Here is a 263,523-nt window from a genome sequence, read left to right on the forward strand (position 1 = left end):
ACGCTTATGACAAAAATTTGAATACAGATAGTGAATAGCATGCCGTAAAGCGGTAAACAAATAAACTATAACTTTAATACTACAATAGTTACAAAAGAATTTTCTGAAAGATTTCAGAGATATTGCAAATGCAATATTTTAAAAAACATGATACAGATACATTTCTGAAATATTTCGGATGCAAAGTTACAATTGAAATATTAATGAAATATTTCTGTATCATTTCCGAACATTATACAGTAGTTCAGCAATATTACATGCCAAGTGGGTTATATATACAGGGTGTCCTAGACCACCTGTATATCTCTTTTAAAATGAAAATAAAAGACTTTTATCAAAAATCGCGAACATTTTTTAAGTAAATCGGGTATGCTCTGTCGAATGATAACCTTGAACTTGATCTTGAACTTGACCTTGACGGTCAATTGAAGGTCAACTTTGATTTTTCAAATGGAAACCCCCTTTTTTATTGCATATTCTTGTAACTTATCTTGAGAGCTTTTCAAAATATTAATAAAGTATTTTTTTATTAAGTACTTTTTGAGTTATTTTATGTCTGAATCTGACATATTTTGATATAAAAAATAAAATATTTCGTAAAATATTTAGTTTTTGATAATTTTACTGTAATACTTTTATGTACAGAATAATGAGACAAACCAATTATTGTAAAAAAGACAAATAATTGTTTAAAAAAATATATTGTAAATAATTACATACTTTTTCTTAAAAATAATTATTTTTTTATACTATTTGGTTTGTCTCATTATTCAGTATATAAAAATATTATAGTAATTATAATCAAAAATTAAATATTTTCCGAGATGTTTTATTTTTTATATCAAAATATGTCAGATTAAAACGTAAAATAACTCAAAAAGTACTTAATAAAAAAATACTTTATTATAATATTTTGAAAAGCTCTCAAGATAACCTACAAGAATATGCAATAAAAGAGGGGGTTTCCATTTAAAAAATCAAAGTTGACCTTCAATTGACGGTCCAGGTCAAGTTCAAGATCAAGTTCAAGGTCATCATTTGACAGAGCATACCCGATTTACTTAAAAAATATTCGTGATTTTTGATAAAAGCCTTTTATTTTCATTTTAAAAGGGATATATGGATGGTTTGGAACACCCTGTATTTATATATAATTATATATAATTATACATTTTTTCCCGGGATGACTGCCATACATTCCAGAAAATTTGCCTATAGATAATTATATACAAATATATTTGATTATATATAAGTATACATGTATACATACATCGTCTCATGATGTACGATGCAACTTTGGTAGCTGACAATATTCTCATAGTAATATATAAAATTATGCATTACATTAATACTGAAGTCATTAAACTATTTGCATCTACATAGAAAAGCAATAATTGATAACAATAAGGAAATATAAAAAGAATTAAATCATCAAAACTCATAGAGATGGATCACAACGATACATAACTGTATTTTTATTTCTTTGATACACTTGTAATCATATAATAAAATATAAAAAAAATGGCGAAGAAGTTTCGTAGTATTTATGTAATATTTTTTATATTTCTTCCATTCAACTAAAGTTATTGTTAAATTAAAAATAGTAAGATCCTCGATTTTTTTTTAACTAACGATCACAACTTATACTAAATATTTTTTTTATAAAATAATAAGATTTTTAGATTTTTCTATAATTATATTCTTTTTTATAAGTTAATGTACAGTGGTCAATAATGCCTTCCACCTATAGTCAACTACTATCTGATTCCCAACTACTATCAACTGTTATGCCTCTCCGATTACAACGGGAATTTGGGGATGGTCCAAGAGTTCGACTGGTCTTAGGAGTTGGGACTCCCAATGTCGAGAAACACGAGACAAAGATTCCGTGCAATAATCATTTATTTGTACAGCTTACGTATCGTACAGTTCGGCTTGGTGATGCTTCGGCGATGTAACAATATCGGCGCTTGCAGAATCTCACAGTTTCTTCAAATATACGCGTCACCACTTAGTTTCGGAATACGGCCCCGAGGTACTCGTTATTTCTCTTTTTATGGTCCGAAAGTAGGTGATTTTTCGGTACTAAGTCGCAATGTCTTAATTGCATATCGTAACGAATTGCATATCTTGCATTTAATCGCGGTTTTGGGAGCGCGCGCAACAGCTTACGAAGTGTTGAATTTCTGCTGTACTCCTTTTTTACTTTTATAGGTTGTAATTACGTTATTTGATTTCGAGTTACGACACAACCAATCAGTATTAGTGATTGGTTACAGAAATAACATCATTCAATCGTCTTTTCAAGGTTATTTACTGATTAATTAACTAATGTTGTAAATACGTCAATATTAAAATTAACGTATTTATAAAGGGGAATAATAAATATTTTATGATACTTATAAAGTTTACATGATTTTCTGTTCAAAACCCTTGAAAATACGGTATCATTACAAAACTATAAAATTTTGTTTAATATCAATAACTGAATTTGATGTGCATGTTATATCCAAATTATTGTTTATTTAATATTTCACGAAAAATGTTATTACGCGCAATATTTCAAAACTTTACAAAAAGATAGTTCATATTCAGTCGATAGTTCGTTTATTTATCGCTATGCGATGCGCCCCATCTCGTATTTGAATTTCAATCATGAAAATTATATAAAGCTTTCAAAGGCAACTGGCAGAAGATTAAAAATGTAATTATTCCAGTTTAATTTCTGATGCAATCTCAATATAGGGAATTCAGATATCAAACTAATAGTTTAAAAATTAGGTAGATAAATATCCGAAAAAGTTAAAATCATCCGTTTATATATATATATATATATATATATATATATATATATATATATATATGTATGTATGTATATAAATCATATTTATTACATTTGTAATTCCATTAATATATTTTATAATAATTTGTGTTTATTATTGTATTTGATAAAGAGTTAAAAATCCGATGGATTTGTATTATTGAAAGAACGGTAAATTTTGAGAAGTAGCCAAAGATTCACCAATTTTATACATCATCTTATATTAGAGAAATGTCGGCATTTTATCGTCATAGATATAACGATAAAACGGTCTGTGACTTAGGACCGTCATTTTAACGTCATTTTTATGTCGTTTCAAAGGTGAATTTAATGTAACCAGTGATTAAAAAATGACATTATAATGACGACACCTTGCTACCTGGGATAAAATCATATATAATTATATAATATACAGGGTGTCCCCAATTTAAATGACAAAACTTCAAGAGCGTGTAGGGGACCGAAAAGACAGAAAGTCCTTTAGAGGTTTGCTCGGTTTTGCTCTATTTTGGAGAAAATCACAAAAAAAAAAAAACAAGTTTTCATTTTTTTACTTATTTATTTACATTTTATTTATCATCTATTTAATGCAAATATTGTTCAAAATGTTGCCCTTTTGCATCAATGCAAGCATTATATCTAGCACTGACCTCATTAATTGCAGCTAGACATTGTTCTAGTGATATTTGGCGCACTGCATCTATGATTCGGTCTCTTAATTGCTCTCTTGAATTGATTGGCACCGTAAAGGATAACGTCAAGTGTTTACATATGTAAGGAACCTTGAAGCAGAAAGTTTATTCGGTGCCAATTAACTCAAGAAAGCAATTGACAATGAGAGATTGAATTTTTGCGATTTTCTCTAAAATGGAGCAAAAACGAGCAAATCTCTAAAGGACTTCTTGTTTTAGTTTTTCGATCCCCTACACGCTCTTGAATTTTTGCCATTTAAATTGGGGACACCCTATATAATCATATATATATAATCATATATAATTAAAACAAAAATAAATGTAAGACTCATATGACTAAAATCAAATGTCGGTATAGAATGGCAATAATGAGCCAAGTGCAGTATAAAAAGCGCAAACACTGTTTATTAAGATTAAAATAAATGGATTACACTAATCGAGGACGTTTCGGTCTTTTTTGAGGCCATCTTCAGTGCGGAAAAAACAATTATAAGTCTTAAATGGCTAAACGCAACTGCGACGACTGGTAATGTATCCGTTATTGCCAATCTACCATATACCAACATTTTATGTATAATTATATATAATCATATATATTTGTATATATTTATATATGAGCATATTTCATATATAATTATATATATTGCCTTATATATATTTATATATGGACCATTTTTTCGTATGTATGTACGTATGTATGTATGTACGTACATACGTATATGTATAAAAAATGGAACTTTTCACCGATCCTCACCAAATTCATTACCAACCATTCTTTAATAATATTCTATCCATATAAAAAAATTAAAAGAATTAAACTCGATATCTCAAAAATTGCGGAAGATAGAGATACAAACATTGCGTGCGTGCGTGCGTACGTACATATGTATTAATACGTACGAGTTTAATTTTTTTTATATGGGTAGAATATTATTAAAGAATGATTGGTATTGAATTTGGTGAGGATCGGTGAAAAGTTCCATTTTTTATAAAATTTTGAATTTTTTGAGGAATGTCTGTACACGTTGTAACTTCGGCAAATTTTGAGATACTGGGTTAAATTTTTTTACATGGATAGATTATTATTAAAAGATTATTGTTATTGAATTTGGTGAAAATAGGTGAAAGGGTTCATTTTTTATAAAATTTTGAATTTTTTTAAAGATGTCTGTACATGTTGTAACTTTCGCAAATTTTGAGATATTGGATTAAACTTTTTTACATAGAGTATTATTTAAAAAATAGTTGGTATTAAATTTGGTGAAAATCGATGAAGGGATTCATTTTTTATAAAATTTCGAGTTTTTTGAGAAATGTCTATACACATTGAACTTTCGCAAATTTTTTGAGATATCTTCCTCTATGAGGAAGCCAAAATTGAAAAACCTACTTGCTTTAAGGAGTTTAAACTTTGTGAGCGAAATAAAGTGATGAAGAACCAATGTGCAAGTTTTTAATTTGCACCATTTTCATATTTTCCTCCTTCGCGCATATGCAATCGCGCATTCCTCCCAACGGCCGAGAAAATAACCTCTTTTATTTTATGTAGAAGATACCATATTTAATAAAAATACAATACAGTTAATTTCTCGCACTTATTAATTCTTAAATTTTCTAAAATTTTCATGCAAATTCCAAATCCTTACAAACAATATACGTACGTCCGCCGAGAGAAACGTACGAATGCGTATACGCAAGGCAGGAAAATCTGCTATTTATCTTGGCACGCCGCTCTAAGACCGGATCTACAATAGATGTAGTAAGCCTTAAGCCATAAGAAAAAACCAATAATAATTCATTATTCTTCTCACATTTGATTGTGATTGATCAATTTCTTATGGTTTGAGGCTTACTACATCTATTGTAGATCCGGACCCTCACAGCACCGAACATTGCAGTAAGATTATAGGAAGATTACAAACTTACACATTTTAATGATGATGTTACTGGTATGTATCACCAATCTTACAATAAAATCTTACTTTGTAATATTGTCGGAAAATTAATGGAACCTTATTTCAATATTTCAGCAACCTTACGCTCTAATATTTCACTTTTCACGTACGCTGAAAATATTACAAACTATGAAATATTGTTGAATATTAATAATTAAATTTGATATGCACGTTTCCATATATCCAAAATTATTATTTAATATTTCATGAGAAATGTTACTGCGCACAATTCCAAAAACTTTACAAAAAAATATAATATTCAGCCGCTAGTTCATTTGTTTACTGTGCGACGCGCGATGCGTCCATTCTCGTATTTGAATTTCAGTCATGAGAATTATATAAAGCTTGCAAAGTGCTGGCAGAATATTAAAAATCTAATTATTTTTATCAGTCTAATTTTTGATACAATCCCAATATAGAGAATTCAGTTATTGGATTGATTGGTCTCGTTCAGCAGAGAAAACCATTCAATAGCATTCGAATGTGATTGGCTCTTACTTTTAGAATCAACAAATCAACGTCGAGTGATGACAAGACGATAAGTGAGCGCTGTCTCTGCCGAACGCTACCATTGTTAGAAATCGAGCAGATAAATGTCCGAAAAAGTTCATCTGTTTATTATCTACTTAAAATATAATATTATATATATATATATACACACATATATATATATATATATATAATATATCTTATATTTACAAAAATTACGATAATAAAGAGCTCGTTTTATTTAATTTTATGAATTTTTTGCGAGATTACATATTAAAGAAAAAAATATTTAAACTATTAACACTTCAATTATTGGTAAAACAACGTTTAAAAGGTATTGAAAACCAGTGTTTAAAACCATAGTGTTTAATCGATTTTTGCTAATATAATATTTTTTGGTAAGGATTCCTTATTAAAAATAATATTAGAATAAGGTTTCTGGCACATTGTATGAATATTAATATAATGTTACCCGCAAAGTCTCTGGAATGTTAATGGGATGAATTTGAGTGAACATTTTTATATTGCTGAAAGGTTAATGGCAGGTTTATTAATCTCCATGGAATGTTAATTACTATCTTACAATTTAAGATGACTGGAATCTTATTGGGATGTTGATGTGCTGTGAGGGGGCTAAGGCAGCGATGATACAAAAGCTCTATATATATGTAATATATCTATGATTTGACTTTATGATATGATAATATGATGACTTTATGATATGATAATATAATGACTTTAGAGATAAAGCAAAACATATGTGTTAAGAAAAGAAAGAAAAGCAAAGGAAACAAGCATAACAAAAAAATAAATATTTATGCGTGTTGTTCTATTTGACCGATTAATCTCGAACTATCAATGTTGTCGATTCGATATCTTTGCTACCGACTCGGATCTGCGCATGCGAATTCACAATTCGCAGATCTCGATCTCTTCCTTAAAAAACTTAAGAAGAATTATGTTTGATAAATATCCAACATCTCGAAATGAAATAACTAAATCACGACCACATCAAAACCCATACAGCATAGAACATTGCAGCAACATTTGTAACATTGCCGCAATGTTGATACAATGTTGTAATGTTGCTGCAGTGTTGTTACAACGTTCTGTGCTGTATGGGAAAACATGTGCCGACACCGTCACAGACTATATTTGTTGTTATAATATTAAAAACTAATAAATCTTATGGTGTGGATAAAAAAGTAAGGTTCCCAGACAGCACAAGACATCCTCAGGATTATGCTGAATATGTTCAGGATGGTTCAGAACATTTGTAAGATGTTTTATTATTATAAATATATTTTATAAAAATTTAATATGCATACCCCAGTAAACACAAAGTAACAGTAATATAATATCAATGTTATAATTTCTCACTCAACAATGTAACTGCAATATAACATGCCTTGTACGTAATAGTTATATTGTAGAGTAGGAAATTGATGTTATGTTACTGTTGCTTTGTGTTTACTGGGACATGATTACTTTTAGTTATACAGGCTATTTAATATAATTTAGAAATATTAAGTATTGTAATAAGTATTAATTTCTTATAAATATCCACTGAATAACCCCTGGATGTCTGTACGATATCTGCCCTGTCTATTATATTAGATGTCCTTTGGATGTCCCATATACATGTGCAATTAATTGTTAACATAAATTTCGTTTAATATTAATAATTGAATTTGATGCGCACATTTTCATATATCCAAAATTATTATTTATTTAATATATCATGAGAAATATTACTGTGCGCAACATTTCAAAAATGTTACAAAAAATAATATTCAGCCGCTAGTTCGTTTGTTTACCGCTATGCGTCGCGCGATCTCATATTTGAGATTTGGTCATGAGAATTATATAAAGCTTGTAAAGAGCAATTGGCAAGAAATTAAAAATGTAATTATTTTCTATCAGTTCAATTTCTGATGCAATCTCAACATAGGAAATTCAGATATTGGATTGTTTAGAAAATATATTATACAGCTCAAATGAAAGTCAAACCTAATATTCATGTAGACTTCAAAAATATCAAAGAACATGAACTATTTTCAGTATTACATTTTCAGTACTGATAATAAATAACAGGACGCAATTTTCAGAATTTGCTTCCTGAAACATACGAAAAATATCCCTAACACATCCCGTAGAAATTCTTAGGATGTTCCACAGGATCTTCCTGGATTCTCCAGAGGCTAGTATTCGGCTATCATTTACTCTTCTTCAGGACATCCAGAGGAGATCCGAGGATTAAAATGGGATAACCTCAGGATCTCCTACATGTATATCTTGGATGCCGTTTGGACGTCCTTAGGACATCCTTGTGTTGTCTGGGTTTCCTGTTTTATTACAACTTTTATTTACAATTTCTGCACAAATTGGATTTATTGTGTTAATGTATGTATATGCTAATAGCTATTTTTCAATGTAATCTCTTCGAGAAGATTAATGCACTTGTCCCATCTTGGCGTGAGATTTGAAGATTTCTTCTCGATAAAATTCGGCTCTTGATGTTTAAAAATTTAAAAGTTTAAACCATTCTGAATAACATTCTATACCGCTGCATTATCTGGAAATCGTTTTGGTCCAAGATGTTTCTCCAGCGCCCCAAACAAATGAAAATCAGGAGTCAGATCCGGACTGTAGGAAGGATGCTCTGTGATGAGAAGGATGTTTCTATCAAACATGATTACAAAAGTTCCTGAATTCGATGCTGGATGAGATCTCTAACATAGTGATGAAAATTTACAAGAAAGAGACCTGCTGGGCTTCTCTCTAGACTCTAGAGAAAAAGTCAGAGGTCTCTTTCTTCGAATTGCTTCCTTACTAATGCAACAGTACAGAATGATATTCAAAAATGATTTAAACATAAAAAGTCAGATTTTTATCAAGAAAAAAACTTATGCCAATGTGAGACAAATGCATCAATCTTCTCAAAGATTACATTGAAAAAGAGAGTCATTAACTTCTATTTTATTACAATAAGTCCAACTTCTGCATAAAAAAGTTCTAAATAAAAGTCGTGATAAAACAGGTACCCTTACTTTTTGATCAAGTCTAATAATGTTATTGACACATCGCCTTTCTTGAAAATTCATTTTTGATTAAAATCAGAGTTCGGCGAGCGATCGGAAAATATAAACGCCCATGTTCGCGCATAAAACTTTTGGATTCTCAAGCGTATCGCGTTGTTCTAACTCCCATACCATATTTGATCAAAAACATCGCGCATAGTGATCAGCTGACTTCCTTTTACTTCGTTCGCGCGTTTGATACATTCTAAAAAGCTTGTCAAGCGCGCATGGAAAGGTCTTTTTAGACGCGAGGGGAGAAGCCTTAAGGACAACTATGCGCAGAACCTGACAACGAACCAGACTGATGTCATCGCGACTGTTTTTAAGATAATAAAATTTCGTGACTTGCGACAATTGTTTGAATCTAAATCTCGAGGCGCAAATAAAGCATGCCTCGAGTGATCTTAGGTATACTCAAAACGCAATATCGATTAAATGGCCGATAGGAGCGATTACTTTGTAAAATATTTTTTAATGATTATTTGGTACAAATATATTATTAGTGTTAAATATTAATCAATTTGTAAGAGCAATATTTATATATTATTGAAATGTGCATTATTTGAAATAAATGCATTTAAAATGGAAATATAAAATGTACAATAAAATGTCTGTTTTGTATTTTGTATTTAAAATACATTTTCTCAAAAGTTATTTTACATTTTCATTTAAATGGTTAATGCAGAAGTTGGACTTATTGTAGTAAAATAGAAATTAATGACTCTTTTTCAATGTAGCCTTTGAGAAGATCGATGCATTGTCTCACATTGGCATAAGTTTTTTTTTTTGATAAAAATCCGGCTTTTTATCATTCATTTTCTATTTCAGATGCATTTTTCTTGTAAACTAAAAAATTAATCGAAATATCAATAATAGCTCTAAATAACGATAAATCACGATATTTGTGCAATACTGCATTGCACTTGTTCATTGTAAAATAAATGTTAGATTAAATGTTTATCAATTTAATTATTATGGAAAATGATAGGCTTAACGTAGAACAAGGTGAGCATGGACACTGATTAATACTTCAGTGTGTGTAGCTAACCCATTGCCACCATTCATGTTGGCGATATATGTACATATACATATATACCACGCAGTGATGTCAGAATATAGATGTGACTTTAAGAAATAAGAATAGATAATAAAATATAATTTAACAGATAGAATTTATTTAATAGATTAGACAGTAAAAAATATAAAAATTTAAATATAAATAAAAATATAAAAATATAAATATTTGAAAAATTATTTTTATTTTAAAGAAACACTATTTTAAAAATACCTGTTTTCCATTTCCTATTTTAAATGGATGTCTAAAAAATTGCATATTGCATTTTTAAATAGAAAGTTCCAACTATACTGCATTTTTTATTTCAAATAAATTCATAGCATTTTGCAGATCTCTGATTTTTTATTGACTATTTTCTTATTTTTGGTATCGATTATACACATAAAACGCGATTATCTCGCGATTGACGTATCCTGTATAACAATTAAACATAAAATATATTTTAAAAACTCTAATGCATTCGACATATTTAACTATTTTGAAGATTTATAATTTCTTGTTTTTTCTAAACTTCTCCTAAAATAATACCGCGGAAATAATGAAAACGACAATCCTCGCGACAATGCTTTTGTAAAAGTCTCCCGTGTGTTAATTGCTTACGCTTACGTCAACTGGAATGAAGAAACGAGCGACAACTGATCTGGGGCTATATTCTCGAAACATATCGCATATGATATTTGTCATTGCGCCGCTATTTTTCGATACGTTTTAGCTGCGCAATGACAAATATGCGACATGTTTCGAGAATATAGCCCCTATACGCGCGTGAGACAACAAAAAATTTGACAGATTGTTGTTCCTTACGTATGATGATATTGATTGAAAATTTCTCGTAATCGCATGGGCCATGATTTTTATCCATGCGGAAGTATTTTGTGAACCGTGGCGCGCGGGCGCGCCTCATCTCGCGGAGACGAACAATGACGTCATCGCTGCGCGCGCTCATTAACAATATGTTTATATAAGTATAGCATACGCGTATACGTATGCCTATGCTATATATTGACAGTGGAGAAGGCCCTTGCACAATGCTAGGCGATAGCGATAGCAATAGGCGATAGCGAACAGAAAATTCTAACACTGGGAATGTATATATACGCCAATGCAAAATGATGTTATTCTCTGCAAAGCATTTATTTACAGAGAATAACATTCTGCGTTGGCATATGCATTCCGTAGTGTTGGAATTTTCTGTTTCTATCTCTATCGCTATGGTTATCGCTATCGCTATTACTTATGTTAGCATTGTGCAAGGGCCTAAATAGCCATGAAATTCAAGGTTCTCGGACTTTCGCGCATGCGCATGAAGCGACACGGCGGTCCGTGCGAACTTCACTGTGTGTGACATCATGCTTCATTGTTGGAGGTTTACGTCATTCTCTTGAATCCGTTCGGACTGTTCGGAGAGAGCGTGCGCGGAGATGACGGACGGGCGTGCGCGCGCACGCACGCACGCATGCACAACCTCCTTTTCGTCAGAGAAAAGACAACAAGCGATAAAAAGTCGCCCACACCGTCGTCGCTGACCTGAACGAGTTTGAATCGCACTCTCTCCAGTATCCGGACATTGTATCGGAAACGTCGACGACGACGTTCTCACAGGGAGAAACGGAGCTTCTAGTGTTTCTACTGTCAAAATTTGGAGGGGCGTGTATATCGTTATATGAGAAGACGCGAAGATTTCTCGCTGACACATTTTACTGTGAGTGAGATTCGGATGCGCGTCCTTCTTCAGGACGACGACTTTTGGGCAATTCGACGACTCCGTCATCGTTCGTCACAAATCACTAGACTGGCAAAGATATGTGATTAATAGATCGCATTTTTCTTATACCACAATCACCTCTCTGTCAGATCGGTACGTGTAGGACGACACGCGACGCGCCTCTTTCATTTTAAATATAACGGTTTATAAATAAGTATGAGCAATAGCGGGAGTGCGCGGTGGGGCTGATTTTTCTTTCTATTCGCGCGTGTTTATCCACGCGCTCTTCGCGCGCAAGAGAGATAGATCTACGTGGTGAGAGAGAGAGAGAGAGAGAGAGAGAGAGAGAGAGAGAAAGTGAAACGAAGTGAGGAGTGAGTGTCGGATGCATTCGACAACCCTGACTTTTTTCCTGTGTGCCCTTTGTGCACGTAAATGCCGCCGAAACCCCATCAAGGTTAGTATGTTTGCTTCTCGCTTGGTATTTTGCGCGCTTCTTTCCAACAAGCATGGTAGATACTAGGACGATAAGAAGAACGGAATAGACGGAAGGGAGAGAGAATAAAGCGCGAAAGTCGCTAGATCATTAGTTCCAGACATTATGAACGGACGGACGGAAACAGAACTCGCTTAATCGGTGGTTAATTAAAATAACAATAATTAACTTGGGGTAAGACAAAATCATCTCTCAAGCGAGTACAAAAATATACAAAACGTCTAGTGATAAAACTTCTGCGATGTCTTATCAATTCCGAGCGTAATATTATGACAGAGAATGGAAATTTAATCTTACAAATTTTTAAATTGGCATACGAATCTCATCGATTCCGCGTTTTCTTAAGAGAAGAAACGACGCGATACAAGGTGGTTGTGTAGTGTGTATGACATATGCAGTGTTGCGTGTATGCGCGTGCGTACGTGCGCGGGCGCGCCTGTATGTTGTGTGCGACTTCGAAATGCGATTTGTTGTGCCTGCGATTTGTGGATAGGACGCTTCGCATTTGTCTTTCCTTAGGTTTGTCTTTCTTTTTCTGATATGTTTTGCGCATAGATACCTTTTTTGGAATACTTCGCAAGTTAATCATGTGATTTTAATGATTCGTTAATTGGAAATTACGAGAAATTATGATTGCGTGAGTATGCATTTCTTGGGAATATTAGTGAGTAATCGTCATATATTACCATATGATTGGAATGAGCCAATCGATAAACTTCAATTCAAACAGAGAGTTAAAGCTTTCCTTTGTGTTTTATTCTAGGTGGAACTCTTGATATGAAGACACGAGAGTGAATCGTTAACATGCTAGCATGTCTGACAAGAATGTCATCAAGGTTGGTATAATCGTCATATTTAAAATAGAGAAAAAAGAATTTTTAATTATTTGTTGCATTATGTCAGAGATGAAAGTATGTATCTATATTTAAATCATATATTCGATATGAGATATTTTTTAGTTAAAATAAAAATTAATATTTCATGTATCTTTTCCCATAGGAAAATATGAATGTCCAAATCGAGAAATTTGTAGATACATTCATACTTCTGCAAGCAAAAATTTAAATCGGTTGTATAGTTTTAAATGATGAGGAATATTTATCACCAGATCTCGACTAAGCGTGAACTCAACAGTCACCTGTGTATCCTGTGTGAGTGCGCAAACTTTATATCTGCATTTATATAGTTTCTATTTAATCAACAGTGTTGAAACAGAATAAAGGGAATTTGCTAATTTCAGATACAAGAAATATACGTGATGCTGTTGTTCCCAAACTGTTTGCAGCTGCGCAACAAGCTGCAGTACGACAATAAGGATTGTCCTGAATGTACCGATGCCTGTATAATGTTAGAAGAATTCTGCATATTTGCCACAGAACTGGCACGTCTGTGCGAGCGAGGGTAACAAAAACTTTATGATTTATTGTACAGGTTTTGCTAGATGTTTTTTAAAAACACCACCCAGGTTTTGCCTTGTGTAGTATAATGGATTTTCGTTTTTCCCTTGTAAGTTAAATAGTTCGTACTAGATATATAATATCAGGGTGTTTACTCTCTGGAAAAATATTGTATTCTTAGGAAATTTTTTTTATACCTGGCAAAGTCAGCAGGATATTCTTATGGAATAGTTATAATATAACTATATAATTATATAGTTATAAATATACAGGGTGTAACAGAGCGTCCATATCAACAGTTTTTTGAGGAAACAACGCATTTTCGCGAAAAATATTTCATGCAAAAGTTGTAAAGCTCTAAGTGGCATATTATATAATAATATTATATGACCTTGAATAGCACCGTCAAGGTCATATAAAAATCACTTTGAATTTTTTAAATGGAACCCCCAATTTTTCATTACATATTCTTGCAGCTTACCTCGAGAGCTTTTCAAAACACTATAATAAAATATTTTTTCATTAAGTACTTTTTGAGTTATTTTATATTTTAATCTGACATATTTTGATAAAAAATAAAATATTTCGTAAAATATTCAGTTTTCGATAATCTTACTTTAATACTTTTATGTACAGGAAAATGAGACAAATCAATTAGCGCAAAAAAAAAAGTTTAAAAAATACATTGTAAATAATTTTCTTAAAAACAATTTTTTTTTTTATACTAATTGATTTGTCTCATTATTCTGTACATAAAAGTATTACAGTAAGATTATTGAAAACTAAATATTTTACGAGATATTTAATTTTTTATATCAAAATATGTCAGATTAAAATATAAAATAACTCAAAAAGTACTTAATGAAAAAATACTTTATTATAGTGCTTTGGAAAGCTCTCGAGGTAAGTTACAAGAATATGTAATGAAAAATAGGGAGTTCCATTTAAAAAATTCAAAGTGATTTTTATACCTTGACGGTGCTATCAAGGTCATACTAATATTATTATATAATACGCCACTTAGAGCTCTACAACTTTTGCATGAAACATTTTTCACGAAAATGCGTTCATTTCTAAAAAAATTGCTGATACGGGCGCTCTGTTATACCCTGTACATCTATCTCTGTTTATATATTCAATATCTTAACAAAATATTAAATATACAATATATATTCTTTATTTTAATTTTCAGTGATAAAAAAAATAAAAATATTATGCAAGTTAAAAAATTTTATCTTAAAAGCTGTTCAATTTTATTTTCAATACATTTGTAAATCTAGCACTTGAAACTTAAGTGGTTTTGTGTTTTTTCGTATGGATGAAAGGCATTAGAAAAAGCATATAATAAAAAAACTTTTTTTAGGAAATTGCATCAAAGAATGTTTAAAATATTCTCTTTATCTGGAATTTTTTAACAAAAATATCTGAAAGATCAGAGAATTTTCAGGAGAATTTTTTACAGGATTTGAGTAGATACCCTGTATATAATTTTGTTTTCTGTGTACACGCGATTATCGGGTGAACGGAAATCTGTATGTTTCAGGCGAAAATATTGAGCGTTTGATTATGATTATAGAGGGAGAATGTTGTGTAAAGCAATGATGAAACGCAACGCGACGTCGATCGTTGCAAAATTATTTGATATGTGGAAGTACGTTCAGTTAAAAAAAAAAAAAAAAACGATAATTGATGCTACTATTTAGTGTATCCTATTACCACACTCTAATGAAATTTTGTTTGACGATTATGTAATTGATGACATCTCTTTTCTGCTATACAGGATGATTCACAGATGATCCTGCCATTTTTTATCGTGAATGAAAATTATTAGATATTTATTGCAATAACTTTGGATGATGAATCTCGACAATATTATTAACATACTCGTCTTTCAAAGCATTAAAATAATTCTCTATTTAACACTTTTCAAAAAACAGTTGAATAATAAAAGTTACAAAACTTATTCCTAGTAGTAATAATTAAATATAGCTAAAGTCGCAAAAAATTGTAAAAAAGAAAACTTATTCCTAATCATGTATAAAGTTTCGACTCAATTTCTATATATACGTCGAACGTACAGATATCAATTGCACTCTCAAATATCAAATCCTACCACATACATAGCTACTACTAGTAGTGAGTGTGATAATACTGGATCAGTATGCAGAACCTGGAATTGTCGTACTACATGTGTCTATTCTTGTTTATCTTTAGAACGGCAGCTGTTCCTATGAATGCCGCTCGCTCATTACACGGTGATGGAAAGGACACCAATCACAAAACTGGTTCAAGTAAGTTAGCAAATAAGCTGATTGTCTCGACAGATCCCACCTCAATTATTACTTATATATCAATCAATCACTTAGAGAGGATGGCATATGAGGTATTTTTGGGCGGGTCTTGCAATCCAACTACCTGGAGGTCAGACATAGCGATCCCGACCCTTCAAAATCTCGGAATTACTTACTACAATCCTGTAGGTTGCTCCCTATCGTCGTCCTCTTCGCCTTCGCGCACAAGATATCATAATTGGATTCTGTATCACAGCAAGTGTCACAATGGGGTCCAGAGTTGATAGCCCAGGAGTACGAGGCGAAGCAGACGGCGCGGGTCTTGCTATTCGTTATCGACAACCAGACGCGCAACAGCGCGGGTATCATTGAAGCGGCTCAACTGGCAGCTACGCGCAGTGAGTCCCTGGTACTCGTCATTTACCCATATCGCCAGGGGCAAACTATACTCGGGGAGACCGTTTCTACACAGTATGTTGACCAGCAATTAATTTAAAAAAACGTTCTGCCATAATGTTTTCCTCATCTTACATGTTTCTTTATTCTTTAGAGAATATTACGATTTGATGAATGGATTGTTGGTACTTCAATATCTAATGGAGAGGCAAAGGATACCGATATTCGAGAGCGTTTCAGTTGCTCTTCATTGCACATCCAAGGTAATAGCTTCTAATTAACAAGCAAATTATATGGCATAACTAATGATTAATACATGTATACTATATGTATGCACAGATGTTACGCGAAGAGATCAATGTGCAGGACTGTACGGATTTGTATACTGAAGATGGCATTAGACCTATAAGAATCTCGCTTACTCAAAATGGGACGGATGCAGTGTAAGTTTCTGCCGATTCTGAAAAATCAATTATGTATATATGTATAACTATTTATATATATGGAACAAAATAAAATAAAAGAACATTTGCAAGGAAATTTTGTTTACGTTTTAGAACGTTGCGAGAGATTTTCAAATCTATGAATGTTGATGACAGTAGTACGATAAAGTTGGGGGAAGTATGTATATACGCTTTTTATCACGCGAGAAATAAAATTTTAAAAATTCACCGACGCCAACACACGTTTTTCTTCATTTCCAGGCTTGGGTGACATTGCAGTCGAACACAACAATGTGCAACAATATGCCTTTCTCGGATTTGCTCAACACAGTGAATAAATCTGGTAATAAATTCATCTTAGATATATGTCCAATTACTGCCAATGTCCCTATAATTGCCGTTTTATTTATTTTACTTGATAAAAAATAAATTTGTAAACAAACGTGTTCAAAAAAAAATTTATCATTAAATCAATACTTTAATTTATATAAAAACAAAAAAATGACATGTATTTGTTTTTATTTAGTATTTAAAAATTAATGTTAAAAACTGAATGTTAAATTTGAGTATCAAAAATGCGACTACACAAATAAAAGGCGATGCAAAAGTCGTACTAAAGAAAGGGCAATAATTTTATATAATCTACATTGATTACGTAAAATGAATTAATGAGCTATATAAGAATCATTTTAATGAAATATGTGAAATAAATGATATTTTATGTTAAATTATTATAAATAATGCTGACAGCGATAGGGACAATATTATCTGGTTTGTCTGTCAGTATTCAGGCTAAGAAACACAAGTACATATAACTAACATTTACCTACAGACTACTTGAACCTATTCGGGCGCAGCAAGACTGACAGTGATCTGGTTACAACCAAAAGGATTGACAATTATTGGGTGTCAGTCATACGACATTTTTTTTTAATGACAGGAACATCGCAGATTTCTATAGATTTTTATTTATTATTTGATATTTTATTTATTTTATTTTTTATTTATTATTTCTATAGATTTTTATTTATTGTTTATATGTAATGCATAATATTTTTAAAATAATAATAGAGTTATTAAGTAACATCATGATTCAAAGCAAGGCATTTTTTAGCTTCAGCAACATCCAAAATGGTTAAATCCCAGTAAACACAAAATAACAGTAACATAACATTAATGTTATAATTTCCCACTCAACAATGTAACTGTTACGTATAAGGCATGTTATATTGCAGTTACATTATTGAGTGGCAAATTATAACATTAATGTTATATTACTGTTACTTTGTGTTTACATTGTTTATATGTAATGCATAATATTTTTAAAATAATAATAGAGTTATTAAGTAACATCATGATTCAAAGCAAGGCATTTTTTAGCTTCAGCAACATCCAAAATGGTTAAATCCCAGTAAACACAAAATAACAGTAACATAATATTAATGTTATAATTTCCCACTCAACAATGTAACTGTTACGTATAAGGCATGTTATATTGCAGTTACATTATTGAGTGGCAAATTATAACATTAATGTTATATTACTGTTACTTTGTGTTTACATTGTTTATATGTAATGCATAATATTTTTAAAATAATAATAGAGTTATTAAGTAACATCATGATTCAAAGCAAGGCATTTTTTAGCTTCAGCAACATCCAAAATGGTTAAATCCCAGTAAACACAAAATAACAGTAACATAATATTAATGTTATAATTTCCCACTCAACAATGTAACTGTTACGTATAAGGCATGTTATATTGCAGTTACATTATTGAGTGGCAAATTATAACATTAATGTTATATTACTGTTACTTTGTGTTTACTGGGATGAAGTTAGGCTATAAGCTTAAGGTGGCAGTAATTGGGACATTTACTTTATCAGATTTGACGACTGTTTTCCAAAAAAAAATTAATAATCACAAATATGTTTATCCCACAGAGATGTACAGAACATTGATAGACGGATTTCCAGCAAACGGCGATCCGACAGAATTTCGAATCAATTTCGAGCAATTCTGTGCTTTGGCCAACGAGTTGTCATGGACGCGGACGAAGAGTAATGGCGTTTCTTGTGAAAGTGAGATACCTTCAATATGGAATATATTTTGTAGGAAGGCTTCAAATTTTCTGCGCCGAGCTATTGTACATCCCTTTAATCGTTTTCTAGGTATTTCTAATTTTTCGATTAAATTTCCATCGCGATCTCTGGCACTTAATATATACAATTCCTCTCATCCAAATCCTTTATTCTATCACTCTTCAAGTGAAACATGCCGATTAAACACGTAATTGATCTCGCTTATCTCATAGAATAAATCGACAAAACAGAACATGTAAAAAACTTGAATCTTTTCAGATTGGACTAATTCCTTCGCACAGGAGTCCGAGAAGAGAGACATTTACATCGGCGTGGTCAATAAAGATCTGTTTTGGTTGGAATCTTCCGCAATGCCTCTAATAGAGTGAGTATCGACTTGCGATCATCTATTCACGGTTAACGAATGGTTCTCTTTTCATACATGCGATCTCCTTCCAGGTCGATGAGATTGTCTCTATATCGATCAAGTCTGAACGAGTACAACGTAAGGATACTGCCGCAGGAATTACACAAGATGAAGAATTCGCGGCTGATCCTGCTGATAGTGCCGCAACATTCGCGCGGCATTGCTATTATGGCGTTGGCAGCTCATTTGATTGGACTGCGCGCTAAGCTCATCCTTTGTGTTCAGACTCTTCCTGAGGATTCGATCGTGTCTGGTGAAAAAGTATGATTGATATATTGAATATTAATATATGTCAGTAATAACTGAATATAGAATTCATTCATCAAAATATCTTAATAACTGAAAATAAAATTAACTGTCGAATTATGTAAGATTAAAGAATACTTTGAAGAATTCAACTTCAAGAGAATATTATTTCGAATAAATCATAGTGATATACAATATATAAACACTTTTCAACATTTATAGACATTTTCTTTTTTATAATAGAAATATAATATGTTTTTGTTTTTTGATTGATTTAGTTGACTGAACAAGCCAGAAAAGATTACAACCGGGGGAGGATGTACCTGTCGGATTATGCGACGCGCGAAGGTGTACCTGTTTTTCAGAATATCGCTGATGCTTTGCAACACGCGATACAGTTAGTTCAAAGTCCTTGTTGACTTAATTGCTCTTTACTATTTTTTTCTATTATTTTCGTACGAATAAGCTCCACGGTTCGATGACTAATTTATTTTTACTCTTAACAATGTCCAGCTACCATTTGAGATCCACGCTATGGAACGTACCATAGGTATAATGATGATGATATTTGCATTGCCACTATTATTCCTATTAAGGGTAACTATACCCTACTCGTAGTAACTGTCGTCGTTGGCACACATAAGAGATGATTCTTCTTATGATGTATCTTATCATTATCGTTTTATCGATAGATAAAAAAATCATACTATTTACATCCTTAATGAGATATCGTTCATCTGTGTGTTATTATTATTACTTATTTTTAAATTCTTGATAAAATTAAAACACAAGCAGTCAAAATCTTTTATTTCCATCAAGATATTCCATATTTATTTTTATTATTATTACTATTTATTATGAACACAGAATATTTCTTGAGCAATTGTTTTTACTTCAAGGTCAAATAGGTTTTTTTTTTTTTTAGAGCTTGTACACATACGCACACGTATCGTATTTTATACTAGTTGAATGCATCGAGCAGCTAATTGTTTTATTTTATTTTTTTAGCGTTTTTATTTTTTTAGTGTTATTATGTTCTCTTTATCAAATGACATTGAACTTTTTGTTACATAAATCAGTAAAAAAAAAAGAGCGGTCTCTCACGGTAGGTGGACATATACCATTTTCTCTCTCTCGTTCATTTTTTTTTCTTTTTGTAGTAACTTAACATTCGCAGTTTTTTTTGTAACCTTTTGGTAATGTGGTTGAGGATTGAGTTGATACACGTGTACATACATAAAACTCGTAGTTGTTTCTAACGATCTAATAGATTATTAACTTGAAATCTGATTGGAGAGGGGATGCGAGAGAAAGGATGTGCGGGATTCGTTTGTGTCTATGTGCGTATCTTGGCCGAGTATATGCAGTGTGCAATATAACGTACAAACATGGAATTCGGTCGACGATGATGGCGAGAATTTCAATAAATCGGCCTGCATCCTCGTCCAAATCAATATACAACATATGAATGAATGTGAGAGAGAGTAGGGAGGGAAGGAGAAAGAGAGAGAGGGAGAGGGAGAATGAATGAATGAATGAAAACGAAATGGTGTTGCCTGCAGATCAAGACCTTGCTCAGAGATTTTATCGTTTGAATGAAAAAAAAGAAGTGGCTCAAGAAAGAAATTGTTTATTATATTTTTGCACACATGTGACTTCATACACCCATCGAATCATTGCGTATTTAAAATAAAACAAAGTTATTACCATTTTCTTCATACGTTTTCCTTTCGATCTTTTTTTTCTTTGCGAGAATATTTGATGCGAAATCATTGCCGCCGGTGAGTAAAAATTCTTACAACTCTATTGTCGTACTTAATGATCGTTATACAATACTATATAACGGACAACCGTCCTTAAGCGCCTAACTTTATGTAATACGATTCGATCGTTGATTAAATGATACTCGAAATACGATAGATATATATTCTTTTTGCTACACGCAATGAATAATAAAAAAAAACATAGATAAGAGCTTTTTCTACGATAAACAATTACTGCACGAAACTTGGTATATATAAACTGTAAGAAACTTACGAAATTACATGTCTATTATTGCTATACATTACCTCTTGGTCGAGAAATAATCTTGAATCGCATTCGATTGTATACACGTAATCATGTTTTATCGATCAGATAAATGCATTTTCATTATTCGATCTTTGGTTTACTATCCTTGTCATTCTTACTTCCTCTACGGCCCGTCCTTTCTATCTTGTCACTCTTCTAAAGGAAGTAGTATCTTCGTATATTCTTAAGCGATAACAACACCGGTATCATCGCCGGCAGGAACAAGGGAATATACACTGCATATCTGCAACATTATCACAAAATTATCTCTTATTCTCTTTTCCCTAAATGTGCCTCTTGTTAATTTTATACAAAATAAAATCTGAGAATAATCGATAAACTTTTATAGGAAAATATTGCATTAATTATACTGGATGTTCCTAAACATGCGCGAAAAGTTTCGTATGATTCCTTGAACAATAAAAAAAAATTCATATACTCTAATATCCTCTCAATCATCATCGGCATTGTCTCCGAGAGTTACAAGGTATTAAGATGGAAAAAAATTTTCAAAAATATATTTTGACAAAAAAAATTATAATTATAGGAATTGTTAGAAATGACTATTTTCAACCATGATACATGAATCTGTTTTCCTTCTCATCGATTGGCGAATACATTCAAAAATACTAGATGTATTACGGATTGTTTTGCATGATGCAATTAGGCAATTTCTTAAATTTTCAATATTTTTAATCGAGATGCTATAAATTAAGAATTTAAGACAATCCTAGAGAGAAAAAAATCCAAGGGATTCAATTTTGGGGACCAAAAGTTGAGATCCTGCTTGACTTATCCAACGATTAGGACATATCTTGTATCTAAAAAAAACTATGCCGTTTGGCATCAGTGTATATGAACTTTTCTTCAAAAAATTACCCAAGATATGACTTTTTGAATTTTTTCGGACATATTTAGGACATCCTGTATATGTTATATTTCTTTCTTTCTCTTCCAAATTGCACGCAATAAAAAATTATTATTTATTATTATTACTATTATTTATTAATCCGTGCCTTACGGCTTTGGATGACCTCCAATTTTACAATTACTTTGTGTTTGTATTTTTTAAAATGTGTTTTTATAATGACTTATAGTTATCTAATAATACTCCCCTATAATATAACGAACATTAAAATTATTTTAAATAAAAATCTTAACTTCCATAACTTCAATAAGCTAAAATTAACTCAAACAACTCATATACTTCATATAAGTCTGCTAAATAGATTTTCCTAATAAAAACTAAACTCAATTAACTAAAATATATCAAAATAATGTAATGCAAATAACTTTCAACTAGAAACAAAATACAAAAATTAACAACTAAAACTGCAATAGCTCTCTAAATTACATATTGCATATTAAATATTCAACATTTCTAATGTTCCTAACTATCTATCAATTTTTTTTAGTATTTTTCGTCTGTCTTTCGTCTATATTCCTTTACATTACTCCTTCTTTTTCACTGGTCTCCTCTCCTTTCTTCTGTTCCTTTTTTCCTTCTCCTTCCTAATTATATCTATCCTTTTCATTAATTCATAGCTTTTTCTATCTCCTTTTAAGAATTCTTCTACTGGCGTTTCATCTTTAATCTCCTCGCATTATTTCAGCACATATATCGTATTTTCTATTTCTTCTCCGCATACTCTACATTTCCTTTCTTCCTTTTCTCTCCAGTGTTGATTTCATTTCCGCGTCTAAATCTTGCTATCAAACTCCTATCCTTCGTTTTTCCTCTTCTTTCTCGCAAATATGCTAGTATTTTTTCCATCATTATATTTTTATATATATATATATATATATATATATATACAGAGTGATTTAAAACAACTTGATGTCCTTGAAATGTCATATTCTTGAGCAAATTCTGGGATGATTTTTTTCTTTGCAAATTTTGTCCAAAGCTTAGTTTTTTAATTATAATTGAAAATAATTAGCTACTTACGAGTTCGGGACAATGGGCAGGTAAAGATGGCGCAACGCGTCACGAGACTCACTTCACAATTTCACAATAAATATCACTGGAAACATTATTGTCTTTACTGCAGTACTTTATTATCACTTGCAAATATAAATTTCCACACAAATTAAGGTATAAAATGCCACGACAAATAATATTTATTATAGTAAAATTGTGAAGTGATTCTCGTGACATGTTGCGCCGTTCCTGCTTGCCCGTTGTACCGCACTTATAAATAGCTAACTATTTTCAATTATAACTCAAAAATTAAGTTTCGGATAAAATTTTGTAAAAGGAGAAATCGTCTCAGAATTTGCTCAAGAAGATGACATTTCAAGGACATCAGATTCTTTTGAATCACTTTGTATTTCGTTGTATTTAGACTCTTCTATTTTCTCTCTTTTCTTTCCTCCTTTTCTTTTTTTCCATTATTTCCTGAACTATCTTCTTTGCTTCTATGTTCTCCCTCTTCTCTCTCAGCTCCTCCTTACTTATTTCCGCCTTTTCCATCACTTTTCTTCTCCTCTTTTCCCATTTATTCTCTTCGCTGCTTTTTTTCACTCTTCTCTAGCTCCTTCATACATTCCACCACTAACTTTTTTTTCGTCTGACGTGCAGTTTCCTCGTACTTAATTGTTCTTTTCTTTGTCTCCAGACTCGATTGCTTCATCATAGTTTCTTCCATTAAAATATAGTTCGGTGTTCTTATATCTAGTCCTAAAATCCATTTCACATATTTCCTTTTTATTTTATTCGGCCTTTCTTCTTTCTTCCATCCCTAGATCTTTGCTCCGTACAATACCACACTTCCGACCAACATGTCGAACATCTTCATTCTTCTCTTGTAATCATCCTTGAATAACCTCTCTCCAATACTCCAAGTCAATTTCATTGCAATCGTCGCTCTTCTCATTCTTTTCAATACATGTTTCTCTGCTCCTCCGTTCTTTTGCATTATATATTCTAAATATTCTAGATATCTTACTCTTTCACCTCTTCTATATTCTCTTCGTTCCATTTCCATTATCTTCTTCCTATATTCTTTCTTCCTTTCTCAAATATCAATACTTTTGACTTTTGAGTGTTCAAAATCAATCCTTTCCTTTCTATATATTTCTTTAATTTTGTAATCATTCCTTTTAACTCCTGCTCACTTTTTGCCAGCACAACTATATCATCCGCGTATGTGATTGGCCAAAACTTTTCTTTCCCCACTATTATTCCTCTCGTCTATTCTTTTCTTATCTCTGCCTCCAAATCCATCATGTATACATTGAACAGCGTAGCACTCATAGGACATTCCTATCTCACACCGCTTTTTGTACAGAACTTTATTCTTCTATTTCCCACTTTCTCCTTGTTCTTCGTTTCTTTATATGTTTCCATAATCCTCCTTCTCAGCCGTTCTCCTATACCTGTCTTCTTCATTATTTCTCCCAGTTTCGTTCTGTCTACCTTATCAAACGTCGCCGTGAGATCGATAAATAATGCAAAGATCTTTCCTCTTCTCTTCGAAATTTCTTTATTAACTACATAATTTAACACATATACTGCATCAATTGTGTCCATCCTCTTCCTGTTCTAAAATCAAACTGTCCTTCCTCCAATTTCGTTTCTACTTCCTACTTGAGTTACTCATTCAAAATGTTCGCATAAATGTTCTTATAGTATTCTTGTAGTTACTATGTCCATCAGTGTCACTCTTCAATAATTCTTTACGTTGCCTTTTTCTCTTTTCATATAAATTGGAGTGATTAATCCTCTATTCCGTTCTTCTGAAATTCTTCCTTCCTCCATATTTTGTTTAGTAGTTTTAAGAATACCTCTCCTATCTCTTTCGGCATTAATCTTCAAGATTCATTTTCTATTTCGTTTTCTCCCGATGCTTTTCTTTTCTTTAATCTCTTCAATTGTTTCATTACTTCTTCCCTCGTTATTTCTTCCGTTTCTACTCCATTCTTCACTATTTCTTCCTCTTTTTCTCTTCTCTCTTCCTTCTCTTCTATTGTCATTCTTTTCTTTGTTCCTCCTAATAACTTCATGAAATGCAAATTCCAACTTTCCAAATCTATATTCTCATCTATTTTCTCCCTCTTTTTTCTATATTTATTGATATATTTCCATGCCTCTTCCTCAGTTCTTATTAATTTTATCTTTTCCTCTTCTTCTTTTTCGTGTTTGTTCTTTTCGTTGTTATACTTTATTTTATACTTCTTTTTTTTCCAATATATTCTTCCCGGTTAATCTTTCCTTTTTTCATCCTTCTGAATTCTTTTCTTAGCTCTCTTTTTTCTTTCTCTATTCTTTGCTATGCTATTCTCTTCTTCCTAATTTCCACGGTATTATCTTTTTCTTAATTTTCAATAACGAATTATTTTATTCTCTATTTCTCTCCAGTTCTTCCCGTTCTCTGTCTGTGTGCATGACCAATCTTCTCATTTTCTATGGTAATGCTCGATCCCTTCTTCTGTCCATACTTCTTTCAATCTTGATTCTATCACTCTGTTTCCTGCTTCTTCTTTTTGTGCCTTCTAATTCCACTTGCAATGGTATGTGATCCGACTATGTTCTATTTCCTTCTTCCATCTTTTTAACTTCTTCTATCGTTTTTTCGTTTGTTACAACATAATCTATAACTAATGATCCTGATTCTCCGATGTATGTCTATTCCCCTTTCTTCTCATAATTTCCATTCAATATCATCTCCCTCTTTCTTTTATAATAATATCTATTCTCTTTCTTTTATCTTGTTTATCATTATTCGTCCTTCTCTATTTGTTACTTGATCTTCTTATCTCCCCTTCCTTCTTTCTTCCTGTTTCTATTGGATCACCTTCCTCTTCCGTTCTCGCATTAAAATCTCCTCCTATCATTAAATATCCTTCTTTTTCCTCTTTTATTTCCTCTATTAAATTCTCCAATGTTTTTTCAATGTTTTGACAATATAACGTAATCACTCTCCACCTATTTTTGTTATATATCACTTATTTCCATCGCTCCTTTATTTATTTCCATTACTTTTACTCCTTCTGATTCCTTACTAATAGCTGTGATAATTCCTCCTCCTGCCCTTCCTCTTATATTCTTTTATTGCCGGTATGCAATTCCATTTGTGTTTTTTTGATAATTATTATTACTAATTTTCTTCCATATTTCTTCCTCCGCTCATGTTTCTGTCAAGCCTATAATATCAAATTCTTTCAAATATTTCCATATTTCTTCGCTTTTGTTTATTATTCCTGCTATATTCCAAAAGCAAATTTTTATACTTTTCTCACGATCCTCCATCTCCTCTCTGCCTTTTTTGTCGTATTCTCATTCCCTTCTTTCTCTTCTTTCCTCCTCCAATTTTTCTTCTTTTTTGTTTCATCTGTACCATCTATCCTTCAAGTTAATTTTCTTATATCTAACTTTTACTTTATTATCGCCTTTTTCTTTTTCTTCTTTTGTCATTTCATTTAATCTCTGTTGTATCTCACTGTCTTTTCTTGTTGAATCATCCTCTATTATTAAACCATTCCTCAACTCTTTCTTCTTACTCATGATCTCTCTTTTTGCTCCCAACTATCTATCTCCGCTATCAGTAAATTTTTACTTCCATTCAATTTTATTTTGCTTGCCTTTTTTATCACTATGTCCACCATTAAACTGTCCTTTATGTATTTTTCTACTTCATATTCTAATTTCTTCATTTCCAAGTTCACTTCTTTTATTATAATATTATTTCTTCTATCTATCCTCTCCTTTCTCTCCTTTCCTCTCCTTTCTCATTAATCCATTCCAACGCTGCTATTCTCTTCTCTAATATTGCTTTCTCTTGTCTCCATTCCTCTTTTACTTTTTTTTCTTTCCTCTTATCTTGCTTTTCTTTTTTCTCTCATTTTTTTTCAATTCTTCTATTTTAATTTTTTTCCTCTTCTCCATATTTCTTTGCCTCCTGAAATATATTTATCTAGTGACTTTTCTTCTCCCTTGCTCTTACTCCTGCTTCCTGTCTGTTTCCCAGTCGTTGGTGCCATCTGTAGCCCCTCTTCTGAACTGTCTTCCTAATACTTTTTCACCCATATCTTGATGTTTCCTAATCTCTTTTCTCCGTTTCACAATCTTATCTCCTTTTATTTTCTGTCCTCTCTTCTTATCCTCTTTGCCTTCTTTTCTCCGTCTTCACTACCACTTCCTCTTGCTTTCCACTCATTTACTCTTCTACAATATTTCTCACCTTTTATTTCGAAAGTTTAATAACTTTTCTCTTACTGCTTACTTTGCCCATGCACATTCCATTCGTATCCCGAAAATCCCAATAAAATTATTATATTTTTCCTTCAATTAACAATTCCATTTCTACTTTTTAACTATAAGAATTTGTAAAACATGAAAATTGTTTTTTTATATATTTTTTTTCAAGGTGTCTACTCAAATTTTGTAAAAGATTCCCAGAGAATTTCCTGATCTTCCAGGTATTTTTGTTCAAAATTCTAAGTAAAGAAAATATTTTAAAGATTTTTTTTATGCAATTTCCTAAAATGAGTTTTTTATTATACGCGTTTTTTAATGTTTTTCATTCATATGAAGGAAAAACACAAAGCCATTTAAGTTTTAAGTACTAGATTTACAAATGTACTGGAAAAAACTGAATAACTTTTGTTAAGATAAAAATTTTTCATTTGTATAACATTTCCATTTTTTATTAATAAAAATTAAAATAAACAAAATGTATTGCATATTCAATATTTTATTAAGACATTGAATATATAAACAAAGATAGATATATATTTATAATATATTTTAAATACATAATTCACAACTTGGATTATCGGCGGGTACGATTGTGCTTACAGTATAAGAGCAAAATTATCAAAGAGAGAATTTTTTTTTAAATTCCCCGAGTCCCGATAAAATTCCACGAGAATTCTCTGATTTCTGCAGTTACAAAAAGATTCCCTGAGAATTCCAGGTTTTCCATATTTTTATAGGTGCTTAGGAAGTAAGCACCTTGTTTTTTTAAGATGACTAAAAATCTCGCACTCACTTCTGATCTTCCGGAAAGTAGAGAAGCGCCAAAAGCGTTGGGTCGGAGAAAGCCGCCTCGGCGGTGACAAAGGCCTCCTTGCTGAGAACGAAGCTTCGCTCCAGATCGCCACGTCGGAGGTATTCTGCGGATTCGTGCACTAACTCAAGCGCAGTCTTAATCCTGTTCCCAACCACGTCCGTGATAACGATGTTGCTGATCTCCTTCAACAATCGCGCCAATGACTGCAGGGTTAGTTTCGCCGAAGTCAATTGCTCGACAGTGCGAAACCTCAGTAAAGAATCGATCTCCCAGTCGCGCAATTTTAGCCCCACCAATGGCATCGTCGTCACTCCGTCGATGGGTTTCTGCGAATAGTTTACGCGTGTCATGATTATTTTATTTTATATTTAAACGATTCTCTCTCTTTCCCTCTCCCCACCCTTCTCCCCTTCCTCTCTCGCCCTCCCCCCTCTCTCTATTCGCAATTAAAAGTTCATAAAAGCAATTACTCGAGAAAGCTTAACTTTTAATTTAATGAGTTTTTAGTACGTTGTTAGAAGTTGCTGTTACCATTTCCGGGATACCCAACAATAATCTGAGTTGTTCCAAGAATGTGCCCACTACAGCGGTCTCCTCGGGAACAATAGTGATGGTTTCATTCTCTCGCGCATCTTCGCAAGCCTTTGATGGTGGGTTGATCAAAACCACGCCACCCCATCTACATTCATTAATACGATATCAATGATAAAAATTAGCTAATATTAATATATTAAAAAACAATGTTAATAATTACACTGATCTTTGAAAAATTAGTAAACACGGTAATCATAGACATAAATGATTCTGTTGTAATGTTCATGCACTTAAAATAAAAGTAGGAGTACATAATTACGATAAAATAAAATAAATTGTCCAGAGGCGAAGGGAATACCTCGGGGAGAGGAAGGCTTCCACATTGCTGTCTGTTCGCGACTTATGTCCGCTGCGTGTGTAGATATGCAGGGGCGCACTGCTGCATGGTACCGTGTAGACGACCAGGTTAATGCACGGATGAAGACTGACCTGCGACGCTAAAATTCAGTCAGAAATGCTTGGTACGCATAACTCTTTACGTAAGCGTTACGTACCTAATTTCTTCTCCAACGGCGTCACCAACTGTGGCAAAACGCTCTCGCGTAAGGCGAAATGCCTGCGGCTTGGACTGCTATCGGGCACGCGTCTGGGATTCACGTTCAACGGCAATAGATAGAGCCACTGCGACTTGACCGAGAAATTACTTAAGATGGATAGTTCGTCTACAAACGGCTGTATATATTCTACGACAAAAAAAAATTAAATTCTAATCTTTTCTAATGAATTATATTATACTTTCTTAATTAAAAATCAGAGTAGGTGTTTAATAATAAGTTAAATAAATATAGTTTAATAAATAAATAATAATTAAAGTTTAATCAATTTTTTTTATAACGTAATTAATTATTGTGTTAACTCATGTTGATGTACCTTCAGTCACTGTCCTTAAGTTCCAATCGATCTTCAACTTCTCAGGATCAGGATTAACTAGAGTAATCAAAACATCGTATGCAGGACTGACTGGAAATCGTCTCCTGTTCTCCTCGTCCAAATTATACACGGTGGGTTCGGCGAGTGCATTCTTTGTCAGTGCCAATGACTTATCGTGAAGAATCCATTCCGACAATACTTGCACCAATTTAGCAGCATCTAGAGATGATGATATTTACATATGTAAAATGTAAGATATAAGAGAATATAAAGGATGTCTCTATCATAAATGGCTACGTCGATAGTAGCTTGGTATTATGCGAATCAAAACATATGTTTCTAACTATTTTGAAATTAGGATATCGTTGCGATAGATGTTTAGGTAATAAGCTGATGTGGTTTCAAGTAGACCACAATTTAACAATTTAATTGTTTCTGATCGGCTTACTGGTTTTGGTAGAAAAATACAGCGTTCTATTGGAGCCGATTAGAACAGCATTATTTAAATTTGTCGCTTCTAGTAGCAGCAAGCTACCCACGTCCAGGTCGAAAGTCGAGGCCACCTTCTCAAGCTCGTGATACGTGAAGGCGTACGCCAGCAGATTGTTTGAGATCACTTGGTGCTTCACATCCAATTGATAGATTTCTGAAAATCGCAAATTAAAATCAGAACAAAAAGCGATCTAAAGTGTATATTGACATCGATTTTTCTAGGCGAGTTAATTCGCCAAATGGAGGTTGTTGAAAATATTGAGATAGATATTCCAATGTATTATCAAGGCTAAGCATTCAAGGCTAAGCATTCAAAGATAAGCATCTAAGGCGGCGGCGTCCGTTTGAAGCTACCTGCATATAATTCTTAGAACTAAATATCGAGTTCCAAACTGCGCGTGCGTACGTGGAATCTCTCTTGTCTTCGTTTTATCGAATTGTATTTTTTCACACTCCGTGGCCTACACTTTGATAGTATATAATAAAGAGCGACAGCATTCCAATCCGCGCACTTGATCAGAAGTTTTCGAGGAGTTAACACCATGTAAGATCATTTTGCTGCAAGCATTCGATCAAGAAGTGTATTTTTATACAAATAAATCTATGTCATATTCAGTAATACCGGTGTAATCATATTCATTGATTTCCAAATATTTGTTAATAACAACAGGTTATGGGCCCAGATACACAATATTAAGATTTTTGTGCGTAGAATTTTAGATCCAAGGCAGACAGCGAAAAAGTAACTGCAAAGCCTGAAGATAGGGGTGCGTCGTCGGACGAGTCGAAACAGTCATAACTTTTGTCACAAAGGTAATCAACAACTGGTGTCTGGATTCAGATGTGAGCCAGCACATGTCGCCGGTACGCGACTGGTTTGTGGATTACGAGGAGTTGATTTCATCAATTACGGTAAAAATTGAGAACAGTGAGATTATAAACGAAAAGAAAAAGAAGAGATCGACGTTTACGCGTACAATAGAAGCAAATGGAAACGGAACTATCTAACTCCAGTCTTGTACGCATCTAAGCTAAAACATAATTTATTGTCGTCTAATCCTTGTCACCAGCGCTCGATAAAGGTCTGAAGTTATCGTTAAATAACCGGAAGTATCAGTTGCAGAACATGGTTGCAGTGGAAAACTGGTACGAGAACTTATACAAAATGAAACTTAAAGCTTGCCAGCAAAAGATGAGCGGCAATAGTTATGAGCAAGCGTGGATTCATATCGAAGAAAAAGTGTTACTTCAGACTTAGCATGAGAGACTAGCGCATCAGAACACAGCGCACGTCACCAAGGATGCTAAAAAAGTGGGGGATCAAGGTTCAGAGACAGATCAGAGACAAATTCGCTTTGCGAAGGATGTGCTCTAGGAAAAATGAATCGGAAATCCTTCTCTACAAACCAATCGCAAACCATGAAACCTGGTGATCTACTTCGCATAGATGGAGCTCTGCGGACCGATGGAGCACAACTCGATAGGAAAATCCAGGTATTTTTTGCTTCTCAAGGATGACTATTCGCATTTTCGACATGTATACTTTATAAAGAATAAGTCAGAGATAATGGAAAATTTCAAAGCATTCCTAAAAGCGGTAGATGTACAAGAAGAAAAAAAATTGAAAGAGTAAGAACTGATAACGGTCTAGAATTTGTCAATAGAGAAATGTAAGAAATTATGAGTCAGAACGGGATCAAACATGAGAAAAGTGTCGCCTATACACCGGAACAAAATAGCGCGGCTGAAAGAGAAAATAGGACAGTAACTGAAGCAGCACGAAGCATAATCTATGATCTATGCCAAAGGTATGCTATTGAATCTGTAGGCTGAAGCCGTTCATACGGCAATCTATGTACTTAATCGCACAAGAACGAGTTCGCTACCAGAAAAGGTTCCGTATGAATTATGGTTTGGAAAAGCGACAAACTTGAACTTAAGATATTCGAAATTGAAGTTTACACACACGTACCTAAAGACAAGTAAATCAAATGGAACCCGAAAGCGAAGAAAGAAATCTTCGTCGGATATGACAAAAACACTAAAGGATATAGAGTGTTCTTCGAAAGTGAAAACAGAGTAATAAAATGCAGAGACATAAAGTTTTTACCAGAAAAGTCTGAGGCAAAGATTGAAGTCAACAAAAAGAATGAGACAGCCAAGAAATGGCGATATCAGAAGACGAAGAAGAGGTTGAAAATGCAGAACCGGATAGGCAAGAAGAAGGAAAACGACCTAACAAAGAGGATCCACGACTACGAAATAGAGAAAATATCCGCAGATCAAATAGATATAACAAATATGAACTAAACGTAGAAAATCTCCTTGTCGAAGAGAGTAAGTCTATCACGCATATTACACCGTGAATAGCATCATACGTGTTCTTCTTTGCGTAAAATTTACGAGCAAGCCTTTTTCTATTATTTACAGCATCGTGAGACAAAAAATTTTGCCGTCAATTTGCTTCAAACTTTTTGACAAACCAAAACAAGACAAATGTTTGCTAGACAATTGTTGTCAAAATTAAAGCACACCTTGTCGCAAAGCTTTGGCAAAACGTGATTTTAACATTCTTGGCTATCTGGGAATGATGTCTCCAGATTTTCGCAGATGTCAATATACGTATTTGCCGTCAATGTACTATTGATTTTGACTAAACTACCTACTCCTGACCAAGCAAAGCAACCCCAAATCATAATGCTTTACAGTCTGCTGCAATTTACGCCCTTGATATTCTTCCCCATTTTTTTCCCACACTCTGAGCTTTGTTTTCCGGTTGAATAGTTCAAATTTACTCCCGTCAGACCATAGAATCTTTTTCCAAAAATCAATCGGCATTTCTGCATATTTTTTTGCAAACTCCAGACGCTTAATTTTATTTCACTTGTTGATAAAAGGCCGCTTTCTTGAAAATCGGCTGTGCAAGTTTGCTCCCGAAATCCTCGCCGAATTGTTTTATACTATATCTTTAGCTGGAGTTCTCTTGAATGGCCCGTACTGTTAAACATGGATTCTTTATAAAATTTCTCGTACAATACGCGAGTCAGTCCGATCGGTAGTCGCTCGATTTCTTCGTTTTCCTGCTCTGTCCACAACAGAACCATTCTCCCGAAATTTTTTCCATAGCTTTTGCACTTGTCTTGCTTACTTCGAATTTTATTGCTACTTTTCTTTGCGAAGAACCCTTCTGAATATTTTTTATAATTAATTTTCGGATTTGTGTACAAATTTGTTTTCTAGTCATCTTTATACACAAACTTCTCAATTGAAAAACAATCAGCGAATGAAACAAATTCGCATTACAAGGTCACAATAAACAAAATATAACACAGCATAATTTTGTTCAATGAAAAAATAGAATACTTCAATTAATAAGCGGCATTTTTAACTGAGATAGTGGTTTCCTTTTTTTGTTCTACGAAACATTTTTGAAAAAATTAGGAAAAAATAAATCTGAAACAAATAATAAAAAAATTTTTTTTAAAAGCCAAAATTAAATCAATAAAGAATTATCTCAGCGAAAAAAATATAGAAATTCTTTTATTTCCTTATAATATTTGGAACATAAACTTGCAAAATAGGGGCGGTCTCTTTTTTTATCAGTCACTGTATATAGACGATAGTCTAGTTGCATCAACCTATGAGCAAAAGATCGACGAGATTCTGAAGTACTTGGCAGCTAAAATTGAAATAACCGTAACTCCGTTAAATCTTTTTCTAGATATGCGAATAAAACATTTTCCAGATGGTTTGCTGTTCGTCAGCAAAACTAGATACGCAAAAAGGATAATCGAGCGTTTTCGAATAAAGGATGGAAATACTGTGGCGATACCGGTAGTTCAGCCTACGGATCTGAGCCTACGAGATCTTGAAAATGACAAGAAAATTATCAATGTACTCTACAAGAAAGCGGTAGGTAACAAGACCAGATATTGCTTACGCGGTGAACGTAATGAGTTAATATACTGAATCACCAAACAAACAACACTGGAACATTGTAAAAAGAATAATTAAATATATTAAGGGAATAATTGATTACGAGATCAAGTTTAAAAGAACTGAAAGTAATTTATTATTAGTAGCTGTTGATTTCGAGTAAGCGGAAGCAAATTACGTGACAGATTCGTGAGATATACAGGGTGTCTCATTTTGAAAAACGCACCTCAATAATTCTTTAACAAAGCATTTTCAGCAAAAATGTTTTAGACAAAAGTTGTATGGTTTCAGAGGGGACACATGATGAAAATATGGACTTGATCTTGAGTGATCTTTTCAAGGCCAAGTCAATGTGATCGATATTTTCTTAAATGGAACCCCCTATTTTTTTATTGGATATTCTTGTAGCTGACATCGAGAGCTTTCCAAAACACTATAATAAAGTATTTTTTCATTAAGTACTTTTTGAGTTATTTTATATTTTAATCTGACATATTTTGATATAAAAAATAAAATATTTCGTAAAATAATCAGTTTTCGATAATTTTACCGTAATACTTCTATATACAGAATAATAAGACAAATTAATATACTATTGTGTCCAATACTAGTTTAAAAAAAAAATGGAGGAGTAAATATGGCGGCGATGGGGAATAACACGTGTAACCGTTACTCATCGAGAAAGTGAGGAGGAGAGGATTCAAAGAAGAAGGAAAGAGTCAGAAAGGGGATGAGTAAGAAGGGAAGAATGAGGCGCACACGTGCGGATAAAGGAAGAGTTGGAGAGTAAAGGAACGATGAAAGAGAAGAATGTAAAGTGGAGTAGTCTGGAGGTTAGGTTGATGGGGGAGAGAGCGAGAAGGGGAAAAGAGCGAGAGAAAGGAAAGCACGCGGGAAGTGTAAAAAGGTAACAGAAAGTAGAAGGAAAGTCGGTAAGAAAGAGGACGGAGCGGGTAAGAAAGAGTAGTAGTTGACGTAAAAGGCGCAAGAGAGGGCGTCAGAGAATCGAGATAGATCGAGCAGGTCGTAGATCAATACGGAAACGAGAGCTAAAGAAAGGAAGAGTGATGCATTGGAAGCTAGGTGAGGTGAAAGGTAGCGGATAGAAAAGCTGGAAAGGATAAAGTGCGTTGTGAGAAAAGAGGTGAAGAGGGGAAGGAAGTAAAACGAGAGAGAGGCGGAAGGGAGAGTGAAAAGGAAGAAAGAAAGGAAGAGAAGTAAGAAGGCTGGGAAAAGGAATTGGGAGGAAAGAAAAACAGAGGGAGGACATGGAAAAGTGGTTGAAGGAGCTAAGGTGGTGGAGGTAAGGGGAATAAGGAAGAAGCTGAAAATATGGAGAGAAGAGAGAGCAAGAGAAAGGAGAGAAAGGGAGGAGGAAACAATGCTATCGCAGGAACAGGAAGAGGAAAGTGAAAAGGAAGATGAAGAAGGGAGAGAGGAGGCGAGGAATCAGGGAAGAGGAGAGAAGAGGGGGATAGGGGGAGCAAGGATAGCAGTGAAGGAGGAAATTGTGGCGAAAAAGGATGAAAGGAAAGAGGAATCAGAAGAGACAAGCAGGGAAAAAGAAAGAGAAGTAAGGAAAGAAAGGAAGAAGAAAGGTGTAGGTGCAGGAGTAGAGGGAGGGGAAAGAAAATACTGGTGGAAAGAGGAAAGCGAAGAGGAAGAGAGAGAGAAAGAAGAGGAAGGAGGAAGGACGGTAGGAGGAGAGAGAGAGAGGAGAGAGGAAAAGAGGAGAAGAGGACGAGCAGGTCGGAGAAGGGAGGAAAAAAAGAAAAGAGAGGAAGAAGAGGGAGAGAGAGAAAGGAAGGGATAGAGGAGAGCACGGAAGAGAGCACAGGAGAGAGGAGAAAGAATTGGAAGAGAGAAGAAGGAGACAAGAAGTAGAAAGGAGGACGAGGAGAGGGAGAGGACAAGGAGGAGAAGAGAGGAGGAGAGAGAAGAAGAGAGGAATGGAGGAAAAGAAGAATGGAGTGAGGTGAGGAAGGAAAAAAAGGCGAAGGAAGAGAAGGTGAATAGGAGAGAAGGAAAGGACATAGAAGAGAGAAGAAAAGAGGAGAAAGGGACAAAAGGAGGACTAGAAGAAAGAAGGAAAAGAAATGTAGTGTGGAGAGGCGTGGAAGGGAAAGAGCCGGAGGAGAGAAGGAAGGTTATGGTAGAAGTAATGGAAGTATTGGGGAGAAGGGTAAAAATGAGAGGGATAGTGAAAAGAATAGGGGAGGGGGGGAAAAGGTATTGAGAAATATTGCGCTCCTCCTAACTGATCTAATATGTCGATAATATTTGGCAAAGGATAAGCATCTCCGATAGTTTTATCGTTTAAGGCACGGAAATCGAGGACCATTCTCCAACGCTTATTTCCTTTTGAATCTTCTTTCTTTGGCATTATCCATATAGGCGTATTGTACGGTGACCGCGAATGTTTTACTATATCTCCTTCTAGGAGTTCCTCTACCTGCTTATTTATTTCTTCCTTATGTATTTGCGGAAATCTGTATTGGCGAGTATTGATTGGGTGATCATCTGTAGTTAGTATTTGATATTGTATTACATGAGTCGCGGTTAATTTTTCTCCAGGAATATGAAATCGATCTTGACTGTTTGTTATTAATTTTATCACATTTTCTTGTTCTTTTTTATTCAAGTGTTCTAATCGCAATAAATCTATAATTTGTGTAAATTTATCTTCTTTCGTTTCTTCGGATATTATTAAACAATTATGCAGATCAGAAATTGCGATATTATTTTGTTGCTTCCTTTTAATTTTCGATTTACGTTTTCGCATAAATTTATCTATAATTTCTTGAGATTTATGCAATAACGTTGTTGAAATTTTCGAAGACGGTTTAATTTTACATTTGATATTTCGATTATTTTCAATGCCTAAATCTTTAATATTTAATTTATATTTTTGTGCCTTTTCAAGAAGGTCTTTTATTGTGACATAAACGGATTTTTTATTATTATCATTATTTTCCAATGTTAATCCAATTCTTGGAAACTTAATATCCATTAAGGTATAAAAATTTTCCCTTTCTTCGGGGTTAGATTGTGTCGAATTGCGTAATGAGATTTGGTTTCCCTCTTCGCAATTGACGGAGCTAGAATTTTCTGTCGAGGTTTGGAAACTTCCCTCCGAAATTCTAGAATAAATTTTTTCTGGAGAGGTTTGGTAACTTCCCCCTCCAATGGTTGGGTTATTAAGTTTTTCAGAGGAGGTTTGGTGATTTCCCTCCTTACAATTAACGGAGCTAGAATTTTCTGTCGAGGTTTGAAAACTTCCCTCCGAAATTCTAGAATAAATTTTTTTCGGAGAGGTTTAGTAATTTCCCTCTCCATGGGTTTTAGAATTATTTGAATTTTTATTCAAACTCGTTTTAATTTTCCTTTCGTTTTTATTTTTTATTTTGTCTTCATTCGTATTTTTATTCTCATTTTTATTTTCCTTTTATTTAATATTTCGTCTTCGTTTTCGTAATTGATTTTTTCAATAACAATAGATTCTTGATCATTTTCATTTGCATTTTGGATTTCTTCAAAAATAATATCATCATTGCCTTCATGATTGTCTCTTTTTATTTTAATGCTGGTTTCTTCGATGCTCACAAGTTTTCCTGGTGAATTTGGAAAGTTCTCGCGATTATTGCGTGTCTCGTTACTCAATTCATGATTATCTATTAGTTCACCTAGTGGTTTCAAGTGCAATGTTGGTACTTTGATTTCCACTTCTTCATCTAGTGTGTTTATAACATTCAAATAAGCTTCCCGGAAACGTTTTCCACTATAGTATCTCCCAAATAAATTCCATGCTCTATTTTCAATTTGGGTATATATCCTATCTTCATGTCAGGATTTCCTACCCTTACGTAGAATAATGACTCGGATCTTGGTGAAACTATTATGGTTTCCGGAGAGAAAAAAGGTACATTAATTCCGGAGATATCCAGATGTCCTTCTGCATAATCGATTTTTGAAGAAGTTTGTTTAAATAAATCATTTCCTAATATTCCGGATTGTGGAATTGGAAAATCGCTAGATACGATGTGAAAGGATACAGGCGTTTCGAAAAGAATCAAAGTAATTTCTCCCAGGGTATAAACAAGGTAATTATTTATACCGTTTAATTTTAAAATGTTTGCAAAATTTACTATACTATTTTTAGGTACAAAATTTTCTTTAATTATATTTGGTCCTGATCCTGTGTCTAGCATGAGAGTTATGTGAGTTATTTTGTCAAGATTGACCTGTACAGTCGGCACGCGACCATGTTTAATGAGGCTTACTGTCACGGGCCGTACATCTGGTTTCTGTCGGTCTATTTGACCTCCCGTGGAGCGGACGGGTGTGAAGTCCGCTCGGGCCCCTGTTGCACACCCGACGTCGAGGGCCCGTTGTAGTTTCCCTGGTCTTTCTCTTTTCGGCCATTATTGCTCGCAAGTCTTAACTGACAATTTTCAAGAAGATGGCCCTCTTCTTTATAGTATCGACAGAATAGGTTATTTTTAGATACCGAATTTAAATTTGTTCTCGAGCGACAATTTTTGGCGACGTGTCCGATTCTGTCGCAATTCTGAAAAATAATTCTGCTTATTTTCCAAATTACGTTCTTCATTTTGTTTTTTCCAGCAGTTATTGGCTAAGTGGCCAAGTTTGTCACACCACTGACAGATTAAGGATGTTTTATTAATTTGGTTATTATTATTATTTTGCCGACATGTTTTTGCATTATGTCCCGTTTTGGAACATAATTGGCAAATAATAGTTCTTTCTTGAACCACATTTACTGGTTGTCGCGATTGAGGATCGCGTAAACGGCATTTATCAGCACTATGTCCTCGTTTTTTGCAAATTTGACATATTAAAATCTCGGTTCTCAATCCCGTTTTATTAAAATTTTATAGGTGAGGCTGTGCGAGTTTTCGGCAATTGTTTGCTATATGCCCGTTTTTAAAACAGATTTGACAAGTTTTCCGACCCCGATTAATGGTTTGCGTCGTATTTTTGCCTGAGTCGGCTCTCTCTTCCTCTCGTAAATCTGTCATTGTCCGAAGCTCTCTTTCTATTCTTAAAGCATCGGTGACCGTATTCTGTACATCCAAATTTCTCGCAATTCTTTGTTCGATTTCGGGTTTTAATCCTCTTATAAAACATTTGCACATATCTTTTTTTAATGACGCCTTAATTTGTTGATCGGGCAAGGTGTTTCCGGGTCCCTTATGACCCTCCAAAATTTGCTTCCCGAGCATTTTAACTCGATTTGCATAAGTGATTACATCCTCTCCGTTTTTCTGGTAGACGCAGCCTAATTCCCCTTGTAATCGGTAAACATCTTTAGAGAGTCCGTAGACTTGTTTTAAATAAGACATTAGTTCAGATACATTGTTGAAATTCCTGTATGGTTCGACGGGCCTCACCAACGATTCTAGTTCTTATTATTTTAGTGAATTGCGATTCAGCTTCTTCCAGTAACATGGATTTAGCTTCTCCGCATCCTTCAATAAAATAATTTAACGGAATATTGTTCCCATCAAAAAAGGGAACGCCTTCAACCGCGTATTTTAAGATTGCAAACGGATTATTAGCCATTATTTCGGATTTGTCTAAATCACTTTCTAGGCTTTCAACAGTAATATTATCTAACGTGTTAACTTGTTTAGTAACGTCTTGGGAATCACCGAAATCTGGCTCGAGCGTTTCAGTGGTCTCGGATATTAAAGTTTTTTCTAAGGTTTCGTTTAAATCAAAATTAATTTGTCTACCGGTTGATTTAGGAGGTAATGTCGGTGTAGATGTGTGTATTGTATTTGGTTCGGATTTGGATTTAGATTTCAATTTATATCCTTCTAGAGCGAGTTTATAAAGTTTTTCTACTTCGTCTTTATCGCTTCCTCCTCTAATAATCCGATTCATTCCCGTCTTTAGAAATCGCACATAACAATCCCGGACGAGTCCCCAAAATTACTTATGTTACGTCCAGACTCAATGGAAGGAAGAGTCAGCGGGAAGGCGTAACCTACTTACCTCGAAACACACTCTCTCTCTCTTTCTTTTCCGAGACAAGTGTTTCCGAGTCGAACGAACCATACAGGGCCTTAGACAGGTCAACGACCGGAAGGGTCGCTCTACTCTATCGAAAGGCCGTTCGATCGGTGGTCCCATTTCGGTAAAGAAATTGAATCCTTATTACCCAAGATGGGACCCTGTGCGATTTCGGGTAACAGGAAGGAGGTCTGGTTAATAAGTTACTCGAATTTTAAAGTTTAACGTTGCATTTATTAAAAAAAAAAATAAATGAATGATTTTAAAAAGGATAAAAATTAATAAAGAACATTTAGTTCGGTTTACGAAAGCTTATATGTAAAATACATCTTTTTAAATTCTAATGTGTAATTGTAAGTATTCGTGTGCGTGAGTGTAGGTAAAGGAAAATTATGTTCTCGCGGGTGTTACAATAAATACGGAGGACATCAACCGGAATTAAACGGGGAAAGTAATATTTAAATTCCGGTTGGAAATTTACAATATAAAGTTTAAATAGTTATAAATTATAGAAAAAGAAAAATTAAAAAGTAAGGGAAAAGGTAGGATGACTATTAAAGATCTCGGATTAGTACGGTAGAGAGAAAAGGGAACTTCATCCAGAAGACCTCGATAGGGACGGCTAGAAGTACTGGAGAACCCGGGACGACAAATGGAATAAGTGAACCAGGTGGACTAGTTTGAAGGATATGGTGAAATTGATTGAGGTCCACTATATCTGGACAAGCACGATAATCCTCGTCTGTAAGAGGCACAGGGTAAGGGGGAAATTGACTTAGGAGATATCGGTACCAGTCTTCCCTATCCCGGTCTTCGAAAAGAGACTCCGATTCTCCTTCGAGATCGGAAGATTCCGATTTGAAATCTTCCGGTTCCTCTTTGAGATCGGGACACTCTTCTGCGAACTCCCGGAGGGCTCCGTCTAAGTCGTGCGACGCTCCTGAGAGATCGGGCGATTCCGGGCGTGAGGAAGAGGGGGGAGTAGGAATTCTAGAGGATTGATGTTCAGGAAAGATAGGTGAACAATTAGAAGGGGGAGGGGGAGTAGAATTTCTCAGCGGTTGCTGGAAATCCTCGAAAGCGGGCGAATATCCGGAGGGAGAAGGGGGATCAGGATTTTCCAGATGAAGAGATTCGGAGGAGATAGATGAATGTTCAGGGGAAGAAGGTGGAGTAAGATTTTACGACTATGGAGGATGTCCAGGGAAGGTAGGCGATGGGGGACGCTCGGGGGAAGAGACGGGGGAATAAGAAGAAGGAGAATGATGAAAAGAGGAAGTTGGAAGACAAGGTGGTAAATTGTGTATTTTGTGTGTTCGTTTTTGCCTGTTATATACAATATTTTAATTAAATGATGGATTCTTAAGTCGAAGGAATGCTTATCTAGGTTAAATTTCCTATAATCTATAACGTAATTAGGGTCCGCGCCCGCCCGAGCCAATTCTTTTCTCAATTGTCTATTCCGACGGTTTCGTGACTCTTTGATGGTCGCGCACGAAGATTGATTTAATCTTTCCACTACGGAGAGGAGCCATGATGATTAATAATAATAAATAAAAAAAAATCGAATGTGAAGAAATTCTTAATTTACGAAACAATTCTTGGAAACTTAATTAACTGAATAATTCCAGATTTCAGATCCGGATAAAGGTTTATTTTTTATATTTTTATATGAAAGTTTTCGGACAAACTGGGAGCAGAAAAGATGACAAATGTAATCGAGATTCGGGCTGTAAAATACGGGTAACTCGTGGTGACTGATAGGAAATCGAGAGTCGCACTATAAGATACAGGTAACTCGTGGTGACTAAGGAGAAATCGAGAGTCGCACTATAAAATACAGGTAACTCGTGCTGACCAATGAGAAGTCGAGAGTCGCGCTGTAAAATACGGGTAACTCGTGGTGACTGATAGGAAGTCGAAAGGGAGATTCGAGGTAATGTTTAGAGGGAGGAAGAATGAGGATTAAGGAAGAGAAAGTTACACAAGAAACAATCAAGATCTAAGTACGAAATATCGAAACGAGATATTGATTGATCCAAGAATTATTTCAGAATACGAGACGTAAAATAATAATAATAATAAAAGGAAGAATAGAAGTTGAGATTGTTCAACTCACTTATTACTTGAGGATGCGTTGATAATTGTAGTAGCTAATTGGCTGCAACTGTTGTTGCAGATCGGAATGGGCTCGGGAGTGATGGCTCAGAAATTCGGCCCTGTCGTGTTGCTGGTTGACTACGGGTTGTTGGCACTTAGCACTTATAAATCACCAAGTCCTTCACTTTTATTTAAACTCGCTCTCTATACAATTCTGAGTCGCGAATACCTGATCTCAGAGCTGATTACTAGCTGAGTAGTGAATCGGTTGAAGAATGAATACGGAATAAATTTTTGAAAGGAGCTTTCGCATATCTTCGAATCTTAGCGTCTCCCCACATACCCTCTCCATTACGCAGTCAGAATTTCTTTTTTAACAAATCAAATCCTTACTATCTACCCCTCTTATGAGTAGGAGGTGTTACCCTTCCGGAAGAAGGTCCAGAAGTTGCGCCCATTGGTGTAGACTTTTGTTTTTAGAAATTAACCCCAGCCTCTTGGAAAGTCCGTTAGGCTCGGCTAAGTTGACATTTATTATTCCTGTTGAAATTTATTTCAAACAGATAACATAAGAGGGTGGTCTGGCAGGCGAGCACGCGAGTTTTGCTTACGGATTTGGGTTTCATCTGTAAACCGTCGTCCGTGTCCCTCTCCTTATTCTTTTGTTCTAAACTCTTAAGCCCATCACGCGGCTTTAGAATTGAATGTTTCATCATCTGTCCGCACGCACATGATCTGAGTGTCTAGCGTTCGAGGGTTTCTTATCTTTGTTTAAAATTCTTAAATTTTGACGTGGGCTTTAGTTCAGGAATATTTATTGATCCATCTCATGGTAAAGAAAAAAAATTTTATAGTTCTGAAAGATTAGTCTCGCCTGCTAGATATTCCTTTAGTTTATTGTTTATGTTAAGTGCAAAGAGTTCCAGACCGTAAACGTTTAATATTACATGAAAGAAAAGACTCGTAGAGTCCACTGGACGTAACAATATTAAGGTTTCCGATAATCTTATTATAATACTTTTCTACAGAATAATGAAACAAATTAATTAGTGTAAAAAAACAAATAATTGTTTTAAAAAATACATTGTAAATAATTACATACTTTCTCTTAAAAACAATTATTTTTTTATACTAATTGATTTGTTTAATTATTCTGTACATAAAACTATTACGGTAAGATTATCAAAAACTAAATATTTTACGAGATATTTAATTCTTTATATCAAAATATGTCAGATTAAAATATAAAATAACTCAAAAAGTACTTAATCAAAAAATACTTCATTATAGTGTTTTGGAAAGCACTCGATGTCAGCTACAAGAATACTAAATAAAAAATGGGGGTTTCTATTTAAGATTTTAAAGTTGACCTTCACATGACCTTCAAATGATTTTCCAAGGTTAATTCATTGTCACCATCTTATGGCCCCCTTGAAGTCACACAACTTTTGTTTGAAACATTTTCCGATTTAACGCAGTGTTTCTGAGATATTTGAGTGGGTCCTTTAAAATGGGACACCCTGTATATGATGGACCTATATATATATATATATATATATATATATATATATATATATTTCTCTTTCTATCGATGCTTTATTAATCTCGATATTTTTTAAACAAAGTATTATCTTTTGTTTTCCACCTTTTGTTTTTCACTCTTATTTTTTCAAAAGACTACATTTTATAATACAGGCATCGTATAGGCGGAAATAGATACTTATTTTTTCAATTGTGACATCATAATCGAAACCCAGTCAGCAAAATCTGTTCAAACAGATTTTGCCAAACATAAATCAGCAGAAATGTTACAAAATCTGCTGACATAAATTAATAGCAAATCAGTAGTAGAAACCGAGCGGGATTGAATTATCATAGCAGATTGGCAGCAAAAACCGAACAAGATCTGCGCACGCGTAATCTAATGACAAATTGGTAGAAGAAACTGAGCAAGATCTGCGCACGTATAATCTGATGGCAGATTGATAGTAGAAACCGAGCAAGATTTGTGCGCGCGTAATTTGACGGCAAATTAGTAGCAGAAACCGAGCAGAATCTGCAGCTTGTGCCTTTCATATAATTTATTGAAATAATATAATTTATTCGTTTACCACTATGCGACGCACTATTCACTTTCTATACCCGTATTCAAGTTCTTGCCATGAGCGTATAATGCCTGCAAAATGCGGCTAATAACATATGTAATTATTTCTATCAGTTTAATTTCAGATACGATTTCCGTATACGAAAATTCAGATATTGAACCAATATTTGAAAAATCGGATAAATGTCCAATTTTCAGTTATTTGGACAATTTCTGTCCGAATAAGTAAAAATAGTTCGTTATTATCTACTTAAGATATAAAATAAAAATTAACTTCCATATAAAAAAATCTTTAATTTTATAAATTTTATAAATTATTTAAATTTTATAAATTATTTAAATTTTCCTATATAGAAGATGTCTCAAAGCACCCTAGACAACGCTTGTGAGCGGGTAAAGCATAGTAAACTGAACAGAAAAGTCCTTTACCATTTTGCCATTTCCGCAATAATTATTAAAATATTAATTAAAAGGGATTGACGAATGACCGCGCGTTTCGCGACGAGAGTGGGGGTACGTGCGAGGCCAAACTTTTTGTTACCGTGCGATACTACAAACCTCGCCATTGGCACACTTAGAGCGTACGTCTCACGGTCTAGCTGCGCAAAACGCGCGCTCATTCACCAATCCTCTTTATTAATATTTCAGTAATTATTACGAAAATTGCAAAATGGTAAAGGACTTTTCTGTTCAGTTTATTATATTCTACCCGTTCAAGAACGTTATCTAGGATGCTTTGGGACACCCTGTATATTACATTATTACATGTTATTAATATTATATATTATTTATATGTTATTAATACAAACGTCAGAAAATGATGTCCCGTGAATGTGACATATCGACTAGTAACATCATTTTCGGGTCTTATGAGACCTAACGTAGGACATCTAATTGGTCATTTTGTGATCAAAATTTACCGTCATTTTGCTACTTAGGATTGAGACCCCTTAAATCCATTTAAATATACCATTTTATATGTCTAAAAGCTGCAGAATCTGCTCAATTTCTGCTGTCAATCTATTTTCACGTTATGTATGCAGGCTCTGCTCGGTTTCTACTGCCAACCTGCTCATATTGCTTGTCAGTAGATTTTATTGACAAAACACGAGCTTAATGCGGATCATAGACATAGTATATCTAAACCGAGTGTTGAGGAGTGGGAGCCGAGGTGCACGTAGAAAAGGACATACTCTGTTTCGTGCCCCTTGTGTTCTCACTCGCTTGCACATAGCATGACAAAAGAGAGCGCTATACTCTGTGCGAGCGAGAAAGAATTGTGTGCAAGGGGCACGAAACAGAGTATGTCTTTTTCTACGTGCATTTTTACCTCCACTCCTTAAATAAAGACAAACGCTCGGTCTAGATATACTATGTCTATGATGCGGACATAGATGACTAAAGATACAATTTCACGTTCTGCTAAAACAAACGATTGAAGCGACAGATTCATTGCTCGTAATCCAGCTACGATTTTGTAGTTTGAACAGGTTCAACTACAAAACATTACACTATGAAACGGTAATGCTGCAATGTTGATTGTGTGTACCGAAGACACATAATCTTGCAGAATAAGGCTCTTAATAGGACATAATAGGAATGGATTAACGCATAATGAATTAAAAATTAGAAATAATTAATCCATTCCGTTTCCTTGTTTGAAGTAAAATAATTCCAAATAGCTTTTTCTAATATTTAATATTTATTCCTATTCCTAATATTTATATTCTCTATACGCAATGGCTAGCTAAAGAATATTAAAGATAAATCATAAAAAATAAAAATAGAAATAAATAATTATAAATAATTATAAATAATTCATGCATCTTGCACTTTCTAACTTTACATACAGTAAAAGTAGAATCCATGCTCATTCTAATTTTGAAATAGTGCAACCCAAACTTTTTTTTAGAATAACGTTTCTTTTGTGTTGACATGTCAACAGTATTACAATAACAGCAAAAATAATATCATTTTGAAATACGATTTCACGTTCTCGAATCATTCGATTACAATTTAATATCCAATTATAATATTTATTTTTTCTGGAAGCCAAACCACAACGTTAATATTAAAAGTGCTAATAAAACACGAATAACGCGAAATCTGTCTCTAAACTTTTAAGTTTGTTGCTTCTATCTTTTTTCATATACAAAAGTTACCGCTGTAATAAATCAGCGACAAAAGTCATCACGTGATTCCTTTTGTCGTTCAAAGTTTTCAGCGGCTCGTGAAAATGCACCTTAATGGTTATGATGCAAGTAGATATGGTGTGCTTGTAACGAGTTTACGCATAGCAACGCATAGGCCTTAATACTTCCGTCATTTCACAATTATATATATATATATATATATATATATATATATATATATATATATATATATATATATCAATATAATATTGATATATTCATTTTTGCTACTGTTACTAACATGACATTTAAGAAAATAACTCCGTTTTCTTCAAAAGAAAATATCAAGAAAAGTGATAGCATATGTTTCGTGAGAACGAGAACATTCATCTCAAAGAATGTAATACTATAATTATACGGATTGGAATAAAAAAAGTAAACAATAACAAAAAAATACAAACTAAGAACCGGAGCACAGACTTTTACATAAGCGCAAAATCATAAGCACAAGAAAATTGATTGGTCCATAAGCATATGCATAAGAAAATGGACCAATCAATTTCCTTATGCTTATGATTATGCGCTTATCCAAAAGTCTGTGCTCCTAACAAATAAAAAATAATGCACATATACGTATACTTTATTGCTTATTTTATTTATGAACTTTAATTTTTATGTTAATTCGCCTAGCTCATCTTTTTTTAGTAAATTTATTAATAATGTAAGTAATATGTTTCTTGTTTTTTCTTTTTTTTTAATTCTTCGTCACCTCTGCATTTGATTTTTATTGTATTATTTGTTTCAAATATTATTAGCCAAGGCCTGTTAAATAACGTATTCTTTTATCTTTAAACTTTAATTTCATTCTTATAGAGTATTCCAATATGAATTTCAGAAATTTTTCTGACTTTGATTGCAAAAAACAACGTTATTAGATAAAATATAAAAGCAATAGAAATAAAAAGAATTATTATAAAATTACAAATAATATTTATATTATATGCGAAACTAAGTTTAATTAGCATAATATGCCTATTGAAATAATATTTATTTTATTTGAATTATCGCCGAAAAATGGACAAATAAAAAGCCAAGCTTTGATTGGCTGTAATCCAAAATATGTGCAAGAGCACACCATGGATCTGTTTTTTATAGTTGAACTGGCTGCACTCAGTTCAGAGTTTATCTTTTTCTCTCCACATTGGAAGAAGAAAAATAAGCTCTGAACTAGTGCAGTCAGTTCAGTTATAAAGAACAGACCCCATGTCTACTTGCATTATAGCTATGGTTTTGATATGGAATTCTGATTAAATTTGCTGCCAATCTGCGCGCCAACCTGCTAACATTTTGCTATCTGAGAAGATTGTGATATCGATTTCTGCCAATCTTTAATCCATATGTGCATCGTATGTTTGAATGGATCAAACGTCCTTGTTTACTTTTCCAGTTACAATAGAAATATCCGGGTCAATGTCAACTGCTAAGATTCGAATCACATTCAATATCTACAAACACGCAAAGTTGTCATCAAATCGCACAAGCGACCATATATGCATAACAATGATATCGAACTCTTAATCTGACATATTTTGATATAAAAATTAAAATATCTCGTAAAATATTTAGTTTTTGATAATCTTACCGTAATACTTTTATGTAGAGAATAATGAGACAAATCAATTAGTGTAAAGAAAAAAAACTAACAATTATTTAAAAAAATACCTTATAAATAATTACATATTTTTTCTTAAAAACAATTATTGGTAAATATGCATAATAATTTGGTTTGGATTACATTATATAACCCATCTATGATCTTATATATATATCTCATAAATGTAAACAAAAACATTTCCTACGCCTTCTGCAAGAAATAAAATGTACATAAATATCATTGTTCTTAATTTTATTTTATAATACTTCAAAGAAAGCATTAAAATTGTGAAATTTCAATTTATTATATCTTCTAAACGAATGCTTTTCCCCACTTTTTCCTTGCGGCGAATTACTTAGAAGAACCTCTCCTACAACGTAATTAAGTGGCGATAAAATCGGTGAAGTGTAACCTTTTACGCATATTTATCCAATTATTTTTTTTATACTAATTGATTTGTCTCATTATTCTGTACATAAAAGTATTATGGTAAGATTATCAAAAACCAAATTATTATGCATATTTACCAATAATTGTTTTTAAGAAAAAATATGTAATTATTTATAAGGTATTTTTTTAAATAATTATTAGTGTTTTTTCTTTACACTAATTGATTTGTCTCATTATTCTGTACATAAAAGTATTACGGTAAGATTATCGAAAACTAAATATTTTACGAGATATTTTAATTTTTATATCAAAATATGTCAGATTGAAATATAAAATAATTCAAAAAGTACTTAATGAAAAAATACTTTGTTATAGTGTTTTGAAAAGCTCTCGAGGTAAGCTACAAGAATATGCAATGAAAAATAGAGAGTTCCATCTGAGAAAGTGGAATTGACCATGAGATCTCCGAAGCGCCGCCAGCCCGAGGAACTGTGTTACTACCACTCTATAACCTCTTTGAAACTATACAATTTTTGTAGGAAAAAATTTTTCGTAACTGTTCTAGACTCGAAGATATTTAAGGTGGTAAGAGTTACTGGTCCACCCTGTATATAGGTTGTCCGGTAAAGATTGTGCCAATATTCGTGAGCGGGTAGAGCACAGTAAACTAAACAGAAAAGGCTTGTAACATTTTTTTCTATAACGCTTAATAAAGAAATTATTATTGAGTAAAATCTGCCAATCAGCGCCGATTTTTAGCCGCGCGCCTGATAGTGTGCGTGAGCTTCGTCGCTACGGCGGTGTACACTACAGACAGGCGGCTCACTGACGTGCGTCCGACTAAAAGTTGACGCGGATTGGCTAGACTTTACTTAATAATAACTCTTTTATTAAACGTTATAGAAAAAAATGTTATAGGACTTTTCTGTTCAGTTTACCGTGCTCTACTCGCTCATGAGCGTTGGCACAATCTTTACCGGATACCGTGTAGGTATATACGAGTGGTAGGATTTCGAGACGTATATACAGAGTGTCTAAAAACTACCGGATCTTTCTGTTACTAATAGATTCTCTAACCAATTTAAAGACGATTCTTTTTAAATAAAAATGACGAGACATCAATAATTTTCGAGTTATAAGCAATTGAAAAAAAACAGTTATCACAAACTAAATCTTCTGTAATTAAAAATAAATTAATAAATCTACAATATATTATTCAATTTTAATTACAAATGGAGTTTACTTTAATAGAATGTTAAATTAAGGCTTAATTTATATAAGGCGTAAACATTTATTGTATTATAGAAAAAATTGAAAATTTGCAAAAAATGATGATCTTTCTCAAATTATTTTCAAATTAGCCAGCAAATCTATTATTAAGATAATATCTCCGATAGTCTGGAGATACCTTATATATATATATATACTGCAAGAAAAGAATTGATATGATTGTTTACTTCGATGTTAATCAATATGGTTGCAACGAAGAGAATCCTGTGAACCGTCTCTTCCTCAAAGCAATCTATTTCATTAGATAACACTTCTATTAACCTGACACTCCCATCACGAAAAATCGGATTTAGCTATAGCGCATAATTAAGTGCTAATTTATTGCTAATTTATTGCTCTAAGCGCGAATTTATTACTTTTACCCATTAGCAAGAAAATGATATTAAAGATAGGGATGCTGACTTGCCATTAAGCTAGCATTATCATTTTTTCCACTTCCAAAAAACATTTATAGCAAGTCGCAAAAAACAAATACACTCGAATTTATTGCTAATTAATTGCTTGAAGATACTGCAAACAAATTTTGAAAATATTAAATTTTTAATTATGCATCAATATGACATACTATGATCATATAAAATAAAATTATTAAAAATAAGTAGCTAATAATATAAATTTGTTATAATATAATATTCTGCATTAAATGCTCTTGAAATAAATCATTTCCGAATTTATTGCTTGCAGTTTAATTAGAAAAATCGCTAGCTTTCCTACAAGAGTAAAGTACATGAACGCAATTAATTACTGTTATGGTTTTGGTCTCAAAATGTTTCTCTAATTTATTGCTCTCAAGATACATAATATCGAATTTATTCCTCAAGGTTTGACTTATTATTAGAAAAATTTACTGAACGAATAATGGTGCTAGCTTACCTACAAAAGTAAATTATATTAACGCAATTAGTTGTGTTGAGCAATAAATTCGATATTATATATCTTGAGAACAATAAATTAAATATGTTAAGATCAAAATAATAACAGCAACTAATTACGTTGATATAGTTTACTCTTGTATATAAGCTATCATCGCTACACGTTCAGTCACTTTTTCTAAGTCAAATATTAAACAATAAATTCGATATTATATATCTTGAGAGCAATAAATTAGAGAAACATATTGAGACCAAAATCATAACAGCAACTAATTGTGTTCATATACTTTACTCTAATAGATAAGCTAGCACCACTACGTTTTCGGGTCGATTTTTCTAATTAAACTACAAGCAATAAATTCGGAAATGGTTTATTTGGAGAGCATTTAATGCAGAATATAATATTATAACAAATTTATATTGTTAGCTACTTATTGTTGATAATTTTACTTTATATGATCATAGTATGTCATATTGGTGCATAATTAAAAATTTAATCTTTTCAAGATCTGTTTGCAGTATCTTCGAGTAATTAATTAGCAATAAATTCTAATGTATTTGTTTTTTGATTTGCGATTCGCTACAAGTATTTTTCGGAAGTGGGAGTGTTAGCTTAATGGCAAGTTTCCACCCTATCTTAAATATCATCTTCCTACTAATAGGTAAAAGCAATAAATTCGTGCTTAGAACAATAAATTAGCAACAAATTAATTACGCACTATAACCGAACCCGATTTTTTGTGGTGGAGATGCCAGGTTAATAGGGGTTTAGATAAAGCTACATATCAATAATTTGTTATCGAATGTTTTATTATCGCTCACCAGTATTTGTAAACGCATGTCTGATTTCACGTACGAGCAACTCCATGCGAGAGTGCGAAAGCGCCGCAAGCGTGATCCTCGTGGTAATTTTGATGTCCAGTTGCGATAGTTGGTCGATTCCGGTGTAGGGAAGTGCAACACGGGGCACTGCCGTAGTGTGCCACCAAAGCGGGACGCCGATCCCTAATAGCAGCATCGCGAATGACACGCTCGCATACACCCTGTACTTCTCTATACAAAACACAATACAATTATCAACATATGTATTTTTTAAATGTATATAAATATCTGTATATAAAAAAATACAACACTAATAGTATGTGCGCGCGCGCGCGCGCACGCACACGTACACACGATGTTTTACATAGTGTTACGAGATGTTTTCTCCGAAATTTGACATTGTACAAAAAATCTGTCAGATAAAATTTATAGAATTTCAAGAGAAAAGAAAATTGATAATCTTCTCTATTGCTAACTAATATCATTTTTCAAAGTCATGATGTGAAGGCAACCTAGGTTTTTTTTTTTTTTTAATGGAATAACCCTAATTTTTTGTATATAACTTAATTTCTTTCGCAATATTTAGCGTAAAACGTTATAAAGATGGCCAAACGTTATAACGATGGCCAAAAATTCAATAATTTACGAAATATTTTATATTTTAATTTGATATAATTTTACATAAATAATGAAATATCTTGTAAAATATTCATTTTACAATGATCTTATCTTTATACTTTATGCACAAAATAATGAGAGAAATTAATTAATGTAAAGAAAACGTATAGTGGTTTTTAAGAAAAAGTACATTCAATATTGTTAAGAAAAATTCTATAAAAAATGGATTTCAGATAACTCCACGAAAATGAAAATCGAAGTAAGATACAGTTTAGAAAAATCTAAATAAAAATCAGATATCTGTGCGACGCAGTACTTTCTCAGAATTCGTTCTCAGTTTCAATCCTTACTCGAATCTTCTATAACCGTTTATTGCCTATAATGATTGAAATAAAAATACATGTCTTTTTAAATAGCATCCGATAGAACCTTCAACAGTTAATGATGTGCAATAAACATACAAAAAAAAAATCTTTCCATGTAGATATATGATTATGTATTGGCACCAAAATCGGAGTCGTAGCACAGAGTGATCCCGGGTTAAATGACCAAACTTGAAATACGAATTTAGGATCTCAAAGCCAAAATAATTTTTCTCTGAACAAAGGTTTGCGAGCATACTTCCAGAGGAAATTTTTGTTTTGTTTTAAGATCTTAAATTCATATTTCAAGTTTGGCCATTTAACTTAGGAGTATCTTGTATATTATTCATGCGATTAAATTTTTTTATATAAAGAGATATACACAATTTTAAGTAGCTCAAGTATCTTCATACCAGCTGTGTATCTTGATACCATATTTCTTTAGTTGTTCTATATAAAGTGTCTCCGAAAGAAAACTCTTACTTAGTATTTTATATTCAAATACTCTCACCATCAACTGTCTACCTCCCGTATAACGCATCACGAGCTGCACCTGACCGCGTATATGATATATGTATTTACAAAATAGGTATTAAAATTTAATCTGCACAAATAGTGTTATTTTAAATTATTGAAAATAAAAACTTATAAAAATTACAAATTTCAAATAATCGCGGGCTAATAAGAGCCAGAACGCGGATAGTAGTGCGTTAGTTTCATAGAAAAATAAGTTTTCTATGAAACTGAATATGTGCACAGGGCACGAAATTTAGTTGGTGCTATATCAACTAAACTTATAAAAATATTTTAACTAAAAAAAGTTGTGTACAATATAGTTGTTTTAATTTCCTACATATATCCTACAAAAATTGTTGAAGTTAATTGGCTGGACTACGCAACAAACTTTTTGACTTTTAAATTTCTCGGGCACGTACGGCACGTCAAGCATAAATTGGTACTTATTCTTTTTATACGTTGGCTACGCAGTCCCTTTTCTTCTTCTTCTCGTCGTGTCGTGCCGGCTAATATATCTTTTATATTTACGTTACAATAAAAACCGTTTTTCTCTATTGTGCAATCCTATTAAGATATAAATGATTTCTACCATACCTTAACAAAAATAATGATGATACCAAAAGATTGCGCCAATTGAAAATAAAAAATTATACAAATAATTTTAACCGAAAACAGTTATTTTAGTTTCTTACAAAAATAATAATATTAAAAAGTTGCATTTAAATAAATAAAAATGTATATTATATATATATAATTTATTTATTATCAATATTAAAAGAAAAATTAAAAATTTATATAAAAATTAAAAAATAATATAAAAAAAAAAAAAATTTTTAATTAAAAAGAATTTGGAGTTTCTAACTTTCAAAGTATATATAAAACCAACAAATAATAAATATGTGCACATATACACACATATATCCATGTACATGGAAATATGGAAATATATATATATATATATATATATACACAATATAAAGAACCCATAATAACATCTTTTTATTTGTAAGTTTATTTTTACACATACGCATACATATAGACATGAAAAGATGCTACACACTACAATATTATTATAATTAAAAAATGTTACATCAAATGTCTTGCCCTTTTTTCACATTTAATATTAGACATATATCAAACTCTGTTTTATATTGAATAAAGTAACTACAATCTTTTTTACATCAATCTATATATGTTTTTTTCTTTTACATGGATTAAAATAACTAATGTGATTATAATATTATTTTATAGTGTCTCCATTCTCTTCCAAATTATTTGACGATGACATTATAATTATACTTAAATATTCTCTACATTGTACATTTTTTATATTTTTGCGTACATAGATATATATACATAGAAAAAATAAGTCTAAGAAAAAAATGTAAAAATAAATATTTTTGTGTATTAATTTAAAAGGAGAGAGGGGGAGGGGGAGGAGAGGGAGAAACGGAGGAGAGAGAGGGAGAGAGAGGGACGGAGGGAGGAAGGAGGGAGGAAGGAGGGAAGGAGAGAGATAGGGCGGGAGGGAGAAAGAGAGAAGGGTGAGAGGGAAGAGAGGGAAGGGAAAGATGAAGAGGGAGGGAGGAGCAGGGGAAAATACAGGATATCTCTAAAGTCTGACCTCATCCCTGGATCTTGGAAACGGCTTTAAATATGAAAAAATGTTTCAGATAAAAGTTGTATGGTGCCGAGAAGGACATAAGGTGTTGTCATTAATTTGACCTTGAATAGTTGCGTGAAGGTCAGGTAAAGGTCACCTTCAATTTTTTAAATGGAACTGCCTACTTTTTATTGCATATTCTTGTAGCTTATCTCAAGAGCTTTTCAAAACACTATAATAAAGTATTTTTTCATTAAGTACTGTTTAAGTTATTTTATATTTTAATCTGACAAATTTTAATATAAAAATTAAAATATCTCGTAAAATATTTAGTTTTCGATAATCTTATCGTAATACTTTTATGTACAGAATAATGAGACATTCTTCACATTAAATCAATTAATGTGAAGAAAAAAACAAATAATTGTTTGAAAAAATACATTGTAAATAATAGGAGTGGTGCACTTGGACACAGTATAATTGGACACGGTGCAAATGGACACGAGATTTTGCACACGGTTCAATTGGACACAGTGCATTTGGACACAGTAATTTTGGATACAGTAGCTTTTGGATACATAAGAAAATACGCATCGTTTACTTGGACACCGCTCAATTGGACACTGTTCATTTGGACACCGTTCGTTTGGACACAGAAAGATGCGCACCGTTCATTTGGACACCGTTCGTTTGGACACCGTTATTTGCCCACCGTTCATTTGGATACCATTCATTTGCCCACCGTTCGTTTGGACACCGTTCATTTGCCCACTGTTCGTTTGGACACCGTTCATTTGCCCACCGTTCGTTTGGACACCGTTCATTTGCCCACCGTTCGTTTGGACACCAAAATTTGATTTAAGTTATACGGCGTAATCCACACCAAATTTTTGTTTTAAATAAGAAATAGGTTTGGGTTAGGTTATATCTTCCGGAAGTGGAGCCCCCCCGCAGGGGGGGCGGAACCCACTGTATCCATGCATGACATCCAAATATGCGAAAGGCTAAACAAAGTGCTAAAAGCAATGTAAAATTAATGACATCAGTATCAGAGATATATAAGTATGAATATATTTTATTTTGACAGATATTATAACCTTCAAATGTATCTCCTTTTCACGATTTCATATTTTACATAGATTTACCAGTATAAAGTGTTATAAGAATACTGATTATATTTTCCCAAAATGATTTTTATTTCTCTCCATCTGTTACATATTCAAACAAACAGTGCGCATGTTTCTGTGTACAAATGAACGGTGTCCAAACGAACGGTGGGCAAATGAACGGTGTCCAAACGAACAGTGGGCAAATGAACGGTGTCCAAACGAACGGTGGGCAAATAACGGTGTCCAAACGAACGGTGTGCAAATGAACGGTGCGCATCTTTCTGTGTCCAAACGAACGGTGTCCAAATGAACAGTGTCCAATTGAGCGGTGTCCAAGTAAACGATGCGTATTTTCTTATGTGTCCAAAAGCTACTGTATCCAAAATTACTGTGTCCAAATGCGCTGTGTCCAATTGAACCGTGTGCACAATCTCGTGTCCATTTGTAACGTGTCCATTTGCACCGTGTCCAATTGTACTGTGTCCAAGTGAAGGCCACTCGTAAATAATTACATTCTTTTTCTTAAAAACAATTTTTTTTTATATAAATTGATTTGTCTCATTATTCTGAATATAAAAGTATTACGGTAAGATTTGTTGTGCCTCCGGAGAGGCACGGTAGTTGGGATCGTTTGCCGGAAGGAATTTGGGAATTCGGGCTCCGCCTGAGAACTTTATTTAAATAATTCGGACACCTTCCACATTAAATAAATAGATTAATATCAGATTTATTTGTGGTTTGGTTTATTTACAATGTTCCCGCACTTTCGCTCACGTCGCGTATCACGATAACGGTTATCTTAACGTGCGCGTGTCTAGAGTCGAGTTTCGGTCTCGAGACTCGCCTCTCGCTTCTTCGTGTATATTTCTGCCGACTGCGTGGCTATTTAATATTATAATAATTGTTGATATTCGTTTTGACACTCGCGGTTGTTAGAGATATTACTCGCGTAAAGGAATAAAGATTGCCCGCGTAATATTAATTAATGATCAAGACTGCCCGCGTAATATTAATGGTAAAGACTGCCCGCGTAATATTAATGGTAAAGACTGCCCGCGTAATATTAATGGTAAAGACTGCCCGCCGTTCGTTAGCGGTGGGCCTTTTTATTAACTCCCCTTGGTTTCCCAAGAGGGGATCGTTTAGCGACCAGACCATGCGTCGTGTCGCTCGATTTTGCGGCAAGATCCGGATGCAAGCTAAGGAGTTCTAAGTAGGACTTCTTTGCTTGCATTTTCGCAATTTCCTTTCTGCTTTTCGGTAGGACTTCTACGTTGCATTTTCGCAACATCCTTATTCCGCGTGCCTTGGTTTCCGCGTTTTCGTAATGGGTGATTGCGCGGTCGCTCGGGCTTCGCGCGTGGCTCGCGTTGTCAGCGCTTCGTTCGGTCAACGTTCGTAACGTGATCTGTATTCGCGTTACACGTTGAGCAATATCTTATTGTATAAAATAATATCTCTTTAAAATAATATGTATCTAATAATTCGTATATAGCCTTCTCGGGCTATAACATCCCTCCCCCGTAAAAAAAAGAAAAACGGAGGTGTAAAAGTGACGTTTTTCGCAAAACACACTTATTTTAAAAATTATTTTTTCTTATTCTAATGTACAACATTTTTCCCGTATACAATATGAGATATAATCGTTTCTTATTATTCCTATACTTATCTAAAATCGTGTACTTAGACTTCGTTTTAGTATGGGTTTTGGGAATCTATAGGACATACGTGGTTCGTCTTCTTCGTATATCCTGACTGACGGTCGTTTTGTATATTTCTTTTTATTTTTTACAATTATATAAATTATTAATATTATTATAATTATTGTGGTTATTCCACTCGTCGCCATAGGATATACGAATTGTTTTTTCGTAAAGAATTTGTCATTATTGTCCTGTAAATCATTGTTTATATCTTTCAATTTACTTCTTATTCTAATTTTCTATAAATTGTTTTAATTTATTTGTATGCATGCGAACCGCTTTTCTTCCTTTTTTAATTGTATAATTCACGTCCGAATTTTTCTCAATTATTACATACGGTCCGGTCCATAGGGATTCAAGTTTCTTAGATCGTCCGCGTCGGAGCGTCTCGTCGTAAACTAATACTTTGTCTCCGACTTTAAATTTTATTTCTCTAGTATTTTTGTCGTATTGTTTTTTGGCTTTGAATTTTTCTTCTTTGATATGCTCTTTTGCGAGCTGATTCGTTGCCCTTAGTCTTTCTTTCAATTCTTGCGCGTAATCGTCATAATTATATGTTGGTTTAGGCGGTCTCGTCAGTGACGTAGGTAAATCCGCTTGGTGCCCGTAGACTAATTCGAAGGGTGTATACCCCGTAGCTGTGTGTGGCGTCGTATTATATGTGAACATTGCGAACGGTATCCATTCATCCCAGTCTGTCTGGTCTTCGTTTATGTAGTGTCTTAAATATTCCGCTAATGTTCGATGCGATCGTTCTAACGCGCCATTACTTTCCGGATGATAGGCAGTTGTCTGTATTTTATTTATTTTTAGTAATTTACATGTATTTTTAAATATGTCGCTGAGGAAATTTGTGCCTTGATCCGTTAAAATTTTTTCCGGTATTCCGTGTTCAAGTACAATTTTTGTAACAAATTCCTTGCTAACCGTGTTCGCTTCTTGATTTGGAATCGGTATCGCTTTGCTGAATTTCGTTAAATTGTCTTGGAATGTTAAGAGATATTTATTTCCGTTTGTTGTAACTGTTAACGGTCCTACAATATCTAACGCGCATTTTTCGAACGGTTTAGTAGGCGTATCCGTAATTATTAACGGTACTTTATTTTTTCGCGATAATTTATTTTTCTGGCACAATTCGCATTTTGCGATGTATTTTTCTACATCTTTCGTTATTCCTGGCCAATTATAATTTAGGCGGATTCTTTTTATCGTTCGTTCAACTCCTTGATGTCCTCCTGTGGGTGCATCATGATATTCATATAATATCTGTTTCTTGTCTTCCTCTGTGTATATTTTTTCTTCGTCGGAGTTTGTTTCTTCTTCTATTGCGAGGATTTCTCGTTCTTCCTCTTCTGTTTTATGCGCTTCTCTTGTTACATTGCGGCTCAGTGCATCGGCGTTTGCGTTCGCTCGTCCGGCCTTATGAATGATTTCATAATCATATTCTTCGAGTTTTAATCTCCATCGGATTAATCTTGATCCGGGATCATTCACATTAAATAACCAGATTAATGGTTTGTGATCGGTTACGATTTTGAATTTCGTACCATATACGTATAGCCTAAAATGTTTTACAGCCCATACAATCGCTAATAATTCTTTCTCGGTTGTATTGTAATTCTGCTCCGCCCGCGATAAAACTCTGCTGGCGTAAGCAATTGGTCGGTCATTACCTACTTTTCCTTGTGACAATACTGCTCCGATTGCATAGTCGGAAGCATCAGTGGTCACTATGAATTCTTGATTGAAATCTGGATACATTAGCACTGGCGCTGTCATTAATCTTTCTTTTAGTATTTCGAAAGCATTTTGCTGTTCCATAGTCCACTCGTTTTCTTCGTTAGTTTCGTCAGTGGCTTGGCTATTTTTGAAAAATCCTCTATGAATTTTCTGTAGTATCCGGCTAGTCCTATGAAAGATTGTATATCTTTTACTTTCTTCGGCGTCGGAAATTCTTTTATCGCGGTTAGCTTTGACGGGTCCGGAGATATTCCATTCTCCGAAATAATGTGACCTAGATAAATTACTTCTTTGCGCAAAAACTCGCATTTATCTGGTTGCAATTTTAGATTATTTTCTCGGAGTCTCTGTAGTACTTCCTTGAGTCTTCTATTGTGGTCCTCTAGGCTCGATCCGTATATGACGATGTCGTCTAAATAAACTAGGCATTTAAGTCTTTGCATTCCTGTTAAAATTGAATTCATCAATCTCTGGAATGTTGCTGGCGCATTTTTCAATCCAAACGGCATTCTATTAAATTCATAGTGTCCGTAGGGCGTTGAAAAAGCTGTCTTTTGTTTATCTTGCTCAGCCATTGGTATCTGGTGATATCCTGACGCTAAGTCTAGTGTAGTAAAATATTTAGCGTTTCCTAGCTGGTCCAGTATATCGGTGATATTGGGCAGTGGAAATGAATCGCCTATTGTTAAATCGTTTAGCTTCCGAAAATCTACTACTACTCGGAGCTTAGGTTTTCCGGATGCGTCGGCCTTTTTTGGTACCACCAATAAGGGTGCGTTCCATTGACTCGCGCTTGTTCTGATTATGCCATTTTTTAGCATTTCTTGCACTTGTTTATTTACTTCCGTCTTGTGCTTCTCGGGAAGACGATACGGTCTCGTGTTCACCGGCGAGGTGTCGGCGCGCGTGTTTATCTCGTGCTCTATCGTCGCGGTGCACGTCAGTGGTTCTCCGTCCAACTGAAATGTATCGTAATATTCTTCGCATATCCGTAGGAGTGCCTGTTTTTCTTCCGTATTTAAATGTCGCGTGCGTAGTAGTTGTCATATTTGTCCGTGTCTCGAGTTAGTATACTTAAAATTTTTTCTTGCTTGTATCGTGTGTATTTTGGATTCGATTTCGCGTTCTATGTCTTCGAGTGTGACGTTCGGCGTTTGTATCTCGACTTCCGTATCGGTTGTATTTATGATACTAACGGGACAAGTATAATCCTTCGGTTCTACTAAGCAATTTCCAAGGTAGATTCCTGGAGCTGTTTCCTCTGCTCGTACTATTCCTATCCGATTTTGCTTTGCTATCGCTTTTACGATGGTTTCGCTGCGCGGTTTTAGAATTGTTTTGTTAAACGTATGGAATCTTAGCACGGCGTCTCCTAGTTTTAATTGATTTTGATTATAATCACAGGATACCGAATGTTGTCGAAGGAAATCGATTCCTATTATTCCTTCGTATTCTATCGGAATGTCGTCTCTTACAACGTAAAATGCATGTTTTACCTTGTGATTGTCCATTTTAATAGTGGCGTACATTTTTCCGATGGTATGTATTTTATGTCCGGTTATGCCTGTGAGCGCGATTTTATCTTCGTGTATCAATGCGTTGTCCTTTAAATGTTTCAATTTTATTAGTGAGATGGTCGATCCTGAATCGTACAACATCTGTATTTTTTCGTTTTTCACTTGTCGCATTGGTAATGTTATTAGCAATAAGTCCGTCTTTTTCTTCGCACGTGGCATATCTTTAATATGCGTAACGCGATACTCAGATGCAGGTCGCGGTTGTCTCTTTCTCGCTTCTTCCTGCTCGTCTTCGCTGCTGCTACTTGCGCTATCGGCGTTTCTTTTTTGTTGTCGCGGTTTCTTTTGATCGCGTATATTTTCGTCGCGCGTTTTTTGCTGATTTCCGACTTTTAGTTTATTTGTATTGTTTTTCGGTTTCCCTTTTAGACTCCAGCATTCGTCGCGGCTGTGTCCTGTTCTTTTGCAATGCGAGCAGTATTTATTTATCGCGTTTATTCGCGAGGGTTTTTCCGGCTTCGGGAGCGCGTATCGGCTGCTACGGCAATCGCGTCCGAAATGTCCGTTTTTTCCGCATTTAAAGCATTGCGATGTCGGATTTCGACTATTTCGCGAGTAACTAAATTCGGTTTTATTTTTATTAGCAAAACCACTCGTTCTCGCTGTTCCCGGTCTGAGTTTTTCTTCGGCGCTCGCGCCCGTTATCGCTTCTTGGAGCGTCGTATATCGCTGCGCGCGTACGAGCACTTGTAATTCGTCGTGTAACCCGATTTGGAAATTTATTAACGCCTGCTCTTGGATTGTTTGTTGAATCGTGCGTTTAGAGGTTGCGGAATGCTCCTTTCCTTCGATCATCGAATCATATAATTTCATCGCTAGTAGATCAACGCGTTGTCCGAAAGCGTGCGCAGTTTCATTCGGCTTTTGTTTTAAGGAATTGAACTCGATTTGTAAGTGCGTAGTACTTTGTTTAGACTGGTAACAAGTCTCGAGTTGTTGTTTTAATTCGGCGAACGTCTGAATATTTCGTGTCTCGAAATCCTGCATGGCTTTTCCTTTCAGTTTTGTAAATAATATTGCTCGGATTAATGATTCTTCATCCGCGGGATGTATGTCCTGAACGGCGTACGTGCATGCATTTAAAAATTCTAATAACTTATGTCGCGATGTTCCGTCAAATTCGGGAATCATTGCTCTTGCTTCTTTTAACGGTAAGTAATTCGGAGCGGTGCTTCGTCGACATCTGATGTCGCGTGCGGTTCGTCCGTATGTTCCATTAAACGCGTCGTTACCGTCTTCTGAGCGGTTATATCCGTGACGTGGTAATTCCATAATCGCGTCTTCTACTCGCGTTACTCGCCTGTTTAATGATTTTACTTCCGTGCGTATTTCATTTAATATTTCGAGAAAGTGCGCGTCGCTTCTTTCTTCGCGGTTTCTCTCGTGGGGCGGTGTGTGATCAGCCTCCACTATATTTCGGTCCATTTGGTGAATGGATCGTCGCATTCTTTCTATTTCCTCGTCTACCGCGCTTTGTGGCAGGTTCGCGGGAGTGTTTTCTCGCGGATTTCGCGATTCGGCCATATTACTTTCTTGTTGGCTATAAATTTCTTCCGGATCGAATAGATCGCTTTCGTAGGAAGTTAATGAAAATTCGCGCCGTAGGGATACTCTACTTGGAGTTCTACTAATATACGGTCGCGTACGTCTAGTCTCGCGTTGAGTATCGTCAGTGGGGTCAGTCGTATTACGCGGGAATAGGCTTTCGTCAAAATTGTTAAACGGAAATTCGCGTTCTGTGACGACGTTTTCCGGTAACTCGGGCTCGCTTTCGCTCGAGTATTGCGTTTCTAAGTTTTTTCGCGCGTTATAAATATTTTCTCGCGGTGTTAATCTTAATTGAATCGCTCGTCGGGCTGGTTCGCTCAGTAACCACGATCGGTTCGCTATCGGTTTCGGTATATTAGAACCTTCCGACATTCACGCTATTATATTTATTAAATTTTTTCGGACTTACAATAGTATAACGGCTCGCATGATCGCTCGCTGTGTCAGTAGGTTGCTGACGCTGCAGTCCTTCGCTCGGCGGCTGATACGGCTGACGATGCTCGTCGTACGGCGGTCGTTGTCCGGCGTCGGTGCGTTGTCTGTAGAGTTATCGTAGGTCGCGATGCTTGGCGGCTCACGTTTCTGCTACAACTGTTGTGGCGATGCTCGTTCTGTTGTCCGTGCGGTGTCTTCCGTTGATTGTAGTTTCCGTCAGCTTACGTTTTACGTGTGCTGGCGTGCCTGTCCTGTTTACACTCTGGGTGCTTTGCAGGTCTTGGGGAAGGCTTAGCTGCTGCTTCCGTCCGTCAACTTCAATTGAATTGATTGTTGGCGTGCCCGCTTTTTAACACAACCGTGTCTTTTGCAGGTCTTGCTTAGTTCTGGCGATGCCTCGGCAGATCCCACCGCTGCCACCAAATTATGTTGTGCCTCCAGAGAGGCACGGTAGTTGGGATCGTTTGCCGGAAGGAATTTGGGAATTCGGGCTCCGCCTGAGAACTTTATTTAAATAATTCGGACACCTTCCACATTAAATAAATAGATTAATATCAGATTTATTTGTGGTTTGGTTTATTTACAATGTTCCCGCACTTTCGCTCACGTCGCGTATCACGATAACGGTTATCTTAACGTGCGCGTGTCTAGAGTCGAGTTTCGGTCTCGAGACTCGCCTCTCGCTTCTTCGTGTATATTTCTGCCGACTGCGTGGCTATTTAATATTATAATAATTGTTGATATTCGTTTTGACACTCGCGGTTGTTAGAGATATTACTCGCGTAAAGGAATAAAGATTGCCCGCGTAATATTAATTAATGATCAAGACTGCCCGCGTAATATTAATGGTAAAGACTGCCCGCGTAATATTAATGGTAAAGACTGCCCGCGTAATATTAATGGTAAAGACTGCCCGCCGTTCGTTAGCGGTGGGCCTTTTTATTAACTCCCCTTGGTTTCCCAAGAGGGGATCGTTTAGCGACCAGACCATGCGTCGTGTCGCTCGATTTTGCGGCAAGATCCGGATGCAAGCTAAGGAGTTCTAAGTAGGACTTCTTTGCTTGCATTTTCGCAATTTCCTTTCTGCTTTTCGGTAGGACTTCTACGTTGCATTTTCGCAACATCCTTATTCCGCGTGCCTTGGTTTCCGCGTTTTCGTAATGGGTGATTGCGCGGTCGCTCGGGCTTCGCGCGTGGCTCGCGTTGTCAGCGCTTCGTTCGGTCAACGTTCGTAACGTGATCTGTATTCGCGTTACACGTTGAGCAATATCTTATTGTATAAAATAATATCTCTTTAAAATAATATGTATCTAATAATTTGTATATAGCCTTCTCGGGCTATAACAGATTATCGAAAACTAAATATTTTACGAGATATTTAATTTTTTATATCAAAATGTCAGATTAAAATATAAAATAACTTAAAAAGTACTTAATAAAAAAATACTTTATTATAGTGTTTTGGAAAGCTCTCGAGATAAGCTACAAGAATATGTAATGAAAAGTAGGGGATTCCATTTAAAAAACGGAAGTTGACCTTCAAATGACCTTGAAAATGACCTTTAATGTCAAATCCAAGGTCCTTATTAGATAGCTCCCTTTGTTCCCTACAACTTTTATCCGAGTCGTTTTCCTTCAAACGCTGATCTGAAAAGTTATGAGGGTGGAACTTTTAAAATGGGACACCCTGTATATATAGTGTCCGATAATTTTTGACACATCCAAAGTGTGAAAGTAGATTGGGTCAAACTGAAAAGAAAAGTCTTGTACCATTTTGTGATTTTCGTAATAATCATTGAGAAATTAATAAAAAAAGATCGACCAATTCGCGCAAATATTACTGCATAAAAAAGAATGGCCCGATATGGGCGGCATTGATATGTGGCTGCTAGGACGCGAGAATCCATCATTATGTACCGCTCGTACGTAACTGTTGTCATTTGTAAAACACTCCTCCCAAAACTTTGTCGCGCGCCTATTTTTGGTTCGTCTCTTCTCGCTGCGCGCTTATACTCGCGCGAATTGGTCGATCTTTTTTAATTAATTTCTCAATAATTATTACGAAAATCGCAAAATGATACAGGACTTTCCTTCTCAATTTGAGCCTACCTTCACACTCGGGTGTGTCAAAAATTATCGGGTACCCTATATATATATCAGATCAATATTCGTGTGCAGATAGAGCTGACCAAATTGAGTCAAAAAGTCTTGTATCATTTTTTTATAACGCTTAATAAAGAAATTATTATTGAGTAAAGTCTGGCCAATCAGCGCCGATCTTTAGCCAGGCGCACGTCGGTGAGCCGCGCGCCTGGTAGTATGCGACAGCGCACACTTCACGGCGCGCCCGAGCTCACCGACGTGCCCCCGGCTAAAGGTTGGCGCTGATTGACCAGACTTTACTCAATAATAACTCCTTTATTAAGCATTATAAAAAAAAATGATAAAGGACTTTTCGACTCAATTTGGTCCGCTTTACCTGCACACGAGTATTGTTTCAAATGATTTGGGATACACTATATATATATATACACTCTGTGTATATATATATAATATTTCTTGTTCTCTTTTTGTTTTTTTTTTTATATGTGCGTTCGAATATTATCAAAATAATATAAATTGTTTGTTAAATTTTTTTAATTATAAAAAAATATATTTTTAATATGATCTAACATGGCCTTTCGCTATCTTATCTACTAGTAAAAATCATCTTATCCGCATATGAGGGCAAAATGACAAAATTGACATGTCTTTAAAAAAAAGCTAAATTTAAAAAAATTCTAATTTGGTTATTTACTTTTATACTTTTTCAATTTTTACAGATAATAAGCAAGGCTTTAGTGAATACATCATTATTTTTACATCATAGAAATAAGGAAAAACCAATAAACCTGAAAATCGTTGTCTTACCTCCTTCCTTCCTCTATATTTATTAATGTTTCGGCATGTTTGATAAATTGGATAATTAATAACTAATATGAATTCAATGTATGATATACGGAATACCGATTTAGTCTGAATTATTAAAGCAAATTGTCAGATTAACTCAGCAATTTCTATTTCGCGAAGCTAAAACAGTGACAGTAGGCTCTCTTTCCCACTCTCTTAACCTTCGAGATAAAATTGAACTGAGTCCAAACTGACAATTCATATTCCACTGTACGGGCGTGATGAAACGTTAGTTCAATGTTAAGTTCGCGGCGTCACGCCTGCGAAGATTATTTAATCGCCGGATTCGAAACGATTGAGTCGTCGATCCTTTTTCAGGATTACATCGATGTTCGGTGACGGTACGAAAAATCCGTAATTAGATACATCTATCGATTGATAAAGAGAAAGAGGGAGATGGCACAACAATGCTAACGATATCAAATAATGATGCCGAATTATGTAACGATTGTTATATACATTGAACAATAATAATGTGATCTATTTCATCGCTGAGAAATTTTTGAAGAACAAGAACGAACTTAATGAAATCGGTCTCTAAAGTGAAATGTATAATGCGTTGTGAAAATAATAAATAATCCATGAGGAAAGATATATGATCTAAATATTATGACAAATTATAAATAGCATATTTTGTAACAGATGCTGAAGCTAGTCGATCAGTGATTATCAATTGCGTCTCTTTAGTTTTCATTTCGATCATCGATGCATATAAAACGTATTTGAGAATAATAGACATACATTATTATTGATCAATGATTGTATCATCGGCTGAAACGGATGATAAATCATGCCGTGTAATATTGATCATGCGTGTATACGAACTACTATCAAATAAAAATCGATCAAATTACTGGCCGTTTTGGAGGAAACTGGATACTATTCGTTCTCATGTCCTCGACAAGATTGTAAGTATAATTTTAAATTACGACCAAAACAGCGAAAACCTTTATTTTGACGGATCACAGATCTTAATCAGAAAACGATGAGTTTTGTCGTCCAAATATTCGCTGTAAAATTGCAAAAGGGTCACATCTCACCGATTTTATCGCTATTTAAATATGTTGTAGGGAAAGTAAGTCCCTGAGTAATTCCCCACAAAAATCAAGTAAGGAATGACATTGATTTAAAAGATATAAATTTTCATTTACCTTTACACTTATTCAATTTTCTCAAATATACGGTTATGCATTCCGAAACATGAAGAAGTTTTATTATCGTATCTATGACGTACGTTTGTACAAGTTATTATTACGAATGCACGCGGGTTAAATAAACTGACATATAAACGTGCGCGCCGGCATTTGAACGAATTTAATGGATCAATTAATCTGCTCCGTCTTTATATTACGTAAACGCATCTATGTCTTTCACGAGAAAAATGCGCTGTATGTAAAAAGTCATGTGTCTTTTTCGCAAAAAATCTGAATTTAAATCGACGAAAGAATTCTCTCAATTTCGCAAAATCGTACGCAACAGTCACAATTCGCCATTTGACGAAATCATACAGATTATTTTTTTATTATACAGATGAATTTTTTCCGTGAGTCTTCCTCGTTATCTTTACTCTTTGTTTATCTAATATCTGCCACAATTTTCACAATTTTCAATATCTGATTATCTTGAATTAATCTTGTCATCTTTAAACGGCTGGAACTGATAAGAGACTTACTTAAGACGAAAGCCAATGACGATGGAAACTGAAAGTCAAAATACATGAATTTCTTTGTCATTTGGATTTGTTGAAGATTACCTAAAAGAAGGAATCACCGAAACGCTCAACATAATTTTAAAAAATTTCTACATAATTTGTTATAGTTACGCCTACTTACCGCGCTCGGTTCTTATTAACCAATTTTCTACTTGAGTTTGTTATTTGTTTATTTGAAATAATATTTAGAAACGTGAGATATTTAGCACACTGTTCTTGTGCGAGTCACTTGGACGGTTACGATCAAATCTATTGTTTAATTTATGACATAGAGCTTCCCCAAAGTATAAACAATCATTTCCCAGACAGCACAAGATATCCTTAGGATCATCCTAAATATGTCCAAGACGGTTCAGAACATTTGTAGGACGTTTTAAGATATCATTATAAATATATTTTATGAAAATTTAATATGCGTACATGATTACTTTCAGTTATGTAGACTATTTAATATAATTTAGAAATCTTAAGTATTATAATAAATATTAATGTCCCATAAATGTCCACTGGATAATCACAAGATGTCTATAGGATATCTGTTCTGTCTATATTATATTGGATGTCCTTTGGATTTCCAGAGGACATATCTACATGTATTGTATTATCTGGCAATTAATTGATAACATATTAATTTCGTTTAATCTTAATAATTAAATTTGATGTGCACGTTTTCATATATCCAAAATTATTATTTATTTAATATTTCATGAAAGATGTTACTGTGCGCAACATTCCAAAAATTTTACAAGAAATAATATTCAGCTGCTAGTTCGTCTGTTTACCGCTATGCGACGTGCTATGCATCCATCTAGTATTTGATTTTCAGTCATGAGAATCATATAAAGTTTGTAAAGAGCAATTGTCAAAAGATTAAATATGTAATTATTTCTATCAGTTCACTTTCTGGTGCAATTTCAACATAGGGAATTCAAATATTGGACTGATTGTTTAGAAATCGGACAGATAAAAAGTCCGAAAAAGTTAAAATCATCCGTTTATTATTTACTTAAGATGTAAAATATATATATATATATATATATAAACAACCTTTTATCCTTACAATATTATATACTTGACACTATTCTAAGACGATTTTTCCTTTGCCAAAATTTTTTCCGAGACTTAGTTTTTAAATCATAATCCAAAATAGTTAACGAATTACGGGCCGCGTACGCGAGGCAGGCAGGGGCGGCGCAATGCTGGTGATTACGTGAGACGCCCGCTACGGTCACCTGTTTGGTATATGCGATGGGGTATATGTGTGAGAGAACGTATGCGCGTATACACACACGTACATATTCTCTCTCTTTCTCTCTCTCTCTCTCTCTCTCCCCCCTTTCTCTCTCTCTCTCTCTCTCTCTCTCTCCCCCTTTCTTTCTCTCTTTTACACCCATCGCATGTAGCAAACAGCTGATCGCACACATGCACTCTCTTTCTCTCTCTCTCTCTCTCTCTGTCTTTCTCTTTTACACCCATCGTGTGTAGCAAACAGCTGATCGCACACACGCTCTCTCTCTCTCTCTCTCTCTCTCTCTCTCTCTCTCTCTCTCTCTCTCTCTCTCTCTCTCTCTCTCTCTCTCTCTCTCTGATTCTTACCTTTTATGTAGTAATTCGTTGCCCTCATACGACTCAATAAGTAATACTTCCGTGTGATACAACGAGTAACTAGCAAACTTTTTTTCACTCACAAATTGTACCACTTATCGAACTTTTACGAATTAATCTACGCACTTTATCGATAAATTGAATTTATTAACGATTATAACGGTTAATCTACCGATTACTACCGATTAATTATTAAAATAACTCGAAGAAAGAAACGCGTTATTCGATGCGGAGACTGCGCGATGACAACAAGCAAGTTATGTCGGTACTAGCGTTGCCGGGTGCCGGCTGCCGGCTGCCGAACGACTGAATTTATCACATTACGCGTGATCGACGCGGACGCTATGTGTTCTGTGATCGGCTAAAGCCTCCGACATTGTAAATTTGATAGTTTCAAAAACATGAAATTATAAAATATGAATATATAATGACATATAATAACATCGTTTTTTTTTAATAAATTCAGTTTATCAATAAAGTGCGTGGATTAATTCGTAAAAGTTCGGTAAGTGGTACAATTTGTAAGTGAAAAAAAGTTTGCTAGTTACTCGTTGTATTACACGGAAATATTACTTATTGAATCGTATGAGGGCAACGAATCTCTACATACAAGGTAAGAGTGAGTGAGTGAGTGAGAGAGAGAATGTGTATGTGTATGTATACGCGTATACGTTCTCTCTCACATATACACCCCATCGCATATAGGAAACAGTTGATCGCAGCGAGTGCTTCACGTAATCACCAGCATGGAACGGTGAATTGCTCCTGCCTGCCTCGCGAACGCGGGATCGTCCCGATTGCGCACATTACCGATCGGACACGACAATATTTCTCGATCGAACACAGACCCGATCGGACAGTATATGACATTGTAAGGACAGAAAGTTGTTTTGAATCACCCTGTATATTGATTATAAATTGATATTTGATTATAAATTATATAATAACGTAGGTATTAAATAGAATACAATTAAATTGATCACTTTTAAGGAGAATATGGATATTTGTAAACAATGAAAAATTCTGAAGATATAAAAAATATTTTTTTTTATTATAAAAATTAACAACAAATTTCAGTTTAATTTTATCTACTCAATATAAAAGATATAAATTATTAAAAAATTTATTATAACATGACAACGCGTTACATAATTAGTTACCGTACTGTCAATATTCTAAAAATTATTACCAAGAAATTAGATAAGATTAGATAAATTAAATTAGATCAATAGAAATTATTAACAAGAAAAGAATTATTGAAATTGAAGTTGCTCTCGGTGTACTTTTTTAGTGACAATTTTTCCTTTCCATCAATAAACTTGTTTCAATTTCGGCGTTATAAATCACACAATAATAAAGAACAATACTTAACCTTAAAGTCGCTCACATGGTTAGAGCACTTCCAAACTGTTGCACAATAACCAGCATGGCAGCTACTAACGTTCAAAACAAAAATTTAATATGCAGCCATATCTACATATAAATAATAATATATTTAAATATTTTTTTATCAATAACATAATAAAAAATTATGGAACTATTTTAGTTTTATATATTTTTTATATGTTATTAAATTAAATTATTCTTGTATCATCACATAAATCAAAATTTTCATTTTCATAAATTTTTGTGTCGTACAATTAAGATCGTACAGTCACTATAAAAAAGTTAGTTTAATATGAGATATTTGCGATTTTGAGATTAAATTATAATCTACAGGACAAATTTTTACTTTAACTTAAATTAATTATTTATTTTATGTTTTAAAAGGATAAAAGGGTATACTTTGCGCAATGTCAGATTCATGAATCGCGAAATATATTAGATTTATTAACTTTTGACGTAGTTGATTCATCTAGATCCTCCTTAAAATTAATTGTATCGCAATCACAAAAAGAATTTAAAAAAAACATTACACGCCGTTCTTTATATAATTGGAAAAATTATCAAGAGACACGCGGTAGTGTCTTGCGCCAAGTCACGCACAGTAGCAGCAAGAGATCCTATGTATTTACACGCGAATCGGCCAATTGAGAGTACCTTAATATAATATAAGTATTATCGCACCTCAATAATGGTTGAAGCGATCGAATTATTACTAGATTTAATCGATAGCTTGAGTTTGAATTATATAAAAAAAATATCTTTAGTTTTGCGCTGTGTGTTTTATAAAACGGAGATATCATGATGTAAAATCTCAATGTGAAAATTTTCTTTTAAGAAACATCCCGTTTATTTTTTATCTCTCAGAAAATGTCTATTTCCCATTTTAACACAAGATGACGCTAGCAGCATTCGACGTGTGTTAGGATTAATTATGTAAAAATTATATAAAAAAAGGTTAAGTCATACTATTGATACTATGTATATCAATGAGCAACCCATGATGCATTGCAAAAGGCCGCGAAAGCTAATAACAATCTATCTTACTTACATCTCTTTTTAATAGCGATTGCGCACACATCGATTCTTTGCATTATATTATGGGTGTCCCAGGATTATGACTTAATTTTCTTATATATAACCTTAACTATAATTATTTGCTCGATCGAATCAAATAACATAATTACAAAGATTGATAAAGTGCTTTTTGAGCTAATTGAATATTATTAACAGTCCTTTAATCATTTATATCTGAGTGTATTAATTATTCTTATAAAGTATCCGGTACAGACAAATTTCTACCCCCCAAAGAAAAGAAACTTATATGTCCCTTTCGTATCTTTGGAGAATTTTTGAGGACTAATCAAAGAATGGAGATAGATAGAGCTTCTTTTTGTAACAATTCGTCAACCGACTCACTAATAGAAATTGATTTCGATAAAATTAATGATAAAAAATATCTATGTGAAAATACTGAAAAGTGTCAAAAAATTCGTGCGGCGCCGTGAATTCGTTCACACCTGTTACTTCAAAGCTTCAGACAATATGATGAACAAGAGAATAAAGAAAATATCCTGTGGCATCTATCCTATCATCTAAGAAAGTACTTCAAGAAAGAAATAATGTTATATCTCAACCTCTTTATCCAAAATAAAAATAATGTACAAGAACCTTAAGTATAAACATCTCAAATCTGTATGACACTACACATAAGGGTCCTTTTTTTGTCGTATTTTTAAGACAAAGAAATGAAATCAAGGTTGTGAAGAGGATCTCAATCCTGTAAATTTCATCTAAGTTGGATAAAGCAGGGATCAAATTTGAAATTTCTAATATTTCCATAAAATTGCTGGAAAATGTCATTTGTCTCAAGATCGGCGCCAATTGATGCTACGTCTAATCTATACCTGAAGGCTCAAAATTTGGAAGCATTTATTCCCAGTCATTTGATATATCGGAAGAGAGGGGATATAGAAGGTACCTTTTGAATTATCCCTGTCGCAACTTCAAAAAAGAATCAATAATAAGATTCATGTGGTAAACTCTTTCTGTTCAAAGAAAAGGGACAGAAAATTAGACAAATAGGTTGATTCGCGTTCGGTTTGTCTGGAATTTAAGGGACAAAATCTACCTAGTTCCATCTTTATCTGGAAAGCTAAAATCTCTATGTCACATTATATTCTATCGGTAAATTTGCTTTAAATGTGATAGATTAAGCCATGTAAGTAAAACTTGTCAAGAAAAGAATCTGGTCTATGGAGGAAATCATCGATTGTTCAAGGAGCTTACATATACTGAAAAAAGATATTGTATTAATTGTAACGAAGAATATGCTTCATTCGACAGAAAGTGCTTAAGTACCAAAAACATGCGACAATCTTTAAATGGGTTTGGACAATATATCCTTTTTTGAAGCAAAGAAAATTATGGAAGAAAACTTATCCATCACCAGATGTTCTGTGTCTGAAGGACTATTCAAAACTCCTAAAAATTTCCTTAAATGAGAAGATCAAGTGAAACAAAAAATTTCTATCAGTCATCTATTGATAGTACTTATTCATCAAAAGTAAGATCTTCTCATAACTTATGTACGGATAATATAATTGTTACTAATAAGTCGCAAAATTTAAAAACGATTATTTCATGTTTTCTGAATCTCATCGATAATATTATATTTTATCGAATTTTCTTGAAAAGAACCAATGGATGAAGAATCTACAGATCAAGGTTATTGGTAATAAATTGTTCCCAAATGGTTAACCCGAAAAGAAATTTTAGACTATTACAGTGAAATTTACAGTAAAAAGCCTTAAACAAAAATTAATAGAATTAAATAAATATATCGCGCATATTGACATTTTTTGCTTTTAGAGATATGGTGAAATCTCTCAGACATATTAAAGGGCTTCGACGTAATAAGGAAGGATCACTTTGAACACCGTGGATCCTAGGAATTAGAAATGATATCAAATACTCAGAGAAAAATCAGGTAGTGGAATCATCGAAATATATCCCAGACAGCACAAGGATGTCCTTAGGGCGTCCAAAGGGCATCCAGGACATACATGTAGGATATCCTCAGGATATCCCATTGTAATCCTCAGATCTCCTCTGGATGTCCTGAGGAAGAGTAAATGATAGCCGTATATTAACCTCTGGAGAATCCAGGGAGATCCTGTGGAACATCCTAAGGATTTTTATAGGATATGTTAGGGATATTTTTCGTATGTTTCAAGGAGCAAATTTAAAAATTTAAATATAAATTAAAATTATATTTTGTTATTTACTGCCACTATTAAAAATCTAATATTAAAAATAGTTCACCGTTCTTTAATATTTTAGGCTTTCGTGCTATACATGAATATTTTATGTTTGGCTCCCGGGTTTGAGTAGTGTAATATTTTCTAAACAATCCAATATCTGAATTCCCTATGTTAGGATTGCATCAGAAATTGAACTGATAGAAAATAATTACATTTGTAATTTCCTGTCAGTTGCTCTTTGCAAGCTTTATATAATTCTCATGACCAAATCTCAAATACGAGTTCGCGTGTCGCATAGCGGTAAACCAACGAACTAGCGGTTGAATACTATTGTTTGTAAAGTTTTTGGAATGTTGCAAACAGTAACATTTCTCATGAAATATTAAATAAATAATAATTTTGGATATATGAAAATGTGGGCATCAAATTCAATTATTAATATTAAACGAAATTAATGTTAACAATTAATTGCACATATATATGTTCTCTGGAAATCCAAAAGACATCCAATATAATAGACAGGGCAGATATATCCTACAGACATCCAGGGGTTATCCAGTGGACATTTATAGGACATTAATACTTATTATAATACATAAGATTTCTAAATTATATTAAATAGCCGCCACAACTAAAAATAATTATGTATGCATATTAAATTTTTATACATATATTTATAATAATATCTTAAAACATCCTACAAATGTCCTGAACCGTCCTGGACATATTCAGGATGATCCTGAGGATGTTTTGTGCTGTCTGGGATGCTATTAACTTCTTTGCGAATTCTGATAAGATAACTTTTGTTTCATGCTATAGGCCCCTGATAGCCTTCTGATTGGAACTTTTAATCGGAAAAAATTTTCCAACGATTTCCAAATACAATAAATGTTTTTCGGAGGGGATTTCAAAGCACATTATGATGTTTGGGGATACTCCTTTTTTGTGATAACGGAGGGAAAACCTTTATAAGTTCCCTTGACCCCCGAGGTAAAGGAATATGTCGGATGCTTACCGGCTAAAACTTCACCTTTTCGGTTTCGAGTGCCCTCAGACGCAATCATGTGGACGCTCGGGATACACATGACTTCTAATCGCCCCACGCGTCTCGCCCTCTTGGCGAGGATTGTCGAACTGGTATCAAATTGCTGGATGGTTTAACGGAATTTAATACGATTTGCATCAATAGTGGCTCAATGACTTTCCACAAAGAGTCATATCCGCTATTTATTTATCTATAACATCTTCAGATATTGGTTTGGACTTTGATTGGCAGGTAACTGGAGACTCTTGGAAAGTGACCATTTCTCGATTTTTATAAAATATTGCTTTTCGGTTCTGAATTACCATTGCTATATAGATTCTTCTAAATTGCATTCTTAAATATACTGATTGGGAGTTTTTCAATAATAAAGTCGAAGAATTATTAGAATCATCTCCCCTTAAAAAAAAAAAAAAAATATTTCCTGATATTCTATCTAGATTTTAATACTGTATAGTTTCGAACGTTGTCAAGATCCTCATCTTGCTCTTAGTGAAATTCAGAATGTGACAAGCTAGTTAAATTACATAAAGATGTTCTAGGTAAATTTAGTAACTAAGTAAATTAGTATTAAGTTTCTCGTTTCTGGATAGACTTTATTAACTTTAAAAAAGCAGAAACTGAAGCTAGAATAGACTTTCAAAAAATAAAAACAGAACATTTTTGTACATTTTGCAAAAATTTAAGAGAAAAGACACGAATTCTTTCTATATTTGAAATGTGATTTGTAAAAGGATTCAAAAATTTGAAATTTCCAAGAAACGGAAGATTCCGATATTATTTAATTATGACTATGATCCTTTTTTAGATTTACCATCTAGCCTGGAGAAACTATGCTTTGTTATTCTTAAAAAATAATCTTAAAATAAAATCCAGTCCGGGACTTGATAAGATCGATTATAAAATTATCACGGCCATTCCTCTGATGGGCATTGATATTCTTTTGAAGATACTTCGACATCTTTTCATCTAAAATTTTTTCTCCGGAATGGAAAAGATATTTAATCTTCATCCCTAAGCCGATAAAAATAAATTTAGGATTAAATTAAATAGTTTAGAAGGTTCCGAGTAATTAATAAAATTAAATATAGAATGGCAATAGGAACCAGCGTCGTAAGTCTGGCGCAGATAAATTAAAATACAATTATTTGATGACCATACAGTAGGTGTTTATTGATTTATGGTCACTTAAAAATAAAAATTAACGAATAATTAAAAATTAAAACTAGACGTTTCGGCCTTTTTTTTGACCATCCTCCGCCGTATGGTTTTCTGACACTTTGCGTCTAATTGACTATGCACTTGCGATCCGGTTATTTTATTTTTATTTTTATTCTATTATTAGTCCGTACGCTGAGGATGGCCAAAAGAAGGGCTGAAACGTTCGCTTTTAATTTTTAATTATTCGTTAATTTTTAGTTTTAAATGACCATAAACCAATAAACACCTACTGTATGGTCACCAAATAATTATATTTTAATTTATCTGCGCCAGACTTACGGCGCTGGTTCCTATTGCCATTCTATATTTAATTTTATTAAATTAAAATTATTTCTTTAGCCCCTGGTGTGTAAAATACTTAAGAGAATTATTTATAACATATCGAATTGATGGATCGAATATCATAATTTTCTTCCGAGTTTTCAGTTCGGATTTCGAAGAAGTTTATCATATATTGATAATCTTTCTATTTTATATTTTAATATCATGAAGTCTTTTAAATTAAACAAAGCAATAGCTGCTATCTTCTTGGACATTAAATCAGCGTATGACAATGTATTAATAGATATATTAATCATAAAATTAGTCAAATTAAACATTCCTCCAAATACTCTTCATTTTATTTATAACTTAACTTCATCAAGACAATTTCAATGTAGGTTTGAAGACATAGATAAAATAACCTGGTTCTACAAAGGACTTCCTTGGGATAATGTCCTCAATCCGATGCTTTATTCTTAGTACGTGGCTAATCTAGACGGAATTAAAAATGATAATTATAGTATTATTCAATACTCTGATGATGTAGCTATTATTACAAATAACAATCTTATACGAATAGAACTGAATATTCTCGAGAATGCTGTGAGCAGAGCAAAGAAGATCCTGTCCACACTAGGTCTCGAAATATCTGCTGACAAAATCAAACTTTGTATTTTCCCTCATAGGAAACATTTCCTAAGCATAAATAATCTATATATTAACCATATATATGGTATAAAGAAGTTTGTATCAGTAAATCTTCTACAGTAAAGTTTTTGGGTCTACATTTTACGTCAAATCTGAATTGGTTCAGGCACATACAACATATCTAGAACAATTGTCAGAATCATCTAAGAATGATAAAATGTCTATGTTATATTTTGGAGAAGCAGATCCTAAATTTCTTATAAATCTTTATTTAGTATAATTTGATCTATAATTGAGTACGGTAAAATTTTATTACACGGATTGTTCAAACAAGATACTCTGAAACTCAATAAAATTAAATATAAAGCATTAAATTTAGCTCTTGGACTTGGAAATTCAACTTCAACTAATATCATTTTAGTGGAAGCTAAAAAAAACCTGCCCTTGATTAAAGTATCTACGTTTGAATTATTCAAAATACATAAAAAAAATATATAAAAAATAGATAACAATTCTTGTCATCTTTTAATGCCTATATTAGAGAACATCAAGGAAATAGACAATAATCCAAAGATAATTAACAAATTTATGGACTGTCAACTAATTAACTGCTTTAAAAAAGTCCAACAAATCTCCCATTTACTGGCGGCGAATATCAGACCGTTAAGTTTGTCCAGACATTATAATTCTCTTCTTCCTTAAACGAAAGTTGACTTCCACTCCGGCTCGATTCTCAAGAATTCTGATAATTCAAATATTAGTTTTATTACTCGTATATTTGATAATGTACTTAGAAACTCTTTATGTTTATTTACAGATAGCTCTAAATCTCAGAATGCTAATTTCTCAGGCTTTTCAGTTATATCTCTTGATGGCAGTATTTCAAAGTAATTCAAATCATCTGAATTTTTGACTATTTTTTCAATGGAAGCTCTTATAATTTTGAAAACCTTACAAATTATCTAAGAATCTGGCTTTTTCTATAGTATCATTTTTTCAATATCTAAATCAGTTCTACTTTAATCAACACACATATTCACGGAAGAAAATCATATTGGCCTATCCTTATTAAGGATAAAATTCGACTATTGGACGCCGCCGGAGTTAGGGTGGAATTAATCTGGATTCCGACACATAAAGAAATCCGCGGAAATGAACTCGTGGATGCTAAAACTAATGAAGCGATTTGTCGTTAGAGATTCTCAGATTGGATTTTCTACGGAGGAATTCTTCAAGATTTTAACGAATTAGAATCGTGACAGTGTCCTCATTCGGCAGGGAGTGTCTCCTATTTTCGTATTTTTACCCGTGCTGATCGTCGGTTGGTGAGTTCGATATTAGTTCAAAAGTTCCTTAAACATTAGCCTTTCCGGAGGACCCTCGCGCACATGATCTGATTAGAAAAGGGTCTTACTTCCTTATAATTATTTTTGTCAACATTGATGCAGCTGTGTTTATTACTTGTCCGTTAGAAAATTATTATCAATTTTAATGCAGCTGAGTTTATTAAACATTTCGTTAAAAGTTCTTGTTATCTCGTTGTTCTTCCGCTGAAAATTCTATTGCAAGGGGTAACTGTTATTTTTTATTTATCTCGAGACCGGCATGGTTTCCATCACCGATTTCCTTGCGTCTTTCCCACGGATACTCGTGGATGTAGTTACTGACAAATGACAGTGATTAAAAGAAATATATGGCAAAGATGCTTTGTTTATTGAACGGTTCGTTCTTATCACCAACTGACGATCGTTACCGCAACGTCGCGAAAAAAAGGAATTGTGGAGTCGCCAGGACGTAACAAAGACTTTCTTTGCATTTCACGATGATAACATTCTTTCTATATTAGGTAATTTTTTTATTATGATTAACATCATGATTTGTTTAAATAAATAGTGTATTTAAAATAATTGATATCTGTTGGAAATCATACTAACAGATCTAATAGCATACTACTGGCGACATCTATGGATGCCACAGTTTTTATTATTTTAGGAACGCATAAATTCTTCTTCATAAATTCTTCTTCGTCGTTTGAATATAGATATATATGAAAGTTTTTCTTTTACATTATAAGTTCTGAATATTGTTAATAAATAATATATATTCTTTTTATGATTGTTGAAGACGTGTGTAAAGTTCTTGACTCTGCTCTTCACTATTGTCAGTATTCTAACAGGTTATGGGCTTGTAATAACCTTAACAACACACCTTCTCCGAAGGACATTCGGAGAATATCCAGAGGATATTAAACATCCTCTGGATAACCTCTGGATGTCTTCTGGACATGTGTGCTGTTAGGGAAGAGAGTGATACGCGTTGTTTTTTTGTTGGTTAATATAACGGTAGAAAAAGTTGTTGGATTTCAAGGCTAAAGTTCAGACGCTGGAAGGATCTGTGAATTGGACAAAATGGAAAAGAGAGGTAACTCTGTTTTTTTGTCATAACGATGTTCTTGATATTGTAACAAGTCAAACAACGGCACGTGAAAAACCAGCAGACGCTGCGGCAGAAGTGAACAGTACGTATCAAGTTTAAGAGCACACCAAATAAAGATGATTTGGCTCAGCTCATTATTGTAATAGTTTAAATGATGAGCATGTTGACTTCGATGTGTGATACCATCAAAGCAACATGGACTAAGTTGATATCCAATTTATGAACAAAGCTCCGGTCAAAGAATTGATAGATTAATGAAATTATCTTTTACTAGTAAAAAGATGGTAGGTGAAACGGTTGTTACATACGTTGGTCGTTTTCAACGAAATTTTAGGAAGCTAAATAACGAGTTAAAGAAGTTAGGAAATTCTGAACTGCCTGAGATTTTATTGACTAGTAGCATTATGTTAACGCATTCGTCTCAATATTTTGAGTTTAAAAGTGTCTGGGAGTTTGTTCCTGTGGAGACGCGAACAGTAAATTTACTGCTTAAAAGGTTGACTCATCGAGCAGAGACAAAGGCACTGCTAATAAAGCCAGGAAACAAAAGGCAGACGAAGCTTAAAACAAAGAAAAACATTCAGAAAAAGAAAAGAAAATGTTTTGTACATCATGAAGCCGGATATCAGGCAAAAGATTGTCTAGAGAAGAAATAGATAAACTTTAAGAAGAACTTAAAAACAGAAGGCAATGCTTTCGTAACTATAGTAAATAAAAACGAAGACAGAAGAGCCTTTTATATCTCTGTTGATAGTGTCATGAAGAAGGATGCCTGGCTGGCAGACTCACATAACAAGCTACCAAAGGTACTTTGCGACGTATAAGGCATTTCCCACACCAAAAGCAGTACAAGTAGGTAACTAAGATGTCATATTAAAGTGTGATGCGTGCGCCGTGCGTTTATTATGCGCGGCGTAACATCGCGCTCGGAATTAGAGCGAACGTCCGTCGTCGCCGTCGTTATTTACCGACAGCTTCGGCAGACGACGAGCTAACCATATTGTATGGAAATCCACCGTCGGTGTACAGATTGCTGAAAGCACTTACCGTACAGTCGCGATTGTATTCTCGTATGCTTCGAATCACAGAAGCAACAGCCCGCATTTCCGCTCTCTTTACTCACACGTTCGTCCTTTTAAATTAAATTGGTAGCTTCGAAAAGAAGCGAACTCCTTCTCCTCTCTTATTTGATGACTTTTATTTAACACACCATTTAGAGTTTTCAAATGTATAACACTGACAATATCCGATAAAATACACCATACTTTTCTTTTTTGATTCTACAAAATCCGCGTTGCATCTTATTACGAAAAATTAATCTTTTTACTTTTATATATTTTTTTCATGTTAAATCAATCTATCTGTTTGGTTTGCTTCGCGATTATATATATGTATATGTTATATACAAATGATTTGAAACATATAACTTCTATTATGTAAAAGATGCAATGAATGTTGAAATGAAAATAAAAGTTAACTGGTATCGAAATCATCTCCTGGATATCCGATATGTATCAAAAATTGAACGGAGTCTATTTTCAATTAGTCAGAATATTGATAGAGGATTCAGTTTCAAGGCTGATAGAAAAGGACGTATATTCATGAAGTATGGAAAGATTCGACTCGTTGGAAGAAGAACACCTAATCATCTATATGCTCTACAGATGCGAGCTTTAGTTCCAGAGAAAATTATTAAAGATCATGTAACCTCAACTGAGAGCACATTGCAATTGTGACACGAACGACTAAGTCATCAAGCAAAGAGTCATGTCAAAAGAATTCTACTGCAGAAAGGTATTAACTATTGATGATGAGTTTTGTGAAGGATGTGTTCTAGGCAAGCATGCAGGAATCAGTTTTAGAGACAGACTGGATCAATCAACATAGCCTGGTGAATTGATTCATGCCAATGTTTGTGGGCCGATGCAGAAGTCGTCTATAGGAGGACTCTGATACTTCGTATGTTTCAAGGATAATTTTTCAAAATATCGAAGAGTATTTTTCTTGAAGACAAAGTCTAAGGTGACTGGGTATCTTTCAATGTTCCTGGATGAGACAAGTGTGATTGGACATATTGTTAAGGAGCTGTTATGTGATGGAGGAAAGAAATTTGACAATATAAAAGTCAAGCAAATTCTGGAGTTAAAAGAAATAAATTTTCGCAAATCCATGCCATATACTCCTGAACAAAATGGAGCGGCAGAACGAGAAAATAGGATTCTGGTCGAAAGTGGTCGCACTATGATACACATAAAAGGTTTACCAATCAAACTTTGGGCAAAAACAGTTAACACAGCGGCATATGTTCTAAATTGTTTAAGACCAATTCCAGTGAAACAAACGAGTCCTATTGAGCTATGGAATAAAAAAGCTGTGAACTTTGATCACTTGAGAGTGTTTGGAGCGGAGTACTTCGTGCACCTTCCAAAACAAAAGCGTCAGAAATTTGATCAAAAAAGAAATAAAGGTTATCTTGTCGGATATTGTGGTGAGAAAGATGAATATAGAATCTGGTTGCCCAAGATGAATAAAATAGAGTGTAGTTAAAATGTTATTTTTAAATCAGAAACCATAATTCAAAAAAGGCTCGAATTGGTTATAAACTCGAATGCGGACACTGGAAGCAATAAGGACAACCAAATTGACAACATGGAAACAGTTAGTGAAGACAACACTAGTGATAAACGCTGAATACAAGAAGATAATGATATCTATGAGAAAGCAATCAAGGAAAGCAACCATGAAGATGACTTAGGTCTACCTATAGCATTTCGTCGAAGTAAGCGTGAAATTCGAAAACCAAATAAACTCCAATTAGTGGCTGAAGTACATGCATATGTGACAGAAGATATGCATCCATAGTCTTATGACTCTGCAATGAAATTAGATGAAGCTTAAGAATGGAAGAAAGTAATGAACGAATGAAATGTTCTCACTGGCTGAAAACAATATTTGGGAGTTGATCAATCGACCGAAAGGAAAGAGGATCGTGCAGAATCGATGGATATTGTGAATAAAAACAACGGCTGATGGCACATGAGGCAGATTCAAGACTCGTTTAGTGGCAAAAGGCTACACACAAAAAGCCGGCATTGATTACAATGAGACTTTTAATCCGGTGGCTAGATATAATACAGTAAGAGTTATACTAAGTGTTTCTGCGGCTGAGAATTTGAAGTTACTTCAGTTCGATATAAAGACCGCGTTCCTAAATAGTAAACTCAAAAGGAGGAAGTTTATATGAAGCAGCCAGAAGGGTATAATAATGGAATGGGTTGAGTGTGCAAATTAAAGTACAGTTTTTATGGATTAAAGTAGACACCTCGCTGGAACTATCGTTTCACGGATGTCATTAAAAAACAAGAAATGAAAAGGAACTCAGTGAATCCATATTTTTCTACCCGAGAAAAAAACGGCAAGAAATTGATTATTGTTATCTATGTAGATAATGGACTGGTAGCTGGATCAGACAAAAGAGAAATTGATCTCTTCGTAAGTGAATTAAAAGAGGAATTCAAAGTCACAATTGGACTCTTCAATAATTTTTTGGAAATATAAATTAAACAACTAGAGGACGGATCCATTTTTATAACTCAACGCTTATATTCTGAGAGGATTCTGGAAAAATTCGGTATGGCATAGTCAAAACCAATGTCAACGCCAATTGAACGTCAATTCAGATACAGAGGATGCTTTAGAGAATCAAGTATCATATCGGCAAGCGATAATAGTTTGATGTATCTCATGACAGCAACACCGGACTTGGGATATGCTCTTAGCATAGTTTCAACAAAATTTGATTCTTCAATTCAGGCTGACTGGATGGCGATGAAACGTGTTTATAGATATCTGAAAAGCACTACTAATTATGGTTTGTTGTTTCAGAAAACTATAAAGAAAAAGAATTACAAGTATTTAACGATTCAGACTTTTCAGGAGATCCTATTACTAAACGTTCGAGACCTTGAATTGTCAACGTCCATTTAGGAGCAGCTATATCGTGGTTAAGTCAAAGACAGCGTTGTGTTATATTATTTTTAACCGAAGCAGAGTATGTTGCTGCCAGTGAGAGAACCAAGGAACTGATTTGGTTGATATATCTGTTAAATGAGATTACAAAAATCAGTTATACTCCTACTCTTTTGGTTGATAATGTTGGAGCAATCAAGTTGGCGAAAAATCCCGAGTTCCACAAGCGAACGAAGCATATGGAAGTAAAGTATCACTGCGTTAGAGAAAAATATCAGGAAAATGCAGTCCGCATTAAGCATGCAAATACGAAGGACATAATAGCTGATATAATAATCAAGCTCTTGAGACAAAAGTTTGAAAAGTTTCGTCATAAACTTGATCTAATGGACAAAACAAGCATACATCAGTTGCTCTGAGAAGAAGTGTTAAAAATCATAGTAACAGATCTAGTAACATACTGCTGGCGGCACCTATGGATGCCACGGTTTTTACTGTTTTAGAAACGCCTCATAAATTCTTCTTCATCATTTGAATATAAATATATATGAGAGTTTTTCTTTTACGTTACAAGTTCTGAGTATTGTTAATAAACAATATATATTCTTTTCGATTGTTAAAGACTTACATAAAGTTCTTGACTCTGCCATTCACTTCTGTATTCTAACAATATCTTTAAAAATATTTGATTTTGCACTAACAATAAAGGTTTACATAAATACATAAGTAATTACAATGTTATATCAAATTTCATATTCGTTATATTAAATTTTAAATTCAAAATTCAAAAAAGTTGAAAAGACATTAAAAATTAATATCATATTAGTAATCATGTTAGTTACTTTACTAGATATAATGCAAATATATATATATATATATATATATATAGATTTTATGTGCAAAAAATGTAGAGGAAAGTAGGGTAAAACCGGGTACCTTTTGGATTTGGGTTCCTACAAAAAATCAGAGGGCCAAAAAAATTCTATTAACTGTTAGTAGTCTTTAGTGGACCTTGAAATGAGAGAATAAGGCTAGCTGCTAGAAAAAAATATTTAGTTACTAAGGATAACAAGATTTTTTGAAGAACTCAAAATACCCGATTTTGTCTCAGGATAGAATAAAATCGAATATCCATTCGAAAGTATGTAAAATACCGTGCAATTACGAAATCTTGATTTATTTTAATCAAAATAGAATATAAAAATGTATTCTATAAATAAAAATCACATACAAAGATATCCTCTTGCTCTACATTGCTGCAGGACTTTTTTTATTTAATTTTTTAATTTTAGGGGTCTCAAAAAGCTCTTTTTTTAGTGTTTTTTTTCTGAATAGTAGTCTTTATTTCCAACCTGCTTTTTGTAGAAAGACAAAGTCAGGATGACAATTTTTCTTCTTTTCATTATATGAGGAGGTTTGTAGATATTCGATTTTGCCCCAACGCGAGGGAAATAAAAAACAGCAGCTGCAATTGCAATTAAATTGCAATTGTGATTAAAATAGTAGAACATATTTAAGTGAAGAAAATGTTTTATTAAAAAAATTAATTTAAGTATAAAATAGCTTTTCAATTAGAGAAAAACTTGACGCTGCTAAACTGAACATATGCTAATCTAATGAACATATTATTTACATTTTGTATTTCTGCAACGTCAAGTTTTTCTCTAATTGAAAAGTTATTTTATACTTAAAATTGTTTTTTTAATCAAAAATTTTTTTCACTTGGATATGTTCCACTAATTTAATCATATTCAAATTTATGAAATACAATTTTTAATATTAGAAATAAATTTTGTAACAATTTTTTTTGGTGCAATATTTTTATCATAATCTCACTATTTTTGTAGAAAATTGAAACAAGTATTTTGTAAAATAGTTTTTTAGTTTGACTATGAAAATGTTTTTGTATTAAAGTAATACTATTTTGTATAAGAGTTTTTTTATAGCAAAAGGCGATTGTGCACGTGCACTTGGCGCCTTTTTTACTTTTTTTAAAAAAAGGTAATTTTTTAATATTTTACAACGCGAAGCGAGATTCACCCCATAAATGTTGTATGAAAAGTGTATGCGTGGACGCAGTAGGTTTCGCCTCCCTCTTCCTCCCTAAGCTCCACTTTCGAAAGATATAATCTAACCCAAACCTATTTCTGATTTAAAACTAAATGACGCAATAACGAGCAAATGTAAATAAAAAAATATAAACACGCAAGTAGAATATAATGATAATGCAAGTAAATACGAAAATTATGATACTTCAAAATCGCATATCTCTAGAACCAGAAGAGAGCGCCACAAAATTCAAAGCGTGTATTACATGAAAACGATCCATGAGATGTAAGTTAATCCGAACATGTACCTTATTTTATTTGAATCTAATATTCTATGTAAAAAAAGAGGATAAGAATTTAATGTAAAAACAATAATGCATAAATAGATACTTTTTATGTATCAAAAAGGCAATATTATTGTTTTTCATTATTAACTATAATAGATGCATTTTATTTGACTGTATAATTAGAAATAATGTAAAATGATAAGAAAAAGACATATTATTTAAAAATGATTCGAACATATTGAAGAGAGAGATTGAAGAATGTAATATAATATAATGTTAAATTAATAAATCTATATCAAATGTCTAGGTATAGAATGGCAATAACGAGCCAAGCGCGGTGTAAAAAGCGCAAACACTGTTTATTAAGGTTAAAATAAATAGATTACACTAATCGCGGACATTTCGATCCTTTTTTGGAGGCCATCTTCACGTCTGTCCCTAATAAAGTCCAAATCTTGTTACAGTTAGGTGATAATTTTGGTCTTCCCGTTTCTAACAAAGAAAAATTGACCACAAAATTTATAAAAAACATTGAAAGCAATCTTATCAAACTGCCTTTAGCAACTCAAGTAGCTATTAGAAACCGTTCCACCCAACATCATTAACAATCTATCGAATTACTTCTTTCCAAAAAGCGATTTCAATATGCGTATCAATAACTTAATTAGTATTACCAAAAACTTTTTTAATCACAATCATAATGTGATTGTTACTCGCGCCGATAAAGGAAACGTCCGTTGTCCTTAATAGAGACGAATACTTCAACAAGATTGAAAAATTATTAGATAATAACACTTATAATATCGTTAAAAAAGATCCGATAAAAAAACTAACTTCGCACCTACATGACTTACTTAAGACATGGAGGGATGTGGACTTCATATCACCCTCTACCTACAGATTTCTTTTGAGAGACAGACATCTTTTGCACCGATGGTATTTTACCGAGAGCTTATGGACTCCCTAAGATCACAAACCTAACTGTCCTTTCCGATTAATTGTCTCTTCCCTTAACAGTCTTTATACAACTTTGCTTCCTTTATTCATCGCATATTGTTTGAAAGCCTTTCTGTTGCACACAATCACATTAACAACAGTTTTAAATTAGTGAGGAAACTTGCTGATAAAAATATCAATGATGATTTCCTTCTCATTTCATTAGATTTCATTAAATTTCATTTCTCTATTCACCAATATTCCTACTGATATGGCGATTGAGAATATTTTTGGATGGAATCATATCTCTAACAATTGCAACGTTTCACATTTTGAATTCATTACCGCTATCAGAATGATATTAGATTTTATTTTTTTCACTTTCAATGGAGTAATTTACCAACAAACATTCAAGACACTTATGGATTCTCCATTGTCTCCCATCATCGCAGACATAGTCCTTCAGGATCTTGAAACCAGAGCTCTCGAATCCTTGAAATTCACTACCCCTTTTTTTATTAGATATGTGGATGATATCGCTTTAGCGACCTCCTTTACTCATCTCAATCACACCTTAGACATTTTTAACTTCTTTTACCCATGTCTACAATTTACGATTGAAGTAGGGAAAAAAACAGACTAAATTTCTTAGATGTAACCATGATTCTTAATGATAATCGTTTGACGTTCGATTGGTACATAAACCTACATTCTCTGGAAGATATTTACATTTTATGTCGAATCACCCCCTTTGTCAGAAGAGAAGTACTGTTATCGGTTTAATCGACAGAGTGTTTCGACAGCCCATGTTCCACTAAAAAAACTTTGAATTAATTGTTGAGATCTTGTTGGATAATGATTATTCTCTCAAGTTCATTTTTGATATCTGCCATGAACACCTGAGAACACTTCTTCAAAATATCAACTCTAATTACGACAACAAAAAATGATGAAGTACACGAGAGCGTTTCATATTTCACAATTCCTTACGTTCCTTTAATTTCCGAACAATTTAAAAACATAACTAAGGACTTGAATGTGAAACTCTCCTACCGCAGTCTTAATAAAATGAAAAAGTTTATTAAAGTACACAAAGATTCCTGCCCGCAGCAATGTCGTCTATAAGATCAATTGCAATAACTGTGATGCATCCTATGTGGGACATACAAAGAGACAACTACACACGAGAATAGCAGAACATAAAAACCATATTCGTAGAAACACGACCAGTCACTCTGTCATTACCGGATTTCCAATCACAGGATTTCCTTCGATCATGATTTCAAATGGGATAATATGAAAATATTGAACAGCGAACCACATTTACATAAGCGATTGATTTCTGAGGTAAGACACAGAAAGAGAATTTAAATCTGCAGACAGACATGGAATGCCTTCCGAATAAATAAATAAAATTTTTTTATTTATTTATGGATCAAACTACAAACAAAAATATTTTTACCACAAACAACTATAAACGAAATACTGTCATTTTCTGTATTAAAAAATTTATTTATTAAAAGTGGGATGCCAACTTCACATAGGTCTTCCGGAGACATATTTGACTGCACTCAACAAACTTCCCAAAATTTGATTTGTCACATTATAATTTCTGCTTATCTTTTTATCCTATTATATATATTTATATATTTATTTCTTTGTTTTCCATATCAACAATAGTAGAGGCAAAGCATGTTTTATATTAGGATATCTTAAATTGATTGCATAAAAATTCTTTCAATCTATGTATATATTTTACTTGCCTGTCTCGACATACATGTGATTATTCAATTATAATCAAATTTCGCATATTTATAATGTAACATATCCACGAATCTTATAAATTAAAAGGCGCGACATAAACTGTAAATTATAAAAGATTAAATGAAAAAAATTAACATTGATGTAATTGCTTATCATAATCAATTAATTATTTATAACATATCAGTCATTTCACAACTGCTTTGATTTTTAATCGAAATAGAAATCTGTTTTGTTAAAAAAAAAAAAAAGAATTTTATACATTATTATATGATATTCGCTATTTAATGATATTAGATAGAAGATTATATTCTAACAAATCTTATTTATTTTTCATTAGTTAAATATATTTAATATATTTTCTTTAATTTTCTCTCTTAGTTCTTAGATAATATCAAATCATATTACATAAGATAACACAGTATTTCTCGACCGAGAATGGCTTGTGTGATATTTTCCGTGATCAGGTGGTTTGCTTACGAATCGCGTAATCGCTCTAATTATTCGAAATAAAAAGAATATGGGATATTATAACGGCTTTACGATTAGAATCCGACCATTCTTGCTCGTTTATCTGAATTAGCGTTATTTCGCGATAGCGTATGGTAAAAGAGAATTCCGTACGTTGGTTTCCTTAGATGTGCGCAACGAGACTATTACGTAACGATTAATTTAATCCATTAATGTATGGCATTATCGGGCATTATTGTAACATTATTGTAATGACAAAATTGCACGGAAAAATTACAAAGAATAACAAGCTGTATAAAGAGCGCGTTTTAGATTAGAATGAAAATTACGAAATCATTAATTATTTATCATTATTTATCATTTTAATAATCATTTTTTACAATCTTCAGTGTATAAAGAAGATGTGCATGACAATACATATAGTTTTCGAAAATAATTTGGAACTAAAAAAAAAAAAATTTGTTTTTAATTAAAATATTTGCCGCAAAACATAATTCTCTTTCATTTTTTAATTAATTTAAAAAAATTACAACATAATATTTTAATTAAGATAGCTTATACAATATATATGTATAAGATGCAAAAAAATACTCTAAATAGTTAACAAATTCGCGTCAATATTAATGAAATTATTGAACAAAGAAATAATTCTTTTATATTTCTTCTGTCAGATATATGCTGATTCAAGTGCGAAAATAATGATATCATAAAACAAAAAACGTGCATTTATTGTATTATTTATAAATAATATTGACGCGTTATCTGTATTAATGATAAACGATTACCATATTCTTTCGATAAAATATAAGAAATACACACCATAAATAATATCGCCATATATGCATATACACGTTTTTACACTAGCATAATCTTCAAAAGTTCCATATATTTTTTTTCTCGGGAAAAATAGAAATAATAATATAAAGTAATAATGCATTTTATCATACAACTATGGGTTTTAATTGAATTAATTTCTTGAATATATTGATTTTACATATACATACGAACGATTCGACGCTTTGCGCGGCTTTCTCCAATGCAAAACAATGTGACGGCACGCACGTGGAATGAATAATGTGGAGCACGAATAAAGAAGGTTTCGAGCGAATCGCAATTCAATCGAACGCATTGAAATTCACACCAGAGTTCCGTTAAAAAGTGAACATAGCGATGCAAAAGAAATAGTTTAAGAACGATTTTTTACGTCATATACATATTTTCCTTGCATATTTTTTCCTCTTATTTATCGATCAATAAATTTAACGCAGTATAACAGTCAACAATTAATTTAAAATTATTAATTCTCCTTAAAATCGCTGATCAAGTGCAAGATATTTGCTGCGACTAGATTGCTAGTCTCTCAAGTTATCAGCAAACGGATGAATATTTGCCACGAAAAAAAAACATGGACGATGATAGAAGAACAAAATATATAATTATACAAAATATATAGTTTTCGATATGTCTTTTTTTTGACATCCTGTTCTTTTACACATCCGCGAAGTTCTTATCTCTTTCTCCATCCGTGCATATACGAGTGGTCGAAGGAATGTAGATTTTCTTGTTGCCATAACACATTTCTCTGGTCTCTGTCTCTCCCTTTTTCTTTTGATGAAGAAAGATGTAATCTGTGAACTCGGCTTTCTTAAATAGGATTCGCTTGTACATGCATACCGCATTCACCAATACGATTGACGACAATCCTTCGGGATGCGAGGATCGAATACAAGACAATTTTTTCAATATATGATATTGGCTACTATGATATTGAATATTATGATCATCCATTAAAATAGAAAATTAATTATATAGATTAAATAAAAAATTAATAATAAAACTATTCAAGATTTAATTGGAAAAAATAAAGGAAAAGAGATTGTTAAGAGATTTAGGAAATACAAGCGGAAGAAAGGCTATCGAGATATCCAAACAAAATAGATCTTAACCTTTTTAAATAATTTTATTGATATAATTTTATTATATATAAAAACAATTTTATCAATATAGGTATTTATTTTATTCAACCATTTTTATGTATGTTATTTCGTTAATAAATTTTATCTTTCCTATTTTATAAAATTGCAACATTATCATCAATGACACTTTACATAATATGGAAATGACATATATAGACTAAATTATAAGAAGACAATATCGCTTCAAAAAAATTCCTGATATCAAGAAAGGTAAATTTTGCGTACATGTATTTATTAGATCTAATCGAATATTCAGGTTTATAAAATCGAGTTTGAAGGTGGTCATCCGTTTTCACGAACGAGCCTCGAGAGAGCGTTTCTGGAATCAAATTCTAACTAATTAATTTTTCTGTGTTTAGAACCTCAGTATTGCAGAGAAACTCGAAAAAATCTAATCTTACTCAAGAATCTTGGAATGTCAAAAATTTACCGAAAAGACAATCGTATGCGTTATGCCACAACTTCTCATATTTTTGCTTCAAGGGGCAAAGGTCAGTTGTATTGTTGTAAATCCCTCGCCTTTAGAAGCCCTCGATCAAAATTTTGTCTACCGCTCGTTAACAGAGTCAAGATTCTCACTGAAAGAAGTCCCGGGGCTCGAGAATTTACTACAGCCAGAGTAAGCTGACAGAGGCAGACAAAGAAGAAGACACGAACTGAGGAGAGGATGCGTCGAAGAAGAGAAGGGATGAGGCTTGAATTGTGCGGACTTTAACTTCGTGTGCTTTTGGCCTGCACAGTCAGTGCGCGCGGAACGCAAGCTCGTGACAAGCGGGAGTTAATAGACGATTTAACGTTAAATGAGGTGAATTCGTGCGACAAGAAAAATTATTATGAAATTAATTAATTTTGTTCTTATAATTTATGGGAAATCCAATTGCTGTAATAAATTCGAATTAATAGTGATGATGTGACAGACTATCTCCTCTCGTCTCATACAAAAGCGATTGTGTTATTGCAACGCGCGATCGCAATATTTATAGGCATATATAAAGTGTAGTGATTAAAAAAGATCACATTATACAAAGAGAATTTAAAGAAGTACATAATAATTTAAAGTGTGCACTGCAATTGGATGTAATATAATTATGATTATTTTATTTATATTTAATGTTATATTGTCTATATATTTTTTAAAAAACTTAACACATTAAGCCAGATTCAAATCCAAACAATACAAACAATCACAAACAAATACCATCATATATCAAAGAGTAAAAGAGCGTTATTTAATTATTAATTTTATAAAAAATCATTCAAAAAACAATAATTATAATGTCTTTTCACGTTCGTTCGGTGATATATTTATTTGCAATTGTTCGAACTTGGTCTTAAGACATAGATACTCAATATTGCACAAGTACCTAATATGTTCGTAATATCTCAAAATATATTCTCGAATTTTATCGCGAATAATCCATTAAATGTCCTTTTTTTGTACTATAGAAATTCTCAGAGTTTATATAAACTTTAAGAATCTCTATAGTACAAAAAAAAGGATATTCAATAAATCATGTATAAATTTAGTTTTATTAGAACATAGTATTATAAATTATATTTTAAATATATATATTATATTTAAAATATATACATTAGAATATAATATTTTTTAACTTGTATATTTTAAATACAATTAATATAATAAAATATATATGTTAAAATAATTTATTACAATTAATAAATAATAAATAATAAATTAATAAAATATACATTAAAATTATATTAAATATATTATATAAAATATATATTAAAATATATGTATTAAAAAATATATTAAAATAATATAACATTATGTTATACAAATTTATACATAATCTATTGAATGTCCTTTGTGTTATAGATTCTTTGTGATTTAATTAAAAATGAGCTTTTTGTAGCAATTTTTGAGTAAATGTAAGTTATCTTTTAAAAGTATATAATATTCATACCAATTTATATACAGAGTGTGCCGAAACTCCCGCATATGAAATGTACAGGGAAATTATTGATATCAACTTGTCGTTTATCAAAACCCCATTCAAACAATAGTTTTTAAATGAGAACTATTTCAAATCGTCGAATTAGTGTACTAATTGTGCACAATTTTATTACGCAACTTTTTATTAATGCACAATATCTGAAGTTATCGATATTTTAAATAGAACTTATTTGATACGAAGGAATTTCTTATTGATGTCTCTGAAAAAACGACTAGAAATAAAATGACATGCTTAAGCAATACATACATAATTTTTTATGTGAAGTATTGTTCCAACGTTTCAAAAATATTTGTGGCTTTGAAAACAGCCGATGGTATATTATTTATAACAAATGCTCGAAATATACTTATTGTTATGAGATGGTGCTTCACTTGAAACCACATCGTAAAAGACGATCGTGAAAAACAATCTACATAATACTCATTTGATATTTCGTGATTGAGTAATATAGCGAAAAAATAAATAGCGCATTTTCGTATCACATAAATTAATCCCGATTGTTATTATAAATATTGTAAATATATATATATGTATATGTATATATATTGTAAAAAGATATAATATAAAATAATTATATAAAATTTATAATAACAATCAAAATTAACTTATGTGATACGAAAATGCGCTATTTATTATACTTTATTACGCTATTAACGCATATATATATATTCCTCCTATATTATATAGAGTGATCGACATAATTTCTCCTTAACAATCTAACATTTCAAAAACTACACGCCCAATTTCAATCATTCTGGGGTCTCGAATTTCATAGATTAAATGCTCAAAATGTCGACCATTTATATGTAAACATTTGTTTATTCTAAGAATAAAATCTCGGGATAACATTTCGAAGGTTATTGTAATATGTTCATTTATCGCCTCACTTATTCGTCACATATTCTGCAGTTATCTTTTGATTATTCAAACATTATTTTTCCTTTCACATATTTCACGTATAAATAGAATTACATGATGTTATTTTGCGTTTCACCTTCATTTTTCAATCAATCCCGATTTAATCCAGTCATTTAACTTCAAATTTTAAACGCTTATAACTTTTAAAAATATGATTGTAAAAAAAGTGTTTTCGATGAAAGTTGTTTGTTATCTACGTAGATTGATTTTACATAGGTATACACTTGAAATTTTTAAATTCATGCTTTAGGGTGTCGGAAGGATCAATCTTGACATAGATTTAAAAGCCCCTAAGATCTATAAAATTCGAAATCAGAATAATTAAAATTGATCGCGTAGTTCTTGAGATATTAAACTGTTAACAGTTATGTAGGCCACTCAGGCCACATATTAATTAATTTAGATATAGTAAATTCAATTATTATATATATATTATAAAAAATATATTATAAAAAATATTTCGCAATCTTATCAAACAAATTACTTTCTAATGACAGCAAGATGTTAAGTATCCTCGCCTGAAAAAAAGAGAAAAAAACAAAAGACGAGGCAAAATAGAATACACTTCTATCTTTGACGTGTCGCACGACGACGGACAACATCGATAACACCTTCAATTCGGTTTTTATGTATGTGAGTATTGATGACAACGAGAGAAAGAATTTAACCTCCGTCGAAAAAATTAATAATATTCGATGTCGCGCAAATTGTAGTACATTAAGCCGGGTCCAGACAGAGTGTAAATTAATTGTAGTACGAACGATATCACGAATGAGTATGAAAAGGGCGTCAATTATTAATTTTAAAAAATCTTGTTTTAGATAATTTTTCCTAAAACTTTGTATAAAATAATTTTTGTTATATACAAAATTATTAATTATAAGCAATGCTGCTTTTTATTGATATCCATTTGCTCAGTGTACATCCGGTTTAATCTCCCGCGGATACTGTCGAAGAGACGACTCGACGACAATAGAACAAACATGCACAATAATTCGCATTCGATATTTATCGCGAATGTGTACACGAATCGCGTGACATATTGCGAATCAGCAATGCGAAAATAATTTTACAATATCTTCGACAACTCGATAAGAATCGGAAAAATTTATTTATTTATTATTTTATTTATTTATTTTTTTCTTTACAATAACAATAGCAATAGGTTCAAAGTACTAACGATACTAGGTGAGGAAATTGATAAATAAGAGCCGAATTATGATTATTAGTGTGCAAACTTTTTGTTGTTTCATTTCATCGACAAGTATGCATTAAATATGTACGTTTCGGGTCGTTTTTTATCCGTCTTCAACATAAATAACAATATAAAAATTAAATTCGCATTTTAGACTTAACATGCGTTAAGTCTTAAATAATTGTCCTTTAAAGATATATATTCTGAACTATATTACGTTATAAATATTTATCCGACATTTCTTTAAAAAAAAATTTCTCTTCTCTGAATAATTTTATTCAGGATCAATAATTAGGGATAAAATTCTTTTCGTGAAAAAATGCGCTATCTTTAATAAGGCTCCTGAGTAGTCGCCATGAAATTCCAAGTTGATCGTGGCGACATCGGAATAAAGATGCTACGGTAGGAATAAGAACCCTGTCCAACGACTCATCATATAAGTATAAGTGAACTGGGATTTGTTTGTAACTTTCGGCTGGATTTTTTAGCTCACGCCTACTGCTCACTGCTTCCTTCTTACCCCTCGCTCCTCAACAACGCATCACCGCATCGTAAATCATAACTAAAGAGCGCATCATTTAGTCTCAGGAACGTGCGTATCACAAATGTGATAGCACGATACTTTGATAACTATAAAACAAATATTTTAAATTGTTATAGAACGTACATATACGTAATTAATAATAGAATAATAATTATTTTTGTTATTAATACAAAATAAAATATTGAATAGAAAATTTTAATGAAAACCTTTACTATTAGAGTATTGTGCTATTATATTTATGGTGCGCGCGTTCCTGCGACTAGCAGGGGAGGACGCGACTTTGAGGTTACCGAATTGAAAAAGGCTTTTATAGTGTAGTATTATATTAGAAGAATACTTTAGCAAAAGGATAGAGCGCAATGCTCAATCATTTTCAAGAAAATGATTTAAACAATATGACTTTTCTTATATCTAGCTTCGTTATATCAATTAGTGAAAAGGTGATGTAGCTCGGGCATTAAACGCGTGGCCAGCACGCATGTAATCCGGATTCAATTCTTGTCTCTGCCACTCCTTTTCTTATTCTTTTTTTATACAATCTAGCAACAAATATTTATTCATGTAAAATAAAATTAATTTAACTAACAATTTTATTAATTTGCATTTTTGGAAAGCAATTTTCTTTTAATTTATTTACGAAATTGGGCATAATTTATGTTAAACTTACAATCTTATTATTTTATGCATACTATTCGATATAAAATGAAGCAAATAAAACGCCATTATTCGAAAATAGTTATAATTTAATACAAAATTACAAACAAATATGTCAAAACTTTTATTCATCTTTGTTATCACTATCATCAACACTCTCTACAGATCGGTTATAACTATTTGGAATTTGGATGATACTTGTCGTAATTACTTGTTCAAATAGTAGTGTTTTATTTGCTTCATTTTATATCGGATAGAATGTATAAAATAATACGAATGTAAGTTGGATTAAAATTATGTCCAGTTGATTTTTCAAACAGTATAAACGTAAGAAATGTTTTTTTTTTTTAATTTTGACAGTTTTTTGCTTGTATTGTACAGTCAAAACATCCTTAAAGAGTCTCATTAAGATAAGCAAGAAAAAAAAATATATATATACACATGCGCGCGTGTTGCATGTAAGATGTTACGAAAAACAAATACGGTGAGAACAAGCGATCGCTTCTGCCGCTGGATTAAATATTTTTATCGCTCTTTCCTACGCGATTTGTGGTTCTATATTTAACGCGTCTGAAACGCGAGGGAGCTCGCAACCGGTAATGATGCGTGATAATGGCTCTGAGAAAATACTACTTTTTGAGATACGCCAAAATCCGACTTGTTAGAATCGTGATGTGATATCTGGATTGCAAATTACACACTAAACATTTTGACACGCGACATCATCATTTGATAACATTGACCGCGATAACGACCCGACACTATATTTGCATTTGATTATCTATCTACAACATACGTATGTAGTCCCGTGTAATACGTATGTATGTAATCACATTGATTGCATGATAGTTTTTGTTATCGCGTGAATTACACTTTCTTCCTACAATTAGACACCGATAAATATCATATAATCTTTCATTCGTAATGTATCGTGTAAATGTTTACCATAATATTGAAGACAAAGATATGGAAGATGAAAAGGATAGTAATTGAATGACGTAATTTTGTGTGTTATTACCAATTATAAAGTCTATGAAGTCAGTCTAGTCTTTAGATTGATACAAGTTCTCTCGGTTTTTGCATAAAATTATTATTTAATTATGAATGTCATTTCGCTTGTTTTTTTTTTTTTTTTTTTTTTTTTACTTACCGATACGATGTTTTGTTATTAATTCTATTATAAATGCAGTCTTCTCACGTATATAAAAACTTTGTGATAATACTCGCATCGTTGAAACTGATTAAATATTAAAACAAAAAAATAAGAAAATAGCTACTATAGCTATTTCTTCATCATATTTAAATAAAATACATGAAATCATGAGAGAAAAATACGGAATGAAAAGGTCGTAATTCCCGAAACAACTTGATATAATGTATTAAGTCAAAGCAATAGTATCATTGATAATAAAATTATCGAATAATACGAAGATCTTCAACTTTGCTGATAATAGCGTGATGCAGTACAAAGTTAAACTTGCGGTGAATCTATTTTCGTCAATGGATTTACGAAACGTTTCGCTACATTCGTTTCAAAAATAATACGAACTTATATGTAGACTATTTTCAAAATATGAGCACAAGATTAAATCCCTTTGAATCTCTTCTCAAATTAGTTTGAATAAAAAAAAATCTGAAACAGATTCGAATCAGCGCGGAATATATTCATCAAATCTAATTATTATCAAAAATTATCATAAATTATATTTATTATAATTATTATCAATAATTATTAAAACATTTTTATGTATAAGGAAATTTTATGTATAATAATTTTCTTAAAATATTATTTGACAAAGTATCAAAACATTTTGAAAAATTAAAACGACAATGCAATGTGTTTGTGGATGTTTAATCACGCGATTACATTACAATTTTCTTACCATAACGCATGTAGATTTATGCGCGACATTATTGCAAACGCTTTCTGGAATGTCGTGCTCAAACAAAAAAAAGATTGATGTACCGCTTTCAATAATACTACCTATATATATACAATATACTACCAAAAAAATAGGTAACACTTTCATCGTTAAAAATTTTCAAACCGCTAAAACTCGACAAAAAATATCATCATAGACATAAAATTAAAAAAGCATTTTCAAAATTGAAGTTTCAACTTTTACATCCTAGCGATAGTTTTTTAAAATTTTTATATTATATTATTATTATGTGTATATATATATATAATTATTATTATATTATATTATATTATTATATATTTTTATTTTACATGTGTGTGTATGTATGCGTGTACGCAACTTCTCTTCCAGCTTAATTTCGAATAAATTTAAATCCATTAATCTATTCTTATGTAATCACAGACAAATTATACTTTCAACAAATATTTTTTCGTTGATTGTATATTACTATTGACTTGATATTAACATTGATAACTAAAATTGTTGATTTTGTTTTTTTTAAATAAAATTTAAATCTTTTCCTTTTTTAATTTTCTTTAGATCTATTAGTTTGATACGCATAGTGTAAAATAAGCATGAAAAGCAAATTATCAACTTATTTACACGAGTGTGTGTTTTAAAAGAATCAATAAATCATTTGAAAAAGAAATAATATACGCATAAATATACATGATATATCATCGTTTTAACTGCGATTATCGCAAAGCGCATTAAATTATTACCCATTATCCGGTATATTTTCACGAACAATTACATTAAACCGCTGCAATCTTGCCTGTGCTCTTTTTTTACAGGACTAATCAAAGTCCCGCACAAAAGAGATCTAATTCGTTATTTAGCAAACGCATTGCGCTTTCAAAGAATAGAGTACGATTGATTGATCAATTTTTTTCTCTATTGTTCAAGGGTTTATGTTATAAAAATTGCCATTTGATTTCGCATAAAGATTGTACGACGTCGCAATCAATCGGAAACACTACGTTATCGCAAAACATTATTATATAGAAGTATTAAAGTTCGAAAACTTGACTTTGAAATAAACAGTTAGGTTAGATTCTTAAAAATAAAGGAAGGAAGAAACTTTAACTTCTTCCTTTATAAATAATATCTGTCCTAATGTCTATCATATGATGATATGACAGAGAAAGAAAAATTTAATTCAAATTAATCTGAAACTTTCTATATGGAATATTTGTACAAAATTTGGTGCGGACACATCTTCCGTATATATATGTATATATGTATATAAATTATATCTTATATAAAAGTTCTCAAAATATGCATCCACAAGATCTAAATGATGTAATTACTTTATCTTATCTTTATCCGATGGATCAAAATATATATATTATTTCTGTTTATCTTAGATAAAAAAAAATATCCTTTTCCAATTTTTTTAAGATAATGCTTAGCAAATTTAATTTATATCACTGTAATATAAAGGATTTTTAAGTGTGCACTTTTACATCAGTGCCTTTTTAGTTGTAAATTTATGTACCAGATAGAAATCGTCTGTCAAACGACATACATAAAAAATCTTGTTTATAAAAAAATAAAGATTTATAAATGTAAAAAAGCACATATTTGTTTTTATATCTTACATTGTTCATCTCAAAAGCATTATTATTTTAGAATTACCTAGATGAAATGCTTTATAATTTAAATAAATTTAAAACAGGATCATCTTCATCTTATTTACGATACATTTATATATATTTTATTTTATCTTTATCTAGACAAAGCGGAGGATCTAAGTGGAAGAACATTGTACCTATTCAATTTAAGATAATGAAAATTTTGACGCTTAATCTTTCCTAATTGTGGGGAAAAAAATTAAAATATGTCGCATATAACTCTGTTTTATCGAGTAAATTTTGTGCAGTGCGGTTGAAAAATTTGCCAACAAATATTCAGCCTGTTAGTATTTTTTCGATATCTCGTAAGATACACTCTTAAACATTTGATATTAGTGCACGATAATCAAAGAAAACTATAATAAAACATATGACCTCCGGAACAACGTCGTATATTGTTATTGATGTAAATGGCGCAGGGTTAAACGACCATGAAAGAGAATCTGGATAGATGATTCTGTATCGTTTCGATTAAGCGCATACAAGGAGGGGGAGCCGCATAACTGGTGTCGCATAAACGGAAACGATGTCGTGGTTGCATACATATGCAAACATCGCGAAGGCCATGTGAGAACAATGCCGTGGGGTCCTCGATCCGATTCGAGCCTCTTGTGTTTGAGCTCCATTGAACTGATATGTCGCGATTATTATCACCGGATAATTGAACAGAAAAATTGTTAAAGTGAATACTAGTAAAAGAAAAATAAATAAAAATTTATAGAAGGGGAAAAATAGGGGAGAAATAGAAAAATATAATTAGAATGGAAGAAATTAAATCAATCAAATTTTGGAAAATAAAAAGAAAAAAATATCATTGCGTTCTCCATATCATCTTTCATATGAACCTTTAATTTCAAAGCCTTCTTGAAAATCTGTATATAATGTGCATTACATATTTTTGTAGCTTATCTCGAGAGCTTTCCAAAACATTATAATAAAGTATTTTTTGATTAAGTACTTTTTGAGTTATTTTATATTTTAATCTGACATATTTTTATATAAAAAATAAAATATTGTGTAAAATATTCAGTTTTCGATAATCTTACCGTAATACTTTTATGTACAGAATAATAAAACAAATCAATTAGTGCCAAAAAAACAACAAATAATTGTTTAAAAAAATACATTGTAAATAATTTTCTTAAAAACAATTATTTTTTATACAATTGATTTGTCTCATTATTCTGTACATAAAAGTACTTACATTAAATTTTTTTCTACTATTGTTTCAAAATTCAATAAAAAATATGATAAAACTGTATGAAAGGTTATACATCATCAAAATTATCACTACTTAAATATGCTGTAGAGAAAGTTTTTCTGACAATGAGTAATTTCCCGCAAGAAATATACAGGGTATTCGAAAAATCTGGAAACGGTCAAATATCTCGAAAACAAAACTTTTCTGAGGAAAATGTTTCGAACCAAAGTTGTAGAGCTCTAAGTGGCGCATTATATAATAATATTAGTATGATCTTAAATAGCACCGTCAAGGTCATATAAAAATCACTTTAAATTTTTTAAATGGAACTTTTTATTTTTTATTACATAGTCTTGTAGCTTATCTCGAGAGCTTTCCAAAACATTATAATAAAGTATTTTTTTATTAAGTACTTTTTAAGTTATTTTATATTTTAATCTGACATATTTTGATATAAAAGATTAAATATCTCGTAAAATATTAATTTTCGATAATCTTACCGTAATACTTTTATGTACAGAATAATGACAAATCAATTAATATAAAAAATAATTGTTTTTAAGAAAATTATTTACAACGTATTTTTTTTAAACAATTTTTTTTTTTTGCACTAATTGATTTGTCTCATTATTCTATACATAAAAGTATTACGGTAAGATTATCGAAAACTGAATATTTTACACAATATTTTATTTTTTATATCAAAATATGTCAGATTAAAATATAAAATAACTCAAAAAGTACTTAATGAAAAAATACTTTATTATAATGTTTTGGAAAGCTCTCGAGATAAGCTACAAGAATATGTAATGAAAAATAAGGGGTTCCGTTTAAAAAATTCAAAGTGATTTTTATATGACCTTGGCGGTGCTATTTATACTAATATTATTATATAATGCGCCACTTAGAGCTCTACAACTTTGGTTCGAAACATTTTCTTCAGAAAAGTTTCGTTTTCGAGATATTTGACCGTTTCCAGATTTTTCTAACACCCTGTATAAGTAGGGAACGACATTAGTTTAGGAAATTAAAATTTGAAAATGTCAAATTAAAATTTGACATTAAAGTATATATAATGCTGTATAATATTTGTTATTTTTTCATTGCAAAAAACTATTTATTACATTTATGCGTGGGCGGAGGAAGAGCTTCACACTTCCCTCTGCACCTCCGATCGGAAAAAATTCTAATCTAATCCAAATCTATTTTTAGTTTTAAAAATAAAGTTGAGTTGGGTTAGACCAGAATTTTTTCGGGATGGAGGTGCAGAAGAAGGGGCAGAGTCCCTTTTTCGCCCACGCATTCAAGAAGTAATATTTTTTAAGATAAGACACAAATTCGTGTAGTTGCATCTTGAAGCTGTTAACAAACTGCGAGAAATAGATGAAACACAAATATTGACAAAATATTCATGATATATACAACCCGTAAATGTAAACAAATACTTTTTTCACATCTGCTTTACAACAAATACACAACGTACTTCACTTTTCGTAACATTACCAAATTAACTAATAAAGGTTCTTATGAATATATCATATGAAGGAGAAATAAAAAGCAATCAAGAGCCAGCGCGGTAATTTGTGCGCATATGTTTTATTAAAATCAAATTACATTAATATTTTTACTACGTGATAGACAAAATCACAAAACGTTTCAGTCCCTTTTTTTGGTCTATTCTCCGCGTAATTACAAAATATATGGAATATATTATATCAAAAATGTGACAGTAATAATACACAGAACAAGAGTGAGTCATCCATGTTGTCAGATGGTAAATGTGTGTGTGTGTGTGTGTGTGTGTGTGTTATATAATGTAATTTCAAGACAGAAAGAGACTGTACGATAAAATATATTACATTAAAAAATAGGTAATTTTTTACTATAACGGACCCAGCTCCAATCACGTTGACCTTGATATATGTTGTCAAGGACTTAATCCTGAATAACTTTTTCTTATAACTTAATCGGCGGTCTCTTATAATTTTTGAGATATTTAAAGTTTAAGTTAGATTCGAAACGAAAATTTGGTTTAAGTTATACGACGTAATCCACACCAAATTTTTATTTTAAATAAGAAATAGGTTTGGGTTAGGTTATATCTTCCGGAAGTAGAGCCCCCCCGCAGGGGGGACTGAACCCACTGTATTCATGCATATACTTTACAATGCAAAACGAGGTTCAGCCCAGAATTGTTGTGTGAATGGGAAAGTGTATGCGTGGATGTAGTGGGTTCCGTCCCCCCTACGGGGGGACTTCACTTCCGGAAGATATAACCTAACCCAAACCTATTTCTTATTTAAAACTAAAATTTGATTTGGTTTAAGGGGGGAGGGGGGGGGGTGGAACGCACTGTATTCATGTATATACTTTACAATGCGAAACAAGGTTTAGTCCAGAATTGTTGTGAGAATGAGAAAGTTTATGTATGAACGTAGTGAGTCCCCCCTCCCCCTCTATTGTTGTGTTTTGTCCTGTAAACAGAGAATGTGTTGAAATCGACCTTGTTTCACGTGGAAAGTCATCTAGTTTCACAAAACTATGTTGACAATAATAAAAATATAGTTTATATTTAAACGTAAATATCAATATTGTGAACGAATACGTAAATTTTTTGAAATAATGGCAACATTGTATCCCTTAGATGAAAACAGTACATTTGCAATTGTAGAATAAATAAAATTTTTGATTCCTATGTGTACTGATTTTTTCTAATATTATATTAATTATGTAAAGATCTTGTTTCACATTTAAATCAGGGTTCTGATGCAGATGGACCTCGTTTCTTGCGTGGAAATTACAAACTTATGTAAAAATTAATATTTTATTTTTCAAACTTTATTTGTTAATAACTTTTTAATAAACAATGACCTCCGATTAAGTTATAAGGAAAAGTTACTCAGGATTATGTCCTTGACAACATATATCAAGGTCAACGTGATTGGAGCTGGGTCCGTTATAGTAAATAATTACCTAACTGACAATATAATTATATCAAACTTGAATGAGTCATGTTGTACAGAAGGTAGTATATATGTATATTTTATCGGACAATCTCTTTCTGTCTCGAAATTATATTAAATAACACACACACACACACGCGCGCGCGCGCGCGCACACGCACGCACACGCACGCACACTTACCATCTGACAACATGGATGATTCAGTCTTGTTCTGCGTATTATTACTGTTACATTTTTGATATAATATATTCCATATATTTTGTAATTGAGACTGAAACGTACGCTTTTGTGATTTTGTTTATCACGTAGTCAAAATATCAATGTAATTTGATTGTAATAAAACATATACGCACAAATTACCGTGCTGGCTTTTGATTGCTTTGTATTTTCTTCGTATCCTAATATTACTTTATAATATCTAAGAAAAAGCATAAAACTGTAAAACTTTAATTTGTTATCTCCTAAATCAATGTCGTTCCTCACCTATTTCTTGCGGGAAATTACTCAGAATAACTTGCCTTACAACATATTTAAATAGCGATAAAATCGAAAGTATGTTACCTTTTATGCAGTTTTACCAAGAAAAAATATAATTAGAATATACATGTATAATGTATTTTTATGTATAATAATATTGAGTACATTCAAAAATCTTCGAGAAAATACAGTTCTTTTACATAGGATGACATACAACGAGCGCCTACTAAGTATATAGCGTTATTCTTTACCAAAAACTGAGTCAAAAAATCCTGAAATATTTTTTTATAACACTTAATAAAGGAGTCATTACTGAGTAAAGTTGGGCCAATCAACGCCAACCTTTAGCCGGGCGCAGCAAGCCGCGCGCCTGGTAGTACATGAGCGTTCCGCCGCTAACATACTCAGACATTACAAAACATCCTCAGAATCATCCTGAATATGTCCAGGACGGTTCAGGACATTTGTAGGTTAGGTTAGGTTTGAGATATTATTATATTTATAAAAATTTAATATGAATACATAATTATTTTTAGCTGTGTCGGCTATTTAATATAATTTAGAAATCGTAAGTATTATAATAAATATTAATGTCCTATAAATGTCCACTGGATAACCCCTGGATGTCTGTAGGATATATCTGTCCTGTCTATTATATTGGATGTCTTTTGGATTTCCAGAGGACATATACATGTGCAATTAATTGTTAACATTAATTTCGTTTAATATTAATAATTGAATTTGATGCACACATTTTCATATATCCAAAATTATTATTTATTTAATATTTCATAAGAAATATTACTGTCCGCAACATTCCAAAAACTTTACAAAAAATAGTATTAAACCGCTAGTTTGAACCTCGCTTTTCATAGAAAGTTGCCATGTGAAATAAAAAATATATAAAAATTATATTAAAAATATATGTATAAAATAAAAAATATAAAAAATATAAAAAATACAAAAAAACAAAAAAATAATAAAAAATACAAAAAAATCATGGAACTAAATACCTGCCACATCCTCGTCGTTAATTCCGGGTAACACTATTGTAAGTGCAGATTAGAAACACACTTAATTATAAATTAATAAAATCATTAACTGATAATATTTTGAAAAGCTCATGTGTCAAATTATGTACAATCGAATGCGCGGGCGGGGGAAGGACAAAACCCACTGCGTCCACACATAGACTTTACAATGCGAAGTGAGGTCCCCACAATTGTTGTGTAGGTGGGAAAGTGCATGTATGGACGCAGTGGGTTCCTTCCCTCCCCCCCCCCCATAATTCAATTCTAGGACATGGGTTGGATTGGATTAGATTTTTTCGGGATGGGCAGAGACGCAGTAGGTTCCGCCCCTCTCTACGGGGGACTCCACTTCCGGAAGATATAACCTTACTCCAGATTTTAGTTTTAAATCAGAAATAAGTTTGAGTTAGGTTAGGTTATATTTTTCAGAAGTAAAGTCCCTCCGCTGCATTTCTGTACGCCCATCCCGAAAAAAATCTCACCCAATCCAACCCATGTCCTAGAATTGAATTATTACTTATAATAATAAAAATTGAAAAAATAATTTGCCGTGGCTCAAACTTTGGTTTTGACCTCTTTTCAACCTCTACTTTATATATACTAAACCTCAATTTTTAAATCGATGGTCACTTTCGGAAGAACAGCCAAATATTGCATGTTAGCGGCATGCGCGAAGGAAAAATGTCGCCGCGCCGGCGCCATAGTGGCGGAGCGCTCACGCACAAGTCATGGCTCACTGACATACAGGGTGATACCTAATAAATAAATTTTTGAAATCTCTTACAAACTGGTCCTTTTTCAATATGCATATATCACACTTTATTTTACATAGGAGTTTTCTACAATAAGACTTAAGATCAACGAAGGATAAGAGGCTTTTGTTGCCTTTTCCAAATTTCAGCGTGATTTTTCTATTTAAAAAGGATAAATCTTTTTTTAAAAAATTGTTCTATACAGGATGTCCCATTTTAATCTATCATCCCTTTTATTTTCGCAGAGTAAAGTCGAATTAAAAATATGTTCAGACAAAAATTATAGGATTTAAAGGGGGCCAATAAACGATCTTATTAGATTTTGGATGGGGAGGGTCTGTGTTGAACCCAGGATTCCCATTTAAAAAAAATTAACTTGGGCTCTACTGGGCTCAACACGGACTCCCGATTCAAAATCAATAAGATCATCTATTGGCCCCCTTTGAATCTTACAATTTTTGTCTGAACATATTTTTAATTCGACCTTACTCTGCGAAAATAAAAGGAATGATAGATTAAAATGGGACATCCTGTATATACAAAATAATTTTTTTAAGAAAAATATTTAGTCTCTCTCTCTCTCTCTCTCTCTCTCTATATATATATATATATATATATATATATATATATATATATATATGTATTAAAACCATATTTTAAAAAGTTCCAACTTAATTACAGTAAGAGACAATGGCCACCAGATCAGAAGATCCACATCCAGAGATTACCGAGTCTGGAGGGAAGGAGAGAAATAGAGGGTGAGGCATGTTTGTATTTCTGATATATAATGTGTTTCCCCGCGGCTCAACGTTGTTTTTCATAATTTTAGGAAAACCGTCGGATTCGGCAAATTACTTCTAAAGTTCCTAGCTATTTATTGGCGATCCTTCATCGTGATAATATGGCCATTAATTCTGATACCGATACTGACGCTCGAGAGTGATAAGGTACGTTCATTAATTGTGGCAAGAAACTCGCGTTTAATTTGAGATAAACGGAGCGCGTACATCTCTACGCGATATTATATTAAAGAAAAGGAATCACATGTACAAATTATTACGATAACTTGTTGGAATCGAAAAAGTCGAAAGAATCGAAAGAGTTAAAGGATCCTTCTTTTCTTTTCCGGAGGCAGCCCCTTGCGATGAAATGTTTATACGTCGTCGCATTGATGGCGATGTTCTGGGTGACCGAGGTTCTACCATTGCCCGTCACAGGCATGATCCCGGTGGTCCTGTACCCGCTGATGGGCATCATGTCCACCAATGAGACCTGCCTGTGCTATATGAACGATACTACAATGATGTTTCTGGGCAGTTTGGTGATCGCGGTGGTAATCGAGAACTCCGGCTTGCATATGCGAATGGCGTTATTCATCATCAAGACCATCGGTTGTAGTCATCGGAGGTGCTTTTCGTTAATTAAATCATGCAAAAGCCGTTTTCGTTCGTCAAGCCCACTTGTGAAATTCGTTATTTAACAAGCTTGATCGAGTCTTAAAAAATATTTAATTCTTAAAAATTGTATAATTTGTCATTTTCTCGTCATATTTGATTCAATAAGAGTAGCGCGAGAAAATATAACGGAAATATTTTTAATGATTCTAGAGATGATATTTATTCACTTATTTATTCTTGGTTTAAAGTATTAAGGTAAAATTTACGTTATTTTTTAAATAAATAAAAGAATTAATCAATTTTAATTAAATTAATAAATTTCCAGACTAACGTTGGGCCTCTTCTTCGTAACAATGTTTATCTCGATGTGGATCTCGAACACCGCCGCCACAGCTATGATGATACCCATAATGGAAACAGTTTTAATAGAACTAGAAGCGGTGAGTTTCCAATTTCTTTTTCAGATAAATTTAAAGAAATAATTATACAAATTTTCGCTTCAGCAAGGACTCGGAAACATGTTTGTCCAAAGAGAGGAAGTGGCCGAGGAGGAAAGCGCGGAAACGTAAATAATTATCATCGTAAATTCACTTCTTCTCTCTTTTTCCATATTTCTCATTTTCCGGATATATTTAATTTTTGAATATTAATATCAAAAATATTCATCAAGATAACTCTTCATATTCATATTCCATTTAAGTGTAATTTTTTTTAGGAGTAAAAGGCCGACGCACAGCACTATGGTATATTATCTTGTCGCGGCCTATGCGTCCAGTCTAGGTGGTATCGGTACCATTGTTGGCAGCGGTACCAATTTAACGTTAAAAGGCTTTCTGGAAAAGTATGTACATTGCAAATCTAGCAAGCGTGCTATTTACAGCGTATTTTAAAATATTTATATTACGCATATGCACACTAAAAAGGGAGGGGATGTAATATATATATATTAACATAAGCTTTTAATTTCTTCTTTTCATTTCCAATTTTCACTTTCTATTTCTTTTAAAGTTTAATTGCTCTTTCGAGGGAATGATGTAAGATTCACTTTCGTTTTTTCTAGACGCTTTCCCGATAGTCCCGGCATAAATTTCGCCTCCTGGATGTTGTACTCAGTGCCGTCCATGTTGCTAATGAGCTTCGTCACGTGGTTGTGGCTGCAGGTAATGTACATGGGTCTCTTCAAACCGGAGAGCAAGGACGCTCGTGCCATAGACATTGGTCAGCAGGGTGAGCGTGTCGCGGCGGCGGTCATTGAGAAGAAATATAAGGAACTCGGACCGATCACATGGCACGAATCCTCGGTGGGTGTTTTATTTATCCTCGTAGTGCTCCTGTGGTTCTTCAGGAATCCCGGATTCATGCCGGGCTGGGCTGGTTATATCACAAATTTGTGAGTATCGTATTTGTAATACGAAATATTCGTCTTCTCAAAATAGAACTATATTATACGTTACTATGAAGTACTACGAAGTACTTGAAGTTCAAAAAAATAATAAAAACATAATTATTTATTATTTTACGTAATTCTTCAATTCATAATGTGTATATACAAATATATTTAATATATAATATACAGAGTGGCTCATTTTAATCAATCCATTAGAATATTTCATAGCCCTTAAGTTTAAGATAAAAGTTGCTCAGTTATTAGGGGTGATGACGTTAGAGCAGCGAAGATGAGGAATGGACGAGAGTAAATAACAGATTAATTTAGAACTGTAACTTTAATGAACATATGCTTGAAAAAAACAAAAAGGTTCTCTCTCAACTAACTTGTGTGTTCACATAGAAAAAGAACATGAACAAAAAAAAACATATAAGAAAGTAAACTCAACATTTAGAACATGGAATATAGAATATATAGAGAGAGATTATACATTGCTCAATCTAACAAGGAGGAAAGAAGATGATGACCTCTCTTGAGGTTGATTTTAAAAAAGTATCCTCAAGGTTAGGTCAAAGTCAAGGTCACCTAAAATTTTTATAAGAATCCCCATTTTTTATTTTATATTCTTGTACTTGATACACTTCATGATTTTTTTAAAATTAATGTAAATAAACCTCGTATCTTAGTAATGATATATCGAGAAAGGCAAATACGAATTTGCCTTTTTTCGATAAATCATTATTGAGATATAAGGCTTGAAAATTAACAGATCAACGTTTAGTTGATCCTAATCCATCTTAAAGCAATTAAGTTTGAGACAAAGAGAAGATGATAATCTTGATTAACTTCGACATTTGCTGAGCTCAAGTTCAGATCGGAGCTACCTGTGTGAAGTTAGCACCAAGATTGAGCATTTATCCATAAACTATAATAGTCTACGTCTACGCGTAAACAATGTAAACTATGTGTAACATGTCATCTATATCAACAATGAGTAATCTATGGAATATGATTTGTCAAAGACTTTCTTTATATTTCGTTTTTTATGTTTCATACTTGAAACATAATTACAAACAAAAATCTAAGCAAGCAAAGGCTGATAACAGGGATAAGGCGTCTGTCATAGTGGTGGACGTAAAATAAGGCAAAGAAAAACGTAAGTCGTAAAAGGCTATTATACAATAGCGTTACGTTTTTCTCTGCCTTACTTTACTAAAATCACTTATATAGATATATTAACTATTTTATAATATAATCATTCTTATTTTGCATTCTGACATCTAATTTATAAAGCTTACATAGTTTACATTATCTATGAAAAAAGTCCATGTAAACTTTATGTATACAATACGTAAACAATTCAAGTAGACGTAATTTTGAAATTTATGGCATAAATTGGTTAGCACTCCATTCTTGAAATTTTAAAATTTTAGAAGTTGTTCTAGGTTGTTCTAAACTTGTTTTAAATTGTTCCAGAAGATCAAAATATAATAAAAACTTTCGCGAAAAATTAAAAAAATTTTTTTGACGTGAAATCCCCATTTTTCGAAAATCGAAATAAAATTTTCTAATGAAGAGTAAAGTGGGTCTTATATTGTTGTTCTGGTCTTAAAAATTTTGTTCCCTGTTGTTCTGGTCGAGAATACGATAGTTTTAAAGCGAGAAGCATGGAACAAGGTTTTTACCTAAGAAAATCGAAAAATAAAATTTTTTGGTGAAGAATAAAATGAGTCTTATATTGTTGTCCTAGTCTTAAAAAATTTGTTCTGAGTTGTTCTACGCGGTTATAAATATGTTCTAAATCGACAATTTTGTAAGTTGTTTTGTTTATGAAAAAATAGCCAAAAACTATTCTTTCCGAAATTTTTGTTTTTTCAATATCTCTTAAAGTTTTTGACCAATCAAACTAATACTATGGAATAATGTTTAAAACAACTAGAACAACCTGGGAACAACTTTAAAAAGTTCGATTTTCGAAAAATTGAATGCCAGGTAAAAAAAAAATTTTTTTTAGTTTTTCTACAAAAATTTTGTATTATATAAATTTGATCTTCTGGAACAATTTAGAATAAGTTTAGAACAACCTGGAACTTTTAGAATTTTTAAATTTTTTAAATGGGGTGCTAACTTCACGCAGGTATCGGAGCTAAAATAAGTTTTTTAAATATATTTTTTAATTATTCTATTTTAATATATTTTTTAATATTCTAATTCTATTGTTAGCGCTATTCAGAAACAACAGTGTGAAGTAGTAGCTTTCTTTGTTCCTTTTGGGATATTTTATTAATGTCCTCTTGCTTTTCACGATGGAGTATTTCATTAATGAGTCCCTTTGCCTCTCACGATTGGGTGCTTTATTAATATAAGTCCCCTTGCCTCTCATGATGAGATGCTTTATTCATCCAGTGGATTGATTAAAATGAACCATCCTATATAATATACAATTTCATATAAAGTGTTACAAGGTATTTTCTTCAAAAATTGACGTTGTACAAAAAATGTTTTAGACAAAATTGACAGAATTTTACGAGAAAAAAAGTTTGATAATCTTGAATTTTAACTAAGGTAATTTTTTAAGATCATGTAAAAATTAACTTAGTTATTTTAGACCATCCTGTAATTTTTTTATAAAAATCGATTCCAATATTCGACGTAAAAAGTTATCAGCGTTGGATAACCAAGAATTGAATAGTTTACGAAATATTTTAAACTTTAATTCAATATAAGTTTACATAAATTATAAAATATGTCGTAAAATATTAATTTTATCTTGCCTCAAGATCTTTATGAACAAAATAATAAGAAAACTCAACTGACATAAAGAAAACACAAAGTTGTTCTTAAAAAGAAATATGTAACTGCTCGCTGTAAATTCATTCATTCTTCTAATTTTATAAATATGCCGACAACGATTGACTTTTCGAAAAGCTGCTCTGATACAAAAGTTATTTAGCTCATTGAATTCTATCAATGGAATAACTTAGAAATATTCTTTTCTATTTAAAAAAAGGAAATTTTAGTTTATAGTGTAAAAACTAAGGACACTTAAGGTTATTCAAGGCCACCATAGTATGTCCACCTACTTGTTCTATAATTTTGATAATAGGCTTTTTTTCTCAGTTTTCGAAAGAATGTGGTGAAATTTTTTATTAGACTCATTCTGTATATATACAGGGTGTTCCATTTTAAATGACGACTTCAAATATCTCTTGAACAATGTATTTCAGAGAAAAATATTTCAGACAGAAATTGCAAAGTTCAAAGGGGGTTAAAAGACGATCTTATTAGATTTAGGATCGGGGGTTACCCATATCAAGCTGCTCTCCCCCCCAGCACCATCGCCAAATAAAGTCGCCTTTACCAAATAATTTAGTGCTAATTACGTGCTAATTTATGTTGTAGTCCAGATTTTGTTGCTCAAACCGTTTAGCAGGGATTTACGTTCAAAGTAGGGAGGGGGGGGGGGGGAGGCCTAACATTAAGCTAGCCTTCCTATAGTGAAAAATATAGAATACTCAAATAAAAAAATGAATAAAAAATCAATTATACAGAATTTGTTGCAGTTTTGTTGCTCTAAAATAACGTAAAAACATTTTGAAAAAGTACATTATTTAATTAATACCACTATACACTCAGTCTCGCCGCGCCATCCACTTGCACAAAGTAAAAGTAACTAAAAGAATTTGTTGCTCGCGTGTTTTCGGCATTAAAATAATCCATATACTATCGAAATATACATATAAGAGATTGCATTTGTTGCTCATTTTAAAGTATTAAAACTCGACACTTTGTCGTCGCGGATCCTATACGGCATGTACTATCATAACGTAAATTAACTAAAAGAATTCGTTACTTGCATATATTTAGTATTAAAATAATCTATAGACAATATACTATGAAAATATATATGATTTTGAATTTGTTGCTCATTTTAAAGTATTGTAATTCGAGTTTTTCCACAAACACTGCGAGAATTTCTTGAAAGAGCGTGGAATGAGATAGACTAGGCAGAAATAAGAACATCGATCACAAATATGCTTCGTCGTATGGAAAAGATAATTCAGGCCCGCGGAAGTCACACTCACTATTAACATACTATCATTAACATACTCACAAATACATAGCAGAAAAGATTTGGGGACGATAAATACTGTGGACGTGACGAGCCATAGAATTCTCATCCCTGTCGTACACATTTGTTATACGCGCACACACGCCCACGCACACGCACACGCACACACGCGCACACACACACACGCAAATGTGATTTCAAATAATCAACGAGATACATTTTGAACAGAATTGCAACGGATCGAATTGATAAGAGCAGCAGACACACATTTTCAATCACGATTTAACGTTATAAGACCTATTTTTTTCAGATTGACATAACTCAGTGAAAAATTATCGTATCGAATTCCGCAAAAACATATTTTAAAAGGAAGAATTTGAATTTTCATGCGCTTTTTATTCCATTAACCTACGTCAACTGATTCACTCCGTGCAACTCAGAAAATCGGACTTTCTATTAATCAATTTTTCAGGTTCTTACTGTATCATATGCCATTGGAAAACTGATCTCACATAATCGACAGCAAAATTTTTTCAAAAATTTTCTAAAATACAGACTCCGAACTTCATTTTTGTTTTTGAAACACCGTAATATCTCGAAAACCATGCATTTTCAAAAAAAAAAAAATGTTTCAGACAGAAGTTATTTGATTCGAAGGAAGACATAAGAAGGTGCTATTGGTTTGACTTTGAATAGTCGTTTGAAGGTTACCTGAAGGTCATCTTCAACTACTTAAATGGAAACCCCATTTTCCATTACATATTTTTGTAGCTTAGCTCGAGAATTTTTCAAAACACTAAAATAAAGTATTTTTTCATTAAATATTTTTCGAGTCATTTTATATCTTAATCTGACATATTTTGATATAAAAAATAAAATATCTCGTAAAATATTTAATTTTCGATAATCTTACTATTAATACTTTTATGCACAGAATAATAAAACAAACCAATTGATATAAAAAATAATCGTTTTAAAGAAAAAATATATAATTATTTACAATGTATCTTTTTTAACAATTATTTGATTTTTTTACATAAACTGATTTATCTCAGCGAATCGGGTATGCTCTATCGAATGGTGATTTTTCAATCTTTTGATTCCGACCGGAAATACGCCATACGGACCGGAAGTTGAATTTTTTGAGGAGAACATAGTATTTTTTATTACAGATTCGAATTGTACGTGAAAAAATAAGAAACTTTTATATCAAACGTTTTTCCTGAAAGTGTTTCTGTCAACCTTAAAATTGACCTTGAAAGTAACTGTGATGAAATTATGAACTTACTTATATTATATATATTGTACACACACACACACACACGCGCGCGCGCGTGGAAAATTGGAAACCCATGTGAAACCGTATAATAATTCCTCAGGAAACGTATAGGCGAGGGAGAAGCTCTGCTTCTTCTTCCCCAAAAAAACTAATCTAATCCAAAACTGATTCTACTTACTTTATAACTAATTTTAATTTTAAATTAGAAATAGATTTGGGAGATACATCCCACATTCAATTTGAAATGCTACTTGATAACTTCCCTAAAGAGGAAGAATTATATTCCATTTATAAAATTTTTTTTGTTAATAACTTTTTATAATAAAAAATATATATAATAAAAAATGAGTAATGGCTAAAATCTGTCAAATATTACTCAGGGACACAACTTTGATAACATATGTCAAGATCAAGGTCATCAGGGGTGGAGGTCCTCTTCTCGGTATATTTACCAAAAAATTAATAGAGAAAAATATCAAATAACTGGAATTTTTTCAAAATTCCAGATCGGTCAAGGATTCAACCGCGGCCATATGCGTGACGATATTGTTCTTCATCATTCCGTCGAAACTTGACTTTCTACACGCGTTCGACAAAAATCCACACAAACGACCCACGAAACCGTCACCCGGTCTAATAACATGGAAGATGATTAACCAGAAGATGCACTGGAGTTTGATATTCGTGCTGGGCGGCGGATTCGCCATCTCCGCTGGTAGTACTACATCGGGTTTATCAGCCATGCTCGGTCAGTCCTTGATCAGTCTGCAAAAGATCAACGTGGTAGCGATATTGCTGATCGTCTGCTTCTTCGCTGAGAACGTGACGGAATTGACGGCTAACGTGGCCGTCGCGAATATTATATTGCCAGTCTTAGCGGAAATGGTGAGTTGAGCAAAGTCAACATGATAAAATTGTTTCACATATAACCAATATTTTCTATATCAATGCTATTTTCTTTTTGGCCAGATTTTACTTTTACTGTCTTCCCACTTATTACTCGCGCGTTAGCAACGAGACGCGCATAATTAAAGAGTGCAGTACTTATCGTTAGCTTCAGGAGTATTCGCAATATAATGAAGCAATACGTCTCTAATAATACCGCAAAAATTTCCAAATAAAATATTTTTGATATTTTATATCTTATTAATAATTAAAACTATTTTTTTTCTATTATTAATTACGTATGTTTTGCAATAAGTAAAAAATTTGTATAATATTTTATTCATACAGAGTTTCTTACACGCTTCTGCAATCATATCGATTTATATTTTAAATTATTAATTACATACATATATGTTCCGCGCGCAATAATTTAAAAAATTTTTTAACATTTTATTCAAACCTATATACATCGATATAATTGCAAAAGTATGTGAAAAGCTTTGAATAAAATGTTACTAAAATTTTTTAATTGTTGCAAAACATACGTAATTAATAATAGAAAAAATAATTTTATGATTATTAATCAAATATAAAATATAAAAGGAAAATTATATTTGAAAATTTTTGCGGTGTTGTTAAAAGTATTGTCCCACTACATTTGCAATATTGACACTTTTGAAACTAAGTGCCGCGCTCCTAAGTTACGCGCGTCCAGCATCTTGTTGCTAACGCGTAAAGTAATAAGTGGGGAAGCAGTGGGTGTAAATCACAAAATCTATCCGAAAGTTGCCAGTAGAGAACAATATATCTTTTTATATTCAAAAAATACAATTTATATAATAGTATGAAATCTATATATATAAATTCACTGTCACATATTTTTCACGTAATTCACGTATGTGAACCTAGCATCTCAAGTGTTAGCATCTCAGAAATATCTTTCAGATTTACTTGCATCCAGCATAGTTCTATAGTTCCTGATAAGTTTTAACAATAGCTCTGATTTTACTATTAAAATCGCGTTTAAAAAAATGAGATGCTAACTTCCGGTAACATATGATAGCAACTCATCATATTTCGAAAGTTTAATCATAAAAAAGTAAAATTCCGTAGAGTTCTATAGTCTAGATATATTTTGTCAATAGTTCTGACGAATAAACGATTGTTTTGCCCAAGAAAGTATTTTCGATGATATAGGTGAAATGCTGATCGATTTTCAAGAGTTCTGCTTATTCGAAAATAGTTCTCACATAGTTCTGGGCATGTGCATTGCCTTTTAAAAGAGTTCTGATGAAAGAAAGCGTTTGAATATTTTTTAAAAAATTGTTTTGCTCGAAAAACGCGTATTTTCGAGAATATAGGTGAGTTGCTGGTCGATTTTCAAGAGTTCTGCTTATTCGAAAATAGTTCTCACATAGTTCTGGGCATGTGCATTGCCTTTTAAAAAAGTTCTAATGAAAGAAAGTGTTTGAATATTTTTTTTTAAATTGTTTTGCTCGAAAAACGCGTATTTTCGAGAATATAGGTGAGATGCTGGTCGATTTTCAAGAGTTCTGCTTATTCGAAAATAGTTCTCACATAGTTCTGGGCATGTGCATTGCCTTTTAAAAAAGTTCTAATGAAAGAAAGTGATTGAATATTTTTTTTTAAATTGTTTTGCTCGAAAAACGCGTATTTTCGAGAATATAGGTGAGATGCTGGTCGATTTTCAAGAGTTCTGCTTATTCGAAAATAGTTCTCACATAGTTCTGGGCATGTGCATTGCCTTTTAAAAGAGTTCTGATGAAAGAAAGCGTTTGAATATTTTTTTTTAAATTGTTTTGCTCGAAAAACGCGTATTTTCGAGAATATAGGTGAGATGCTGGTCGATTTTCAAGAGTTCTGCTTATTCGAAAATAGTTCTCACATAGTTCTGGGCATGTGCATTGCCTTTTAAAAGAGTTCTGATGAAAGAAAGTGTTTGAATATTTTTTTTTTAATTGTTTTGCTCGAAAAACGCGTATTTTTGAGAATATAGGTGAGATGCTGGTCGATTTTCAAGAGTTCTGCTTATTTGAAAATAATTCTCGCACAGTTCTGGGCATGTACATTGCCTTTTAAAAGAGTTCTGATGAAAGAAAGCGTTTGAATATTTTTTTTTTAATTGTTTTGCTCGAAAAACGCGTATTTTCGAGGATATAGGTGACCGGTCGACCAGCATCTCACCTATATCCTCGAAAATACGCGTTTTTCGAGCAAAACAATTTTAAAAAAAATATTCAAACACTTTCTTTCATCAGAATTCTTTTAAAAGGCAATGCACATGTCTATAACTATGTGAGAACTATTTTCGAATAAGCAGAACTCTTGAAAATCGACCAGCATCTCACCTATATTCTCGAAAATACGCGTTTTTCGAGCAAAACAATTTAAAAAAAAATATTCAAACGCTTTCTTTCATCAGAACTCTTTTAAAAGGCAATGCACATGCCCAGAACTATGTGAGAACTATTTTCGAATAAGCAGAACTCTTGAAAATCGACCAGCATCTCACCTATATTCTCGAAAATACGCGTTTTTCGAGCAAAACAATTTAAAAAAGAATATTCAAACGCTTTCTTTCATCAGAACTCTTTTAAAAGGCAATGCACATGCCCAGAACTATGTGAGAACTATTTTCGATTAAGCAGAACTCTTGAAAATCGACCAGCATCTCACCTATATTCTCGAAAATACGCGTTTTTCGAGCAAAACAATTTAAAAAAAAATATTCAAACGCTTTCTTTCATCAGAACTCTTTTAAAAGGCAATGCACATGCCCAGAACTATGTGAGAACTATTTTCGAATAAGCAGAACTCTTGAAAATCGATCAGCATTTCACCTATATCATCGAAAATACTTTCTTGGGCAAAACAATCGTTTATTCGTCAGAACTATTGACAAAATATATCTAGACTATAGAACTCTACGGAATTTTACTTTTTTATGATTAAACTTTCGAAATATGATGAGATACTATCATATATTACCGGAAGTTAGCATCTCATTTTTTTAAACGCGATTTTAATAATAAAATCACCGGAACTATTGTTAAAACTTATCAGAAACTATAGAACTATGCTGGATGCAAGAAAATCTGAAAGATATTTGTGAGATGCTAACACTTGAGATGCTAGATTCACACACGTACGGAATTCTATTTATTATTCTTTCTATACGATCGATATTTTTAATAGCAGGTTTCTTGGCCACCCACGGGAATTTTATATATTTATTACTATATTTTTATCATGATATAATTAATTAGAATATTGGGGGGCTACATCTCGATATCGCAAAAGGATAAAAATTATGAATCCATATTTAAATTCGATAAATCTTGACGTTAGCTTACATTTCACGGATTATTTTCCTTTCGACATGTATTGTAAAGAGTACATTCTTAAGTAATACATGCTTTGAATTATGTGGCGCCCTTTATTTTCGTTCCTAAAATATTGGACTTTAAAATATTATAAAAATAAAATTTTTGGGAAAGCGAATTTACTTTAATTCAACATATTTTCAAAAATTCATGGTTCTCAATAATTTTCAAAAGATTTTCATCATTATTAAACATTCATATATTATTAAATACAATATTTATTTAAAGATCTGAATATGCAAATATATTAAATTTTTTTATTTCAAACTTTCTTTTATGTGGAAAGTTCTGTGTTAAACCATGTTAAGAGTTCTAAACCACATTTTATAGTTTTATTTTATTATTGTATAAAGTAAACGCATAGCGCCTTTGTTCCTTCCCCTGGACCATCACCCTGAAAAAATTAATTTATTACAAACCTATTTCTGATTTTAAATTAAAATTAAAATTAGTGGATTGGGTTCGAATGTTTTTAGGGATGGCGATGTAAGGGGAGAGGCTCCGCCCTTCTTTCGTCCACGCAATAGATAAATAATATTTTTCACTCCGTGGACATTTAATACATCCGTGAATAACTTTTCAATGAGCAAGAAAATGTATTAACTTACTGCTATTCTCAACAAGAAACTTAAAAATTTGTGCAGTCGCATGTTGAAAGCTGTTAATGAATTGGGAGAAATAGGTAAAACAATCGTTAATCATGATAAATCTATAAACAACTATGATCATCTAGTTATTCCTTAAATAATGTAAACAAAAACTTTTTCTAATTAGAAGATGACAAATAGGTTAATATAACGTAGGCAAACTTCACTATTCCTAATATCAGTTATAATACCTAAGGAAAAGCATTAAAATTGTCGATTTTTAATTTGTTATATTTCTTAAATCAATGCCATTCTCCACTTGACTTTTACACGGAGGTTTTTATTATTTATTCTCAATTACTTAAAACACACGAACTTCGCCTACAACATATCTAATTGTAAATGGCAATAAAATCGGTGAGGTTTTAATAGTAAAATCACCGAAACTATTGTTAAAACTTATCAGGAACTATAGAACTATGCTGGATGCAAATAAATCTGAAAGATATTTATGAGATGCTAACACTTGAGATGCTAGATTCACACACGTGTGTTATCTATTATATTCAACTAAATAAATCAATAAGTTTATCTTTACCATAGTAATGGCTAGGAATTCATAATGTTACACTTATTTCGAAATTCTAGTTCTAGTGAAACTAAATAATAACTCTATACGTATTGACAGTGACATAATAACGAGCAAATGCAAATAAAAAAATATAAATACACAATAGTACAACGAAAAGATAATACAAGTAAGCACGACAATTGTCATATTTCGAAATTGCATGTATTAGGACTAGGAACTAAAAGAAAGTACCACATAATTCGAAGCGTGTATTATTTAGGAATGCAGTTTCCACAATATATGTCAAAAGAAAAGTGATTCGTAAGATGTAAATTAATAATAAGATTTATCTTTAATTCTGTTCTCACAATATAAATGGCGTAAACCAAAATGATTTTAACAATAAAACTTTCTTTTTTCTTTTTAGTGTGTGGCTATTAAAATACATCCTTTGTACTTGATGCTGCCGGCGGCTATCTGCTGCTCGTTCTCATTTCATTTACCGGTAGGCACCCCGCCGAATGCAATTGCCAGCGCGGCGGGTCATATAAAGACAAGAGACTTTATGATCGCCGGTATCGGGCCCAGCATCGTCACGCTCGTCGTCACCGTGGGAGCGTTCTCCACATGGGGTACATACGTATTCAATCTGTCCGAGTTCCCCGAGTGGGCGACATAACGATACTCGTCGGTCCTTCGATATTTATTTGCGCTTCGTGCTCCACTGAACGCGCGTCTTCCACAATGACAAGAGTACTACTCGTACGTAATATTCTCATTTCATCGAAAAAATTCGGTCTCTCTATAATAGATATTTTCTTACAAATTCCAAAGATATCTGACGCCTTAAGGGATAAGTTCCTTAATGGCAAGAATAGACTGGATGATACTATATATGTATCGTAAAAGCGAAAATTGTCGAATATGATAAGAAAGTAACGATATGATACATCCTTAGAATAATTTCGCATGCGGGATATTATTTTTGTATGAAATGTAATATAAAATAGTACACAAAAATCCTCAAATAAGAAATCCACTTTTACATATGTCTTATCGACCAAAGAACCACTGACAATACTAATATTTAGCCAATCAAAAAACACATAAATGTATTTATTTATATATATCAAGTATGTTCACAATATACCTATTTGGAGTCGAAAACTAAATCAATCAGCCACTTGCATCTCAAATTCTCAATTCCTGAATTTTGTCTCATTCTTTGATTTACTTATCATTCGTAATAGTGTAATATGTATATTTTTCTTATATTTTCCGCTTTGCAAATGATATGATTTTTCTACTAATACAAGTGATCAAGAAAATAATACTGAGACAATATATATTATTAAATTCTCTTATACAGGGTGTCCTAAATCATCCGTACACTCCTTTTCTTTCAAAAACTAAGCATTTTAGAGAAAAACGTTTTGAACAAAAATTGTCATTGGTTTGACTTTGCATGGCATCGTTAAGGTCAAGTCAAGGACACCTTTAATATCTTAAATGGAATTCCCTATTTTTTATTGCATATTTTTATAGCTTTATTTCGAGAGCTTTCCAAAACACTATAATAAAGTATTTTTTCACTAAGTACTTTTTGAGTTATTTTATATTTTAATCTGACATATTTTGATATAAAAAATTAAATACTTTGTAAAATATTTAGTTTTCGATAATCTTATCGTAATACTTTTATGTACAGAATAATGAGACAAATCAATTGTATAAAAAATAATTATTTTTAAGAAAATTATTTACAATGTATTTTTTTAAACAATTATTTGTTTTTTTTGCACTAATTGATTTGTCTCATTACTCTGTACATAAAAGTATTACGGTAAGATTATCCAAAACTAAATATTTTACAAGATATTTTATTTTTTATATCAAAATATGTCAGATTAAAATACAAAATAACTCAAAAAGTACTTAATGAAAAAATACTTTATTATAATGTTTTGGAAAGCTCTCGAGGTAAGCTATAAGGATATACAATAAAAAATAGGGGATTCCATTTGAGAAATTAAAGGTGTCCTTGACTTGACCTTAACGATGCTATCCAAGGTCAAACCAATGACACCGTCTTATGTTCCCCTCAAAACTATACAATTTTTGTTCAAAACGTTTTTCTCTAAAATGCTTAGTTTTTGAAAGGAAAGGGGTGTACGGGTGGTTTAGGACACCTTGTATACAAGGTGTCTGCTAATAATCGCTTCACCCGTAATGTACAGGTAGAAGGGGTTAAATCGAGCAGGAAAGTCCTTTACCATTTTGCGATTTTCGTAATAATTATTGAAAAATTAATTAAAAAAGATCGACCAATTCGCGCGAGTATAAGAGCGCAGCGAGAAGACACAACCTAAAAGTTTTGGGAGGAGTGCTCTACAAACAGAGAGAAGATATAATAGAGGACGGGAGCCATAGATAATCGTGTAAGTGGAAACATCAGACGATTAGAAAGAGATAGAATCAAGTGACCTGGCTGTCATTGTCTATTCGCGCATGCGCAGTTTTTGATATTTAGTATTAGCAGAGCGGACTTGGAGAGTTGGAGAGGACAAAGAGACTTTGACAGAAAACCTTGGAAATAATTAAAATCTCTCTAGAAATATATAATAAAGATTTTTGTCAACAATATATTTTTCGTATTACTTTATTATTTGAATCATATGCAAATCGTTTATTGAATTTAATTATACAGGGTGTCCCATTTTAAAGAACCCACTCAAATATCTCCGAAACACTGCGTTAAATCGAAAAATGTTTCAAACAAAAGTTGTGTGGCTTCAAGGGGACCATAAGATGGTGACAATTATTTGACCTTGGAAAATCATTTGAAGGTCATGTGAAGGTCAACTTTAAAATCTTAAATGGAAACCCCCATTTTTTATTTAGTATTCTTGTAGCTGAGAGCTTTCCAAAACACTATAATAAAGTATTTTTTTATTAAGTACTTTTTGAGTTATTTTATATTTTAATCTGACATATTTTGATATAAAAAATTAAATATCTCGCAAAATATTTAGGTTTTGATAATTTTACCGTAATACTTCTATGTACAGAATAATGAGACAAATCAATTAGTATAAAAAAAAAATTGTTTTTAAGAAAATTATTTACAATGTATTTTTTTAAACAATTATTTGTTTTTTTTTGGCACTAATTAATTTGTCTTATTATTCTGTACATAGAAGTATTACGGTAAAATTATCGAAAACTGAATATTTTACGAAATATTTTATTTTTTATATCAAAATATGTCAAATTAAAATATAAAATAACTCAAAAAGTACTTAATGAAAAAATACTTTATTATAGTGTTTTGGAAAGCTCTCAGCTACAAGAATACTAAATAAAAAATGGGGGTTTCCATTTAAGATTTTAAAGTTGACCTTCAGATGACCTTCAAATGATTTTCCAAGGTCAAATCATTGTCACCATCTTATGGCCCCCTTGAAGCCACACAACTTTTGTTTGAAACATTTTTCGATTTAACGCAGTGTTTCTGAGATATTTGAGTGGGTCCTTTAAAATGAGACACCCTGTATATTTTACTTGTACAGTAATATAAACAAAATTTTTGTGATTTCTTTAAAGATTAAAATATATCGAAATTAATAATTTGATCATTAAGAAACTAATTTATTTTTAAAATAATTTGTGAATGTAAATTAAAATTTAGGTTTATTAACACTTAAAATTATAATTATTACATTTATTTATGGTTTAATTTTTGTCTACTTATATATTGCAAAATACGTTTTTTAATAAATTTTAACTGATTTTGTCATAACAAAACATTTATTAGATTTTTAAAAATCTGTATTAATTTTCTTTAAAATATAACTTTATAATATTTTTTACTATGCTAATGTGCTCTCCGAACTCTGTATGCTCTACTCTGCGCATGCGCTAACAGACAAGGACAGCCAGGTCACTTGACTTCGTCTCTTTCTAATTGCCTGATACTCTTTTAGCTGACTCCCGCCCTCTGTTATATCTTCTCTCTGTCTACAAATAGCAACAATTACGTACGAGCGATAATGGCGATGGTCCTCGCGTTCTAGCAACTACAAATCAATATTGTCTATATCAGGCCGTTCTTTCTCACCACGTGGTAATACTCGCATGAAATGGCCGATATTTTTAAATTAATTTTTTATTGATTATTGCGAAGATCGCAAAAGAGGATTTTCTTTCTCGGTTTTACCTGCTCTATCTGCACGTTACGGATGGTGCGATTATTATCAGACACCCTGTATATTGTCTCACTTATATTTTAACATATCCTATTATCTTTGTGAAGTTAATATCCTATCTTCAGAATTTCAATATAATTAATAGAGTTTTGGCCTATTTTCCTCAAAAAGTTTTAGAGTTCCTGATACGTTTTAAGAAGAGTTCTGTCGATTAAATATAAAAAAAATAAAGATCTAGAGATATAGAGTATCACGTTCTTGCAATACGAAAATTGAATAATATTTTTTATTTCAATAGGAATCGACTTGAATCGTAATATTTTTCTATAGAACTCTTTGCATGATTTAGAATTTTAGAAAAAACAAAAACTCTCAAAATAAATTTTTAATAAAAAAATTTTAATTCGAGAAACAAAAATTACTAAGATTCTCAATTTCAGTTCTATCAGCCCCATTTTAAAAATAATCGTTAAAATTCTTGGGAAGTTATCGTGAAGTTGACTACCTTAGTCTCCTACCTTTTACCATTTAATTACAGAACTCGTTTTAAAACGTATCAGGAACTCTAGAACTCTTTAACGAAAAGCCAAAAGTCTCTATTAATGACTAGCTTCACAAAGATCAATATATGTACAGAAAGATCGACACACAAAATGCGTGTCTGAAATAGTGAAATACCATGTATGTGAAATGCAGTGTGTCATTACAATGATAATAGATGTATTCAATTTACATACATAATTTCTATCTCACTCACCATCCACGTCAAAATCCTGATTGACGTTCTCCGCTTCTTCTGCCATTTCGCCAGATGGATTTATGACGATCCCCAATTGCAATCAAGAGACACTTATTTCGAAAACGTTCGACAACACTTGGCCCTAGAGTAAAAATTAGGAAATTCCATAAAGCACGACGGAACATCGAAAAGGATTGATAAACATAACCTTCATGGCGGATATATAACCTACAATGCGTTTCTGTCACATGCGATTGCGTAACGTGTCGTAAAAATATGCGATAATAGTAAAACATATCATCACGATTGTTTCATGGTGATTGATACCAATACATTCGCGATATGTTTATCATTTCAATTGATATACAAACAATGAAAAAAAAATTTTCCCCCTTTATCACTAACCTTACCGTCACAAAACGCATGAAACACATATCATTGATTATACATAGATGGAATAAAGCCCGTTTCAAACTATGCATTGAAGATTGAGATTCAAGATTCAAGATTGAAATTTGACCAATCAGAATAAAGAAATTTTAGTTCCTTTTGTTCTGATTGGTCAAATTCCAATCTTTAATCTTCAATCTTCAATGCGTAGTCTTAGGCCGATATTACATTTGTCGTACGACAAACTTTTTAAGCATATTGATTGGCTGCAAAATAGAAACTTTCTTGAGTCTCTAGAAATTAGCTAATCAATGCGCTTAAAAAGTTTGTCATACGACAAATGTAATATTAGCCTTAGGGTGCGAACCCATGCAGCGGAACAGCGTAACGTGGAACGAAAGCGGAACCAATCACGAGCGTTCCGCAAGTTCGTTCCGTTTTTAGTAGTTTCTAGCGGAATAGGTTTCACAGATCGCGTAATGTCTACGCACACATCTATACATGCATGTATTGTATAAAAGCTAACCTCAAAATAAGCAGCAACATGAGGAACATGAGCAATGTTAATGTTAAATTATTACAATTAGTAAGTATATAATATTAAAATTAAGATGAATTATAATTAGTTAATGATTAATGCCAATTTACTTTAAATGAATAATATTTTGGTATATTGCATTTAGGAATTATTTGAATGTTTTTTGAATCTCTGAATTTGAATTATTTTTGTATGTATTATATTTGGATGTATTTATGTTCCTCATATATTTCATATATGTAAGGTACATTGCAGGACTAGGTCTGCTTTGTAAACGAAATCCTATAACTGTATACTTATACATTATCTGTACTAAATGGATTTTTAATTGATCTGTCCAGAGCAAAAAATATGGTTACTGCGGCTGAATATTGAAAAATAACATGACGGACTTGTTGCAGCATTCATGTTTTAATGAATATAACGAAGCCATAAATACAATCATCATTGATGAGAATAATGTTGTGACTATAGGTAAATTTATTGTTATTTATTATCCATGAACTTTAAATACTATTACTACAATTATGATTATGAAGATAATGTAGGAAATTCTGCTGTTTTCCAGCGAGAAATCACAAGTCGGAAAAATGGCTATTAGACATTTATAGATGTTTATAGACGTTTATAGATGTCTAATAGACATCAATACATGTTTTTTAAATCGGTATTTCTCACTTGGTTTGTCTCTACTTTGGCGCTTTTACTGGTGTTCTATTTTATTGAAGAAACTTATCTTTTTCTCTCTTGCTCTCCCTCCTCTCTCTCTCTCTCTCTTTCTTCCTGCATTACAGTCAGATCTATATATTTACAGTTACTAAGTAAATTACATTTATATTATGATAATGTTTGTATTTTTCAGGAAATAAACCTTCCATTGATATCAATGATAATCTTACCGGTTGCCGGTTGCCGATCAGACATTATTAAAAAAAAAATGCTCTATGGCAAGAGATCTGCAATATGATGAGAGGTATGTAATTGTATAATTATGTTTTACAATTAACATTGTATAAAAATTGATTGGATGTTTTAATACAACATGAGGATTAGCATTCTAAATCTTTAATTGTATATTGATTTTACTATATTTTTATATATAATATGTATATGTGAAAAATATAATTTTTTGTAATAATATCTTCAATATCATAAAAAGAAATCATGGATATCGCCATCGCCAAAAAAAGATGGAAATATTTGAAAGATTGTTATGCGAAGGACAAGAAAAAAAGCAATGAATACATTCCAAGTGGGTTGGCAGCTTTTCCAACACGGAAAAATACTTTCCGCTTTTACGAGGCCATGAATTTTTTAAGCGACTGTATGGAAACAAGACAGTATATATTACCCTTTTAATGAATAAGAACTGAAAATGTTGTTTTATTGGGACATTGTTATATTTAAAAATTTGCATGTTTCATCATTATTTAATTTTTTTTTAATTTGTTTATTTTAAGTTTCAAAAATTAAACGTAGAAAATGTCTTTATATGTTGTACTATATTTTTAAACATGTATTATTCTGTTTTATATTACTTTTTAAAAAATTTTTATTACCATCTCAAAATCGATCAATTTTGAGATTTTCTTGCAGTGAAATGGCAATAAAGAATTGTATATTATTCACGATAGATTATAAGTTAATTTTTCAACTTCTATTTTCTTTTTTCATTTGATTAGAACAGTAACTACTTTATCCAAAATCTCCTCGGTTTCATCAATATCATTATCGTCATCACCGTCATCACCGTCATCACCGTCATTATCGTCATCACCGTCATCACCGTTATCACCGATATCACTGCATATACGAACCACATCAGGTCTCAATGTATCGAAGAATCGATACACAGCATCGAGATCGCCTGCAGGGAAATGTTCTACTTCAAGCTCAATTAGCAGCCCCAATTTTCATTTATCGAAAAGTATGTACAATTACTATTATATGTATAATTTATTTTAAATGTTTATTATAATTTTGTTTCATGTCAAGTGTAAATGTAAATTATATTGTAAATTATAAAAATTGTGTAAAGTAATATACATTCTGTCTTATATTTTTATTTTTTTCTGTAATAATCTTTAATAAACATTTTATAGTTAATTAAACTATGCATAATTAAACGAATTCACGTATTAGGAATTATAAAAACACTTAGAAATATTCAAATATTTTTCAATTACAAACTTAAAGAATTTGAATTCAAAACCAATGTTTCAATAAGTTTCCACTTATTAGGTAAATTTACGCTCATTTTTTAAATTATATATCATAATCTTATACATTATTTATATGTTCTTTTAGAAAGAAAATCATTGAAGACAGATCTAGACAGTTTAGAAAAGACCTTCATTATGACACTGATGGCCGAGCCAGTTGTACAAAATGATCCGATACATGGCTTTGTATTAAGCTTGGCTGATGGGCTCCGTCGGCTCCCTTACAAAGAGAGAAGAAAATTACAAATAGAATTTCTTAGCAGAGTACTGGAAGTTCAAAACAACTTAGGTAATGATTGCGTATACATAATAGTATATAATAGGCATACAATAAGTGTATTTGTATGCATGTATAGACTCATCTGCTTTTCTTTGCATCCATTCTACATGATACATATATAAATATTTTCATTTCAGATTCGGAATTATAATACTACGATGTCAGTGACCAATGTTAACATGTTCAGTATTTTTTACTATAGTTTAGTTATATTTTTATAGTATTTTATTACATAATATATAAAATTAGATATTTATATATTTTTATAAAATAAAGCTGTGCTTGGATTTATATTTCACCTCCCTTCTTTTGTATCCTTCTTGAAGTCCTTTTATACATTTTATCAGCATTTTCGAAAGGACAAAATATATAATTGATAAACAAATTAATTGTTTTACAAAACAACGAATTTATTTCTATGTTCAGTTATTAAATACAAATTAAATGTATAAAAAATAGAAAAAGAACAAGGACGTGTTCTTTGCCAACGAGTGTGTATTGTTATTGTCATTCATCAACATTCATCGTATCCTGAAGGCTTACTCAATGGTGTTGATACTTGCGCAGAATTTGTATTTTATTTCAACTTCTACGATGATCGTTAACAAACATCTGGACTGCGACAAACCTGTAATGCATATCAAAGCGACCATCAAGCAAATATGATGTATATTTAAAAATCATTATTCAAGGCCTTATTCCACTGCCATTCGAATGCACCGGTATTCATAAAAAAAATCAGCATAATGATTTCGCACTTGTGCAGCATATCGACTATGTGGATGGTTATTGAGCGCATCCATTTCTATAAATGCACTTGTGTGAGTCAAGTTCAGATTATCTTCTGTGCTGTTCTTGGAGTAGATTATATTCTGCTAGAGGTAACATCGTCTTATATTGGGTAATATAATTATACAAAGCTGTTGTAGCTTACACAATTTTCACCGCTGTGCTTAAAGGGATACTAATCGGTTTCCGATAAATTCTCCACCGAGCTGCAAGCAATCCAAAGGCGTTTTCGACTACTAATCTTGCTCTACTTAGACGACAGTTAAATATCTTCTTTCTTATGTCAAGGTGCTTGCTTCGAGGAAAAGGTCGCATCATATATGGTGTTAAAGCAAATGCCTCATCTGCCACCAATATATATGGAAGCTCTGGCCCATTTACTTCCACTTGAGTTGGTTCAGGTAGATTCATATATTTACATTTTCGAAACCGATACCAATTTCGATTCTTCGAAATACACCTCCATCGTTTTGTCGACCTTTAGCACCAATATCCAACATCAAAAAACAATATTTTGCGTCACTAATTGCCATTAAATTTATACTATGTCTTCCTTTATAATTGTAATAGCTTGATCCATTATTTGGTGGGGCCTGCAATATAATACAAACCAACTAATTGAAATTTATATTCAATAATTGCATAATACATATATTGCATAATAAACATTCCAAATATTTTTTAAATTTTATATAATGTAGAGAAATAATAAAATATACTTACATCAATATCCGCATGTTTACCATCTACTGCTCCAATACAATTAGTATAATTCCACAGGTCCTCAAAGTCTTTGGCTACCTTATGCCAGTTTCTACTGTCGGATTGAGGTAAACTTTTTCCTTCAATTCGTCCCAAATACATTGACATGTTTCGGAAATTATTGTCGATACGGTATTATTTCCTGCACGGAATGCATATAATATAGATGCCATACTGTCTCCACTGGCTAAATATCGTAAAGTAAGTTGCAGTCGTATCCGTGATGAAATTGGCTCTCGAACTGCATACTGTTTCTGAATTTTTGGTCCAACAATATCCAATAGTTTTTCAAATAACACTGGTGTTAACTGCAAGAAATTAAAATATTTTGGATCATTGGAGGCCAACATTTCAGGAATTAAATTATCACTGGCACCTTGCAAAAATCTTTTTTTAGGCGTGAAAATAGGACGAATCCAACTATTTCTTTTCTGTTTGTTTTATTGTATTTTCATGTTGCCCTATTCTTTTATATATATAATCTCAGCAATTTCTTTTGGTGTGCTCTCTGATATGTTGGGGATTGTCTCCATTTCTTCCAATACTTGCAGATGCATAATAATAATGCAATTGTAGAATCCATTGTGATGATTTTCTTATAATTAGTAAATTTTCTATCAGTAAATATATATAAAAGTTATCACACACATATCCATAATATTATTAATATACAGGGTGTCCCATTTTAATATCCTCAGGCAAATATCTCAAAAACCAAGCCCGGAAGAGAAAAATGTTTCAGACAAAAGTTGTTTGGTTCCGAGGGGGCCATAAGATGGTACTATTGGTTTGACCTTGGAAAATCATTTGAAGGTCATGTGAAGGTCAACTTTAAAATCTTAAATAGAAACTCCCATTTTTTATTTAGTATTCTTGTAGCTGACATCGAGAGCTTTCCAAAACACTATAATAAAGTATTTTTTCATTAAGTACTTTTTGAGTTATTTTATATTTTAATCTGACATATTTTTATATAAAAAATAAAATATTTCGTAAAATATTCAGTTTTCGATAATCTTACCGTAATACTTTTATGTACAGAATAATGAGACAAATTAATTAGTGCCAAAAAAACAAATAATTGTTTAAAAAAATACATTGTAAATAATTTTCTTAAAAATAATTATTTTTTATACAATTGATTTGTCTCATTATTCTGCACATAAAAGTATTACGGTAAGATTATCGAAAACTAAATATTTTACGAGATATTTTATTTTTTATATTAAAATATAAAATAACTCAAAAAGTACTTAATAAAAAAATACTTTATTATAGTGTTTTGGAAAACTCTCGATGTCAGCTACAAGAATACTAAATAAAAAATGGGGGTTTCTACCCAGACAGCACAAGGATGTCCTTAGGACGTCCAAAGGGCATCCAGGACATACATGTAGGATATCCTCAGGATATCCCATTGTAATCCTCAGATCTCCTCTGGATGTTCTGAGGAAGAGTAAATGATAGCCGTATATTAACCTCTGGAGAATCCAGGGAGATCCTGTGGAACATCTTAAGGATTTTTATAGGATATGTTAGGGATATTTTTCGTATGTTTCAAGGAGCAAATTTTAAAATTTAAATATAAATTACAATTTTGTTTTGTTATTTACTGCCAATATTAAAAATCTAATATTAAAAATAGTTCACCGTTCTTTAATATTTGAGGCTTTCGTACATGAATATTTTAGGTTTGGCTCCCGGGTTTGAGTTGTGTAATATTTTCTAAACAATCCAATATCTGAATTCCCTATGTTGGGATTGCATCAGAAATTGAACTGATAAAAAATAATTACATTTGTAATTTCCTGTCAGTTGCTCTTTGCAAGCTTTATATAATTCTCATGACCAAATCTCAAATACGAGTTCGCGTGTCGCATAGCGGTAAACAAACGAACTAGCGATTGAATACTATTGTTTGTAAAGTTTTTGGAATGTTGCGAACAGTAACATTTCTCATGAAATATTAAATAAATAATAATTTTGGATATATGAAAATGTGCGCATCAAATTCAATTATTAATATTAAAATTAACGTTAACAATTAATTGCACATGTATATGTCCTCTGGAAATCCAAAAGACATCCAATATAATAGACAGGGCAGATATATCCTACAGACATCCAGGGGTTATCCAGTGGATATTTATAGGACATTGATACTTATTATAATACTTAAGATTTCTAAATTATATAAAATAGCCGACACAACTAAAAATAATTATGTATGCATATTAAACTTTCATAAATATATTTATAATAATATCTTAAAACATCCTACAAATGTCCTGAACCGTCCTGGACATATTCAGGATGATCCTGAGGATGTTTTGTGCTGTCTGGGTATTTAAGATTTTAAAGTTGACCTTCACATGACCTTAAAATGATTTTCCAAGGTCATATCATTGTCACCATCTTATGGCCCCCTCGAAACCAAACAACTTTTGTCTGAAACATTTTTCTCTTCCGGGCTTGGTTTTGGAGATATTTGCCTGAGGATATTAAAATGGGACACCCTGTATAATATATATTTTATTCTACATATATACTATATATTACCTGTCAATTATTATTAAGTATTACAATTTTCCTTTATCCTTCAATAATGAATATATAATAACTTTTGTAAAAATTAATAATTTATCTCTGTTTTGTACTGTCTACAGTCTACATTGATCCACGCTGTCATAAATTTAACAAAGTATGTGTGTACATACATACTCAGTTCCGTCATTTTTGTTACGTGGATTTCAAGTCCCTACATCCCCATAGAGCGGAATGAGCACAAGCAGAACGAGCAGACCCAGACAGCACAAAACATCCTCAGGATCATCCTGAATATGTCCAGGACGGTTCAGGACATTTGTAGGATGTTTTAAGATATATTATTATAAATATATTTATAAAAATTTAATATGCATACATAATTATTTTTAGTTGTGTCGGCTATTTTATATAATTTAGAAATCTTAAGTACTATAATAAGTATTAATGTCCTATAAATGTCCACTGGATAACCCCTGGATGTCTGTAGGATATATCTGCCCTGTCTATTATATTGGATGTCTTTTGGATTTCCAGAGGACATATACATGTACAATTAATTGTTAACATTAATTTCGTTTAATATTAATAATTGAATTTGATGCGCACATTTTCATATATCCAAAATTATTATTTATTTAATATTTTATGAGAAATGTTACTGTTCGCAACATTCCAAAAACTTTACAAACAATAGTATTCAACCGCTAGTTCGTTTGTTTACCGCTATGCGACACGCGAACTCGTATTTGAGATTTGGTCATGAGAATTATATAAAGCTTGCAAAGAGCAACTGACAGGAAATTACAAATGTAATTATTTTCTATCAGTTCAATTTCTGATGCAATCCCAACATAGGGAATTCAGATATTGGATTGTTTAGAAAATATTACACAATTCAAATCCGGAAGCCAAACCTAAAATATTCATGTACAGCACGAAAGCCTCAAATATTAAAGAACGGTGAACTATTTTTAATATTAGATTTTTAATATTGGCAGTAAATAACAAAACATAATTTTAATTTATATTTAAATTTTAAAATTTGTTCCTTGAAACATACGAAAAATATCCCTAACATATCCTATAAAAATCCTTAGGATGTTCCACAGGATCTCCCTGGATTCTCCAGAGGTTAATATACGGCTATCATTTACTCTTCCTCAGGACATCCAGAGGAGATCTGAGGATTACAATGGGATATCCTGAGGATATCCTACATGTATGTCCTGGATGCCCTTTGGACGTCCTAAGGACATCTTTCTGTCTGGGGAACGTCTCTAAAATGACTTTTAAACATTGTTTTTATCGGTCCTTTTCTATTATCGTATACATAAATATTGAAATAAACGCGTTCTTATCGGAAATATTGATTAAAAATGTTAAATAAGTTAATAAATAAGTCTCAACGCGGTTTTAACCCTTTTGAAATAATAACTCATGATTGGTTGCGCATCGGTCCGCGGTGCGCTCGTTATGCTCCATGGGGATGTAGGGACTTGGAATCCACGTTGCAAAAACTGCAGAACGCTCGTGATTGGTTCCGCTTTCGTTCTGCGTTACGCTGTTCCGCCACCGCTGCATGGGTTCGCACCCTTAGTCTAATATTACATTTGTCGTACGACAAATGTAATATTAGCCTTATACTTAATTCATATGTTATAATTCGCCGATTGAAGATAGCGCGCAAGTGCAACCACAAATTTTAATTCGGAAATAAACCCTCTTCAAGAGAGATTAACTAATTTATTATATTATATATGTTATATTATTATTATATTATATATATATATATATATATATATATATATATATATATACATATACATATAAAATATTTATTAAAATAAGTGTATATATATATATATATATATATATATATATACACTTATTTTAATAAATATTTTTGCAATAATTAAGTTTTTCAGTGATATATTAAGAGAGGAAAAGAAAGAAAAAGATTAAAACAAACTTGTTTTTACTAATTTAAAATTTTATTTACTCGATAATAAATACATTGAATCAATTATTATATTATATCATATTCATATTTTCTATATATTTTTTGAATTATATATACAATGTAAAACCATTAGTAAAATTAATTAATAATTAGTAAAATTGTTATACAATGTTTTCATATCTTTTTTATTGCAGAGCGCTTAAGTAAAAACAATATGCACAATGATCTATAATAATTTTAACAATGTACATACAACAACGCTGCCAAAGGAGTATATAGTATCACATATATATGAACTTTGTACAAAGCTTCTGTTATAGTACATATAATAATTCGAACTTTGGTATACAAAACAATGTCACCGAGTTACGAAACTATCTTTTCAATACATTCAGAAATTCAATAATACGATTAATTTTATAACTGAACAGTATATTATACATCATGTCGAAGTCGCTTCTAATAATTTATCATCCTCATTGATAGTGCGAGATGCTGTCTTTTCGTCCTTCTCAATTTTCGCAATCTAATAGAAACAAATCAAATATATAATATATAAAATAATATTAAAAAATATATTTTATTATTATTATATATATTATCTTTTATTAATATTAATATATTAAAAAATTATTTTATTAATAAAAAAAGCATCTAAACAATATATAATATTAAAACACACTCAGCGCACATTCAATAGTAAACAAACTCAATATATTGCTACAAATTATCAGCAAAATTATTGAACACAAAGTAGACAGGCAAATGGAATGGTTGTTATTTAATGAGAAATTAAGTCAAAAATGATAAAATAATTTAATTAAAAGATAATAAAATACCTTGACCTGATGAAGTTCTTCGGACGTGATATCTTTGTTTGAAGTCTTCAAATATTTTCTCATAAATGGCGCCAGGAGCATCGGATCTAACTTTTCAACATTTTGGGAGGTAATAAGAGTTACGATGAGACCGACGCTTATAGTCATTAAGGCACCGGTCATAGTATACCAAAGATAACTGAGACGGTACAATGCCCATGGTTCCCTATTAAAAAATAACGGTTATATATTTTGTTACAAAACGTGTATACAATCGATTCTTTATCTTAATAAATTCGCAACAATATGTATAGTTATTGTTAAAATTGGGTAGTAATTAGTTAAAAAGTTAAGTTAAAAATCAAGTTAAAAAAAAAGTTAATTTAAAGATTAAGTTAAAAAGTTGAAAAGTTAATAACATTTTAACTTAACTCAGATATTGGATATAAAGCGGGGAGCACACACTTTTACATAAACGCATAACCACAAGCATAGGAAAATTGATTGGTCCATTTTCTTATGCATAACGAAATTGACCAATCAAATTCCTTATGCTTATGATTATGCGCTTATGCAAAAGTCTGTGCTCCCCGTTTAAGTGTGGTCTTGGGTCGTCTTAAAATCCACATCAACCAATGAAATGATCGCATAACATCTTAAGACTGTACTTAATAAGACGATCTTGAATATAAGAACGGATTATGAATACCGGCCTTAATTAATTTTAAACGTGTATTAATTTTGAACTTTTAATTTAAACTACTTTCTTTTAAATGTATTAACGTTAAATTATTAACTTTTTTTATATAAATTAAAATTTCGTATCTTTGATAGTCGAAAATTATCTGTTTACTAATAATTATAATAACATAAAATAATATCCAGTATACCATTAAAACGTACGTTCATAAAATACAACGTAATGGTACCATCCTCAGCTTAGACTATACAGGGTGGTCCTCGTAACGGTCGCCACGATTTTTAAGGCACTTACAATAATCTGACATAAAAAAGTTTCAAACAAAAGTTATGTGGCTTCAAGGGGGCCATAAGATGGTGACAATGATTTGATCTTGGAAAATTATTTGAAGGTCATGTGAAGGTCAACTTTAAAATCTTAAATGGGAACCCCCATTTTTTATTTAGTATTCGTGTAGCTGATATCGAGAGCTTTCCAAAATACTATAACAAAGTATTTTTTTATTAAGTACTTTTTGAGTTATTTTATATTTTAATCTGACATATTTTGATATAAAAAATAAAATGTTTCGTAAAATATTCAGTTTTCGATAATTTTACCGTAATACTTCTATGTACAGAATAATAAGACAAATTAATTAGTGCCAAAAAAAAAACAAATAATTGTTTAAAAAAATACATTGTAAATAATTTTCTTAAAAACAATTTTTTTTTATACTAATTGATTTGTCTCATTATTCTGTACATAGAAGTATTACGGTAAGATTATCAAAAACTAAATATTTTACGAGATATTTAATTTTTTATATCAAAATATGTCAGATTAAAATATAAAATAACTCAAAAAGTACTTAATAAAAAAATATTTTATTATAGTGTTTTGGAAAGCTCTCGATGTCAGCTACAAGAATACTAAATAAAAAATGGGGGTTTCCATTTAAGATTTTAAAGTTGACCTTCACATGACCTTCAAATGATTTTCCAAGGTCAAATCATTGTCACCATCTTATGGCCCCCTTGAAGCCACACAACTTTTGTTTGAAACTTTTTTATGTCAGATTATTGTAAGTGCTTTAAAAATCGTGGCGACCGTTACGAGGACCACCCTGTATATAAATAGAAGGGGAATAGCAGGCTGAAAAGTATCGAAAGGAAGTGAGAAAGAAAATCGTAGTTGCCTCTCTCTTGTAAACAACTACATATACAAACATCGTATCTGTAGATATACATATTTTTGTACATACACACATGACTAATGTAACCTTATTTTTCATTGGGCCAAAATTGTAAGCCGTATATGCGCACTTTAGAACAATTACTCACAAGAGAGAGGCAACTATGATTTTCTTTTTCACTTCCTTCTGACATGTTTTTCTATCGGGAAATAAAGGTATTCTCCTTCCATTTATATATGTTCTAAGATCTTCAGCGTATATAGAGCGTATGTTTAGTGCAGGAGGTTTAATAATGATAACTTAAGCCCGTATCAGACTACGCATTGAAAATGAAAGATTGAAGATTAAAGATTGGAATTTGATTAATCAGAACAAAAAGGATTAAAATTTCTTTGTTCTGATTGGTCAAATTTCAATCTTCAACCTTCAATCTCAATCTTCAATGCGTAATCTGATACGGGCTTTAATAGCTTCTGCACACAGAACGCGGAAACGCTTGCCACGTAGAAGATGACGCGGTAACCAATCAATTTTTCACTTTAATTAAAAAGTTATAAGTTGATTGGCTACCGCTATCGTCTTTTGCCGCGCGGCAAGCGTTTCCGCGTTCTGTGTGTAGGGCAGCGATCGTGTAACTTTTCCCCTAGAGCGGAAATATGAAAAGCGAAAAATTTTGCCATTAATTTTAATGAAACCATAAAAGGAAAAATGATGGACCAGTAAGTTTAAGATGACACTTTTATTAAAATTCAATAAATAATTTTAAATTGTTTTGATTTATTGTTAGAGTATTTAATAATTAAAAATAAAGATAAAACTTGCACGTGTGCAGATAGAGCGGTTTAAATTAAACAGAAAAGTCCTCTTAATCGAAGTTCTTATTAACCGTTTTTAAACACTATAATATTTCTATTTCACAACTATAGTATATTTAAATAATGTGTATTATAAACTACGTTTATACGTTACCTTTAATCGGTTTTAATAACATCTGTAGTTCTGAAACTGGCCAATCATAATCATTCCATTCTCAGAGAAATAGTCGTGATTGGTCAGTTTTAAAAATACGGATGTTATTAAACCCGATTAAGGGTGACATGTAAATGTAGTCATTAATTATTATATAAGAAAAACGTTATCTGTCTTATAAAAAAGTACCTTTTATTATATTACCTAAATTTAAAAAATTTAATTTAAAATGTATACTTAAAAGATTAATTATGTAAAAAAACACATAATTTTCCATAATTATCTTTTAACTTTTTAATAAGATAATAATTCTTTAGCTTAACTTTAACTGAGTTAATTTTTGTTTAAGTAACTTTTAATATAAAATTTAGTTAATTTTTGGGCCACTAACTTTAAACTTAATTTAGTTAAAAAAAATTAAGTTACCCAACCTTGGTTATTGTACCAGTTATCCATCTACGCCAAATTGATATACGTATAATTAAATTTAGGGTAAAATTGCATAAAAGGAAATACACTTCCGATTTTATCGCCACTTAAATATGTTATAGAGGAGGTTCTTCTGAATAATTTCCTGCAGAAAATATACATATATAAGTAGGGGGCGACATATTGGATTTAGGAGATATAACAAATTAAAATTTCAGTTTTAATATTTTTTCTCAGGTATTATAAGATAATATCAAGAAAAATGAAGTTTGTGTATGTTGTATTTGTTGTAGAGCAGATATGGAAAAAATGTTTATTTATATTTACGGGATAGGTACATGATCATGGATATTTTATTAATAATGTGTTTCACCTATTTCTCGCAGTTCGTTAACAGTTTTCAACATGTAATTACACAACTTCGTGAGTATTTTCTTGAAAAATATCATTTTTTAAATGCGTGGACGGAGGAGAGGCTCCGCCCCTTTCCCCACCTTGAAAAAAATGTAACTGGGGAATTATTTAAAAAAACCTCCCTTACAATATATTTGTGGCGATAAAATCGGAGGTATGTTACCTTTTATGCAGTTTTACCAAATTTAGTAACACCCTCTAAAACTTACTCTCCACTCGCGTTGTCCAAAATCAAATTCGGCGGTACAGATAGCAGTAAATTTTCCACCTGCGGAAATGAGTAAGCGCATCCCTCTGTGGTGACGGGTTTCACATCGAATCTGCAAAGATATATGTGATTGTATTTTGAAAGAAAACAAAATACAATCACAATACATATATGACATGTATATCATATGACAGAATGTTCCGAGATTCGCGAATAAAAATACTATTATACAAGAAAATTGTCAAAACATTAAGTAATAAAAGTATTTGTGCGATTTTCGGAACACCTTTATAATGATGATTTAATATTAACTTAATTTGTCCACTAGCGATGGCCGCTTCAGCAGAAAGGCCGAGCCAACCCATGAAGCTTAGACCCGCGAGTCCTCCGATCAGAGCACCCTGGCAAATTGAAAACACGAGAGGGTTTTTCTTCTTTACTTCGACAAATCCGAATATACATATATCCATTAAATATAAATTAAATTAAAGTAAAGTTATCATTAGAGCACATGCCTTGCCGTTGATCCACGGTAACAATAATCCCATACTAAAAATGCCAAGAGACGGTCCGCTAGTGATGGCGCCCAGACTTATCGATAACTACAAAAATCATTCCAATATATAAGAGAAAAAATTTGATTTATATTACTTGACAAGTCGTCTTCGATCTGTTTACCTGCAGCACATGAATGCCCGCCTGTTCGACGACGAAGACGAGAACAACACACGTCGCGCCCAAAACGACAACCGTAAGCTTCATGAAGATATCGGCAGTTCTACGTGTAAACGGGGTCTTGATAAAGGGCTTGGCAAAGTCCTCTAGTACTACTGCCGCCATAGAGTTTAAACCGGTCGACAGCGAGCTAAAAAGAATCCCAAAAATAATCTTATATGCATACATCTAAAAACAAAAGAGACAGCTAAAACTTTTAATTATCTTCTTTTAATATCTTCTAGTATAATTATATACAGATTTGTTTTCATTTTATTTCAATTAATTAATTGTAAACGTGAATTACCTGAGCGCAGCGCTAAACACGCCAGCCACAAAGAGACCGGGCAGTCCTGGAAATTGTCCTAAAACGTTCATGACCAGTAGTGGCAGCAATTGATCCTTGGCACGTGCCAGCTAGCATATATATACATTAATCGATGTTCAATTTTCGCGATTAAATAAACAACGTTACCTTGGTCGTGAGTGGATCGCATTCATGATACCAAGCGTAAATTAGTAGACCGGCGTATCCGCACATGCCAATCAGAGTTAAAACTCCGACTATAAAACACCAGAGTGCTCTAAAACGTATATAGTTATCAAGAACGGTGTTATATATGTATATATATATATATAAAAGAGCGTAGAGAAATGAATTTATTTAACTTATTACAATATTGTGTATGTTTGTAATTATCAATTGTATATGACACATGTATGAAATAAATTTATTTATTTTGAAAGCACGAAAACTTATATCCAATATTAATAAATTTAAATTATATAGTATATATATACAATATATATATATATATATATATATATATATATATGTACATACTAATTTAAATATATATATATATAACTATATCTCAATTAAAAATAAATGTTTTGTTGTTCTTGTAAAAAAAATTAATTTTTTTTTTTTTAATTTATGAAAGAATAGAATAGACGGTCGAGCAATTAAGTTTCGAGACTCACTTCGCATTTCCGAATGTTTGATGCGTTTGTGCTGCCACTTTAGGGGGTTATTCACAACTCAATACTCAACATATGGTACAAGTTTTAAATTATTTGGTTCAATAATTAATGTGATACAATTACGCAAAGCAGTGTTACAAAATTTTGTTTAAAAATCGGTGTAATGGAAGGAACGCTTGACAACGCGCCAACATTAAATTCTGCATTAAATTAGAGAAGTCTCCAACAGAAACGTTACAAATGATTCAACAAGCCTATGGAAAGTCAGCTATGCATAAGAGTGACGTTTCAAAGATACAGATGACATAAAAAAACATGAATCAGATTTTGAAAGGGCTTGCTTCAGAGAACTAGGCTTGCTGAATCTGAATTTGTAATGTTTCTATTGGAGATTCCACTAATTTAACGCAGAATTTAATGTTGGCGCGTTGTCAAGCGTTCCTTCCATTACACCGATTTTTAAACAAAATTTTGTAACACAATTTTGCGTAACTGTATCTCATTAACTATTGAATCAAATAATTTAAAACTTGCACCATGTGTTGAGTATTGAATTGTGAATAACCCCCTAAAATGGCAGCACAAACGGATCAAACATTTGGAAATGCGAAGCGAGTCTCGAAATTTAATTGTTCGACCGTGTATATACCTCCTAGCTGATTGCAAAGTAGGAAGTGATAAGTATCGTTGAATCATATTTTGATTGATAGCGGAAACTTGTAGCCAATGTACGAAACCACCTATCGTAAGCGCCCAAATCGTGTGTCTCGTCAAAGGGCTCCAATCTGTCCTGTTAAACGAGACAATTATACACTCTAAACCAAAAGTTTAAAAATACTGATAAATTATATTAAATTTATTTATTAACAAAAACTGATTAAAAAAAATAAAAAATATACAAAATAAAGCACATACAAAAAAATTATACAAAATTATTGCAAAATAAAATTGTGGACATCTGAATGAATAATCCCAAAAACGTCGGTTTTTAAAAAGTGTTTTCAAATTATTGTCCTGGAGCGTACTTTTAATTTCAATTATATTTTTAATCATCCTATTTTATAAAATAAAAACATGTCTCTCTCTCTCTAAAAAAATACAAGGCTGTAATTTATATCATTTACAAATCTTTATTTCTTTTTTTTCATATAAAGCTTATATTTAAGTGTCAGGATAACGGAATTGGGACATCTGTATTATTAATGTTAAATGTACGTACGTGGGTAATTCGAGTCTTCCGGATTCTAAATTTCTCCGAACCACCAAAGACAATCCACCGATGTCGGCTGTGCCTTTAATTATAATTAATAACATGGAGCCAAACATGATGAAAGTCTGAATGAAATCCGTCCATACTACTGCTTTGAGACCGCCCTGAATGCAATAAAAAAAAATCCTTTCAGAAGAAGGATTAAATAAGCCATTTCCCTAGTGCTATTAATAAAACTCATTTTGCTTGGGTCAATCTAATCTGACTGTAAAATGTAATTCAATTGGAGTCATACATATGCATACAGGACATTCAAAACCGGACGTCCTTTTAAGCAGATTCTTTGATAGCAGATTTTAGAAACGATTTTTTCTTAAGAAATATGGAGGGAATAATTTCCGAGTTATAAGCGATTGAAAAAGGGGCTTTTCGTAAAAATTAAAATTGGAAAAGATCAACAAAACTATTGTACATTCTTCAGTTAATTTCAGATTTACTTTAATAGAATTTTTATTTGATGTTACGAAAATATATTATTATATTATTATAAGAAAAATTGGAAACTTACAAAGAATGACGACATTTTCGACTATTTCGGTTGATCAGAAAATCTGCCGTTAAAAAGATATCCGGTGTGATTTTAGAACATCTTATATGTATATATATTCTTTTTACAATAAAAAGAGATATGTATAAGACAAACACAGGTGTATGTATTCAATTTTAATTGATTATTCGGGTCTATATTTGAATTTGTTTTGCATTTATATTCCTTTCTTAGATCTTGACTAACTTACCACGCAAGTGTAGAATATGCAAACAATGCATACAAAAGGCGTGATTATGTGAACATTCACCCCCGTAACTGAAAATAAAGTTGTCGGAAATAATTTCTCACGTTAAACGCGATTCTCATATTTAAGAGACATATTTTGCAAGTCAATTTAATTGAATTTTAATTAATTTCGATTTCTCATTAAACTTTCATTTGAGAAAGGTGTATACCTTGATTGAAGGCCAATGCGGGTACGTAGATGACAATTGGAAGCCAAGTCATCTAAAAGAAGTTATCGTATATATTTGTATTGCTCGAGACAGCGAAATTGAAAAAAAAAATCTTTATGCGCGCGTTTCTCTTTTTCGAGGATTTACTTACGATACCGATGGCGAAGAGGACCGAACCTAGCAATCTGATCCTTTTGTCAAAACGTTTCTCGAGATATTCGTACGTGCTGGTAAGTTTGAGATCGTGAAAGACCGGCAGGAATACGATTGACATAACGAGACCGACGAAGATGACCGAGCAAGCGATGAAGAGGTAGCTCGTACCGTGCACGTAAATCTCCGTCGGTGTACCAAGCAATGAAATACCTGATGTTCAAACAATTTTGAGCGATCAGAGAAATTAGTCTCATGATATAATTTCCCGACATTGAATAATTATTACTTATTCGAGCCACGAATTCATCCCCGAAATTATGTATAATAATATATTTAATTATATTAAATTATAAAATTAAATAGAATAAAAAATGTATAGAGATTTTGAACCTATACTTATCATTATTAGACATAATTTTATAAATGTTCTTGGGTAATTATGTATAAGTTTCCCTATTGCATATTTAAAGCATTTGCACAAGTGACAAGATATTTACAACTTAAATGCTTGCTTATCTAATCTAACAGTTTGTTATCATCTGAATGAAGTGTGATATATGGTATGTCATGAAAAAAAATCATGATTAAATGGAAATTTTCCACATAAGTATATGCAATACAGCAGATAAATATACATAAAAAATGGTATTAAAAACTTCTCATATAATGAGAAACCTATAAAGAGAAACATCGTGAATCAAATATTAGTCTATTTTCATTATAATGCTTAACAAATCAAATAAAAATAAATAAACCTTATTGGAAAAATGTATTAAATTGGCAAAATATAAATCTTTTTCGAATTTTTCTTCTCACTTTCAAGTCACCATCAAGATATAAATGTGTATTACAGACACATTTTGACATTTTTATCTTTAATGATCTCTTGTCACAGCAAAGCACACGAAAAAAATTAATAAAATGCGAAAATATAGCTGTACCCGATATAAAGCTCGCTATCAGGCTGAGGCTGATTGGAAATGTCTTCATGTTTCTTCCGCCGACCAGGTACTCGTCTTCGCCTGAGGACTTGCTCACGAAGCCAAAATAGATGCCGACGATGCCGCAGGTGATCAGCATCACCGCGAACACGGTGTAATCCGACGTACCGAAGTTCTGCATTGACTCGCTGATCTCCTGTACGGTGGGCATTTCCGGCGTCCAATTGGCCGAGCCCAGATCATTCAAAGTACCCTCCGAAGTCATTTTGTTGCAAAACGGAATCTTGTCGCTTTGATAGATAACCACAGTGGAGAAATGTGTATCGCTCTCGAGGATAAAGTCTTCCGATTGTTTTAATCTAACGCTTAAACATAACGCGTTCTATTAAATGTCGGAAATAACAGCGGTCACGCTATGATCTACCATAAAGAATACGGAATAGATCGCGAAAGAATTTGCAGGATGCTATAGCAATTTAATTATTTATAAAATAAAATTTGTCGATAATGTTAATCGTTTATTAAAATTTTATCAACATTTGAGAGAGCGTTTAAATGATTAAGTTTCACTTTTAAATCAAGATCGAATTTGATCTCCAACTGTATCGTTAACAATATCGGATTAAGTACGCAAGTATTGAAAGATTCGAGGTTTACAGATATTAGAACAGACCGATACCGGACGCTCTCAAGTTAACAAAGTGCTAGATTGGCAAGTCTATCACGGAAGCCGCGAGACGACTATCTTGACGCGAATCGTAGCGTAGCCGGGTGAGGAAGAGAGTCACACCGCGCCGCGATTATACGCGTCACGATAGTGTCATTGCGACAATCTTCTAATTAAGCTTAACAATGGGCATAAAGTACGGAGTACGAAACGAACGACCGACAGATTATATTCCACGGCCAGAGAATCATAAGTGGATAATATGACCTAAATTTAGCATTGGCGGTACGGATACGCGTTTGGGAATCGGTAATGATTCCAGCACCACGAGTCTTGCTACAAGAAATCTCGTAGAGCCGATGAACGTCGGTTGTCCCGCGCAAAAACGCTTCAAGAAATGTCGCGATCGATATTGTCACTTATAATGACGATACCAATCAGTAATCTTGTTAATTTCCATTTACAAATCCTTCACGATCGATTATCACAGCAAGTCATATAATCAAGTGTTCTTTAATCAGTATTTAATTTTTCGCTACATTGCAGAATAAAAATATACGCAAATATCGCAAATATTTCTAGGATAAATATCGAGAAGTAAAGAAGGACGTAATCATACGTAATCACATGATTTTTCCTTTAATTTTAATTAGCAAATGCATAGCGTATGTAATCCGCGCTTAGATTTCTAAAAATGTATACCTTATGTTAAACGTATCGCGACAAAGGTTTAATGATATAATAATCTTTATCCTTCGTAAAAGCGTGGCAATTCATTGCCCAATATGACTTTCCTCTCGATTCCCTTTTCCGTAATCACTCCGGTTCGTATGACACCGCCGCTACTTCCGTCGCGGGCCATGGCTAACGCGAGCGCTGTAAAAAGTTATTATTAAGAATTGAATCTCTTTTCTCTTTGACAATGCACTTACTGTTCTCCACTAGTTTGAGACACTCGTCCTTCGACATTTTGGGTTTATATTGCGCGTCCACGTAGCCATACACATACGTCGAACCGGAACCACCTATCGAGATCGGCTGTCTCACGCACATACCACCTATGGGAATACTATAGACCTGACCACCCTTCTGTTTATCCCATCCCGCCACCAGGATCCCGGCCATCAGGGAGTCTCGATAATTGTAGCATATCTCGCGAAACACGTTGGCAGCCGTTTCCACCAAGGGTTGTGTTCCGAGCTCCATTCTGATATGAAAAATTTATTTGCCTTAAGTGTCGATAAAATATGGCAATTATTTATTTCTTTTGATGTTATCTTACTGATGTAAACCCAAGTGGTAAGCTACAATATCGGCGATCGCCTGTGTGTCCGCCGCTGAGCCAGAACGACAACAATAAATGTAATCCGTCACTCGTGTCAATTTGTCGGCGTAACGGTTGGAAACGTAAGCTCTAAAATAATGAATTAATTACAAAGAATTGTAATCGATAAATATGATCTCGTCAAATAAATTATATACTTTACCCCGTTGTACCCCGAGAATCGGCACCAATTACGACACCACCGTCGAATTCGCATGCCATGATTGACGTCTGTAAATAGATTTTAAGATGGCATCAAACATTGCACCAAATTGATATAAGGAGCTCAAATGCAGTGTCGCAAATCAAGATAAAGGAACACGTGATAAACCCATAATTCTATTTATCAGAATCTCACAAATTCAAATCTTTTAATAGTATCACTGATGATGGAAACTTAAATGTAACATTTTACACCATACTTACAAAAGTTATTGCTTTATTTGACTGTGTTTAATCACTTCTCTGCTATTTTTTCCTCTTTCAAATACAATAACTTTCTATAAATATTCCTTTGATATTTCCAATACTTTTTATAAATATATTTTCAAGATTTTAAACTAAACTTTGCATTCTTATAAATTTTTATAAAAAAAATATTGAATCAAAACTATATTTTAAAGTATGTGCATAGAATAGAATATATATAGTGATGTTAATTATCTATACAGGGTGTTTCAAAAATACTTCAACAAATTTGGGAGTGAGTTCTCCACAGAAAAACAAGAAAAAAATGTCATATAAACAGATGTCTGGAAATGCCTAGATTAAAAGTTATAATCGAAAGATTTCAACCACAAAATCTGACAGAACATATCTACAATGACACGTGACCAATGTAATACATCTTCAATTCAATTATGTATCCACTAACAATTCATGAATGCTTAAAATGTTCTCCACCTGCTTCAATGTACGCATGCACATGTCGGATCATAGACTGTTACGTCATTTCAAAGATCCCATGACGATTACGAATAGTTCCGCAGGCATTTACGATGCGTTAATAAAGCATCTCTTCATTTGCAATTTTAATTACATAAATTAGAGCTTTTAAGTGTCCCCATGATAAAAATATAATAGATTTAGGTCAGGCTATGGTACTGAATTGAATATAATCTTTTGATTATAACTCATAAACCAGGCATTTCTACATGTTTATATATTTCTTTCTTGTTTTTATGTGGAGAAATCACCTCCAAAGTTTATTGAAATATTTCTGAAACACCCTGTATACAATAAATAAAAACTTTTTCTTTTATAATTTTAGTTTTGTTATAATAGAAATATTATTAAACAATTAACACGTAGAAAATGTCCATATTTAAATTTAAAAAAAAAAGAAAATTAAATTTCAAATACCTATACTTCAAAGTATACATCCAATATATCGGTAAAAAGAAGAATCAACTTCTTTATCTCAAATGAGTAGCGGATAAATACATCTTTTAACTGTGTCTGACGAAATAATCATCTACTTAAATAAATTTCATAAAAAGATTATGTTTCCTAATCACTTCTTTGCAGTGTCATTATAACCTAATAACGTATCATCATCATCATCACCATCCCCGAGAACTCACCCCAGTACTCTGCTCCGAATTCAGCCAGTCCGGTATCATGTTTTCCGAAATAGTAGCCGTTTGTGATTGCAATATATTATCCATATAAGCCATTCTTATCAAAAATTTTTCTAATTCAGCTATCACACAACTGTCTCCAATTGTCTTTAGCGGAGTCATACCAAGTCATTCAACTTGTGCCATAGACGTTCACATAGATATTCATTCAAGGGCACAAACTTATATATAAAGACAGGCTACACGAAGCTTAAAGATACTCTAGTAAAGCTCATATCAGATCACGCATTGAAGACCGAGATTGAAATTTGACCAATCAGGGTACCGATCATGTAACTTTTTCCCTAGGGCGGAAACATGAAAAGTAAAAAATATTAGCAAAGAGAAGCCTGAGGCAATGCCGGCGATTTTCGTGGGATGCTTTTTCTAGGCCATAGAGCAGCGCCGTGTATCTACTTTTAGGAATTGGAAACACCTACCCACATCCACTTTTCGGTTCTGTCGGTCAAATCTCCATATGGTTCATGTCCGTGCTATCCACTTTTCGATACCGTCGGTTATTTGGTTCATATTCGTGCTACATCCACTTTTCGATCTTTTCGATAGTGAAAACGCTTGACAAAGAGAGATGATGGCGCCGTCTTTGTCTCTCTTTCATCGCGTAAAGTGCAGTATCCGTGAAGGCACAAACACCGATACGTTGAGCACACGAATGTGATCGTTGAGAGATAAATGTAGATAAGGAGCGACAATCGCGTGCTGTCCTTGTTCCTTTAACGTATCGCTTTACGGTCGAGATACAACCTGAAAATGCTTTCTGGCCTCTCGTGGCAGAAAGCAGTAATGTAACAAGACTAACGGGCCTATTTTTTGAGAATTTTATACTTGTATATAAACATATGTGCATATATATGTTTAAATTATAGTTAAAATTATACGTGCAATTAAATATTGTATGTTGATTAACAATAATAGTAAAATAATAGGTAACAGAGTGAATAAATACACAAGATGTAAGACAAGGGTGCCTGTTAGACTCGATAACTTGTTGCTTTGTTACTATAATATTGATGATACTACGTGTATCATATCAACGGGTTAGAGAAATAGCACGATTGTCTCAATCCTTGTTTGACATTATTTTATTAATGCAATTTACAAAAAACAAAACAAATATGAAAAGTTATTTATTTATTAATTATAATATAATAGTGAATAATAAATAGCATTAAAAATATATTGATATTAATATATATTTTTGTACAATAATATAAAACTAGATATAACAAAATAAATTATTTTATAGAAATATAAAACATAATTAGTAGTAGAAAAAGTAAACAATAACATAAACAATAACTTACTCTGAAATATAAAATTGTATATAAGATTTTAATATAAACTGTATAATGTAGGTTTATACCCAGACAGCACAAAACATCCTCAGGATCATCCTGAATATGTCCAGGACGGTTCAGGACATTTGTAGGATGTTTGAAGATATTATTATAAATATATTTATAAAAGTTTAATATGCATACATAATTATTTTTAGTTGTGTCGGCTATTTTATATAATTTAGAAATCTTAAGTATTATAATAAGTATAAATGTCCAGTGGATAACCCCTGGATGTCCGTAGGATATATCTGCCCTGTCTATTATATTGGATGTCTTTTGGATTTCCAGAGGATATATACATGTGCAATTAATTGTTAACATTAATTTCGTTTAATATTAATAATTGAATTTCATGCGCACATTTTCATATATCCAAAATTATTATTTATTTAATATTTCATGAGAAATGTTACTGTCCGCAACATTCCAAAAACTTTACAAAAAATAGTATTCAACCGCTAGTTTGTTTGTTTACCGCTATGCGACGCGCAAACTCGTATTTGAGATTTGGTCATGAGAATTATATAAAGCTTGCAAAGAGCAACTGACAGGAAATTACAAATGTAATTATTTTTTATCAGTTCAATTTCTGATGCAATCCCAACATAGGGAGTTCAGATATTGGATTGTTTAGAAAATATTACACAACTCAAACCCGGGAGCCAAACCTAAAATATTCATGTACAGCACGAAAGCCTCAAATATTAAAGAACGGTGAACTATTTTTAATATTAGATTTTTAATATTGGCAGTAAATAACAAAACATAATTTTAATTTATATTTAAATTTTAAAATTTGCTCCTTGAAACATACGAAAAATATCCCTAACATATCCTATAAAAATCCTTAGGATGTTCCACAGGATCTCCCTGGATTCTCCAGAGGTTAATATACGGCTATCATTTACTCTTCCTCAGGACATCCAGAGGAGATCTGAGGATTACAATGGGATATCCTGAGGATATCCTACATGTATGTCCTGGATGCCCTTTGGACGCCCTAAGGACATCCTTGTGCTGTCTGGGTAATTAAATTCTTTATATGAATATATAAAATGTAATATATATCATATATTATATTTTTATATATTTTTATATATTATACTTTTATTTTTTATTTATATACGTAAATGTAGATTTCGAAAAAAATAATACTAATATCCGGTTTTGCTAATAAAACACCAACAATTTTTTTATAATATAGATATAAAATAAAAGCAAAATATGAAATATATATATATAAAATAAACTTTTTTATCCCCAAAATCAGATATCAGTTTCACTAAAAAAATATTTAAAAAAGTTTATTTTTAAAAAACGTTTTCTTTCTTTGCTATAAATCAAGTTTACAAAAGATTTTATTTAAAAACTTTTTTATTTAACTTATACTTTTTTTAATCTTTTCATGTTATCCATCGATCTTTTTTAAGAACACGTCTTCGTAATGAAAATATGACTTCCTTAAAATGAAGGCTGGATTATATAATGTTGGTTTTTTTAAACTTTCTTAATCTTTTTATATCCCCACTCTTTATTTTAAGAACATGTTTTCGTAACAAAAACATGACTTCCTCAAAATGAAAGATTGATATACAAGATTCATTTTAGATTAAATTATTAAATACACATATTAAGCGGGGAGCACACACCTTTACATAAACGCATAACCACAAGCATAAGAAAATTGATTGGTTTATTTTCTTATGCATAACAAAATTGACCAATCAATTTCCTTATGTTTATGACTATGCGCTTATGTAAAAGTGTGTACTCCCTGCTTCATTCTGCAATAAATAGAAAAATAATGACTGAGTATCGTTTGAACATGTCTCGATTGGACACAATCGATTGCGATTTATATGTGAAAAATCCTAAATACTTAATATACCTAACCCTAAATCTATGCCTACGCCGGGCATGAACCATATGGAGATTTGACCGACAGTACTAAAAAGTGGATGTGGGTAAGTGTTTCCAATTCCTAAAAGTGGATGCACGACTGCTCTACGGCCTAGACAAAGCGTCCCACGAAAATCGCCGGCATTGCCTCTCTCAGGCTTCTCTTTGGTTAGATAGACAAAAACAGGTCTGAGAAGCGATAAGCGATAACTCTCGCAGTCCCATTTGTAGCCGCAAATCAGCAGAGCCGTGCGCATTCCAATATGGTATATAGTTCAATGGGTTAGATAACCGACGGTTAAAATTAGCAAGGTTCCAACTGAAATGATATGAATGCTTGGTTTTCCAGCTCCGTAAAGTTAGCCGGACCACTTTAACTTTTTGATAATTAAAATTATCTAATCGTTTGGTGGTCGTTTGGTGATAATTGGTAATCTAATTAAAACGTTTGGTGGTCAATCGTTTTTTTTTAATTAAATAATTAAAATATTGGTGTAAAGTTAGCCGGACGTTTTTAATTTTTAGTCTAATCGATTAAATCAAGGCTTATTCGATGCAAAATCGTTAGTTGGTCACAAATCCTTTATTTACAACGTTTGGTGGTCCATAATTTATCCAAAAAGTAAAAAAAACCATGTGTGGTTAAGTAGTGGGAATGGCTAACTGGAAGCTGTAAAGTTAGCCGAACAAATATATTATTTACCAACCAATTTTGTTTAAATTGGTCTTAATTGAAAGACAATCGTTTGGTTGTGATTGGTAGTCTAATTACAACGTTTGGTAGTTAATTATTAAGCTACTATGATTATAAAACCATGTGCGCTGTTCCTGCGCCTGCGCGTACCTTCGTCGTGTAATAGCTCTCGCGGCCAGCGCGATGATGCGATATCCAATGAGAGCTCTACTTTTCGGAAAAAATAAAGCTCTCATTGGATTCGAGCGTCGCGTCATCGCGCTTATCCGCAAGAGCCATAATGCTGATATTCAAACAAAATGTTTGTCGATTGACTATCAGATGGAGAATTCGGAGAATCTCGATAGAAACTCTAGAATTCTAGAAATTGTTTATTTGATAGTCAATCGTATGAATGTAATATATTAGGTTAAGGCCAATATTACATTTGTCGTACGACAAACTTTTTCAACTTATTGATTGGCTGCAAAATAGAAACTTTCTCGAGTCTCTAGAAATTAGCTAATCAATGCGCTTAAAAAGTTTGTCGTACGACAAATGTAATATCGGCCTTAAGCGTTAAGTGTCTGCACAGGAAAATGCGCAGAATTTAAACAAGATAGATTCTAGACTGAAATTAGATTCTGCGCAGACGCTGCCATGTAAAAGCACCTTTATTGCTTACGTTTTTTTGTGTGCCACGGCCCTAAGTCTATGAGTGTAATATGGCCTTAATACGGCCTTAACCCCAACCGCAACCGCAACCGAGCCCGCAACCCGTAGTGTAATACGGCCTTTAGATCCGTTCATATGTGTTATGTATATATATACAACTTGTCAGTCGATCGAGCAGTTTTCACGTCGATGGTACGAGACTTTTGGAATTTCTAGAGGGATACGCGAAACTTATCGAATCTTGTTATCGACGTTCCGTCTCAGCCGCGACGAAACTGATACATGGCCATGAGGTCCAGCTGCAAGAATGAGAACTGATAATCATCGCCGTCGTCCTATCACGTCGAATCCGTGTCTTTGGCGCCTCGTCGTCGCGGCGGTGTCCGTGAGGACGATGCCCCGCGTCGCGGAGCAAGATCGTTAAATGCGTGGCATCTCTTCGTGCTTTCGGTTTATGGATTCCGCCTGAAAGAACGCGGTCTGTATAAGGGTGAGAGAATGAGTGAGTGTTGGTGTGTGTGGTGAGTGAGAGAAAGAGAGAGAGAGAGAGAGAGAGAGAGAGAGAGAGAGAGAGAGAGAGACAACAGAGAGACAGAGAGACAGAGAGACAGACTGACAGACTGACAGACAGACTGACAGACTGACAGAGAGATCTTGAGGCATACAGATCGACGTGCGTATCGTCCATCGCATGGAACATTTCTTACCAGTGTGAGTAGGCCTCCAAGTGAGTAGGAAGTAAAGTCTGCTCGCAAAATTACTCTGCGCTTTCTCTCTCTCTCTCTCAACATAAAGGGAAAGAAAGAAAAGAGGGGAAGGAGAGAGAAAAAGAAAGAGTGAATAATCGCGCGAGTAATTACGCGCCGTATGCGACGCGCGTTTCAAGGTTGACACATGTCGCCTGACTTGGCCGCATAACAAGAGCGGAGGAGGAAAGCGGTTCGCATTCGTTGGAAAGGAACGAAATAAAATGTAACGAAGTATTCGCGCGGTTGCACACTCTTGTTTGCGAAAGGGGAGATGCGCAATAATGGATTTGTGTGTACTTCTCCCTTTCTCTCTTTTTCTTTCTTTCTTTCTTTCTTTCTCTATCTCAGCTGCGCTATACATTACGTATCTTTCCGCAATAAGACAGATGCTGCGTCTTTTCTAAAATCTGGAAAAAATTATTTGTTTCATAAAGTTCTGTTCAAACATTGACAGGTATTATTATCTTCTTTCTCCATCAATCAAAATCCCATCTATTTTAAGAGCACTGTAAAATGCTAGAGAAAAAAAAGAAAGAAGCGTTCGGCTTTTCGAATGTGCATCCCCGCATGCGGAATCGGACTTCACGATGCGAACTCTGACGGAGTCGGAATTTAAATTGATATCTCGATCGCTATCCCTTTCTATATGCACAATTGTATCTATGTATGTATGTGTGTATATGCAATTTGGACGAGGGGAAAAAAAAGTCGGTCGGCCGGAATTGGCAATAATCGACATTGGTGTCCAGAGCGAGACGAAGGGATCCGTTTTCCCCGTGCTCATGATGGCACTGCGATTAAACCGTGATGTATGTACGAGAACCCGTTCCAATAGCTCGTGAATTTTTCGGAGATAAAGAATGAAAATGTGAGATGAAAAATAATGTTTAAAAAAAAGTTTTGAATGAAAAAAAACTCTATATAATTCAAAATATAATATTATACCAATGAATTCGTTTGTTTGATTTGCACTTTCTGCATTTCAAATGAAAAATGGATGAGCATATTTGGATTTGAGGCAAAAGATAAAGAGTAAAAAATGTATACACAATTGAAAGAAATATAGAGAAAAATATTGAAGGAGAAGCAATCGTATACTAAATAATAATATTAAATTATATCACTAATAATGTAAGCGCTATATAAAATTAATCTATGTATTACTTGTATGGGACAGGAGAAATGACACAGGAGAAAAATGGAAAAATGTTGACATTTGTTTATTTTGAATTAATATTTGTAATATAAATATTTATAGTATTATTTTCTAGAGGATTATTTGGATTTAAATATATATAAAAGAGATATTTTTAATGAAAAAATATTAATAATTTCAACAGTATTAGTGGTCTACTAAATATAAATATTTCTCTTATCCTTTCAGTTACCTTCTGATATTGTAATTGAAAATTATTTTTAATCTTGCAGTATTGTGATATTCTGAAGGCTTAACAGTATAAATATTAATGGTCATATGTTTATGCAAGTCAGAGCATACATATTTTTACAAGTAGTTGATGTGTTACAGGAGACAGAATACTTTATAATCTTGAGATATTGGAGACTCTCTGATAAAGCTTCTATTAAGTAAGTTGAATTAAATTACTGAGAGATATAAGAAATGATAAAGATAAGACAAAGGGCATCTTTCTTCTGCTTGCTTCTAGATATTTGATCACTATTTATGTTTGAAATATATAGAATGTATAGAGATAAGAAATGTATAGAGATAATTGTTGAGTGTCAAGGACATAAATCTTTATTGTAGAAAGTACAGAGATGGAAAGTTCTGAAGAACCGACCAGTTTGCAATCTATATGCCATCTACATGCCTCGGAACTGTTCCCGAAGCACACTCATTTTGAGTGCGAGGATGAGACGCTGACAATTCCGTTCACGCCATTGAGCGGAGAATCGGTCGTGGCACTGGGACGAACGACGGACGGTGTTTTAGCACTTTCGAACTATAGACTTTATTTGCAATTAAGCCAAACATGTTACAATATACCTCTAGGTCTTATCGAACAATTAGAAGTCAAAGAGATTTTCTATTTGCATGTTGGTTGCAAAGATGCACGTTCTTTAAGGTACCTCTAATATTCATCTTATTCTTCATCTTTTAGAATAAATTTAACATTCATCTTGTTTTTTACATTATTTATGGATTTATTGAGGATTGTGCGCAAAAGATTTCTGTAACTGCTTTAATCAAGTGAATATTGTGTTAATATTTTAGTTGTGCATTTACCACCAACGAACATTGTTTAGAGTGGTTTAAACGATTACACAAAGTGACCTATCCGCGAAAAAGTATAGAAGATATATTTGCGTTTGCTTACTATGCATGGTCCATAGAAGAGGGTAAGGATTATCCTAGACTTGGAAAAGATAATAGTTCTTATATTATCACTTTTAATTCAGAGGTGAGTATGTATCTTTTAAATTTTTCTGATTGTAATTGCAGAAAATTTTTTTCATGGCACATAAATGTCTTCATGAAATTTGTATTCTCTTAGGTCGAGCGATTGAAGTTTAATTTACATGGTACTTGGCGTATAAGTCAAATAAATAAGGATTACCGGATGTGTCCATCTTATCCGCCGCAGCTCTTGGTTCCTGCTTGCATTTCCGACGAAACTCTCGAGTTTGTTGCCAAATTTAGAAGTTCTAGACGTATTCCAGCTATTGTGTGGAGGTATGTGTTACTCTTCTGTCTTATGCGTGATTTATAATCGAATATCGCATTTTTTGTGTTTTATCAAAGCAGTTATGTATTTTAAGGCATGTGAATAATGGTGCCGTAATAGCTCGCAGCAGCCAACCAGAAGTTGGTTGGCTTGGCTGGAGAAGTTCTGAGGATGAAGATCTTCTAAAGGCTCTCGCAGATGCGTGTAGCTACGATAAAGGTGAATCTACAATGGTAGACTCGCCTATTACATATTCCGATGTTGGTGATGATACTGTAACACCAAACGCTGCTAAGGTAAGAATCTTGGTTAAATAGGTAATCAATCGATGAACGAAAAATTTAATTATCAGAAAGAAATTCAAGAAAGAAAGATAAACTCTTAAATATTGATTACATATAATTTATTTAGTATCATTATATTATTCAAGTGCATAATGGAATTATCTCCTATGGATATTTTATATAAAGAATTTTTCTTGCTTTTTATGTAGAAAGTTTTAATAGTTGATGCGAGATCGTACACAACAGCTGTAGCGAATCGGGCGCGCGGCGGTGGCTGCGAATGTCCAGAATATTATCCAAGTTGTGACATACAATTTATGAATCTGCCGAATATCCATTCGATACGAAAAAGTTTCCACGCCGTGCGACAGCTTTGCGCGTCGGATGCAGATCAACCAAAGTAAGTTGTTCTCCCAAACTGCTATACATCTCGATAAAAATTCATCCATTCTTAATACGTTTCAATTAACTATAACTTTTTTATTGTAACAATTTCTTTCTTACAGTTGGTTAAGTTTGTTGGAAGGTACGCGATGGCTGCAACACATGTCGGGCTTACTGCGAGCGGCGGTCACCGTGGTTTCCGCGATTGAAAGGGACGGTCGACCAGTATTAGTGCACTGTAGCGACGGTTGGGACCGAACGCCCCAAATTGTCGCCTTAGCGCAGATATTACTTGATCCATACTATCGCACTATGGAGGTAAACAACAACTTTTAAAGAGCGATAGAGCGATAGAGATCAAATTCGATTACTCTTATCTCTCTTTTTATTTTAGGGGTTCCAAGTTTTGATTGAAAGAGAATGGTTAGACTTTGGACACAAGTTCGCAGATCGATGCGGTCAAACAATCGGTTGCGACGATCCCAACGAGCGTTGTCCGGTATTTCTTCAGTGGCTCGACTGCGTCCACCAGTTGATTCTGCAGTTTCAATGTAGCTTTCAAATGTCGTCGGCATATCTTGTAAATATATAATAAATAGTTCTGTGTGAGTGGGAGGGGGAGGGGAGAGAGAAAGGAAGAGAGAGATATATATTATTGAAAGAAATTCTTTTCAAGCAATTTGATAACAACAATAATATGTTTTAGGTGAAATTAGCTCAGCATACATACTCACAATTATTTGGTACATTTCTATGTAATACCAGGCAGGAGAGGCTCCAATTGAGAATACGCGAACGTACGTTTTCCGTTTGGCGTTTTCTTAACTCGACTGCGTTCGTGAATCATTTATATTCCCCATTAAAGAATCAAGTATGTTACATATATTGCATTATTGGCACGTTCATGCAAAACAGCGATGTTTATTGGTTTTATTATACATAATGTCATACAGGTATTATGGCCAAGTTGCAACGTGCGCGATCTTGTCCTGTGGTCCGAAGTGTATTTAGGTTCTATGGAATCGTCACTCGGTATGAGAGATGATAAGCAGAGAGTGACGATGATTGACATCGAGGGTGGCGAGAGCGAGGAACCGCAGGGACAGATGACGAAAACGAGATCATATGGTGATCTCATGCACGCTCCTGATCACGCGGCATATTTGCACCGAAGACGTAGCGATCCGAGTATTTCCATGGAGAAGTACGTAATCTCGACGATAGTTGAGTCTTTGCAATAGCCATGTTCTTTTTAAATTTCGGGGGCTTCTCTATCGCAGAAAATTTGATTCTCTGACACTTGAGACTGAAACGGATCAAAAGAGCACGAGAAATATGGATGATAACGAAAATGAAGCTGCAAATGAAAACTCATTGGAGAATGAAATCAAGACGAAACGATGTACTATGAATCAAACATCCAACGATTCACCCGCCAATCCCTCGGTAGATAGTTCCACCGACACTTTGATACCTAATGACTCTGCCATTGCAGTGATCAATGGAGAGAAAGAAGTGTAAGTACTTGTTGTTTATTATTATTATATATTTTTATGTCTGTATATATTGACAGGAATTTTTATAAAATTCATTAAAATTTCCAGACCACAGACGAATTTGTCGCGGGATATTGTATCGCCGTGGATCGAAACCGGCACTACTACAACCGGACGGGCTGTTTGCTTATCGTGTAATTGCAATCACAACGAGGGTAGTGATGTGAGTGATACTAGCGCCCCATTGATATCAAGAACTCCTAGTAGCATATGTCCGGCTTCTCCAACCCATCAGGACATTATGCTAGATAATCCTGACTGGCTGGACGATGTTGACGGTCTTCCTGTCATATGTTGTGACGTCCAAATGCGAGTACAACAAATTATCGTAGAGCATAAGGTACTTGAAGCAGCAGTTATTAGTTTTATCGCATTCTTCATGAAAATAATATAGCCGACGACATATTACAGAATGAAAACGTCCCGCTTTGTGAAGTCCTTTAAAGTGATGATTGCGTCATAAGTAATATAACTTCCAATTTATTTTTCTAGCTTAAGGAAGAAGCTCTAAGAAAGGAATTACACACAACGAGGTTGGCACTAATCAAGCAAGTTTGCAATCACAACGCCGATACCGATCGTATCGACGACATTGTGAGTAGAATTCTTAAATCACTTTTTCGCACAAACATGATGTAACGAAAAATTTACAGGGTTCATTACCGGATTCCGTGGGCAGCACCGGTGAACACGGAGAGTCACTACCATCGGATATGTCCTGGGAAGCTGTGGAGGAGTTGAGTCCTGCACCCACCCTCTGGGTGCCCGATCATGCCGTGACCCGGTGCATGGGTTGTAACACTGAGTTTTGGCTTGGTAGACGTAAGCATCACTGCAGGTATGCATTTTACGCGGCGAAATTTTGCGATAGACCGCTAGACTGCTAAAAGATGGGAAGGCATACCCGACGACAAGAAAACAAATCTTAAGCATAATCTTGTATTACATGCGATTAGATGCTGCGGCAAGATTTTCTGCGCCGATTGCTCCGAGAACTCCACTCCTCTGCCGAGCGAACAGCTCTATAATCCCGTGAGAGTATGCAGTGACTGTTATACACGGCTGCATCACCATTATCACACAAACTCCTGTCCGTGCAACGCCCGTCACCAGTGTGCTAAAGCGGAGAACGAGATGGATCCTTCTGAGGTGGTTTCTTCGCAATCAGCATGTCAGAGATCGAGAAAGCTGCCGTCCGCTGTAACGAAGGACACTTGCTGCGATAACCTGTTACAAGCGACGCATCAGAAAACTCAAGCATCCATCGCAGCAGCTACAGCAAATTAAGGAGACGGATCTGAAAAGCCAAGGGAGAGAGAAAAAGCCGAGGAAAGACAATCCGTTGGGGGATGGCGCGATTCCCCTCTCCATCGATTGCTGATCAGCATCACCTAATTCCGTGTGGCGCGCATTGCATCGTTGGATTTATACATACTTTGTATTGGATATATACATAGCATACGGATTAACGCATCTAGAGTGTCCTAAGCGATTTAATATATTTATTGCTAGATTAATAATTTGTACACGAACAAGAATAGCAGATACGTAAAAAAAGAAAAAACTGGCAGAGTGAGAGAGAAAGAGAAAGAGAAAGAAAAAGATAGTATACAAGTTGTATATACCATAGGAGTAATCTCGAGCTAAAATTCCTGGCTTCTTCTGAGAGATACTCCTTTGAGGGATTCAGGGATATTCTTCAAGAGTTTCTCTAAATATCTCTACGCTTAGCATAATGGGAGAATGGTGAGTGGCAAATTTTTGGGTAGGCTGTGATCGACATCTAACTTTGGTAGACAACTATACTACGGAGCGAAGTGCTAATTAATTGTCAATTTGATTACGAAAGTGATCGTTCGTTAATTAGCGATCGAGATTAGTGGTCGAGCGAAACGAATGAATTCGTATTTCTTATACCGCTGCCGTATGTACGAGAATTGGGATATTAAATGTCATTATCGCACGCGTCTGATATCGATCGGAAACATCCAAAACTCATATTTTATCCTATATTGCAATCCCTCCTTTATCATTAGATCTATCTGTTGACGAAAAAAAACTGCAGTTATATTGGTAAATGTTATGCTTAGTTAAGGAATTGATTCGTACTAAATGTGTTGTGTATTTCATGTGTACTCTATTGATTTCATCATTTTTAATGAAATCACATCTGAAATCTGCATCTTTGTGCATTACAAGGTCAATTCGTTTCGATTTAATTCTTTCGATTATGGATATTTTATGAATAAATGTGGGGGCGACGTGTACTAAATTTTGAAAAGCTTTATTATTATAGATTCAAGAACATAAAAAACAGGAACAAAGAGAGACGCACAGTTTGTCTTAATTTATAGACCCAATCTTCCCACTGTGATATTGTGAAGTGTCGTCGCGTTTTTCAGCATTTGCGTGGCATTCTTTAATATGTTGTCGAAACTACCTTTTGTGTCATCCTCTTTTTGGAATTGTATGAGTATTACGAGATACGTTGTGACTGCGCCAGCAATCTAAAACAATATTTTTTTGTGTAAATTTTTTTATTCATTTACAAAGTTGACACGCAGAAAAGAAGGGTTAAGACTTACCGAAGTCACGAGAGTACGATCCAGAGTGAAGAGTCCGCACGCTGAAAACTCCAAAGAGCGGTGGAGAAGTTGAAGCGAAAAAATTTCTAGTTGTTTCATGCCTTCTTTATCGTGATTCGCGGACAGTAATTGGCTTACCAAGACCGTTGTCTTCTTCCCCTAAAGTCGTATAATATACGGAAAATATAAAATAATAATCTTTAACATTATCGCTTCTCTGATTATAGGATTCTACTCAACACTCGGTCTAGATATACTATGGGTTTGTTCTTTGTAGCTGAACTGGCTGCAAAGAACAGATCCATAGTATACTGGTTCAGAGTTTATCTTTTTCTCTCTTCATTGAAAGGAGAAGGATGGGCTCTGAACTGGTGCAGTTCAGCTGTAAAGAACAAACCTCTAGTTCTAGTCTATGGTCCTATATAGGTTGCGGTCGAGAAGACACTAGAGATGCTTCGAAGCATTACATTAACCAATCAGAATAAAGAAATCTTTACTCTTTTGTCCTGATTGGTCAATCAAATGCTTCAAAGCATTTCTAGCGTCTTCCCGACCGCAGCCATAATCAGAGAAGCGACAATTGCGTTCCGCTTGCTGATTGGCTGACCGCCACGGGCCCGTTCCATTTAACGACCGCAATGTTCACAGTATTATTTTATCTTTGTTGTTCACCGAAAGATAAACAAGGCCCAAATGCTTGCTTTTATGGACACATACATATGACTAGAGAGCCTCTAGAAGAGAGAGGCGCCAACTCAACCAGCCTTTTCGTGATTGGCTGGCATAATATATTTGGTCATTGCGACGCCAATGCAGAGCAGATGGGATACAAATTCTCGGATCGAAAATATCAAATGTTTGGGATTATATTACGCATTATATTTTGTAATATGCGTAATATAACCTTAAACATTTGATATCGTCGGTCAGAGAATTCGTATCCCATTTGCTCTGCATTGGCGTCGCAATGACCAAATCGGCACATTATGCCAGCCAATTACGAAATGGGTAGTTGACGCCTCTCTCTCCGAGGTTCTACATGTGGCTAATGTAACCTAGAGTCCTATATAAACAGAGAAGTGACATCGTTATCTCCTCCATGCTTCCCATGATCGCCATGTTGGTCCCGCAGCTGTCCATGTGTAATCTAAAATTTCTTAAAAATGTCTCAGAGATATTCAAAATGTCTTTTTTAGAAAATAACATTACACATATACTTTTCTCTCACTTACAGTACGCTGGTTGCGATTAGCTGCTTGCATGTAGGATTCACTTTCTCTACGTGCAAACTAACTGCCAACATAGGACGCGTTCACTTAACGACCGCAACACTCGCAAGCATTATCTGTCTTTGTTTAACTTTCGGTGAACAACAAAGATGAAATGATACGTGAGCGTTGCGGTCGTTAAGTGAACAGACCAGTAGCGGTCAGTCAATCAGCAAGCGCAATGCCATTGTCGCTTCTCTGATTATATAGGACTCTAATGTAACCTTATTTTTCATTGGCCCAAAGCTTTGCAAAATTTTCAAATAGGTCTCCGACGATATCAAATTAGTGGTGCAAGCACAGCATTATTCAACGCTTCAAGAAGCAATTGCAGGAGCCAATGTGAAAGAAAAAGTCAAGGGCCCATTAAAACATGCATCGCGAAATAAGCCCGATCATATAATTTCGAAAGTAGCGCTAAATAAAGTATTACAATGCAACTAATGCGGAAAACTAGGGCATCACAGACGAGAATGCCGAACAAGCAGATATTCAAACCGATTCTACTTGCCGAAGCCACAGAAACAATCAAAAATAAATACACTCGAGAAACACTGCACCTACTGCAAAAAATCAGGTCATGGCCGAGACGAATGCTGGAGTCTACACGGACGCTCTGGGATAGTATAATCTAACCGGACGAAATCAAACAAAGATAAAAAGCCACAAAATCGTAATAAAACGAATGGGCAAAGAAGAAAAAATACAACGCAAGACGAGGATAAAGAAGAAGACGAAGAAAATACAAGACAGCCGAGACCAGCCCTCGAGTATCAAATATCGCAAGTAACAGGAAAACCGCAAACAAAAACTGGATTAGATCTAGTAACTCTTCCTATCCAGGAAGTTAAAAAAGGGAAGTTAAACCTACTGTTTGACACAGGAGCAATGGTTACATCAATAAAGTTAAGAAATCTAAAAGGAGAAACCATGATTTACGAGGAGCAAATGGCACTCACTGGAGTTACAAGACACCAAATGAATACAATAGGAAAAATCAAGGCAACGATAATCCTGAAGAACCGAAAGATACGGCATTCAATTTATATCGTGAAGGACAACTTCCCAATTGATTATGAAGGAATCCTAGGAGTAGACTTTCTACAAAAACACGAGATAACGATTATAATAAAAAGCAGATACAGCTATCAGATATTAAAATTAAATCCGTACCGACCATTAATCTTAAAACCGCGCAGCGAGACAATTATTCAAGCTACTACCGACTCAAATAAAGTAGGTATAATACGTGCTGAGGAAACAAAGCCTGGAATTTTTATTGCTTAGTAAAGCCAGAAGAATTTTCCTGCCTAATCAGTGTTATAAACACTACCGAAGAATATATTAAACTACCAATTTCATGCGTAACAGTCGAGGAAATAAAAAATACAATAGCTCAAATATGCAGTACTCAAGCATAAGGGAGGCTACAACGCTTTCCCGTCGCGACCAAATAAAAAATTTACTGCGTGTACAACATCTAAATCGAGAAGAGGTAAAATCACTGTTAGAAATTTGTGAACATTTTAGCGACATATTTTATATCGAGATGCACTCACTTATATTCCTACTATCACATACAGAATTACAACAAATTTGGTCTAAGCCAACAGTGCACCTGTAAATATACGCTCGTATCGCTTAGCAGAAAAACATAAACAAGAAGTAAATCAGCAAGTAAAAGGCATGTTGAGAGATAAAATTATTAGACCAAGTACCAGCCAATGGAACGCCCCATTGCTAGTGGTCCCTAAGAAGACCGATGCGTCAGGAAAACAAAAATTACGAATAGTCGTAGATTTTCAAAAATTAAACGACTTAATAATAGGCGATTCCTTTCCATTACCTAATATAATGGACATACTAGACTAATTGGGAAATGCAAAATATTTTATCATCTTGGATCTAGCATCAGATTATCACCAGATACCCGTGGCCAAAAACGATAAATGCAAGACAGCATTTTCTACACTGTACGGACATTACGAATTCAATCGAATGCCGTTCGGATTAAAGAACGCGCCAGCCATATTCCAGCGGTTAATGAACTCTGTGCTGACTGGACTACAAGGAATCAAATGTCTAGTATATTTGGATGACAGTCATGATGATAGTCATATACGGAGCAAGTTTAAAGGAACACGGCTTATCGAAGTATTAAAAAAATTACGAAAACATAATTTAAAGCTTCAACCTGATAACTGCGAGTTCCTTAGGAAGGAAGTGATATATTTAGGGCATATAGTAACCGAAAACGGAATCATGCCCGATCCTTCTAAACTAAAAGCAGTACGAGAATTCCCAACACCGATCAGGGTAAAAGAAATACAATCTTTTATAGGTTTAGCGGGATATTATCAAAAATTTATATACAATTTTTTTAAAATTGCCAAACCTTTTACGAAACTAACGAAAAAGGGAGAAAAATTCGAATGGTTTGGAGAACAACAAAATGCATTTAAGACTTTAAAAAATAAATTAATTACCGCCCCGGTGCTAAAATATCCTGATTTTAATCAAGAATTTTTTTTAACGACGGACGCATCAGATTACGCCATCGAAGCTATATTATCTCAAGGAGAAGTAGGCCAAGACCGACCAATTGCTTACCAGCAGAATATTATCGCGAGCAGAACATAATTATAATACTACCGGAAAAGAATTATTAGCCATAGTATGGGCAGTAAAATATTATAGACCTTATTTATACGGTACTAAATTTAAAATAATAACGGATCATAAGCCATTGGTATAGTTATTCAATGTAACCAATCCAGGGTCACGTCTAATAAGATAGAGATTAAAACTGGAAGAATATGATTACGAAATCGTACATCAATTTGGAAAAACAAATACCAATGCCGACGCGTTAAACCGCAACGTAGTTCTTAACCTAAAGGAAGAAAAGGAAGAAAATCATAACGAAAAGCGAGTCTATAGCAAAGAAGATAAAGCGCGAATATTGTACGAATATCACGACGTACTCTTAGGCGGACACTAAGGAATTGAAAGAACAATTAATAGGATTGGAATGAAACATAACTGATCCGGATTAACTAAATACGTTGAAAATTATATCACTAAATGCGAATTTTGCCAAAAAAATAAATTAAAGCAAAAATCTAAAGCACCTTTAGTAATAACTGACACAGCTAGCCAACCTTTTGAGAAGTGTGCGCTAGATATTGTAGAACTGTTAACTGTAACAAACAACGGAAATAAATATGTTCTAACTTTCCAAGATAATCTTACAAAATTCAGTAAGGCAGTTCTTTTAGCTAATCAAGAAGCCGTCATCGTAGCAAAAGAATTCGTAGTTAAAATAATCTTTAAACACGGAATTCCTGACAAAGTGCTAACGGATCAAGGCACAAACTTTTTAAGCGATATGTTCAAAAACATATGCAAACTATTAAAAATAGAAAAAATACAGACAACTGCATATCATCCAGAAAGTAATGGTGCACTAGAACACTCACATCGTACACTAACTGAGTACCTACGACATTATATAAATGCCGACCAGACAGACTGGGACAGACTGGGATACGTTATGCCATGTTCACGTACAACACTACCACTGATATAGCAACAGGATTTACATCTTTTGAATTAGTGTACGGACATCAAGCAATCTTACCAACAGCGCTAACAACGCCGCCGAAACCTACGTATACTTACGATAACTACGCCCAGGAATTAAAAGAAAGAATACGAGCGACAAATCAAATCGCTAAAGAGCACATAAAAGAGGAAAAAATTAAAATAAAAGAGCAATACGACAAAAGGGCAAAATAAACCATCTTCAAGGTAGGAGACAAGGTATTGCTACATGATGAAACAGTTCGGAGAGGACGCTCAAAGAAACTCGACTCTCTATGGACTGGACCACACAATTACTGATAACATTTTTGATGTTAATTATAAAATCAAAGTAGGGCGAAAAATAATATGCATACATGTAAATCGCTTAAAAGCTTTCATAAAATATTAAAAGAACAAACAAGCATCTATTTTCCAGAGCGCTGATGACATGGAAGACCCAAGATATAGCAGCAAAATCAAGCCTAAAAGCCGAAAATAAAATAGAACAATTTCTGCAAGAGTCAGGATTATATTTTAAAAAAATCAGTGATCTATATCAAGTAGAATCTAGCTGGAAGTTAGTAATAAACATTGATATGGGAGCCTTAAATAAAAGATTTCATGATTTACAAAATTACATTAATCATGCATTTTTCCTAGGCAACTTACAAAATAAAGCGCAAGAAAACTGCCAAATCTTAAAAGGAATAATCGAAGCAGATAATGAAAAGTTGGCGCAACTCATGAGACGCGTAAATATTATGTATAGAACGCCAACAGATAAGCGCAGAGGGCTTATCAATGGAATTGGATCTTTAACGAAAACTCTCTTTGGAACAATGGACGTCAACGACGACAAAATCATCAAACAACAACTAACTCTTTTAGAAAACCAAGAGCAAACGCTACATTATACAATGAAGAATCAAATTAACATATTAAACGCCATAGTTGCTCACATTGATAATCTAGAAAAAGTAACACAATATAATGAACAATTACTACTCAATAGTAGTATTACTAGGAGAGTTCTAACGCAGGTCCTCCGAGGGGTATGCGGGGCGAGGGGAAACCGTGAGGGCGAGGGGGCATGACGTCACGCGGGCGGAGGGGGATTTTGGCGACGCGGGGGAATGCTGACAAGGTAATATAGTTTTTCAAACAGAAACCAAAAAAAAATCATTATCCTTTTCATTTTTTCTAGGAAGATGGGTTTATTGGGGATCGGGATATGTTTATAATCGGCTTATGTATTACAAAGGTGGGTGCCGATGTCCGGATCCTCGAATTTACATTATATTATATTATATTTATATTATATTATATTATAAACAAATAGCGTCTTGCAAGAGTGCACATGCAGCCGAATCGGCGCGTATGTATTACAAAGATGGGTGCCGATGTCCGGATCCTCGAATTTATATTATATTATATTACAAATAAATAGTGTCTCGCAAGATTGCACGTGCGGCCGAATCGGCGCGGCGTATTACAAAGGCGGGTTATTATATTTATATTATATTATGAACAAATAGCGTCTCGCAAGATTGCACGTGCGACCGAATCGGCGCGGTGTCCTCTTCATTTCTTTTCTAGGATGAGCCGTTTATCCGGGGGTCACAATATTTATAAATAATATTACCGTAATTATATTTATCGGTAACCGTGAGAAAGATACAGGAAGATCCGTGATGAAACGACACCGGTCTCCTCGAGATGACAAAAAAGAAAAAAAACAAACAAAAAAAGATATAAAAGATAAAAGATTAGTGGAATTTCTTGGTGGAAAACTAAAAGATATCGACTAGATAATAAAGTTCTTCTAACAAAATACCCAACAAGCACAGCTGCACATAATGACAATAATTTTTTCTAACAAAATATTCAATAAACACGGCTGGATCCGCATCAATAAAAAATACTCATAAGAAAATAGAATTTTCTCTAACATGATCACGTGCGAAGGAACCCTCGAACCGATATCCAAACTCACCAATCGACGATTACTACGAGTAAAATACGAAAAGTAGGAGAAACACTCCGTCTAATGAGAACACTGGCATGATTTTTAACTTATTAAAGTTGGAAGATCCCCACTTATGCACAAGTCCAATTCGTTAAATCTTAGAGAGACCTTACTCCCACGCAATTTTTTTTTAGGAAGAGCCGTTTAAAGGTGATAGATGAAATATATATAAATGAAGAACGAAGGGTGTCAAAATTATAGTAGTACACGATTTGAAAGTGTATACATCGGTTAAAAAAGTTTTGTGTGCCAAGTGTTCGACGGCGACCAGATTTTGTCACTCTGCCAATCTGCGAAGATGGAAATAAATAATTTCGAGGCAATACTAGACGAGTCGTCTGATGAAGATCACGCATTATCAGACGACAGTGATTACAACAGCGATCAAAGCGAGGACCTCACGGAAATTGTTGAGAAGACAGTGTTTCATTCAGAAATTATTGCGTTGAACGGACGTACAAAATTTTGTGCCATATACTTTTATTATTCTACGGGTGGTGATTATGCTGTATGTGCTTCGTGTATGATAGTTATAGCAGACACTGACTATGGATACATGTATGCTGTTCGGAAGCATGTAACTGAACTGTACGACGTAATAAGTGGTCGATCCTGCTCCAATTGCAGACAAGCATTATATCAGGTAATGCCGTGCAACATATGTCCGATTTGTACACAGTAAAACAAAAAAAAAAAACATGGAGAACGCCGAGCAGACTGAACGTGACTTGTTGGAGCTGTCGCATCAAGTCGCCACTTTGGGCGAGTATTTTGCATGGGCGCAGCGATGCGAAGAATTTATCAAACAGCTCGAGGAATGCAGTCGTATCAAGCGTCCGCGGCTCTCGATCGGAGTTCGGCAATCTTTGGTGATCAGAATCGCACGACTCGAGGGTGCGAGGACTCGATTAGAGAGACAATTTATATAGTGGTGGTAATTACAGTGATGATTATAATACCGCGGAAAGACTCATTTGGCGGGAGATTGATACGGCGTTTGAGAGCCGTATATTGACTGGTGCGGTTATAAATTATAATCACATCGAGCCTCGTCAATTTCTCGAGGACGCCAAAGACATTGTGCTTGAACACGTGAAAAATGTGCTGAAAAAACACTTTAATGTGAAAGTGAACACTGTGTTCAATGGTGAATTCGTGTCGGGTGATAAACGGGCAAATAAAAGTGTAAATACGAGAAACTGTGAACTCTTTAGCACGTCCGATCTATACGAGTGGTACGAGCGACGCATCGTCGAGCCCACCCTTGCCTCGCTCGAAGAATTTCAAGAACGCGATAGTGGGTGGGCATTGTCGCGAATTCTTGATTTAATTATAAATATAAATAAATATAATCCAATGCGCGCGGGATGCCATATTAAATTATTGCGAGAAATAATAATGAAGAGAGCGGTAATAAACGTGCAATCCAAAGACAATGCGTGTTTTGCGTGGGCGGTGGTCGCTGCTTTGTATCCAGCTGCACGAGACGTAGGTCGGGAGTCATCGTATCCTCATTACACGACAGTGTTAAATCTCCAGGACATTGAATTTCCGATGACATTGAGTCAAATTAAAAAATTTGAACTTTATAACGACATTTCAATAAATGTATACTGCATCGAGAAAGAGAAAGAGAAAGAGAATAACATTATCCCAATACGTCTAAGCGAGCAAAAGAAGGATAGACACGTCAACTTGTTGTATATACAAGATTCGCAAGACCTCGGACATTTTACATGGATCAAGAATTTATCCCGCCTCGTGAGCTCGCAACTGAGCAAACGTAATGGCCAAAAATATATCTGCGATCGGTATGTATATTTAATAAAAATGCAATATATATATATATATATATATATATATATATATATAATATACGATAGAAAAATTAATTATTTCTATTTTTTTTTACAGATGTTTACACTATTTTAGATCAGACGACAAATTGCAGTCGCACACTGTAGACTGCCGAGAGATGAACGAGTGCGCCATTCGACTACCGGGCGATAAAGACAAGTGGCTCGCGTTCAATAATTTCAACAGAAAGGAGCGGCTTCCATTCGTCGTATACGCCGACTTGAAGTGCGTGCTGAGGAAGACCAACGGTGATGGAGGAGGACGTTTACGTACACGTTTCAACATCACCAAGTATTTAGCATAGGTTATTATGTACATTGTTCGTACGACGAATCATTATCCGCGTATCATTCTCGCCGTAGTACCGATTGCGTTTCGTGGTTCGTAGAAAAATTAAAAAATTTAGCGCAACGCGTAAAAACTATTTAACATGAATGTCCCCATGGTAAATTTAACGCGAGATGAGCGGGAAAAATTTCACAGCGCGACACACTGTCACATTTGCGAAAAACCGTTCGCGCAAGACGATACACGCGTACGCGATCATTGCCATCTTACCGGGCGGTATCGAGGTCCCGCGCATTCAAACTGCAATTTAAATTATAAAGACTCTTTTTGCATTCCCATAGTATTTTACAATTTATCCGGTTACGATTCACATTTTATCATCAAAGAAATAGCTATCGCGTTCTAAGGCTCGATCGACGTACTACCGATAACAAAAGAAAAGTATATTTCATTCACGAAACATGTTAAAGTTAAAGATACCGTTGAAAAATCAGATTGGCGAATCGATATAAAGTTACGATTCATCGATTCATACAAATTTCTCAGTACTAGTCTCGAAAAATTGGCATCGTTTTTAAATAATGATAAACTTCAAATTTTAAAATCGGAATTTCAAAATTTATCAATTGAAGAGTTCAATTTATTGACGCGAAAAGGTATTTTCCCATACGAATACATTGACTGTGTCGATAGGTTGCACGATACATGTTTACCACCGCGCGAATCATTTTACAGTTCTTTGACCGGTGACACCGTATCCGAGAGCGATTACGCGCACGTCGAAAACGTCTGGAGGCGGTTCTCCCTACGAACCTTGGGCGAATACAGTGATCTGTATTTAAAAACGGATGTCTTGTTATTGGCAGATATTTTTGAAAATTTCCGCGACAAATGTATCGAGAGTTATGGGCTCGACCCCGCGTATTATTATACTCTTCCCGGATACACGTGGGACGCCATGTTAAAACATACGAATATTACGTTCGAATTACTTACTGATATCGATATGGTTATGTTTATCGAACGGGGAATACGCGGTGGCCTGAGTCAATGTTCCGGCAGATACGCGCGAGCCAATAACAAGTACACGCCGTCTTACGATCCATCGAAACCGTCATCGTACATGATGTATTTCGATGTAAACAACTTGTACGGTTGGACGATGTGTCAACCGCTGCCCTATGCCGAATTTCGATGGGTCGACGATATCTCTGACTTTGACGTTAGCGCAATCGCTTCGGATTCGCCCACAGGTTATATTCTCGAGGTTGATCTAGAGTATCCGCAACATCTTCACGATGCGTACGCTGACCTACCGTTCTGTCCGACGCGCGATAAGCCGCCCGGCAAGCGGCAAGACAAACTCCTCGCAACCTTATACGATAAGAAGCGTTATGTCATACACTATCGCAACCTACAACAATGCACGCGTCACGGCCTTCGCGTCGCAAAGATACATTGCGTATTGCAATTCGTTCAATCCGCATGGCTCCGCGATTACATCGAACTCAACACCCGGTTTAGAACGCGCGCGACAAATGATTTCGAGAAAAATCTGTACAAGTTAATGAACAACGCGGTATTCGGTAAAACTATGGAAAACGTGCGCAATCACGTCGATGTAAAATTATTAACAAAATGGGACGGACGATATGGCGCGGAGGCGATGATCGCGAAACTAAATTTTCACAGCAGGAGCGTCTTTTCGGAAAATTTGATCGCTGTCGAATTGCGCAAATTCGAGATAAAATTCAATAAACCGATCTACGTCGGCATGTGCATCCTCGACATTTCTAAAACGTGTTTGTATGAATTTCATCACGAATACATGGTACCGTTATATCGAGAGAAATGTAAAATAATGTACACCGATACAGATAGTTTAATTTATCACATCGAGTGCCAGGATGTGTACAAGAACATGAAACGCGATATTGCTAAATTCGACACGAGCGATTATCCGGTTAACAATGCGTACGGTATACCGCTCGAGAACAAGAAAGTGCCGGGTTTGATGAAGGACGAAAATAATGGTGCGATCATGACTGAATTTGTCGGGCTTAGAGCAAAAATGTATGCATTGCGAGTAGATAATAAAAAAGATACAAAAAAGGTTAAAGGCGTCAAGAGTAACGTCGTAGCGAGAACGATAACGTTCGACGATTACACGCGGTGTCTGCGCGATGAAATTGAGATGACTCGACGACAGTCTTGCATAAGATCCAAATTGCACAAAGTGTATACAATTAGCGAGACAAAAATTGCTCGGAGTCCGTACAACGACAAGCGATATATCGTACCTGATTCGACCGACACGCTACCGTGGGGACATTTCCGAATACTCTTATAATATAATGTATATATATATATGTGTGTGTGTGTATGTATGTATGTATGTATGTATGTATGTATGTATGTGTGTGTGTGTGTGTGTGTGTGTGTGTGTGTGTATCGGGAAAACAAAATAAATATAATTCTATCTTTCTTTTATATTTTATATTTTACATGCTGAATATATCTTACATATATTTTATATGCTGTATATATTTTACATATTTCAGATATTTTATATGTATTTCATATTTTTATATGTTTAAAATAAAATACAATTTGTATGAATCAATTAAATCACATTGTCCTTGTGTATCCAAGAGTTGTGCGATCTATCGAATCCCAGCCATTTCACGTAAACCTCGTCACCTTTCCTGCGCAGTACTTTCTCCACGAGATACACGTCCGGATAAGTCGCGCGATGCAACTCGTATTCATAGAACGCTCCAGCAATAGATTTTCCGCGATAGTCCTCGAGTAGATAGGTTACGGGATTAGTACGCTGCACTTTAATAATCTTAAACACCTCGGTGGTCCAATTTGGTGTGTAACCCTTCTCGAAGATCGTCTTATACTTGCTAACGCGTACCGGGTTACCTACTTTAAATCTTGCTGGTGCCGCAATCTTTACGTTGCTGTATACTGTATTTAAAAGTTTATCGGTGATCGCTGGGGTAACATCGATAGGTCTCATACCGATAGTGCGATGCTTGCGCGCGTTGTAATCCGACAAGAGTCGCGGCAACGCGTCAACCCACTTGTAAGTTCCGTTTAGCGTAAACATTTTCCACATGTCATTCTTTAACGTGCGATTAAATCGTTCGACAACCGATGCCTTCAACACCGAATACGTGGAATAATGATTAATATCGTGTTTTCTTATGAGACGTTGTACGTCGATGTTGTAAAATTCCTTTCCCATATCGGTTTGCATGTTTTTCGGGCATCTCTTACTATCTCGAATTATCTCAGCGATAGCATCAGCCGTCTCACTTCCGTCTTTACTCTTGAGCGGTACGGCCCACGCATACTTGCTCAGCACATTGATGACGGTGAGTATGTAGTGGTAACCTTTGTTAAAACGAGAGTACGGACGCATCTCGACGATATCAGCTTGCCACAGGTCATCGTAACCCCGCACTATGACGCGTCTTCGGGGAAAATTTCTTCTCGCCGAAGCATGCAGTTCCTCGACGAATCGTAGCTTCTCGATATTTTTACGTCCGTTGGATTTTAACGATGTCATGTTTTTAGTGGTACGGCTAGTCGGCGCGTAATAATATGTGCAAAGAAATTACAATATGATTTATATCTTTAACCTTTTTTTTTAACCATTTAATAGTCGTTTATTTCCGTTTATTGTCATTCAATAGTCGTTCTTTATCATCCGCTACCATTCGTTGCCGTTCGATAGCCGTTCGTACCCGTTCCTGACCCGTCTGGTAGTCGTTCCTGATTCGTTCGTAACCGTTCCTGACCCGTTCCTGAGCTGTTAGATAACCGTCCAATAACCGTTCTTGAACCGTTCGTTGTCGTCCGCTGTCATTCGTCAGCCGTTCGTAGCCGTTCTTGATCCGTTTGTTGCTGTCCATTGTTGTTCGTTGACGTTTCGTTGTCGTTTGTTAGCGTTTCGTTGGCGTTTCGTCGTCGTTTCGTTGTCGTTCGTTGGCGTTTTGTTGGCGTTTCGTTAGCGTTCGTTGACGTTTCGTTGACGTTTCGTTGTCGTTTGTTGGCGTTTCTAATCTAGCGATATTCGCATGCCGAAGCTCGTTTATCAGAGTCTGTAACACACGCACGTCTTTCTCGAACGAAGCAAGCTTCTCGTCTGACTCTTTCAGTTGATTTCTCAACGTTTTAACGCACTGATCCACGTACAGTTTGTTGACGACGTCGGTATCAGCCACAAGTTGCGCTACACGACGAATCTTGCGCGACCTCGCGTCAAAGTCCGTAACGGTGCGACACAGAGCGTTATCGCGCACGAAACTTCTCATTAATCCACTCCATCGACGGTACGAAATGACGTTCGTCACGTCTGTACTCTGCTCGGATATCCCAAATTTGTTGATATGCATCATCGATGCGAGCGATGTCGATCGATCGATTGATTAGTTTTGTCGAGACACCATTTAATTTATAATAATGCCGGCTTCGCGAAGTTCCTCGATGATCGACAAGATCTCGTTGTCGTGACCGTTGTGACCCGCTTGGTGCGAAGCATCGAGCAATCGTAGACGATCCACCAGCTCGTTGGGATCGTCCCAGTGCACATAGTCAATCTTGCTGTCGGTTAGCGTCATTTCGCGAGGCGCGAATAATCCCTTTCCAGATTTTGTTCTTTTGGGTTCGATCGGTATCAACTTTGCGATTATTTCTTTGTACTTGTATTCCCTGTTACTCAGTAATCGACCGTGTGCATCGTGATTGCGTTTATGCGCGCTCGTCGTCAACAGCATGCTCTTGTACGTTTGCTTATCATCCTCTGTATAGATGACGTCATCGGGAAATTTCTTAAAGATCAACTCGTAAAGACCAGATGTGCCGACGTATCGTATGCCATCGATAATTATGCTATCCGCGTTGTCCACGTCAAAACGTTTATTACCGAACATCATTCCATTCTTGTCGAGATAAACACCGTACACGTTGTCTATACCGCTCTCTTGATCGCCGCTCAAGATAGGCCAGATGTACCTTTGACCCAGTGGACCTAATTGATCTCGCAACGTTTCTTGACCTTCCGGCGTTTGCAACTGATTTCGAACGGATGTTATGAGCGAGTTGTCCGTGGTTTCAAAAACATCCTGGCTCGTGAATAATTCGGGCATCGTAGGTTGTATAGTTCTCATTGACGCGGATGGTGTAGAGGTTATCAGCGGTACATCCAGTGGAGCGTCCGATCGTTTCGATTTATGCGGTGTCGGTGAGCGATCCGACCTGACGTTTGATCGTTTTCTCTTTTGCGGTGTCACATCATCATCCTTCTCGCGCTTCGGGATGGACAACGCTTCGATCCCCGCGTCGGTGTTACTCGCAGGCTTGTTCTTCACCGCGATCGAGCTAGAGTTGTCGACGATCTTTTGTAACAGCTCGATGAGAGATCTAAAGCGCCTATCCAACACGATATCCTCCTCGATCTTACCGGTCTTCAAAGCACGATGTTTCTTGCGAATCGATTCGTTAGTTTTCACAATTGCCCTCGCAATCTTCTCGCGCTCGCGAATATCCTCGTTCTTATCGATCGCAGCCATCGCGGAAAAACAAAAATGTCAATCTCTCTTTCATGTTTCACCCCGACGAAGTATCGGCAACAACTAATCGTTTTGCGGTATCGCGAACACGTTAAATTCTTTTCTGTATCGACCATCGTTGAGCAAACTGTCCTTGTCTATTACTACGAATCCGTACTTACGCTGCCAACAATCGCGACACAACGCGCAAAATTCATCGTACGGCATGTCGGTATTCACATGATCGTTGTACACGTGTTTCAGGTTGGTATCATCCTGTTTGAACAGGATCAGCAGGTTCGCGTTGTCGCGTATCAGATGTTTAGGTATTCTCGCGTACGTCTGGCAGAGATAAAAGCAGTCGACGCTCGAGTGTCGACCCATTGAAAAGTACTCTCTCACCGCATTTTGCTTATCGCATGCCACGTCATCGAACACGAAGATCGAGTTTGGACGCGCCTCGCTCGGTGGAATGACGTCACTGTTGTTGGAGAATGTGAAGTAGCCGATTTCGTCGATCGATGTCAACAAATTTTCCAGATATCGATATTTTGGTTGTTGCAACGACTTCGAGTACACGTACACGTTTTCGAAACGTACACCGTGCGGACTTTCCAGCAGGCTTATTAGAACGTTGGTTTTACCGCAATTCGAGGGGCCACAAACGATCGCGCGTATAGTAGTCGGTAGCATCGTACCATGCTTGCGCATCTCCGCGTTGTCCCCCATCGATCGTAATCTGTCGTCGCAATTCGTCACGCGTATCGCCAAAGGTTGTCGCACGAATCTCATTTTCACACTGTCGACTGAGGAATGCTGGATCGAACGCCTATTTATAGATGCGCGGAACCGCAAATCGCTCAGTAACAAAAATATTCGTGCTGCTGTTAAGACCTTCCGATATTTGCAATTTGAGCGCCGAACAGTTACAATTTGTGCCGAAAGTCGTTCTGCTGCGAATGTGCGGCGATCACGTCCACTACATGTGGGACAAGCTTCCCGAACATATAAAAACTGACTCAGAGGTTCAACAATATCGGCGCTGTTACGAACATTACAATCAACCGTGGCAGCGAACGCACATCGACGGTCCAGCACCGTTAATAAAAAATTGTGACAAATGCCAGCAAAAATTATAAGAGGTTGTGGTTTCTTAAATCGTGCGATAAACGCACTTCCTTTCGAGTTACATATTCCCGGCTATCAGTTTTGCGGTCCGGGCACTCATTTGGAAAAACGATTGGCGAGAGGTAATCGGGGTATAAATCCATTGGACGCGGCGTGCTGCGAGCACGATATAGCGTACTCCCGGAGCAACGATCTCACCGAGAGACACGCGGCTGACAAGATACTCGCCGAGAGAGCGCGAAAACGCATCGTTGCGAAAGATTCGACTCTCGGTGAGAGAGCCGCAGCCACAGCTGTTTGGGCAGCGATGAAAACCAAGACAAAAATCGGTATGGGTATGAAGACGAAGACGAAGACGAAGACGAAGACGAAGACGAAGACGAGGACTACGCGGAAAAGGCCGACGAAAAAACGGATACTTCCGACAGCGAAACGAGGCGGTGTATTGCCGATTCTTGTGTTGGGCGCGCTCGGATCCTTGATCGGTGGAGCGGCCGGCGTGGCCAAGGCGGTGAACGACAGCAAAGCCGCGCGCCGTCAGCTGGAGGAGCTGCAACGTCACGATCGCGCGATGGAAGGCAGCGGACTTTATCTCGCTCCGTATAAATACGGATAGGGACTGTATCTCGGTCCGTACAAACTTGGACAAGGAGTGGCAACGAAGAAAAAAAAAACGTCGAAAAGACGCTAAAAATGCCCACGGGTGTGACAACAAACATACAATTAGAACAATTGGCGAAACGTATGCGTATACCGTACTTTAGAGGGGTTTTCATGCGTGATTCGTTACCGATCGGTGGTATATATCGAAACGAGAGCGGCATCGTGAATTTGGATATCACCAAAGGACCGGGTACTCATTGGGTAGCGTACGCAAAGAGGGGAAATCGTGCTATATATTTCGACGGTTTTGGTAATCTTCGACCGCCGAATGAATTGGATATTTCGGACGGAACGTTACGAAGATCGAGTACAATCGCACGTCCTTTCAAACTTACGATCAAAGCATCTGCGGACAATTGTGTCTGCGGTTTCTCCGAACGTCGACCACAATCGGTGTGAATTTAAAGCCTGACGATGCGCCGTTAAGACTCAGTATTCGTTAAACAGTTTTGCCGACATGTCTATGACATTCACGCTAACCAGGAAGAGTAGCGTCCTCGCGGCACACTACCATCCAGCTGTTGATTTAAGCGATGGTGATTACGAGCTCGGTCTAACTAATTTTGAAACTTATCATACGATATCGAACGTGAATTCCTCGAATAATAAATTTTATTTTGATGAGGATGACACGGAAATTACGATTCCCGAGGGATCGTACGAGATACACGCAATACACGAGTTTTTGAAACGTGCAATTTCACGGAAACGCCCGCAACGCGTAGTTCGCTCTGGCAATCGTGTCGACAAAAGTGGTGATATCACGTTGATATCGCGAGAGGAGACCGTTCAAGCAAACGGTGACGAAGACGAGATAGAATACCCGATAGTGCTCCGTGCTAATTACAATACGATGAATAGCGAGATCAAGTGCGCATTCAGAATAAACTTTAACAAACCCAACAATATTGGATCGCTGCTGGGATTCTCGTCGAAGCGTATATTGCAGCTGAAACAGTGGTATCAATCGGACGTACCGATTAATATCATCAACGTAAACATTATCCGCGTAGAGTGTAACGTGACCGCGGGTGCATTCAGCAACGGCAAACGCGTTCATACGATACATGAATTTTCACCGAGCGTTCCGCCAGGATATAAGATATCGGAAACGCCGGCGCAGATCATTTACCTGCCGATCATCACGCGGAGCATTATGGATCTAACGATACGCGTCGCGGATCAAGACGGACGATTGCTCGATTTTCGAGGAGAAGAGATTACCATCAGATTGCACGTACGACGGCGACAAAATTAGCGTGCGATACATGAGATGCTCGTGTTGAACGACTCGAAACACGCGAAAGATAATAATATCTTTACGGTACCGATTGATGATATCATCCGATCATCATCATCATCATCATCATTAGGTTGCGCTAAAAAGATCAGAAAGAAGCTCAACGCATCGAACGTTTAATTTTTACAATCTTTGGGATTCGCGGTGCGAAATATCTAAGAAAACATGACCGATATCCTTAATATCGGAGGTGAGTCGGTCTTTGACGATCGTATCGTCAAGATCGAGACTCACACGTACAACCCGTACGCCAATACGACGTTTGAGCACAGCGATGAGATACGAATACCCATACAACAACAGGATCTGTATACTTTGCCGTATGAGAGTTTTCTGTACATCGAGGGAAAACTAGTGATAAACAAACCAGCTGAAGGGTTTGATGTTGTACTGGGGAATAATTGCGTCGCGTTCATGTTTGATGAGATTCGATACGAACTCGACGGTGTGGAGATTGATCGTAGCAGAAATGTGGGAATAACCAGCACACTCAAGAACTATGTAACGATATCATCCGATAGAACCGTGATTATGAGAAACACCGGCTGGGATTCGCCTATTAACACGAATGGATACTTTAATTTTTGCGTACCGCTCTATATGTTATTGGGATTTTGCGAGGATTACAGGCGCGTGGTGATTAACGCTCGTCACGAATTGATCTTAATACGATCGCGCAACGATAACAATTGCCTGATTGGAAATTTGGTGTTGGAGCCTGTGATCGACATATTCAAGATACAATGGCGAATGCCGCATGTCGTATTGAACGAGATTAACAAGTTATCGATACTGCGCGCCTTGGAAAGCGGACAATACCTCGGTATGGGTTTCCGCTCGTGAGATCTGTACGAATTTCCGCTATTGCAGCGTACAGCCAAACATTCGTGGCCCATTAAGACCGCGACTCAACTGGAGAAGCCGCGATACATTGTTTTCGTTCTGCAGACAGGTCGGAAAAACGTGACGGCCGAGGATACGAGTCGATTCAACGACTGCAAATTGACCAACGTGAAACTCTATCTGAACTCGGAATGTTATCCGTACGACGATATGAATCTGGATTTCGATAAAAACAGATGGTCGATTTTGTACGACACGTATCAACGTTTCTGCAAAAATTATTACGGATACGAGTATCTCGAGCTGAGTCTCACCGTCACGCAATTTTTACGTAACGGTCCATTCGTGATCATCGATTGCTCTCGAAAAAACGAATCGGTCAAAAGCGCAACCGTGGATGAGAGTGTAAGGAGAACGTGCCGCCGAATACCACAGCGTACTGCCTCATCATACACGATCGCGTGATTCAGTACAACCCGTTGACCAATGTTGTGCGCAAAATCACCTAAGTGTGGGGGGAGGGAAGAATGAGACGATATAAAATCTATAATACATCAGGATCAATCGCAGTCTTCTTTTTCTCGACGTGTTGATATAAAAAACGTCATGTCCGTACCAACGTTCGTGGACCTACAAGGATTCTTCGTCGGGATGAAATTTGTCGTAAAGGAGGTGGCGGTGCTGAGAAAGGGGACCGTTCTGGCGCATTACATTTTTACATACCCCCTACCATGGAATCTCCTCACAAAATCTGACAAATCATGTGCTTCCTGGCTGATCGCGAATCACCACGGATTACGATGGGAAGACAGAAACGTACCGTACAGCATGGCTAAACGCTTGATTACATCAGCCGTGTTTGGAACAGAAGAGGATGGCGATACGTCGACTCTCGTGTACGTCAAGGGATGCCAAAAACGAGAATAGCTGGTGGATTTACTTGAGAATTATGCGAGAGAAAACCTAATCATCGAGACTTTGGATGCTGATTACGAAGATATTGAATCTTTAAATAATCTAGATGTTACTAATACTATACGATGTGGAAAACATGTTAAGAATTGCGCATTACAGAATGTATTAAAAATATTTAACTGGTGGTTGCAACGTTAAAAAAAATATTTTTATAAATAAAATGTGTAAACGTATTTAATGTTTTTTATTTCTTATTCTCCCCACTCCTTTCCTCGCAAGTTGTTTCTAAGAATTCTTTTAACATTGATCGTTGCCCCTTCTCCTAAATTTTCTGAGCATTAATCTCCCATCACATCATATTTTTGAAAATAAGCATATTATCGGTTAGTTTTTACACGATCAGTGTCGCATCAACCGTTCTACTTCTCATAACTTAGAGAAATGTACTCCGCCGAAGGAAACAGCAACGGTGGCAGACGCATGAATTATTACGTTCCTCGAGATGAAATTAGGCCGTACAAGAAACCTCTTGATTTGTAAGTATCACAAATTTTCATATATATATATATATATTTTATGTTTTTTTTCCATGCTATTTCATATTTAATCGTATTTTTCAGACACGGTAAATCTCGTTGTATACCACGTATTTTGGTACGCAGATTCGCTTTGACGCGCACTGCGTATAAATACTTGGATATTGGAATCAGCGTTGAATCACAGCGTGGAATCACATCTTACGTGGAATTACATCTCGACGATAATCGAGGCAATCAAATTGTATTATCTATTGACACATGGGAATCGCTAATGCTGAAACGAGCGGACGTTGAACGACTTGTGCAAACGCCCGATCATACACCAATATGGATTAACGATTTAACAATCGAGATTGTTAAAATACACGATACGAGTGTTGTAAAACTTACGTTACGCGATTCTTGCTTGTACATGAAACCGTCAACTATATTTTTCTTATTCGAACTCGAACACTGTGTTAATCATGAATATTTGAAGCTGTGTGAGAATTTAGAAGCTGTAAATGAAAGTTTCGGTCGATTTGTCGTTAATTTGCAAGGTAATATGTTTGGCGCCGAGAAAGATAATGCTGTTAAAATCTTGCGCGATGTTTTTGATAAAACATCTATCATAGATTGCGAACTATTAGCTTATGCTGTGGATGAAGTTTTGTCTGAAACCTTGAGACGAGGTGATGTATTTTAACATAAATAAATGTGTTAAAAAAAAATGAAAAGAAAAAATGTTTATTTCTTTCGCTTCCCTTCCCCGTATATAAGATAGATATGTAACTGTGGCGCGATCGGGTGGGAGAAGGATAGCGCGAGACATGCACGAGTAGGAAAAGGAAAGAAGGAAGCACAGAAATAATCGACATTTTTAAAATCTAATAATAATAATAATAATATTTATTTAAAATCTAATAATAATAATATTTATTTGAAATTGTGTATATAATACAAATGTGTGTGTGTGTGTTAAAAGTAATAATAAAAATAAAAAAATAATAAAAATAAAAAATAATAAAAAAAATAAAAAAATATATATACAGGCGGCGCTCCTTCTGAAACAGAAAAATAAAAGTCTTATTAGTATACTAATTTAATTTTTTAATATTTAATATTTTTTAAAAATAGATACTTATAATCAACCCCATAATTCCTCTATGTCCTCCTTGTAGGGTTCGAGGCCGAAGAGACGTCTCAGGTCTAAATAGAGACCGTCGGAGCCGCTGTCTTGCCAAACGTCTTGTGCGTATTCGCGGTCGTGTCGCCGCAGCGCTCTCAAATATTGCCGGTGTTTAATATTTATAAACCCCGGAATTTGTATATCGCCCGCATATTGATACTATAAATCAAAATTAAAATATATTATAATATATAATATATTAGAAATAATTGATATCATATATAAAACATAATTTTAATATAAAACAAATATTACTCACTCTTTGAAAAACCACCAGATTTAAAATGGCTCTCAGTAGCCCCATCACGAGGTCTTCCGCCCACCATGCCGCATTAAGGCGGCCTCGACACAAAACAGCCTCTATCAGCGATGGCATATTTAAAAAATACAATAAAAGAAATTTTTGTAACTTTACTTCACTTCACTTCACCACGTAATGTTCTCACTGGTTTAGATGAGAGTGTCCTGTCGCATCGGAAAAAAGGCGACTCGTCTAATATTGCCTCGAAATTATTTCTTTCCATTTTCACAGTGACAAAATCGGCTCTTCCAAAAAAAATTGCGTGGGAGTAAGGTCTCTCTAAGATTTAACGAATTGGACTTGTGCATAAGTGGGGATCTTCCAACTTTAATAAGTTAAAAATCATGCCAGTGTTCTCATTAGACGGAGTGTTTCTCCTACTTTTCGTATTTTACTTGTAGTAATCGTCGATTGGTGAGTTTGAATATCGGTTCGAGGGTTCCTTCGCACGTGATCATGTTAGAGAAAATTCTATTTTCTTATGAGTATTTTTTATTGATGCGGATCCAGCCGTGTTTATTGAATATTTTGTTAGAAAAAATTATTGTCATTATGTGCAGCTGTGCTTGTTGGGTATTTTGTTAGAAGAACTTTATTATCTAGTCGATATCTTTTAGTTTTCCACCAAGAAATTCCACTAATCTTTTATCTTTTATATCTTTTTTTTGTTTGTTTTTTTTTCTTTTTTGTCATCTCGAGGAGACCGGTGTCGTTTCATCACGGATCTTCCTGTATCTTTCTCACGGTTACCGATAAATATAATTACGGTAATATTATTTATAAATATTGTGACCCCCGGATAAACGGCTCTTCCTAGAAAAGAAATGAAGAGGACACCGCGCCGATTCGGTCGCACGTGCAATCTTGCGAGACGCTATTTGTTCATAATATAATATAAATATAATAACCCGCCTTTGTAATACACCGCGCCGATTCGGCCGCACGTGCAATCTTGCGAGACACTATTTGTTTGTAATGTAATATAATATAAATTCGAGGATCCGGACATCGGCACCCGTCTTTGTAATACATACGCGCCGATTCGGCTGCATGTGCAATCTTGCAAGACGCTATTTGTTTATAATATAATATAATATAAATATAATATAATATAATGTAAATTCGAGGATCCGGACATCGGCACCCACCTTTGTAATACATAAGCCGATTATAAACATATCCCGACCCCCAATAAACCCATTTTCCTAGAAAAAATGAAAAGGATAATGGTTTTTCTTGTTTCTGTTTGAAAAACTATATTACCTTGTCGGCATTCCCCCGCGCCGCCAAAATCCCCCTCCGCCCGCGTGACGTCATGCCCCCTCGCCCGCACGGTTTCCCCTCGCCCCACATACCCCTCGGAGGACCTGCGTTAGAACTCTCCTAGTAATACTACTCTCAATTTCATTTCCAAAATACAAAAACAATTGACAAGTCAGATTCAACGCGAAGAAATACATGAATATTTTCATATAATGAGAGACACTGAAGATATAATACGACATCTAATGGCAATAAAGGACGGAAAAGTACATCCTAGATTAATTCCATTAGAACAAGTAATAGATAACCTCAAGGAAGCTACCTCACAAGTACCACAAATACTACATTTTCCCTTTGGTATCTTCGAAAATAATTGGCTAACGATTGAAAAATTCATAACAATTAGCGCTTATTATGACACATCCTATATACATACTATCTTACGCTTTCCACTAATCTCTCATCCTAAATACAATATAATAAAGGCAATACCCCTACCTATTCACAGTCAAGGAAATTTATTCACTTTCGTAGAAATAAATCAACCCATAATAGTTATCGATAGCGAAAATCAAAATTATTTAACAACAACACAGAATAATTTAGAAAAATGTATCGAAATAAGGAATCATTATATACCCAATATCAGGCAGATTTGCAATACTTATAATAAATATCATAGTAATAATATTATGGCGAGCCCACAAAAATTGTAAACGTACACTACGCGTAGAATAAGAAAGAAATGTAAACAGAGTCTCACATATAGTCTCAAATAGAAAACGTCACTATCCTTCCGTTTTGGAAAGGATAAAGGGGGAGAGATGTCGTAACTCGAAATCGAATAACGCAATTACGACCTATAAAAGTAAAAAGGAGTACAGCGCAAATTCAGCACTTTGTAAGCTGTTACGCGCGCTCCCAAAACCGCGATTAAATGCAATGTATGCAGTTCGTTGCAATATACAATTAAGACATCGCGACCTAGTACCAAAAAATCACCTACTTTTGGACAATAAAAGGAGAGATAACGAGTACCTCGGGGCCGTATATAAACTAAGTAGTGACGCGTATACTTGAGGAAGCTGTAAGGTTCTGCAAGCGCCGATATTGTTACATCGCCGAAACATCATTAAACCGAATTCTACGATACGTATACGATACGTATACATACTGTAATAAATCATTTTTGCACGGAATCTTTGTCTCATGTTTCTCAACATTCAGAGTCCCAATTCCTAAGATGAGCCGAACCCTTGGATCATCCCCAAAATTCCCGTTGTACCCGGAGAGGCACAACAAAACAATATTTCATAATTTTGTAATATTTTCAGCATACGCGAAAAGTGAAATGTTAGCGTGTAAGGCTGAAATATTGAAATAAGATTCCATTAATCTTCCGTCAATATTATAAAGTAAGATTTTATTGTAAGATTAGTGGTATATACCAAGAGTGAGTCTCGAGTGCTCACATTACCGATCGGTCACGACAATATTTCCCAATCGGACACAGACTTAATCACATAAGCTTGGTCGGACACAGGCCCGATCGGACACAGGCCCGATCGGACACAGCCCTAATCGGACACAGTATATCAGAAATATATAGGTTTGGGTCAGATTATATCTTCCGGAAATGGAGCCCCCCCGGGGGGCTACGTGCAAACTAACCACCAACATAGGGCGCGTTCCACTTAACGACTGCAACGCTCGCGAGCATTATCTATCTTTGTTTAACTTTCGGTGAACGACGAATGAAATGATACCGTGAGCGTTGCGGTCGTTAAATGGAACGGACCCGTGGCGGTCAACCAATCAGCAAGCGGAGCCATTGTCGCTTCTTTGATTATATAGAAGTCTAGTTCAGAGCTTATCTTTCTCTTTCCATTATGAAGAGAAAAAGGATGTTTTCCAGCAAAATAGACAAATGACATAGTGTAACACACAGTATTACACGATTGGCTATCAAATACAGAATTTTAAGTTTTTTCAGCTAATCAGGTGATATTGTGTTTTACAGACTTCTATATATTGCTAGACTGCTAACTCTCTTATATATTGTACCAAAAAATTAACCCTAAAAATATGTATTTGTCTGGATCTACAATAAGTATAGTAAGCCTTAAGCCTTAAGAAATTGATTAATCACAGTCGAGTATTCTCCTCATACTTGATTGTGCTTGGTCAATTTTTTGAAGCTAAAGGCTTACTACACTTATTGTAGATCCGTACTTAGGGCTTGAGCAGAATAGCTGAACGTATGAGAAGTAAAGGCCATTACACACAAAATTCCGTAAGGACATAAGAGATAAGTGTAAGAAAATGGACCAATCCCAATCGAGTATTTGGTTCTCCGTAGCTTCTCTACTTTTACGGAAAGCTCAATACTTGATTGGGATTGGTCAATTTTCTTATGCTTACGTCTTATGTCCTTACGGAATTTTGTGTGTGATGGCCTTAAACATCTGCGTATGCGTGACTTAAATAGGAATCAGTAGGAAAGAAGAGGGTAGGAACCACAAACTTCTATTGTATATAATACTAAACCGTTAACCCCTGCGAAATCATGACCCCGAAAAGTATGTACACAACACATGCGCACACAGCATACACATACACACATGATTCCTACTTACAAGTAACACTATCCAACTGATACTCATTGATTTGAATGAAACTTAACATACTTATTAAACACCGAAAAACATTAAATACGTGTTTTTTTGTTTCGGCTAAACACGATTTTTAGGGGTAGAAAGCACCCCTCAACCCCTGGAGGTGAAAACAGTTATGGCTAATTATTTCTGAAACGATACATTTTCTGAAAAAAGTGCTTAGGACCAAAGTTGTAGAGTTCAAAATGATGCACTTGATGACATAAAACTATAAACAATGAACACTCGCCCAAGTAGAGATGTGAAAATGATAATTGAAGGTATATTTGAACGAAATTCACGAGCAAGATAGCTCATAGCAAATAACTGATCAAGAAGTAATTTTGGAAAATGCTTGCTCAACGACAGTCGGGAAAATAATAATTGATCATATGTCCGAATGAAATCCTAATACAAAATAAAGAGTAAAAGATATTGTGGATAACTCCAGAGTAGCAACAAAAATTTAGAAAAATTTTAAAGTTTCTAATATAGCACGAAGGTAATGTTTAACTTATAATTAGAGTGACATTTTATGTTTTCTTATCTTTACTTTTATTCTGAAGTTACTTACAAAACTTTTTTCTCCTTCTTATTTTTTCTATAAATTTGCGCCTATTTTCCCATTACGTCAGGTTTTTTCTTTTTTTAGGAAAATAACGCAATAAATCAATTCTGAAGACAAATTTAGAGTCAACGCATAAAATTACTGGTTATAGATACAGGATGTGGTCAAAGTCCGGCAACGGCTAATTATTTCCAAATTTAATTGACCTTGAAAATCGACCTCAAGGTCGCCATCAAGTGCATCACTTTGAACTCTACAACTTTGGTCCTAAGCACTTTTTTCAGAAAATGTATCGTTTCAGAAATAATTAGCCATAACTGTTTCCACCTCCAGGGGTTAAGGGGTGCTTTCTACCCCTAAAAATCGTGTTTAGCCGAAACAAAAAAACACGTATTTAATGTTTTTCGGTGTTTAATAAGTATGTTAAGTTTCATTCAAATCGGTGAGTATCAGTTAGGTAATGTTACTTGTTAGATTACGCATGTGTACCATAGATGTTTACTTCTCATACGTGATACATACTTTTCGGGGTCAATTTTTCGGTCAGTATATAAGGGAGTTAGTGGTTTAGTATTATATAGAAGTTTGTGGTAGGAACTGGATATGTAACATGGCTGATGTGTACAGACGAAAAGTGTTTGTGTATGTGTATGTGCTGTATGTGCATGTGTTGTGTACATACTTTTCGGGGCCATGTATTTCATAGGAGTTAGCGATCTAGTAATATATAGAAGTCTGTGGCCTTAACTGGCCGTACCATAGATTAATAGACAGAAAGCTAAAGGCCACCGGAAATAAGTTGACACGAAGAAGTTTATATTTTTGAATAATTAATAGCTCAAACGGTTGCTCCTTAATTGCTCCGTCAGAATCCACAATTGCTCCTCTTTTAAAATTAATAGTTTTTGAAATATTTACAAAAAATGTGAAAGAACCCCGCACTAATCATATGGAAAATCTGTCCCGGTCAAATCAATTGGTTTTTACATATGTTGTAGCTTATGACCTATTGAACAAAAGATGTAATGGGCACAAAGCTCAATAATGGACAGTTATCGAGTTATAACCAGTCAAACATGAAAAATTCGGGCTGCCGAATAATCAAATCTCGGAAGGTATTGATTTTTTTGAAAAATGTTTGAAACAAACATAGTAGGGTTTTACAAAATCTGTTAGTTGGTGACATTATTTGTGAATTTTGAATGACCTTGAAAAGCTCCGTGAACAAAAATCTTCCACAAAAATGCCTATTTTTTATTATATTCGTGTAGCTAAATTCGAGACGTTTCCAAAATATTCCTTAAATGCTCCATATTGCTCCATCATTATTTTCATGATTTATTGCATTTTTTACCAAAAATTAACAAATTAATCATTTCCCAAGTGACGCCGTCGTTACCTATCGGAACTATATGGCTCAGCAGCCAACGAGAATATTCAAACATAATATAACAGCTCTATTGTTTATAATTATATCTCAAAGAGTTTAATCAACGTTTCTTATTGATTTTTTGGTAGAATAATTGCACCTCGCTTGCTCTATTATGATATTCGCGATCGCTACATTTGTATAATTAATCTTTTTATGATATATTAGCAAAAAAAAACTAATCATTTTCTTGTAAAAACATATTTTTTGTAGTCTACTGCAAATATAATTAACATAAAACGATTGCTCCTTAATTGCTTTATATTTAAGATTGTCTTAAGCTCGTATCAGACTACGCATTGAAAATTGATATTCAAGATTCAAGATTGAAATTTGACCAATCAGAAATAAATTTTAATCCTTTTTGTTCTGATTAGTCAAATTCCAATCTTTAAGCTTCAATCTTTCATTTTCAATGCGTAGTCTGATACGGGCTTTAAGAGTGGTCTTGGCTCGTCATTATGCCCGTATTAGACTACGCATTGAAAATTGAAGATTGAAGATTAAATATTGAAATTTGATTAATCAGTATTGTTAGAATATATGTACATCTATATTGTACGATATGTGAGCGCGCTTTAGTAGGAGTGGCATACATGTACACGTCCCCTTCCCTGTGTGTACTGGTACGTGATGGGAGAGCGAATCTAGAAAGTAACTCACGACACACTGCTGTTAAGACCCGCGTAGAGAATGAAACATTTATTAATGTACAACAAGAATAATTATTAAATAGACTTTTGTTTCTCACTCCGAGTATTACCGGATCCACAATCCTTTCAAGTATAAAAAGGATTAAAATTTATTTGTTCTGATTGGTCAAATATCAATCTTGAATCTTGAATTTCAATCTTCAATGCGTAGCCTGATACGGGGTTAAGACGATCTTAAATATGAAGCAATTATGGAGCAATCGTTTTATATTGGATATATTTGTAGTAGACTACGGAAAATATATTTTTACAAGAAAATGATTGGTTTTTTTTGCTAATATATCATAAAAAGATTAATTATATAAGTGGAGCAATCGTGAATATCATAATAGAGGTTCAATTATTCTACCAAAAAATCAATAAGAAATGTTGATTAAACTCTTTGAGATATAGTTATAAACAATAGAGCTGTTATATTATGTTTGAATATTCTCGTTGGCTGCTGAGCCATACAGTTCCGATAGGCGGCCGATAGATAGGGATGGCGTCGCTTGGGAAATGATCACTTTGTTAATTTTTGATAAAAAATGCAGTAAATCATGAAAATAATGATGGAGCAATATGAAGCAATTAAGGAACAATCGTTTCATGCTGAATATAATTGCAAAAAACTATTGGAAATATGTTTTTGAGTGAAAATAATAAATATTACGGTTTTTGTAAATATTTCAAAACCTATTAGTTTTTAGAGGGAAGCAATCGTTTAAGCTGTTAATTATTAAAAAATATAAACTTCTAGCACCAACTTATTTCCGGTCCAAGAGCCCGGATGAAGGCAAGACCGGCATTTCCGTGCAACACACTTTGCCCCTAACCGACTCATTTTGCCCCTGGTTTGACTCTGGGCTAAACTCCGTTGACTTTTCCAAAAGACTGTGTCCGTGGTTCAAGTCCAGGCTAAATTCCTTTGATTTTATCAACAGACTTTGCCCCTGGTGCGAGTCCAGGTTAATTTATTATGAGACAAATGAAATGTGAAAAAGGCTAGCCTCTTATTGTCTCGCTCACTCCTGAAATAATGATAAGAGTGAGCGAGACAATGACAAGAATGAGCGATAGAAGAAAAGCAACGCGTAAAGAAGATTTGAGGATCAAGATCGAGCTTTTATGAATGCGGTTATTCCTTTTTTGCTCACTCCTGTGATTGTCTCGTTTACTCTTATTATTGTCTTGTTATCAGAAGCAAGCGAGACAATAATAAGAACAAGTAAGAAAAACGGCATACACAAAGGCTCGATCTTCGAGTCTTATTTTTTAGACCAGTGCTCGGAATTAGATGCCCCTTTCGGGCCGATATTTGAGGCGCCGCCTGCGGTTCCCCCACTACCATTCAAAGCTCCATGGCCGAGTCGCCAATCGCGCGTGCAACACTATGCCTCAGGAACGTCCCTATATAAAAAATATGCTGAGATTGTATCTTCTGTCAAATCGTCATTTAAATTTGTTTTGCTAAATAATTTTATACATTTCTATTATTAATATATTATATATGTAATCTGTTACACACATATACAGGGTGTCCCATTTTAAAGGACCCACTCAAATATCTCAGAAACACTGCGTTAAATCGAAAAATGTTTCAAACAAAAGTTATGTGGCTTCAAGGGGGCCATAAAATAGTGACAATGATTTGACCTTGGAAAATCATTTAAAGGTCATGTGAAGGTCAACTTTAAAATCTTAAATGGAAACCCCCATTTTTTATTTAGTATTCTTGTAGCTTGCCTCGAGAGCTTTCCAAAACACTATAACAAACAATTTTTTTATTCAGTACTTTTTGAGTTATTTTATATTTTAATCTGACATCTTTTGATATAAAAAATTAAATATCTCATAAAATATTCAGTTTTCGATAATCTTACCGTAATACTTTTATGTACAGAATAATGAGACAAATTAATTAGTGCAAAAAAAAACAAATAATTGTTTAAAAAAATACATTGTAAATAATTTTTTTAAAAATTATTATTTTTTTGTACTAATTGATTTGTATCATTATTCTGTACATAAAAGTATTACGGTAAGATTATCAAAAATTAACTATTTTATGAGATATTTAATTTTTTATATCAAAAAACGTCAGATTAAAATATAAAATAACTCAAAAAGTACTGAATAAAAAAATAGATTATTATTATGTTTTGGAAAGCTCTCGAGGCAAGCTATAAGAATACTAAATAAAAAATGGGGGTTTCCACTTAAGATTTTAAAGTTGACCTTCACATGACCTTCAAATGATTTTCCAAAGTCAAATCATTATCACCATCTTATGGCCCCCTTGAAGCCACACAACTTTTGTTTGAAACATTTTTCGATTTAACGCAGTGTTTCTGAGATACTTGAGTGGGTCCTTTAAAATGGGACACCCTGTATATTATATGTTATAATAATATATTTTAGAGACAGTAATATATATCTTCTTCTTAGTCGCATCTTCCTGTCAGAAGAGTCGTGATATTAGGTGTACAAATAAGTTTCCGCCGTTTTTTATCAAAAATTGGGCATTTATTGTGAAAGAACGGAACTTAATGTTTTGAGTCACTCCCAATGTAAGTGCAAGTTCTTCTTGCATTTGACACAAATCTTGATCCAATAATGCTTCCAATTCCGTGTCTTCATACACTTTCAGCCTTCCGCTACGTTCTTTGTCTTTGATGTCAAATTCACCGTTCTTAAACTTTTGAAACCACTCACGACAACTTCTCTCACTTAAGGCAGCCTCACCATATGCTTCTACAAGCAATCGATACGCCTCAGCTGCAGATTTCTTCAAATTGAAGAAGTAAATCAAAAGTTCCCGCAAATGACGCTTATTCGGCTCAAAACTCGATATTTTCGCACACAAAAGAATATATTATACTGATAAAAAATCACTAATATTTTAAGGTTATGTTATTGACTGATGTCCAATCTTACGATAAGGACGTTTTACATCTGACAATTTTAACCACAACTTACTGGTGGCGCCAACTTTTGTCAAACGGTGGAAACTTATTTGTACACCTAATATCATGGTTATGAGTATTGGAGGATTTTGCATCTCCAGCCTTGTCTGTCTTCCGTCTCTCTTGTATTGACTTGAACTGATTTTCCTGTGATCTCCTTTATTTGATCTATCCATCTTGACGGGGATCTGCCTCTTGGTCTTCTACCCTCTATCCTACCCTGGACTATCAGCCTTTCCAAGTTGTTGTGGTCTCTCCGGGTGATGTGTTCGAAGTATCTGAGGATGCCTCTGCGGCAAATTGTGGATAGTCGGTCTTTGATTTCGAGTTCATTCAATATTGATGTTTGTCCTGTGGGCCGTCCAAGGTATGCGAAGCATCCTCCTCCAGCACCACATCTCAAACGCATCTATTCTCTGTCTATCCCCAGATTTTATTGTCCAGGATTCAGATCCGTATGAGAACACAGAGAACACCAGAGTGCTGACCAGGGCTTTTTTGGTATTCCTTGTTATCTGTCTGTCCTTCCATATTTTTGTTAAATTTAACATCGCTGTCCTCGCCAATGTTATTCGCCTCCTGATTTCCTCCTCACAGCCTCCTTTGTTAGTTATTAGGGCTCCCAAGTAAATGAAATTATCTACCAGTTCGAGCATATTCTGGAGATTCCTCATGTGCAAGGAGTTGTTCCTGTCGATGATCATCAGCTTCGTCTTTTCCATGTTGATTTCGAGACCCAGAGCTTGGCTTTCCAGAGGTGGCTAGCCACCTTTTCCAGGATTTCTGTCATTTCGTTTTCATCCTTTGCCACCAGGGTAGTGTCATCTGCGTATCTAAGGTTGTTTATCTTTTTTCCGTTGATCGATATCCCTCCGTCGAAATTTTCCAGGGCTCGTCTCATTATGCATTCGCCGTACGCATTGAACAGTCTCGGCGTTAGGACATATCCCTGACGTACTCATCTCTGTACTTTAAAATTTTTTGATGTTTTGTTGTCGAGGCGAATCGTAGCTTCGCTGCTCTTGTACATGTTGCTAATGAGAGTCACCAGATGATCCGGAACCCCGATTTCTTTAAGTACAACCCAAAAGCTGCTCCATCTTACGCAGTCGAAGGCCTTCTTGTAGTCTATAAAACACAGCAGCATGGGTGTATTGAACTCACGGGCTTTCTCGATTAGTTGGCGGCTGTTGAAGATCTGGTCCCTAGTTCCTCTTCCTTTCACAAAACCCGCTTGTTCGGGTGGAATCTGAAATTCTAAGTATCTATGCAGCCTTTGATCTAGGATTTTGAGTAGGATTTTGCTTGCATGTGATATTAAGGATATCGTTCTGTAGTTTTTGCATTTTCTTGTGGATCCCTTTTTGTGGATTGGAATAAACACGGAGTTCACCCAGTCTTTGGGCCAGTGGCCACTTCGCCAGATTTTATTACAGATGTCATGTAATATTTTTATTCCGTCGCTGCCGCCTGTCATTGCTCTTATGAGTTCAGCGGACACACCATCCCTTCCTGGAGCTTTGTTTGGCTTTAAGTGTTTTATAGCTTCTTCTACTTCCGATAGGAGGATATCGGGTTCCAGTTCACAATTCAACGTATCTTCTTGTTGTTCGGGCGCTCCTTCTGTTTCTTCATTATACAGTTCTTCGCAGTACTGTCTCCAACGTTCGAGAATTTTTTGGTCTTCCCATATGATCTTTCCCTCTTTGTCCTCTATTGTGAGTGCCTTCGGGGTAAACTTGCGTGACAGTTCTCTTACTTTTTTGTATAGATCTCTAGTTTTGTAGGTACTTTGGTGTTCCTCTATTTCCCTGCATATCCCCTTAATGTAGTTATTTTTATCCTGTCTGCATTGCCTTTGTATTTTGTTATTTAGCCTCTTGTTATCTTCCTTTTCAGTTCTTTCCGTTCTTTGATTGTGTCGAGGATCCTCTGTGTTATCCAGTGTTGGATTGGTGTATTGATGGAGTCGTCCGTATGTTGGGGTCTATCTGTTATCTCTTTAATGGTGTTTTTCAGAGCCTCTCATTCACGGTTTGGGTCCTGGTTGCTCATAATACTTGTGCTCTTATCTGTCAGTTCTTTTTGAATTTCTTTTTTAAAACTGTCATTGATTGTCCCTGCAATGCTGGTCCGATTTCTCTGACCGTTTGCATTCGTTCTCTTTAGGCGTAATTTGAATTGCATTATTAGCAGTTGATGATCAGACCCACATTCGGCGCCAGGATATGTCTTGCAGTTCAGGATGGCGGATCTCCAGCGCGTTCTGACCATAATGTAGTCGATTTGGTTTCTATATCTGTCCCCTGGCGACTTCCATGTGTATAGGCGTCTGTTATGGTGTTGGAATAGCGAATTGGCGATGGTGAGGTTGTGTTCTTGACAGAATAGCAGCATTCGGTTCCCTCGTTCATTTCTTGTGCCCAAGCCAAAAGAACCTATTATCTGATTCAGTTCTTCGCCTATCGTCGTTGAGCGTCCGATTTTTGCATTCATGTCTCCCATCACTATTAGGATTTCTCCACTTGGGAGTTGATTTATGGTGTTGCCCAGCAGCTGCTCGTAGTATGTTTCCAAGATTTCCTCGGATGCTTCTACGGTTGGGGCATAAACCTGTACAATATTGATGTTAAATGGGTTTACTTGATCTTTATGGTTATAATTCGATCGCTGACTGGATTATATCCCAAGACTGCCCTTGCTGTTGTCTTGGGCAACAGAAAAGCTACTCCGTTGCTACTCTCTGTTTGGTTGCCCGAGAAGTATATACAATTTCCCGATCTTGTGTTGAAGTGTCCGGCCTCTTTCCAATGTGTTTCTGATAGTCCCAGCACTCCTAGTCTGTTTGCTTGGGCTTCCTGCTCCACAATGTACAGTTTCCCCACTTTTAGGAGTCCACGAACGTTCCACGCGCCTATTTGTGTTATGCTTCGATTATTCATTGTCTCTTGCATGATGTTGTCCAAGACTGCTCCCCCCAGAGATCCGATTGGGGAGCTATTTTAAACCTCCGGAATATTTGGTATTGAACACAGCCTTGATATTCTATTGGAAAAGTAGTAATGAAGGTGGTTTCCCGTTGTCTTCCTTCATGGTTAGGATGGGAAAAAATGTGTGGACTTGGTTAAGATTAAGGGTAGGACATGATGTCTTCATTATAGGAGGTGAAGAGCATCATGTGCATCGCGTGGGCAGGGTTGCCAACTCCTGAAGTAGATCTATCCTCTCTTGGGATTGGAGAAGAGTATCTACCCGCAGTAATATATATATATATATATATATATATATATATATATATATATATATAATTACAATTTTGATAATAGCTTTCCACATCACCCATAACTACCAAAAAATAATAACTTTTCCCTATTCCATTATCCTATTCCTATTTCACTATCTTTATTATTTTTTAGTGGAATAGGCCTACTGGGGAAATCACTTAAAAAAAACGCATCGATAATAGTACCTCACGAGTGATGTGAAAAGAGTGAGTCTCGATTATGCATATTACCGATCGGACACGACAATATTTCCCAATCGAACACAGGCTCGGTCGGACACAGTCCCGATCGGACACAGGCCCGATCGGACACAGGCCCGATCGGACACAGGCCCGATCGGACACAGGCCCGATCGGACACAGGCCCGATCGGATACAGGCCCGATCGGACACAGGCCCGATCGAACACAGGCTCAATTGGACACAGTTCCAATCGGACACAGTCCTCATCGCGAAGCTAGGTCCATCCTACAATCATTGTGTGGATGGGAAAATGTATGCGTGGACACAGTGGGTTCCGCCCCCCCCTACGAGGGAGCTCCACTATCAAAAAACTAGACATATAGGTTTGCGTTGAACCTCGCTTCGCGTAGAAAGTTGTAAACCTATGTGGAAACTTCCTATACAGCACAGAACATTGCAATTACATTGCAGCAATGTTACAATCTTGCAAGTTGCAATGATATTGTTGAGACATTATTGGAATATGGAATTGTAATATTTTATGAGAATGTTACAGCAATATTTCAAAAACATTACAAAGACAGTTTTTGATAATCGTTACTCTGTTCGTTTACCACTATGCGGCGCGCGTTGCGTTATCTATCGTATTTAAGTTGTAATCACGATGGTTATATAAAGCTTGCAAAAAGCGGTTAGTAATATTAAAGATATAATAACTATTTTTATCAGATTAATTTGTCTGATACAATCTCAACACAGGAAATTCAGATATTGAATTGAGTGTTCAGAAATCGGACAAATAATTATCCGAAAAAAGTTAAAATTATCCGTTTATTGTCTACTTAAGATATGGACTTTACTATTTATATAAATAAAATTTTAATTTTTATGAATTAAATTATTTAATCATTATCAATTTCTTAAACTTGTAAATAATTTATAAAATAGCGATGTTAATTAGATAACAGAAAATTGTTTAATAGTTTCCATTTTTATATAAAAGCAAAAATTTGATAACAATTTTTTAATATGTAAAATGCTTCAAATTTAATAGATAAACTTGGAGAATATATAAAGACATCCAAGAGAGACGAGAAAAAAACTCGTTGTAATTGCGTAAATTCACAATCTTTTTTCTCATCTCTCTTGGATGTTTTTATATGTTCTCAAAGTTTATGTATTAAATTTGAAGCGTTTTGCATATTTGTAGCAATGTATTGGACCAAAAAGTAATGTCGTTTTTTTACATTAAATTCAAACAGATAAATTTTTAACAAGTTTTTATTTTTAATCAATGATGTAATCACCCTCTTTATCAACAACCTTTTGCCATCTAGTGTGCAAATTTTCAATGCCGGATCGATAAAAATCAATTGGTTTTTGAGCAAAATATCTGGAGATGGCATTTTGGACATCATCCAAATTTTCAAATTTTTTGCCACTTAGAAAATGTTGTAGCGATCGGAATAAATGGAAATCCGATGGCGCAATATCGGGCGAGTATGGTGGGTGAGGCAATACTACCCACCCCAATTCATTAATTTTTTCCAGGGTTCGTCTTGCGCAGTGCAGTCTTGCATTATCGTGTTGCAGAATAACGCCTTTTCTGTTGACAATCGCTGGACACTTTTCAATTAAAGATTGATTTACTCGATCCAATTGTTCACTGTAAAGGTCTGCATTCTCAGTTTGTCCAGGTTTCAGCACTTCAAAATAAACGACCCCGCGAATACTCCATCAAACACACAAAAGCGCCTTTTTGAGGTGTAAACCTGGCTTAGCTGTACTTCGTGGCGATTCATTCGGAGAGAGCCACTGCCGTTTTGGATTATCATAGAGGACCTATTTTTCATCTCCAGTGATCAAGCGATCAAAAAACGCTTCTGTATTGTGCCGCTGAAGCAATAAGTTGCATGTGGTCGACCGGTTAGCTTTGTTTTCTTCGGACAGATTATGCGGGACCCAAACATCTGCTCTGCTTACTTTACCAATCTGCTGCAAATGTTCTTGGATGGTCGACCAAGGTTGGTTAAGAGTGTTTGACAGTTCCTCGATTGTCTGACACGGATTTGCTTCCACTTCCGCTCTTAACATGTCATTGTCTAAAGTTGTTGGTCTTCCTGATCGATACGAGTCGAAAAGATCAAAATTACCGGATTTGAACTTAGAAAACCACCTTTGGCATTTACGAACGTCTAATGCACTTGAATAAACATCGCAAATGTTTTTGGTAGCAACTGTTGCGTTACTACCCTTGTGAAACTCAAAAAGCATACAATGCCGGGTATGTACCTCTTCCGGTATTTGGCTGGCCATTTCACCATAAATTGCAAAAAAAATTTAAGATTTAATTATTTACGTGTAAACAAGTCGCTCTAACCTTAAAATGTCTTTGGCACGACTTTGAAGTACACAATAAGCTGATAAATGACAAACGAATATCGACATGCGCAGAAACGACATTACTTTCCGGTCCCCCTAATATTTAAATATTACAAATACATTACACCGTAACATTACTGTAGTCTTACATTGAAATATTTCTGAGGGCGGATATTTCAACGTTGCCGCAGGCTTGTAGTAACATTGCAGAAACATTTCGCAACTTCTATGCAATATTACAATGTTTCAATGTAAGATCTATGCAACGTTTTTGTAATCTTTCGGTGCTGTATGGGTTACTACGCATTAAAAAGTATATGCGTGCAGGCAGTATGTTCCGCCTCCCCTACGGGGGGGCTCCACTTCCGGAAGATATAACCTAACCTAAACCTATATATTTCTGATATACTGTGTCCGATCGGGATGGTGTCCGATTGGGTCTGTGTCCGATCGAGGTTGTGTCCGATCGGGCCTGTGTCCGATTGCAACCATATGTGTCCGATCGGGCCTGTGTCCGATTGCAACCATATATGTCCGATCGGAATTGTGTCCGATTGGGTCTGTGTCCCATTGGGTCTGTGTTCGATCGAGCCTGTGTCCGATCGAGACTATGTCCAATCGGACATGTGTCCGATCGGGTCTGTGTCTGATCGGGAAATATTGTCATGTCCGATCGGTAATGTGCGCAATTGGGACGATCCCTGTGAAAAGCTATTATCAAAATTGTAATTATTATATATATATATATATATATTACTGTCTCTAAAATATATTATTATAACATATAATATACCATATATGTGCGTAATAGATTACATATATAATATATTAATAATAGAAATTTATAAAAATTATCTAGTAAGGCAAATTTAAATGACGATTTGACAAAAGATACGATTTTAGCATATTTTTTATATAAGGATGCTCCTGAAGCATAGCGTTACGCACGATTGGCGGCTCGGCCGTCGAGCCTCGAACCGTAGTGGGGGAACCGTAGGCGGCGCCTCAGATATCGGCCCGAAAAGGGCATCTAATTCCGAGCACTGATCTAAAGTCTACCGAAAAACGACATGCGTTCCAATACACCAAAGAGTAAACAAATACTTCTAAAACTGTTTTTGAAAAAGTTTGGAAAACATTTTTAAAAACATTAAAATAGTGAATTAAATCACTTTTTATTTATTGAAAAAAGACCTAAATTTTAACATTTAAAAAATATTTTTTAGATGTATATAAATGCATTATACAAATAATTATTTTCGATCTTTAAAAAATTTATTTTACATTTAAAATTCATGTTTTTTTTAATAAAAAGACATTTATATTAAAATTTATAATAATAAATTTATAAAAATTTATTATATTACATTTATAAACAATATATTTTTAATATATAATGATTTCATACATATGAGATTTTATCACACGCATGCACACTTCTGCTCATGCGTGTGTGAGAGAGATATAAAATGTTAGATATATATTATGAGAGATATAATGAGAGATATATAATGAGAGATATATATTAAATCAATAAATATTAAATATTAAAATTACATTTTTTAAACATAAAAAAAATCATGAGTTTTAAATATGAAATAAATCTTGTAACGGCAGGGCCGTTACTACGGCGAAATATATATATGTACATACAATAACATGTCTACCTCGCTTACTCTACCCTACTCTAACTATCCCGCTCGCGCAACCACCGCGCACGCTCTCTCGCTCGCACGCATGCCACACGCACCATCCCGCTCACACTAGGCGCGCTATCTCGCCGGGCATGCGCTCTCGCTCTCGACACGCCGTATCTCGCTCGCGGTTCCCCACGCGGAAGCGACCCCACTCCCGGCCGACGGTACAGTGGGAGGCCCCGGCCGGGTATATAAGCCCGGCCGGCCGAGGCATCGAGACCAGATCCGATCCCGACATCCAGCTCCCGACACCGACCTGACCAGTGCCTACTACCTCCTCGGGCTAAGGTTTCTCTTAGTCCTGTCGGGTTTCGCCGGCTCCTGTCCAGTGTGATCAGAAACAGGTCCCGCGGCTCACGGCTCAGCAATGGAGGGGATAACGCACACAAGCGCGAACCGCGTACATGTGCGCTCTGCGCTTCGGTTAGTTTCGGAGAGTAGAGAAGAACAGACATATGTTTTCCGTCTTCTTCTCACTTTCTACCGAGCTGGCAACGAAGGCAATGTTGATCGCTTGGCTTATTACATACGACAGCGTTAAATGCTTTTCCGACTCGTGAACTTTTTATTATGTATATATATGTATATATATACATAGTTATATAAAACATTTTTTCGTTATGCTATATTAAGTTTTATTATTTATTATGATATGGTAAAAGTGATATATTTACGTGTAAGGACATATGCGATTTCTTATTTCTTTACTTTAATAATTACTTTATTAATTATTTACATAAATATATATTTGTGTAAAATTATAAATATTACAATAATATAAGAACAAAGAGTGAATGGACTTCCACACCACCCATGAGGTTCCACTAATGGCGCGTTAGATTTTTTTATTATGTGGATCTTCGCCTGGAGCCCTATTGTACCACATTTTATTGATGTCTCTTGTAGACATAATATTTTTTTACATATTTACTTTATTATGTCTTGCAAACATAATGTCTATTACAGACATGAAAATTTTTAGACGCACCTTTTACAAATATGGTATCTTTTGGAGACATAATATCTATTACCGACATGATATTTTTACAAGAAAATAAGTAAAGCAACTATTTTTATTATATTATATTATATGAATAATAATGGCCATAAAATATAAGTCATTATCTTCTGAACATTATTATTGCATATCGGTAGATGTTGAGGGACCAGCAATATCACAAACATCTGCAGCATATAATGTAAGACTGCTTTTTTGTTTTTTAGGAGGAGTATTATATAATTTGTCCGACGACATGAGAGATAAATGCTTCTCATCGATCTCCATGTTTAGAATGGTTTCTTTTCTTGCTTTCAATGCTGATTTCAAAACACAAATAGCATTTATAGAGGAAGACGAAAGTTTATTTCGTTTTTTTGTTTTTAAATCTGTTAAAACAGAAAACATTCTTTCTGGATCGGCATTCGAATTTGGAAGTGATCTAACAGCATTCAAAAGACGTTTGAGATTGGGATATTTATCAATATTAGTGGAATACTGACTTTGTAAAACTTGTTTCCACATATCATCAAAGCTTAATTTTAATAGCTTTTCCTTTTCTGTTATTGTAAAATCTAGATGTAAAGTAAGCCATTCTTTCTTCAAACCGTTTTCGTCAAACCCGCCAAGAGTTTCAGCGATAAAAGAAACATCATTGAATGATGTTTCTCTATCAATATCTAATAATACTAGGTTATGTTCGAAAACTTTTAATTTTGATAAAAATTTATCATTAATTAGTAATCTTTTATAAATTTCCTCGGCGGCAGTTACATAAAATTACAAACAATTCTTTCGAACATTTGCAACTATATCTGCATGTCCTTCCTTCATTAATTCATCGAGGTAGTCTTCACATTCAGATTCTAAAGAAACTTCTTCTAACAATTTTTGATTCTCCTTTTCATCAAATTTAATATTATCACATAAATTATTCAAATGCTCTGACTTTAAAAAATGTTTGCAAACTGTGGTTAAAAGTTCTACTGATTTTGGCTGCAATAAATGTATTCTAGTTTCCACAGCTTGGAAACATGCATTAAATGAATTTAAAAAATTTAAAATATGCTGTAAAAATAAGAAATAGGCTTTTATATCTAGATTTTGCATCATAGATAATAAATATGTTCCAGACTTTGTTCTTTCGCTTATGGTAATTTCATTCAGAAATAACTTGATAGTATCCCAAGACTCAAGAAGTCTTTCAACACATGAATGATGAGAAAGCCACCGTGTATCAGACAACTTTAAAATTTTTAGGTTTGTTTGCTGAAAACATTCACAGAACTCTTGATAAATTGCCGAACGTTTCGGACTACCGTTAATAAAATTCACGATTTTTTTTTAAAATTCCTCGCAATAATCCGGTATTTTAGCGCATGCGGCATGCGCAACTAATGCAGTGGAATGACAAGGACATGGAAGTGTAATTAAATTTTTACACATCTCTTTTTCAGCTTTTTTTTAAATGAAAGATGTTTTCCCGTCATTACGGTTGCATTGTCACATGATAAAGCAACAATATTTAAAAATGAAATATTCAATTTCCACATTTCAGCTTTAAAAGCATTAAACAATTTTTTTGCGCTGCAGTCTCTCGCATCAATATTAATTAATTTTACTAATTGCGAGCGAATGTTTAATGTTTTCGAATCAACATACCGAACAAGAAACGTCATCCATTTTTCATTTGAAATATCAGATGTTTCATCAATAAAAATTGAAAATTTAGTGTTTTGAATGCTGTTAACTATACGATCCGTCTCAATCGGACATAACACATTTGAAATTATACTTGTACATTTTGTTCGGCCCATACTCATATTTTTCAAAACATTAAAATCTTTTCCTATTTCTTGGAAAAGAGTAAGAATATCTTTTGCCGTTCGATGCGAAATATTTTTATCAGCAATTAACGCGGCATAGCGAATTTCTGCTGATTTCTTCCGCTCTTCAAATGACAAAAGTGATTCGTTCACATTCATATCTTCACTGGATTTGTTTGTTTCATTTTCTTTACATTTTATAATATGTTGCTTGGATTCTGCGTGACGATAGATTTGAGACAAACCACCAATAACAGATATATTACAAAACGCGCAGAAAAATGAATTAACGTCATCTGATACTTCGCGTAGCCATGGCTTAAACAAATCGATCTCTAACCATTGTTGTTTAAAACGTTTTCGTATTATTGTATTTGAACTTATATTGTTATTATTTAATAATAATGCATTTTCTTTATGACACGCAGAATCCGCATGTCTTATAACGTGCGATAAACCGCACGAAAAATTTTTATTACATATAATACAATGGAAAAGGTTATCGTCAAATGATACTTTGCGTATCCGAAATTTAAATCGATCATCACTAAGCCAAGCTTCTGAAAAGCTTCGCTTAGGTTTCTTTTTTAATGTATCACACATTTCTATATAGAATTGTCAACAACAAAGACTCTAAGAATGAAATATATATATATATAGATATAATGAATAAATATAATGAATAAATACAATGAATAAATATAATGAATAAATATAATGAATAAATACAATGAAGAATGTAATATAAATATATAAATATAACAGATAAACATATAAATAAATTTGAGACTTACAATTGGAATAGTTCCATAAATTTTATCATCCGCGTATCTTGTCCGTAAAAGATTTCACATAAGGTATAAGATAAAGTAGATATGTAAAATATATTATTTCTATATAAGACATGAATAAAATGTGGTACAATAGGGCTCCAGGCGAAGATCCACGTAATAAAAAAATCTAACGCGCCATTAGTGGAACCTCATGGGTGGTATGGAAGTCCATTCACTCTTTGTTCTTATATTATTGTAATGTTTATAATCTTACACAAACACATATTTGTGTAAATAATTAATAAAGTAATTATTAAAGTAATATAAAGTAATTAAAAAATTGCATATGTCCTTATATGTAAATATATTACTTTTATTATATCACAATAAAACTTATAAACTATAGCCAATGCTATACTAATATAGCATAACAAAAAAATATTTTATATATATATATATATATATATATATATATATATATATATACATATATGCATAATAAAAAGTTCACGAGTCAGAAAAACATTTAACGCTATCGTATGTAATAAGCCAAGCAATCAACATTGCTTTCGGCTGCGTTCCAATATTCACTGCCAGTACTGAAAATCTATAGTGCACGTGACGTGGACTATAGATTTTCAGTACTGGCAGTGAATATCGGAACGCAACCATCGTTGCCAGCTCGGTAGAAAGTGAGAAGACGGAAACATATGTCTGTTCTTCTCTACTCTCCGAAACTAACCGAAGCGCAGAGCGCACATGTACGCGGTTTGCGCTTGTGTGCGTTATCCCCTCCATTGCTGAGCCGTGAGCCGCGGGACCTGTTTCTGGTCACACTGCTCCTGTCACCGCTCCTCGGGCTAAGGTTTCTCTTAGCCCTGTCGGGTTTCGCCGGCTCCTGTCACCGCTCCTCGGGCTAAGGTTTCTCTTAGCCCTGTCGGGTTTCGCCGGCTCCTGTCACCGCTCCTCGGGCTAAGGTTTCTCTTAGCCCTGTCGGGTTTCGCCGGCTCCTGTCACCGCTCCTCGGGCTAAGGTTTCTCTTAGCCCTGTCGGGTTTCGCCGGCTCCTGTCACCGCTCCTCGGGCTAAGGTTTCTCTTAGCCCTGTCGGGTTTCGCCGGCTCCTAGCACCTACCCGGGCTGAGGTTTCGCTCAGCCCTACCGGGTTTCGCCGGTTTCCGTTGCCAAGGCCGGACCCGACGTGACACTCGGGCCTGTCGGCAATACCCACCTACCTAGCCTAACCGTAGTAATAAGCCACCTGTAAGTATCGCGTCGTAGCCTTAAGACCGTTAGCCATAAGTCCGCTAGTTCTAACCGCGTCGTAGCAAAAGCCTGTTAATAATAAGTCCGCTAGAAATAAGCCTGATAGACCTAAGAGCCTGCTAGTTATAACCGCGCCGTAATCTTAAGCTCGTCTGTAAATAAAGCCGCACCATCGCGATTAAGCCGCACCGCCTTGCGTTTCTCGTCGCGTACCGCTTTGCACGCCCGCGCCTGACCCCCAGCTTTCTACCGACCGCACGCTGACCAACATCGCCTGGCCCTGCACGCTACTTTGTACATATCTTTATTCAAATAAACTATTTTTTCTACTTATATTGTGTTTCGTAAGCTTGAGTCTCCCCTCCTCTCGAACCCGGACACCGACGAGCCGATCCGAGCGTCGAGCGAGGTGACCGCGTTACAATCTTTTTAAATATTTTGCACATATTACATATTTTTTATTTTATTACTTAACATGGTGTACTTTAAACATTTTTAATTAAATTTCCTTAAAAAAAATTATTTAAAATTTTTTAAACAACCATTTCTTTATTTTTCAGAAAATTCAACTTATTTATCCATAAAATAGTTTTGACATTTTCAAGAATCCGATTTATGTCGTGTTTGATATTATTTTAATCGCAAAAATCTTATTAAGCCATTAAAATTATTTTTAAACGGATAAAATGTAAAATATAAAAGTTTTTAATGATTTTTATGAATTTAAATATCTTATGAAATAAAAATTAAGACTTTTATTTCTTCTTTTACCTTTTTGAAAGTAATTGTAATGGACTCATGAGATTTTTACGGTTAAAATGACATCAAATACAATATAATTTGGATAATTTTTATTTAGATAAGTAAAAAAATTTTTTAATTTGCATCTAATCGAAATTCATCCGAATATTGTGGTGTTTGATGTTATTTTAATTGCAAAAATCTTATTAATTAGATCAGTAAAATTACGCTCAAAAAGATAAAATAAAAAATATAAAAATTTTATATATTATAAAAGTTTTTATATATTCGGTAGATGCACTCCGAAGTGTTTGATGGAGTCAGGGCAAAGAATCTGGTCTTCGAAGCAAAAATAGCGTCAAGCGGAGCGCACCTATTGTTATATGTTTATTTTCTAAAAACTTATTGTAGTATTATTAATTATCTTATTGTTTTAATTATGCTTGTGCAAATTTGTATGTAATAGTCTTTAATGTGCATAGCTGCGCGCTATAGGGCATCCAACCGAATTTATAAATTAAAAAATTAATTAAATTAATAATATGTAAAAATAAATTAATAATAAAAAGCTATAAATTAAAAGCATAATTTGATTAAAATACATGATTGCTTAAATGCTTGATACTTTTGTTCCAAGAATAAGAAAAAATAAATAAAAGTAATTTATTGCAGATATTTTCTACATTATATTCAATTAAGACTAAGAAAAATTTATTTTAAGAAATTTATTTTATTGCACATGCGGATATATCTAAAAATACTTTATTTAAAATAAAATATTTTAAATAAATATAATTATTAAATACTTTGCTGCAAATTTGCTAAGTAAAGATTGAGGATGTAGTTACTACATTGGCCGCTAACCACGTTATGGCGCTGAAACCAGTGAGAAATGCCGGTCTCGTTTTAACCCGGTCCCCGGGCCTTTGGCTATCTGTCTATTAATCTGTGGCTGTACTAGTTTAAAGTTTATTTTTTTCTCTCTACATTAAATGAAGAAAGATAAACTTTGAATTAATGTAACCAGTTCAGCTATAAAAAACAGACTCTGAGTTTCCTTTTATCAACATTGATCTTTTCATCTTATAATAAATTATTGTATATGTGTGTACATTAATGTATTAATTATTTAAATTAGATCATATTACACATACTTGCATTGTAGTGCCATATGTAGGCTGCACTATTATGAGTAGCCTCCAAATGTGAAAGATGCACCACAATCCTTGCACCGCGAGGAACAATGGTTCGCGTCTTCCATCAGCTTCCATTATTAAAAAGTACGGTGTGATAATCAGATGTATTAAGCAGGTAATTGTAATCGCGAGTACAACGACTCCATAAGCGGTATTTATAAGCAACACCGTGTCACACAGTGATGCGTGTACTGTCATCAATTGTGATATATTGTCTGTAAAACTTTTGCCATCTGGAAAAATATTTGCTAGAGTTCTAATTATTATCGAAATACTTATCTTAAACTATATATATTATGTATATATATGTTTCGTTATTTTTTAAGATTATTAATATTTAGAAACTACCCAAGCAGAACAAAGAAAATCACAATAATATCAACCCAGACAGCACAAGGATTAAGATGTCCAAAGGGCATCCAGGACATACATATAGGATATCCTGAAGATATCCCATTTTAATAATCGGATCTCCTCTGGATGTCCTGAGGAAGAATAAATGATAGCCGAATACTAGCCTCTGGAGAATCCCAGGAGATCCTGTGGAACATTCTAATATATGTTAGGAATATTTTTCGTACGTTTCAGGGAGCAAATTCTGAAAATTGCGTCCTGTTATTTAATGCCAGTACTGAAAATGTAATACTGAAAATAGTTCGTCTTTTGATATTTGAGATTAGTCTACATGAATATTAGGTTTGGCTTTCGGGTTTGAGCCGTGTAATATTTTTTAAACAACCCAATATCTGAATTCTCTATGTTAAGATTATATCAAAAATTAAACTGATAGAAAATAATTATATTTTTAATTTCTTGCCAGTTGTGCTTTGCAAGCTTTATATAATTCTCATGACCAAATCTCAAATACGAGATCGCGCGTCACATAGCAGTAAACAAACGAACTAGCGGTTGAATATTATTTTTTGTAACGTTTTTGAAATGTTGCGCACAGTAATATTTCTCATGAAATATTAAATAAATAACAATTTTGGATATATGAAAATGTGCGCATCAAATTCAATTATTAATATTAAACGAAATTAATGTTAACAATTAATTGCACATGTATATGTCCTTTGGAAATCCAAAGGACATCCAATATAATAGAGAGGGCAAATATCCTACAGACATCCAGGGGTTATCCAGTGGACATTTATAGGACATTAATACTTATTAAGATTTCTAGAATTATTTTAAATAGCCTACATAAATGAAAGTAATCATGTATACATATCAAATTTTCATACAATATATTTATAATAATATCTTAAAATATCTTACAAATGTCCCGAACCATCCTACACATATTCAGGACGATTCTTAGGATGTTTTGTGCTGTCTGGGAAATGACATCAAGATGACATCAAAATGACTTTTGATAGTCATTATAATGTCATTTTGATATTATTATGATTTTCTATTCTGCTTGAGTAGCTTTCTCTGTTACTATTTTATTACCATTGTAATTTATTATGGATTATTATATGAACTAGTGCTCGTACACTTTTATCAGATTTTTAATGAATACTAACATAACTAAAATAATAATGAATACTAACATAACTAACATAACTAAACATACTACATAACTAAAGCTAAAATCGTACCATTTGCGACGGTGGAATCTATGATCTTCGATTTACGAAACAATCTAGTATTTCCCACCATTTCTTGTCGGATGTACGTTATAAATTGTCCCTGATTTCGAAGATCGCCAGCTAGAGTTCGTGTGTCTCTTTAGAAATATTAATTTAAAGATAATAGCAATAAAAACTCAAAGTAAGAATAATTAGTTGGAAAAACTGGCAGATAAGAGCTAAGGCGCGGGTTATCATTTATTCATTTATAAGTGCGAACTTATTATTATTAAATTTTATTAATTAAGGGGATCCAATATTACCGACAGAACGCGAATATTCTTTATTTTGCAAAATCTTTTTGTTGATTATAGATATCAACAAATCTTTTTCCACAATTAAGGTACACATAATAACGGAGTGCGGAGTTTAACATCTCATATGAAAAGTTAAAAAAAATGAGAAAATTACAGTTTTGTTATCGGCTTCTGCGTCAACATTTACTTAATATAACAAATTTGTAATCTACACGTGCCTAATCAGTAAACTCCGCACTCGGCATTTCATCAAAGAGTGTAAGTGAACTTAGAGAAGTGAGTTTAAAAGCTTTATAAAAAAGATATTGCAAAATAAAATTTTCGTGCATATGTGTGTGTGCGAGATGGAGGCTCAAGAGTAAAACAGAGCAGTAGATTAGTTGCGTGATGTCGCGATAGACGGAGCTGCAATCTTACATGACAAGGACAGACATAATCGTACTACCTTTGTCTCTTTCATGCGTGTAGAGTAATATACATGTACGCACTAACATTATTGCAGTATCTTTTTTCTCTCGATCATACGCTCTGTCTCTTTCTAATCGCTTGCTCGCTATGTACTACGCATCGCTTAGCTTCATACTCCTCGCATATTCACTTACGCGTTCACTCGCGCTTCTCTCTCTCTCTCTCTCTCTCTCTCTCTCTCTCTCTCTCTCTTTCTTTCTGCTCGTTCATTATTGTATATTCTATTCTTTTATTCCCATTATTATATTCTTTTATTTGCTCAATTTTTATTCTTTCTATTCGCGTCTCCCTACATGAAAATAAATAAATTTATTTATTTATGTTTATTTAATACATCATAAATGAGAGAACACAAGTTACTTTCTTTTTCTATTTAACTATAGTTAAATACAACACATGTACATACAAAAATACACATAATTAAATACTTTTTCTATTTATGACATACACAATATCTCATTTATGTTGTATAAAATAAACACGAATAAATTAATGTATTATTATGTAGGACGACGAGAATATAGAAAGAATAAAAGTCGAAGAAATAAAAGAATATAATAATGGGAATGAAAGAATACATAAATACAATAAAGAACGAGGAGCAAGCGAGATGACAAACATCAAACAGTTCCGAAGTCTCGTTCGCGAGGCTCTCTTTATCTATAATATCTCGGGTTACATATCGTTCGTAAAATTTCTGTTTTTCGTATTTTATCGATATCAAAATAATTTTAATAGATTAATGAGATTCTTGCGATTAAAATAATACTAAACATGACATAAATCGGATAATTTTTAATCAGTTATGTTATTAAAATTATGATTACTTATTTCATTTAAAATAATCGGATTTATATCGTATTTGGTGTCATTTTAATCGCAAAAATGTAATTAATCCATTATAATTATTTTCAGATATATAAAATGCGAAATACAAAAGTTTTATTTTCTATAGTAAGATGACATATATACGTGAAAGATTACAGATAAAAGGAGTCACGCGAGCGAGGCTTCGGAACTCTTTCATGTTTGTCATCTTACTTACTCCTTCATTCTTTCTCGCTCTCGCTTTTGTCGACTCTTCAGCGTCGGGGATCTTTCCTTATCTACAAAATATAAACATCTTCTAAATAAAAAGTGAAACTTGTATTTTCCATTTCATCTGTATAAAAATAATTATAATGGATTAATGAGATTCTCGCGATTAAAATGACACGAAACATGACATAAATCGGATTATTTTTAATCATTTATGTTATTAAAATTATGATTACTTATTTCATTTAAAATTATCCGATTTATGTCATATTTGGTGTTATTTTAATCGCAAGAATCTCATTAATCCATTATAATTATTTTTATACTAATAAAATACAATATGAAAGTTTCAGTTTTTATTTTATAAGATGTTTATATATAGTAGATAAGGAAAGATCCCTGCGCGATGCTGGAGAGTCGACAAAAGCAATAGCGAGAAAGAATGAAGGAGCAAGCGAGACGACAAATATCGAAGAGTTCCGAAGTCTCGCTCGTGAGGCCCCCTTTATCTATAATCTTTCACGTTAGATTAATATATATAAATTATTATAAAATTTATATATATATGCAGGATGTCCGGCGTCAATCGCATCACCGGTCGTGTGCAGGTAGAGCAGATGAAATCGAGAAGTAAAGTCCTTTACCTTTTTTTTCTATAACACTTGATAAAAGAGTTATTATTGAGTAAAATCTGGCCAATCAGCGCCGACCTTTAGCCGGGCGCACGTCAGTGAGCCGCGCGCTGTGAAGTGTGCAGCGGTGCACACTATCAGGCGCGCGGTTCACCGACGTGCGCCCTGCTAAAGATCGGCGCTGATTGGCCAGACTTTACTCAATAAAAACTCTTTTATTAAGTATTATATAAAAAATTGGTACAGGACTTTTCTATCGAGGAATAAGGCGACTGTACTATTCACACGCACACAGCCAGGCACATGCGATAATATCAGTGCGCGGCAGTACTCAGTCTCAGTCTCAGTCGCGCGTGTTGTGTACATACGCGTAACGAGAGATAACCGCAAAAGCGTGCTCAACCGTTATAACGCGTTATAACGCGTCGAATTTAAAAAACAAGTGTTGTGTTTGTGTAGTCATAGTGTGTTCATATAATAGGGCGAAAATGTAATGAGAAACGCTTGCCTCGCTTTGCCCGCAGACTTTCTTTAAAAAGAATACGGGTCAAAAGGTTAGTATATTTATATACCATAATTCTAGAAGGAATTGTTTTAATGTATACTATATACTAATATGTCGCTAGATATAATTGAATTTTTTTTCCGTGCAGTTTACACAAAAATATAAGTATGATAATGTAATATTATATAAAAATGTAATATTTTAAGTTTCTTTTTTTATTTTTTGATTATATCTTTAAAGTAATTCCTAAATAGAAAACAACATAAAGACCTTTGTATAAAAAAATTGTAACATAAAATTAATCTATAAATAGAATTTAGAATTACTACAATACATGAACATACACATTATATGTATATGATGCACATAGTATTTAGTACTCATATAGTATTTTTGTTATAAAGAAATAGACAGACATGGGCAAAAAAAAGAAAGAGAGAGAGAGAGAGAGAGAGAGAGAATAGGAATGAGTAAGCGAGGGACTGGCTGTACAACGATATATCGATTAATAATTCCCATCAGTCGCTAAATATTAGTGAGCATAAAGTATTGCTACGGAGAAAGATCCAACTATTTCCTTTTTTTTCTTACTTTTGGCACTTGTATAGACACTTGCTCACTTACACTCATATCCTCTTTCTCTTTGCCCATTCTTCTCTGTCCGTCTCTTTCTGATCCGAGCATACTATGTGTGTTATATATTATCTATATGCGATCTTTTCGTGAACTGGTTGTAAATATTTCATATCAGATGCGGTTTGCATGTGCGCTCTAAATATTGCCGAAATATTTGATCCCAGAAGCGATCTTTTCGTGAACTGGTTGTAAATATTTCATACTAGATGCGGTTTGCATGTGCGCTCTAAATATTGCCGAAATATTTGATCCCAGAAGCGATCTTTTCGTGAATTGGTTGTAAATATTTCATACCAGATGCGGTTTGCATGAGCGTTCTGGTTAAAAATATATCCCAGAGGCGATTTACGTGTGCTGGTTATTGTAAAAAATATTCCAGAGGCGATTTACGTGTGCTGGTTATTGTAAAAAATATTCCAGAGGCAATTTACGTGTGCTGGTTATTGTAAAAAATATCCCAGAGGCGATTTACGTGTGCTGGTTATTGTAAAAAATATTCCAGAGGCGATTTACGTGTGCTGGTTATTGTAAAAAATATTCCAGAGGCGATTTACGTGTGCTGGTTATTGTAAAAAGTATTCCAGAGGCAATTTACGTGTGCTGGTTGCTTTACAATATTTTGAATCGGATGCGATTTAATAGTTATGTAAGATTAGCAATATAACCGTTATTATATATTATAATACATATATATGTATTGTGCCATTGTATGTATGTATGTATGTATGTATGTATGTATGTATGTATGTATGTATGTATGTATGTATGTATGTATATATATATATATATATATATATATATATATATATATATATATATATATATATATAAAAGGCACACATATATATATATAACAATACATGCACATACACACACACACATGGCCAAATATTATTCCTCTTGGAAAGATATATGGAAAGGCACACACACACGCACATATATATATATATATATATATATATATATATATAAGTCCATATAAGTAATGTGTGCAATTGTGTTCAAATATGCAATAAAGGCAGACACGTGTCTATGTTATACTGTTATCTATACGCTTAGATACGCTTAGATATGCGTGCGAGACAATAGAGCAGTAGAAATACACGATGTTGTCCGATTTCATCATATTGAACACAATTCTCTTTCAAATATACATAAAACATGCAGAAATATTATCGGTAACAGCGGAACTAAAATTATTGATATTATCGATAATTTCGGTCGGTATTATCGATAATTTTAGTTACGCTTAGATGAGGGCGCTAATCCGTCGGAGTTCGCTCGTCACTGTTGGATCCCCTTAATGTGTATTAAAAATGTACTTCTTGGACCCTTTTTTGATCCATCTTTAGCATGGATATAAATATATAAAGATTAAATTAGAAATTTAAAAATTGACATACATAACATTTGTAATTGCAATCAAATTTCAAATTAAAAATAATATATAGAAATATAATCGTATGATAGAAACGGGCCTTAAATGAAAAACCAAGAGTCTGGCGGATTGTATACTTAGAACATTGGAAGGGGAATGCCTCTGTTCCCGATAGAAAAACGTGTCGGAAGAAAGTGAGAAAGAAAATCATAGTTGCTTCTTTCTTGTGAGTAACTGCTCAAAAATGCGCATGCTCGACTTACCGGTTTGGCCCAATGAAAAATAAGGTTACATTTATATTATATTATATTATATATTATATTATATTATATTATTAAGTCACATGTGTGTATACACAAAATATGTATATCTACAAACACGATTCTTGTATATATAGTTACTCACAAGAGAAAGGCAATTATGATTTTCTTTCTCACTTCCGACACTTTTCAGCCTGCTATTCCCCTTCCATTTATATATGTTCTAAGATTGTATGTGCAATCTGTCTAGTTTTTTTTAGTTACTTTTACTTAAGCATGAACGCTTACTTGCAGTACAACTATTCATTTTTCAATTATTATCGTTTTGTTCTTTTTTTTATTGCCATTATTGTGCTTTCTGATGTTTTTTCTACGCTGTATAAAAGACATAATAAAATATATAATTCTACAGAATAAAGGCTCATTAAAATTCGAATAGAATCTGTACAAATAAGTGGGCAGCATCCAAACGCCATTGCAACATGTATATCGTCAGTGGTTTATAATGATGCAATATAAAATAATATAGGTTTCAATGAGCTTTTATTCTTTTTAATTTGAATTTTGATTGCAACTGCAAATGTTGTGTATGTCAAGTTTTAAAATTCCAATTTATTCTTTATATACAGAATGAGGAAAAAGTATGGAGACCCTGAAAAATTTCGAAAAATATAAGTTTTACAGAAAATTGTTTCGAATAAAAGTTGTAGGGTTTAAAAAGATCTTTTTATTTTCTCAGTTTGAGTTTGGATGGCGTCGCCAAGGTCAGGACAAAGTCACCTTGAATTTTTTAAACGGAAACCCCTATTTTTTATTACATATTCTTGTAGTCCTTGTCAAAACCTTTTCAAAACACTATGATAAGTATTTTTTCATTAAGTATTTTTCAAGTTATATCTTACTCTGACCTATCTTGATATAAAAAGTAAAATATCTCGTAAAATATTTAGTTTTCAATAATCTTACCGTAATACTTTTATGTACAGAATAATGAGACAAATCAATTGATATAAAAAAATAATTGTTTTCAAGAAAAAATATGTAATTATTTATAATGTATTTTTTAAAACAATTATTTGTTTTTTTACACTAATTTATTTGTCTCATTATTCTGTATAAACATAATATTTTTTGAAATTTTTCAGGGTTTTCATACTTTTTCCGGTAAATATTTAGATTAACGTATCCACCTCCAATGACTTTGACCTTGACATATGTTGTCAAGGTCACTGTCCTAAGTAATATCCAAGAGGTTTTAGCCGTCACTCGTTGTTTATTAAAAAATTATTAACAAAATAAATTTAACGAATGGAACGTAATTCCCTGATATCGTGTACATGACATAAATTTTAATTTTAAATCAGAAATAGGTTTGGGTTAGGTTATATCTTCCGGAAGTGGAGCTCTAGCATAGGGGGGGGGGCGGAATCCATTGCATCCACGCATATACTTTACAACACAAAACTAGGTTCACTCCATTATTATGTGGATAGGATAGTGAAACCCATGTAGAACTTTGCTTCGTGTAAAGTATATACGTAAAGTATATGCGTGGGTACAGTGGATTCCGCCCCCCCCCCTCCTCCGTAGGGGGGTTAAACTTCCGGAACATATAATCTAACCCAAACCAAATTTTAGTTTTAAATTAGAAATAGGTTTAGGTTAGGTTATATTTTCCGGAAGTAGAGCCCTTTCGTAGGGAGGGGGGGGGGCGGAACCTACTGCGTCCACGCATATACTTTCGACTTGTTTCAAACTAAAAGACGGGGGGGGGGGTATGGAATAGATCTTGCGTCATGTGGAAAGTCGAAAACCTATGTGGAACAGAACAATTAGAAATTTCGTTTTGGACCGAAGCAACTATTTTCTGTTTTAACAATAAGACTCTTCAATATATCAACGATTTACTTCTTTAAATAACTTTCCTTTGTTTATAAATGTACTATTTCCACATTTGAATACTTAAAATAATTGCTATATTTCTCAAACTTTTTTTATTAATAACTTTTTAACGAACAACGAGCGACGGCTAAAATCTCTTGAATGTTACTCAGGACAGTGACCTTGAACATATATCAAGGTCAAAATCATTAGAGATGGGTACGTTAATCTAAATATTTATCCTTTCTCCCCAGACAGCACAAGGATGTCCTTAGGACATCCAAAGGGCATCCAGGACATATATGTAGGATATCCTCAGGATATCCCATTGTAATCTTCAGATCTCCTCTGGATGTCCTGAGGAAGAGTAAATGATAGCCGTATATTAACCTCTGGAGAATCCAGGGAGATCCTGTGGAACATCCTAAGGATTTTTATAGGATATAATAGGGATATTTTTCGTATGTTTCAAGGAGCAAATTTTAAAATTTAAATATAAATTAAAATTATGTTTTGTTATTTACTGCCAATATTAAAAATCTAATATTAAAAATAGTTCACCGTTCTTTAATATTTGAGGCTTTCGTGCTGTACATGAATATTTTAGGTTTGGCTCCCGGATTTAAGTTGTGTAATATTTTCTAAACAATCCAATATCTGAATTCCCTATGTTGGGATTGCATCAGAAATTGAACTGATAGAAAATAATTACATTTGTAATTTCCTGTCAGTTGCTCTTTGCAAGCTTTATATAATTCTCATGACCAAATCTCAAATACGAGTTCGCGTGTCGCATAGCGGTAAACGAACGAACTAGCGGTTGAATACTATTGTTTGTAAAGTTTTTGGAATGTTGCGAACAGTAACATTTCTCATGAAATATTAAATAAATAATAATTGTGAATATATGAAAATGTGCGCATCAAATTCAATTATTAATATTAAACGAAATTAATGTTAACAATTGCACATGTATATGTCCTCTGGAAATCCAAAAGACATCCAATATAATAGACAGGGCAGATATATCCTAGGGACATCCAGAGGTTATCCGCTGGACATTTATAGGACATTAATACTTATTATAATACTTAAGATTTCTAAATTATATTAAATAGCCCACACAACTAAAAATAATTATGTATGCATATTAAATTTTTATAAATATATTTATAATAATATCTTAAAACATCCTACAAATGTCCTGAACCGTCCTGGACATATTCAAGATGATCCTGAGGATGTTTTGTGCTGTCTGGGTCTTCACCCTGTATTTATACGCAAGCAGAATAGAAAATCATAATAATATCAAAATGACATCAAAATGATATCATAATGACTTTTGATTTGTCATTATGATTTTATTTTGATATTATTGTGATTTTCTGTTCTGTTTGAGTATCCATGCTGAAGATGGATTAAAAAACAGTCCGAAACGTACATTAGTTAATACAATTTTTTAATAAATTCGCGCATCGGTACCTGTGGCTTGGCTCTTATCTGGCAGTTTTCTTACTTAATTAATTTAAAGATTGGGCAAAAAATGACTAATAACTATTACAAGAATGCACCTAATCCAAGATCCTTCCTGAATTGATTTGTAATTTTGCCAGTTTTGAGGATGTTCTCGAGGCTCTTGTTGACCCTGAAGAACCGCTGGCCTACGTTGTATACGATGATGGCATACTGGACCTCCATCATAATGATGACTACGTACATAAAGTACAGAGGAAGGTAATTGAGCGGACCCTTATCGTCCAGCTTTTTATTTAACTTCACCTCATAGTTCCATATGTAGATATCGAGACATGAGAGAATGATGGAATAGGAAAGGCTGCACAACGTTAGCAAAATGGTATACCGCTGCAGCTTTTTCGGTGATATGATTCCCAGCTTCTCGTCGCACTTGAGTCGAATAAATCGATAATTTCGAATGTGATAATATGATAAAGGCAATTAGATAAGACTTACATCAACCAGTTTATCCATGACGGTCTGTATCTGTTGCCAGTACAGAATTGAACCGATGATGGAGGCAGCCGTGAGACTCATCACACCCAATACATCGCTTGTGGTGACAATTACCGCATTCTGCGACTTAAGCCGAGTGCTGTTTTCCCATCCATGTCTGAGATCGCGCCAAAAACCCCAAATCTCGGCGCCTATCAGGCACGCCAATAGGCACAAACTGCAATACGTTATTTCAATTTTATATTTTGTTTATTTATGTATTAAAATTAATCTAACATTCTTTAAGTTCTCTTATATCTTTTTTATATTAGGGTGGCTCAAAAAGTAAGATTCTCTCTATTTCATTATGACTTCTATTTACAATGTACTTTTATTTATGTATGTATTGGACTTATTGTATTAAAATAGAAGTTAATAACTATTTTCCAATAGTTTCTTCGAGAAAATTGATGTTTTTATGTCCCATCTTGGCACGAGTTTGAAGATTCTCTCTCGGTAAAAACCCGCTTTTAATATTTAAATCATTTGTGAATAGTATTCTGTAGTAATGCTGTAGCATTCTGTAGTAATGCATCAAGGAAGCAAGACAAAGAAAGAGGCTTCTATTTAGAGGAGCCCAAGCTTTTTGCAAATTTTCCTCACGATAATGCCGGATTTCACTTTATATATTAAACTTAGGAATTTCTGTAATTATTTAATTAGGATATTATAGAACATCCCCCATACACCCCGGACTTGGTTCTTTCCAATTTTTATTTTTTTGAGCTGTTGAAGAAAAATATTGAAAGAAGACCATTTCTCTCTCTCTCCGTTTCTCTCTCTTCCTCTCTCTCTCTCTCTCTCTCTCTCTCTCTCTCTCTCTCTCTCTTTTTCTTCAATTGATACAGCAATGTATAGAATGTTTTCCAAGGATGGTTTAAACATTAAAGTCGCTATTTTGTACACGATTACCGAGCTATAGACTCTGTATAAGTGTCATTGCGCATATTTTTTGACATATCAAAAAATATGTGCAACGACATTTATAGAGCCTATAACTATTGGTAACCATGTATAGAATAGCGTCCTAAGAGAGGGATTTTTTTCTGAAAGAGTAAAAATTTGTGCCAAGAAAATATAAATATATCAATCTTCTCGGAGACTATATCGAAAAATTGTCATTATAACTTATATTTTAATACAATAAGTCCAATTTATGCATAAGTAGTAGCTGAAAATTATAATAAAACAAGGATCCTTACTTTTTGAGATTCATCCTAGTATCTCATACGTAATATGTTAACAGAAATATTGCAGCAATATTACAATAATACTGGAAACATTATACAGGGTGTCCCATTTTAAAAGTTTCATCCTCATAACTTTTCAGGATCAACGTTTAAAGGAAACCGACTCCGATAAAAGTTGCAGGGAACAAAGGGAGCTATTTAATAGTGACCTTGGATTTGACATTAAAGGTCATTTTCGAGGTCATTTGAAGGTCAACTTCCATTTTTTAAATGGTAAACCCTATTTTTTATTACATATTCTTATAGTTTACCTCGAGAATTTTCCAAAACATTATAATAAAGTATTTTTTCATTAAGTACTTTATGAGTTATTTTATATTTTAATCTGATATATTTTGATATAAAAATTAAATATCTTGTAAAACATTTAGTTTTCGATAATCTTACCGTAATACTTTTATGTACAGAATAATGAGACAAATCAATTAGTGCAAAGAAAAACAAATAATTGTTTAAAAAAATACATTGTAAATAATTTTCTTAAAAACAATTATTTTTTATACTAATTGATTTATCTAATTGATTATTCTGTACATAAAAGTATTACGGTAAGATTATCGAAAACTAAATATTTTACAAGATATTTAATTTTTTATATCAAAATATGTCAGATTAAGATAAAAATAACTCAAAAAGTACTTAATGAAAAAATACTTTATTGTAGTGTTTTGGAAAGCTCTCGAGGTAAGCTATAAGAATGTGTAATGAAAAATAGGGGTTCCTATTTAAAAAATAGAAGTTGACCTTCAAATGACCTCAAAAATGACCTTTAATGTAAAATCCAAGGTCACTATTAGGTAGCCCCCTTTGTTCCCTACAACTTTTATTGGAGTCGTTTTCCTTCAAACATTGATCCTGAAAAGTTATGAGTGGAACTTTTAAAATGGGACACCCTATATATACATATTATAGCATAATATTACAAAAATATTGTTGACATATTACACGTTTATAAATAACATTAAAATATTATAGTTATATTGTTGCAATATATCACATTCCAAAAAGCAAAGTATCACGAAAATGACATTTCAATGATATCTTATTAATATTATAGAAACATCATTAAGATGTCATTTGAAGTCACCTTGCTACATGAGATGTGATATATGTGGTATTGGAGTATAAATAAAATATTTCAGAGGTAATATATTATGTATATTGTAATATTACAAATATATTTTTTATTACATTAACGTATATATCACTGTGCAAATTTGAATAATATTAATGAAAAATATATTCGTAACATTACAAAATCATCATACATATAGGGCAAAGTAGAGTAAAACCGGGTTCCTTTTTTGGGTTTGTCTTTCTACAAAAAATCAGAGAGCAAAAAAAATTTTGCTGTTAGTAGTCTTTAGTAGATCTTAAACTATGAGAAAATAAGGTCAGCTACTAAAAAAAATATTTGATTATCAAAAACAACAAGATTTTTTGGAGATGTTAAAATATCCGATTTTGCCCTAGGGTAAAACCGGTACCCATTTGGAAATATATAAAACACTGTGCAATTACAAAATCTAGATTTATTTTAATCAAAATACAATACACAGATGTATTCTATTGCCAAAAATCACAAACAAAGATATTCTTTTGTTCTACATTGCTGCAGGATTTTCTTATTTAATTTTTTAACTTTAGGGTCTCAAAAAGCTTTTTTGGTGGTTTTTTTCTGAATGGTTATTTTCGTTTCCAACCGCTTTTTATAGGGGGACAAAGTCAAAATAACAGTTTTCTTTTTCTTTTTATTACATGAGATGTGTAGGTACCCGTTTTGCCCCAACACGAAGAGAATAACAAACACGGCGATTATATATTCCGGCGTACAAAGTAATAATCAAAACTAATGCGATATACTCTAATATGTACAGAATACAATGCTGCATTTACAGAAGCAGATGCTCTGTGTAGAAAAAGTCTATATCGACTCAATTGTTGTCCCGATATCGATGTTTTTTGGCCTGAAAATTTTGAACTTCTCTCAAAAAAAGAAATGTCGTTTATATATAGGCACGGTTCATCTCAAAATAATAATGGCATCAATCTACAACTAATAACACGAGTTAGCTAAAGACAGCATTTGTTACGAAGAAACAGAGGTACCCGGTTTGACCCGCCTACTCGGTTTTATCCTACTTTCCCCTGTACGTGTATATAATTAAATTTTATGAAACAAATTATTAAAATTAATTTATTATGCTGATATAAAAACAAATAATAATATTATTATATTAAAAATATATTGTAGTTGTCTTATTTTTATTTCATAATTCCACCAATTTTATTATTAAAAATATTATGTTAATAAATATATAATAAAAATATATAATAAAAATTACTTTTTTTGTTGAAATGTCTTCGTTATTAATATCGTTCTATTACAAATAGATTGCAGATATATTGTAATTATAATAATGATTATACTAATGAATAATAATATTACAATATAATAATAAAATAATATAATAATAAAGAATTATTAGAACAGCATCATTGCAATATATGTTTGTTGTAAAATGATATATTAACAATGAAAGTTTCAACAAGATAATCTCTTTATCGTATTAATATAATATGTTTTATGTCATGATAATTCTCGAGGAATTATATTGTATAATAACACAATTGCAATATATTTGTAATATAAAAATATTTAAAAATTATCTAATTCCTTGCAATATTATATACATATTACATAAATATTACAAATATTACATAAATATTACAATAATACAATTGTGAGATGTTATCATTTATTGCGATTCATTTTGGCGGACATTTTAATATTACTGTGATATTTTTATTATATTCCAGCAATATGCATGCTATAGCTTTATATTGTAATATTGCTATAATATTGCTATTATATTACATGCTTAATGAGATCTAATGTAATTGTCAAATATGTACTTCTTTTCTTTTTAATCTCGAATAATTTGATCATTATCTACATGTAGTCGCGAAGAATGATTGTTCATTGTCACCTGTAAACGCTATCGATGGTGCTCAATCGACCTTGATACCTGCCAGATACGTGTCGGACAAATCTCGTTGGAAATACGCCGGACAGTTTGCTGATGTGATAGATCGGAAACACCGCTTGGTATAAATCGCTGTTTACCGACTTACTCGTCACGTCGGGATTTGCCACGTCGTATTCGTCCACATTTGAAGCTTTATCTATATACATTTATTTCAGATTATCGATTTAAATCGCCCACACTCACGATTATAACACATGTAACAAATAAAATACAGCAAATTTCTTTACGTGACATGATTGTTAAAATTTTGTGAATCAGTTTTGCAATTTCTATAAATTCCTATATAATCGTGCAACATTCATCAGTTTTGTAAATACTGATTTTGTTTTATTTTTCATAAATATAATTGATTAAATATAATATTCCAGAAATATTTAGATATATTTAAATGCCACATGAAATAATTGGTATGACTTCACCAATTTTAATGAAGGCAATGAAAAAAGATCGGTGAAACCATTTATTTGATAAAGATGATTATTTTATTGAGAAAATATTTAGGGTATAACTTTTATATCTTGATATTTTGTTTCTCTTTTACATATTTTTTTCATATTAAAATATTCATTTTAACTTAAAATGATTTTAATTATAGAAGAAGAATGAGAGAAAACAAAATATAGACAATATAAATATATAAACATAAATATTTAAGCATTAAATAAATTTGAAATTTTATCCAAAAACGATGTCAAATGAAGACATGTATATCATCTTACTGTTTGTTTTATTCGCCATTTGTTGCTTATCGAAATCGTTCCATCGTACATGCATTTTTTTAGACATGAGGGCAGTTTCATCGATGTTGCTCGCAGACGCACTCGCAAGATAATTCGCGAGTTGCATTGAAAGGACTCCTATGATCACATATAACAATTAAATTTATAATTTGTTAAATCTTCGTAACATTTTAATATTAAACTAAAATATAAAGTGTATAAGAATTAATGTAAATTTCACCTTTTTATATTCAGCGGGACGAAGAAATAAAATCACGAGATTTTTCGTAAAAATATTGTTGCTTCGCGCAGAGTAGACTTTGCGAGAATCGCTGTCAATCACATCGTCGATCGTTGAAGATCTATCGTTGCAAGATTTATTGAGAATTCACGAGAATTTAAGGTACGAATCACAGAACAAAATGCGACACAGTTACGTTCGTAACTCTCTATGCACTTTATGCATCCGTTTTTCCCATTCGTACTCGTCAGATTGTCGACGGATAATTATTGTTGACGATTGAGTGCTCGCGAGAGATGTTTATCCTTCGAAAAACATATAACACTTATCTATCCCCTGCGTGCGTAATTGAACACGTGACGAGATTTTTGCGTGCGAAGATACTGGGATCTATAAAGAAAAGGCTCTATGATCTTAAATAGACCGGTGATTTTGCTTGTATAATGGTTCTTATTAAAAACAAGAGAAAAAATTCTTTTCGAGACGATAAGGTCTCATTCACTTCGTACGTAATCGAATCAATGGAACAGAGCGCGTTTCTCGCAGTCATATCATCTTCTATCATGCAACATATTATTAGGCAAATATTAGCTGAGAATATTAAATGAAAACCGTAGCATATTGTTATTGTTCTTGTTTCTGCAATCTTTTAACACGTGTAACTTTCAATATGCAATGTTGCACAATTTGATATTTTATACGAAAAATATTTTTATACCAGAAAGATTTTCTTCATCTAAAATTAACTGAAAGGAAAGATAATAATCGCTGATTTTTATATATTATTTTTTACTATTTTTTGTAAATTGTTACAAAATATATAAAAATATAATTATGTATATAATTAACATATACATACACACACACGCACACGCACACGCTGTAAAAAAATAAATATAAATATTTTTTAATTTTTATTTACAATAATATAAATGTACAATTCATGTAATATAAAAATAAAGTAATCTAATTTGCTTTATTTTGGAAATATCTGGGAATTTAAAATTAATTAAATAAAATTAGTTAATTAAAATTATATAAAGCAATGAGTAAATAATAAATTAAACAAAGTAATTTATTTTATATTATTTATACTCTTGTAAACAAAATTGTAAAATATTTATATTTATTTTTTCACACATAAATGTGGTTATATATATAATTATTTACAACTTTGTCTAATTATGTTTATATAAATGCATAACGATAGTGCGGTTTCATTTGCACGCACGCACGCACAACACACAACACACATTATTTTAATTTTTATAATTATAAATATAATTGTAAATAAAATAATATAAAATAAATTACTTTGTTTAATTTATTTTTTACTCATTGCTTTATATAATTTTAATTAACTAATTTTATTTAACTAATTTTAAATTCCCAGATATTTCTAAAATAAAGCAAATTAGATTACTTTATTTTTATATATAATGCTTATACTTTTTTGCACTTTTTTCTTAGCATAACATCGGTGTAAATATGTATATATACATATATACATACATACACACACACATATATATATATACATATGTATACTTCACAGTCACTATTAATAATAGTGCTACTTGATCGATACGACGAGTAATATCTGACTTTTGTATCAATCATATTTTTGCAATCTATCGTTGGTTATATACACTGGTAAACATAATCTTCGTTGCTGTATTGTTAACGTTTCTTGCATATGTTTTTTTTTAATCCGAATATATAATAAAAATTTCTTTTATGTTTATTTTCTAGTGTTACGTCCTGGCGATTCCACGATTCCTTTCGCAACGTTGCGGCAACGATAATCGATCGGTGATAAAAATGAGTCGTTCGGTAAATAGAGCATCTTGCGCCATGCATTTCTTTAAACATTTAGTCACTTGTCAATATCAATATCTACGAGCAACCGTGGGAAAGACGCGAGAGACCGGTGACGAAACCGCGCCGGTCACCTAAAAGTAAATAAAAAATCAGTAGATACCCTCGAAATAGAATTTTCCAGCAGAAGAATAAATTGATATCGAAAAGATAATAAAATTCCTTCTAAGAAAATATCTGACAAACGTAACTAAATCAATAATGATGAAACTTCTGTGACGACATATTCAGTAACGACAGCTACATTAATATCGATAAAAATAATCATAAGGAAGTAAGACTTTTTCTAATCAGATCACGTGCGCAAGGGAAATCTAATGCTCAAGAGACTTGAACTGATATCGATTACCAATCGACGATCACCACGGGTAAAAATTCGATAAGTAGGAGAAACACCCCGCCTAATAGGGGCACTGGCACAATTTTTAATTCGTTGAAGTCTTGGAAGATTCCCACTCTTAGAAATTAGAATATACCCCGAAAAGAGAATTATAAAAAGGGGATTTGAAGAGACATTGACACATCACTTTTTTCCCGTCTTCAATTTCATGCAGTCTTACTCTGTGCTTTTGCACCGTAATTCGCGAGTTAGGCACTTGTGCCACCAGTGTCCTTACTTGGCATCATCTCCAGGCCAACCACGAATCGAACATCAGGCTGCCGACATGAGACACAGAGCGAAACACCGTACCAATTCACCACCTCTTTGAATTACTATTTAAAAAAGTAAGTTTAATTGAATAATTTTTATTTTCCTTCTTTTTGTCTTTTCTTATTTAAATCAAAACTTTCCGAAGAATGTCTTATTCTTTTAAATCATCAACCCGTTCCGGCAATAAATCTTAGAAAGTTTTAACCTAACTATACACCTAAGTTTACAAACTACAACCTAAGTTTTAACCTAACACGAGCGACCAATTTTATACTTCCGACTATTATTAACATATACGGTTATTTACTTATACATATTGATTTTGATCTTTTTTTTTAAATCAAATATATTTTTATATTGTATTAACCAGTTAGAACCTAAATGTTAACGATAGAACTTTTCCTCGTCATTCTGACTGATGCCCTCCGTATTAATGTAACACCCGCGAATTAAACACATACACACACGCACATACTAAGAACACAATCAGCATTATATTTTTATTATTTTTTTTTATTATCATGTATACTTAGCATTAATTTTAGAATGAATAAATCTAAACTTTGTTAATTAAAATCAAGTAACCTTTTTATTAATCCCCCACTCGTTCCTAGATAAAGATCGCACTTAGTCCCATCCCGCGCAAAAGAGATTAAATTCTCTTATCAAAAAGGAATCGCCGATCGAACTTCCGAAAACAGTGTAATAGCGATTCAGTCGTTTACCTGCTTTGCGGACCTGTCAGTTCGTTCGACCCGATTCCAAACGCCACGAGACGTTTAAACTTCGGGATAATAAAAGATAGTTGTTACGCCCTTCCGTCGACTCATCCTTCCCCGAGTCTGGACGTAACACTAGCATATATGTGATAATATAATACATTAACAATTTTCATTCATATTTTCAATTTTCAAATTGTTATTTATAACGATAATACATATGTATTATATTTGTAGTTATCTTTCAAGAGAAATATTCTTTATATGAAATGTAGCAAGAACTTAAATGCGATTACCATTCGGAAAAAAACAAAAGAAAAAACTGTGGTTATATATTTAGATAGAAATAAGTAATCTTAATTGCAACTAAGTATATCGCTTATTTCATAACGCAGAAAGAATAATATAAGATTGTACTTGAAAAATAAAATATTTATCACAATTCATGCAATATTATTCTTGCGAATATAAAAATTGTAAAATGATTTTATTGTTTAACGTTACACGTACCCTGTTGGATTGAAGAACTAAACGCATAGAACTGAAAGAAACTACGGCGTCGTCGTTGTCATCGTAAGGAGAACTACTCGTGAAAAGAAAATCTTTGTGTAAACATTGTAACTTCGATCACTTTCGTATTTTCCACACAATCGATCAAGCATGGCAATAAATGTCTATAATTATGCGAGGGTGTGAGATACGAAAGACTATGTATTTTTTTTTATTTCAGTGTGAAGTAAATAAACTGTGGTATGAATCATGAGTTGGTTCGCAAAAATAATGATAAAAGTAACTGTTAGTTTCGTTACTTTCTCGTTACTGAAAAATAAAAATAAAATATTTTTTCCGTTACAAAATTTGTTACTGTTACAAGTAACACGTTACTTCTCAACCCCTCCTCTTTCTCTCTTTGCATTTTATATATGTTTTAATATATAATATCCCACAGTATGAAATATAGATCGAAAAAAACATTTATTATTAGATGTCTATTAGACGTTTAAGATGTCTTATTGGGATTATAATATAATTATATATATATATATATATACTTTTTTTAAATTAATAATAATTATTTTATTTGATTCTTTCTTGCGAGAAGAAGAAAAAAGAATTACGCAAAAAAACTATATGTTTGTAACTTTGTTATTTGCATACATAAATGCGTTTGGAACGCGATAAAGAAATATACATTAAAAACTCTGAAGATTCAATTAATCATAAAAAATTATTTTACTTTTTATAGATAGTGAAAGCGAGTGAAATATATAATGAGTGATAACATTTTACGTTATGTTTACAATTTAATGTTTCAAAAGAAATTAGATCACATTGGTCTAGTTTCCATCGAAGCATTAACTCGCACCTAGTGCGGCGTAAAACCAAATTTAAGTCGAGTAGTGTTTTGGAAATACGACTGACTGCATTCATTTCACTCCCACTTCGATCTACAAGCTTTGTCGGAGTGGCAGCGAATTGACACGAGATTTAGACGATGGAAACGCTTGAAAAGTATATGCCAACCTTTACTTTTCATTATTTTGTAACCATCAATATACAGGGTGTCTAGACCACCCTAGATACACCCCTTTTCTTTCAAAAACTAAGCATTTTAGAAAAAAAGTTTTGAACAAAAATCGTATGGTTTTGAAGGGAGATTGTGTCATTGCTTTGACCTTGGATGGCATCGTTAAGGTCAAGTCAAGGACACCTTTAATTTCTTAAATGGAACCCCCTATTTCTGATTACATATTCTTATAGCTTATGTCGAGTGCTTTCCAAAACATAATAAAGTATTTTTTTATTTGGTACTTTTTGAGTTATTTTGTATTTTAATCTGGCATTTTGATATAAAAAATTAAATATTTTCTAAAATATTTAGTTTTCGATAATCTTACCGTAATATTTTTATGTACAGAATAATGAGACAAATCAATTAGTGCAAAAAAACGAATAATTGTTTAAAAAAATACATTGTAAATAATTTTCTTAAAAACAATTATTTTTTATACTAATTGATTAGTCTCATTATTCTGTACAAAAAAGTATTACGGTAAGATTATTGAAAACTGAATATTTTACAACATATTTAATTTTTTATATCAAAATATGTCAGATTAAAATACAAAATAACTCAAAAAGTACTTAATGAAAAAATACTTTATTATAGTGTTTTGGAAAGATTTTGACATAAGCTATAAGAATATGCAATAAAAAATAGGGGGTTCCATTTAAAAAATTAAAGGTGTCCTTGACTTGACCTTAACGATGTTATCCAAGGTCAAACCAATGACACCATCTTATGTTCCTCTCAAACCCGCACAACTTTGGTTCAAAACGTTTTTCTCTAAAATGCTTAGTTTTTGAAAGAAAAGGGGTATACAGGTGGTCTAGGACACCCTGTAAAATCGATATGTAGTCTATATGTCGATGTTCGTAACAGTTATCGTTCGTTCGTATTAATTATCAAAATGGAAAATAAAAAAGAAATTTGTCAAGAATTATGTTTATTTACATTCACAAGCAAAAGTTAAATTGGCTCTACTGAAATATCAATCTTTCTTGCTTCTATTCTACTTTCAGTGGAAAGAATACATTAAATTCGATGCGCACCGAAACAGAATCGGATTGACGACTTCGGTGGAAACTAGACCATTGTCATCTTTATAATGAGAGTTTTATTTAACGTTTCATGGCGGCATTTCTTCCGATATTCTCTACCAGTACTGAAAATCTATAATTTACATCACGTGCTATAGATTTTCAGTACTCGGTGAATATCGGAATGCAGCCTATATAGGATGTCTAACAAGTAAGTGACCAAACGAAAGATGGAGGTAGATTGGGTCAAACTGAGTCGAAAAGTCCTGAACTATTTTTTTTATAATGCTTAATAAAAGAATTATGAATGTTTAATTTCGAGATGTCGCCAGTAGATAAATTAATAGATGAGTGTTTACACGACCCAGCTGGCAATTTATTGTTTGATTGTTACATCACAACCATTTGACCATATGATTTTGGTCCTTATCAAGTGAATTAAAATTACAATATTATAAATAATGATAATCATGTTACAGAAATAAAATAAACGAAATTATGTACCTGCGTTATAGTTAAAAAGTTGAAAGAGAAAAATCGATATGTCATAATGACACTGTGTCAATCTCTCTGTTTGAGATACTGAGAAAGACTAAACAACCTTTATTAATCTATCGTGTATGTTATTTACCTAAATTCTCTGTGTCCCTTTGGGAGTTAATAATGTTGTCATATTTTTTAATAAAGAACATTTCTCTCAGCTATTTCTCTTTCTTACATGTTTTTCGGTATACAGAATATCAGGCGCTGACCAAAGTCATGATCAAATTCTAATTTCTAATCTTTTAACGAGATTAAATTGATTTTTAATAGTTATCACCAACGCTTAAAATTCACGCATGAAATAGAGTCGGATTCATTTATTAACTTTTTGGACACCACTGTTATCCGTTCTAAAGGAAAAATTTTAACTAATTGGTACAGAAAACCTACTTGTTCCAATAGATATATTAATTTTTATTTCAACCATCCTTTTAAATATAAAATAAACACCATTTTTAATCTCGTTGACTATGCTATTTTACTATCTGACGATCAGTTTCATGGTAAAAATATTGATGTCGTGAAACGGATTTTACTCAATAATTTTTTTCCGAGACACGTTATAAACCATTATATTTATAAGAGACTTAATTTTTTGAAACAACATGATAATATTATTCCGAGTACCGAGGAAAATAGTGTAGGCAAACCTTCCTACATTGCATTACCATTTGTTGAAGGTTTGAGTGACATATCAGTCGGTTTTTTAAAAATATGGGTTTTACGATTGTCTACAATATATCTAAAAAATTAAACTCATTGATTAAACGTAGTAAAGATGGACTACCTATTAGTAATAAAACGGAAGTTGTTTATAAAATAAATTGCAAGAATTGTAGCGCTTCATATATTGGCCAAACGAAAAGATATTTAAGTACCCGCGTCAAGGAACATTTTAATAACATAAAAATGGACGCAAGTAATCTTTCCGTAATTAGCAAACACAAATTAGAATTTGATCATAACTTCGATTGGTCAGCGCCTGATATTCTGCATACAGAAAAACATGTAAGAAAGAGAGAAATAGCTGAAATGTTCTTTATTAAAAAATATAATAACATTATTAACTCTCAAAGGGACACAGAGAATTTAAATAATATATACGATAGATTGTTTAGTCTCTCAGTATCTCAAACAGAGAGGTTGACACAGTGTCATTATGACATATCGATTTTTCTCTTTCAACTTTTTAACTATAACGCAGGTACATAATTTCGTTTATTTCATTTCTGTAATGTGATTATCATTATTTATAATATTGTAATTTTAATTCACTTGATAAGGACCAAAATCATATGGGTAAATGGTTGTGATGTAACAATCAAACAATAAATTGCCAGTTGGATCGTGTAAACATTCGTCTATTAAAAGAATTATTATTGAATAAAGGCTGGCCAATCAGCGCCGATCTTTAGCCGGGCGCATGTCGGTGAGCCGCGCGCCTGGCAGTATGAGGCAGCGCACACTTCACGGCGCGCGGTTCACTGACGTGCGCCCGGCTAAAGGTTGATGCTGATTGGCCAGACTTTACTCAATAATAGTTCCTTTATTAATTAAGGGTCGACAGGAGAGACAGTAGAGACCTCTCGCGGGAAGCCGTGAATTACGAATTCGTAGTCTACGTCCTACAGCCAAAATAAAGAGAAAATCGGATTCTAATGATGATATTCGTATTCAGCAGCATCGTCTTCATAGACGTACAGAGCGTTTTTTGGGGAAAAATGATCAAAATAAAAATTCTAATACTAAACAAACACATACAGCTACTCGCAGATCAGGTGTAGTTACTCCCAAATTCATATTGTATTAATTATAAATTTTTGAAAGCTAAATTGTAAAATCCGGCTCTGTATGACTAATTATAACAATATAAAGAATACGTCAGGAAAAGTTTCATGAAAAAATATTAATTTTTCGAGATGTAGGACGAAGACTACGAATTTCATCACATCTGTATTTAAAGTGCAGCTAACAGCAGAACATGGGGAATATTCCGTGGTGGCACACTGGCCGCGTGACAAGGAAAAATGATTGCGACATCTTTGTCTGTCTTTCATCGCGTATGTGTGTAGCGTCCGTGAAGACAAACATCGATACGTTGAGCACATATGGTTGGGAAATAATGTCAAACAAGGAGTGACAATCGCGTGCTATCCTTGTTCCTCTAGCATATCGCTTTACGGCCGAAATATGGTCTGAAAATGCTGTCTGGTCTCTCGTGGCAGAAAGCAGTAATGCAACAAGATTAACGGGCGCCCATTTTTTGAGAATTTTATACTTGCATATATACATATGTGCATATATATGTTTAAATTGTAGTTAAAATTGTACGTGCAATTAAATATTTTGTATGATGATCAATAATAATAGTAGAATATAATAGATAACAGAATGAACAAATATACAATATGTAAGACACGGGTGCCTGTCAGACTTACAATTAATGATTTGTTGCTTTATTACTATCAAGACTTCGTGTATCATATCAGAGAGGGATAGAGATGAAGTAGTACGATTGTCAATCCTGGTTCGATATTATTTTTTAACAGTTGTATAATTGCAGTTTCATAGATTAAAAATTATATTATTTTTCTTCAATTGTTCACACCAATATCGCATAGATATATAATAACAACATGTACGCAAAAAAAGTTTAATATCTATCCCTACAAAATAACTTTTAAAAAAGTTTTTCCTTGAAAAATAATTTTCATACAAAATAAAAAATTAAAAAAAGATTTTCCTCTAAAAAACAACTCTAAAAAATAAAAACCTTTAAAAAATCAAAAATCAAAACTAAATGAAATCAATAGTTAAGTAGCCAAGTATTTAGAAGCAATTCAGTTTGTGAGGATTTGTAATTTGAAATAGTATTTGTCATAAAATCAATCTTGTATTTATAGAAATGTTATAGACAGATTCATTCACAGATTCACGGGTTTCTATGAATATTATATTTATATAATATTGTTAAATTAATAAGCATTACTTTAAAAAAAATCACTTAAATATATTTGATTTATCATATTAAAAATTTAATCATAGAAGGCAGTATATTTGGATTATCATATTAAAAATTTAATTATAGAAGGCATAGAGATAATCAAATTTTCACAGTTATAATGTATATATAAATAAATCCCAACATGTACGCAAAAAAAGTTTAATATCTATTCCTACAAAATAACTTTTAAAAAAGTTATTTCTTGTACATTTTTTGCAGGAAAAATATAAATTTTTACAACAAGCAATGAAATCACCTAAAAAAAACCTCACAAAGGTAAAAAAAAATACGCCAAGTATATAAAAAAATCCCAACATGTACGCAGAAAAAAGTTTAATATCTATCCCTACAAAATAACTTTTAAAAAAGTTTTTCCTTGAAAAATAATTTTCATACAAAATAAAAAATTAAAAAAAGATTTTCCTCTAAAAAATAACTCTAAAAAATAAAAACCTTTAAAAAATCAAAAATCAAAACTAAATGAAATCAATAGTTAACTAGCCAAGTATTTAGAAGCAATTCAGTTTATAAAGATTTGTAATTTGAAATAGTATTTGTCATGAAATCAATCTTGTATTTATAGAAATGTTATAGACAGATTCACAGATTCACGGTTTCTATGAAATCAAAACACATTTTATTTTTATTAACAGAAATCTGATTTTCAAAATAACCCATACAGCACTAAAGCTTGCAACAACATTGCTGCAATATTGCAATATTGCATATTGTAGTTGAATGTTGCAGAAATATTACAAAGACATTATTTTACAATATAACTTTAGTAATGTTACAGCAACATTCCAAAAATATTCCAAAAAAAGTATTCGATAATCGCTAGTTCATTCGTTTACCGCTATGCGGCGCATATTGCGCTATCTATTCCGCATTTAATTTTTAGTCACAATGATTATATAAAGTTTACAAAGAGCAACTAATAAGATTAAAGATATAATAACTCTTTTCTTTCAAATTATACATCCTGTAAGATATACTTTGCAAATCAAAGGAATTTTAATCGCACTTAACATCAACAATATGATTTGATATTATAGCATATAATACTCTTAATAAACTCTATAATAATTTGTGTAATTTGTGATATACAATATTCAAAATTGTTGAACTTTCCATACAGCACCGCAAGATTGCAACAACATTGCAGCAACATTTTTCTGCAAGGTTGCAACATTGCAGAAACATTACGAAATATTGCTGCAACATTGTTATGATATTGCAGCAACAATAAAATGTCCGCCTACAGAAATATTGCAATATAATATTGCAGCAACATAGCAATATAATATATATGCAATAATGCTTTATGTATATTTATCGACATAATATCTTTAACATATGAAAAAAATAATAAGAAATTAGGCATATAAGAATCAGGATTTAGTGTGTATATAGATTTTCTGTATTATAATAACGAAATTATAAATTGCAAATTTTTCGGTACACATTTGACTTTCTTCAGTGACAAAGAATATCTAAGAGAAATAAGAAAAAACTCAATTTGCAATTTTGTAAATTCACAATCTCTTTGTATCCGAAATATTCAGATATGCAAAAAGATTGTGGTGGATTTACGCATACAAGTTTTTTCACATCTTTCTTGTTTTCATATAATCTCAAAATTTATTTATTAAAATCTGAAGTATCTTTTGCATGTTAAAAAATTATTATCAAATTTTTGATTTTATATAAGAATGGAAACTATTAAAAGAATTCTTAGTCCAATGTCTGAGTCCTCTGTGTTGGGGTTATATCATACAATTTAAGCTAATAAAAATAGTTATTATATCTTTAATCTTATTAGTTGCTTTTTGTAAACTTTATATAATCATCGTGACTAAAAATTAAATGTGGAATAGATAGCGCAATATGCGCCGCATAGCGGTAAACGAATGAACTAGCGATTATCGAATACTTTTTTTGGAATATTTTTGGAATGTTGCTGTAACATTACTAAAGTTATATTGTAAAATAATGTCTTTGTAATATTTCTGCAACATTCAACTACAATATGCAATATCGCAATATTGCAGCAATGTTGTTGCAAGCTTTAGTGCTGTATGAGTTATTTTGAAAATCAGATTTCTGTTAATAAAAATAAAATGTGTTTTGATTTCATAGAAACCGTGAATCTGTGGATCTGTTTATAACATTTCTATAAATACAAGATTGATTTCATGACAAATACTATTTCAAATTACAAATCTTTATAAACTGAATTGCTTCTAAATACTTGGCTAGTTAACTATTGATTTCATTTAGTTTTGATTTTTGATTTTTTAAAGGTTTTTATTTTTTAGAGTTATTTTTTAGAGGAAAATCTTTTTTTAATTTTTTATTTTGTATGAAAATTATCTTTCAAGGAAAAACTTTTTTAAAAGTTATTTTGTAGGGATAGATATTAAACTTTTTTCTGCGTACATGTTGGGATTTTTTTATATACTTGGCGTATTTTTTTTTACCTTTGTGAGGTTTTTTTTAGGTGATTTCATTGCTTGTTGTAAAAATTTATATTTTTCCTGCAAAAAATGTACAAGAAATAACTTTTTTAAAAGTTATTTTGTAGGAATAGATATTAAACTTTTTTTGCGTACATGTTGGGATTTATTTATATATACATTATAACTGTGAAAATTTGATTATCTCTATGCCTTCTATAATTAAATTTTTAATATGATAATCCAAATATACTGCCTTCTATGATTAAATTTTTAATATGATAAATCAAATATATTTAAGTGATTTTTTTTAAAGTAATGCTTATTAATTTAACAATATTATATAAATATAATATTCATAGAAACCCGTGAATCTGTGAATGAATCTGTCTATAACATTTCTATAAATACAAGATTGATTTTATGACAAATACTATTTCAAATTACAAATCCTCACAAACTGAATTGCTTCTAAATACTTGGCTGCTTAACTATTGATTTCATTTAGTTTTTATTTTTTTAGAGGTTTTTCATTTTTCAGAAGTAAATTGATTGATTGATTGATATTCTTTATTGTTTCCCTATGGGGTTACAAATCTTCCTCCATATCTTTCCCTTACATCTTACTTTCTACACTTATATTTAACGCTTTGTACACACACACGCTTCCTATCCCTCTTTTCGTTCTTGTCCCTCAACTTGTGTACTTTACTTATCCTTATCCTATCTTACTTACATCTTAACTCCGCGAACTTAACTTAACTTAGTCTAACTTAGCCTATTTTGGACCTCCGTTTTCGCTGTTCTTTTCGCTTTCTCTCTCCTCCCTCCCTCTCTCTCTCTCTCTCTCTCTCTCTCTTCCTCCCTTTCTCTCGTTTCCTCTATCTCCCTCATCTATTCCTCTCCTGCTTCTTCTCCTCCTAGTATCCTCTCCTTTGCCTCCTGCCAACTAGTCCCATCTTTTTTCTCCCTTTTCACGCACCTTTCCCATACATGTTCCCACGTCTCCTTCTCCTTACCGCACATCCTACAACTTTTCTTTTCCTCCCCCTCCCAATATAATCCTTCCCTCATTTCGTTCCCCAATCTAAATTTCATAACCCTTCTCCACCTTTTCTCCGTCCATCCTTTCTTCAAATACTCTGGAATTCCCTCACCCTTTATTTCCCTATACCCTTTATTATATTTCGATTCACATATTTTCTTCTCCCTTTCTTCATCTTGCCTCTTCCTATCTTTTTCCTCCAACTCCTCATATCCTATTCTTTCCTCTTCCCCTTCCTGTACTCCTCTTTCTCTCAAGAATTCCTTCCTTTCTTGTTCCCAGCTCCCTATCACTCTCCCTCTTCTCCATCTTTCTTTCATCTCTTCCCAGCATTTCCTTGGTACTTCCCCCCCTTTTCCTTCCTCTAATCTCCTTTTGAAATTCCATACCCTTCTTCCTGCTCTCCCTCTCATCAATCCTCTTCCCACTTCCTCCCTTACCATATATCCTGGCGTCCTCCAGTCCAGTCCTATTGTCCATCTTATATGCCTGTCATGTATTCCCTCTATCTCCCTTCTCTGCCTCCACTCCCAAACCTCTGCCCCATATCCCATTACTGTCTATACTAGCGTGTCGTATAGCCACATTCTCCTTTCCCAGTGCTTTCCCCATACTTCCCTCATCACCGCTGCTGTCCTTCTTCCTCTTTCTCTCACATGTGCCTCTTGCCCTCCCTTCCTCTGTATCGTATATCCTAAATATCTAAACTCTTTCACCTCCTTTATCTTTTTCCCTTTCCATCTCCAATCTACCTTTTACTCCTACCCCCTCCCTTCCTAAATCTTATTACCTTTGTCTTTTCCGCATTTAATTCTAGTCCTTTTCTTGTTAAATACCTATCCAACCTACTCAACATCGCTCTCATGTCCTGCTCCTCTTCCGCCATCAACACTACATCATCCGCGTATGCTAAAATAAATACTTTCCCTTCCCCCCGTCTCACTCCTCCCCAACACCCTTTTGCCATCTCCTCTTCCAAATCCGCCATCAGAATGTTAAACAGCGTTGGGCTCAGTGGACATCCCTGTCTCATCCCTTTCGCCATCCAGAACTCCTCTCCTATTCGCCCCCCTACTCTTACCCTACTCCTTGTCTCCCTCATTATCTCTTCCACTCTCACCACCAGGCCTTCTCTCACTCCCCTTTCTCTCATCGCCTTCATCAGAATCTCCCTGTCGAGTCAAACGCTGCTTTCAGGTCCACAAATACCGCTGTCATTTTCCCACCTTTCCTTCCCAACTGTCTATTTACTAAATAGTTCAACGCATACAATTTTTAGAGATAAATTACTTTTTAGTTTTTTATTTTGCAGGGAAAAATTTTTTTATAAGTAATTTTTTAGAGGTAACTATTTTTCAATTTTTTGTTGCATACAATTTGAGATTTTTCATATATACTTGGCATATTTTTTTTTACCTTTGTGAGGTTTTTTTTAGGTAATCAAATTGCTTTTTGTAAAAATCTATGTTTTTCCTGCAAAAAATATATATGCGTTTTTAGCATTTCGAGGCCAACTGCATTTTTGTATTAATTTTATAAATATCCCAGACAGCATAAGGATGTCCTTAGGACGTCCAAAGGGCATCCAGGACATACATGTAGGATATACTCAGGATATCCCATTGTAATCCTCAGATCTCCTCTGGATATCCTGAGGAAGAGTAAATGATAGCCGTATATTAATCTCTGGAGAATCCAGGGAGATCCTGTGGAACATCCTAAGGATTTTTATAGGATATGTTAGGGATATTTTTCGTATGTTTCAAGGAGCAAATTTTAAAATTTAAATATAAATTAAAATTATGTTTTGTTATTTACTACCAATATTAAAAATCTAATATTAAAAATAGTTCACCGTTCTTTAATATTTGAGGCTTTCGTGCTGTACATGAATATTTTAGGTTTGACTCCCGGGTTTGAGTTGTGTAATATTGTCTAAACAATCCAATATCTGAATTCCCTATGTTGGGATTTGTAATTTCCTGTCAGTTGCTCTTTGCAAGCTTTATATAATTCTCATGACCAAATCTCAAATACGAGTTCGCATGTCGCATAGCGGTAAACAAACGAACTAGCGGTTGAATACTATTGTTTGTAAAGTTTTTGGAATGTTGGGAACAGTAACATTCCTCATGAAATATTAAATAAATAATAATTTTGGATATATGAAAATGTGCGCATCAAATTCAATTATTAATATTTAATATTAAACGAAATTAACGTTAACAATTAATTGCACATGTATATGTCCTCTGGAAATTCAAAAGACATCCAATATAATAGACAGGGCAGATATATCCTATAGACATCCAGGGGTTATCCAGTGGACATTTATAGGACATTGATACTTCCCAGACAGCACAAAACATCCTCAGGATCATCCTGAATATGTCCAGGGCGGTTCAGGACATTTGTAGGATGTTTTAAGATATTATTATAAATGTATTTATAAAAATTTAATATGCATACATAATTATTTTTAGTTGTGTCGGCTATTTAATATAATTTAGAAATCTTAAGTATTATAATAAGTATTAATGTCCTATAAATGTCCACTGGATAACCCCTGGATGTCTGTAGGTTATATCTGCCTTGTCTATTATATTGGATGTCTTTTGGATTTCCAGAGGACATATACATGTGCAATTAATTGTTAACGTTAATTTCGTTTAATATTAATAATTGAATTTGATGCGCACATTTTCATATATCCAAAATTATTATTTATTTAATATTTCATGAGAAATGTTATTGTTCGCAACATTCCAAAAACTTTACAAACAATAGTATTCAACCGCTAGTTCGTTTGTTTACCGCTATGCGACACGCGAACTCGTATTTGAGATTTGGTCATGAGAATTATATAAAGCTTGCAAAGAGCAATTGACAGGAAATTACAAATGTAATTATTTTCTATCAGTTCAATTTCTGATGCAATCTCAACATAGGGAATTCAGATATTGGATTGTTTAGACAATATTACACAACTCAAACCCGGGAGCCAAACCTAAAATATTCATATACAGCACGAAAGCCTCAAATATTAAAGAACGGTGAACTATTTTTAATATTAGATTTTTAATATTGGCAGTAAATAACAAAACATAATTTTAATTTATATTTAAATTTTAAAATTTGCTCCTTGAAACATACGAAAAATATCCCTAACATATCCTATAAAAATCCTTAGGATGTTCCACAGGATCTCCCTGGATTCTCCAGAGGTTAATATACGGCTATCACTTACTCTTCCTCAGGACATCCAGAGGAGATCTGAGGATTACAATGGGATATCCTGAGGATATCCTACATGTATGTCCTGGATGCCCTTTGGACGTCCTAAGGACATCCTTGTGCTGTCTGGGTATTAGAAAGTTTCTGGCATGTTGTATGAATATTTTAATACAACGTTACGCGCAAGGTCTCTGGAATATTACTAGGATGAATATGGGCGAACATTTTCATGTTGCTGGGAGGTTAATGGTAGGTTTATTAATCTCCGTGGAATGTTACTATCTTACAATTTAAGATGACCGGAACCTTATTGGGATGTTGATGTGCTGTGAGGGAAGCTTTTCAAATTTACTATAATTAATTTAACTGTTTTATATACAAAATCATGCAGATATCATGTCTTTTCTGAAACTTATCTTTCTTATATTTACAGTTAGTGCTTATTCCAAAATTGTGTACAATATAAAACTTATGCTAATAAGGTATTGAGTTGTATAATCTTTTTTATATATTATAAATATCTTTCAACAGAAAATGCGCGGTACGAATATAAATTTTCAAAAGTCCTACAGTTATTAATAATATGAATAAATCTATGCACATTAAGTAAAATGCATTCTTCTTAAATAACTAAAAATATATTAACTATACATATCTAAATATTTTATGCATAAATTAGCATTAATTGTAATTCTAGGATACTAGAATATGGGTCAAATGTAATTATTATTCTATTATTGATTACGTATATGTACATTCTATAACAATTTAAAATATTTATGTTTTATGGTTACTAGAGTATTGTGCCATCACATTTGTGATACGCACGTTCGTGAGACTAAGTGATGCACTCTTTAATTACGATTTATTGTACGATGTGGCGATGCGTTACTAAGGAGCGACGGGAAAGAAGGGATGAGCAGTAGGCGTGAGCTAAAAAATCCAGCCGGAAGTTACAAATAAATCCCAGTTCACTTATATAATAAGTCGGTGGACAGGGTTCTTATTTCTACCGCAGCATCTTTATTCCTATGTCGCCACCGTCAACTCGGAGTTTCGTGGCGACTACTCAGGAGCCTTAAGAATAATAAGTAAATATTATGTATGAATACTTTGGTTTTCTTTGCATACATATAACTAATATTACAGTAGCATGTTGTGCAGTGCGAGATATTTATAAGTTTTCCTTTTTTTTATAAAATAATTTAATATAGTTATATGTATGCAAAGAAAATCAAAATATACAAATTATGTATGTATACTGACAAAGCGAATAACATTTTGTTGCAGTAAGATTCACTTTAAGAATAATATTTATAATATTAGTTATATGTATGCGAAGAAAACCAAAGTATTCATACATAGTATTTATATACTTATTAATTAATTGTACTTATTGTCTGTTACTATCAAATCTCTATAATTCAATATGTTACGCTGTTTAGCAAAGTTCTTCAGCTGGGATTGCATACGGTATAAGACCATATGCAATTCCAGTTGAAGAAATCCCAACTATAAAAGTATACCGGTCTTCTTGAAAGGATTGATTTTGCTTTATCCTGCAAATAAATGCTATAATTTAGATAATATTCAGATATAATTAAAAAATATACTTATAAAACAATAAATAAACATATATAAGCAAATATATATATAAATATATGTATATATATATATATACGAAATTTCAATCTACTTACTCGATAGCATCAAATATATTTTCTTCAAGTATATTTTTGCAACAGATTCATCAAATATAATCTTAAGCTTATTATATCTTGATATTGCGATGCTACCGCGTACCGCGTCGCTTGATACATATCATATACGTTTGCATGCACATACACATTGTCTCAAGGCATTTGCACACTCAAGCGAATAATCCTATATGAGCGCTGCGAATGCGCCTTGAGAGACAAAATCGCTTTGCGTGTGTGCGTGCAAGCATATGTACGTGAGAGTCTAAATCTTCTGAAGAAAAAAATGTCACATTTCTGGTATACGATTATCATCCTTAGGATTGATTGCACCAATCTTATTCAAATTGGTCGCAATCGAAAGCTTGCATCCACATTGTATAAGAAAAATGCCGTTAGATTTTTGATTAACAGTTTAGTTCCTGAGGAATTTTAATCGAAAGTTTATTAGACGTAAAACTCCGGATAAGCTATTTGGTAGCATCGCGACTCCTGTACATAATCAACATAGGCAAACCGTTGACAAGCCTCGAAATGTTTTTTTTATATACTTGGCGTCGCGACGCTACCGCGTCGCTTGATATGTATGTAAAATTTGTATATTTGTACATTATGTTTATAGCATCAAAAAAAATATTATAAATACATCAATGAATATCTACACTTCTTACTATTATAAAGACAATGTGTATAGAAATATATCATAATTTTTATAGCTGTAGAAACTTAACATGAATATCCTCATTGAGGGTAGACTAATGATACTCATAAGTAGATGTAATATCTCATTCTTTAACACATATTTTCTAATAAAAATTATTTTTGATAGTACACAGAGTAATATCTGTCTTTAATGTAATCTTATTTCAACATTACAATCTTGTGCGTTATGCAGCTTTTGATTTACCACACATGAATCACTTCATAAAACAGACAAACTTTGTGTTTTTAAGTGGAAGGATGCGGTTTTAATCCAGGAGATTCACTTTTTTTCGGACTGGAATTGATTTCTTGTTGCTCCAATCTACGGTGTCTCAACATTGTCGATAATACTCCATTGAAACTGGCAGTTTTCTTCTTGGCACTACCTTTTGGAGTACTCTCGCCGACTCTACGGACAGGTAGTCTTGGCGATGACATTTCATCCATAAAATCAAAATCGGACTTTTCTTCAATTCTATAAACATAAAAAAATATTGTCAATATAAAAAATAATTAAGATACACTATTTGAAATTAGAAGCTCTAATGAATAAAAATAAGAGAAGTACAAAATTTCGGACAAAAATTTAAAATACGGCGCGCTAAACTTACACCTCGATGTTAATATCACGCGTGTTATATACATGTATTTATTTACAAATCGAACGAATCACAATGTCACGCAATACACATCATGTAATTTTTAAAATATCCATCAGTTGCGTTTCTATCTTCGTAACGTTGCGATGCTCATCTCGGTTTATTGAAGTAAGCTCCTACTTTATCTTTCATAATTATAATTACAACACACTAGATACTGACGATCTAAAAGAATAAATTTCAAAAGTTCTGACGAGCACTATGTGCTTTTGTCACCTAAGCTGGGCACGTACTCCCCTTGCGGATGAACCAAAAAGAGGCACACTTGTCTTTAAACGTGATGAGCATAAAACATTCCCGCATATAAATATATGCTCCTTTTAACAATTTAAGTATATTAACGAAAATTGATCCATCTCATCCATCATATTATCATATTTTCATGTCAGTAGCAACATATTCTTTAAAACACACGGTGCATTAATTTAACAAGTTTTTTATATCCTATACTTTTTAATTTTTTTTTAAAGTTATTCGTAATCATTTGTAAATTATTTATTACATAGGTTTACATTTTAAATTATATCCGATCTGTAATTTAATAGATGCCGAAGATGGTCGAAATCCAGGACCGAAACATACATACTTGAATACAGAAAAAACATAAACAACAACAATCAACTTGCGCACTGTTTACCAGGCTTTTATTTAGCCCAAAAACCTCTTCTCTTCAATTAGAACAATTAAAAATTTTTACTACAAAGTTACTTGTATTCCTGCGATCCATAATCCTGTTGTCGATTGTTTGAGGGAATAGGGGATGGTCCTCGTCTACCAGGACACTTCCATTCAAGTTCTAAGACATGATTGTTAGCTTCTAAACCTTCAATTAATGAGACTATGTCTTCAGCTTTTATATTCCATTCATACTACACAAATAAAAAAAAACAAAGATGTTTATACAAAATTAACAGCATAATGTGAAATATAAACTTAGATATTTACAATATAACACATATGATCAAATATAGTAAGATGAATCAGAAAGTAAGGTTCCCTGTTTTATTACGACTCTTATTTACAACTTATGCACAAATTGGAATTATTGTATTAAAATATAGAATGATTACTTTTACTAATATAATCTTTTTTGAAAAGATTGATGCACTCGTCTCACTTTGGCATGAGTTGAAGATTTTCTCTTGATAAAAGGTTTTAAAATATTTTGTTCACTCTTGAATAGCATTTTATATTCCTACATTATCAAGGAGACAATTAGAAGAAAGAGGCTTAAGTTTCTCTCTAGAGAAGCCCAGGTCTTTTTCTTGTGAATTTTCTTCATGATAATGTCACTCTATATATCAGACTCAAGAATTTTTGTAACCATTTGATTGGAACATTATAAAGCATCTTCTCTAGAGCCTGGATCTGGCTCCTTATAATCTTAATTTGTTTGCATCACATCTTGGGGGAAAACGATTTCCAGATAATGCAGTGATACAAAAAATGCTATTTAAGAATGGTTGAAACATGAAGAGCAGGATTTTTACCAAGAGGGGATCTTCAAATACATGCTAACTATATCAATCTTCTCAAAGACTATATCGAAAAGTAATCTTTAGCTTATAACTTAACATAGTAAGTTCAATTAATGCATAAGTAGTAAATAAAAGTTGTAATAAAACAGAAAATGTATATATATATATATATTTTTTATTTAAGAATTATACTTGAAATTTTTATTACTTAAAAATTATAAGATATCAAGATAAATAATAATTATTTCAGAATTTACATATATTGTAAATTTGGTTATCTTACCTTCGCGTCCACTTCGTATTTTTCATCATCGGAACATTCCACAGACCAGTCTTCTTCATTGCATTCCATTTTTATTAAATAATTTGCAATAATATATGATCGTTTAAAAAGACATTTCCATTATGTTTCATTCGCATATAATCGGTCATTCCCAATTCATTCGCAAATTTGTCTCTTTGCAAAAACCTCTCTATATATATATATATATATATATATATCTTTTCTACATTTCGCATACGAATTTCGCTAATACTAGTTTCGCTCATATTATAATTACAAGACACTACACAAACAAGATAATTGACAACCACCATAGACCAGAGAAAAGCTTGAGAGATACCACGGCCCTCAGTATTCATAGTCAATTCTTATATTTAAGACCGTCTTAAGCACAATCTTAAGATGCCCTAAACCAATCACAGAGCCGTATTAGCACCTTAAGACATTATTTAAGACGGTCTTGAAATAAAGAACTGACTATGAATACCGGCTCTAGAACATATAAAAATGAAAGGGGAATGCTTTTGTTTCCCGATAGAAAAACATGTCGAAGGAAGTGAGAAAGAAAATCATAGTTGCCTTTCTCTTGTGAGTAATTGCTCAAAAGTGCGCATACACGGCTTACCAGTTCGGCCCAATGAAAAATAAGTATATATATATATATATATATATATATATATATATATATATATATATATATATATATATACGGTTACATTAGTCACATATGTGTGTACACAAAAGTATGTATATTTACAGACACAATACTTATATATGTAGTTATTCAGAAGAGAGAGAGGCAACTACGATTTTTTTCTCACTTCCTTTCGATACTTTTCAGCCTGCTATTCCCCTTCCATTTATATTCTAAGCCACAGCCTATGGCCCATGTTCATAGGCCTAGTTTACACACCTACATGAAGTAGAAAGAAGACCATAGACTTTGGCTGCGGTCGAGGAGACGCTAAAGATGCTTCGAAGCATTGCATTAACCAATCAGAATAAAGAAATCTTTACTTTTTTTGTCCTGATTGGTCAATCAAACGCTTCGAAGAATTTCTAGTGTCTTCCCGACCGCAGCCATAGTATATCTAGACCGAGTGTTGTGGAGTGGGGACAAAGGTGCACGTAAAGGTGGGTATACACTTAGCGAACGAACAGCGAATGCAAAACGTGTTGAACGTTTTTCTCGCACGAATTGTCTTTGATGTACCGCTTCATGAGGGAATCGAGCCGCATTCGCTTTGGCGTATATATCTGCTGAATGATAATAATGAACGTTTGCATTCGCTGTTCGTTCGGTGTTCGTTCGCTAAGTGTATACCCACCTTTAAAAAGGATGTATTCTGTTTCATGCTCCTTGCGTTCTCTCTCGCTCGCACATAGCATAGCGAAAGAGAACACTATGCTACGTGCGAGCAAGAGAGAACGTAAGGAGCACGAAACAGAGTATGTCCTTTTCTACAAGCATCTTTACCGCCACTCCATAAATAAGGCAAACGCTCGGTCTAGGTGTACTATGTCTATGGAGAAAGCCTGCAGCACACGGTACGATTTTTTGTACTGATTTTGTTAATTTATTTGTTGCGTGTTTAGCAAAGTATTCTACGTGTTCCAATCATAAGAGTGTTACTAGTTTTGGCTTCACACGTGCAGATTATCTTACGTGTTGGGTTAATATTTTAGTTATAAGATTTCTAGAGATTTCAACAAAATTTTTTAAGATTCTAAAAATCCTTTAGACAATAGCTAATGATTGCTTATCTAGTCAAGATACGATTCAAGATATTTATTGTGGAAGAATTAATAACATTTTTTAAATTTTATTAGGTTAGGAAATCTGTCATTTTTAATTAATTATATACATATTCAATTAATATCACCATAATTATAAATAAAATACATAATTACTTATATATATTTATAACTTTTGTCTTTATATTTATTATTATTTTTATTTTTTGCGTTTTTGTCGTAGTATCGTTTGCAGCTAGCAACAAAACCATAGTAAAATATAGCACCGAATCTATTACCAAAAACTAGCATGCTAGCCAGTGATGAAAGCTCATGGGAAATATCTTACAGGCAGAATTTTCTGCGCATGTGTGAATAACGTCACTGCTTTAAGCCCGTGTCAGACTACACATTAAAGATTGAGATTCAAGATTCAAGATTGATATTTGATCAATCAGGATGAAGAAATTTTAGTCCCTTTTGTTCAGATTAGTCAAATCCAAATCCTTAATCTTTAATCTTCAATTTTCAATGCGTAGTCTAATACGGGCTTTACGTATCCGATCTCAACAGTCTCGTAATATAGGACACTTTTTAAAGTCTATATAAATTTTCTATTGTTTTTATTAATATTTATGCTAATGATATATTAAATACCTATTATCTCTTTAAGGGTCAACAAAATAAATTTTAAAAATTAAATTATATATTACTTCTTGCAACATTTCCTATACTTTTTCTCGTAATAGGACATAACGATACTCTTTTTACAACGTACACTATACGCTATTGAGGCCTACTGACGTTTGCGCTATTGCGCATGTGCGAGAGTTTGCTAGCACGCACAACAACACGCAGCACATAATATTTCAAGTTGCATAGCTATTATAATTGCTAGCAAAATGTCTCGCATGCGATCTAGTACGCAAAATCGTACCGTGTGCCGCAGGCTTAAGACTTAAGACGTAAGTGAATTGACCAATCACGGTCGGACAGTAAAGCGGGGAGCACACACTTTTGCATAAGCGCATAATCATAAGCATAAGGAAATTGATTGGTTAATTTTGTTATACATAAGAAAATGGACTAATCAATTTTCTTATGCTTGTAGTTACGCGTTTATGTAATGCCTGCGGCACACGGTATGATTTTTCGTATTGATTTTGTTAATTTATTCGTTACGTGCTGTTTAGCGAAGTATTCTACGTGTTTCAATCATAAGAGTGTTACTCGTTTTTGCTTCACACGTGCAGATTATCTTACGTGTTAGGGTAATATTTTAGTTATAAGATTTCTAGAGATTTCAACAAAATTCTTCAAGATTCTAAAAATCTTCTAGATTATTTAGCCAATGATTGCTTATCTAGTCAAGATATTTATTGTGGAAGAATTAATAACATTTTTTAAATTTCATTAGGTAAGGAAATCTCTTATTTTTAATTAATTTTATATATATTCAATTAATATCATCATAGTTATAAATAAAATATATAATTACTTGTATATATATATATATATATATATATATATATAACTTTTGTTTTTATATTTATTATTATTTTAATTTTTTGCATTTTTGTCATAGTATCGTCTGTAGCTAGCAACAAAACCATAGTAAAATATGGCACCGAACCTATTACCAAAAACTAGCATGCTAGCACGCACAGCAACACGCAGCACATATTTCAAGTTGCATAGCCATTATAATTGCTAGCAAAATGTCTTGCATGCGATCTAGTATGCAAAATCGTACCGTGTGCAGTAGGCTGAAGATTAGTCTAACGCGAAACAAGAGTGGAACCAATCGCAGGCATTCTGCAGCTTTCATTAGTTTACGCTCGCGATTGATTTCTTCTCGTTCCGCGTTACGCTAATCCGCGTTTCCGCGCTTCATGTAACCCTATGGCACCCTAAGGTCCGGTTCCACAATTTATTTTAACCGGAATTTAACTCGTTAATGGAAGATTCACATTGCATCCGATGTTCGATATACGACATTCGATTGGATACATTAGACATCAGACGTAATGTGAATTCTTTATTAAGGGGATCCTAAAACGACGGCCGAACTCCGACGAATTAGCCCTCATCTAAGCGTAACTAAAATTATCGATAATACCGACCGAAATTATCGATAATATCAATAATTTGAGTTCCGCTGTTACCGATAATATTTCTGCATGTTTTATGCATATTTGAAAGAGAATTGTGTTCAATATGATGAAATCGGATAACATCGTGTATTTCTACTGCTCTATTGCCTCGCACGCATATCTAAGCGTATCTAAGCGTATAGATAACAGTATAACATAGACACGTGTCTACCTTTATTGCATATTTGCAGGGTTGGGAAGTAACGCGTTACTTGTAACGTCGTTACCGTTACAGTTACTTTTTTTCGGTAATGATCGTTACTTTTTTCTATTTGTAACGATAACGGTAACGTCGTTACATTTTTACAGTAACGGTAACGGATTAGTCGTTACTTTTATCGTTATTTTTTGATTCTTTATTATCTCATATCTATTCAATAGATGTATTTTTTGAAAAATATTTTGTAGCCTTCTATCATAGGCTGTATTCCGATAGTCACTGCCAGTACTGAAAATCTATAGTAACGTAAATTATAGATTTTACAATTACCGATAGTGAATATTGGAATACACTCTTAATAATATCAATATTTCTCTTATCAATATTTAAAAACAATGTTCCATAAAAATTTTCGACAAATTTGAAATTTGTAAATTACAATTTAAATTCTTATAAAGATAAGCGTATTGAAAAGTAAAGATATTAACATAAAAAATTAGAATCATTAAATAAGTTTAATATAAAAAAACGCTTGCTGTATAGAGACTAATTTTAGAGTTTTTAATTGTAACATAGATTATTACATTTAATATTGATTATTAAATAAATGTATAATCTAATAGCTTATTTTAGCATTACAAAAAACGAAAACATAACGAAAAAGTAACGAGTCGTTACTTTCCAAGTAACGGTAACGGTAACGCGTTATTTTTTAAAATTAGTAACGAGTAACGGTAACGAGTTACTTTTTACAAAAAATGACGGTAACGATAACGCGTTACTTTTATTGAGTAACGTTCCCAACTCTGCATATTTGAACACAATTGCACATATTACTTATATGGACTTATATATATATATGTGTGTGTGTGTGTGTGTGTGTGTGTGTGAGCGCGCGGGCGCGCGCGCATACATACATACATATATACATACATACATACATACATACATACATACATACATACATACATACATACATACACACGCATACACACGCACACACACGCATACACACGCAAACACACGCATACACACGCATACACACACATACAATGGCACAATACATATATATGTATTATAATATATAATAACGGTTATATTGCTAATCTTATATAACTATTAAATCCGGTTCAAAATATTGTAAAGGAACCAGCACACGTACATTGCCTCTGGAATACTTTTTACAATAACCAGCACGCGTAAATCGCCTCTGGAATATTTTTTACAATAACCAGCACACGTAAATCGCCTCTGGGATATATTTTTAACCAGAACGCTCATGCAAACCGCATCTGGTATGAAATATTTACAACCAGTTCACGAAAAGATCGCATATAGATAATATATAACACACATATAGTATGCTCGGATCAGAAAGAGGCGGACAGAGAAGAATGGGCAAAGAGAAAGAGGATATGAGTGTAAGTGAGCAAGTGCCAAAAGTAAGAAAAAGAAGGAAATAGTTGGATCTTTCTCCGTAGCAATACTTTATGCTCACTAATATTTAGCGACTGATGTGAATTATTAATCGATATATCGTTGTACAGCCATTCCCTCGCTTACTCATTTCTATTCTCTCTCTCTCTCTCTCTCTCTCTCTCTCTCTCTTTTGCCCATGTCTGTCCATTTCTTTATAACAAAAATACTATATGAGTACTAAATACTATGTGCATCATATACATATAATGTGTATGTTCATATATTGTAGTAATTCTAAATTTTATTTAAAGATTAATTTTATGTTACAATTTTTTTATACAAATGTCTTTATGTTGTTTTCTATTCAGGAATTGCTTTAAAGATATAATCAAAAAATAAAAAAAGAAACTTGTAATATTACATTTTTATATAATATAATATTACATTATCATACTTATATTTTTGTGTAAACTGCACGGAAAAAAAATTCAATTATATCTAGCGACATATTAGTATATAGTATACATTAAAACAATTCCTTCTAGAATTATGGTATATAAATATACTAACCTTTTGACCCTTATTCTTTTTAAAGAAAGTCTGCGGGCAAAGCGAGGCAAGCGTTTCTCATTACATTTTCGCCCCATTATATGAACACACTATAACTACACAAACACAACACTCGTTTTTTAAATTCGACGCGTTATAACGCGTTATAACGGTTGAGCACACTTTTGCGGTTATTTCTCGTTACGCGCACACAATACGCGCGACTGAGACTGAGACTGAGTACTGCTGCGCACTGATATTATCGCATGTGCCTCGCTGTGTGCGTGTGAATAGTACAGTCTACTTATTCCCCGATACGTACATACATACTTAGATTCATGTATGCTACAAATATCGCGTAATAATAAAAACAAATGCGCATCTTTATAAACGAATATTCTGTAACCGAATAAAAAGTTATTTTCAAATTGATTAAAATTAATTCGATACATAAAAACATTATTTATTAATATTTTACGACGTGTCATTTTAATCACAATAATGTAATTAATGCATTTAAATTATTTTCAGATATATAAAATGCGAAATACAGACATTTGATTTTCTGTAGTAACATGACATATATATATAAATTTTATAATAATTTATACATATTAATCTAACGTGAAAGATTATAGATAAAGGGAGCCTCACGAGCGAGACTTCGGAACTCTTCGATATTTGTCGTCTCGCTTGCTCCTCGTTCTTTATTGTATTTATGTATTCTTTCATTCCCATTATTATATTCTTTTATTTCTTCGACTTTTATTCTTTCTATATTCTCGTCGTCCTACATAATAATACATTAATTTATTCGTGTTTATTTTATACAACATAAATGAGATATTGTGTATGTCATAAATAGAAAAAGTATTTAATTATGTGTATTTTTGTATGTACATGTGTTGTATTTAACTATAGTTAAATAGACAAAGAAAGTAACTTGTGTTCTCTCATTTATGATGTATCAAATAAACATAAATAAATAAATTTATTTATTTTCATGTAGGGAGACGCGAATAGAAAGAATAAAAATTGAGCAAATAAAAGAATATAATAATGGGAATAAAAGAATACAATATACAATAATGAACGAGCAGAAAGAGAGAGAGAGAGAGAGAGAGAGAGAGAGAGAGAGAGAGAGAGAGAGAGAGAGAGAGAGAGAGAGAGAGAGAGAGAGAGAGAGAGAGAGAGAGAGAGAGAGAGAGAAGCGCGAGTGAACGCGTAAGTGAATATGCGAGAAGCATGAAGCTAAGCGATGCGTAGTACATAGCGAGCAAGCGATTAGAAAGAGACAGAGCGTATGATCGAGAGAAAAAAGATACTGCAATAATGTTAGTGCGTACATGTATATTACTCTACACGCATGAAAGAGACAAAGGTAGTACGATTATGTCTGTCCTTGTCATGTAAGATTGCAGCTCCGTCTATCGCGACATCACGCAACTAATCTACTGCTCTGTTTTACTCTTGAGCCTCCATCTCGCACACACACATATGCACGAAAATTTTATTTTGCAAAATCTTTTTTATAAAGCTTCTAAACTCACTTCTCTAAGTTCACTTATACTCTTTGATGAAATGACGAGTGCGGAGTTTACTGATTAGGCACGTGTAGATTACAAATTTGTTATATTAAGTAAATGTTGACGCAGAAGCCGATAACAAAACTGTAATTTTCTCATTTTTTTTAACTTTTCATATGAAATGTTAAATTCCGCACTCCGTTATTATGTGTACTTTAATTGTGGAAAAGGATTTGTTCATATCTATAATCAACAAAAAGATTTTGCAAAATAAAGAATATTCGCGTTCTGTGGGTAATATTGGATCCCCTTAACGAGTTAAACTTTGGCTAAAGTAAGTTGTGGGATTGGGCCTAAGAGACGCCACGGCCCGGTTTTAGATGATCCTTGAAAGCGATATGCCCTCTGTGGACATAAAAATGTGGACATTGAACTACGTAGCTAATGTACACGAATGTACTTAATGGGTAATACGCTATGTTCACAAATTATGGTTCCGTTCTGTGCTATGCACAAAGTGTCGATAATATATATAGCCACATAACAAGGAAAGATGATCGCGTCGTCTTTGTCTCTCTTGCACCGTATGTATGTAGCATCCGTGAAAGCACATGCCGATATGTTAAGTGTTAAGTATACGGATGCAATTGTTTGGAGATAATATCGGACAAAGAGCGACAATCGCGTGCTATCCTTGTTCTTCTAACGTATCTGATACGTCCTGAAAAAGCTTTTTGATCTCTCGTGGCAGAAAGCAGTAATGCAATAAGGTTAACAGGCGCCCACTTTCTGAGAATTTTATATTTGCATATATACATATGTGCATACATATATTTAAATAGTTAAAATTGTACGTGCAATTAAATATTGTATAATGATCAATAATAATAACAGAATAATAGATAACAGAGAGTAAACAAATACACAATATGTAAAAGGTACGAGTGCCTGTTAGACTTATTTATTTTATGTATGCTTTAATTCTTTAATATATTTTATAATAATAATAAGCAACTAATAATAGTAACCAATGAGAGATATGAAAAGTTATTATTATCTTAAGTATTCTTTTTATATTAAAACAGTCTTTATAATACATTATTTTTTAAGAATATATTGATTATATAATTAATATAATAATTTAATCAACATAAAATTCTTTTTAATATAATACATTCGAATATATAAAAATATATTTTTTAAATTAAAAGTTATTGACGCCAATTTTATTGAAAAAAATCGATTCTATATTGATTCGATATTGCTTTCACGCTCTCTCTCTCTCTCTCTCTCTCTCTCTCTCTCTCTCTCTCTCTCTCTCTCTCTCTCTCTCCTCTCTCTCTCTCTCCCTCCCTCCCTCTCCTGAAAGTATTGACAATACAAGAGCTCATTATTCAATAAGAATTCAATAAGAATTTTTCGTTAGAATTTTCTTAAGATTATTGATACAAATAAATATTGTGTGTATTATTATGAATGCGTTGTATATGTGTGTGTATTATTATGAATATGCATTATGTAATCTACTTAATGATTCCGCTACTCCGAATATGATAATAAAATTAATAAATTTACTTGTTTTATTTGCAAAGCCACGTATTAGTCTTCTTTAAAATTTGTAGAAAAATGTTATTTAATATACTTTTACTGTTATAAACAGAAGTTTTTTTATATCATACAGAATCGACCGTAATATAAAAATTTCTATATTATTTTTATAGTATACAAAAATTAAATTTTTTTAAGAGTAAAATTATTGCTATAAAAGCTTGTTTATATTTAACAGAAATATAATTTTGAACTTAGAACGCATTTTCACAAAATGTTTCAAAAAATGCAGAACGAAAATGAAGCTTTAATAAAGAAGTTTTATTTCGGTACTTTTGTGTTGCCGTTAATGAGCATGACATAAAGATCGCAACCACAGTTGAAATAATTGTATTAATTATAGATTAGCAGGTCCTATCACGGAATAAATAAGCACCCAGACAGCACAAGGATGTCCTTAGGACGTCCAAAGGGCATCCAGGACATACATGTAGGATATCCTCAGGATATCCCATTGTAATCCTCAGATCTCCTCTGGATGTCCTGAGGAAGAGTAAATGATAGCCGTATATTAACCTCTGGAGAATCCAGAAATATCCTGTGGAACATCCTAAGGATTTTTATAGGATATGTTAGGGATGTTTTTCGTATGTTTCAAGGAGCAAATTTAAAAATTTCAATATAAATTAAAATTATGTTTTGTTATTTATTGCCAATATTAAAAATCTAATATTAAAAATAGATCACCGTTCTTTAATATTTGAGGCTTTCGTGCTGTACACCCAGACAGCGCAAAACATCCTCAGGATCATCCTGAATATGTCCAGGACGGTTCAGGACATTTGTAGGATGTTTTAAGATATTATTATAAATATATTTATAAAAGTTTAATACCCAGTCAGCCAGGTCTGTTCTAACAGATATTGCCAAGTGCTTGCTACAAATTATTGTCAGCAAAAAGGCTACAAATTTGGTACAAGAGTTGTTATTACCGATTAAGCTGGCAGATTGCCGGCAAGAATCAAGCAAAGCTTGCTAACATAACTACACAGCAAATTGGAGGCAGAAACTGAGCAAAGCTTGCTGACATGACTGACATCAGATTGTCGGCAAAAACTGAGCAGGATCTAGAGTGCGCAATCTGATGGCAAATTGGCAGCAAAAACCGAACAAAATCTGCAGCTTATTACAAAGTGTTATAAAATAGTTCAGTCGCTTATCGCTATGCGGCGCGTTATTCATTATCTATACCCGTATTCAAATTCTTGTCATGAGTGTATATAAAGCCTACAAAATGCTAATAATATTATAATATATATATTTCTATCAGTTCAATTTTTGACACAATTCTTAGACAGGAAATTCAGATATTGAATTGATTTTTTGCAAATCGAACAGATAATTGTTTGATTTTCACTTATTCAAACAATTTCTGTCCAAAAAGATCTTTAATTTTATAAATTAAGTTATTTGAATTTACCTATATGTTCCCACACGGAACATGACATCTATTAGACGTCCATATAACCTCCATAGCTCCATGCGACATCTATCTCCACAGTGGATATTGTATAGATTTCTAATAGAAATCCATATTATGTCCACGGTAGACGTCGTCTCTAAATCCATAATGGATGTCCATTAGACATCTGTTATGGATGTATGATAGATTTATACACATTTTCTAACAAAGTAAAATTTAATTTTTATTTGTCTTATTTAAAATTTTCATTGTTAGTTAATGTTTTGAGAGTATACTTAAAAATTTGTTGTGATATTATATATTCTATTTTTAATTTATAAACAATTCAAATTTTTATTGAAAATTTTTATTAAACTTTAAAATATAATTAACAAAATTTTAAGATAAAGAATTTTCTTCGATATCAAAATTTTTTACACAATTCATAACATATATCAGCAATTTATTACTAAAGGAAGAAAATTCTTAATTTTTAGATTGAAACTAGAGATAATTGAATTATTCATATTATATAATTGGTTTGTGTTTCGTAAAATCAAAAATATATTGTTCTTAATACAATTATTTACGCAAACAGAAAAATGAATAAATAATACATATCCAACAATCCCTACGAAAAATTTTTTTTTTTAGTTATTGACTGTAAATGTATTGTATATAATTTTTTATTGAAAAGAAAAATATTTTTTCGGTTTTATTGATAAATTTGAATTAAGTTATAATTGTATATATTATCATATATAACCGATATGAAATAAAATTGCAAATATTTTTAACGGTACAATTAATAAATTAAGAAGATTTCGCACTTTTTCGATCAGTCGGTTCTATTTTCATCTTAATAGTAAAAGGAAGATAATTGTAAACACACAAAAATGAAAAAAATTGTGAAAAACCTTTTTCTATTTATTGTAAAACCAATAACAAATACAAATCATATAAATAAGAAATATTTTGCAGTAATTGATGATAACACACGAATCTGTGTCAATAAAAATTTCATAAAATAAAAATTTTTATTAACACAGATGCATATGTTCGATTATTATATGCAATCTTAATATATTTATAATGCGCGTAACTCGAAAAACTATATAACTTTTATTATTAATTAAAATGTGGATGTAAATTGTCCATGCACATCTGAAACATATGTAAAATCTATTATAATAGGCTTATTTTTAGACAGTAAGCGAATTGACCAATCATAATCGAGATTCACTAGGGTTATTTCGAGAGTACTCAATTGTGATTGATCAATTTGTTTACCGTCTAAATCTTACTGTTTTTATATTTTTCTAATGGCTCTCAATACTGAAAATTTATAATTTACATAACATATACTATTGATTTTCAATATTAGCAGTGAATATCAAAACCCAGTCCATTCTACTTAAAGCCAATGGCTTTTACAGAAACATAAGCAATAGTAGTGTACAAATAGTGTCGGAAATAATCTATAATTAAAGAGCCATGCAAATTTAATTTCAATATGAGACAGTGATGAGCGTGAATAGTGAGTATAGATACATATAAAAATCTAAACATATAAAAAATAAACATTATTCTGAATACGAGTTTAGAAAATTGTGTGTTAAAACAATAATATATTTCTCCCCTTCTTATCTTTTCGCTATATCTACTCATATCTTGTATTAATTTTTTTTTTTTTTTAGGAAGTCTCAGACTTGCGATATAATAAGCTATTGGAAACTTGCACATCGCATTTCATCAGTGACTGTTTCATAAAAAGAGCTGAAAACGAACTTACGTACATTATTGCAAGTGAAAATAACTGCGAAATATGCAAATAATTCTATAACACAACGTACAATAGAATTTGTATGTAATATGTTGCCAGTAATGATTAAATTAATTAATATTTCATACCTTTTGACATTATTAATATACCTTTCCAGTTCTTTATTCTGATAAATTAGAAACGTTGCCTTCGCATCTATGGGTCCGCTTCTTCTCATTTTCATGTCTCGCTTTTGAATGTCGAAACCACTCCATAACCCTTCGTTGTATTTTGCCCTGATCGGAATCTGGGATATTGTGAAGTATGGATCCTAAAAATATTTTCATTATTTTAACTTTTTCTTCTATACTAATTGATTGATGACTATAGTAATTCATAGTGTATTATCTTTGTTTAATAATTATTTCTAAGTTATACAATGTAAAAATGGAAATAAAATTTAATTCATCAAAAACTTTTTAAATTTGATTAAAGTAATAATCATAAATATATCTACCCAGTAAGCAATTTGATAACAAATTGTTGCCAAATTGGCATCAAATTCGCTCAAAACTTGGTAACAAATCCAGTGCCATCTGTGTCCGCATTAAGCTTGTGTTTTGGTGACAAAGCTTGTTGACATAACCTGACAGCAAATTGACGGCAAAAACCGAGCAAAGCTTGACATGATTTGACGTCAAATTGATGGCAAAAATCGACCAAGATCTGCGCAAGACAATCTGATAGCAGATTGTCAGCAAAAACCGAACAAATTCTGCAGCTTTTGGCCATTCATATAAAAGTATATATTTAAATAGATTTAAAGCCTTAACCCTAAGTAACAAAATGATGATAAGTTTTGGTCATAAAATGACCATTAGATAATTAGACATTATATAAAATCATATATTAATATGTTAAAACATATAAGTAAATTCAAATAACTTAATTTATAAAATTAAAGATCTTTTTGGACAGAAATTGTTTGAATAAGTGAAAATCGAACAATTATCTGTCCGATTTGCCAAAAATCAATTCAATATCTGAATTTCCTGTATAAGAATTATGTCAAAAATTGAACTGATAGAAATATATATATTATAATATTATTAGGATTTTGTAGACTTTATATACACTCATGACAAGAATTTGAATACGGGTATAGATAATGAATAACGCGCCGCATAGCGATAAGCGACTGAACTATTTTATAATACTTTGTAATAAGCTGCAGATTTTGTTCGGTTTTTGCTGCCAATTTGCCATCAGATTGCGCACTCTAGATCCTGCTCAGTTTTTGCCGACAATCTGATGTCAGTCATGTCAGCAAGCTTTGCTCGGTTTCTGTCGCCAATTTGCTGTGTAGTTATGTTAGAAAGCTTTGCTTGATTCTTGGCGGCAATCTGCCAGCTTAATCGGTAATAACAACTCTTGTACCAAATTTGTAGCCTTTTTGCTGACAATAATTTGTAGCAAGCACTTGGCAATATCTGTTAGAACAGACCTGGCTGACTGGGTATATATGATACAGAATGTTCCATGGCAAGTTATTGAAACTAATTAGCTGTCATTTTTACACGCATATAGAGAGGAAAAAAAATAAAATATCTTCTAACAGAAGATATTTTGCAGTTGTATTTACATATAAACAAACTTACTGAAAATAACTTTTATTAGTTCCAATTTATGCAGTGGCTCTTTTCCGCGTCGGCCTTCCCAGTTATATTTCTCCGCCAATTTATTTGAGAATGTTTTATACAACGTTCTCTTTACGGCATCATCGACGCATGTTCCTCCGATAGATTTGATATATACGCGCTATAAGGTAAGAGTAAAAGTAATATATTATTAGATTAAATAAAGTAATGTCTTTTTCTTAACAATCTTCAATCATTTTCTATAGCAATTTTAAGTGATTAATATCTCTGATAATATCTAATAAATAATTAATAATAATTTTAAATGATTAATACATCTCATGAAATGTGATAATCTTATAAGTAAAAAAAAACAGCTTTTTACGCTTAATTATTTTAATTGGGATTATTTATATGTATAAAATTAAAATAGGGATTAAAATTTCTGAAAAGGACATACAATGTTTTTACTGTGGAAAAGTTTACCTAAGATTGATTATATAATGTACTTATAAAAGATTTGATAATAATTGTGAAATACATATATATATATATATATATATATATATATGACTATTATATTGTATATAAATTTATATGCGTTAACTTACTATTTCAGTGTTATGTTGGGAATCTGAAACTTTCAAAATCTCCTCAACTTCCGCTAATTGGGCTACAGTTTGCAACGGAAACCGATTTTCAGCGTCACCAAAAGAAAATTTCGTACTTGCACATTCTGTGCTTTTATTAGTTCTTTCAACTAAAATATCTAATAAGCTCAATGCTTGTCTCATATCATATTTTATAGTCACTATTTCTCTTGTTAATCTCTTGAAATGATCCACTGTAAATAGCATTTATTATTAATAAACGGTTATATATATATATATATATATACACTTATAATGTATAAATAGCATATACATGTATATAATATATATAAATAAATGTATATAAATGTATATAATAATATAATAAAATGTAATAAGTATAGTAAATTAAATATATAAATTGTATATAAAACATATAAATTAGTGGCATTACATACGTTGCTTTTTCAAAAAATATAGCAGACAAGAACATATATTATATTTCGATATACTATACAATTTTACTAATGAAAGAAAAATGTAGATTATTGCATTTTTTTTTAAATTGATAGTTCTATATGAAAATATTTATTATTATTGTTATCTTTCGCATATCTATTATATAAAAGTTATATAAAACTATAAAAAAATAATAATAATAATAGATTTTATTAAAAATTTTAGAAATAGGTAAAAGTTGTAATACCTATTATTTTTAAATTTGTATAGAAAACAATTTAACACGTATAAATAAAGGCCTTACAATTGCTAAATCTGCTCACAATACACAATTGCTAAACTCTATTACAGTTGCAAAATTTCTATATGTACACCATTTATTTCAAATATATATATATGGACCGTTTATTTTGAAAGTGGTGTAAGTCCTTTTTTTAAAAAAATGAGATATGACGTAATTTATTCTTAATTTAGTGTAAATTTTTTGTTTATAACTAGTTAGTATTTAATATCTTAAAAAATGCCAATGCTTTGTTCAATTTAAAATTGGCCGGTAAAAGAAATTGCGTAACCATTGATTATGAAAGTGGTGTAAGTCCAATTTCCATCACGATGCCAGGCCTATTACATACGAAAAATATAAGGATATGCAGCAGCTATTACCTTATATACCTCCTGTGCATCATGAATATTTCAAAACACTGCCACATGAAGAGCATAAATAATTAATAATACCAATATCTTGTGTTAAGTTTAACAATATATAAATATAATTAACGTTCAAAATAAAAAATACAAATTCTATTTTATTTCTTGTTATTATTTATAAACAAAATTGGATTAATATGAAATATATTTTAAGTGATATTTGTTATTTCAAAATTGAAATTAAATGATATTTACAATTGACTAATTATGAAAGTGGTGTAAGTCCATTTGCAGCCTGGAAATATATATTATTTTAGTTAAATTCGCCTAAAAGAAATTTATATAATCAAATTACATATTGATAAATTAGTACAAACATTCCCAGACTTCACATAATTAACCTATATTTTTTAATTGTCAGATCTGCTAACATTTAATTTTCTCGAAACAAAAGAAAATGGACTCGCACCACTTTCAAAATAAACGGTCCATATATATATAATAAATGGTGCATGCGTGTGCGTATGCGTGTGCGTGTGTGCGTGCGTGCATGTGTGTTCGTACGTATGTGTGTGTGTGTTCATATTATATTTATATGCATTACATTTACTTACCAATTGCAGTTTGTGAAAACTGATGATTTAAATCATCATTTTCCTTTTCCTTTACATATCGGTTTCTTTGCATACAGCTAGATCGACCAACTTCCTCCATTTTATTAATATGTCGGTGTATTAAATTGTCTCCATTTTTCTCTCTTGTAGCAATGTTAAACGCTTCTTCATCTCTTTCGTACAAAATACCATAACCATTCGCATCTGCACATAAAATATATTATAAATACATTTAGCATACAAAATAGAAGTTAGAAGAAAAATTGAATTTTGACAAGATATATGTAAACTTTATGAGTGCACACATATATATTATTCTATATATACATATATGTATATTTCGTCGTATATCCATATATGTATATATAAAATATGTAGGCACACAATTTTTAAGATATTATTAATATTGTATATGTATTATTTTAAATATTGTATGTAAAAAATTATGTATACTTTTTTAAATTTATAATTGCTGATAATATTAATGATAAATATGAAATATATATGTATAAAATTAATGGCGTGCGCGCGCGCGCGCGTGGTGTGTGTGTGTGTGGGCGTGTGTATGTGTGTATATATTATATTTATATGCATTACATTTACTTACCAATCGCAGCTTGTGAAAATTGATGATTTAAATTATTATTTTCCTTTTCCTTTATATATTGGTTTCCTTGCGTACAGTTAGATCGACCAACTTCCTCCATTTTATTCATATGTCGGCGTATTGAATTGTCTCGATTTTTCTCTCTTGTAGCAATGTTAAGCGCTTCTTCATCTCTTTCGTACAAAGTACCATAATCATTCGCATCTGCACATAAAATATATTATAAATACATTTAGCATTCAAAATAGGAGTTAGAAAGAAAATGGAATTTTGACAAGTTATATATGTAAACTATATGAGTATAGTACATATATATATTATTCTATATATACATATATGTATATTTCGTCGTATATCCATATATGTATAGATAGAATATGTAGGCACACAATTTTTAAAATATTATTAATATTGTATATGTATTATTTTAAATATTGTATGTGTAAAAAATTATGTATACATTTTTAAATTTATACTTACTGATAATATTAATTATAAGTATGAAATTTTATATAATATTATATGCATTGTTACATGGAGATATGTAATAAATTTGCTCACCTTGCAAAGATGATGAGTAGGAGCTCAAGTTTGAAATTTGTGATGATACTTTGTATTTTTTTGCAGAATCCCAAGAACGTGTAATGGATGCACTTTCACATTGTACTGTTTCGTTTGTATTGCACAGTCGTTGACCTTTCATATTGATAAAACAAAATATAATGTTAAAATATAAGAGAGATATATATGAATTTTATATATATATATATATATATATATATATATATATATATATATATACGCGATTAGAATTGTTTATAATTACGTTTTGCAGGAGGACATGGAGCAGGTGGCGAAATTGCACTTGTGCATGACTCTTCTTCGCTTTCGGATGAAGATAAAACTTTCCTCGCTCTATATTTTCTATAAGATTTAGCTTCTTTCTCAGTATCCATATCTGACGTGTATAAGGCCTTTTCTGCTTTCGCATCAGCCTTTTGTAAAGACGCTGAAAATGTTGTAAACATTTAGTATTATGAATAGGTAAAACTTAACAGCAATAAAAGCTATTTTATTGAAATACTTACAATACTCGCCAAAAATCCGATTAATTTTAAAGGAAGGCCAATCAGAATTTGGTATTTCCTCTTTTTCAATTGCCTTTCGCAGTCTTAAATCCGTTTTGAAATGTGAAGGATATTTGCATACATCCTCACTTTGTAACCAAATTTTGGGTATTACTTGGATACCATCGGAGAATTCTACGACGATAAATCCTCGATTCGACATCTTCCTGTGAAATTATACAAAAGAGCTTCTACGAGTAATATTGTAAACAAGATTTCAATTTGTATAGATTATTGTGTATCAGAAATCATTTTAATTTTTTATTTTATTGTCATATTTTATTTTGCTTTTATTGTCAGAATTTATTTTAATTTTTTATTAAACAAATTAAAGCGCAATATACAAATATTATTAATATGTAGTGCTTATAAGCGGTATTACTGCGAAATATCTTTCATTCCTGTATGGCAATTTTACGAATTTATGACTGATTTTATGCAAAGGCCAGGTTTGAATGTCAGATAATTGACTTACTTTAAATATACCCAAATGAATAGAACTGCATGGATTATTATAAAGTTCTTCAACAATTTTGAATTTACGACCTATTGCAATATAATTACCTTCACTCGACGTTGCGATATTTTCCAAACAGACAATATCTTTTTCTATGAGACAACAATTATCAGAAGATTTGATTGAAATAATAAAATGGGGAAATTCAACCTTCAAAAATTGTGGATTGAAACAACCTGATATCAACGGTCCTTTTTCGTGTGAATTCTTTACACTTATTTTTGATATATCTGCATCGTCAGATTTGATTTTATAAAAACTCATTTCCGCATAACGATTGCTAATTTGCTCTAATGGTTTCTCAGATTTTCTCAAAAGAGATTTTAATTCTTTCATAAAATTTTCAAATGGAAAGGCACTAAAAGTATCTAATGGCCCAAATTGTTTTACGCTGTCAGTTATGTGAAGAAGACCGTGAACATTATGGGATACAAATTCGGGCCCGTAAATTTTGATAAAACATTCAACAAAATGTTTCAATAATTTATTCGCATATTCAATATATTCAACTGTACTATTATTTTGACATAAAATCCGAACAGCAACATGTAAAGTAAGAAAATTTGAAAATATATCAGGATTTACTTCTTTTTGTAATATAACAGGACCGGTATATAACAAAAATTGTCTTAATTCGGTTGCTTTCCACTGTGCAAAATCTTGAATTTCTCGCGGTCTTCTTGCAAATTCTTTTGGAATAAGATGCCTAATATCGAGAAGAAATTGAGAAACATTTTTTATTCGTTGCGAGGATAAACATCTAGCTTTAAGAGGACCACTTATCCATAATTTTATCAACTTCCTAACAACGCCAATGCATATCATATGCATGTAATCTAATGGAATTTGAGATACAATGTCAAAATTTGGAATGTTTAATAAAATAGAACGACCGAGATGATATTCTTCTTGAGTTTGATTACGAAAATTAGCGTCTGTTCTTTTTTGCCAGTCAGAATTGGGAAAACAAATTCTGTTAGCGATGAATTCACCTTCAATTGTACATTTTGTGCAGCTAAAATAACCACTATGTCCTTTAGTAAGTGTAATGAAAGATTTAGCAGGAGCATCACATATGATAGAATGTATTGACACTGGAAATGTTGTTTCATTGTTATTAGTTATGCCCTTATTAATCAAAATATTTATATTTTTTATAAATTGTTTTAAAAATTCATTTGCATCCGCTGGTTTGGTTTTGCCAAAATAGCAACCAATTAGAAATACTTTTCCATAAGGCATGATTCGACCTAAAATGGGCCATAATTGATTTGAATTGGATCGAGATATCGGCACACCATCAATACCGATTTGAATCTGAATAGAAGATGAAACTGTACTATTACTTGTAGATAAAAATTGTAGAACACCATGTTCAATACCAAAATGACAATATTGACCAGGAAATATGTCAGTAATAACAGAAGATCGTGGTGTACGTAGTAATGTCTTTGCACATTTTGGTAAATTAAAAAAAAATTGATGTACTTTTTTTAAACCAGATAATAAATGTGATAAAGCTACATGAGAAATACGATACGTGATAGCCCATTGTACTAAGAATGCCTCAAAATCATTGTTTTCTTTTTCTGAATTATTATTCTCTCTTATTAAAGTTTCGTGCGAAAATATATTGTTCAAAGAAGCATCAGATTCGGAAATATTCGTTTCATCGGAAAATGGTAAATTTTTTGTCTCTTGTACAATTTCGGAAAGAGCGTTATTGATATTGACATGTACAATTTTATCATTGTCATTATTTAAAGCGGAATTACTTACAATTACGCACGAATTTACTCTAGGTTTTTCATTACAAATAAGTGGAAATAATTCATCACTCTCTTCTCTAATTAATTTACGGCGATATCTCGTTGAAATATGCGAAGACAGATATTTACGCTTCGGCATAGCTGATTGAATGTATGTATTATTTTGTAATGTTTAACACATGAATAATTATGTAAATATGTACTACATATTCAAGCAAAAACTATTTCATAAAGATTACAGGTTACAGATTTTACTTGCCTTATTTTCTGGTAGCTCCTGTGTCGATATAGTATATTGTTCAATATGCTCACCACTGATTTAATAATTTTAGTACTCTGCGTTGATACCACTGCTT

At 33.2% G+C, this 263,523-nt stretch overlaps 12 protein-coding genes and 3 pseudogenes across 26 annotated transcripts; 6 read left to right on the plus strand and 9 right to left on the minus strand.

Moving 5' to 3' along the window:
• The first annotated feature begins 11,504 nt into the window (after positions 1-11,504).
• On the plus strand, positions 11,505-21,750 carry LOC138943165 (uncharacterized). 5 transcript variants are annotated; one of them, XM_070313737.1, is made up of 16 exons: positions 11,505-12,487; positions 12,869-12,950; positions 13,077-13,149; positions 13,313-13,464; positions 13,554-13,714; positions 15,925-16,001; positions 16,077-16,186; positions 16,258-16,472; positions 16,552-16,660; positions 16,737-16,840; positions 16,955-17,018; positions 17,102-17,183; positions 18,784-19,011; positions 19,201-19,306; positions 19,381-19,609; positions 19,873-21,750. In XM_070313737.1, exons 5-16 carry the CDS (start codon positions 13,572-13,574, stop codon positions 20,011-20,013), a joined length of 1,608 nt encoding a protein of 535 aa, XP_070169838.1. In that variant the 5' UTR covers positions 11,505-12,487; positions 12,869-12,950; positions 13,077-13,149; positions 13,313-13,464; positions 13,554-13,571; the 3' UTR covers positions 20,014-21,750. The 5 variants fall into 5 exon arrangements, with proteins under 5 accessions (XP_070169838.1, XP_070169839.1, XP_070169840.1 ...); XM_070313738.1 differs by having other exon boundaries at positions 11,505-12,274; XM_070313739.1 differs by lacking the exon at positions 12,869-12,950 and having other exon boundaries at positions 11,505-12,274.
• Pig-s (phosphatidylinositol glycan anchor biosynthesis class S) lies at positions 21,209-125,362 on the minus strand. 3 transcript variants are annotated; one of them, XM_070313743.1, is made up of 10 exons: positions 125,177-125,362; positions 124,963-125,086; positions 51,970-52,200; positions 30,590-30,787; positions 30,142-30,360; positions 29,766-29,954; positions 29,570-29,708; positions 29,209-29,356; positions 28,657-29,003; positions 21,209-21,908 (listed from the first exon to the last, which is right to left on the minus strand). In XM_070313743.1, exons 2-10 carry the CDS (start codon positions 125,006-125,008, stop codon positions 21,821-21,823), a joined length of 1,605 nt encoding a protein of 534 aa, XP_070169844.1. In that variant the 5' UTR covers positions 125,009-125,086; positions 125,177-125,362; the 3' UTR covers positions 21,209-21,820. The 3 variants fall into 3 exon arrangements, with proteins under 3 accessions (XP_070169844.1, XP_070169846.1, XP_070169845.1); XM_070313745.1 differs by lacking the exon at positions 51,970-52,200; XM_070313744.1 differs by lacking the exons at positions 124,963-125,086; positions 125,177-125,362 and adding an exon at positions 69,437-69,729.
• On the minus strand, positions 38,710-40,862 carry LOC138943167 (uncharacterized; annotated as a pseudogene).
• Positions 66,375-121,191, plus strand: LOC138943163 (protein I'm not dead yet-like). 9 transcript variants are annotated; one of them, XM_070313728.1, is made up of 13 exons: positions 66,382-66,470; positions 91,507-91,638; positions 91,712-91,952; positions 94,542-94,677; positions 107,100-107,176; positions 107,248-107,365; positions 107,554-107,825; positions 108,141-108,255; positions 108,319-108,380; positions 108,531-108,656; positions 108,876-109,205; positions 115,060-115,438; positions 120,428-121,191. In XM_070313728.1, the coding sequence occupies exons 5-13, from the start codon at positions 107,109-107,111 to the stop codon at positions 120,677-120,679; spliced, it is 1,722 nt and encodes a 573-aa protein (XP_070169829.1). In that variant the 5' UTR covers positions 66,382-66,470; positions 91,507-91,638; positions 91,712-91,952; positions 94,542-94,677; positions 107,100-107,108; the 3' UTR covers positions 120,680-121,191. The 9 variants fall into 9 exon arrangements, with proteins under 9 accessions (XP_070169837.1, XP_070169829.1, XP_070169833.1 ...); XM_070313732.1 differs by having other exon boundaries at positions 94,542-94,673; XM_070313730.1 differs by lacking the exon at positions 94,542-94,677 and having other exon boundaries at positions 66,383-66,470.
• A 457-nt stretch (positions 125,363-125,819) lies between the features above and the next one.
• Positions 125,820-128,654, plus strand: LOC138943141 (uncharacterized). The gene is made up of 6 exons (XM_070313692.1): positions 125,820-125,920; positions 126,214-126,346; positions 126,735-126,845; positions 127,555-127,799; positions 128,180-128,383; positions 128,512-128,654. The coding sequence occupies exons 3-6, from the start codon at positions 126,817-126,819 to the stop codon at positions 128,523-128,525; spliced, it is 492 nt and encodes a 163-aa protein (XP_070169793.1). The 5' UTR covers positions 125,820-125,920; positions 126,214-126,346; positions 126,735-126,816; the 3' UTR covers positions 128,526-128,654.
• Positions 128,655-128,849: 195 nt separating this feature from the next.
• On the minus strand, positions 128,850-130,275 carry LOC138943187 (putative nuclease HARBI1; annotated as a pseudogene).
• Positions 130,276-134,491: 4,216 nt separating this feature from the next.
• Positions 134,492-145,235, minus strand: LOC138943138 (sodium-coupled monocarboxylate transporter 1). The gene is made up of 14 exons (XM_070313689.1): positions 144,155-145,235; positions 143,209-143,423; positions 143,058-143,109; positions 142,850-142,917; positions 142,062-142,216; positions 141,492-141,632; positions 140,334-140,442; positions 140,166-140,275; positions 139,823-140,009; positions 139,660-139,746; positions 139,457-139,545; positions 139,146-139,256; positions 135,272-135,476; positions 134,492-134,958 (listed from the first exon to the last, which is right to left on the minus strand). Exons 1-14 carry the CDS (start codon positions 144,417-144,419, stop codon positions 134,875-134,877), a joined length of 1,878 nt encoding a protein of 625 aa, XP_070169790.1. The 5' UTR covers positions 144,420-145,235; the 3' UTR covers positions 134,492-134,874.
• A 229-nt stretch (positions 145,236-145,464) lies between these two features.
• Positions 145,465-147,925, minus strand: Prosbeta1 (proteasome beta1 subunit). The gene is made up of 5 exons (XM_070313690.1): positions 147,729-147,925; positions 146,309-146,376; positions 146,104-146,235; positions 145,754-146,028; positions 145,465-145,697 (listed from the first exon to the last, which is right to left on the minus strand). Exons 1-5 carry the CDS (start codon positions 147,885-147,887, stop codon positions 145,570-145,572), a joined length of 762 nt encoding a protein of 253 aa, XP_070169791.1. The 5' UTR covers positions 147,888-147,925; the 3' UTR covers positions 145,465-145,569.
• Positions 147,926-152,999: 5,074 nt separating this feature from the next.
• On the plus strand, positions 153,000-159,995 carry LOC138943027 (phosphatidylinositol-3,5-bisphosphate 3-phosphatase MTMR3). Its single transcript, XM_070313546.1, has 16 exons — positions 153,000-153,083; positions 154,650-154,708; positions 154,890-155,208; positions 155,358-155,544; positions 155,638-155,816; positions 155,903-156,104; positions 156,302-156,492; positions 156,599-156,794; positions 156,871-157,056; positions 157,183-157,347; positions 157,430-157,680; positions 157,757-157,993; positions 158,081-158,372; positions 158,525-158,626; positions 158,686-158,870; positions 158,989-159,995. Exons 3-16 carry the CDS (start codon positions 154,901-154,903, stop codon positions 159,317-159,319), a joined length of 3,012 nt encoding a protein of 1,003 aa, XP_070169647.1. The 5' UTR covers positions 153,000-153,083; positions 154,650-154,708; positions 154,890-154,900; the 3' UTR covers positions 159,320-159,995.
• A 305-nt stretch (positions 159,996-160,300) lies between these two features.
• Positions 160,301-221,773, minus strand: LOC138943028 (gustatory receptor for sugar taste 43a). Its single transcript, XM_070313547.1, has 8 exons — positions 221,695-221,773; positions 220,916-221,111; positions 216,637-216,853; positions 216,237-216,570; positions 207,581-207,691; positions 205,932-206,206; positions 160,618-160,776; positions 160,301-160,539 (listed from the first exon to the last, which is right to left on the minus strand). Exons 1-8 carry the CDS (start codon positions 221,759-221,761, stop codon positions 160,381-160,383), a joined length of 1,518 nt encoding a protein of 505 aa, XP_070169648.1. The 5' UTR covers positions 221,762-221,773; the 3' UTR covers positions 160,301-160,380.
• Positions 168,853-169,657, plus strand: LOC138943033 (uncharacterized). The gene is made up of 2 exons (XM_070313552.1): positions 168,853-169,307; positions 169,411-169,657. Exons 1-2 carry the CDS (start codon positions 168,853-168,855, stop codon positions 169,655-169,657), a joined length of 702 nt encoding a protein of 233 aa, XP_070169653.1.
• On the plus strand, positions 171,256-171,991 carry LOC138943034 (uncharacterized). The gene has a single exon (XM_070313553.1). The coding sequence runs from the start codon at positions 171,308-171,310 to the stop codon at positions 171,989-171,991; it is 684 nt and encodes a 227-aa protein (XP_070169654.1). The 5' UTR covers positions 171,256-171,307.
• LOC138943029 (uncharacterized) lies at positions 196,960-197,560 on the minus strand (annotated as a pseudogene).
• Positions 221,774-239,383: 17,610 nt separating the features above from the next.
• On the minus strand, positions 239,384-243,178 carry Pa1 (PTIP associated 1). The gene is made up of 4 exons (XM_070313651.1): positions 242,887-243,178; positions 241,834-241,994; positions 239,768-240,941; positions 239,384-239,626 (listed from the first exon to the last, which is right to left on the minus strand). The coding sequence occupies exons 1-3, from the start codon at positions 242,953-242,955 to the stop codon at positions 240,713-240,715; spliced, it is 459 nt and encodes a 152-aa protein (XP_070169752.1). The 5' UTR covers positions 242,956-243,178; the 3' UTR covers positions 239,384-239,626; positions 239,768-240,712.
• A 12,203-nt stretch (positions 243,179-255,381) lies between these two features.
• LOC138943048 (uncharacterized) lies at positions 255,382-261,217 on the minus strand. The gene is made up of 7 exons (XM_070313566.1): positions 260,843-261,217; positions 260,581-260,763; positions 260,316-260,450; positions 259,148-259,351; positions 257,448-257,680; positions 256,858-257,017; positions 255,382-255,530 (listed from the first exon to the last, which is right to left on the minus strand). The coding sequence occupies exons 1-7, from the start codon at positions 261,042-261,044 to the stop codon at positions 255,382-255,384; spliced, it is 1,266 nt and encodes a 421-aa protein (XP_070169667.1). The 5' UTR covers positions 261,045-261,217.
• Between the last annotated feature and the right edge of the window lie 2,306 nt (positions 261,218-263,523).

Source organism: Polyergus mexicanus, unplaced genomic scaffold, assembly GCF_030449975.1.
Source record: "Polyergus mexicanus isolate NDT 795.1 unplaced genomic scaffold, iyPolMexi1.0 SCAF_25, whole genome shotgun sequence".
NCBI lineage: Eukaryota > Metazoa > Arthropoda > Insecta > Hymenoptera > Formicidae > Polyergus > Polyergus mexicanus.

Coding starts and splice junctions, on each gene's coding strand:
- Pig-s (XM_070313743.1), bottom strand. CDS start 125,008: ATGGCAGAAGAAGCGGAGAACGTCAATCAGGATTTTGACGTGGATG. Junction 30,788..51,969: donor ACATGCGTTTACAAATACTG/GTGAGCGATAAT, acceptor TGCGATTTTCAG/AAATCTATCAATTGGATGTG. Junction 29,709..29,765: donor GCCGTTGGAGAAGAAATTAG/GTACGTAACGCT, acceptor ACTGAATTTTAG/CGTCGCAGGTCAGTCTTCAT.
- Pa1 (XM_070313651.1), bottom strand. CDS start 242,955: ATGGAATGCAATGAAGAAGACTGGTCTGTGGAATGTTCCGATGATGAA. Junction 241,995..242,886: donor AATACGAAGTGGACGCGAAG/GTAAGATAACCA, acceptor TTATTTGTGTAG/TATGAATGGAATATAAAAGC. Junction 240,942..241,833: donor TATGGATCGCAGGAATACAA/GTAACTTTGTAG, acceptor TTATGTTTATAG/AATTGAAGAAAAGTCCGATT.
- LOC138943141 (XM_070313692.1), top strand. CDS start 126,817: ATGGCAAGAGATCTGCAATATGATGAGAG. Junction 126,846..127,554: donor GATCTGCAATATGATGAGAG/GTATGTAATTGT, acceptor TCATTTGATTAG/AACAGTAACTACTTTATCCA. Junction 127,800..128,179: donor CAATTTTCATTTATCGAAAA/GTATGTACAATT, acceptor ATGTTCTTTTAG/AAAGAAAATCATTGAAGACA.
- LOC138943138 (XM_070313689.1), bottom strand. CDS start 144,419: ATGACTTCGGAGGGTACTTTGAATGATCTGGGCTCGGCCAATTGGACG. Junction 140,276..140,333: donor GCGATCCACTCACGACCAAG/GTAACGTTGTTT, acceptor TATATATGCTAG/CTGGCACGTGCCAAGGATCA. Junction 139,546..139,659: donor TACCGTGGATCAACGGCAAG/GCATGTGCTCTA, acceptor TCAATTTGCCAG/GGTGCTCTGATCGGAGGACT.
- LOC138943163 (XM_070313736.1), top strand. CDS start 107,109: ATGGCCACCAGATCAGAAGATCCACATCCAGAGATTACCGAGTCTGGA. Junction 108,381..108,530: donor GAGGAGGAAAGCGCGGAAAC/GTAAATAATTAT, acceptor AATTTTTTTTAG/GAGTAAAAGGCCGACGCACA. Junction 108,657..108,875: donor TTAAAAGGCTTTCTGGAAAA/GTATGTACATTG, acceptor CGTTTTTTCTAG/ACGCTTTCCCGATAGTCCCG.
- LOC138943028 (XM_070313547.1), bottom strand. CDS start 221,761: ATGTCTAAAAAAATGCATGTACGATGGAACGATTTCGATAAGCAACAA. Junction 221,112..221,694: donor AATGGCGAATAAAACAAACA/GTAAGATGATAT, acceptor AAATGTATATAG/ATAAAGCTTCAAATGTGGAC. Junction 160,540..160,617: donor ATCGTACTCTCGTGACTTCG/GTAAGTCTTAAC, acceptor ATATTGTTTTAG/ATTGCTGGCGCAGTCACAAC.
- Prosbeta1 (XM_070313690.1), bottom strand. CDS start 147,887: ATGACTCCGCTAAAGACAATTGGAGACAGTTGTGTGATAGCTGAATTA. Junction 146,377..147,728: donor ATTCGGAGCAGAGTACTGGG/GTGAGTTCTCGG, acceptor ATCTATTTACAG/ACGTCAATCATGGCATGCGA. Junction 146,236..146,308: donor GATTCTCGGGGTACAACGGG/GTAAAGTATATA, acceptor TCATTATTTTAG/AGCTTACGTTTCCAACCGTT.
- LOC138943165 (XM_070313737.1), top strand. CDS start 13,572: ATGCTGTTGTTCCCAAACTGTTTGCAGCTGCGCAACAAGCTGCAGTAC. Junction 13,715..15,924: donor GCACGTCTGTGCGAGCGAGG/GTAACAAAAACT, acceptor GTTTATCTTTAG/AACGGCAGCTGTTCCTATGA. Junction 17,019..17,101: donor GTACGATAAAGTTGGGGGAA/GTATGTATATAC, acceptor CTTCATTTCCAG/GCTTGGGTGACATTGCAGTC.
- LOC138943027 (XM_070313546.1), top strand. CDS start 154,901: ATGGAAAGTTCTGAAGAACCGACCAGTTTGCAATCTATATGCCATCTA. Junction 156,105..156,301: donor TAACACCAAACGCTGCTAAG/GTAAGAATCTTG, acceptor CTTTTTATGTAG/AAAGTTTTAATAGTTGATGC. Junction 156,795..156,870: donor CATACTATCGCACTATGGAG/GTAAACAACAAC, acceptor TTTTTATTTTAG/GGGTTCCAAGTTTTGATTGA.
- LOC138943033 (XM_070313552.1), top strand. CDS start 168,853: ATGCGCGCGGGATGCCATATTAAATTATTGCGAGAAATAATAATGAAG. Junction 169,308..169,410: donor CAAAAATATATCTGCGATCG/GTATGTATATTT, acceptor TTTTTTTTACAG/ATGTTTACACTATTTTAGAT.
- LOC138943048 (XM_070313566.1), bottom strand. CDS start 261,044: ATGTCGAATCGAGGATTTATCGTCGTAGAATTCTCCGATGGTATCCAA. Junction 259,352..260,315: donor CTACTCATCATCTTTGCAAG/GTGAGCAAATTT, acceptor TTTTATGTGCAG/ATGCGAATGGTTATGGTATT. Junction 255,531..256,857: donor ACTAATAAAAGTTATTTTCA/GTAAGTTTGTTT, acceptor AAATATTTTTAG/GATCCATACTTCACAATATC.
- LOC138943034 (XM_070313553.1), top strand. CDS start 171,308: ATGATCGCGAAACTAAATTTTCACAGCAGGAGCGTCTTTTCGGAAAAT.